The sequence below is a fragment of the Eptesicus fuscus genome, chromosome 8 (assembly GCF_027574615.1).
Source record: "Eptesicus fuscus isolate TK198812 chromosome 8, DD_ASM_mEF_20220401, whole genome shotgun sequence".
In the NCBI taxonomy this organism is placed as follows: Eukaryota; Metazoa; Chordata; class Mammalia; order Chiroptera; family Vespertilionidae; genus Eptesicus; species Eptesicus fuscus.
In genome coordinates, this window is record NC_072480.1 from 30,048,251 (window position 1) to 30,336,608 (window position 288,358).

Consider the following 288,358-nt stretch of genomic DNA (forward strand, 5'->3'; position numbering starts at 1 on the left):
ACCTTCAGAAAATTTTACATATGAAGTTTTGAAGCTTGCTGTCAATACAACAAAATAGCATACATATGAAATTGCATATATATCAACATATGTGTAACTCCATCTATTGAAAAAAATCTGCATTATTAACTGGTACACCTAGTAAGCCAGTCAGAGAAAGGTAAGTATCACATGATCTCACTCATATGTGGAATCTACTGAACAAAATAAAGTAATGAACAAAATAGATCCAGAGACATAGAAGCATGGAACAGTCTGTCAAACTTCAGAGGGAAGGTGGGTGGGAAGAGATCGATCAAAGAACTTGTATGCATATATGCATAACCCATGGACATAGACAATAAGGTGTGATGGCCTGGGGTGGGTTGGGGCAGGCTAGAGGAGGTTAATGGGGGGGGGGGGTGGAAAAGAGGGGCATATGTAATACTTTCAACAATAAAGATTTTTTAAAAAAGATTAAATGAGCTAATACATAGAAAGATACAAGGTCCATCTAAGAACTCCCATACCTAGGTTGCAGGAGAGTTATGAGCCAAGATTTTCAAAAAAACCCCACAAACTAGATAGAGCCCATCCGCCCACCACCTCCCTTAGTCCCCGCTCATAGGATCCGCTTCTGCTTGAGCTGGCCTATGTCTGAAGATCTTTCTCCAGAAGTACAGCACAGATGTTAATTGAATAGTTTTGAATAAGCAGAGGGGTAAAAAATCCAAAGCTTTGAAAAGCAACAACCAACCTTTTATTTATTATTGAGGCATTTAGGCATAAAAGTGAATGCAAACCAGTTTTATCTCCACTGGGCTTAGAAAATTCCACTTCTAAGTACTTCACAGCAGAAATTTTCAGAGGTAACTTCTGGCTAGTAATTTAGTGCTCTCACTATTTTTACTAGTAGCCCTGGGAAGCCAGTGAAGAGATCTGGGCTGTGAGAGCAAACCCTCAAAGTCCAGCTCAACTTCTTTGGCTGCTAACATTCTCAGGTGAGTATTAACAATAAATAAATAAGTAGGTAGAATAGACAATACTACCATTCAAGAACATACAAAATATATAGCACAAACTCAAGTTAGTTAAAAATTAGTAATTTTAGAGAAGTAAACAATTGTGTTAGAGCTGGGAGGGAAATTTCCATATTTTCTGGAGTGTTGACTCAGGTTTAAGTGATTTTGGCCTTGCCTTTTCTGGGTAAAGAAGTAGCATCATCATTTTCTTACATGTACCAACTATGCATGGGAACTGAACCAGCAACCTTTTGGTACATGGGACGGCATCCAATCAACTAAGCCACACTGGCCATGATGACCCTTTTCACTTTAAAAGCAACTTATCTCTATAGAATTCAGAACTCAGACAATTTGTGTATCTGTACATGTTTTCTAAAACCTGTCTTCTCCTCCTGAAGTTCTCTCATTCTTGGAGGTGCACCTAGTGGTGCTATTAAATATTTAATAACCGGCACTCCAGAAAAGCAATAACAACAAAATAAACAAACCTATTATCACTTGCTGTGGTATAAATACACCATGGATAATTTCAAGCTAACAATGATATGAATGCTGCGTTTTGGAGATGTGCCTGTTTGGCTTTCATGAGTGAGTAGGATCTGGTTCTATCGCACCACTGGGTTAAAAAAAATTAGCCGTTTTAATAATAAAAATATGGATTCACAGTATCATTCATAAGAACTCAGGGGTTTGGTTGGATAGCACTTACTATTACAACTAATTAACTATGTATAAAGTAATTTAATGTTTTTATCCTCAGACTATAAACTTCACAGGCAGGGCTCATGATTACTTATCTCACCTGCAGTGCCAGTCACAATGATTGGCTCATGGTGTACACCAATAAATCCCTGTTGGACAAATGACTGGTTTATTCATCTAGTCTCATAATTTTTAAAATATATTTTTTAAAATATATTTTTATTGATTTGAGAGAGAGAGGAAGGGAGAGGGAGAGAAAGAAACATCGATCGGCTGCCTCCTGCATGCATCCTATGGGGATCAAGCCGGGAATGTGCCCTGACTGGGAATCAGACTGGCAACCTCTCAGTGCAAGGGACGATGCTTAACCAACTGAGCCACACTGGCCAGGGCTAGCCTCATAATTTTTTAAAATACATTTTATTGATTTTTTTTACAGAGAGGAGGAGAGAAGGATAGAGAGTTAGAATCATCGATGATAGAGAAACATCGATCAGCTACCTCCTGCACAACCCCTACTGGGGATGTGCCCGCAACCAAGGTACATGCCCTTGACTGGAATCGAACCTGGGACCTTTCAGTCTGCAGGCTGATGCTCTATCCACTGAGCCAAACCGGTTTTGGCAAGCCTCATAATTTTTAAAATTTATTTTTATTTGTTGAGTCCTTTATTCAAATTAAATCTTTCACCAAAATGCAATGAATAAAGCAGATAAAAGGAGTGCTGTTTTGCTTTGAGTAGCCTTGGGGGCCTAGACTCCTGATGGCCGACCCTTCTCTTTGTCTACTACTATGATTTTTGAGGCACAAAGTGGAGCCACTAGGCTCCTTAGGAAATCCTTTGAAAATCACTGCTTGGTCTAACTGCTTGGTTTCCTTTCTATAATATTCATACCAATTGATCATCTAACAGAGGCTTAAATACCTCCACTGTCGGGGAACTCACTCTTCCTCAGGGTGCTATTACTTTGGACTGCCCCCAGATTAAAATTTTTATTATATTGAGCTAAAATCTTCTCTTTAGTCCCTAGGACTACCACCTGGGACTGACAAGAAAAGGTCTAAATTTCCTTCTACATGAGTCTTTCAATTTCTAAAGGTCACTATAATAGTCCTATTTTTTGCCCTCCTTTCCCTTTCTTCTTCCAGGTTTTTTCCCCCATATTGATTATATTTTGATTATAATAACAATAGAACAATATACTGTAGAAAGTAAAAGTATATTATTATCAAGTATCATGTAATACAATAGTGACACAACTTGCTTTTCTTAGGTATTTAAAATGTAATATTATAAAATAATATAAAAATATAAATATTAAAAAATCCATATTCTTACTTGTTGATCGAAAGTGGTTGTATCAACTTCACTCAATAAACAATAACTAATATATTGTCATAATGCACTCTGTTCTTTTTAAAGAAGCAAACTTTACTGATAAAGCAAATAATCCCATTTGGCAATGACCCTCAGATCCATTACCTTTCTTCACCACTCCAACCGGGATTCTGGGTTTGTTGTGCAACCCTCAACTCTATTTTCATACTTCTACATGCATATGTATGCTTCTATACATCCAGGCATAAATATACCTGTGCAGTCCAGTATGTGGCCACTAGCAATGTGGTTATTTAAATTTAAATTAATAAAATAAAAAAAATCAGTTCCTCCATTGCCCTAGCCATATTCCAAGTACTCAGTAGCCATCATTGCAGAGCTCTGTTGGGTGTTTCAATTATTTTAATGCTGTTTTTTAAATTTGGCATTATATTGTTGACATGCACCCAACTGATATATAGAGAAGTCTGGTGTATTCCTTTAAACTGACATAAAATATTTTATTTCATGACTATACCACATCATTATTACTTTTTAAAACCAATTTCTCCCCAGTTGGATATTGGAGTTGTTTTTATTTTTCTACTAATGGCTGGGTGCACGAAATTTGTGCATGGGGGGGCGGTGTCCCTCAGCCCGGCCTGCACCCTCTCCAATCTGGGACCCCTTGGGGGATGTCTGACTGCCGGTTTAGGCCCGATCCCACACCAGCAGTTGGACATCCCTCTCGCAATCTGGGACCGCTGGCTCCTAACCGCTCACCTGCCTGCCTGCCTGATCACCCCTAACCACTCTGCCTGCTGGCCTGCTTGCCCCCAACTGCCTCCCTGCCTGCCTGCTCGCCCCCAACTGCCTCCCTGCCTGCCTGCTCGCCCCCAACTGCCCCCCAACGCCCCCACCCCCCGCTGGCCCACTTGCCCCCAACTGCCCCTCCTGCTGGCCTGCTCACTTCCAATGGCCCTCCTCTGCCAGCCTGATTGCCTCCAACTGCCTTCCCCTGCTGGCCTGATCACCCCTAACCACCTCTGCCTTGGCCCTGCCACCATGGCTTCGTCCAGAAGGACGTCCAGAAGGTCTCCCGGAAGGTCTCCTGGTCTAATTAGCATATTACCCTTTTATTAGTATACTAGTGGCCCGGTGCACGAAATTTGTGCACATTAAAAGATTAGAGGAAATATTTTAATATTGCTATTTGCCCTTTCTCTATAATAGACATGTCAGAGATGAAAGAAAATTAGTAAAATGTATATAAAAATCTTCCTCCTGTCAGAGTCTGGGGCACACTGAGGGACCCAGGGTCAAATCCCTGCACACCAGCGGCGCCTCAAAATCGCGTGAGACCCAGACCCAGCCGGCCCCACCCCCATTAGGCGAGATCCAGACCCAGCTGGCCCCACCCGTGTCAAGACCCTCCGGGCAGGGGGCGCAGCCTCAGGTCCCCTGGCTCAGTGCTGGGCAGGGGGCGCAGCCTCAGGTCCCCCGTCAAGCCCCGCTAGGCAGAGGGCATGGCCTGAGGTCCCCTGTCAAGCCCCACCGGGTGGGGGGGGGTGCAGCCTGAGGCCCCCCAGCCTGGGCCGGGTGGGGGGCGTGCCTTGTGGTCTTCCATCAAGCCCCGCCGGGTGGGGGTTGCGGCCTGAGATCCCCCGTCAAGCCCCGCCAGGCAGGGGGCACAGCCTCAGGTCCCCCGGCACCAGGTTGGGGGATGCGGCCTGAGGTCCCCCGTCAAGCCTCGCTGGGCGGGGTTGTGGCCTGAGGTCCCCTGTCAAGCCCCATCGGGCTGGGGGCACAGGCTCAGGTCGCCTGCCCCGGCCCAGCGCCACGCAGCCTCAGGTCCCTGCTGATTGCTCCTTAAGGCTCGTTAAGGGAACTTGGCCTCTGCTGTGGGTGCAGCCATCTTTGTGATGGTGTGATGGTCAATTTGCATATTCCCTCTTTATTAGATAGGACAGATTTTAACCTTTTGCACTCGGATGTCGAGTGTGACTCGACACGGTTAGCATTAGAATAAAGGAATCGAGAAAAAAGCAAGTGAGTGCAAAGGGTTAAACAATGCTTCAATGAACATCTTTCTCTAGAATAAGTATCTAAAAGTGAAAATGCTCTATCATAAGCTATGTATGATTTCAGTATTTCTAGATATTGCCAAAATACTCTCCAAAGTGGTTGTATCAACTTCGCTAGTATGAATTGTATATTAAAAAATAAATTTTCCCATATCCTTGCCAACACCTGACATTATTAGTTTTTTGCCAATGGGTTAGGTAAAAATGGTATTTTATTGAAATCTCGTTGTTTTAATTTTTGATTACTGATGTAGTTTAAACATTGTCACATAGTCACTGACTACTACTTTTTGTTTATTGCCTATTCACATACTTTGTCTATTTTTCTATGGGATTTTTGCCTTTTTCTTAATGATTTGCGTTAATTAATCATATTGAAACTTACTTTTATTCTGTTATTCCACCCTCTTTCATACATATACGTACATGTGTATATATATGTATATGGATTTGTTATGTAAATATATCTATCTATATGGATAGACATCTATGTAGAGATATTCTGAATCACTTGAAAATAAGTTACAGACTTTACAACATAAATGCTTTAGTATAAAATTTTCAAGATTAAGAATGCTATCACATCTCTTTAAGATTGAGGACTGCATTTGTTATCATGTCTCCTAGGTCTCCTCAATCTGCAATCTGGAAGAATTCCATTCTTTTAAAAATTACAATGGCTCATTTAAACAATGTAGGCCAGGTTTCTTGTAGAATATACCACATTCTGGGGTTATCTGCCTTTTTCCTCATGTTTAACTTGTTCTAATATCTCCTACACATATTTTAAATTTGTGCTTACATCTAGACCAGGGCTTCTTAGAAACTCTGGTACTATTGACATTTGGGACCAGATAATTAATTGTTGTGGAGAGGCTGTCCTGTGGATTTTTAAATGTTTAGCAGCATCCCCAGCCTCTACTCATTAGATGCAGTAACAACCCTCTCCACGCCCCTTCCCTGCCTGCCCTCCTCTCCCATTATGACAAACAAAAATGTCTCCAGACATTGTCAAAGTGCTCAAGGGGTTAAGGGGATGGGGAGCAGGGTGGGGATCCACCCCCTGGTTGGGAACCACAGGCTAGAAGTTTGATGAAAATCAAGTTAAACAATTTTGGCAAGAATAGTTCTTAGATGATGTTTATTCCTAATTGCATAATACCAGTAAACACATATCAGATTGTCCCATTATTAGCAATTCTAGCTTTGGTCACTTGTTTAAGCAGTGATTTTTTTTTAAAGGTATGTTTTCTATTTTATAAGTAAGTTATTGCCTGACACTTTGAAACCATGTGAAGATTCTGTACCCATACAATCTTTCACCCAGTGGTTTTTGCATTCTCAGATGAACTTTGCCTGAATTATGTTGTGGTTGAATGGAAAAATAGTGATTTTCTAATTCTATTATTTGTTCTTCATTTAATCTCTAGTATTTCTCTGAAAGAAAAATTTTCATTTTCCCTCCTTTATTTTTAGTGGTACTCTGAACTCATGCATTTTCTTTATCCAATTTTTATTCAATTAATTATTGTAATTACTATATTCTTTTTGATGCTCATATTGCCCCAACTTTCTCCAGTGGAAATCCTCAACCCATTCTTTAAAACATATCGTAAAGCAAGAGAATTAATTGTTTTGTGGAGCTTTTAATTAAAGTAATTGTAAGCATCACACAGTGGTAACTTCTTACTGTATTACACTGCACATGTGAACAAAAGTGCAAAGGCTTCACATTTAACCAGTGAAGAATTCTGATGATTTGAACAACCTATCATTTTCATAATTAACAAGTTACATTAAGATTCAACAACCAATAAAAATTAGCAATTTAATTTTGAGTCAGTCATCTATTTACTTCAGAATTATAATCTTCTGACTCCTAGATATGATGACTGGTGCCTATACATGGAAATACACTTCGTAGTATGTACATGGCCTTGTGCATACATTGCATATATACTACTGCAAATTGTAGGGAATAGGATAGGGTGACTTCCGTTCCTAAAAGTGCTTGGGAACGTATTACAATAGCATTAAAGCTCAAGAAAGCATCGCGACTTTAGAACTATGACTTTTGGGAAGCCGGAACGGCATAATCCAGTTAAAATGAGAAAAATGTCTATTAAGGATTTAGCTCCACCCGGGTAATTATCCCTTTTTCCTCCCGTCCCAGGTGAGGCTCTGACCAGATCGGCAGCCTGCTCTAAATCTGTTGATGATGGCTTCAAAGGCAACCGCCCTGGTGATGGGATTTAAGTTCTTAACAGTCTCACCCAGCGACTTCGCAGCCGAGGCGAGCGCCACTTCAATTTTTTTCCCCCCCGGGTCCCTCAGAGGTGACTGCGGAGGGTGGAGCAAACTTTTAGGGTGCGGCTCCCGGGGCAGCGTGCCTCCTGATTGGCTGGCGTGGGCCTCGGCCGCCCAATCACACTAGCGTGTCTACCACGCCGCAACGTGCCGCCGCCGCCGCGCATGCCCACTCTGGGACCAGCGCTTGCGCCTCAGCGTCCCGAGAGCTGAGGGCACCGGCTAATGGGTGGCGGGAGCCACGTCTGGGTGTGCCCGTGTCAACGTCACCCGGCAGCGCTGGGACCCGGTCAGGCCCAGTGGGAGAGCGACAAGAAAATCGAGCACTGACCCAACTGACTGATGTTCCCACGTCCCTTACGTGCGAGTTTTCTTGGGTTGACCACTCACTGGCGTTGTGGAATCCGACCGGGACAATCCGATTTCCCCGAGGGGACTGGAAAAAAGATCCACTGCATTCTTTCTGCGCGCCCAGGCAGACAGAAAAGCGGGGTGAACGGAACGAGTCTGTAGAAGAAAGTAAACTTTTTCCCCCCATGCAGAGTGGGCTTGGGAACACCTTTCCCTTGAGTCTTCCTGCATGAAACACGGCCTTACAACAGCCGCCCTGGAAATGATCCCTCGCAACCGACCGGCCCGTCTCCGCGCTGGCGCTGTCCTGCTCTCCCGGAGCTGACCATCGGTCGGCGCTGGCAACGCGGAGGTGACTGTCTGCTCTCTAACTAGTTTCCAAGGTGTGCAACTCAGAAAAGTGGCCCACAACAAACCCAGCCAAAGTCGCGTGGTCCTCGCGAACCAACCGGCCTCCCCAGGCCCCAGCCCGTCCCTGGCCGATCGCCGCCTCGGCGCGCAGACACCGGCCCCACGCGGCCGCTCGGAAAACGCGGCGGGCGGAACCCGCACGCGGAAGCGCCGACCGCACTGAGCATGCCCAGTTGCAGGGCCGACCAGAGGAGTTTTCTTTCTTTCTTTTTTTTTCTTTCTTTTTTCTTTCTTTTTTATTTTTTATTCTTAAGTAGGAGGCCGTCCCCCCCACCCCCACCGCAGCCCCCCAGCACCCCAGGCCCAAGCAGCTACCATGGCCGAGGTCCCCGGCGCGGCGTTGTCCCAGGCGGGTTGGTAAGTGGTGAGTCCCGCCGGCCGCGGGCGCGGACCGGGGCCCCGGGCGGGTTGGGGCTGGGGGCGGTGGGGTGCGCGGTGGGGTAGGCGGAGGCCGCCGCCCGCCCCCGGCCTCTCCCTGGGCCCTCCGGGCCGGCCCCGCCCCCGACGCCACGCGGAACCGACCGAGCCCCCCAGCTCCGCTCGGGGCGGCGGCGCGGCCTGGGCCCCGAGCGGCGGGCGGCGGGCGGCGGGCCGGGGGGAAGCGGGGGCGCGGGCAGGGCGGCCAGGCCTGCGCCGGCCGCGGGGAGCACCTGCGGCGCCTCGCGCCTCTCCTGGGTCGCAGAGCGAGGGCTGGAGAGCCGGGGGCGGCGGCGGCGGCGGGCCCCCAGGAAGTTGAGGGCCGAGAGCGCACAGCCCCTTCTTTCTCCGTATTTCTCAGTGCGGTACCGACGGCTGAGCGGCTGAGCCCCCCGTCACACTCGCAACTTCTGAAGCTAAAAATGACCGCCTTGTCCATGCCTGTGGGTGCTCCGTAGAACTTTTTTTTGAAGGGATGGAGGTGTTCTGATATTTAAAGACGTTTCATGCTAAGCTTTTTAGGATCTGGAACCAATAAAATGTTACATGAAAGTAAGCAGTTTCTGGAACTGCGGCCACTACAGGTGTAAACACAGAGTTAAATTCAGTAATGCTTTTCCAGGCCTGCCTAGGCACAGAGTGAGTGAGACGGGGGGTGGGGGGCAGGATGAAAGAGACTTGGCCCTGCTCTCTAGAAGTTCACAATCTTCATGAAAAGAGGGGAGGGAGGCATTAAAAAGGACAAGCACAGAAACCGGAAAATAGTGGTTAATTGTATCCAGGAGCAGGCAGATGTACAATGGATTTGGAGGGGGAAGGAGAGTTAATTTCCTAGAGAAGTGGACTTTGGAAGAGGGTGGGGAGAAGGCTTTTTGGACACACGGACGCTGGAGAGGAGGCACAGAAGGAAGAAAGTGCTTATGGGTTTGCAGATCCGTCTGCTTCCAGGGAAGTGGGAGTGTGTCCAGGGAGGATTAAGACCAGAAAGTTGGGAGCCAGCTTGTGGAGGCTCCAAGTGAGTGGAAGTTGTGGGTTTGATATTGTGAATAACGTTTTTGATTTGGAGTAACATAACAGCCGTGTTTTGGAGAAGTTGCTCCTGGCTCTTCAGCCACCCCATTTTACAGGTGGAGACCGAGGCACAGAACGGTTAAGTAACTTTCCAAATGTGACAAAGCTAGAAAGTGGTAGAGGTGAGTGGTGATTGCAGAAGGGCCACTTCCAAATATGGCGCATTTAACTATTATGTGTTATTGTCCCTACAGTTTTTGTGTAGAGCACCATTAGCATAACAAACTCATCTCATTTAGTTTTATTTTTGTTCTTTTAAGTGAAATCTCTTCCTTCAGTTCCTTTAACTGACAATGTTGTCTTGGATAATCTTGGATCATTCTTCCATTTGAGTTGTTCCCCATTTTTCCTTAGATTGAGCCTTAATTCTTCAAATTAGTTTTATGATTTAATTACATACTTAGTCTTCTACTGCTTTCCAGCATGACCCCACCTCCTTTAGAGAGGTTAGTTTCATTATTTTGGTTCCACACACATACTAAATTGTTCTTCTTTGGTCTTCTTAAGAGTGGGGAACTACATCTTATTTTTCTGTGTATCTGTAGTGCCAGAGAGTTCGTTACATTTTGGGTCCTCAATAAAGTCTGATACAATTGACCTTGGAATGCCCCTGCCAATTTCCTAACCAAGCCTAGGCAAGAGTTCCTCCATTTGTTACTTTGTTATAAATCCCCAGCAATGTTGTAGTGTAGCATGTGCCACTTTGTATTACAAATTATCTGTTTACATGTTTTACTTCCTCCAAACTGTGTTGCTTTTATGACTTTGACTCATAAAAAGGAGTAATATGTGGTCTGATAAAATTACTTATCTTTCTAGGAGTTGGGAGTATCATGTAATTTCTGATAGATCTTTTTAAAAAAATTATTGATGAGAGAGACGGAGAAAGAAAAAGAAACAGAAACATTGATTTGTTGTTTCACTTATTTATGCATTCATTGGTTGATTCTTGTATGTACCTTGACCATGGATTGAACCTGCAACCTTGGCTTATGGGAATGACACTAATTGAGCTTCCAGGCCAGGGCCTTTGATGGGTCTTGAACAGACCAAACTTGTTCCAAAGATTAGGACCTCCTAGGCTTTCAGTGTCCTGTATTGTAGAACTGATATTTCAGTAGAGACTTACTATGGTAACGTTCAGCATCTCAAAGGTTTGGGCAGAGAAGAGCTCTGGAAGGAGGATTTCTGACCATAGGCAGCTTTGATCAACTAATTTCCAGTTCTGACATGCTGAGTTTCATCTAACTCTTGGAATGCTCTGTTATTGTCACTGACAAAACCATTTTTCTTTGTACTCAGCCTATTCATTTAATTACTTGTAGGACCTGAAAAGAGATAGATGCTAAAACACCTAAACTATTATTAAATCTGTTCTGTCAGTTTCACTTAAAATAGTAGTTTAGGGAACTATTTAGCTCTGAAAAGCTTGTTTCTGAAAATGTCCTCTACCGGGATTACAGATGATCTATATAGACAAATTTATTATTCTAATTTGTTAATACATTTTTTTTCTTTAAGTCTTTATTTTTCATTAAAACCCCAAGAGTTTCACTTTTTGTTTGTTTGTTTTGTTTTGTTTTTGTGGAGGGACCAGAGTTAGAGGTGAAAGAGAGGATGAACACCTCTTGTCCCATTTGAATTTCACCTTCTCTGTTGGTTGGTCTCTCTTTGATTACTGGTACTACCACCATATTGATAGCCTCTGGCCCAAGTGTATACCAAACTTCATTCTCTTTGTTTCATCTTTGAACAACTAAGAAAGGCTACAGCTTATAAAAGTCTTTATCAGAATTTAGTACTATAGGAGAACAACCATGGGATAGAGAAAATAAGAAGCACAATGGCAGTATGGATTATAGAGTGGTTAATGTTCTCTTATCTTGAGGGTCCTGCCCTGTTATTCTTCATGCTGCCTGGAGATAGCTACTCTAAAGAAGTGGAACTACTTCCAGACTTTTCACTGGAATTTCTTATTCCTGGCTTTTGACTCATACACAGATGGAGAGCTTCTTTTTATATCCCCTCACTTCCCAAACACATTAATGATCAAGACCAAAAAAGTCAGATTCCTGTTCTGCAATCCACCCCAGTGCTTTTCTTGTTTGTTTGGTTTCAGTTTTCCGAGAGACACACCTGTTCACAGGAGATGGCTAGTGAATGAAATCAGTGTTCAAGTAAGAAAGAGTCTTTGCAGCATCATTAATAAGTACCATACCTTCACATAATACACTATTGCTTACCAGCCATACAGTAGGAGTTTATGCAAAGGATATTTCAGTATAACTCTTAGGCATACTCATAGTTATAAAGAATATTGATAGTTCTTTGTAGGGCTGTATATTAAGTACAGGATTTTAAAAATTATCTGGAATTATAAAATACTTTATCATTACCACTTTGATATAAATGTACCCTTGGAACACTGTTTTGGAAGGCATCAGAACCATTAAAATACTTTTTGGGTGAAACATAATAATAGATCATGCTGAAGAACACTAGAAGAAACCAATCGCTTTATACTTAATTTTCAGGGGAGCTTATTGGCAACATCCTTCTATTTTGAAATATTTCTTGTTTCTTTATTTTTATTTTATTTTAAAAAATATATTTTATTGATTTTTTTACAGAGAGGAAGGGAGAGGGATAGAGAGTCAGAAACATCAATCAGCTGCCTCCTGCACACCTCTTACTGGGGATGTGCCTGCAACCAAGGTACATGCCCTTGACGGGAATCGAACCTGGGACCTTTTAGTCCGCAGACTGACACTCTATCCACTGAGCCAAACTGGTTAGGGCTATTTCTTGTTTCTTTAATGGGCATTTGTAACTATCTCCTTGGTTTTAATTATTTGTGAAATTATAATGTTCAAGAGCAATAAGCCTTCTTGACCTTCTGTCTCAAAATGTGTTTATATATAGTGCCTGGTTGCTTCTATAGATATTGTAAACTGCTAAAAATGACTGGATATTCTATTAGACTGTGCAAGTTTTCAGGTTTTAAGGTGCTGTTTGCAGTGATTTTTTTGTTGAATAACCTATAAATCTAGTTTCAACTGCCTGTACACTTCACTGCCTCCAGCATAAAAGGGGTATAAAAAGAAACTTGCTACCTCAGCAAGTTAAAATAATTTTCTCCTCTCACACAGTAGCATTTGCTAAATCAAGTAAAAATTACATAGTAACATTTCAAGAATCATAAAAATACAATTATATTACTTTTTTGGCTTATGTTTTCTCTTTTTGACAATAGAATATGGGCATTTCCCCCCCCACTTATGTTATAGTTAAGTTTCATCTCTCTAGAAATTCTGACTTTTTGAAAGGTGTAGGATGTGGAAGTTGCTGAAGAACACTTTACCTCCAAATAATTTTTAGAAGAAGCATATTGCATTCCCAGCAATACAGACATTTTTGTGTGAAATTGAGAAACATTTGTGAAATCATAGAATGACAAAACAAAAGAAAAAACAGAGAATGTGGTAATGTGGTGGGGGTAAAAATGTGTTGTGATAATGTAAAGTATTGAAAAGGGTGTCAAATCAAAGATAATGGTGGCAGAAAAGAAGCACATTGGTAATGTGGAGAATCAGGAAAGAACCACCTTGTTCTACAGGGCTGAACAGAGCCTCTATGAACCTTAGTAGTGTACGAGTAACCCTGTAACATCTGCTCAGTGGGTCTGAGTCTGTGCACATGTGAGTGCTTCTCACACATATTACAGTTGTACAGCCTTTAAAGTAGAGATAAATAGCTATCTTTCATCCCTCATCTTGTTGGGTACATCATATCTACCCAAGAAGACATCTTGTGGTGACAGGTGATTTCTTTAATATAGTGTTACTGAAAGTATAATAATCTGCAACAGTAGTCAGTTATAATGCAGTATTGTCTGTACTGAAATACACATAGTAAATACATATTCCTCTTATGCACAAAGCACTGTGGTTTTTGTTGGGATGGTGTACAAGACAGGCAGAATTTAAACATGTTATACACTGATATTTTACTTGTGGGGTGTTGGTGAAAGTAGTTAATTCACTCTTAGGAAGTCTGGAAGGTTTTCCAGAACTAATGATGTGTATGCAGAGTTTGTTGAATATACCATCTGATAATAGGGTATCTTGTCTTTGTCTAGGGAAAACACATGGCAGATTCATTGATGTACTTATTCAACAAATAATTATTGAACATTTTGTTGTGGCAGGCTGTTTCTATAGTACAATCGGATGTAGTCTTATGGGGAAAAAGGAGAAGGGACATTGTTTTCTAAGAATTGATAAAAAGGGAAATTTGATGTCTTCATGGTGGTCAGAGAATGTTCCCTGAGATATGGAAGATGAGTGGAAATTAACCTAAGTAAGGGGAAAGCCAAGGTCATGCAAAGGTGGGTCCAAGATCTGAAGGTCCAGGATGGGAGGAGGGCAGCACAGAAAGGGAGTATAATGAGATGGGGCTGGGAGATTCTCAGGAGCTAGATCATGTAGCTCAAGCATCAGAGACCATGGTAAGTTTTGTTTTTGTTCTGGAGGCAATATAGAAGTTAGTTGAAAAGTTTTATCAGGGGAGGGTTGAAGTAGAGATGACATCATAGTTAAGTTTTGAGATATCCTCGTATTGAAGAAAAAGGATTGGAGGTAGGCAGGAGTAGATGGATGGAGTGGATGATGGTTGCGATGGAGAGCAGTAGGTTGAGTTGAGATATTTAGGAGGTAAAATGGACAACTTTTTGGTGGATAGGATATGGAAATGAGAGAAAAGGAAGTGTCAAGGGGTTGATTTCTAGGTTTTTGGCTTGTATGTATGAATTGGTTAGATAGAGACTATTAGAAGAGGGCCACATTTTTGAGGGAGGGATCATGAATTGAAGTTGGGCGTTATTTGAAAATGAGATGCCTTTGAGTCATCTAAAATAAGATGCCAGCTAGGCATTGGGAAATACTAATCTTACACTCAGAAGAGAAGCCTGGAGATATGAATTCAGAGTCGTTTGAGTATAGCTGGTGATTGAAGCAGTGCATGGATGAGGTCAGTTAAGGCTGTACTGTCCAGTTTGGTAGACATTAGTCACATGTGGCTACTGAACACTTGAAGTGTGTCTAGTCCAAATTTAGATGTGCCATAAATGTAAAATACACACTGAGTTTGGAAGACTTAGTACAAAAAGGGAATGTAAATAGCTCTCATTAATTTTTAAATTGTTACATATTGAAATAATGTTTTCAATATATGTAGTAAAATATATTAATTATTAAGTTAGTTTTACCTATTTCTCTTTACTTTTTAAAATGTGACTACTAGAAAATTTTATATTACATATGTGGCTTGCATTGTATTTCTGTTAGACAACACTGATCTATGATCCAAAGACTAAGCTTTGAGTAAAAATAAGCTAGATTCAAGCACTAAGGAATTTCAGCATTTTTAAATGGAGAATTAGCCTTTAATGAGCTGTTGGCGGGGCGGGCGAGTGGGGGGGGGGGGAGAGGAGCATTAGAATGCATTATGACAAACATGATTTTTTTTGTAAAAAGGGAAAATGGACAGGATTATGTGATTGGGTCAGTATTAGTTTGTTGACTTGCTGATATTAGAGATTCAGGGCTGTTTTTAAAACATTATTTATAAATTTAGATATCTGAAGATCCATTGTTTTAATTCCTCCCAAATCCCCCAAACTCCTTTAAATATAAAACCCAATAGCAGCTTTTCAGAAGACACTCTCTCATGGATATAAAGTGAAGATGTTAAGAAAAATATTGTTATTTTACTAAATTCTAAGTAGGACCTTGCAAAGTTTGAAAATTAATAAAGGTAGATTTTTGTAAAATACCTAACATGAAACATTAAGGGTAAGTATGGATGGAAAACATGCTCTGGATTAAAGACTTAAATGTTAGACTCAAAACCATAAAAATCCTAGAAGGAAACACTGGCAGTAAAATCTCAGACATTTCTCTTAGCAATATTTTTTCTGATATAGCTCCTTGGGCAAGGGAAACAAACAAACAAATAGAAACAAATGGAACGACATCAAACTAAAAAGTTTCCGCACAGCAAAGGAAACCATTAACAAAATGAAAAGACAACCCACTGAATGGGAGAACACATTCGCCGATGATACATCTGATAAGGGATTAGTTAATATCTAAAACTTATAAAGAACTTATAAAACTCAACATCAAAAAACAACCAATCCAATCAAAAAATGGACGAAGGACCTGAATAGACACTTCTCCAAAGAGGACATACAAGTGGCCAATAGACATGAAAAAATGCTCAATGTTACTAATCATGAGAGAAATGCAAATTAATGAGATATTACCTCACACCTGTCAGAATGGCTGTCATCAATAAATCAACAGACAACAAGTGCTGGTGAGGATGTGGAGAAAAGGGAACCCTTGTGCACTGTTGGTGGAATGCAGACTGATGCAGCCACTGTGTAAAGTAGTATGGAGTTAGTTAAAAAATAAAAATAAAAAACAGAACTTCCTTATGACCCAGCAATTCCACTTCTGGGAGTTTATCCAAAGAAACCCAAAACACTAATTTGAAGGGATATATGCACCACTATGTTCATTGCAGTATTATTTACAATAGCTAAGCTATGGAAGCAGCCTAAGTGTCTATCAATAGATGAATGAATAAACAGCTGTGGTACATTTATATAATGGAATATTACTTGGCCATAAAAAATAAGGAAATCTGCCCAGCCGCATGGCTTAGTGGTTGAGTGTCAACCTATGAACCTGGAGGTCACGGTATGATTCCCATTCAGGGTATATGCCCAGGTTGTGGGCTTGATCCTGAGTGTGGGACATGCAGAAGGCAGCGAATCAGTGAATCTCATTGATGTTTCTATCTCTCTCTCCCTCTCCCTTCCTCTCTGAAATCAATAAAAATATATTTAAAAAATAAATAAAAAGGAAATCTTACCCTTTATGAGACATAGGTGGAATTGGAGAGTATTATGCTAAGTGAAATAAGCCAGAGAAAGACAAGTACCATATGATTTCACTTGTGGAATTGAACAAAATGAACTAGCAAGCAAATAGAGAACAGGCTGATAGCAATCGGTGGGGGGAGGGAGGGGTAGTGCTGGATGGGAGTGGTGGAGGGATTGAGCAGCAAAAAAAAAAAAAAAGAAAAAGAAAAAGTGTGATTGCCGGGGTTGGGGGAGGGAGGTGGAGGTATAGGGGGGGAAAATGATGATATGATGGACTGAGACTTGACTTGGGGTGGTGAACACACAATACAGTGTACAGATGATGTGTTGTAGAATTGTGCAACTGAAACCTGTATAATTTTTTAAAAAAATACATTTTATTGATTTTTTACAGAGAGGAAGGGAGAGGGATAGAAAGTTAGAAATACCGATGAGAGAGAGACATCGACCAGCTGCCTCCTGCATACCTCCTACTGGGGATGAGCCCACAACCAAGGTACATGCCCTTGACTGGAATCGAACCTGGGACCTTTCAGTCCGCAGGCCGACACTCTATCCACTGAGCCAAACCGGTTGGGGCGAAACCTGTATAATTTTGATAAAGAGTGTCACCCCAATAAATTTGATAAAAAGGAAAAAAAAAATTAATTCCCAACCTGAAGAACCAACATTACAGTGTTCAGATAACTTGAAAAATATGCTCAGGCAGCCTGACTTTGTTTAAAAAGGAAGGGAGGGAGGGAGGGAGGGAGGGAGGAAGGAAGGGGAAGGGGGAAGAGAGAATGGGGGGAAGAGGAAGGGGGAGGGGAAAGGAGGGAGGGGGGAGGGGGGAGAGGGGAGGAAGAAAGGACAGACTTGCTAAATAAAGCCAATCTTTTATAATGGATTTTGAACTTGATTCAGTTTAAGTTTTGTTTTGAGAGAGAAATAGGGGTGAATGTAAGTTTAAGAGTCCAAAAAGTTGATAGGTACTTAAGATAAAGTTAATGAAATAATTCTTTCTTTCACCACAAATATACAGGCAGTCCTCAGGTTACATCGGACTCGATGTATGTCGTTTTGTGGTTACATTGCCATCTCCCATTTATTTATATAAAAAAAAAAGGTCTGTCATTTTGACATATGTACATATGTGCTTTATGTTTTTTATTATTTATTTACCACAAGTAAAAGTCAGGAATTGTTATCTTTCTTTTACATTTTTTTTTACTGTTTCACTTCATTACTGCTGTGTATGTGCTCCATGTGAGTGACATAGTGGCTTATGTAGGTGGGTTCTGACTTACGGTGACAATCTGCGAAATGTCACTTACGGTGACATTGCGCCGTAGGAACGGATCTCTGACGTAACCTGAGGACTAACCTGAGGACCTACTGTTTTCTAACTTTGGATCCAGAGAAATAAATGAATATGTGGCTTTTCTAGTTAGTTAAAATAGTTTGATTGATGCCTTATTGTAGAAGCTCCTGTAAGGCAAAGATCAAATCTTTCCATATTTTTTATAGTATTCCTTGCATTTAGCAGGATGCAAGATACACAGTAGACACATCATTGAAGAATGAATATTAGTGACATCTTTTTTTTAAATAAATCTTTATTGTTCAGATTATTACAGATGTTCCTCTTTTTTTCCCCCATAGCTCCCCTCCACCTGATTCCCCACCCCACCCCATGTCCTTACCCCCGCCACTGTCTTCATCCATAGGTGTAAGATTTTTGTCCAATCTCTTCCCACACCCCTCACACCCTCTTCCCCCCAAGAATTGTCAGTCCACTCCCTTTCTATGTCCCTGATTCTATTATATTCATCAGTTTATTCTGTTCATCAGATTTTTTATTCACTTGATTTTTAGATTCACTTGTTGATAGGTATGTATTTGTTGTCATTTTGTTGTTCATAATTTTTATCTTTACCTTTTTCTTCTTCTTTCTCTTAAAGAATACCCTTCAGCATTTCATATAATCCTGGTTTGGTGGTGATGAACTCCTTTAGCTTTTTCTTGTCTGTGAACCTCTTTATCTGACCTTCAATTCTAAATGATAGCTTTGCTGGGTAGAGTAATCTTGGTTGTAGGTTCTTGCTTTTCATCACTTTGAATATTCCTTGCCACTCCCTTCTGTCCTGCATAGTTTCTATTGAGAAATCAACTGACAGTCATATGGGTACTCCCTTGTAGGTAACTAACTGTTTTTCTCTTGCTGCTTTCAAGATTCTCTCTGTCTTTTGCCCTTGGCATTTTAATTATAATGTGTCTTGGTGTGGTCCTCTTTGGATTCTTCTTGTTTGGGGTTCTGTGCGCTTCCTGGACTTGTAAGTCTATTTCTTTCACCAGGTAGGGGAAAGTTTTCTGTCATTATTTCTTCTAATAGGTTTTCAATATTTTGCTCTCTCTCCTTCTGGCACCCCAATAATTCGGATGTTGGTACACTTAAAGTTGTCCCAGAGGCTCCTTACACTATCTTCATATTTTTGGATTCTTTTTTCTTTTTATTTTTCTGGTTGGGTGTTTTTTGTTTCCTCATATTTCAGATTTTTGGTTTGATTCTTGGGGTCCTTTGGTCTAATGTTGAATTTCTGTATATTGTTTATTTCAGACAGTGTATGCTTTAATTTCTGACTGGTCCTTTTCCATTTTTTTTGGCATTCTCATTAAGATCCTTAAAGGTCTCACTAAGTTCCTCAGAGGTTTTTGGAAGATTCTTGAGTAACTTTATAAATGTGGTTTTGAACTCTATGTCTAGTAGTTTGCTTTCCTCCATTTCTTTCATTCGTGACATGTTTCTGTGTCTACGCATTTTGCTGCTTCCCTGTGTTGATGGAGTGGTTTTCTGTGGTAGGTGACCTATAGGGCCCAGTGGTTCAGCCTCCCCTATCACCTGAGGTGCACCCCTTTGTGGGCTGAGTGCAAAGTCTTGTTGTAGTTAAGCCTCGATTGCTGTTGGTACACTGGGAGGAATGACCTCCAGGCCAATTGGCTCTGAGGACCCGCTGTGTGTATAATGGAAGAACTGCTGTGCTGGAGACACCCTTATGGGGCAGGACTTGTTTCAGTGGGGCTTTGATGCTTACTGAGTCTGCCTCTTGAATGTGTCACTTATGGATGTAAGGAGTTGAAATCTGGTGTCGTCTCACACTGACCACTAGGTACACTGGCTTCTGGATCTCCAATGGGGTGCAGGTTAGCTACTGTCTGAGGCCACCCAGCAGGAGCTACGGCATGATCTGCAGATTTCTCCTCTTTGCTTGGAGGTTTTGGAGCTGTCTGACCAGAGCTGCAGTTTGTTAGGTTAAGCTGCAATAGGGCAGGCCATTTATATGCAAAAGCTGCTGCGCAGGGCTTGGGTGGGTTTGTAAATTGTGCGGGGCGGGGTCTCAGGGAATCACTAGGCTAGGGCGTGGCAAACAGCGATGGCTGCCAGTCAGCTGTCTCTGCGTCTCCGAGTTTCTGCGTCCCCGCGTCCCGCGCCCCAGCGCAGTAAACAATGATTCCTGCGCACACCTCTGCAAGAAAGCCACCCTCACTTTCCGACCCGATGGCAGATAGTCCAGCTTCTACCGTAGGAGTTTGGGTCCCCAGAGTCTTGCCAGAAACTGGAGTTCAGAGTAATTGGGAGCTTGTGTCTCCCTTCTGGTTGAAAAAAACAGCGCACCCAGCCGCCAGCCCGATTCGCGCAATTCACCTGCCTCCCGTACTTCAGCTTTTCCGCGCTTATGCACGTCTCAATGCTCTTTTCTCTTTCCTTCTAGTTGTAGAACTTCTATTCAGCCAGCTTTCCCATGGTTCTGGGTGATAGACGTTTTTGTCTTTTAGTTGTAGTTTTGGTGTGGTTGTGAGAGGCAGCACGTACAGGTGTATACCTTATGCCGCCATCTTGGTTTTCCCTATTAGTGACATCTTAATTAGTGTCAGTATCTTTTATTATATTATTTTAATATTCTCAAGGAACATGAAACTTGTTAAGCTTTTTATTTCTGAAATGAATGTTGTCAAGTTAAAAAACACTTTTTTTTTAATGAAAAAATGTAATCTTGGCCCTGTTTGGGTATCTCAGTTTGTTAGAGGAGTGTCTCCATATGCCAAGGTTGCAGGTTCCACCCCAAGCAGGGCACATATAAGAATCAGCCAATGAATGCATAAGTAAGTGGAACAACAAATTTATGTTTCTCTCTCTTCCTCCCTCCCTCTCTCTCTAAAAAAAAATAGCTAAATAAAAATGTAACCTCTACAGAAATAACCTATCACACAAAGCTTCTCTATTTATTGATATTAACTTCTAACAGAATACAAACACGTGCTCACGAGTATATGTATTTAGTTAGATGTAAAATTTGAAATATAGTGGTAACATTTTATTTGCTTGGATCATTGCTTCTATAGGGAGATCTAAAGAACATAGCCCATTTTTCCTGTCATAAAACATCCAGAATGGTGATGAATTTTGCTTTGTGCTGTCATTTAGGGACCCAGGTTCCTTCCATCTTTCTGTCTTGTTGTCCCATAATCCCTGCTATTCCAAGTGTGGTCCTTAGACCAGCAGCATTAGCAGCCTGGTAGCTTGTTAGTAAAATAGAATCTCAATCTCCACCATAGGTCTACTAAATCAGCATCTGCATTTTAACAAGATTCTCCCAGAGATTCCTTTCCAAATTAAAGTTCGGGAAGCACTACTCTGGGGCATTGTCATTGTCTTCACAGTTATAGTAGAGGAGCTGCCACATCTGGGTTCAGCTAGTAGACAAGGGAAGGACAGCAGAGCCACACAATCCATTTCCTTATAGAAGAGGTGCACACATCATGTCCTTGGTTTCTAAGAACTTAGTCTCACATCTACTTGAAAGGGATACTGAGAAGTGTGTTCTAGCTCAGTGATTCTCAGTGTCAGTTTTTAAAATTTCTAATTTTGTAAAAATTTTGTAAACTATAAAATCTTGCAGTAATGTCAGATTGCTCTAAATGTTTTTAAATGCTTACCTCAGTTTCTGTGCTTATCCCATCATGGAGCATTAACAAAGAGTTTGAGAATTGGCAGTGATTCATGGACCACACTTGAAGTAGTTCTCTTCTACCTGGACACATTTTAAAATTTTCACTCAGTGATATTGTTTAAATTATGTTAAATTTGCATGAATTGGTATGACTGAATAAGGTACTGTTCTTTGCCTTTAATACTTTTTTATATAATCTACTTTTAATATTCTACGGAAAAAATTATATTATTTTTTTGTGATAATCTATGTCTGTAAAAGACTTCCCAATAATAAATATTAAAACCAAGCTTGCAAAGTCCTCTTTCCCTAATTATACATTATTCCATAATAATAAGTAGCTTGTATGAATTTACTATATCTTATATAATAAAAGCCAAATATGCAAATCGACCGAACGGCAGAACGATTGGTGGAATGACAGGTTGCTATGATGCGCATTGACCACCAGGGGGCAGATGCTCAATGCAGGAGCTGCCCCCAGCTCGCAGGCCTCAGGCCAGCCAAGGCAGGTGCCAGCAGGCACCCCCCCGCAACACCCCGCAGGTTGCCCACAGAGGGAGGCGACCGGCGGCGGTGGTGGTGGTGGGGCCAGCCGCTGAGCAGGCGGGGCCAGCCAGTGAGTGGGCGGGGCCAGCTGGCGAGCAGGTGGCACCCCCCCCCAATCGCCCCGCCAGTCCCCTTCCGCAGAGGGAGGCGACTGGCGGCAGCGGTGGGGGGTGGGGCCGGTGAGTGGGCAGCGCCAGGCCAGCCAAATTTGTGGACAGGTGGGGTCCCTCAGGGTGGTCTGTGGAGATCGGGCCCCAGCTCGCACCCCCAGCCTCCCAGCCCTGCAGCCTTGCCTGGCATTCCACCTTGGCCTGGCGGGTGCGAGTGGGGCCCTCTGATTGCCCCACAGATCGGCCCTGATTGCTGTTCAGGCCTAGGGACCCTACCCGTGCACAAATTTTGTGCACCAGGCCTCTAGTTTGCTTATAAAAGGGGTTTGCAAACCTTAGTTTAATCATGTTGGTGGTACCTAGTATGGCACATCAAAGAATGGTCATGCTTTTTATGAGATAATACCTTTTTAATGTATTTTAACATAATTTTAGTTATAAACTAATATGAACTAATATTAGATTACAATTTGTGTTATGAGACTTATCTGTGCATTATTGTATTGGCCAACATTGTTTGACATGGTTTGCAATATTCCTGTCTCAACATATTTTCATGGAAAATAAAATTGAATTGGATGATTGGTAGTCTTTTAAAATATTTTACTTTATCACAATAATTTTCATGTGTAAATTGAATTGGTAATGCTTTAAACAAAAGTATTTTTTTAAAAAATGTATGATTATAGATTTCTATATATCTAAGACATGTAGTTTCAAAGTGGAAAAATAGGCTAATGTTTGACTGAATTTTGTTGTATTCAACATGCTTGTTGCTGTTTTGATCTGCCTGGTATTGCCCTATAGCACCAGTTTCTTTTTCTTTGCCTAAGTTCCCAGTATGTATGAACTCACCTATAATAATAAAAGCATAATATGCAAATCGACCAAAAGGCCAAACAGCGGAACGACCATCCGGATGACCTTTTGGGTGAAGCTGGGGCTGCAAGGGCCAAGGCAGCCGGGGCTATTAGGGCCAAGCCCCTTGCACGAATTTCGTGCATCTGGCCTCTAGGAGGTCAATAAGAAGTCAGCATTGCCAGAGAACAAACTTGCAAGCTTGAATCAATTTGTGTTTGAGATGAATAAGTGATGAGATTTTGAAGTTACAATTTTATATTAGAACTAGAGGCCTGGTGCACAAATTTGTGCACAGGTGAGGTCCCTCAGGGTGGTCTGCGGAGATCGGGCCCCAGCTCGCACCCCCAGCCTCCCAGCCCTGCAGCCTTGCTTGGCATTCCACCTTGGCCTGGCGCCACCCCCTCATCTGCTCCACCATCCTGCCTGCAGGGTGATTGGTCGGGGCCGGGCCCCCTGCCCGGCTCCCTCAGCGCCTGGCAGCTGAGGGGGCGGCCCTGCCCCCGTTGCTGCAGCTGGTTTCCATCTGCGGGGTGATTGATCAGGGCAGCCTCTGCTGGTTGCCATCTGTGGGGCCATCAACTGGCTCCCTCAGTGCCTGGGAGCTGGGCGGCAGCCCCGCCCCCCCACCGCCACCACTGGTCACTGTCTGTGGGGCAGTCGGGCCCCCGCTCACACCCGCCTTGGCCTGGCGCTGCCTGCTCTCCTGCTCCACCATCCCGCCAAGGTCCTGCTCTCATTGGGACCCATCAGGGCTGGCAGCGCCTCCACTGCTGCCCGCTGCCAGCGCCGCGTCGCTGACGTCCACCATGTTCTGCGCTGCCCTTTGGTGGTCAGCACACGTCATAGTGAGCGGTCGAACTCCTGGTCTCCTGGTTGAACTCCCTGGTCAAATGACCACCCGAGGGGACAATTTGCATATTAGGCTTTTATTATATAGGATTATTACTTAATTAGAATTACATCACAAAATTAGGTTATAATGAGGGATTACTGAGAAAATGAAAATAGTTATGAAACCCCATTATGTACCCTCGATCTTCAGTTATATTTATACCTGCTTCTTGAGAAGCAATATGGTTGGTAGTTAAGAGCATGGGCTCTGAAGTCCAACTCTCTTGAGCCAGGGTCACTTGAGCACATTAACTGCTTACTGCTTCAGTTTGCTCATTTGTTAAATGGTGCCAATTGTAACACCTAACCCATGTTATAATTATGAAGATTAATGAGCTAATACACACAAAGTGCTTAGAACACTGCTTGCCATCTGTTGAGCACCCAGTAAATATTTGTAGTTCTAACTATTGTATGTTAAGCCTGGATTCTCATAATTTATTGTTGCCAGTAAATATGTTCATGCGATTTGCAAATACGTGAATTTCTGGTATGTCACTTTTGAAAGAGTTGGTGTTATTTACTCTATTTTTGAACACCTTATATTGTCTCTAAAAGAGTTACTTTAATAAAGACAAAACCTTTATATCATATACATTTTGATATCTTGCCATTTGATAATCTTATTTCTCAAATGAAAGATAAAATGGTGCATATAAGACATTTATTTCATATAATATTAGTTATTTCAATTGTACAAGAGGAATAGAAAGACATTTGAGAGAGGAAATTGTCACTATTCAGTCTCTTATTATGAATGTGAATTTAGTAGGTCTCAGAAGCAGAAGGCAGGTAATTTCACATTCTTGTTGAAATGTTGCATCTTATCTAATAAAGAGGGAATGTGCAAATTGACCATCATGCCATAACAAGATGGCTGCACCCACAGCGGAGACAGGGATTCCATAACACAAGATGGCAGTGCCCTTTCTCTATAATAGAAGTGTCAAGAGATAAAAGAAAATTAATAAAATGTATATGAAAATCTCCCTCCTGTCAGAGTCTGGGGCGCACCGTGGGACCCAGAGTCAAGTCTCTGCCCCCAGCGGAGGCCGAGTTCCCGTAATGAGCCTTAATGAGCAATCATCAGGGACCTGAGGCTGCATGGCGCTGGGCCGGGGCAGGGGACCTGAGGCTGCATCCCCCCCCCCCCCGCCTGGTGGGGCTTGACGGGGGACCTCAGGCCACGCCCCCTGCCCCGGCACCGGACTGGGGGACCTCAGGCCGTGCCCCTTGCCCGGCGGGGCTTGATGGGGGACCTCAAGGCACACCCATCGCCGGGCCAGGTGACCTGAGGTTGCACCCCCCGCCCAGCAGGGCTTGATGGGGGTGGGGCCGGCCGGGTCTGGATCTCGCCCAATGGGGGTGGGGCCAGCCGGATCTGGGTCTCATGCGATTCTGAGGTGCGCGCGGTTGGGCAGGGACTTGACTCTGGGTCCCACCGTGTGCCCCAGACTCTGACAGGAGGGAGATTTTCATATACATTTTACTAATTTTCTTTTATCTCTTGACACTTCTATTATAGAGAAAGGGCAAATAGCAATATTAAAATATTTCCTCTAATTAGTTCCCTTTTAATGTGCATGAATTTCATGCATCAGGCCATTAGATGTTAATAAGTAATTGCCTTTTATTTTTGTAAGTAAGGATTTCACTTAAAGAGTAATAGATAATCCTCCTCAAATATTAAATATTTGGAGCCAATTATGTAATAGGTAAATTTATTGGACAATATAAAAATTTTAAAAGATTTTTTAATTGATTTTAGAGAAAGAAACATCGATGAGAGAGGGGTTCAAGCCTGCAACCTGCCCTGACCAGGAATCGAACCAGCAGCCTTTTAGGGCATGGGATGATGCCCAACCAACTGAGCCACATCAGCGAGGGTGGCACAATATAACTTCTTTTAAAATACATTTTTATTGATTTCAGAGAGGAAGGCAGAGGGATAGAGCGATAGAAACATCACTGATGAGAAAGAATCACTGATCTCTTGCATGCCCCCCACTGGGGATCTAGCCCACACCCCTGGCACGTGTTCCAACCTGGAATTGAACCACGACCTCCTGGCTCATAGGTCGACACTCAATCACTCAGCCACACCAGCTGGGCTGTTCCTTGTTTTTGTAAATAAAATTTTATGGGACTTTGGCCAGACCATGCTTTTGTACTCTGGGGCAGAGTTGAGTAGTTGTGACAGATCCTATGGAAGGAAAAACCCACAATTGTTACTAACTCGCCCTTTACAGAAAAAGTTTGCTGATTTCTGCTCTAAGTAATAGTGAAATATATTTATCACTTAGAAAAAAACAGACTGGAATAAGTACTACATACTACTTTTCCAATATTTGTCAAAAATAACTTCCCCAAACCACCTTAATCCTTGTTCTTATTCTTATTCATAATGACTGGTATGAATGGAGCTGCCTCACAGATCAGTAAATCCTAACTATTTGATAGGAATGTGCCAGTACTTGCAATGGGGCTTCCTATCAAATATAGAGTTGTCAGGTGTTTTTGAAATGGTCTACTGATTTTAATAGAACTTTTCCATTATGTCTGAGAGCAGATAGAAATCCTTCATTGATTTCAATTGGGAATTTCTATCACACTTGGGCAACTTTTGCATTTTACAGAAAAACTAGACTACAGATAGTTTTTATCAAATCAGTACTGCTTAAGGGAAGGAAACAAAGTGGATGTGAGGTTGAAAAACCTGTTAAGTCATATCAATCCTGAGTAAAAGATAGAAGTTTGTTTTTAGATAACAAAATACATTTGATAGCCAATCATATTTTAATTAACCAAGCTGATTATTTTAGATTAGAAATTGAACTTATAGAAAAATATAACCATGCCTCAGTTAGACCAAGATTGGTGAAATTTAGGAGTGTTCAGAGGACTAGACTTTAAGGGTCTAATAAAATTCACTTTTTCCATATGTATTGTCATGCTCATTCCTATTTTTCCTTTTTGGATGTGTGTTTTCAAATTTGTATAATGACCAGTCTTACCATGTGGAGATTCATAATCACTGGGACCCAATGCATACTTCTCACTTGTGACCTTCTAATTATAGAAATTGCATTACTGTTTCATCAGAACTTTTACACTTTCTCTACCCACTTTTGTGTACTGGGACTATAACTACCATAGAGATAACAAATAAACATGCTATTTAACAAATGTAACCCAAAATAGGCAAATGCCACCATTTAGAAAAATCAGGCCCTGAATTTTATCTAAATTAAACAGACCAATGCAATCTTTATAGCTCATCCACACACTTAGATAATATATTAATTTTGAAGAATACATTCATTTTTCTGTGAAAGTTATGAATTATCCTACATAGGAAATTGTGAGGTGTATGCAAATAAAACTGCTTTCTTTTTCCAAAAGGCCATACTTTTTATGGATGACTTGATGGACCTGCCCTTCCACACCCCACCTCACACCCCCCTACCCCAACCCAGGTTCAGAGATCCATTGAGAGATTTAAATTAGGGACATGAAATTATCACATTTGCTGAATTTACAAAAATGACTGGCTTTTATTTCAAAGATAGCTTAAGAGATCAATACTCATTCAGTCAAGGACAATTGAAAGAAAAACATCCTTTAGAGACAAACTTAATCAATGAGCTGGATTTTTTTTTTAAGGGAAATTAAAGAAATGGGTAACTTTGGTTTAATCTTTGTGTCCTTGACTTGGCTCACCCTTAACCTCACTTAAAACTAAAATTATTTAATACTTTTGAATACATTACTGTTAGTGCTGGTGGTTTCTAGGGCTTGTGCTGGGGGAGAGAGCGGGCTGGGAGAGGTCAATGTGGGGAAAAGGAGACATATGTAATACTTTCAATAATAAAGAATTAAAAATAAAATTTGTAAGTTTGTTGGATACCTCAAAGATTGTGCTTTGTAAGTTGATGAAGTAAATGGTTACTTAAAATTTAACAAGATGTGATAACAAAAGATAGCAAAAATGACCTACTTTATTTCACCGACTCCCTTCAATAAATAAGGTCTCTCTAAGTGTAAGGATTTTTAAAGTAAGATGAGAAGTTCTCATAATATAGTTTTAAACCCAGGTTTCTGAAGAGTAGCAGGGACATTATTATTTTTAACTAATGAACTTTCAAGAACATATTGACAAAAAAGCAGTGATTACACCAGATGGAATACTCTCACTGTTCCCCTGATTGAATTGATATGATCAAGTACAAATTTCAATCTTATTTTAGTGCTGTTTCCAAGCCAGGATGTGAATGAAGCTATATTTAAAGTCTTCATTTAATAAATAGATATTTATTAAGCAAGACACTTTTCTCCAAGATCTGAGTTCCCTTTTTAAGAAAATATTTTGTGTGCCTTTCTGGTATTTTTCTTTGGTTTGAAAATTGTAGTTTTAATGTTGAACACATGTATTACTGTGTTTATATGTAGAATTCTTTGCACTAGTCTTTATGTTACAGTGTATGGCAAAAGTGGATTTCTAGTTGTGAGTACATGAAGCAGAGTTTATTATTGTATTATTTATTAATTATTGTATTATTTTCCATACAGAACTATAATCCTCCTCCTCCTCCTCCTCCTCCTCCTCCTTCTCCTCCTCCTCCTCCTCCTCCTTCTCTTCCCTCCTTTCCCCTCCTCCTCCTTCTTCTTAACTCTTTAACATTTCATGTAATACTGGTTTGGTGATGATGAACTTCTTTAGCTTTTTCTTGTCTGGGAAGCCATTTATATGCCCTTTGATTCTAAATGATAGCTTTGCTGGGTGGAGTAATCTTGGTTTTAAGTTCTTGCTTTTCATCACTTTGAATATTTCTTGCCAAAACCTTTTAGCCTGCAAAGTTTTTGTTGAGAAGTCAGCTGACAATCTTATGGGAGCTCCCTTGTAAGTAACTAACTGCTCTTCTCTTGCTGCTTTTAAGATTCTTTCTCTTTAAACGTTGACATTTTAATTATGATATGTCTTGGTGTGGTCCTCTTTGCATTTATTTGTTTGGAACTCTCTGCACTTCCTGGACTTGTATGTCTATTTCCTTCACCAGGTTAGGGAAGTTTTCCATCATTTTTTTAAAAGTAGGCTTTCAAGTTCTTGCTCTCTCTCTTCTCCTTCCAGCACTCCCAGGATATTAATGTTGGGATGCTTGAAGTTGTCCCAGGGGCTTCTTATACTATCTTCATTTTTTTGGATTCTTTTTTTCTCTTCTTTACTCTTCTGATTGGGTGTTTTTTCCTTCCTTATATTCCAAATTGTTCCTTTGATTCTTGGCTTAATATACTCTACTCTTGATTCCGTATAAGTTAATCTTCATTTCAGTTAGTATATGTTTCATTTCTTTTTTAAAAATTTGATTTGAGAGAGGGGTGGGGGGAGAGAAACACCGATGTGAGAAAAAACACATTGATTTGTTGCCTCCCATATGCACCATGACTGGGGACCAAACCCACAACCTGGGTATGTGCCTTGACTAGGAATCAAACCTGCCACCTTTTGGTATATGGGGTGATGCTCCAACCAACTGAGCCACACTGGCCAGGGCTATTCTTCATTTCTGACTGGTTCTTTTTTATGATTTCCATGTTATTTTTTATGCTGTTGGAAGTTCTCTCTGAGTTCATCTACTCTTCCCATAAATTCATTGAGCACCTTTACAACCAGTGTTTTGAATTCTGCATCTGATAGATTGCTTGTCTCCATTTTGTTTAGATCTTTTTCTAGAGTTTTGTTCTGTTCTTTCATTTGAGACATGTTTCTTTGTCTCCTCATTTTGGCAGCCTCCCTTTATTATGTATTAGAGCAGTTATATGTCCAGGGCTTTGTAGAGTGACCATTTTTAGAGTAAGTGTCCTGTAGGGTCCAGTGGCATAGCCTCCCCGTTCACCAGACCTGGGCCTCCCAGGTGTGCCTATCCCCTCCACTGTGTGGTCTCTGTACACCTTCCTGTTGTAGTTGAGCCTTGATTGCTTGTTGGCACATTGATGGGAGGGATTTACCCTGAGACTGATTAGCTGCAAGGACTGGCTGTGGTCACTGTGGAGGATCAGCTGTGCAGGGCCCATAGCACAGAACAGGACTTACTTCAGTGAGGCTCTGGTGTTTGCTGAGCCCGCCCCTTGAGTGTGTTGCTTGTGGAGGTTGTTGGGTGGTGCTTATATGTGATCTGAAGCTGTCCATCGGTTGTACTGGCTCTGGGATCTTCCAGAAGGTTCAGGCCAAGTTCTGCTGCTGCCTGTGTTCTGCTTGGAGCCACCCTGCATGAGCTACAAAGCAATTTGCAGATGGCTGTTGCTCTATTGGGCTTTGAAGAGACCAGGAGAGGCCAAGCTGTGAACCAAGGCCAGCTGCTGCTAGTGCCAGGCCTGGGACTACCTTAGCAAGAGGTATGGGGCATGCCAAAGCCAGATGCTACTTGTTTGAGAGATTTTAGGAAAGTCTGAAGCATGAGCCAAGACAGACCATTTTTATGGAAAAGCCACTGGAAACAACTTGGCTGGTCCTGAAAGTTGGTGGGGCAGTGTTACAGAAGACCGGAAAAAAACCAAGCCACGCTTAGAGAAAGGGAGTTACATTTTATTAAGTGCAGGGCCAGAGAAAAATGTGCCTTTCAAATTCCCCGCATGGAGGAAACCTTTTCTATTTAACTCTTCCTAGCTCTTTTGTCTCCCAAATTTGGAATGAGACTTCCGGGCCTTCTGGGAAAGAAGGCCTACGTGCTGGGAAGGGGCCATGAGACCATATCTCAATGGCTGGCCTGGTGTTAGCACTGACAACTCTGTCTGGGGCATAGTCCACAGCCTCTCTGGAATGGGAGTAGTCTTATTTTCCTTATTATTTAAGCAAGCAAGCGTTCACAGAAGCCAAAATAGCAGGGTTAAAATTTCAAACAGCAGTTTTATATAAGATGGATGCTTCAGCAGGATCTCAGGGAAACACTAGGGTCTGGTGAACAGTGTTAGCCACATTGATGGAGACTCAGATATGGCTCCCTCCTGCCAACTCTGTGGGAAAAGGACTCAGAAAAGGAACAATGGTCTCTGCCAGCACTTCTCTCCAGCTCTTGCCTGATACTAAACAATTCAGTTCTCCACTGTATGTCTCTGGTGCCATTCGAACTGCTGTTCCAGTGCTGGAGCTCAGACGGAGTGTGTCCAAGTAAGTCTTTGCTTGGGCCCTTTAAGAGGAACTTCTGGGACTCCAGCAGCCCTCTGTCTCACTCAGCCATAATCCCCACTGGATTTCACTGCCAGTATTATAGAGATTTCTCTTCCTGGCACTAGAACCCTGGGCTGGAGGGCCTTGCTCCTCAGGGGAAACTCTGCAACAGAGATATCTCTCTTGATTTTTATCCACCACACATGAGTATGGGACCAATGTGTTCCTCATCTCTACTCCTCCTACCAGACTCGTGGATTCTTCTTTATATCCTTAGTTCGAGGACTTCTGTTCAGTTAGACTTCAGGCAATTCTGAATGATGGTTGTTCTCTATTTTAGATGTGGTTGTGGGAGGATAGTGAGTACCACGTTTACCTATGCTGCCATCTTGACCAAAAGTCTCTTGCTTATTATTTTAAAATATAGCCATCTCCTGTCATTGGAAGTCTTCTCTGATGGGAATTATCCTTTGTCTGAGCTCCTGTAACATTCTAACTCTAGCTCATTGTTCTATAATTATTTATATGTCTCCCTCCTTAACTCACCAAAGCTTCACTGGTACTGAACATGTTTGAGGATAATGACCATGTTTTTTTCATCTTGAATTCCCAAGATAGCACAATGTGTGTCACAGAGCTCAAGAATGTTTACTGAATAAAGTGGTTGGCCGTTTCTTTTTAAATTGTGGCAAAATTGACATACATTAAAATGTGCAGCTCTTAAGTTTTAGAACACTTGGTTTTGGTAGTTGTATACACTTATGTAACCACCATCTCAACGAGATGCAAGATGTTTTTATCACCTAAGAAAGTTTTCTCAGGCTCTGTCCCTTCCACTGGCCCATTCCCTCAGGTCATCTTTTTCTAACATCTGTAATTTTTCCTATAATTGGACATTGTAAAAATTGAATCACTTTTTGTCTGACTTCTTAGAAGTTTAACATGGTTTTGAAATTCATCTATATTCTTGCCTGTATCAATAGTTCATTTTTTAAAAATATATTTTTTATTGATTTTAGAAAAAGGGAGAAGGATAGAGAGATAGAAATATCACCGATTGGCTGCCTCCTGCATGCCCTTACTGGGGATTGTGCCTAAAACTGGGCATGTGCCCTGACTTAGAATCGAAATATGATCTCCTGGTTCATGGGCTGATGCTCAACCACTTACCAACACCGGCTGGGCAGTAATTCTTTTTTTTCCTTCTTTTTGTTAAAATATGTTTTTATTGATTTCAGAGAGGAAGGGAGAGGGAGAGAGAGAGATAGAAACATCATTGATGAGAGAGAATCATTGATCGGCTATCTCCTGCATGCCCCTACTGGAGATTGAGCCCACAACCCAGGCATGTGCCCTTTACCGGAATTGAACCCAGGACCTTTCAATCCACAGGCCAATGTTCTATCCACTTTTATTCCACTTACATGAACTTAATACAAGTGTTCTTAACAATTATGCTTAGATTGTTCATGAAAATTTCAAAAGACATTAAACAAAGTTAGCCATCGTCTCAAGTTATTTCCCTGTTAACTATTTTTACAGCACATGCATGTTAGGCAAGTATAAAAAAAAATCATAAAGCAAAAAAACACATCAAAAAGCCTAAAAATAGTTAAATACATCGTTTTTTTGTTTTACTGCTATGCTTGATATACATGAAATAATGGATACCAAGCAATTCATTTTACTGCATCTTTACTTGAACATTTGTTCTTAGGTTGCCTAAAACATTTAACCTTTTGCACTCGGATGTCGAGTGTGACTCGACACGGTTAGCATCGGTAGCAGCTCGTATGTCGAATTGTATTGAATGTATCAATAATTTGAAATATAAAAAAATATAATTTTTTATAAAATTTTTATTTTATAAAAAATAAACTTTTATTTTTATAAATAATTTATTTATAAAAAAAACTTATTTATAAAAAATAAACTTTTTTATAAATAAGTTTGTATGAAAAGAAACTCCAGTTTTTTATTCTACTGCTGCGCTTTGTAAAATCTGGGGTATTTAAAAAATTAAATCCTGAGTAGAATGAAGGAATCGAGAAAAAAGCAAGCGAGTGCAAAGGGTTAAATACAAATAAAATGAGTGTAACAAAAATAATGAAAGCAAACAGCAGGTAACTTTACAAATAATGGAATGTGAACCATTTCTGCCCGCATCCAGAGTTAATTGGGTCAAAACTAAAGGAACACTCTGCAGCTATAGTTGAAGGTATACACACTGAGACTGAGTATTCCACAGATACACACGTGGTTCAACATGGACTACCTATGGGATATTTACTTCTAACACAGCACTCTAAGTGCTCCAAAACTTTAAGTACCCACAACAACTACACCTGTGACTGGATCCAATTATCCCTTTTATTCCCCACCAGGACAAACCAATATGTAGGCAGTTTTCTTTGCTTAGACATGGAAGCAATTTTAACACTGGCCCCTGTGAAGCCACAATGTACCAAAAGTACTATGCCAAACACTTATAACTCATATATAAATTACACATCCCATATTAGCCACCTCAAGATGAAAATATAACTCCCTAAATGTTAACTGGCTCTACTTCCCTAATATTAAACATAAAAGCCACATGGCAAATATAGAAATTCAAATAGAAGTAACATAAACCTGTCATAAATCATAAACAAAAAACTATTTGTGGGACAGCATGGATGACAAATGGTCTGTGTAAATTTTAGAATGAGGCAGACAAAAGTTTGAAAGCCGGTTAATTTTCTCCTCTTTCTCCTGCTTCAGCTTCATCTCCTTGGGTATCCGATGTCCACAATGTCAAGTTGTCTCTCAGTAATTGCATTATTAGTGTGCTGTCTTTGTATGACTTCACTTAATGTATCAAGTCCAGCAATGACTTCATCAAAAGCTGTCTTTGCAAGAGAGTGGGCTTTCTCTGGGGAGTTCAGAATCTCATAATAGAACACAGAGAAGTTAAGGGCCAGACTTAATCTGATAGGATGTGTTGGTTGCATTTCCTTTTCGCTGATTTCAAAAGTTTTTTGGTATGCTTGTTGTGACTGGTCCACAATCCCTTTCTTGTCATCCCCAGCAGCAACCTCAGCCAAGTAACGGTAGTAGTCGCCTTTCATTTTCAAATAGAAGACTTTGCTCTCCGCTTGTGAAGCACTGAGGATCAAGAACTTTTCTAAGAGAGATAGTACATCATTGCAGACATCTCTTAGCTCGGTCTCAATTTTTTCTCTGTATTCTCAAGCCATCTGCTGTTTTTTCTCAGCACCTTCTGTCCTTTGCTCAATACTTGAGATGACCCTCCAAGATGACCTACGGGCTCCTACAGCATTTTTATAAGCAACTGAGAGAAGATTCCTCTCCTCATTGGATAATTCAGCTCCTTGCTCAGTTACAGACTTCATGCAGGCTGCCATGTCATCATATTGCTCAGCCTGCTTGTCCAGTTTGGCCTTCTGCACCAGCTCATTTTTATCCATGACTGGATGTTCTTTGGCTGGAGTGGGTGGTGGTGGACGGACGGATGGGGACTCAGCAGTCTCTGGGCGGCAGCGGCGAAGCTGAAACTCTGTCCCTAGATCTCGCTGTTCACAGGCTACAGCCGTTCCGCAGACACGGGGTTTCCTCCAATCACCAACCCCAGCAGCAGGGGCACTACTGCAACCTTTTGCAGCAAGGATTCAGAATCTGGAGAAGGGGCCACTTGCAAATGGATATACTAGTTAAGAAATGTAAATTTGAAAGGCATTGGGGGAACCAGGCAGAGGCCCTTCTCTAGTGGAATGGCTCTCCGAATCTTCGGACCCATAGCTTTTTATTAACTAGAATATACATTTGCCCTTTAGCAAAGCAAACAGACATCAATGGTAAGGTTTGGTAAACAATAAAGGATTATCAGGTTAGGGGATTGCCTTCAGCCATTTAGCCAGCAGCAGGTAATATTATGCTGATTCTCAGCCCTTGCTGAATATCAAAGTCCATCAGCCTTCTTGCATTTATATGTTAACTACTTGCAGGGCACCACACGCATGATGTCGTCAAATGCTGCTATGGCAACCGTTGATTGGTGCCCACAGTTCTGGGGGCCCAGTGCAACCACCGCTCCCCACGCTAGAGGGTGAGCAGAGGAGCATGCGTCCTCGCCCACTTCCAGCCCTCCTTCCACCCTGCTCAGCCTCCAACTTCCCCAGCCCCAAGTGCGCCAGGGCAGGAAGCTCCTTCCTCCTCCTGCCCCACCACTTCCCCCTAATTTGTCTTCTCCTCGAGCCCCAGCAGCCTCCGCTGGCTCACTTAGTCTCAACCAGTGAGAAGGAAATTTCTCCCCACCTCCGTCCACCCCAGCTTCCCAGGCCGACCTGTGCCTGTGCCAGTCACTCCATTTAGAAGGGGCTCTGGTTCAGCAACACCCAGGACCTTTCACCTCTCCCATCCTCTCCCTGCGGCCTGGCCCACCTTGCCCTCGGTGCTTCGCGGTGGTAACTGACCCCCAGGCCGTCCAGGGGTTGGGTAACGAGTGGCTCCGCACCTGGGCATTATGATCAGGACTTGGGGGGGTGGGTGCCAGGGCGCAGTCCTGCCCACTGAGGGGCAATGTGGCATGCTCCCCCTGGCCCACTGCTTCCCATGCCCCTCTCTGCTCTGGGTGGGCCGACCTGGGCACGTGGCCCCTCTCTTCACCATTTTTATTCTTTACGCCTGTGTTCCTTCTTCCCTTTTTTGTTTCTTCTTTTTCAGCAGTCCCTTTAGCATTTCTTGCATTGCTGGCTTGGTGGTAATAAACTCCCTTAGCCCTTTTTTGTCTGTGATGCTCCTGATTTCCCTTTCAATTTTGAATGATAGCCTTGCTGGGTATAGTATTCTTGGATTTAGTCCCTTGCTTTGTATCACTTTGTATATTTCATTCCATTCCCTTCTGTCCTGATGTATTTCTGTTGAGAAATCAGTTGATAGTCTAATGGGAGGTCCCTTGTAGGTAACTTTCTATCTCAGGCAGCCTTTAAGATTCTTTGTTGTTCATGTTTGCCAATTTAATTATGATGTATATTGGTGTCAGTTTTTTTTTTTGATTCATCTTGATTTTTGGACTCGGTGTGCTTCTTGGATTTGTGTGGTGTTTTTTTTCCCAACACCAGGGAAATTTTCTGTCATTATTTCTTCAAACAGTTCTTCTATTCCTTGCTCTGCTTCCTCTCCTTCTGTACCCCTATTATGCATATGTTGTTTTGTTTCCTGTTGTCCCAAAGCTCCCTTAGGCTCTCCTCCTGCTTTTTAAGTTTTCTTTCCAGTTTCTGCTGTGCGTGGGTGGCTTTTTCTACTTTGTATTCTAACTTGCTGATGCAGTCCTCAGCTTCTAGTCTACTGTTGAAACTTTCCATTGTGTTCTTTATTGTGGCTATATCATTCTTCATTTCCTCTTGGTTCCTCTTCATTTCCTCTTGATTCTTACACATGTTGAATTTGTCTTCCATCCTTCTCAGCATCCTTATAACCATTGCTCTGAATTCTTTCTCTGACAAACTGCTTGCCTTCGTTTTGTTTATTTTCTTTTCTGGTGATTCCGCCTTTTCCTTTGAATGGGGGTTGTTTCTTTGTCTCCCCATTTTTGCTGTTCATTTGTGATTGTTATTTTGTATGAGATCAAACTGCTATGCCACCCAGATCTTTTGTTTGTCTTATATAGATTTTTTGTGGGACCCAGTGGTGCAGTCTCTTTGGTCTTCTCAGCTAGGTAATCTAGGGATGCCCCCTTCTTGGGATATTTGCATTCTCTTGGTGTAATTGGGTCTTGAGTTTATTTTCCCATTCATGGATGGAGTCTCCTCTCAGGGTGTGGCTCGCTCTCATGTTGACTGAACAGCACAAAATACAACTCGACAAGACACGACACAAAGAGAACCAAACATGAATGTACTCATGACCCCGATAACCCCAATATATGTGACCAGCAGAGAAAAGAGAATTAGAGGAGAGAAAAGAGAGCAAAAATTATATCTAGAAAATTAAAAAAGGTAAGAGAGAAAAGAAAAAGGAAGAAAAAAATATATGGGGTGAAAACACCACAGAACAAACAGTTAAACCAAAAAATGCAAACAACAAGCACCCAGAAAAAAGGGCAGGGGCAGAATCTGTAGAGGCAGAGCTTACATACAGATAGTAAGTTTGTTTTTTTTTTTTTCAATTTTTTTTATTAAGGTATTATATGTGTACATATCTTACCATTGCCACCCCCCACCCCACTCCCATATATGCCCTCACCCCCCAGAGTTTTGCATCCGTTGGTTATGCTTATATGCATACATACAAGTCCTTTGATTGATCTCTTATCTCCCCCACCTCTCCCTAACCGTCCCCCTGTAATTTGACAGTCTGTTTGATGCTTTACTGTCTCTGTATCTATCTTTTTGTTCAAGTTTATAATGTTCTTTATTATCCATAAATGAGTGAGATCATGTGGTATTTTTCTTTCATTGACTGGCTTATTTCACTTAACATAATGTTCTCCAATTCCATCCAAGTTGCTGCAAATGATGAGAATTCCTTCTTTTTTATGGCAGCATAGTATTCCATTGTGTAGATGTACCACAGTTTTCTGATCCAGTCATCTGCTGACGGGCACCTAGGCTGTTTCCAAATCTTAGCTATGGTGAATTGTGCTGCTATGAACATAGGGGTGCATATATCCTTTCTGATTGGTGTTTTTAGTTTCTTCAGATATATTCCCAGGAGTGGGATTACTGGGTCAAATGGGAGTTCCATTTTCAGTTTTTTGAGGAAACTCCATACTGTTCTTCACAGTGGCTGCACCAGTCTGCATTCCCACCAGCAGTGCACGAGGGTTCCTTTTTCTCCGCATCCTCGCCAACACTTGTCGTTTGTTGATTTGTTGATGATAGCCATTCTGACAGGTGTGAGATGGTACCGCATTGTTGTTTTGATTTGCATCTCTCGGATAATTAGTGACGTTGAGTATGTTTTCATGTGTCTCTTGGCCTTCCTTCTGTCTTCTTTTGAAAAGATTCTATTTAGGTCTGTTGCCCATTTTTTTATTGGATCATTTATCTTCCTTTTATTAAGTTGTATAAGCTGCCTGTAGATGTTGGAGATTAAACCTTTATCAGTGATGCCATTTGCAAATATGTTCTCCCATGCAGTAGGCCTTCTTGTTGTTTTGTTGATGGTTTCTTTTGCTGTGAAAAAGCTTTTTATTTTGATGTAGTCCCATTTGTTAATTTTCTCTTGAGCTTCCATTGTCCTAGGGGCAGTGTCAGTGAAGAATTTCTTTTGGCATATGTCTGAGATTTTGCTGCCTGTGGATTGCTCTAGTATTTTTATGGTTTCCCGTCTTATGTTTAAGTCCTGTATCCATTCTGAGTTTATTTTTGTGTATGGCGTAAGTTGGTGATCAAGCTTCATGTTTTTGCATGTATCTGTCCAATTTTCCCAACACCATTTATTGAAGAGACTGTCTTGACTCCATTGTATGTTCATGCCTCCTTTGTCAAATATTAATTGAGCATAGTGGTTTGGGTCAATATCTGGATTCTCTATTCTGTTCCATTGATCTATATATCTGTTCTTGTGCCAGTACCAGGCTGTTTTGAGAACAGTGGCTTTGTAATACAGCTTGAAGTCTGGTATTGAGATCCCTCCTACTTTATTCTTCTTTCTCAGGATTGCTGTGGCTATTCGGGGTCTTTTTTTATTCCAGATGAATTTTTGGAAAGTTCTTTCTAGGTCTGTGAAATATGCCGTTGGTATTTTAATGGGGACTGCATTGAATCTATAGATTGCTTTGGGTAGTATGGACATTTTAATGATGTTGATTCTACCAATCCATGAACATGGTATGTTCTTCGATCTGTTTACGTCTTCCTCTATCTCTTTTCTCAGTGTCCTGTAGTTTTCCGCGTATAGGTCTTTTACCTCCTTAGTTAAGTTTATTCCTAGGTATCTTAATTTTTTTGGTGCGATGGTAAATGGGATTGCCTTTTTAGTCTCTCTGTCTGTAAGTTCACTATTGGTGTATAGAAAGGCCATAGATTTCTTGGTGTTAATTTTGTATCCTGCTACATTGCCGAATTCATTTATTAAGCCTATTAGTTTTTTGACGGAGTCTTTCGGATTTTTATGTACAATATCATGTCGTCTGCAAATAAAGACAGCTTTACTTGTTCTTTTCCAATTTGGATGCCTTTTATTTCTTCTTCTTGTCTAACTGCAATGGCTAATACTTCCAGTACTATGTCAAACAGGAGTGGTGAGAGTGGGCATCCCTGTCTTGTTCCTGTTCTTAGGGGAAATGTTTTTAGTTTTTGTCCATTGAGTATGATGTTTGCTGTGAGTTTATCATATATAGCTTTTATTATGTTGAGGAATGAGCCTTCTATTCCCACCTTGTTGAGAGTTTTTATCAAGAAAGGGTGTTGGATTTTGTCAAATGCTTTTTCTGCATCAATTGATATGACTATGTGATTTTTATCTCTCAATTTGCTTATGTGATGTATCACGTTTATTGATTTGCGGATATTGTACCATCCTTGCATTCCTGGGATAAATCCTACTTGGTCATGGTGTATGATTTTTCTGATGTACTGCTGGAGCCGATTTGCTAGAATTTTGTTGAGGATTTTGGCATCTATGTTCATGAGGGATATTGGTTTGTAATTCTCTTTCATTGAGTTGTCTTTATCTGGTTTTGGTATTAGGGTGATGCTGGCTTCATAGAAGGAGCTTGGAAGTGTTCCTTCCACTTGAATTTTTTGGAATAGTCTGAGGAGGATAGGTTTTAGTTCTTCCTTGAATGTTTGGTAAAACTCTCCTGTGAAGCCATCAGGCCCCGGGCTTTTGTTTGCCTGAAGCTTTTTGATGACTGCTTCAATTTCGTCCATAGTTATTGGCCTATTGAGCTCTTTAGATTCTTATTGATTGATTTTTGGAAGGTTATATTTTTCTAGGAATATGTCCATTTACTCCAGGTTGTCCAGTTTGTTGGAATAGAGTTGTTCGTAGTATTTTGTAACAATCCTTTGTATCTCAGCGGGGTCTGTTGTTATTTCTCCTCTTTCATTTCTGATTTTGTGTATTTGGGTCCTCTCTCTTTGGTTCTTGGTGAGCCTGGATAGAGGTCCATCAAGCTTGTTTATCCTTTCAAAGACCCAGCTCTTGGTTTTGTTGATCTTTTGTATTGTTTCTTTGGTCTCTATGTCATTTATCTCCGCTCTGATCTTTGTTATTTCCTTCCTTCTGGTTACACTGGGTTTTTCTTGCTGCTCTTTTTCTAGCTCTTTGAGTTGTAGGGTTAAGTAATTTATTACCATTGTTTCTTGTTTTTTGCAATAGGCTTGTAGAGCTATGAACTTCCCTCTCAAGACTGCTTTCGCTGTGTCCCATAGATTTTGGATTGTTGTGTTTTCATTGTCATTTGTTGCCATGATGTTTTTTTATTTCTTTCTTGATCTATCTGGTGACCCAGTCCTTGTTTAATAGCATGCTGTTTAGTCTCCATGTGTTTGATTTCTTTGGATTGTATTTATTATAGTTGATTTCCAGTTTTATGCCACTGTGATCTGAGAAGATGCTTGATATAATTTCTATCTTCTTGAATTTGAAGAGACTTTGCCTGTGACCCAGCATATGGTCTATCTTTGAAAATGACCCATGTGCACTTGAGAAGAATGTATATTCTGTGGCTTTGGGGTGAAATGTTCTGAAGATGTCAATTAATTCCATCTGGTCTAGTGAGTCATTTAGGATTGCTGTTTCTTTGCTGATTTTTTGTTTAGAGGATTTGTCCAATGGTGATAGTGGGGTATTAAAGTCTCCTACTATGATTGTATTGCTATTAATCTCTCCCTTGATATCCTCCAGGAGTTTTTTTATGTATTTGGGTGCTCCTATATTGGGAGCGTATATGTTTACCAGAATTATTTCTTCTTGTTGGATTTCTCCCTTTAGTATTATGAAGTGGCCTTCCTTATCTCTTGTTATGGCATTACTTTGAGGTCTATTTTGTCAGATATAAGTATTGCTACCCCAGCTTTTTTTCATTTCCATTTGCCTGAAAGATATTTTTCCATCCCTTCACTTTCAATCTATGTGAGTCTCTTGTTCTGAGGTTGGTCTCTTATAGACAGCATATATATGGGTCGTGTTTTTTTATCCATTCAGCTACTCGATGTCTTTTGATTGGAGCATTTAGTCCATTTACCTTTAAAGTTATTACTGAAAGGTATTTGTTTGTAGTCATATCTATTTTTGTGTCTGTATTCCTTCTTACCTGTTTATTTCTTCTTTTTACAGTATTCCCTTTAGCAATTCTTGCATTGCTGGTTTGGTGGTGATAAACTCCTTGAGCCTTTTTTTGTCTGCAAAGCTCCTGATTTTCCCTTCAATTTTGTTTGATAGTCTTGCTGGATATAGTATTCTTGGATTCAGTCCTTTGCTTTGCAACACTTTGTATACCTCCTTCCATTCAACTTCTAGCTTGTTGTGTTTCTGTTGAGTAATCATTTGACAATCTGATGGGTGTTCTTTTGTAGGTAACTCTCTGTCTCTCTCTTGCCGCCTTTAAGATTCTCTCTTTATCATTTATATTTGCCATTGAAATTATGACATGTCTTGGTGTGGGTCTTTTGGGGTTGATCCTGCTTGGGACTCTCTGTACTTGCGTAACTTTTATCTTTCCCATATCCGGGAAGTTTTCTGTCATTATTTCTTCAAATAGATTTTCTAATCCCTGCTGCTCTTCTTGTCCTTCTGGCAGCCCTATTATACGCATGTTACTTCATTTCATGTTGTCCCGAAGCTCCCTTAGGCTTTCCTCCTGCTTTTTAATTTTTTTCTCCAATTGCTGTTCAGATTGAGCTTGTTTCTGTACCTGATCTTCTAACTCACTAATTCGGTCCTCTGCTTCTTGTAGTCTACTGTTGAAACTTTCCATGGTGTTTTTGATTGTAGCTATATCACTTTTCATTTCTTCCTGATTCTTGCATAAGTTGTTTATTTTCTCATCCATCCGATGTATAAATTCCACGACCATTACTCTAAACTCCTTTTCGGTCATGTTGCAAGCTTCAGTTTCACTGATTTCCTTTCTTGGCGACTCCACATTTTCTTTCCTCTGTGAGTTATTTCGTTTCCCCATTCTGGCTATCACCAGAAAGCTCAAGCTTCCGTTTGCGTGGACCTGGGCCGTGTGCTGTGGGGACTTCGCTCCACCTGAGTTTCACTGAAGTGCTCTGACACTAGGACGTGTGGCTGCCTTTGGTTGGTGGGAACCAGACTTGCCCAGGGTCAGTGTCCCCAGTGTTCCGTGTGGTCTCGTGTGCACACTTAGAATCAGGGGCCCTGTCTGCACCACACTGTTGGTATGTGCCGAAAATGAGATCCTTAGCATGTGCCAGGAGTCAGAGTTTCCCTGTGTCTGCACCACGACTCGAGTGTCAGAGTCTCTGTTGCCTTGTGCGGTTTCTCGTTGAGACTCAGGGTCCCTGTGTGTGCATGCACCAACAATTGGGGTCGCTGGCTCTTAGTGTGAATGTGCTGTGAGTCAGGGATCCCAGGCAGCTGTGTCCGGCGTGCCAAATTCCCTGAAGTGGAGCTGCGTCCTGTGTGTGCTCTCTCTACTGAGCCAAACCGGCTAGGGTGCACACTCTTAAATTCCTGAAGGTGAGCTGGCTCCATGCACTCTCCCAGAGTCCCGGAAGGGGGGCGGAGTCCGTCCTGCGTGCCAAATTCCCCAAAGGGAAGCCCCTCTGTGCAAGCTCTAAGATTCCCCGAAGGGGGAGCTGTGACCCGCAAGCCAAATTCCCCCAAATTCTCCGAAGGGGAGCCCTCTGTGCACACTGACAGATTTCCCCGACAGGGAGCTGCTTCTGTCCCGCGCGCACCAAATTCCCTAAGGGGGAGCGAGTCCCTGCGCAAAGCTCTGCAGCTTTGGCGAGGGGCGGGTCTATCAGTTACTATGGCGCTACCTGCGCACCTGCGGGGAGGGGGTAGGCTCTTTGACTCACGGAATTCTGCTGGGAAGTCTGGATTCTTGTTGTTTGTTGGTCTGAAGCTGTGATAGCAGTTCTCGGTCCCCAGTGGCTGCAGGGTCCTGGTTTGTGTCAGAAGCCAGGATCTGAGTCTCAGGCAGCTCTGTTTCTCAAGATGGCGTGGTCTCCGCGTCCGCACCAGCCGCGGAGATGTGTCCGCTTTGTGCGCGGGGCTCCGCCGTCTAGGACTGCCCGGTTAGGCAGCCCCTTGGAGGACGTGCAGAATCTAACTGACCCTAGCTCATCCACACACACACCACACGTCTACACTCTCCTCTATGGGTTCCTCACTCACACTCTCTCTCTCCCTACCTTCCTGCCGGTCGCCATCTCCCCCCCCCCCTTTTTTTTTCTTTCTTTCTTTCCTTCCCCCTCTCCCCCTTTTTTTCTGGCCTTGTCAGGGGGGAGATAAGGGCTTTTTAGTTACAGACAGGCTATAAACTAGCTAGTGGTCTGGCCTTTGTTTTAACTTTCTTAGAACCAATTTCTTTCTTTCAACATTTCTCTTTTTCTTCTCATCACATACGCAACCTTCACAGATTTCACACTTTCAAATTAGCTTTCATACCTTCTTTCTATGCCCTTCAAAAATGCATAAACATGCCTCAGACCTTCCATTAAGTATTTCTACTCTAATATTCTTTCTTTTTTTTTTTTAAAAAAATGTATTAGAATTCTTCACTCTTAGAAAACTTAATTTTTCAGTGATAACCAAAAAGTAAACAGCCAATATTTCTTAGATTGACATTCATCAACACACTTTAAACCACTCTTACTTTCAAGAAAATATCTAGAGTTCCAGCGACACTCATAAAAAGACAAAATAAGAATTATTAGAAAGATAAAAACAGTGATTATCCAGATATACCAGAGCATATTACTTTTAGGAGGCTATAAGAAATAAATATTAGTGTAAGGAAGAATTTAGCAGGGTGTTATCAGAATTCCTTGGAATGGGTCCCTCAGCCAAGTCTGCTGTCTTGAGGGTGATCTGCAGGGAGTGTTTCTGTTTGGAGGTCACCTTCCACTCAGACTGGGCATCACTCTGCTGGTGGGCTGCTTTCACCCAGGAGTGGTGGATCCAGGTGTTCAGTCCTGCAACCTTGAGAGCTGTGGGGTAGTTAGTATGACTGGATAGAGGGTCCCTTCCAAGTTGGCTTAAGGGCCTTTTTCTAATCCTTTACCCAAACCTGGTCTCCAGGCTTATAAGGGTGCACAGCTGTTCCTAAAGTGATGGGCAGTCGGTTAGTAACCCATCTGTGGACTTCAAAGATAGTTTTCCCAAGTCCTTGTAATTGCTTCTGAATTTCTAAGTTTCCTATTTCTCCCAAATCTCCCTTTGGTCGAATTAAGGGAGGGGGTCTGCCATATAGAATTTCAAAGGGAGAGAAACCTACCCTGGCCCTCAGGGCACAGCATACCCACAGGAGTACGAGAGGCAAGATATCTGTCTCTTGACATAGCTTAGCCATAGCCTGCTACTTCGGCTACTTCGGCTGGGCCATTATCTGATCCTATGGTTAGAGGCATTCCATACCGCGGAATTATGTCCTTCAGCAATGCCTTAGTGACTTCTCTTGCTTTCTCTGTGCGAGTTAGGATATGCCTTGACCCGGCCTGAAAAAGTGAAGACAAAAGCTAAAAGATATTTATTCCCTCTGCTAGGTCCTACTTCTGTAAGATTTTACTTCTGTAAAATCTACCTCTAAGTCCTCAAAGGGAGTGTCCACTAACCTTCCTTGGTCCTCTTACCTCCTTCTTAGGCCCCTTCCTCTTCCTGAGGAGTGTATTTCGGAGGTTCAGGTAATTCAGGGGACAACATGATCTGCGACAGTGCTACTTGTTCTTTAGCAGCCAGCTTAGCTGCTGCGTCTGCACAACCGTTTCCTTCTAACACTGAGTCCTTCCCATTTTGGTGACAAAATCCTGCTGCTCCCAGGAATTCCCGAATCTGCTGCCAGGTGCTGGGGACTGGAACAGCACATATTGCTTGCTTACTTTCAGTTCCTAGTCTTTGTTTCCCTCGGGTGATTCGGAAACCTAGGTACTTGACTTCTCTCTGAGAGATTTGTGCCTTTCTCTTGGACACCCGGTAACCTGTTTCAGTTAGAAGGCTCAGAAGGGCTCGCGTTCCTTCTCATCACTGAGCTCGCTTGGAGCTAGCCATTAGGAGATCGTCTATATTTTGGAGTATAACGCACCCCAAGTCCTGTCTTGGGAATTTGGTCAGATTAGATGCTAGTGCTCTGCTAAAAAGAGTCGGAGAGTTCTTGAACCCTTGTGGCATTTTGGTTCAGTTGAATTGCTCTTTGGCCCCCCGTAGTTGGGTTTTCCCACTCAAAGGCAAACAGGGGCTGACTGGAGGGTGCCAACTGAAGGCAGAAAAAGGTATCTTTCAGATCTAGACATGTAAACCATTCTGCCTCTGATGGAATGAGTCCCAGAAGTGTATAGGGGTTTGGCAGTGCCGAATGCAGGGTTATAACAGCCCGCAGGTCCTGCACCAGGTGGTAATCATTAGTCCCAGGCTTTTTGATGGGCAAGAGAGGGGTCTTCCATGGAGACGGACACCGTTTAAGAAGCCCCCACTGAAGCAGCCGGTCTAAGTGGACCTGGATTCCTAGGATGCATCCCTTGGAATCGGATATTGGCGGATTTTGACAGGTTGTGAGACAGGCTTCAAGCCAGTTAGTACTGGGGCGTGGTCCTTGGCCAGGCCAGGGGGATTTCCTTCTGGCCAGACCAGCTGGTTTTCTTACTCTAATTCAGGCTCTAATGGTGAGTTCTTTGGGAGGTATAAAGTCTCCATTCTTCCTCCCTGGGCACTGCTAAGGACAGGATCATGGGACAAGTCTCCTTACCTATGCGCAACTGTGCTGAGCCATCTGGGGCAAAGGTGATCTCTGCCCCCATCTTGGCTAAAAGGTCTCTACCCATTAGAGGCACTGGACAATCTGGCAAGAACAGGATTTCATGGATCACTTGGTGGCCACCAAGTTGGCATCGACGAGGCTGGCAGAATGGTCTACGGGTCTGGTCCCCGGTAGCTCCTTTCCTGAGAGAGGAGCTACCTTCTGAGTGACTACTGACAGCCCCCGTATTGACCTTAAAGTTCACAGTCTGGCCCCCAGTTTTCATTCTGACTATGGGCTTGTGGGGGCCCAGTTGGAAAGAGCCTGATCTGTCCTAGTCAGAGTCAGCTGCCGCCAGCCTGATGAGATCTGCCTCAGGCGGTTCCAGCCAGTAGCGGCTGGGTGGGTTGGATGACCCCTGCCTTCCCTTTCTGGCGGTTTGGACATTCATTTTTCCAGTGTCCAGATTCCTTAAAATAGGCACCCTGATCCTGCTTAAGGTTTGTCCTCCTTCCCACTGGCCTGGGTCCTTGTTGTTTCCCTTTCTTATCTGTCTGGGAGTTTGATTCCCTAATAGCTGCCACTATCAAGGTTGCTTTCTTTTTCAGTCTCTCTGCTTCCTCCTTAGCCACCCTGTCTCCGTTGATGAAACCTTGTTTGCTATTTCTAGCATCTCAGTTGCATTTTTTCCTGCAAATCCTTCGAGCTTTTGTAGCTTTCTCCTTATATCGGGCTGAGCCTGACCTGCAAAGGCTGCATTGACCATAGTTTGATTTGCTGGGGCTTTAGAATCAAAAGGAGTGTAGATCCAATATGGCTCACAGAGTCTCTCATAGAAGGCTGCTGGACTTTCATCAGGTTTCTGGAAGACCTTGGAGGTCTTGGCCATATTGGTGGGCTTCTTGGCCCCAGCTCTCAGCTCCTGGAGGAGGGGCCAGTCAGTATCTCTCTAGCTTGGCCTTCCCGTCTTCTGAGTTTGGGTCCCATCTGGGTTCCTCATCTGGGAGGGCCTCCCTGGCCCATCTGTCTGTGTCTTAGTATCCCTGCCAGGGCCTGGGTCTGGAGCCATTTCCAAACTTCCGTTACTATTCTCATGTGCTCCTCAGTGTTAAAGAGCATGAGAAGGAATTGCTTGCAGTCAACCCAGGTGGGCTTATGGGTCTGGAAAATTGACTTTAAGAGGTCTACCATGGCCTGAGGTTTTTCAGAATAAGCAGGAGTGATGTTTCCAGTTCAGGAGATCGGTCATGGTAAAAGGCTGGTAGTAAAAGACCAATCCCCCCCTCTTGTAAGGTCCCATCTTCTCCAAGCACTTGGGGACCCTGAGTCTCCTGGAGAGACATCTGGAAAGCTGGGGGTGGCCTGGGTCCCTGATCAGCTGAGTGCAAGTACTGGCCAACTGGCTCTGGAGAGTCTGGTTGGGAAGAGACGGAAGGAGGTGGTGTATCTAAGCTTCCCTGATGGGGCAAAGGAGCACTGGGTGCCGCTCCTTTGGAGGTGGTAAAACTGGTGGGGCTTCCTTAGGGGGTTCCTGCAGAATAGGAGGCTTATTTGCCTGCTGAGGGGCCCGATTCTCTTCTCCTGCCTGTCTCTTTTCTCCTGCCACTAAAACCTTACTCTGTCTCTTCTTACACACACAAAACCGGATCCAAGGTGGCTTGAACTGAGGTATTTCCAGCCACTGATCAATGTAGGGGAACTGGTTGGGATGACCTGGGTCTCCGGTTATAACTCTGTAAACATTCCTCATTGTGGGGACATCCAATGTGCCCTCTGCTGGCCATCCTACCCCAAAAGATGGCCAGTCTATTTCACACATCTTTCTTAACTTCCAGGGAACTAACTTCACCCCATAGTCTCCAGTAAAACCTTTCTTAAAATTCTTTAACATACATTATAAAACAGTGGGTTTGGAGGAACTACTTCCCATATTTACAGTTAAACTGTGTAATCCCTTCCAGTTAACAGAGACATAGGACAAACACAAGGTAACTTTCGCTTCACACAGAGTCTTACATTCACATTCACACACCAGTTGGTCTGAGCTTTGACTTTCACCCATGGAAAGTCCCTGAACTGAGGCAAATAATTTGCCAGATCAGCCACTTCTTCTGTCCTGAAAGACAGGCCTGAACTCGGACTGGTCCCCCAGGGGTAAAACTCACCGGTCAGATGTCTTGTTCTAGAAAGAGCTTTTCTGTTCTCCTTGGAATGTACTGGGGTGCGATTAGGGGTCCCAGTCGTCCGGGCCTGATGAGGACTGGAATCCAGTAAATCACTGGAGGCGCGCCTTTCCCGTCTTCAGGGGGGCCTGGGCGAATGGACAGGCTGTCGATCTTTACCAGCAGTGCCCTAAGTAGGCAGCACGACTGGTATTTTATTGGCCAATGCACCAAATTAATGTTGCAGATAATCTGCCAGGCGGCGCGGGAGAATTAATCAGCCAGGCCCTCAAGAGGATATTCAGAAAAGTAGCCTTTATTACAGATTGCACTAGTGCCGTGACTCAGGGGTGTCAGTCTCTAAATCCTGAGCAATGAATATGGACGAAGCTTTCCCTTTACACCCTTAGTCTCTTTGTCCCCCAAATATGGATCAGGCTTCTGGACTTTTCACGGGCTTTGCAACCCCCTGTGAATTGGGATGGGGGAAGTGAGATCACATCCAGAGGCTTGCCAGCACTGGTGCCAGCCCCTCTGGGGTTGTATATGGTTCATGGTTTATGGCCTCTGTAAGATGGGAGTATTCTGGGAAACAGGTTCTGCAATGCAGGACAGGCATCACAGATAAGAATGGAATTTGATAAGACTGGAGTTTATTGGAAAGCAAGAGTGTGTCAGAAGGCAGGTTACTGGCACAGATTCAGATAGCTAGTCCCCACATGTCTTATTTTCTATTTCACTAGAACAGCAATTTTCAACTCTTCAACTCATGGCCCATATAAACTAATTACTAAAACTCTGTGGTACACACAAAGTATTTTTTTGCCAATCTGACAAAAAATAGGTATAATTTTGACTCATTCACACCGGATGGCTTTTGTTGTATTGGCTGTTGTCATTTTTTTGTTTGACAATCTAAGGGAAAAGAAGTCAGTGCCCCTGACTAAATAGTCAGGTATTGCATGCTTTAAAAATTCTTGCGGCACAGCGGTTGAAATCGCTACCCTAGAATATCACTGAGCTAAGAAAGGTTCTTTTGTTATATCAAAATATGTCTCTTAATAATCATGACATGGAGTGTCTAAAAGGAAAACTACATAGTCATGTAGTCCAACGCCTGTATTTTACCCATGGGAAGATATGGTTACGTTCTAGCTTGTCATAATGAGGTTGAGTGTGCTCCCTTGATAACTGTAGCCATTGCACTTGCAGTTGTCTTTTATTTAGCACAGTGTTTTTATGCTTTATATTTCCACTTTGTAAATTTTAGCCTGTGGTAGTTATCTTACTTTTTCAGACTTTAATTAGAATTTTAAAATGCTTAGAAAGACAGATTATTTCTCCCGGGTTCTAATTATTTTTATTTGTTTCTCCTGTAACATAAATGGGATTATACATCTAAATGGATTTAATGTAAATGTTTTGTTGTCATTAACTACAACTGTTGATAATATTGTGAATGTAGTGACTTACTTAATTAAAGTATAAATTAGTAGTTATGAATTATGTTTCCCTTAAATTGTTTTATGCAGCAGAATTTATTTTTTCTCTTTATAAAAATTGGACTTTGACATTAATTTTTGAGGTATGGGATTTCAATGCAAATAATTTTAATTTATTTTAATTATAAAAATAAGAAGTTAACCTTCATTTCAGATATGTAACAAGTAATAAGGGATGAGTGGCCACTTGTTTAATCTGAGAAAGATAAAAATATAAAGTGCAATCTTCCAGGGATAGGTTCTAGTAAAAGGTTTGTTTGCTATTGGTATAAATGATTGGAGAGTGGAAGAGAGCAGGAAGATTCATAAGTTGCCAGAAGTATCAAATTTTCCTAACTGGTAAGATTCTAAACTCATGAGATTAAAATGGAGAAGGATCTTTCAAAGAACATATATTTGTCATTAAAAGCTAAATTTTATTAAATATATAATAAATGTATTTATTTTAACAAAATATAAGCCTAGCAAATCTTTTTTCCTTTACTTTTTTCTTTATCTTATAAATTTATCTTTATTGTTGAAAGTATTAAGATGTCTCCTTTGTTTGTTTGTTTGTTTTCCCCATTGACCCCCTCCACCCCTCACCCACCCCTCCCAGGCTTTCATCAGCCTGTGTCCTTGGGTGACATATGTAAGTTCCCGAGTTCATCACCCTCCCCGTTCCCGCCCCCCTCCACCCTACCCCTACCTTCCCTCTGAAATTAGTCAGTCTGTTCCATGCTTCTATGCCTCTACTCATCAGTTTATTTTGTTCATTAGTTTCCACATATAAGTCAGATCATGTGGTACTTACTTATCTTTCTCTGACTGGTTAATTTCACTTAGCATAATACTCTCCAGGTCCATCCATGCTGTTGGATAGCTGTAGAATTATAAGTGAAACTATAATTTAATTTCTAGTGAATGGATGGATAAAAGTAATTTTCTGAGGCATTCCATGTCTGGAACTGTATTTATTTTGGCCTCACACCTGAATGATATTTTTTCCTTTATTTTTATTGTTGACACTATTACAGATGTCCCCATGTCCTCCCTTGTGATATTTTGGATAGCTGTAGAATTATAAATGAAAATAATTTTCCCCCATAATTTTGAGGGCATTAATCATAAAAGTAATGGCCTTATTGTTCTTTTCTCCTTATTTTGTCCTTTGAGAATTCACAATTATGTGTCTGGGTATTTGTGAATTCTCTCTCCCGCCACCCCCTACCCCCCTCATTTATCTTATTGGGAACTTTCCCTTTTTACTGGGTTCTTTCAATGTACATATGTCTTACTTCAGCTTTGGAAAATTCCCTTTTATTTTTTCTTTGTTAATTTCCTCTATACTATTTTCTCTTTTTGGAACCTTTATTAGATATATGTAGGAACCTTTGGATTATTTCTTTAGGTTCTCTCTTTTTTGGTAAGAAGTAAAGCAAAGAGATTAATACAATAAATGACATTATTAATTGGTACATTGACTTCCTATTTTTTTTAAATAAAAATGGTAAGTTTCAGGTAAAAGTTCCCTTTGATACACATCCCCTTCTTTCCTATTCCATAGCAACCTATTATGATTTTTGCATGTACTATGTTCTTAAGTTACTAAAAATACACTTACTTATATGTGTACATAAATAATATGTAGAATTTAAGAGTTTGCAGAGTTACTATTTCATAGCTTACTTTTTCTATCCATGTTGGTGGTATATGTAGGTCTATTTGTAAGCTCCTGATGGCAGGGACAAAGTCTTGCTCATTGTGGAATCCCCATCACCCAGAACAGTGTCTATATATTTAAGTGAATTCATATAATTATTATTAACTGCTATGTAGTGATCAACTGTATGGATATATTACATCATATTTTTAAAATTAATTCCCCTTCAAATTGACAATTTACATTGTTTCTAATTTCCATGATTTTTATTACAGTCTTGTGAAACATCCTTACATGCATCTCCCTGTACTTGTGTTTGAGATTTAGATCAAGAATGCTTACATAGAATTGGAATTGCTGGGTTGTAAGAAATAAACTTCAAAATTTACCTCAATTCAACCAAATAGCTCTTCAAAGTTTCCTGGTTTTAAAACAATTTCTTTCCATATTTTTTTCTTCCTTTGAGTGCACTGCATCCTGGAGCAATAGTTTTATCTTATTCTTTCTTTCAGATTATAAACTTTTCTTTTTTTTAAAAATATATTTTATTGATTTTTCACAGAGAGGAAGGGAGAGGAATAGAGAGCTAGAAACATCGATGAGAGAGAGACATCGACAAGCTGCCTCCTGCACACCCCCCACTGGGGGATGTGCCTGCAACCAATGTACATGCCCTTGACCGGAATCGAACCTGGGACCTTCCAGTCCGCAGACCGACGCTCTATCCACTGAGCCAAACTGGTTTCGGCCAGATTATAAACTTTTCAAAATGATAATCTATAGCCACAGAATCCATTCATACCTAATGCTCGAAAGTGTTAACCTTTGATCTTTAAGTTACATTAGCCAATTATTCCCCCCTTAAATAACTTATTGAGGTAAAATTTACAAAGTTAACCATTTTAAAATGAACAAGTTCGTGGTTCATGTTTTTCCTATCTTCTTCTTTTTTGCTTGTTTTACTTCTTAAAGATTTCCCTGACATTTTCCAAACTTACTATTAGGTTTTTAATTTTGGTAACTATTTTTAATTTCTAGGAGCCCTCTTTTTTCTTTAATATTTTCCATAATACCCTGATTTTCTTTTATGGATGCTTTAATATTGTCCATGGTACTCTGCTTTTCTTTGATCTCTTGATTCTTTCTGAGGGAAGTAATCATAGATCCTCTTCCCTTCTGAATTATTGGTTTTCTCTGGTGCCATTTTTATATTTTTATTTGTTATTCTTGGTCTCTGTTTCATGTTGTAAGTTTTTCCCAGTTATCCATAGTATTTGGTCATTAGTTCACATTTTAGAATGAGACAGGAGAAAAACTCCCAGGGACAGACTTCTGAATTTTCTCTGGAGTAATCGAGTGGATTACTTAATAACCAACCCCCTTTACCTTTATGGCCTGTAAATGCTAGGATTAGGTCCATTTATTTTCTCTCTCACATCAATGTTTCCCTCTTTGTCTCTCCCCTCCCTTCCACTCTCTCTAAGAAATGGTAAAAATATCATCAGGTGAGGATTAAAAAAAAAAAAAAAGAATTAGATTAGATCAGCGATTTTCAACTGGTATGCCTCAAGAATTTTAAAAACGTATAATACCTATTTAGTCAGGGGCACTGTACTCTTTTTTTCTTAGATTGCCAAATAAAAAAATTACTGCCAACACACCAGTAGCCGTTCAGTGTGAATAAATCAAATGAGCCTATTTTTTCATTGTACCTACTTATTTTGTCAGATCGGCAAAAAATACATTTTTTGGTGTGCCACAGAATTTTAGTAATTAGTTTATGTGTGCCACGAGATGAAAAAGGTTGAAAATCACTGGATTAGACATTTGCTATTGGTGAAGCAATATGATACTTGGTGAAGGCTATGGCTTGATTTCTTTGTGAAGGTTACAGTAGAGTATTGACAATCTGCACTGAGCTTTGAATATCTGATGGTTGCATAAGCTTTTCTGTGACTCACTCCCTCAAAATAGCCATTCAGCAGATGTGCTTCAAATTTGTGATTTAGTGAAATTACACATTACTCTGTTGAGACTTTTGGACTACAAAAAAATAGTGTTAAATCCTCAAATACTAATATACTAATCTAAAATATGTTCTGCAGATCTTAAATGGGAAAGTAGGTTCCCTTGTCTAATCAACTGTATTTTAGAGAAAACGGGTTGTTTATTGCAGGACTCCTCAGAGCATTTAATATGTTATATTAGCTTGTCTCATGACTTTCTTTAGGAGCAATATGATACTTGGTCTTGAGACTGGTTGTTTTGGCAAATGGTGATCTGCTAGGTTTTGTAAAATAATAATCATCTGCCTTAATTGTATTAATATGCCTCACTTATAAGTGAGATATTCTTTTATTAAGGCAGAGGATGTGAGAAATTCCATATTTGTCAAACAAGAAAACTGCCAGTTGAAAAAGGTATAAAATTGACAAATGATACCTTTCTTATTTTTCATAGATTTTATGATGCCATATACCAGTCCAACATTCCAGTTATAGAATATATTATTGATGCTACAGTTTGGATATAGAATATATCTTTGACTACTACAATTTACATACCTATTTCGCAGCTCTGAGGTTTTTTCAATCATGCAAAGTTTATCATTCACAGAGATGACTGATAGTTTTGTTGCCAATGAGAAGGAAAACAGGATTACTTTTTGGTGGCCTAGTTGCAGGGTGGTTTCTTGAGTCTACCCTAGTCTTTCTGTTCAGACTTCATGAAAAGAATTCATGAGATCTACTTATCCTTAAGGAGCCTTAAAAGTACTTTTTGTTTATGTTTTGCCTTGTAAAAGGTTAAATTCTTGTAACCTAATTGATATATGAGTGCCATTATGTGCACTAGAATCTATCTATATATTGTATTTACAGCCATTGGCAATGAAGTGTCAGTTTTTTTTGACAGATAAAATATCAAGGTTTTTAATATTTAAAATTACTTGCACAGATGAATGTACTGCCAAAATGTGAGTTGTACATTTTTCTAAATTATAGAAGTTAAAAAAAATGGATTCACTAAACGAAGTTTTGTCAACATACAGCTTTTGTATAGGTATGCTTTAAATTAATACTTCCCCAACTATCATAAATATGTAATTGAAATGTAGATATTCAGTTATTTGTATTATTTGATTAAATATCATCTTTGTTCATATGTATATCTTTAAAGTAGGAAAATATGTTTATAGGAAAATGGTGCTTATAAATGTTGAGAGTTTATTAATCTGTAACAGTTCCTAAATTTTATATGCCAGATATTTTATAGCACTTTTTAAAAATATATATTTTTATTGATTTCAGAGAGGAAAGGAGAGGGAGATAGAGATAGAAACATCAATAATGAGAGACAATCATTGATTGGCTGCCTCCTGCAGGCCCTCTACTGGGGATTGAGCCCACAACCCAGGCATTGAACCGGGAATTGAACCGTTATCTCCCAGTTCATAGGTCGATGCTCAACCACTGAGCTAAGCTTGTCGGGCTGTTTTATAGCACTTTTATTTTATTTTAAAATATATATTTTTTTGTTGATAGTATTATAGATATCTCCCATTTCTCCTCCTCTTTCCCCCACTTCTCCCAGCCCCTATTCACCCCCACTCCAGATCTTCACCACCCTATTGCTCGTGTCCATGGGCTATGCATATAAGTATAAAAGTTCTTTGGTTTATCTCTTCTTGTCTCCCCAACCCCACATCGAGGTATGTGAGTCTGTTCCTTGCCTCCCTGCTTCGGGTCTTATTTTGTTGGTCTATTCATTTTGTTCATTAGATTCCACAAATAAGTGAGATCATGTTATATTTTTCTTTCTCATTTTGGCTTATTTCACTTAGCATAGTATTTTCCAGGTCCATCCATGCTGTCCCAAAGGGTAAGAAATCCCTCTTTTTTTTTTTTTTTTTTTATAGCTGCATAGTATTTCATAGTGTCAATGTCCCACAGCTTTTTTACCCATTCATCTACTGATGGGCACTTGGGCTGTTTTGAAATCTTAGTGATTGTAAATAACGCTCCTGTGAACATAGGGTTGCCTATATTCTTTCTGATCTATGTTTTGGGATTTTTAGGATATATTTCCAGAAGTGGAATTGCTGGGTCAAACGCAAGTTCCATTTTTAATTTTTTTGAGGAAACTCCATACTGTTTTCCACAGTAGCTGCACCAGTCTGCATTCCCACCATCAGTGAACTAGTGTTTCCTTTTATCCACATCCTAGCTAGCACTTGTTGTTTTTTGATTTTTTGATAGCCATGCTGACAGGTGTGAAGTGATATCTCATTGTGGTTTTAATTTGCATTTCTCTGATGAATAGTGACTTTGAGCATTTTTTCATGTGTCTTTTGGTCATTTGTATGTCCTCTTTGGAGAAATGTCTATTCAGGTCCTCTGCCCATTTTTTAAAATTGGATTGTTTGTCTTCTTTTTGTTGAGTTGTATGAGTACTTTATATATTTTGGATATTAACCCATTATCAGATGTATCATTGGCAAATGTTTTCCCATTTAGTGGGTTCCCTTTTCAATTTGATGGTTTCTTTTGCTGTGAAGAAGCTTTTTATTTTGATGTAGTCCAATTTGTTTATTTTCTCCTTAGTTTCCTTTGCCGTGGGAGATGTATCCATAAACATATTGCTATGTGTGATGTCTGAGATTTTACTGCCTGTGTTTTCTTCTAAGATTTTTATGGTTTCATGCCTTATATTTAAGTCTTTTATTGATTTTGAGTTTATTCTTGTGTATGGTGTAAGTTGGTGGTCTAGTTTCATCTTTTTGCTTGTGTCTGTTCAGTTTTCCAAGCACCATGTGTTGAAGAGCCTGTCTTTACTCCATTGTATGCTCTTGCATTCTTTGTCATATATTAATTGACCGTAATGGTGTGAGTCAATTTCTGGGGTCTCTGTTCTGATCCATTGGTCCATATGCCTGTTCTTGTGCCAGTACCAGGCTGTTTGGTTATAATGGCTTTGTAGTATAGTTTGATATCCAGTATTGTGATACCTCCTACTTTGTTCTTTCTCAAGATTGCTGCAGCTTTTCAGGGTCTTTTATGGTTCCATATTAGAGGCCCGGTGCACGAAATTCGTGCACTGGGGAGGGGAGTGTCCCTTAGCCCAGCCTGCACCCTCTCCAATCTGGGACCCCTCGGACATCCCTCTCTCAATCCGGGACTGCTGGCTCCCAACCACTCGCCTGCCTGCCTGCCTGATCACCCTCTAAACACTCCCCTGCCAGCCTGATCGATGCCTAACTGCTCCCCTGCTGGCCTGATTGCCCCCAACTGCCCTCCCCTGCTGGCCCGATTGCCCCCAACTGCCCTCCCCTGCCAGCCCAGTCGCCCCAACTGCCCTCCCCTGCTGGCCTGGTCGCTCCCAACTGCCCTCCCCTGCCAGCCATCTTGTGGTGGCCATCTTGTGACCACATGGGGGAGGCCATCTTATGCGAAGGCATGATGGTCAATTTGCATATTACCTCTTTATTATATAGGATACATTTTTGGAGTATTTAAAAATATATATATTTTATTGATTTTTTACAAGGAGGAAGGGAGAGGGATAGAGAAACATCGATGAGAGAGAAATGTCGATCAGCTGTCTCCTGCACACCTCCCACTGGGGATGTGCCCACAACCAAGGTACATGCCCTTGACCGGAATCAAACCTGGGACCTTTCAGTCCATAGGCCAACATTATATCCACTGAGCCAAACCAGTTAGGGCCATTTTTGGAGTATTTGTTTTAGCTCTGTGAAGTATTCCATTGGTATTTTAATAGGGATTGCGTTGAATCTGTAGATTGCTTTGGGTAGTATAGACATTTTAAGGATGTTAATTTTTCTAACCCATGAACATGGTATATTGCTTCCATTTGTTTGTATCTTCCTCTATTTCTTTTTTCAATGTCCTGTAGTTTTTCAAGTAAAGGCCTTTTATCTCCTTGGTTAAGTTTATGCTTAGGTATCTTATTTTTTGCTGTTGCAATGGTAAATGGGAATGCTTTTTTAGTTTATCTTTCTGAGAGTTCATTATCTATAATAATAAAAGAATAATATGCTAGTTAGACCGGACGTCCTTCCAGATGTCCTTCCGTTTTTCTGGATGAAGCCGGGGATGCAAGGGAAGCCTGGGTCCCGGGTACCAGAGGGAAGCTGGTTCTGGCAGCCGGGGGAAGGAAGGCCTACTCTTGCATGAATTTCGTGCATTGGGCCTCTAGTCCTATATAATAAAAGCCCAGCGACTGAATGGCAGAATGACCAGAACGAATGGTTGACCAGTCGCTATGACGTACACTGACTACCAGGGGGCAGACACTCAATGCAGGAGCTGCCACTTGGTGGTCAGTGCGCTACCACAGTGGGCGCATCGCTTGGATGACTGGGATGAGTGGCTGCTCCCGCTGTGAATCCCGGGCTGATGGGCAGGAACCTGGGCTGTAATAGTCGCCTCCTCGCCTTAGGCTCCTCCTCCTCGCTCCCTGCCACCTCCTCTGGATGCCCGCAGGTGGCGCAGCACTGCTGCCGGGCTCACAGAGTTGACCCTGGAGGCTTGGAGGCAGGTTCCTGGATGCTGCGGGACTGAGGCCTACTCCACTGCCTCTCAGTGATATTGTCCCTGGGGCCAGCCCCGACCCGTTCCCCTGGAGAGGCGAGTGCTCCGGCTCCACGGAAGATGCCAGTCCAGGGAGCAGCCACTCAGAGGACAAGTCCACAGCCACTTGGCTGACCGGGATGAACAGCGCTCCCACAGCAGGCTGATCCCCACAGGCCACGCCCCCCAGCAGTGCACAAATCCCATGCACTGGGCCTCTAGTTGGTGTATAAAAATGCCATTGATTTGTGGATGTTAATTTTGTATCCTGTTACCTTGTCAAATTCATTTATTAAGTCTAGTGGTTTCCTGGTGGAGTCTTTAGGGCTTTATTACAATATTATAGCACTTTTTGAATGGAGTCATATCAGCGCTTTTTTCATGAAGATTAATGAATATATAACCAATATATAACCATTACATGGTTTCTGGACTCCACACGCAGGTATGAATAAATTGATATATAAATGTAAAATCATGAGTTTAATGTGAATATTCTATTTCTAGTTCAACACCAGAGGTTTACTTCTAGCATTCAGCCATCTGTATTTTTATATCCCTTCTCCAACAGTGAGAACCTTGGCTCCCAGTATCATCAGTATATTTACTCATTTGCTCAAAGTAGTTTCTGCAGAGTTGCTACACCCATGCCACTGTAGAAGAAGAAACATACATAATAGAGTTCAAGATTTGTTTAGTTTTTAATATTTAATTAACATTAAACATTTAATATTTTTAATGTTTTTTGGGTTAGCTTTTATTTCAGTGTGGTTATAGTATTCATTTAAAATATAGATCCTTTATTTTTTTGGTTGTATATAATTTTAGACTTCTTGCATCTTGTTTTTCCACCCCTTTTATGTTTATTAAGTAACTAATTACATACAATTAAGTTCACCAATTTTAAGAGTACAATTTGATGGATTTGGTAATTGTATCCAATTGTGTAAATTAATTTCTCACCTTCCAGTCCTTTGCATTTGATTCCCTCCCTTACCCTGACTCCAGGCATCCTCTGACCTCTGCCTTCTGTCACTATAGTTTTGCTTTTTCAAAAATTTTATCTAAATGGAATCACACTGGCTTGGCTGGTATGGCTCAGTGGTTTAGCATCGACCTCTGAACCAGAAGGTCAGGGTTTGGTTCTCTTCAGGGCACATGCCTGGGTTTTGGGCTAGATCCTCTGTACAGGGTGTGGGGAGAGATTAATCAGGGAACTTATGTGCATATATGTATAACCCATGGACATAGACAATAGAGTGATGAAGGCCTTGTGGGGGTGGATGTGGGGTGGAAGTGGTCAATGGGAAAAAAACAACAAAGGGGACATCGTAATACTTCAACAATAAAGTTATTTTTCCTCATTCTAAGAATACAAGGTGTAGCAAAAATAGGTTTATAGTTGTGAGTTCAGGAAACCACAGAGTTTATTACTATATTATTATTTACTAGTGGCCTGGTGCACGAAATTCGTGCACATTAAAAGGGGATTAATTATGCCGAAACTGGTTTGGCTCAGTGGATAGAGCGTCGGCCTGCGGACTCAAGGGTCCCGGGTTCGATTCCGGTCAAGGCATGTACCTTGGTTGCGGGCACATCCCCAGTGGGGGGTGTGCAGGAGGCAGCCGATCGATGTTTCTCTCTCATCGATGTTTCTGGCTCTCTATCCCTCTCTCTTCCTCTCTGTAAAAAATCAATAAAAATTATATTAAAAAAAAAGGGGGATTAATTAGAGGAAATAATTTAATATTGCCCTTTGCCCTTTCTCTATAATAGAAGTGTCAGAGATGAAAGAAAATTAGTAAAATGTATATGAAAACCTTCCTCCTGTTAGAGTCTGGGCGCACCACGGGACCCAGAGTCAAGTCCCTGCCCACCCACATGCACCTCAAAATTGCGTGAGACCCAGACCCGGCCGGCCCCCGCCCACATTGGGCTAGATCCAGACCTGGCCAGTCCCACCCTTGTCAAGCCCATCCGGGCAGGGGACATAGCCTCAAGTCCCCTGGCCCAGCGCCAGGACGGGGGTCATGGCCTGAGGTCCCCCAGCCCAGACCAAGGCGGGGGTCGTGCCTTGAGGTCCCCCGTCAAGCCCCACCAGGTGGGGGACATGGCATGAGATTCCCCTGTCAAGCCTTGCCGGGTGGGAGATGCGGCCTGAGGTCCCCTGTCAAGCCCTTCCAGGGGCGGGGGAGGACATAGCCTCAGGTCCCTGCTGATTGCTTGTTAAGGCTCCTTATGGGAACTTGGCTTCAGCTGTGGGTGCAGCCATCTTTGTGATGGCGTGATGGTCAATTAGCATATTCCCTCTTTATTAGATAGGATTAACTAGAGGGCCAATGCATGAAATCTGTGCAAGAGTAGGCCTTCCTTCCCCCAGCTGCCAGCACCGGCTTCCCTCTGGCACCCAGGACCCAGGCTTCCCTCTGGCTGCCAACAGGCACCCGGCACCTGGGCTTCCCTCTGGCTGCCAGCAGGCACCGGGACTCGGGCTTCCCTCTGGCTGCCAGCAGGCACCTGGGACCCAGGCTTCCCTTGCAGCCCCTGCTTTGTCCGGAAGGTCATCCAGTCTAATTAGCATATTATGCTTTTATTATTATAGATGCATTTTCTATATGAACAACTGTAAACCTACTTTTGCCCCACCCTGTATATATGTTTGACATAGAAGTTCGCCATCATATGTTCTTTTTTAAAAAATTTAAAGGGTGACATTAGTCAACATGAACATATAGGTTTCAGGTGTGGGTTTTCTATGTTTTAAGATCTGTATATTGGACCATGTGTCCACCACCCAAAGTCAAATCTTCTCCTGTCACCTTACATTGGAACTCACTTCTCCCTCCACCTTCTTCCCTTTGGCAACCACCACACTGCTGTTTGTGTTCATGAGTTTCAGTTTTATATCCCACATGTGAGTGAAATCATATGTTTCTTAGCTTTTTCTAACTGACTTATTCCACTTAGCATAATGTTCTCAAGGTCCATCCATACTATTACAAATGGCTCTATTTCATCCTTTCTTATGGTTGAGTAGTATTCCATTGTATATATGTACTACATCTTCTTATCCAGTCCTCTATCACAGGACACTTTGGTTGTTTCCATGCCTTGACCACCGTGAATATTGCTGCAATGAACCTAGTGGTGCGTGTATCTTTGTGAATACATGATTTTGAGGTTTTCGGGTGCAGAAGCTTTTTAGTTTGATATAGTCCCATTCATTTATTTTTGCCTTTACTTCCCTTGTCTTTGGGCTCAAGTTCATAAAATGTTCTCTATGAAAAAGGTCCATAAGTTTGGCACCTACCGTATTTTCTGGCGTATAAGACGACTGGGCGTATAGAAGATTTTCCTGGGTTAAAAAGTCGTCTTATACGCCGGAAAATAAGGTATATTTTCTTTTATATAACTTATTGTTTCAGGTCGTATATTTAGGTCTTTGACTCATTTTGAATTAATTTTTGTACATGGAGTCAAACTGTATCCAGTTTCATTCGTTTGCATATGGCTTACCAGTTTTCCCAGCAGCATTTATTGAAGAAACTATCTTTACTCCATTGTGTGTTTCTGGCTCCTTTGTAAAAAATTATCTGTCCATATACATGTGGTTTTATAGCTGGGCTCTATTCTGTTCCATGAACACAGGATATTTGTCCATTTTGTTGTGTATTTTTCAATCTCTTTTAATAATGCTTTGTAATTTTCAGTATGTAGGTCTTTCACATTCTTTGATAAGTTTATTCAAAGGTATTTTATTCTTTGAGCTGTGATTGCCATAGGAATTGTTTTTTTTCTTTTCTTTTTCTGAAGTTTTGTTGTTAGTATACAGGAAGGCAATAGATTTTTGCACATTGATTTTGTATCTTACAGCTTTACTATATTTGTTTCTTGTTCCTAATAGTTTTTTAGTGGAGTCTTTAGGGTTTTTTATGTAAAGAATCACGTCGTCGGCACAAAGTGATAGTTTGATTTCTTCCTTCCCTATTTGGATGCATTTTATTTACTTCTCATGCTTTATTGCTCTGGCTAGGACTTACAGCACTACTAGTATGTTGAATAAGAGTGTTGAGAGTGGACATCCTTATCTTGTTCCTGATTTTAGAGGAAAAGCTTTCAGGTTTTCACCATTGAGTATGATATTAACTGAGGGTTTATCATATACTAGAGGCCTGGTGCACAGATTCGTGCAGTGGTGGGGTCCCTCAGCCTGGCCTGCGCCCTCTTGCAATCCGGGACCCCTTGGGGGATGTCGGACTGCCCGTTTTGGACCGTGGGGATCAGGTCGAAACTGGTAGTCTGATATCCCCCGAGGGAAGTAGTAGTGCACGAAGTGGCAGGATGAGTCTAAGCCACGGGCGGGTGTGTGCTGCTCTCACTCATCCTGGCTTCGCTGTGCCTGCCGCCGCTGCTCAGTAGTGCTGCCGTGGAGGCAGGAAAGGCTTATGCTGCAGCTGCGCTTGCCAGCTGTGTCTGGTGCCTGGTGGTCAGCTGAGCGGCACCCCCACTGTGGGAGCGCACTGACCACCAGGGGGAAGCCCCTGCCTTGAGCATCTGCCCCCTGGTGATCAGTGCATGTCATAGGGACCGGTTGACTGGTCGAGCGGTTGTTTGGTCACTTAGGCTTTTATATATATCGATGGCCTTTGTTATGTTGAAGTACTTTCCTTCTATTCCCATATTGAGTGTTTTAATCATAAATGAATGTATCTTATCAAATGCTTTTTCTGCATCTCTTGATAAGATCATATGATTTTTGTCCTTTCTTGTGTTAATGTGGTGTATTACATTGATTAATTTGTATATGTTGAACCATCCTTGTGCCCCTGAAATGAATCCCACTTGATCGTGATGTACCATTTTTTGGATGTACTGTTGTATTTAATTTGCCAGTATTTTGTTTAGAATTTTTGCATCTGTATTCATCAGATATACTGGTCTTAGTTTTCTTTTTTTGTGTTATTTTTGCCAGGATTTGGTATCAGGGTTATATTGGCCTAATAGAATATGTTAGGAAGGTTTGCCTCTTCTTCGATTTTTTGGAAGAGTTTGAGAAGGATAGGTTTTAAATCTTCTTTGAACGTTTGGTAGAATTCACTGGTGAAGCCACCTGGTCCTGGACTTGTTTTTTGGGAGGTTTTTAATGGTGATTTAAATTTCCTTACTACTGATAGGTCTATTTAAATTTTCCAATTCTTCATGATTTAATCTAGGAAGTTTATACATTTCTAGGAACTTATCTATTTCTTTAAGGTTATTAAATTTGGTGGCATTAGTCTTTCATAATATTCTAGTATGATCCTTTCTATATCTAAGATGTCTGTGGTGACTTCTCTCTCATTTTTGATTTTGTTTATATGGGTCTTTTCTCTTTTTACCTGAATGAGTCTAGCCAGGGGTTTGTCAATTTTATTAATCTTTTCAAAGAACCAGCTCTTTGTTTTATTAAATTTTTGTATAGTCTTTTTGTTCTTTATTTCATTCATTTCTGCTCTAATTTTTATTATTTCCTCTTTTTCTGCTGACTTTGGGTTGCTTTTGTTATTTTTCTAGTACTTTAAGATGTGATGTTAGGTTGTTTACTCGGGATTTCTCTTTATTTCTTGAGATAGGCCTGTAATGATATAAATTTCCCTCTTATTACTGCTTATGCTGCATCCCAATTCTGATAGGTTATATTACCATTCTCATTTGTTTCTATATTTCTTTTGATCACATCTTTTTTGACCTAGTCATTTATTTTAAGTATGTTGTTTAGTCTCCATGTATTTTTGGGTTTCTTTACTTCACTTTTGCAGTTGATTTCTAATTTCAAGGCATTATGGTCAGAGAATATGCTTGGTATAGTTTCAATCTTCTTGAATTTGTTGATGCTAGTTTTGTGATAAAACATATGGTCTATCCTTGAGAATGTGCCATGTGCACTGGAAAATAACGTATAATCTGATGTTCTAGGATGAAAGGTTCTGTAAATGTCAGTTATGTCCCTTTGGTCTATTTCATTTAAGGCCAATATTTCTTTATTGATTTTCTGTTTGGTTGATCTGTCTAGAGCTGTCAATGGAGTATTAAGGTCCCCAACTATGATTGTGTTTTGATCTGTTTTTCCCAAAGTTCTGTGAGTAGTTGCTTTACATATTTCAGTGCTCCCTGGTTGGGTGCATATATATTAAGAAGTGTTATGTTTTCTTGATGTAGTGTTCCCTTTATCATTATAAAGTGTCCATCTTTGTCTGTTGTTATCTTTAAATCTATTTTTTCAGGTATAAGTATGGCTATACCTGCTTTTCTGTGAATGTTACTTGCTTGGAGAATCATTTTCTACCTTTTTACTTTGAATCTACCTTTGTCTTTGCAGCATAGATGTGTCTCTGGTAGGCAACATATGGTTGAGTTTTGTTTTTTTATCCACTCTGCTACTCTGTGCCTCTTTATTGGTGAATTCAGACAATTTCCATTTAGGGTAATTATTGATGTATGAGGATTTCCTATAGTCATTTTATCTTTTGTCTTCTGGTAGCTCTGTGCCTCCATTGGTTCTTTTCCTTTGTGTTTCTGTCTGTTGTTTTCGTTTGGTCGTATTCCATACCTCTTTTTTGAAGCTATGTGTCCTGGTTCGGGGATTTTTGTGTGTAGTTACCATTAGGTTTATAAAAAAATAAACTTGCATATGTACCGTAACTTTTTTTATTTTGAGTGCCTCTGATCTTCATCCTCCTTTGCCAGTTCAGACCTTTAACCCCTCCCCTTTTATGTTTTTGTTGTCACAAATTATCCCTGTTTATGCTGTAAGTTTTTTGGTGATCTTACTGGTAGCATTGTAGCCTTATGCTCTTCCTTTCAGGTAGAATAACTCCCTTGAGCATGTCCTGCAATGGAAGTTTTCTGGTGATAAAATCCCTCAGCTTCTGTATGTCTGGGAATGTCTTTATTTCTCCTTCATATTTAAAGGATAACTTTGCTGGATATATTATTTGTGGCTGGTAATTTCTCTCTTTCAGGCATTTGAATATTTGGTTCCACTCTCTTCTGGCTTGTGGAGTTTCTGCTGAGAATTCAGATGAAATTCTGATGAGTTTTTCTTTGTAGGTCACCTCCTCCTTTTCCCTGGCTGCTTTGAGAATTTTTCTTTGTCATTAATTTTTTACAGTTTAATACAAAGTATCTTGTAGAGTGCCTCTTTTGAATGAAGTAACTAAGTTTGTTTGTTTGTTGGATTCGAGGAACTAGTTCTTCCCATAGGTTTGGGAAGTTCTCATCCACTATTTGTTTGAATAGACTCTACATTCCATGTTCCTTTTCCTCCTCCTCTGAAATGCCTATAATTCTAATATGGCTTTTTCTGAGTTCTTGTAGAGCTCTTTCATTTTTCTTTATGCTCAGTCACTAATTCTTTACTCCATCTGGTTGGCTCTCTTTTCTATACTCAGTAGTTCACTCTTAAAATCTTTAATTGCATGCTTCATTTCCAAAATTTCTGATTGATTCTTTTTAAAGTTTCAGTCTTTTTAGTAAAGCACTTGTTTTTGTTAATTGATTTTCTGAATGCATGGAATTGCCTGTCTATAGTTTCACTTTTAAAAATATATATTTTTTTATTCATGTCAGAGAGGAAGGGAGAGGAAGAGAGCGAAACATCAATGATGAGAGAGAATAATCTATCGGCTGCCTCCTGCGCACCCCTCACTGGGGATGGAGCCCATAACCCGGGCATGTGCCCTGATCAGGAATCAAACTGTGACCTCCTGGTTCATAGGTTGACTCTCAACCACTGAGCCACACCAGCTGGGCAAGAACTGCAATCTTGAAATTTCTTTCATTTATATCACATATTTCCATGTATTTCAGCTTACTTTCTGGGGATTTTTCATTTTCTTTCTGATCATCCTCATTAGTGATTATCCATGGTATTTGATATTCTCCTTTGCCTACACATTTATCTCTGAAGAGGTCTTTCTACTATTTTCCAGTAGATGGCGCTGATTTTTTACCTCTCTAATCTCCCAGTCTTGAACCTCTACTGCTTCCTTAAAATAGTTCAGCCATGCTTCTTAGGGATGGGGTTTGTTTTGCCCTAGCTGTAATGGTGACCTCTGACCTCTGTGAGGTCCCACCCCAAGCGCCCCTCCTGGAGTCAGGCACAGGGGAAACAGCAGTTCTACTGCAATAGCTCTTGGTTTATGGATAATACTAGAGGGGGTGTCCCTCAGCCCAGCCTGCACCCTCTCCAATCTGGGATCCCTTGGGGGATGTCCACTGCCGGTTTAGGGATTGGGCCTAACCTGGCAGCCGGACATCACTCTCACAATCCGGGACTGCTGGCTCCTAACAGCTCGCCTGCCTGCCTGCCTGATTGCCCCCTAACTGCTCCCCTGCTGGCCTGATTGACGCCTAACTGCTCCCCTGTTGGCCCGATCGCCCCCAACTGCCTTCCCCTGCTGGCCATCTTGTGGCGGCCATCTTGTGATGACGTGGGGGTGGCCATCTTATGATGACATGGGGGCGGCCATCTTGTGATGATGTCGTGCGACACCACCTAGGCTTTTATTATATAGGACTAAGCTTTTTTTATATTGGATGCTTCTGGAACTGACTCCAAGGGCAACATGAAGTGAGCTTTGGGAGTCCAAGGAGCAGCAGGGCTCTGTGGTTCCATTTCTTTGTCTGAAACAACACTGCCAGCCCAACAGTGGAGAGCCACATGGCAGAATCTCATGCTCTGTCACTCAGACACTGTTCCCTCCCTCACCCCTTTGCTCTGCTTCCTCTTTTCTCCTGGCTGCAGAGCGAGCTCCCAGTGCAGGGCTGTCTGTGGGCTATTTGTGCTTTCCTCCCTTCTCGTTTCCCTGTTTATTGCCTGCCTTTAGATGTTTCAATGTGCAGGTCTCTCAAGCATGTGTCTATGTTGAGCAGGGATTTCTTTGTTGAATGATAGTTGGTTAACTTGTTGAAATTTCAGGGTGGGGGAGGACAAGGGCCTTTCTCACACTGCCATTCCTCTGACAACTGGCCATCATATATTGTTAAGTGAAAAGATCTATTGCAGAAACTTTCGTACAAAATTAGTCTATTTATTTACTTTTTTATAACTTTATTCTGGAATAATTTCAAACTTAAATATATCTGTATCTATATCTATCTATCTTCCTATCTATCTAAAGGATATACTGGTCCTATCAAGTTTTTGTTTTGTTTTTTAAATCCTCACTGGAGGATATCTTTCCATTGGTTTTTAGAGAGGGTGGAAGGGGTGTGGGGAGAGAGAGAAACATCCATGTGAGACACATCAATTGGTTGCCTCCTGCACACACCCCTTGACCAGGGCCACCCCCTGACCAGGTTCACTCCCTGACCAGGGCCGGGGATGGAACCTGCAACCCAGGTGCATGTCCTTGACTGGGAATCAAACCTAAGACCCTCCAGTGTGCAGGTCAGTAGTCTAACCACCAAGTCATGCGGGCTAGGGGCCACTATCAACTTTAAAAAAAAAAATTTATTTCAGAGAGAGATAGAAACATCAATGCTGAGAGAGAGTCATTGATTGGCTGCCTCTTGCACACCCCCTACTGGGCATTAAGCCTGCAACCCGGGCATGTGCCCCTGACCGAATCGAACCTGGGAACCTTCAGTCCACAGGCCAATGCTCCATCTACTGAGTCAAACCAGCTAGGGTGGCCTACTATCAATTTTTAATTATATCTCTGTACAGTTCATGTTTTATTATTTATAGATGTAAACAATTCAAACAAATTCACTGAAAGAATTCATTCAGGAACAATTAATTAATCAAGGCATTTAAATTGAAGAGAATATGTTCATTTTCATAGATTGTTCTAAAAATTACCTTTCACAAGTTTTTATTTATTTAATTGAATCTATTTCTCAAACAATTACTTAAATTCATAATAGATTTATTCATTTTCTATGGCTACTATCACAAATCACCATCACAAACTGGGTGGCTTAAAGTAGTAGAAATGTACTTTCACAGGTCTGCAGCCCAGAAGTCTGAAATGAAGGTGTGTGCAGAGTTGTACTCCTTCCAGAGGAACAGGGGAGAATCAGTTACTTGCCTCTTCCAGGTTCTGGTGGCTGCTGACATTCCTTGCTTTGAGATCTCACTGCAATATCTGCCTTCATCTTTACACTGCCTGTTCTCTGTGTGTCCGTCTCAAAACTCCTGCCTCTCTCTTATAAGGTCACTTATCAATGGATTTAGGGTTTACCTGGATAATCATCTCAAGTTCCTTAACTTACTTTCATCTGTTAAGACCATTTTTTGCAAGTAAAGTAACATCCACAGGTTCCAGAAATTAGAACATTTGGGTATCACCATTCAGCCCACTACAGAGAGGTATGGGTATATGTTTAAAATATGTCTTCTAAGCTAAAAATTTAAAAATTTAAAATTTCTTTGCAGCATTTTAATTTCCAAAAATTAAATTACTGTCAAGCATTTTGTATTTAAGATGCATTTTAAAGAAAATAAAATTATTAATTTTTTGACTAAATAATATACATATTATTTATATATATATACTATTTCACTCTTGGCAGAATTATTTTATTTAATAGCATATTTAAGTGACTACTCTTTTAGATTTTTAGGCCTCATTTTCATTTTATTTTAATTTATGGAGAATTGTTATGCTGTTAGGTTGTACAATATATGGTTACGTACACTAGAAACAAATAGGTATTTGATATAATTGGATATGGTAATTGAAGTAGATTTTCATTTTTAAATTTTTGGATGAATAGTGTTAGTTTAAATTATAAGTAAATTGTAAAATGTCTAATTTGAAAATTAGATATTATAATTCTCTGTGCTGTAGAATTTTAAACTTATGACTTACTAGCTGTTTCTTGACATCATTGTTTTAAATATTGACATAAATGGTAGATTAGGCAAAAATGATGGCAATGTGTTTTGCATTGGAAATTCTGTTTGGGGCAGAAATAGTTGCACATTCTCATGGAATAACTTATTTTCTTATTGTTATAAACTATGTTATTACACCCTAAAAAACTGCATATTTATCCATATATGTAAAATTGGAAGATTTTAAGAAATTAAATAATAAAATTCTTAAAATCTTGTTGACATTTTCCCCTTCAGTTCTCAGTGAACTCCAGGTGGTTAGTATTATAAAAATATGTAGTTTAGTCTTCCTATAATACGTACATACACTTTTGACTATTAGTTGTAGCCTTTGAGGAAATACCCTTCATTCATTCATTCATTCATTCTCACTCAAGGATATTTTTCCATTGATTTTTAGAGAGAATGGAAGGGACGGGGAGAGACGAGAGAAAGAAACATTGATGTGAGAGAAACACATCGATTGTTGCTTCCTGCATGTGCCCAGGGCTGGGGATCAAGTCTGCAACTGAGGTACATACCCTTAACCGGAGTTGAACCCAGGACCCTTCAGTCCGACAGCCAAGGCTCTATCCACTGAGCCAAACCGGCTAGGGCAGGAAATACCCTTTATTATCAGACAAATTTCATTCTTTTGCTTTCTTCTAAGAACCCAGAAGACATATTTGAGTATCATTATGTTTTAAAAATATTTTCTAGAATAAGCACCAAGGTTACAGTGTTTAAGGAGGAAGAAAACCAATATTTATTTGGCATCTACTTTTTAGCAAACATGTGCTAAGTATTTCATGCTGTCTCATTTATTCTTAAGAACAACTCTATCTGTCAGTATTTTCAATATTGGCTCCATTTTTTTTTAGAGGAGGAAACTGAGGCACAGGAAGATAAGTTGCCTAGGATCCCACATGTATTAAAGGGTGAGGCTGAGATTGGTATCTAGTTCTAAACAGATTAGATGACAGTCTCTCCAAGTTATTTATAAAAATGCCTTCTAAATTTTGTTATGATATCATGCATTTTTAAATAGCATTTCTTAAGTAAACTGAGTATGCAGTCTCCTGGGGTTAACCCTGACAGGTTCTTGACATGGACTCTGCAGGTACTGATGTATTGCAGGGGTCAGTGCACAGGGCAACAGGTCTGAAGTGACCTTTCCACCAGACATATGCTTTTTTAGTTATCACCTCTGTGCTGAGGAAAATATGACAGAAATACATAATCTTACATGTCAAAATGAGTTAAAAAATAACCTTAGCTCTGCTTCTGAATTAAAATATGAAAATGTTGAATTAAAGGAAGGACATAAATTATAACCTCTTATGAAAGTAAAAATATCCAGGCTTTCATTTTATACTTCTAAATTTATGTGAAAGTATGGTTTGCAAAAATGAGTAATAACATAGGTAGGTGCCCATTGCCACAATACTTTGTAATATCTCAATTATGGAGTTTCAAGGTTTAAAATGTTTATTTGCTCAGCTATTATAATTTTTTATGCCAAATAAACATTCTAGGGATACTGTCTTCTTGAGTTGGTATATGTATGGGGGAAATATTTTAATATGTGAATGTGAGTCATAAAAAATAGTTGTGATTTATTGTCACCTATCTTCTTATAGTTATTATCTGAAAATCATCATGCTTATTTATTTTGATGTCAGAGAAAAGCAGCTATTGAAATAATGTTGAAAACACTCTTTGTAGCTATTTCACTGCAAAAAAAAATACATTAATCTCTAATAAATTATGTGTACTTTTATAAGTCTCTGTTTCCAAAGGATGAATGTGGGAGAGGATAGGAGAGAAAATCACCTTATTGATATACTTCAGTTTTTTTTCTTGTGAGGACATAGATATCTCTTGAATGCTTAATTAAATGAGTTTTTTAAAATCCTGTGTGATCTTCATAGCAAACACAAATTCTAAAATTATAATAGCCTATTTTATTTCCTTTGCTATGGGTACGCCCCAAAAACAACAACACCACCACCACCACAAATGTCAGAAACTTAAAGCTAATTTAATACATATTTGGAGTCGTAGCTTCCAGTAATAGTATATTTTATTTGTGAAGCAAGGTTGTCATCTGGTGGTGGTTTCAAGTAGTACATCCTTTAGGTTGAGGAATAAATCAGCATTTTAAAGAAAGTGCTTAACAAAAGAAATATTGGTTTCAATTTTTCAGAATTCAGATACTTTTAAATGTTTTAAGTTTGCTATAACTTTACAAAGAATTTTCCTTAGTACTTTAATTTCCATCTTTCAATCTTTAATGTTGGGCCAAAAACATTTTTATCTGGTCACTGAACTGTTGAAGTTTGAGTAGTGTGGATGTTAATCATAATGTAAACAATGCATTTCCTATTTCTTCCCATCTCTAGAAGTTGTTTCTTTGGGAAAAAAAAATAAAGCTTCTGTAGTACTAAGTAAAAAAATGTTTCTACTTTTTGCACATTCATCCTTTCAGTGTTTGTGCAGGTTAATTTTATGAAACATTTGCATTTAAAATGTTAAGATTTTCATGATGATTTATTTGCTTTTGGTATTTTTATTTTTATACTATAACATTCAGAAAAGTTAGTCTAGAAGAAATTTAAATAGGTTTTATGTTTTATGTGTGTGTAACTATATGTGTTCAGGAAAATTTATATTATATGTTAGCTAAATGGTGGGCATAATATACATTTGTACATGAAAAGAAATCATAAAAGTAAAAACTGAAAAAGTGCAATTTAAAGTAATTTTTTAAAATAAAATAAGTCATTTATTTCAGTTTATTAAGATCACAGTGATTTTACGTAGAGGTACTTTAAATAATACATAACTTTATTCATGTTATTCATATATAAATCATGGAGGAAGTTAAATTTTAAGTTAATTTTTAGGTCTTATTGTGATTGTTGGAATAAAGATTGTGGTATTAATTTCTGCATAATAGGTAGCCACTTTGCCTGAAGACAGAAAGAAAATGGTACTAATGGAGGAAGTACTCAGTTGTTAAGGGAAATGAAATAAAAGATGCTTTTTAAAAGTATTTCACCAAGTGTATGTCATAGTACTCCCACTTCTGAATTACCTTTATTGGAATTCTGATCCTCCTATTTGTTGTGCTTAACAGAGATATAGGCATGGAATTCCATGGATTCATTTAACTTACTCATAGTGTACCAGTTTATATTCTTTTTGGTGATTTTTTAGCTTCTCATATACCTATAAACTGTAATAAATATATTGATTTCATCTGTACCAAGTTTTCAGAAGCAGATTTTGTGTCCAAGTCTTAGTAGCCCTGTTACCTTACTGATTTTGTTAATATAGTTAAATACTGTATTTTCTCAAATTGTATTCATCAATGGGAACTTATAAGCCACTTCCTTTTCCCCTAGAGGAGGAAGTTAGCAAGTTATTATTTCAATCTCTGACTGCATATGAGAATAATAGCAAAAACCAAATTTGGGGCAGGTTTATTATAATCCACTTATACTGTGAAGATAGAAACAGGATAGGGAGGGTAAATAGATCTTTATACAGGTAATTTTTTAAAATTATTTTTTAATGTCTTGGGAATTTTCAGTAAGTTGCCAACTTTCATATTTGCTAAGGTTAAAGATACCTTTTAATATAAGCAATTTTCTAATTATATCTCATGTTTTATTCTTTCCTGTCTCCATATTAGCTTGGGTAATTCGGAGTTAGTTTTCTGTATTTTCTTTGTAGTTAAGGAAGAATTCATTTATTAAATTCCCATTTTGGTCTTTGGATAATATATGTGGTTCAATAATCTCAATGTGGTAGCAAATAATCACGTGTAGATCAGAGACCCCCAAAACCATATGAAACCATTTGATTTGGGTTTTATTTAGAGACAGTTAAGACCACCACGTACCAGTCATCCTCCAGATATTGCCTTCATTTTTTATTGAGTCCCTATCTATTTGGGAAAAATGTTTTCACTCTTGGTTTTTTCATTGGCATATTAAAGAGTTTTCATGTGTCGCCCTAGATGGTTTGGCTCAGTGGATAGAGCTCCCTTAGTTCGATTCCAGTCAAGGGCACATGCCCAGGTTGCAGGCTTGATCCCCAGTAGAGGGTGTGCAGGAGGCAGCTGATCAATGATTCTCTCTCAACATTGATGTTTCTATCTCTCTCTCCCTCTCCCTTCCTCCCTGAAATCAATAAAAATATATAAAAAATTAATTAACTTAAAAAAAGAATTTTCATGTGTCATCAGCCTAATTTGTAGATGCAGGAATAGATCTGTCTCTGATTATTTTAGGGATTCAGTTCTCAGTTCAGACTTGAATGGTCATTCACTGCTTGGATGTGTGGAGGTGGGTGGAGGGTAAAACTTTAGTGTTTGCTTTTTAGTGTTTCTGGCCAATTAGAACTCCTCCTTAGAATTATATATATATAGAAATCTGAGCTATATGTAGAAATTATATGTATATAGAAATCTGAGATAAGGGTGAAGTCTATATATTTTTAGTTCATAAAATATTTAGGCCAAACTGAATGATTTGACACCATTTAGTCTGATGTAGATGACTCTGGTAAGAACATTTTTTACATGCATAATTATGTTCACTGCTCTGCAGGAGTCATACAAAGTGACCTGAAACACATAGTCTTTCCTCCTTTGCTTGCAAAGAATGTCAGCTACGAATAGTATATCATTTGAGAGACACTTAATGGCACAATCCTGCATGTCAGAGTCAACTTGGAAGTATACTAGAGAAAACAAGCAGGTACATTTAATAAACTGACCAAGTCTGTGTGCCACATGCAGGCTTGTCCATTGCTTTACAAAAAACTAAAAGTTATAAATGAGGTCTGACAATAGCTGCTTTACCTGTTTTGGGGGAAAGCCCCCAAAAGATAAATTTAGGATCAATTCCAAAGAACTCATATGGAACCTTATTCAAATTTGTAAGAGTTTTAATAGGAGAAACTAACATACATGGGCAAAGCAGCTGCTCCAAGTGGTGAGCGGCCTGGAAAAGATGAATACGTCCCAGGACAGGATCTCCTTTTTGTAGGGGGTTAATGGTAAAACCATAGGTAGTCACATAGACCCGTGGTCGGCAAACTGCGGCTCGCGAGCCACATGCGGCTCTTTGGCCCCTTGAGTGTGGCTCTTCCACAAAATACCCCGGCCTGGGTGAGTCTATTTTGAAGAAGTGGCGTTAGAAGAAGTTTAAGTTTAAAAAATTTGGCTCTCAAAAGAAATTTCAATCGTTATACTGTTGATATTTGACTCTGTTGACTAATGAGTTTGCTGAACACTGACATAGACCATCAGAAACAATAATGCATTTCTAAGTTAACACAATATCAGGCAGTTATCTGCATTACACATTCATTAACCTCCTACCTTTGGGCAGAATTCTGGTTTGCTGGGTAGTCAGCTAACCTGAGGCTACAGAGAGGTAAACAGTCACAGAAGGTTAAACACCGAGAGTCCAACATTTTTCCTGACACCTTTACTGCTGGAGCCACATTGCATCTGCAAGTAAGTTTCTGACAGTTCCCGTTGAGCAGTCAGCCGCCCATGTATGCTTCAGTTTGTCTTCATCTTCTTCATTATGTTAAACTCCAGATTTAATCTGCTCTCAGAGATGGATCAAAGGAAAATTGGCTCTCTTTTCCTTACTGGTAGTAAGAGGTGGTAATGGCAATCCACTATCTGATCAAATAAATGAGATTTCAATGATAGTATTTGTTTTATCACAGTTTCCTGTCAGTCGAGATTCTTAAACTATACAGGGTGTCCCCAAAAATGTATATACACTTTAACAGCTGATAGATCAATTTTTTTTTTGTTAATCCTCACCTGAGGATATTTTTTCAATTGATTTTTAGAAAGAGTGGAAGGAAGGGGGAGAGACAGAGAGAGAAAAGATATCAGTGTGAGAGAGACACATTGATTGGTTGCCTCATGCACCCCGCTTGCCCGGGCATTGAACCTGCCTGGTATGTGCCTTTGACTGGAATTGAACCCTTCAGTCGAAGGGCTGAAACTCTAACCACTGAGCATACCTGCTAGGGCTGATAGCTCAATATTGAAAATGAATGTATTTTAATAAATACTGCCTTTATAATTATTCAAAGTGTGTGTATACATTTAGGGGCAATAGTTTGGGTATGTCTGTTTTACATGCCCACATGCATTCTGAACAGTTTATTTTTGTGTATGGTGTAAGTTGGTGGTCTAGTTTCATTTTTTTTTTGCATGTATCTGTCCAATTTTCCCAACATAATTTATTGAAGAGACTCACTTGATTCCATTGTATGCTCTTGCCTCCTTTGTCAAATATTAATTGAGCATAATGGCAATTTCTGGGTCTATTTATGGGTTCTCTGTTCAGTTCCATTCTTGTGCCAGTACCAGGCAGTTTTGGTTATAATGGCTTTGTAGTATAGCTTGATATCTGGTATTGTGATCCCTCCAACTTTGTTCTTTCTCAAGATTGCTGCGGCTATCCGGGGTCTTTTTTTATTCCATATGAATTTTTGGAGAGTTTGTTCTAGGTCCATGAAATAATAATTCGTTGATATTTTAATGGGGATTGCATTGAATCTATATATTGCTTTGGGTGGTATGGACATTTTAATGATGTTGATTCTACCAATCAGTGCACACAATATATTCTTCCACTTGTTTATGTCTTCCTCTATTTCTTTTTTCAATGTCTCATAGTTTTCTGAGTACAGGTCTTTTACCTCCTTAGTTAAGTTTATTCCTAGATATCTTAATTTCTTTTTTTTTTTTTTTTTTTTTTTTTAAATATTTTTATTGAGGTATTATATGTGTACATATCTTACTATTACCCCCCACCCCACACCCACACATGCCCTCCCCCCCCAGAGTTTTGCGTCCATTGTTTATGCTTATATGCATGCATACAAGTCCTTCGTTTGATTTCATAACTCCCCCACCTTTCCAAACTTTCCCCCTGTACTTTGAAAGTCTGTTTGATGCTTTACTGACTCTGTATCTATCTTTTTGTTCACCACTTTATAATGTTCTTTACTATCCCTAAATGAGTGAGATCATGTGGTATTTTTCTTTCATTGACTGGCTTATTTCACTTAGCATAATGTTCTCCAATTCCATCCAGGTTGCTGCAAATGATGAGAATTCCTTCTTTTTTATGGCAGCATAGTATTCCATTGTGTAGATGTACCACAGTTTTCCAATCCAGTCATCTGCTGATGGGCACCTAGGCTGTTTCCAAATCTTAGCTATTGTAAATTGTGCTGCTATGAACATAGTGGTGCATATATCCTTTCTGATTGGTGTTTCTAGTTTCTTCGGATATATTCCCAGGAGTGGGATTACTGGGTCAAATGGGAGTTCCATTTTCAGTTTTTTGAGGAAACTCCATACTGTTCTCCACAGTGGCTGCACCAGTCTGCATTCCCACCAGCAGTGCACGAGGGTTCCTTTTTCTCCGCATCCTCGCCAACACTTGTTGTTTGTTGATTTGTTGATGATAGCCATTCTGACAGGTGTGAGATGGTACCTCATTGTTGTTTTGATTTGCATCTCTCGGATAATAAGTGACTTTGAACATGTTTTCATGTGTCTCTTGGCCTTCCTTCTGTCTTCTTTTGAAAATATTCTGTTTAGGTCTGTTGCCCATTTTTTTATTGGATCATTTATCTTCCTCTTATTAAGTTGCATAAGCTGCCTGTAGATGTTGGAGATTAAACCTTTATCAGTGATAGCATTTGCAAATATGTTTTCCCATGCGGTGGGCTTTCTTGTTGTTTTGTTGATGGTTTCTTTTGCTGTAAAAAAGCTTTTTATTTTGATGTAGTCCCATTTGTTAATTTTCTCTTTAGCTTCCATTGCCCTAGGGGCAGTGTCAGTGAAGAAGTTCTTTTGGCATATGTCTGAGATTTTGTTGCCTGTGGAGTCCTCTAGTATTTTTATGGTTTCCCGTCTTATGTTTAAGTCCTGTATCCATTTTGAGTTTATTTTTGTGTATGGTGTAAGTTGGTGATCTAGTTTCATTTTTTTGCATGTATCTGTCCAGTTTACCCAACACCATTTATTGAAGAGACTGTCTTGACTCCATTGTATGTTCATGCCTCCTTTGTCAAATATTAATTGAGCATAGTGGTTTGGGTCGATATCTGGGTTCTCTATTCTGTTCCATTGATCAATATGTCTGTTCTTGTGCCAGTACCAGGCTGTTTTGAGAACAGTGGCTTTGTAATACAGCTTGAAATCTGGTATTGAGATCCCACCTACTTTATTCTTCTTTCTGAGGATTGCTGAGGCTAGTCGGGGTCTTTTTTTATTCCAGATGAATTTTTGGAGAGTTCTTTCTAGGTCTGTGAAATATGCTGTTGGTATTTTGATGGGGAGTGCATTGAATCTGTAGATTGCTTTGGGTAGTATGGACATTTTAATGATGTTGACTCTACCAATCCAGGAACATGGTATGTTCTTCCATCTGTTTACGTCTTCCTCTATCTCTTTTTTCAGTGTCCTGTAGTTTTCTGCGTATAGGTCTTTTACCTCCTTAGTTAAGTTTATTCCTAGGTATTTTAATTTTTTTGGTGCAATGGTAAATGGGATTGCTTTTTTAGTCTCTCTTTCTGTAAGTTCATTATTGGTGTATAGAAAAGCCATAGATTTCTTGGCGTTAATTTTGTATCCCGCTACATTGCCGAATTCATTTATTAAGTCTATTAGTTTTTTGATGGAATCTTTTGGGTTTTTTATGTACAATATCATGTCATCTGCAAATAAGGACAGCTTCACTTCTTCTTTTCCAATTTGGATGCCTCTTATTTCTTCTTCTTGCCTAATTGCGATAGCTAATACTTCCAGTACTATGTCAAACAGGAGTGGTGAGAGTGGGCATCCCTGTCTTGTTCCTGTTCTTAGGGGAAATGGTTTTAGTTTTTGCCCATTGAGTATGATGTTTGCTGTGGGTTTATCATAAATAGCTTTTATTATGTTGAGGTACGAGCCCTCTATTCCCACCTTGTTGAGAGTTTTTATCAAGAAAGGGTGTTGGATTTTGTCAAATGCTTTTTCTGCATCTATTGATATGACTATGTGATTTTTATCTCTCAATTTGTTTATGTGATGTATCACGTTTATTGATTTGCGGATATTGTACCATCCTTGCATTCCTGGAATAAATCCTACTTGGTCATGGTGTATTATCTTTCTGATGTACTGCTGGAGCCGATTTGCTAGAATTTTGTTGAGGATTTTGGCATCAATGTTCATGAGGGATATTGGCCTGTAATTCTCTTTCATTGAGTTGTCTTTATCTGGTTTTGGTATTAGGGTGATGCTGGCTTCATAGAAGGAGCCTGGAAGTGTTCCTTCCTCTTGAATTTTTTGGAATAGTCTGAGGAGGATAGGTTTTAGTTCTTCCTTGAAAGTTTGATAAAACTCTCCTGTGAAGCCATCTGGCCCCGGGCTTTTGTTTGCCGGAAGCTTTTTGATGACTGCTTCAATTTCTTCCATAGTTACTGGCATGTTGAGCTGTTTAGAATCTTCCTGATTAAGTTTTGGAAGGTTGTATTTTTCTAGGAATATGTCGATTTCCTCTAGGTTGTCCAGTTTGTTGGAATAGAGTTGTTCGTAGTATTTTGTAACAATCCTTTGTATCTCAGCGGGATCTGTTGTTATTTCACCTCTTTCATTTCTGATTTTGTTTATTTGGGTCCTCTCTCTTTGCTTCTTGGTGAGCCTGGCTAGAGGTCCATCAATCTTGTTTATCCTTTCAAAGAACCAGCTCTTGGTTTTGTTGATCTTTTGTATTGTTTCTTTGGTCTCTATGTCGTTTATCTCCGCTCTGATCTTTATTATTTCTTTCCTTCTGCTTACACTGGGCTTATCTTGTTGCTCTCTCTCTAACTCTTTGAGTTGTTGGGTTAGGTAATTTATTACCATTGTTTCTTGTTTTTTGAAGTAGGCTTGTAGAGCTATGAACTTCCCTCTCAGGACTGCTTTCATTGTGTCCCATAGATTTTGGATTGTTGTGTTTTCATTGTCGTTTGTTGCCATGATGTTTTTTATTTCTTCCTTGATGTCTTTGGTAACCCAGTCATGGTTTAATAACATGCTGTTTAGTCTCCAAGTATTTGATTTCTTTGGGTTGTTTTTATTGTAGTTGATTTCCAGTTTTATGCCACTGTGATCTGAGAAGATACTTGATATGATTTCTATCTTCTTGAATTTGTAGAGACTTTGCCTATGTCCTAACATATGGTCTATCTTTGAAAATGACCCATGTGCACTTGAGAAGAATGTATATTCTGTGGCTTTGGGGTGAAATGTTCTGAAGATGTCGATTAATTCCATCTGTTCTAGTGAGTCATTTAGGTTTGATGTTTCTTTGCTGATGTTTAGTTTAGAGGATTTGTCCAATGGTGATAGTGGGGTATTGAAGTCTCCTACTATGATTGTATTACTGTCAATCTCTCCTTTGATATCTTCCAGGAGTTTTTTAATGTATCTTGGTGCTCCTGTATTGGGTGCATATATGTTTACCAGAGTTATTTCTTCTTGTTGGATTTCTCCCTTTAGTATTATGAAGTGGCCTTCATTATCTCTTGTTATGTCCTTCACTTTGAGATCTAATTTGTCAGATATAAGTATTGCAACCCCAGCTTTTTTTTCATTTCCATTTGCCTGGAAAACCTTTTTCCATCCCTTTACTCTCAGTCTGTATGCATCCTTTTTTTTGAGGTGGGTTTCCTGTAGACAGCAGATATCTGGGTTTTGTTTTCTTATCCAGTCTGTTACCCTGTGTCTTTTGATTGGGGCATTCAATCCATTTACATTTAAAGTTATTATTGATAGGTACTTATTTGACGCCATTTTTATTCTATACCCCTGTGTACCTTCTTTGCTTCCTATTTCTTTCTTTTTTTTTTTTTTTTTTACAGCAGACCCTTTAGCATTTCTTTCATTGCTGGTTTGGTGGTGATAAACTCCCTTAGTCCTTTTTTGTCTGTGAAGCTCCTGATTTCACCTTCAATTTTGATTGATAGCCTTGCTGGGTACAGTATTCTTGGATTTAGACCCTTCCTTTGCATGACTTGGTATATTTCATTCCATTCCCTTCTGGCCTGATGAGTTTCTGTTGAGAAATCAGTTGCTAGTCTGATGGGGGTTCCTTTGTATGTAACTGTCTGTCTCTCTCTGGCCGCTTGTAAGATTCTTACTTTGTCGTTGGTGTTTGCCAACTTAACTATAATGTGCCTTGGCGTCGGTCTTTTGGGGTTCATTTTGCTTGGAACTCTGTGAGCTTCTTGGATTTGTGTGGGTTTTTTCTTCCCTATATCAGGGAAGTTTTCTGTTATTATTTCTTCAAACAGGTTTTCTATTCCTTGCTCAGTTTCCTTTCCTTCTGGCACCCCTATTATCCTGATGTTGTTTTGTTTTGTATTGTCCCGAAGTTCCCTTACGCTCTCCTCAATCTTTCTAATTTTTGTTTCTAGAAGCTGTTGTAATTGGGTATTTTTTTCCATCTTGTCTTCTAGCTCACTTATGCGGTCCTCTGCTTCATCTAGTCTACTCTTGATGCTTTCTATTGAGTTCTTTACAGCAGCAATGTCATTTTTCATTTCTTCTTGGTTCTTCTTCATTTCTTCTTGGTTCTTACTCATATTGTCGAATTTGTCTTCCATCCTTTTCAGCCACCCTATGATCATTTCTCTGAATTCTTTCTCTGATAGGTTGTTTGCCTCTAAATCGTTTACTTCCTTTTCTGGTGATGCCTGTTTCTCTTTCCTGTGGGGGCTGTTTCTTTGTCTCCCCATGGTCTCTCTTCTCCGGATGTCTGGTTATATAGATTTCTCTCTCTGGCGTTGATTTAAAGGTATAAAATACAACACAACCAGGCACAACAGACAAGGCACTGAACAGAATTGTATTCACGATATTAATAACCTCCAATAAAGGTAACCACCAGAGAAAGACAAATTAGGGAATAGGAGTGGAAGAGGGAGAGTAAAAAGAAAGAACAACAACGAAAAAAAAAAAAAAAACAAAACAAAACAAAAAAAAACAACGAGTGTGAATCTGAACTTGGGAAAAGAGCAGAAAGAAAGAAAAGAAAAAGAAATAACAGAAAAGAAAAATAAAAGAAAAAAAAAGTAAGAGAGACAAGAATGATACTAAGAGAGAAAAGGGGAACAAACTATATATATGGGGAGTAAACTCCACTAGAACAACCACTATTCCCAGCAAATTCCAGCAACACGAGCCTGGAGATTAATACAAACTGCAACAGCAGCTAATATCAAGTGAGGCAAGGGAAAACAAAAGTAAAAAACAAACAAAAACAAAGCAAACAAAAGAACCAACCAAACCAACAAAAAGAATAATCAAAACAATCTCATAAAAAAGCATAAAAATTCAATCTAATCAACATTCAAGCAAACAACAACAAAAGGCCCGAGAGAAAAATAATTTTTTTAAGGTAGCGTAGAGAGAGGTTTGTATGGATTTGGAGCAGGGGGTTGGGAATTAGATAATATAAGTAGGGTGAAGTTTTAGCAGGGAGTAAACTGAAAAAGTAGGGAAAATCTAAAGCCAGAAAGGGTTAAGATAAACTGGGGACCAAAATGGGAAAGGTTGGGAGGAGAGTGATGGCATAATGTTAGCTTTGAGATAGGGTAAAACGATTGTAAGGGAAAGATGCAAATCGAATGTAGGACACTAATCCAAAAAAAAAAAGAAAGAGAAAATCAAATGACATTAAAAAAAAAAAAAAAAAAAAAAAAAAGTAAAATAATAGTAATAATAGTGTTGATTGAAAATAAAAATGTAATAATTAAAAAGGTGAAAATCGAGTGAGGAAAAAGAAAAAAAATTAGTTTCTTAAGTAAAAGATGCAAAAAATGAAAATAAAAAAATATGAGAATAAAAAATTTTAAAAATTGAAAAAAGAATTGAAAATTAAAAAATAGGAAGACTAAAATGTGCAGTAGCGGCTGTCATTCACTTCCTCTATTATTCTGTTTGGTACGCCTTTTTCCCAGTCTGGGCGGTATTTCAGTTCAGCTTCATTCCAGGGCTCCTCAGTGTTGGAAGCCAGTCCTGCTTTTTAAGCCAGCCGTGTCTTAATTTCTCGTATTTATTTTTAATTACACCAGAGACAATTAGCGTTTCAGCCCCTGGGTGGCAGTGTTTCTGAATTGACTTCCGGGCCTCTCTAGCTCTTTTTTCTTTTTTTTTTTTTTTTTTTTTTCCCCTCTATGGCACTCACTACTGGTTTGTGGAGGTATGCGCCTCAGAGCTGCCTCTCTGATGGTCACACGCAGCTCTGGTCCCCAGGTTCCGAAAAAACACCTTCCCCCTGCAGTCTTTCAGGGTTTCCGCCTGGGTTTACCTCTGTATTGGGCTTAGCAATCAGAGTCGGAAAGAGCCCAGGTGTGCGGACCGTGGGTCTGTGCCCCAGACTAAGGAGCCTGCACTCCTTTGAAAATTCTTAGTCTGACCCTCCTCGTCAGATTAAAATGAGTTGCTTTCAAGAGGTCACTTCTGTTAGCAGCTCAGAAGACCCCCCTCCTCATTCACGGATCAGGGCAGTTCCAACTGCCTCCGATTTTTCTAGGCACAGACCTCCCGGCTCCTGCCGGTCCTGCGGTCCTGCGGCTGCCGCGCTTCCCTCACCCAGCGCTTCCCTCACCCACCGCGGGGATTAGAAACCGCCCCTCATTTCAGGCGAAATCTGACCTTTCCGTGGTGCAGTGAAGAGTTTCTTTGAATCCGAATGTTTGCGCTGATAGGGGACCGGTGGTCTGGTGCTCCCAGCAGCTCAGTGTTTGCAGTTGTCGCGGAAAGTCAGGTTTCCACGAAAATCCTTCTTTCCTTGCAAGATGGCGAGGCGCCCGGCGAGCCCGCAGCTCCAGGAGGGGACCCAGCCCCTGTGGGTGCTGCGCGGTCAGAGGAACACTGCCCAGCACTCCCCCGCCTTCTCCTGGAGTTTAGCTGTCCCTTGGCTTGCCCACATACACTCCCTCTGCGAGCCTCTGCTGCTCCGACTCTCCACCCCAGGAACAGACTCCAAACCCGACTCTATTCCGTCGCCATTTTCTCTCCTCCTCCTCTTAATTTCTTTGTTGCAATGGTAAATGGGATTGTTTTATTTGTTTCTATTTCTGTGAATTCATTATTGGTGTATAAAAAAGCCATAGATTTCTGGGTGTTAATTTTGTATCCTGCTACATTACTGAATTCATTTATTAAATCTAGTAGTTTTTTGATGGAATCTTTAGGGTTTTCTATGTACAATATCATGTCATCTGTGAATAAGGATAGTTTTACTTCTTATTTTCCAGTTTGGATGCCTTTTATTTCTTCTTGTCTGATCGCTATGGCTAGCGCTTCCAGTACTATGTCGAACAAGAGTAGTGACAGTGGGGCATCCCTGTTTGGTTCCTGTTCTTAGGGGAAATGGTTTTAGTTTTTGCCCATTGAGTAGGAAGTTGGCTGTAGGTTTGTCATATAAGGCTTTTATTATGTTGAGGTATGATCCCTCTATTCCCACTTTGCTGAGTGTTTTTGTTGGATTTTGTCAAATGTTTTTTTATACATCAATTGATATGATTTTGTGATTTTTGTCTCTCAGTTTGTTTATGTGATGTATCACGTTTATTGATTTGTGAATATTGTACCATCCTTGCATCCTTGGAATAAATCCCACTTGGTCATGGTGTATGATCTTTCTAATGTGTAATGCTGGATCCGATTTGCTAGGATTTTGTTGAGATTTTAGCATATATGCTCACCAGAGATATTGGCCTGAGATTTTCGTTCTTTGTAGTGTTTATATCTGGTTTTGGGATTAGGGTAATGCTGGCTTCATAGAAAGAGCTTGGAAGTGTTCCTTCCTCTTGAATTTTTTGCAATAATCTGAGGAGGATAGGTTTTAGTTCTTCCTTGAATGTTTGGTAAAACGCCCTGAAACCATCTGGCCCCGGGCTTTTGTTTGCTGGAAGCTTTATGATGACTGCTTCAATTTCCTCCATAATTATTGGCCTATTGAGATGTTTAGATTCTTCCTGATTGAGTTTTGGAAGGTGGTTTTTTCCTAAGAATATGTCCATTTCTTCCAGGTTGACCAGTTTGTTGGAATAGAGTTGTTCATAGTATTTTTTTTTACAATCCTTTGTATTTCTGTGGGGTCTGTTGTTATTTCACCTCTTTCATTTCTGACTTTGTTTATTTGGGTCCTCTCTCTTTGCTTCTTGGTGAGCCTGGCTAGAGGTTCATCAATCTTGTTTAACTTTCAAAGAACCCGCTCTTGCTTTTATTAATCTTTTGTTTTTTTGGTGGTTTTTTTTTTTTTTTTTTTTTTTTTTGGTCTCTATGTCATTTATTTCCTCTCTGGTCTTTATTATTTCCTTCCTCCTGCTTATTCTGGGCTTTTCTTGTTGCTCTCTTTCTAATTCTTTAAGTTGTAGAGTTAGATAATTTATTTCCAGTTTTTCTTGTTTTTTGAGTTAGGCCTGAAATGCTATGAACTTCCCGCTCAGGACTGCTTTCACTGTGTCACATAGATTGTGGATTGTTGTGTTTTCATTCTCATTTGTTTCCAGGATGTTTTTAAATTCTTCTTTGATCTCTTTGGTAACCCAATCATTGTTTAATAACATGCTATTTAGCCTCCAAGTGTTTGAATTTTTTGATTGTTTTTATTGTAGTTTATTTCTAATATTATGCCATTGTTATCTGAGTAGATGCTTGATATGATTTCAGTCTTCTTGAATTTGAAGAGAATTTGCCTGTGTCCCAATATGTGGTCTGTTATTGAAAATGTCCCATGTGCATTTGAGAAGAATGTATATTCTGTAGCTTTGGGGTGAAATATTCTGAAGATATCGATTAAGTTCCTCTGTTCTAGTGAGTCCTTTAGTATTGCTGTTTCTTTGCTGATTTTTTGTCCAGATGATTTGTCCAGTGATGTCAGTAGGGTATTAACATCCCCTACTATGATTGTATTGTTGTCTATCTCTCCCTTGATATCTTCCAGAAGTTTTTTTTATGTATTTGGGAGTTCCTGCATTGGTTTCATATATGTTTATAAGAGTTATATTCCCTTGTTGTATCGATCCCTTTAGTATTATGAAGAGGCCTTCCTTATTTCTTGTTATGGCCTTCACTTTGAGGTCTATTTTGTCAGATATAAGTATTGCTACACCAGCTTTTTTTCATTTTCATTTGCCTGAATAATATTTTTCCATCCCTTTACTTTCAGACTGTGTGAGTCCCTTGTTCTGAGGTGGGTCTCTTGTAGACAACATATGTATGGGTGATGTTTTCTTATCCATTCAGCCACTCGATATCTTTTGATTGGAGCAGTTAGTCCATTTACTTTTAAGGTTTATTTTGATACCTACTTGTTTGATAGCCATTTTTATGCCTGTGTTCCTTCTTCCCTTTCTATTTCTTCTTTTTACAATAGTCCCTTTAGCATTTCTTGCATTGCTGGCTTGGTAGTGATAAACACCCTTAGCCTTTTTTGTCTGCAAAACTCCTGATTTCCCCTTCAGTTTTGAATGACAGCCTTGCTGGATAGAGTATTCTTGGATTCAGTCCCTTGCTTTGCATCACTTCGTATACTTCCTTCCATTCCCTTCTGGCCCGATGTGTTTCTGTTGAGAAATAATTTGATAATCTAATGGGAGATCCCTTATAGGTAACTTTCTGTCTCTCTTTTGCAGCCTTTAAGATTGTCTCTTTGTCATTAACGTTTGCCATTGTAATTACGGTGTGTCTTGGTGTGGGTCTTTTGGGGTTCATTTTGTTTGGGATTCTCTGTGCTTGTGTGACTTTTCTTTCCCAAATCAGGGAAATTTTCTGTCACTATTTCTTCAAGTAGGTCTTCTAATCCTTGCTCCTCTTCTTGGCCTTCTGGTACCCCTCTTATACGTATGTTACTTCTTGCATGTTGTCCCAAAGCTGCCTTAGGCTCTCCTGCTTTCTAATTTTTTTCTTCAATAGCTGTTCAGACTGGGTGTGTTTCTCTGCCCTATATTCTAACTCACTAATTTGGTCATCCACTTCTTCTAGTCTACTGTTGAAACCTTCCATATTTTTTTAATTGTAGCTATATAATTCTTGATTTCCTCTTGATACTTACATAAGTTGGTGATTTTCTCGTCCATCCAGTTTATGAACTGTATGTCCCTTACTGCCCTGGCAGAACTGTCCCTGGGGCCGTGGTGGAGTGGGCCTGGGTTGCTGGGGTTCAGGGTAGAGCGGGTACCAGGTGGCTCCAGGTTAGGCTAGCAGTATGAGTCTGGAGTCCAGGGCAGGGGTGGGGCAGAAGGTCCCGCCTGGCTTGCACTTACTGTGGGGTCTTGGAGCCGGATCCTAGGACGCTGGGTCCCAGCAGGCTAGTGAGGATGCCTGGTGCGCTAGCTCACTCTGGCAGTGCATGCTCCCTGCAGACGCCTGGGAGCCTGCTGGGGGGTCCTGCACCACTCACTGCTGAGGCACAGTGGTGGTTCCACACTGGTTATAGTTGGCAAGCGGCATTCTCTAGGCATCCTCTGCCCTTCTTATTGAAAATTGTTTCTTCAGCTGTGTCTAATTTGTTAATTCAGGGTGGATGTTCTCTGGTTTAATTGCTTTTCTGGCCTGGCCCTAGGAGGAGGTGCATGACAGTGCTGCCTATTCGGCTGCCATTTTTCTCTCAACATAATGAGTGGTTTTATAACATTAATTTTTCTAAATCTTCACTAGAAAGAGAAAAAGGTGTGCTTTTCCTGGCTGTTTTAATAAGCAAGAGCTCTCTGGGGTTTATTTCTTCTTTAGGATCCTTGCCCTTGAGTTTTACAAGCTCAAAGAAGACCCATGGGAACTGATTATAATTATCTTCCCTCGAGGCCCACTGTGCAGATAGATATGCACAGGGATCAGTTTGAGCATACCCACTCCAGTTTCAGGACTTTTCTTTTTTCAGTGACCACATTGAGGCTAATGAATTTTGTGTTGTTTTGTTCTTTTGTTACTATGTTACTGTGGTGCACTTTGAAGCCAATTTGGGCATTTGACTTACTTTTATCACCTGTTTTATTCATTGATAATATTGGAGTTTTAATGTTTACAAAAACAAAAAAGATTAATTTGTAAACCCCAAGTTATGGGTTAATTTAGGTTTTGTCCTTCTATGAAAATGGCCCAGTAGATACAGAAGTTTATGGGGCTCCTATTTCTGGGTCATTACAGAGTGAAGCTGAAAGGCTCATGTTCTTTTTCAAAATGTGAAGGATGAGTAAGGGAGACTTGTAAAACCTGAAATTGAGACTGAGCTACATTTTAGAATTTGTTCTATTTTGGAGGTGTTTACAGGCTCTATTTGAAAGAAATCACATGATGTTGGACTTATACATGGATAGTCAAATTTCCTTCTACTCCCTATGGCTGCTGCTTGTAAAATTTTTGTAGAAAGTTTCCCTTTTTATATTTTGTAGGGATTGGCATTTTCATTGTTATAATCATTTTTGAATTTCTAATTATTAGTATTAGTTCTTTGATCTTTTACTATGAAACTACGCTTATTCTTCTTTGATATAATTTGGAGCTCACTGATTGAATTTGCCTAATTGTGCTTTGTGTGTGTTGAAGTGCCTAGTTGATTAGGAAGCTGATTTGTATAGATGTTGGCTTCTGTTTATGAGAAGCTCATATTCCTTGTATTAGCACTAGTTATCTATATCTAGCTATATCTAGCCTAAAAGAGTAGCATGCTAATTGACCATAACATGCTAATTGACTGTATCTTCGTGATGCCCACCAGTCAATCAGGAGTGAGTATGCAAATTAACCCAACAGAGATGGTGGGTTAGTTTGCATACGCAGGTGCCCAGCGGCCGGGGCGGGCGGGACGCAGGCGTTCTGTACCACCCCAGCTGCTCCGGGTCTCTGGGCAGCATGGGAAGGTGGAAAGACGGCTCCAGGCCGGAGTGGAAAGGCGGCTTTGGCCAGAGCGAAGGTGGTGCCAACAGCCAGGGGAAGGAAGGCCCATTCTTGCACGAATCTTCGTGCATCGGGCCTCTAGTATATATATAAAAGCCTAAGTGACTGTCACAACTGAAACAACTGAACGGATAACTAAACAGGCTGCGTGGGGTGACCAGGCTGGCAGGGGGGTTAGTGAGGGCCGACATCCACCTAGGGTCCCAGATTGAAGAGGGTGCAGACCAGGCTGATGGACATGCCCCCCCACCCCCATACAAATTTTGTGCACCGGGCCACTAGTTAATTGATATTTGTAGAACTGAATTTATAAGATGATTAACGACAGATAAAGTCAATAGCTATGAACAGAGAAAAACTAACAGGATAACAAGGAAATTTACTTAGTCATTTTGAATTAAAGTAGTGTTTTAACCATCTATGCTGACTGCAAACATTTGTATTCCATGGTCACTTATGTTCTATTATAAGTGCCTCCCATTCATTTATTCTTACAGGCTCATCTACATACTTAACACTTCTATTTTTTTACTCTCTGTAATCTACTTAGCTACTTGCCTTCATTCATCATTGTAGTTTAGCACTGCTTTGGTCTTAAACTTAATATCTAATTTTGTTAACACAATCTTGCTTTGTTTTATATCTATACTTTTCAGGCTTTATCTCCTTGATCTTGTTCATAGGCTTATCATCTTTAATCTCCTGTTGTTCTTTTACACTCTTCAATTTACATTTCATTACACTTGGCTCTTTTCCTTTAGAGAATTCATTCATTCTGTGTTTCCTAAAGGCATATGTCCTTTGGTTGCTGTCTCCAAATACAGTTTATATTTAGAATGTCTTAGAATCAGTCTAATGTTGGGAGTTGAATTGCTGGCCATGAGGAATTAGCTTGAGTTAGCTGTCAGACTAGTACTCCTCTATCTTTATAATGGGAAAATACCCGCAGTGGCAGTGCTAGCTAGTACTAGCCCTTTTTTAAAGGAGTTGATATGGATTACAGAATATGTCAGATGCTAATGGGCATTTTTACAAGTGAACTTTTGGGGAGATGAAACCTGGGTTATAGAATTTGTCAGAGAATTTCAAAATGGGCATAAATGAATGAGTAGAAATGATCCCCCTCCCTCAGATTCAGTAATCTTGAATTAATTATTGCCTGCAACAGATGCATGGTTGGTTTGGACTAGATAAAAGAACAAAGGGCAATAAGACAATGAGTAAAACAACTGAAAAGAGACAAGGAAAGTAAAAGATAGAAGGTAAAAATTGCCTAATTTGCCTATCTTTGTGCCACTTGGAGTCAGCGATTGAAGGGTTGTTGGGAACATTATGGCAAAGAAAGTGGACTTGAGAAGATAATGTGAGAACGTAGCATAGGAAATTTCTGTTGGACTTAATTTAAAACTATGTTGTTTTTAGTTCTATTTTTACAGTGCATCCCGATCGCTAAGAGCTTACCATAATACCAAATTTTTAAGTCAGATATTATATTTGTATAATAGTAAGGAATAGCTTATACATTACTTAAGTATATTGGTGTTTAATTATATAAACACACTATCCTCTTAAGGACACAAAAAAGGAAAAATCTACACTATCCATTCTGTTTTATCAGACATACTGAATAAACAGGGAATATCCAGGACTCCTTCCCTAGTATTTGTAGAAGCATTTCATAATAGAGAACAAAATTGCATGCTAACTTAAAAAAATAATTTGGTTAATTTCAATTTTAGAAAATATTAAGCCATTTATTTTTATCTTAACAGGTATCTTTCAGATGAAGGCATTGAAGCTTGCACAAGTTCTCCTGATAAAGTCAATCTAAATGACATCATCTTGATTGCTCTCAATGTAGGTTTTCTCTATTAACCTTTTTAATATTCATGGAAAATATTGCATAGAATAAACAGGATTTTATAAGTGATATGGAGTAATAAATACATCTTTTACTTTTATTGTCCATTTTTAGTTACAGTGATGTTTCTTAAATTTGTTAAGCTCATATAGGCAAATTATTAGAATTATCTTTCTTTTAATATCTTATATGGAATCCAATAAATAGGAAAAAATGCAATTAAAACTTCTTTTTTAAACCCAGTGTTTGGTTATAGAATTTCATAACCTTTATATTATCTGTATAATAGCAATAAAAACTGATCTTATACATTGAAACAAATTACCATTTAATTAACATAGAAACACTGGTTAGGTTGTAGCTTTTTGACAATTCTGTTTATTATTTCAAAATAACTTTTCCTGTTGATAAAAGTAATATATATTGTAGAAGACTTCATAAAACACAGAAAGTAAAATAAAAATATTGAAATCACTTATAATTACTGTTAATGTTTTGATATGTGTTTCTTTCTAATCTTTCTCCCTCTACCCATCTGAATAGCTATATCTTTTCCATAATTGCAATTGGTTTTTGGATTTTTTTGGGAAGAGTTATAAAAATTATCTAAATATAGATATAAGTAAACAACTATTCTTTTTTCATTCTTGCAGTTACCCCAATGAAAGTTTTCATGTTGCCTTTACAATGACAGTATATTGATCAAATTTACCTATTATACATAATCAATTAAGTTCATAAGAGAATCACATCACTATCTGTCATAGTCATCAGATTATTGCAAAATAGGTATGGCAAATCAGAAATGGCAGTAACTGATTTAAAATATAAATAAATATGTATGACTGAATATAAATCTTTTCAAATCACCTAAATTTTTTATTTCTATAATGAAACTTGGGTTTAAGCAGATAAAAATTGTTTTGAAATCTCATTTTATCAGCTTCTTTGAATTTTATCAATAAGACTAATGAGATCTTTTTATTGTTTCTGAACTAAGAAAGTTTTTAATAAACAAGACTATAAGCCCTGGCCAGTTTCTCAGTGGTTAGAGCATTGGCCCACAGACCTGGTAAGAGTGGGAGACAACTAATAGATATGTCTCATGTTGCTGTTTCTCTCTCTCCCCTTTCGCTTCCTCACTTCCACTCTCTTTAAAAAAATCAATGGAAAATATCCTTGGGTGAGGATTTAAAAAAATTTTTTTAAGTAAGCATTATTTTAGAAGTGTACAGGCTGTCTATGACTACAAATAGAAATACTTCCTAGACATTTTAACTTTCTTTGAATTGCTCCCAAATTAGTGAATTCAACTTGCAAAAAATGTTGTAAAGAACTCTATTTTTTTTTTGTTTATTTAAGAAAAAATCCTAAAGATGACAGAAAAGAGATTTTGTGATAATCTTCTGCTCTTCTATATTATTCTTATTTATATACTTAGGTAAATAGCAATGAACTATTCATAATTGGGTGTGAAACTTTAAATGAAATAGGTCAAGATGGTATTAGTTCTGTGCACATGAGAAGTGCACAATGACCATTATTTTAATGAATTAATAGTCTTTATAATTTTCTCTGAAATACTAGTATGTAGTCAAACACTACAACCTAAGTTGTCATACCATATAACAGGAAAAAAACACCTTTTTAAGAAAATACATTTTTATTGATTTCAGAGAGAGAGAGAGAGAGAGAGAGAGAGAGAGAGAGAGAGAGAGAAACATTAATGATGAGAGAGAATCATTGATTGGCTGCCTCCTGCACTCCCCCTACTGGGGATCGAGCCCACATCCCGTGCATGTGCCCTTGACCAGAATCAAACCCTGGACCCTTCAGTCCACAGGCCAACACTCTATTCACTGAGCCAAACCAGCTAGGGCCAGGAAAAAAACCTTTTAATCAAGATCAAGTCTATACCAAATAATGTACTTCTCAAGTTTATTTTTAACAATAAAGGCATTTACAGTAGTTCTTTTGAATTATTTTTTTTCAACTTTTGATCACTCGTTGAGAAATAACTTATTACATAAGGTGATAATAATCCATGCACAATTTTATTTTGTTCTCTTCCTCTTGTGGGGCACACACTGAGCTGGTTTCTTTTTTCTTTTTTAATGTAAAAAAATTGATTTTAGAGAGAGAGGAAGGGGGTGGGGAGAGGAGAAACATCAATTTGTTAATATCAATTTGTTGTTCTACTTATTTATGCATTCATTGGTTACTTCTTGTATGTGCCCTGACAGGGGATCAAACCCACAAACTTGGAGTATCTGGACGATGCTTTAACCAGCTGCTGAGCTGGTTCCTTTAACCAGCAATGAACAATGCAATAAGATGTATACTACAGTGTTTTTACCAAGGGAAATCCATTAGAGACTAGTCCCCGAGGCTTTTAGTAGACTGCTCATGAAGGTACTCTCTGCCTAACATGAAACAAAATTCTAGACTCCACCCCCATATCACTTCCCCAAAAAAGCAGGTATTTGCCATAAATCACTTACAAATAGTGTAGGACAGTGGTTGGCAAACGCGGCTCGCAAGCCACATGCGGCTCGCAAGCCGCGGTTTGCCGCTCTGTTGACTAATGAGTTTGCCGACCACTGGTCTCGGAAACCTGGTGAAACGGGAGTCTCAGGACTGCTAAGTACTATTTTCTGTGCAGAGTTTTATGTTGAAAGAGAAGGTTCTTAATTTTTTACTTTGTGGAATGGGGAATAAGAATATTAAGAAATGATATTGAAATATAGCATGTAGTTTTGGTTTTAAATACCTGAATTATTCAGAAAAAAAATAAGTCTAGCCCAGTCTTAAATTACTGAATACTATGTATTAGTAAACATTTAAAAGCAGATTTTTTTTTTTCCTTTTAAGATGCGGTATAATATAAAATGGCTTGCCAAATAAGCATTCTGTTGAACTGAACTTTAATAGTTAGGAATCTTGTGTGTGTGCCACATGAACATGTATTTAAAAGTTAAATACTTCTGCATAATTTTTTTATGTAAGTGTATTTTTGGATCTATATGTCCTAGTGATCCTGATATAATGATATCTGAATCATAAAATTGTCTTTGTATTATAAATTGACTTTGAATTTAGGATGTTTAAAGATTTGGTAGGTTGTTTTTATTTTGCTAAAAGAACAATGAAATAATATTAATTTTTTGTATGTATAGCACTTTGAAAGTTATGTAAACTTAGAATACATTGTCTTTTAGCTTGGCATCCCATTTTATAAAGGAATAAATTAACTGGATTTAGAGAATTTTGTGACAGTATCCAAGATCATATTAGTTAATTACAGTTTTCAGTGAATCGAAGTTTAGAATTTTAGTTTAATGCTCATTTCTACTTTATATTGATGGCTCATTTAGTTTAGCTCATAATTATTGACAAAAACCAGAAATGAGGGACCATGGTATTTCATAAAATTTGTATATATTCTTTTTCTCATATATATATTTAAATATTTCAGCTTTTTGAGTGACTTCAAAATAACACCTATGCTTTTATAAACTGTTCGTTGTATTATTGACTTAATATAAATTTTCAGATGATAAAATGTACATTCACCCAGAATGTTTTATATTCACTAAAATAAACATGATAGCTAACATTAATTAAATGCTTATTCTTTGCAAGTTATTGTGTCAAGTGCTTCATGTGTATTAACATTTAATCCTCAAAACAATACTAATACAGGGAAGGGGGTGTAAGAAAGTACTTTATACCCTATATGTTACTCAGTATATTCAGAGTGAAAAGGCTTATAATTCTTTCACTGCTATTGGGTGGAGGCTGCAAAAAGGATTGGCTTAAAGCCTTGTTACACAAATATTTGGATTTGGGGCTTAGTTTGCCAGGCAGTTCCATTTGGTGAGATTTAGTTTAGGAGTGATCCCTGCATTATATTGAGAAGTAAATTATGAACCATGGTAGTAAAAGACTGGAAAGAGCTGTGGGGATTGTATAACATATACTTCTTTCTTAAGCTGACCACATATGCATATCCTCCTATATAATAAAGAGGTAATATGCAAATTGACTATCACTCCAACACACAAGATGGCTGCCCCCATGTGGTCAAAGATGGCCACCCCCATGTGGACACAAGATGGCCTGCAGGGGAGGGCAGTTGTGAGTGATCAGGCCATCAGGGGAGGGCAGTTGGGAGGGACCAGGCCTGCAAGGGAGGGCAGTTGGGGGCGACCAGGCTGGCAGGGGAGGGCAGTTGGACGGGACCAGGCCTGCAGGGGAGGGCAGTTAGGGGCAACCAGGCCTGCAGTGGAGGGGAGTTGGGGGTGACCAGGCCTGCAGGGGAGGGCAGTTAGGGGTGACCAGGCCAGCAGGGGAGGGCAGTTGGAAGGGACCAGGCCTGCAGGGGAGGGCAGTTAGGGGCAATCGGGCCGGCAGGGGAGCAGTTAGGCGTTGATCAGGCTGGCAGGGGAGTGGTTAGGGGGTGATCAGGCTGGCAGACAGAAGCGGTTAGGGGCAATCAGGCAGGCAGGCAGGTGAGTGGTTGGAAGCCAGCAGTCCTGGATTGTGAGAGGGATGTCCGACTGCCCATTTAAGCCTGGTGGGATTGGGCCTAAACGGGCAGTCGGACATCCTTTGAGGGGTCCCAGTTTGGAGAGGGTGCAGTCTGGGCTGAGGGACAGCCCCCCCCCGTGCATGAATTTCATGCACCGCGCCTCTAGTCTATATATATAAAGAGCCAGGGTCTGTAACGTCCAAAACAACCGAACGGATGACTGAACACTGCGCGGGCTCTATCCACTGAGCCAAACCAGCTAGGGTTCATTATAGTAAGTTTAATCACCTAGTATTTTCTCCTTATCTCTAACAAAATTTTCAGTTATAATTTATGTGGTTAAAGGCACTCTAAGTCTATTTTCTTTCATTTTGCTCTTAAGGCAATGAAGAGCTACCAATTTCTATACTTGAAGAAAGAGCAAACAATACAAATTTATTAATCTAACCTCAAACTCTCAGTCATCTGAACAAAAATTTTTTTAATATATATTTTGTTGATTTTAGAGAGAGAGGAAGGGAGAGAGAGAGAGAAACATCAAGGATGAGAGAGAATCATGGATCGGCTGCCTACTACACACTCCACACTGAGGATTGAGTCTGCAACCTGGGCATGTGACCTGACTGGGAATCGAACCTGACCTCCTGGTTCATGGCTCAACCACTGAGCCATGCCGGCTGGGCCTGAACAAATTTCTTACCATTTCTTTTGTTTTTACTTCCTAAAGTAGACAAAAATTCTTAAAAGTTCTGCTTTTTATGTAGACTGTGTAGTTGAAGTTCTGTTTTTATGTCAGAAATGTGATAACTTTTTATGTTTTGCTTTGAGGTTTGCTGAGTAATATGTATTTCTGCATTTTCATGCAGTTAGCTATTTGTTTGCCAATTTCAGTTTTTATAATTTTTTTGAAGCAAATTAAATACGTCTTTACTATGGACAGTCTTACTATAACTCCTTGCTGTTGCAGTGAAATTGTTCCCTGGCGTATTTGTAGGTTATATAGCTTTGTTATGTTATGGGTGCTATAGCCTATAGAATAATGTGTTTTCATGTATCTGCATATTAAGGTTGTGTCAAATTTAATTGTCAAGAATGTACACTTTTTGTGAATTTATTTAGTTTTGGATTGTGGCATTAATTTTTTAGTATGGGTATAATATAGTTTACATAAAATAAAGGTTTAGAATTCAATAGAGAAAATTTAGTAAGTTAAAAGATTACCTAAAGAGATATGACCTGAGTTAAGGCTATTTATATATTAATGTTCATCCTACTGGTGCATTTTAAATAGCATATATATGGAACTGTGTTATTTGAAAATATTGATTACATGTATAGAAATCATAATCAGCTAACAGACATTTATTTAAAAATTTCTCCACAAACCTTAATTTCATCTTTTATTTGTGATTGAGATTAGATCTATTTTTTATAATTATATTTTAATAATAATATTTTTATTTTAGACAGACTTGAGAACAATTGGCAAGAAATTCCTCCCTAGTGACATCAACGGTGGAAAGGTAGAAAAGGTAAAGTAAAATGTTAACTACCTACATTATGCTAACTGCAATAACTATGAAAATCCACTGATTACTAGAGTTATGTTTTATCAGTAGAAACTATAACTGCAAAATATTTCGGAGGCAAACAGGTCACAGAGTCATCATTACAGTGATTTCCTATGCATATGGAGAATTTTAGGACTTAAACTTTTAACATTTTGATGTCTTTTAAACATTAAAAAAATCTTTTGTTTTAAGAATTATAACTGGCACATTTGCGTATGAGACTTGCTAGATATTATCAGAGTTTAGGAAAAGGACCTTTTAATACCTTTTTATTTTAGTTACTTGTTATGTTTATATAATGAACTTATTAATATAAAAGTATATGAGTGTAAGAGAATATTAGGAGTAATTTGGCAAAGCCATGCTTTGGTTATTTCTATCATTTTGTATTGTACATATGTGTAAATATATATATTTGTTACAGTTTTTTTCAGTGATCTTTTTAAAATACAAGGATACAGTTTTTAGATACTAACTAATTAGTCTTTTACTTCTTACCCATTCATTTCTATTTAATTTCTTCTTTTTATTAGAAAATACATGTAAATTGTGTCACTCATGAATTTTCTGTGTGCTTTTTGGTCATATGCTATTGGTCTATGTGATATTGATCACTTTTTGAACTATTAAGGAACATCATTATCCTTAATTTAAATAAATATTTTCAATGTGTATGTTTTGTGTTTGAATATGTATTCTTATTTAAACACTCAAATGTTTAAAATAGTTATTGCACATAGATATTTAAAATTTTAGATAATTTGAAAGACTTGTTGTATAACAACATATTTGTCACATTTCTAAATACCAGTTCACTTATACAATAGATGGTATTTATTTATTTTTTCTGGGCCAAATTTCTTATTTTTAATTAAATATATTGAGGTAAACATTGGTTAATAAGATCATATAGGTTTTAAGTGATCTTATCCTATCTAATAATAGACAAATATGCAAATTGACCATACCTCCGACACACCCACCAGCCACGCCCACCAGCCACGCCCACCAGCCAATCAGAGCGAGTATGCAAATTAACTCAAACCAAGATGGCTACAGCCACAGAGAGCAAGGTTTCCTAGGTAACAGAGGAAGCCAAGCTTTCTGCCAGCCGTTGCAGGCCTAAGCCTCCACTCAAGCTACAAAGTTTTAATTATAGAAGGTAAACAAATTCAAACAAATGGCGGCAAAATGGAGCTTGAGAGAGCAGGCCAGGGTTGCCGCAGGCACCAGGGGAAGCAAAGCTTTCCGCACACCCTGGCCGGGCCCACCCGTTTAAGGCAACAAAGTTTCAATTATAACCCCAACACAAATGGCTGCGGGCCTTGGAGGGAGCCCCAGGCTTGGCTCTGCTCCAGGCTACAAAGTTTCAATTGTAGAAGGAAAATAAATTCCAGATACCAGGGCCTCCGCTTGCGTTGCCAGGGGGCGTGGCCCACCTGCAAACCACCACAGGCCCCTCGCTCAGGCCGCCCCACGCCCCAAGGAATCCCCACCTGATCCGGGACGCCCTTCAGGGCAAACCAGCTGGCCCCCACCCCTGTACCAGGCCTCTATCCTATCTAATAAAAGAGTACTATGCAGATTGATCATCACTGCAACACACAATATAGCTGCCCCCATGTGGTCAAAGATCCTGCCCCCATGTGGACACAAGATGGCCACCACAAGATAGCCAGCAGGAGAGGGCAGTTGGGAGGCACCCGGCCTGCAAGGGAGGGCAGTTGAGAAGGACCAGGCCTGCAAGGGAGGGCAGTTGGAGGTGATCAACCCTGCAGGAGAGGGCAGTTAGGGGGTAACCAGGCAGCAGAGGAGGGAAGTTGGGGGCGAACAGGCTGGCAGCAGAGTGGTTAGGGGGTGATCAGGCTGGCAGGCAGAAGCGGTTAGGGGCAATCAGGAAGGCAGGCAGGCAAGCAGTTGGGAGCCAGCAGTCCTGGATTGTGAGAGGGATTTCCGACTGCCCGTTTAGGCCCGATCCCAGGGATGTCCGACTGCCCGTTTAGGCCCGATCCCAGTCGGACATTCCTTGAGGGGTCCCAGATTGGAGAGGGTACAGGCTGGGCTGAGGGACAACCCCCCTCTGTGCACGAATTTCATGCACCGGGCCTCTAGTCTATATATATAAAAGGCTAATATGCAAAGTGTCACCTCGGGAGTTTGACTTCATTGTTCTCAGGATCTTCTCTAGTCTCTTACATTTACTTTTTGGTTGTGGTAGTAGTTCTCAGTCTTCATTGTATACTAGGATCACCCTGAAGCTCAGCTAAAATACAGACTGCCAGCCCACTCCTATCCCCACCCCTACCCCACCTCCAGGAGTTCGATTGCTTGCTATGACATGCGCTGACCACCAGGGGGCAGCGTGGAACGAAGGGAGGCCCCAGTCAAAGCCGGAAGGCCCCGATTGGCCCTGATCGCTGGCCAGGCCTAGGGACCCTACCCGTGCACAAATTTTGTGCACCGGGCTTGGTTAATAAGATCATATAGGTTTCATCTGAATATTGCATTGTGTGCCTGCTACCCAAAGTCAAATCATCTTCTGTCTCCATATATTTGGCCCTCTTTACCCTTTACTACCTCCCAGTCCTCTTCCCTCTGATTACCTGTGTCTATGAGTTTCAGTTTTATATCCCACATGTAAATTAAATCGTATGGTTCTTAGCTATTTCTGACAGACTTATTTGCTTAGCATAATATTCTCAAGGTCTGTCCATGTGGTTGTAAATGGCAGTATTTCATCTTTTCTCATGGCTGAGTAGCCATGGTATTTGTTTAGAACCATAAGAGTTTCTAATCTACTTTAATTTTTGAGGCAGATGCTCAGAGAAGAGGTTCTAGAAGTTCCTTAGCAATTAATTTTAATGTTTAACAACACTCTATGTCTGCAAACTTTGATTATATTTTAATCTAAATTTCTTATGCTGCAACTTAAAGTCCACGCATCCTATCCTCCCTCAGGGGAATGGAGAACATATGGGAATAATTCTTCATATACCTCAAGAATTGTAAAATCACTGCCTGCCACAGTTTTCTTTTTGCTAAAGCCATTTATCTTAGTTCCTTTGTTTATTCAGTCTCAAGCTTTCGTTCAGCTTCATTGTTCTCAGGGTCTTCTCTAGTCTCTTACATTTGCTATTTGGTTGTGGGAGTAATTCTCAGTCTTCATTGTACACCAGGATCACTCCGAAGCTCAGCTAAAATACAGACTGCCAGCCTACTCCTACCCCTCACCCCACCCCACCCCCATTTTCTGATCAATTGAACTTGGATAGCGTATGGGAATTTGTGTTTTTGAACAAGTTTCTATGGGCTGTTGATTCTGCTTTTTTTCTTGGCATGGGAAGCATACTTAGAAAACTGCTGTCCTGTGGAACCCCATTTAGTCAGCAATCTTGGACAAGTGTGATGAGTGCAAAACCCTTTCCAGTAAAAGTAACTAATATCAAAGCTGAGTCTGAGCATCCCTGCACTACTACATTCAGGAAAAATGGGGAGGTTTCTGTATTTTTTGTTTTCCATTTCCTCTTTCTGTGTCTTTAGGGATTCTGAGAACCTACTGCTGCTCTATGCTCCTGGGAATGATGAAGATAAGACTGTACTCTGCACCTTCCACTTTCTCAGAACAGTTTTTTCTTGAAAAAGTTTGACTCGTGGTCTTTTTAGAACTTTCTTTGAATTTAGCTAATAACAGTAAAAAACAACTTAACACCTTTGAATGTAGAACTGTCTGTGACAAATTTTTTCTTTTAAAATATTTTTGCCGAGACCGGTTTGGCTCAGTGGATAGAGCGTCGGTCTGCGGACTGGAGGGTCCCAGGTTCGATTCTGGTCAAGGGCATGTACATTGGTTGCGGGCACATCCCCCGGTGCGGGGTGTGCAGGAGGCAGCTGGTCGATGTCTCTCTCTCATCGATGTTTCTGGCTCTCTATCCCTCTTCCTTCCTCTCTGTGAAAAATCAATAAAATATATTTTAAATAAAATAAAATAAAATATTCTTAATGCCAAGTGACTTTAGTTTTTTACATAAAATAAGTTATAAACCCTTTTCACATGAAACAGATTGAGTTGGATAACCTCTTCCTGCTCTTCCTCTTGATTATATTTTTCTTTCCACTACCTACTTCTAACACCAAATATACTTCTCTTCACAATATTAGTGAAGATGATTTAAAAAATAATTTTAATAGAAATTTTAGAAGCTGAGTCACAGAGATTGCTCATTTTATTTGCCTTTAGTTAAAACTCATACATGATATAAAAATATAACTATTTTAAGCCAAAGTAAATGTTTAAGAAATATATGTTGATATGAATTGAACTATTTATGCTTCTTTGTAAAATAAGACATGTAGTAAAAGCTACTTTATTTGAGCCTTTATTGGAATGCTTATTAACCAGTATTTTGCCAAGTTAATGGTGATTGAGTCATTATAAAGACATGTCTTCAGTCACTAAATTATGTATGTTGTAGTTCTCGTTTAAAATAAATTTTAAATTAAAAAATTAAATAAATTTGTTTTAGTCTGTGCATAAGAGATATAGGGCAACATTTAATAAGCACAGTATTTGCATAAGTAATATGCCTATTCCTTAAACATGTCATATTTTTATATTGAAAATGAAAGAAGAAGAAGAAGAGAGAGAGAGAGAGAGAGAGGAAGGGCAGGGCAGGGCTGGGTTCATAGTGATGTTCCAAATAGATCATACTGGAAATTAACTTTCCAAAAACTAATTGGAAAACTTAAAATATGAGATAGACTAGTTGTCTCAGGAAGAAGAGGCATGGTTGTGATTTGTTTCAGATGATATGTGGAGGGGGAGGATAAAAGGATAGGGACTGGTTGTATAGCGGAAAGTTGAAGGTTTTAGCATCATTGGTCTGGACTTAAATCCAGATTCTCCTGCTTAGTAGTTTTTGTGCCTTCTGGCAAGTTAATCTTGTTAGATTTTTGTTTTCTTATCATTCAAACGTTATGTCCCTTATGACATACTAAATGTGCACTGCGTGTGGAAAGGATTGAGGATTATGAGCAGGTTAGGATGAGACTTTTGTGCAGCAGATCTAAGAATGCATAAATCCTTATTACCTTGGTGGGTGTCTTGTTATTGATAGATATCCAAGGAATTCAGTGATTGAAGTAGGCAAATGGATGCTTCATCACTGACTGGATGTTGACCCCCACCCTAACGCAGAACTCTATTGCTGGATTTAAGTTCATCTGAGTATGATAAAATAAAAGCAGGCCAAAAGCCCTGCTCTGCTTCTTCTACTAAGTTCCAAGCCTGCCAGTGATAGTACGTTTAAAATATATATACGTTTATTGATTTCAGAGAGGAAGGGAGAGAGAGAGAAAGAAACATAAGTGATGAGAGAGAATCATTGATTGGCTGCCTCCTGCATGCTCCACACTGGGGATCGAGCCTGTAATCCAAGCATGTGCCCTGATCAGGAATTTAATCCTGACCTCATGGTTCTTAGGTTGATGCTTAATCACTGAGCCATGCCGGCTGAGCTGATAATACCATTTTTAGGGGAGAGAAAACCAAAGGAAAAGGTGATGACTGGAGAACATTTGCCCCAATATTTAAGAACAAATATTTAAGAAGCAAGAGACAGGAAGAGGTTGTCTTAGGAGCTACCTCCATTAGACTATGTGGTCCCTTCGAGAAAGGGCCTCAGCATGTCTGCCAACCCCATTGGAAGCTTATTCATTAGGCCTCAGGGTCACTGCAGTGTGCTGGAGAATCTCCAGGGGCGAGAGTAATTCTCCTTGGAGGAAAATTAAAGGAGTATAGAGAGTAGTCTCCAAACTTCCTCTCCTGAGTGGCCAAAAATAAATGCTCAAATGGTATGTGTTGTTTTTAATATAATTAATACAACTTAGATAATACAATTTTCAGCAGTTGGGGGGGGACCAGGCCTGCAAGGGAGGGCAGTTGTGGGCAATCAGGCCAGCAGGGAAGGGAAGTTGGGAGGGACCAGGCCTGCAATTTAAGAGGAAATTTAAGAGGAAAGGAAGAATGGAAAGCTAATAGATCTGTAATGAGGTAAGAAAGATTGTAGGGCCCAAGGCTCAGTGGTTAAGAGTCGACCTATGACCAGGAGGTCATGGTTTGATTCCTGGTCAGGGCATGTGCCCAGGTTGCCGGCTCGATCCCCAGTAAAGGGCACGCAGAAGGCAGCTGATCAATGATTCTCTCTCATCATTGATGTTTCTAATTTTCTCTCCCTCTCCTTGTCTCTCTGAAATCAATCAACACATATTTTACAAAAGAAAAAAAGATTGTAGGTCTGTGGTTAGGGGAAAACAGTTAGTCCTAGACACATATAATTTACATCTCTCCTGTTCCAAGGCAAACCTAGGGCCTTCAGAAGGGCATGGTCACCTGGAGTTTGAAATTGGTCTTAATAACTGCTGTTACCACTGACTAATTTGGGAGAAAGTAGAATAGTAAAAAGATCAAGTAACTTTATTATTAATACTAGAGGCCCAGTGCACGAAATTCGTGCAGGCGGGGGGGGGGGGGGGGTATGTCCCTCAGCCCAGCCTGCACCCTCTCCAATCTGTGACCCCTCGAGTGATGTCTGACTGCCTGTTTAGGCCCAATAACGGGCAGTCGGACATTCCTCTCACAATCCAGGACTGCTGGCTCCCAACCACTCATCTGCCTACCTGCCTGATTGCCTCTAACCGCTTCTACCTGCCAGCCTGATCACCCCCTAACCACTCCCCTGCCAGCCTGATCAATGCCTAACTGCTCCCCTGCCAGCCCGATTGCCCCTAACTGCCCTCCCCTGCAGGCCTGGTCCCTCCCCCAACTGCCCTCCCTTGCAGGCCTGGTCCCTCCCAACTTCCCTTCCCTGCTGGCCTGATTGCCCACAACTGCCCTCCCTTGCAGGCCTGGTCCCCCCCCAACTGCCCTCCCCTGCTGGCTTGTTCCTCCCCAACTGCCCTTCCCTGCAGGGATGGTCCCCCCCAACTGCCCTTCCCTGCAGGGCTGGTCCCCCCCCAACTGCTCTCCTCTGCAGGTCTGGTCCCCCCAATCTGCCCTCCCCTGCTGGCCTGATCTCCCCCCAACTGCCCTCTCATGCAGGCCTGGTCCCCCCCCCCCCCCAACTGCCCTTCCCTGCAGGCTTGGTCACCCCCAACTGCCCTTCCCTGCAGGCCTGGTCCTTCCCAACTGCCCTCCCCTGCTGGCCTGACCACCTACAACTGCCCTCCCCTGCCGGCCATCTTGTGTCCACATGGGGTGGCCATCTTTGACCACATGGGGGCGGCCGTCTTGTGTGTTGGAGTGATGGTCAATTTGCATATCACCCCTTTATTATATAGGATAGTTTTGCTCAGGTTCTTTTCTCTTTCCTCTTTCCTCTCATTCACTTCTTAACATTATTTTGCAGTTTCTATATTTTCTCCACAACCTTGATGCAAAGTTTTCAGAAAAATTTAAAATGTAGCGAGAGTGGGAAGATGACATTTTCTCTAGACTTCCAAGCCGGAGAGATTTCCCCTCAGGCAGTGTGTGCTTGGTGTTTAGGCCATGAAGATGGTGAGAGTGGAGGGGTGTGTGATGGGGAAGCATCTTTTCTGAGTTTTTCAGGGCTGGCTTTGCATTTCTTAGATACTATAAGGTCCTGGAACAAAGTAACTTGTTAGTTAAAAATCATGGGAAAAATTATGACACAAAAGAAATAAAACTAGAATTCCTTTTAAACTGTTTAATATTTTTCATATTCTTCTCTAAAATTAGTATTTTGGTGTAGTTACTTTCAGAGTTTTAATCTTTGAAGCAAGGTGCAGAAATCAATTATAAAATATAAGTTAATGTAAAAATACTTTGTTACCCATTCTAGCTATGTGATGACCTTATGCATCACTGAGGAGCCCTAACAGGAAAAGCTTTCAATTTTGTGTTTATTTTTTTCATGTAAGTTCTAGGACTGACAGGTTGTATATCCCTTTTTAAATGTGAAACTGTGATTAAAGACTTCTGGACGTGAACCTCTCAAAGCTTTGGCAATACCGACATCAAACACAAGATGGCAGTACTGTCTTAAAATTCAGACCCTCAGTCTAAAACTTAGATTTTTTTTCCCTCACCCTGGTCCTGGCCCTCACCTCTGTGCTGGCCTCAGGCCACAATCCCAAAATTAGATGTTTTTAAAAAGAAAAATAATTGAAAAATTTGTTTTAATTTAAATCAAATAGCATTGTTTCACATATTTGTGTATTCTATGGTAAATAATACAACTTACCAGTGGTCCTTTTAGTGAGTTATTAAAATTAAACATGTGCTTTTTAGAAATAGTGGATTACTAAAAGCCTGATATTACTATGCTTTATTTACAAGTACCTATAGGTAATTACTAGTAGGAGTTCTGTGGACTTTAAGATAATTGCACAAAACAGTATATATTGAATAGATACCCTTCTGATAATTGAAAACAAACTTTTACCATACTTTTAAAAAAAAATTCTCCCAGAGAACAAAAAGATAAAAAGGTGAAGGATAGGGATGTGGAAATAAGCAAAGGACACAGTAGGAGAAGTGTTACTTTTCACTGGGAGCCCACAGTGTTTTCCTTGTGTTTTATTGGCTGTAAGTACTCTGAATGACTGAGGAAAGAAATTATGTGCTGTGGTATTATTTTGATGTATAAATTGATGCTTTTTACAGGGTATTTCAAGTTTGGAAAAACATAGCCATAATTATGTTGTTTATTTATAAATTACCACACATACCTGGTATCCTGTTTTAAAATTACCTAAGGTGTAGAGACTTTTAGATCTTTTGATAAATATATCACCATATTCATGATTCAGAAATTTCTTTTATCACTGTTTATTAATTTTTTCTTGCTGTATATGAATATCACTTAAAAAATCTGAGATCGAGATTTGGGACTACTTTCCTAAAGCCTTTCCTTTCAGTGTCCCTGTTTTCCTCTTGACCATTTCTGGTACAAGCCCCTAACTTATCTAGGAGAACCCTGGTTTTCAGTAAACTCTTCTCCTCTTCATAGAGAGCCCACTCCGTGCCAGCCCCCATGTTAAGTAATTTATATGCATTATCTCTTCAGAACAGCACTGAAGCTGAAATCATCACTGCCACCCTTTTACTTTAGAGACGAAGGAACTGCAGCTTCCTAAAGCCAGTCTTCTGTGGCTGCAGCACCTTAATAATTGCCCTGGGAATGGAAAGTCTGCCCTCAGTGCCAGGCAGCCTGCTGCCCATTCCTCAGCCAGCTCAAATGCCACTTCTAATTTTCTTGACCTTTTTTGAGGAGAATTAATTATTAACAATTAATGTTCCCATTGCTCTTTATAGTTATATCTGCTTTTAGCATGTACAAAAAATTAGCATAGTTTTAGGATGTGTAATAGAAAGACAATGGACTTCAGTGTGAGATAGAATTTGAATTCTAATTTTGCCTCTTACTAGCTGAGTGACCTCTGGCAAAGTATTTTACCCTCTGCTCTAGTTTCTCATTTAAGATACACAAATGACTCCTCACATTAACATTATAGTTCTAGAAGTAAATAACTTATGTAAAGATCCCACTACACTTTTTGGCATATCTGTTAAGTGCTGATAAATTATAGTTAAAAACACAAGGGAATACTTTATTGAGCAGTTTTTGAGAATATATTTAGGCTAAGTCCAAAAGATGCAGAGATAACAGGACAGCTCTGCCTTGTTGGAGCACATAGTCTAATATGAGATTGAGAATCCAGCAGTCAATATAGTGAGACAGCTGCAACATCATAACTACATGCAGTGAAGGGGCAGCTGTCATCTTGGTGAGGTGGGGAGGTTGCTTTTCTTGCTAGACTCGATTTGCTGATGTAATTCTCAATGAGATAATAGTGGGCAGATCCCCATTTGAGGGCTATTTAAAATCTTAGGTAGGAGGGTATGTATGTGTGTATAGGTATACAGTTGATCCTTGAACAGTGTGGGGGTTAGGGGTGTCAACATCCCCCTGCACAATTAATAATTCTGCATATAGCAATTTTGACTCCCCAAATTCTTATCTACTAGTAGCCGACTGTTGACCACAAGCCTTGCTGATAACATAAACAGTCAATTAACACATGTTGTATAAGCTAAATGTGTTTTATACTGTATTCTTATAACAAAGTAAGCTAGAGAAAAGAAAATGTTATTAAGAAAATCGTAAGGAAGATAAAATACATTTATAGTATTTACTGAAAAAAACCTGCATATAGGTGAACCTGTGTAGCCATGGTTCAAGGGTCAACTGTATGTATGTACACACACACACACTCACACACACACACACACACACACACACACATACACACACACATCTACAAACATACCATATGTGGTATTATTCTATTTGGAAAATATAAAACGAAACCAGCAATTTATTGTACAAACTATAGAAAATATAGCTTGACAAAATCTTGTTGATTGATAACAATGTACAGAAGATGAGCATAGTGGACACTTAGGAATAATTACTAGAACCTGAATTCTCTTCCTGTGTTTGAGGGTTATTTCCCATTTTCAGAGCCTTGGTGGTAAAGAAGAAAATGCCAGATACTTTCCGCAGCCTCCTTTGCCATGCATATCTGTAACTCAGTTCTGCTTGTCAGATGTGCCTGTGCTGGACCTGGGCTAGTCACATGAACAAGCCGGAACTGTGGGGAATCCTCTCTGCTAGTAGCATAAGCTGCAGCTGGATGGAGCTTCCAGGGTGAGCATCCAGAGCCAGTGAGATCCATGATACAGGGTGTAGAGCTGGAAGCTTGCACTGTGCTGGATCCAGCTTTTCAGCTTCTAGATGCTGATCCTCAGCAGCTCTTCCCAATTTAGAGTTCAGTAACATCTAGTTGGTAGTTGAAATCAGCCATGGAAATGGGCAAATACTACAAATTTAGGGTTTCTTCCCTCAGCTCCCCATCCCAGAACTGTTTTACCAACACACCATTTGATTTTGAGTGTTTTTCTTACCGTGTAGGCTGTAGACCTGTTCTCTAATTTTTCTCACATTCCTGTGAACTGCCCAGTGTCTTACTTTCAAAACATTATGTAATTATTTGAATGTAATATCTGATATAGGCAAATATATGTGTGTGTTTTTTAATCTTCACCTGAGGACATGTTTTTATTGGGGGGGGGGAGAGAAAGAGAGAGAGAGAGAGAGAGACATTGATGTGAGAGAGAAACACTGATCGCTTGCCTCCTGTATGCGCCCTGCCCAGGAATCAAACCCACCACCTTTTGGTGTAGGGGATGATGCTCCAACCAGCTGAGCTACACTGGCCAGGGCCAAACATATAGTATGTTTTGAAGCTTAATGAAGTGAGTACCTGTGAAACCTCAGCCGATGTGAGAGCTAGACCATATACCTTTTTTTGCCTACTTATGTGTCCTAACTCTTCGTCTTGCCATACTAAGAAATGATTGTTGTGAATTTGGAGTTTAGCTTTCCTTGACTTTCAAAAATATTTTAGTTACGTACATTATTATTCTTAAAAAATATGAGGTTTTGTTTTTAAGCTTAACAAAATGATAGAAGATTGTCTACTGTAACTTGCTTTTATCATTCAGTGTTATGTCTCTAGCATGTGTCCAAGTTGCATATACCTGCTATTCATTCATTTCCACTTTCGTTAATATTAAATTTTGAAAATATACCTCAGCTTATTTATTTATTCTCCTGTTGTTGAATATTTAGATGCTTTATCTTTTATTGTTATACTAGATGCATTTCTTCTAGGGAAAACTTGTATGTTTTCCTAATGCATGTGTGTAAGAATTTCTCTAGGGAATACAGCTAGGAATTGAATTATTATATGCTAGAGTTAAGCCAGTGTTCGACTTTATAAGATTATGCCAGGTTATTTTCCAGGTAGTTGTACCAGTTTATATTATCTTCAGTAGTGTACTCTGCTAGGTCTCAGTGATACATACCTTTTGTGGTACTTGAGATTATCAAAATGTTTTAATTTTGTAGTTGTAAAAAATGTTATTCCTCCTCAAGCTATTCCCTCCCCATTCTCTCCATATACATTTTAGAATTAAATGATGAAGTTTCTTAAAATATGTTGGAGTTTTCATTGAAATTGCATTGAATCTGCAGATCAGCTTAAAAACAATTGATATCTTTATGATGTCGATTACCAGTGAAATGCTGGTAAGCTGCCTCTCTTAAGTGAGATAAAAACAAACACCCTGACATGTAGCATTTGCCACTATTTGCAGTATAAATGTTCCTACTTTGGCTGATTATAGGCTATAGCATATGGCCATGTTTCTAGGGTTAATGGAGAATATTATGCTTACATTGTTAGGTATAGATTGAATTTTTTTTTCCTAAAGGAGATTGATAACATTATAAAAAGAAATGGCTGGCAGTTATTTTATAGTATGACTAGAGGCCCGGTGCATGAAATTCATGCACTGGGGAGGGTGTCCCTCAGCCCAGCTTGCACCCTCTCTAATATGGGACCCCTCGGGGGATGTCCAACTGCAGGTTTAGGCCCGATTCCTGGAATCGGGCCTAAACCTGCAGTTGGACATCCCTCTCACAATCCGGGACCGCTGGCTCCTAACCGCTCACCTACCTGCCTGATTGCCCCCTAACTGCTCCCTTGCTGGCCTGATTGACACCTAACTGCTCCTCTGCGGGCCTGATTGCCCCCAAATACCCTCCCCTGCTGGCCTGATCACCCCCAAGGCTTTTATTAGTATAGATATGACCCTGCACAGAAAATTTTACTAACCCTGCTTTACAATAAGGGCTTGACGATTGAATCATTAGGACCAGACACCAAGATTTCCTTTCTTTGAATAGTGGAGGGAATACTTATCTTGTCTTTAAGTTGCCCGAAAATTAAAATGAGATAATGACTTAGAAAAGTATAAAAGCACCATATAAAGACAACTGTCTTTTTAATGAAGTGGTAAAATGAAAAACACTTTTTATTCTCCCCTTCCTTCCTTTACAGCTTTTATTTAAACTTTGAAATTTATAAAAATTTCACTCCAATTTTCATTTCTTTACATTCAACATTATTTTGTATTGGTTTCAGGTTTTATATTAGTTACAGAATAGTGGTTAGACAATCATATACTTTACAAAGTGTTCCCCGATATTTATAGTACCCACCTGGCATCATACCATCATTACAACACTATTGACTATATTCCCTATTTAAGTGACAATGGGTTTACAGGTTCCTTTCAGTGTTTCTTTTGTGTTGCTTGTCCTTCCTTTTCTTTCTCACTTCTTCCCTCATTTTCTTTATATAGTATCTCAATTGGCCATCAAAGCTCAGTGAAGGCACTGGGACACGCTTCATCCATTTTACAGACCAGGAAACTGAGGCCAATTCCAGTTGGCTGTGGCACTTGACTCAGCACACAGGAAGCCCTCAGAGCCATGCTCTTTGCGCTTCCTAAGGGGCAGCCGCCCAGCAAACAGAACAAACCTTCCAGTCAGGCTTCCGAGCTTCTTTTTCGAGCACCTCTTCATTGCGGGTGCTCCACATTCTTTCCTCTCCCCCCATTCTTTACTGCCCCCCCTTCTCCGAAGCAGGTGGAAAGCTTCCCACTCACTGCCTAGGCATGCTCTGCCATGGGGCAGGGTGTCGCGAGCTTGCTTTTGGGTCAAGGCAGGAGCAGGAGTCACTGCCTCTGAAGTGTGAAGGCCGCCTGAGCGTGGCCAGTTAGCACTGGGAGCTTCTCTGAATCACATCAGTCAGTCCAGGACCCTGCAGTGCAGCACCCCTCCACTGAGGTGGCACCGCCCCTCAACCCCCGCCTCAGGGGTGAGGGACCTTGCCCCTCTGCCAGGAGTCCTTCCATGCCCCTTGATCCCTGGTTGGGCCCACCCACGTCTTGGGGGCACTGCAGAACCTCTGTCTCTCTGCAGATGAGGCAGATCCCTGCCCTAGGTCTCCGCAAAGCTATGAATCTGTGGCCAGAGGCCTGGTCTAGGTCTCAGCAACCACATGCCTGCAATGTTCCCAGGGACCCCGGGAGCGGCTGGGCAGGCCCGGCCATGCCCCCCCTGGTTGCCAATCTCCCCAGGGACCTCCGGGAGCGACTGGGAGGGCCCGGCCACGCCCCCCCTGGTTGCTGATCTCCCCAGGGACACCCGGGAGCGGCTAGGCTGGCGGCCATGCCCCCTCACCCCCCGTTGCCAATCTCCCCAGGGGCCCCCGGGAGAGGCTGGGCAGGGCGACCACGCCCCCCCCCCCCGGTTGCTGATCTCTCCAGGGACACCCGGGAGCAGCTGGGCGGGCAGCCATGCCCCCCCCTTGCCAATCTCCCCAGGAACCCCTGGGAGCAGCTGGGCGGGGCGGCCACGCCCCCCCCACCATTGCCGATCTCCCCAGGGACTCCGGGAGAGGCTGGATGGGCCCGGCCATGCCCCCCCAGGTTGCCGATCTCCCCAGGGATCCCTGGGAGCGGCTGGGCAGCCAGGTCTCGCCTCCCTGGGGCAGCGATCTCCCCAGGGACCCCTGGGAGTGGCTGGGCAGCCCAGCCTCGCCTCCCCGGGGCGGCGATCTTCCCAGCGACCCCCGGAACTAAGAGGACTGGGCGCAGCCATTTTGATCTTCTCACTGGCCGGATAGGCCACCCGGAGTCCCGCCCCCCAGCCTCCCACCGGCCCAATCGTGGGCATAGCGGAGGTGTGGTCAATTTGCATGTTTCTCTATTATAAGGTAGGATAGAATGTCTAAATTTAGATGACTTCTAGAGTCCTAAAAAACAATCTCAATTTTAACTATTAATCTATGTACGACCATACTATAGTATTATATAACTGATTTCTTGTCATCAAAATTTTTGGGAGCCTGATAAGAATGTTATTTAATATGATCAGTCAATAAACTAATTTAGCCACTTAAATCTGATATTTCATGCCAGTTGTATTGACTACATAGGAGTTCAAATGACAGAGGTGTCCATCTAAGGAGAGGAAGGAATGAAACCTGGATGAATTTTTTGGCCTCAGAGAATATTTCTGGCAGATACTTGATACCAATTATTAGAATTAGAGATCTTTACCTGGAGACACAATGACAAGTTACTTTTATAATAATTTCTTTTACTTATTCCTTGTTACTCATGCAAAAGAGAAAATCAGACATTAAAGAAATCTTGGGCAAAGATTAATCTTTGTTTTTTATATCTTTTTTTAGTTTGTGGTTGCCCTTGATACTAGCTGAACAAAGATTTTTGAAGTTAACTCTTACCCAGTTTTGTGAATGCTTTTAGATGATTTTAGAATTAGGGTTAAAGTTAGGATTTAGGTTCTTAGAATCATAGCATTTCTTTCTACTATTTGTGAACTATTTAGGCTCAGTACTTCTCTATTTTTAACTACAGAGTATAATAAAGTGAACATTATGAACATAATAATGAAAATTTATTATGTATGCTGGTTTACTTATAGAATATTTCTGAATTGTGGAGTTACTAATTTTAAAGCTTGATAATTCAAATTGACAAATGAATATCAAAAGATTACATCAACAAAACAACAAGACAGCCCACTGCATGGGAGAACATATTTGCCAATGTTATATCTGATAAGCGTTTAATCTCCAAAATTTATAGGCAACTCATACAATTTAGGAAAAAGAAGATAAATAATCCAATCAAAAAGTGGGCAAAGGACCTAAATAGACACTTTTCAAAAGTGGATATAAAGAAGGCCAAGAGACATATGAAAACATACTCAAAGTCACTAATCATCTGAGAGATGCAAATCAATGAGGTACCAACTCACACCTGTCAGAATGGTTATCATCGACAAATCAACAAATGACAAGTGCTGGCAAGGATATGGAGAAAAAGGAACACTGTGCACTGCTGGTGGGAATGCAGACTGGTGCAGCCACTGTGGAGAACAGTATGGCGTTTCCTTAAAAAATTAAAAATGGAACTCCCATTTGATCCAGTAATCCCACTTCTAGGAATATATCCCGAGAAACCAGAAACACCAATCAGAAAGGACATATGCACCCCTATGTTCATAGCAGCACAGTTTACGATAGCTAAGATTTGGAAACAGCCTAGGTGCCTATCAGCAGATGAGTGGATTAAAAAACATTGGTACAGCTACACAATGGAATACTATGCCACTGTAAAAAAGAAAGAACTCTTACCATTCACATCAGCATGGATGGACCTGGAGAGCATTATGCTAAGCAAAATAAGCCAGTCGGAGAAAGATAAATATCACATGATCTCACTCATTTTTGGGATAAAATAAAAAACATAAACTAATGAAAAAAATAGATCCAGAGACACAGAAGCATTGAACAGACCGTCAAACCTCAGAGGGAAGGCATGGGAGGGTGGGGGGGAGGGGCAGTGTAAGAGATCAACCAAAGGACTTGTATGCATGCATATAAGTATAACCCATAGACACAGACAGTAGGGGGATGAGGGCATGTGCTGGGGGTGGGAGTGGCTGGGGAGAGGTCAATGGTGGGGGGGGAAGGGGACATATGTAATACTTTTTTTTTTTAAATTTCTTTATTGATTAAGGTATCACATATTTGTCCTCGTCCCCCCATTTCCATCCCACCCCCCTCCCCACACATGCCCCCACCCCCCTGTTATCCTTAACCGCTGGTTGGACTCATATGTCTGCACACAAGTCCTTTGGTTGATCTCCCCCTTTACCCCCACCCTTCCCTACCCTCCCCCCGAGGCCCGACAGTCTGATCCATGCCTCCTTGTTTCTGGGTCTGTTCTTGTTCATCAGTCTGTGTTGTTCATTATTTCCCCTAGATGAGTGAGATCATGTGCTATTAGAAATACACTTATAAGAACCGAAAATGAGACAAGCAATAATGGTTATGGTGACAGGCAAATGAATCGGTCTGTAGTGAGTTTCTTTCTGGGCCAACAGTTCTTTTGAGACCCAATTTCAATGTCCAACAGTTCCTTATGTGTACATGTCAGCACTGACATTTCAGTTCTGGATGGTGGACAACTGGTGGTCATGCAGGTCCGACTCTGTCTGGTTTGGTCCTGGGCAATCTGCAGTGATGCACAGCTGCTAACTGCTAGTTTGGGAAGGCCACATCAGCGTCTTCTGTCTCTGGACTGCTTCTCTTCTGTCTTCATGGCTGGAGTAGTCCTGTCGATTCCTCTCTTGCTAGAATCCACATGGTCTCGGAGTTGTTTTCTGAAAATATACAAACATATTCTCGACCAAAAGTTAATAAAGGAATATTTTCTATAAATTTGACTGGGGATCCTTTTTCAATTTTTGCTCAAATGATTTTCCTCTGGCTTGTTTTGTCCATATGTAATACTTTAAACAATAAAGAATTGAAAAAAAGATTATGTATAATTTCAGAGTTTCTAATAAAGAGTACCTTCTTAGTCTGCTTTGGCTTTGAATCAGTTGAGAAGTAAAGGAATGGCAGATGTGGGCCAAAATATCAACTTTACTATTGATAAAAATTGATTTGAAAGATGTGGATTAGCAGGAGAGCTGAATGGATCCATCAACTGAACTACAAGGCAGGCAGACTTTTAGACTCGTGGCAGTGCCAATCAGGGAGAAGGGTGAATGGCTACTTCTTCCCTCAGAGTACCTATAATTGACATCTTTATGATGTCAGTTACCAATGAAATGCTGGTAAGCTGTCTCCCCCAAAAAGAAGGGTGAGGATGAGCCCAAAACATATATTCTTCCCAATTAGACAACTTAGTCCATAGATGGGTGTGTTAGTTTCCTGAGTCTGCTGTAACAAATTACCACAAACTTGGTGTACTAGTATAACACAACAGAAATTTATTCTTTCATAATTCTATAGACCAGTAGTCTAAAATCAAGGTGTTAGCAGGGTGGGTTCTTTCTGGAGGCTCTGAAGGAGAATTTGCTTCATGGTCTGACTCCTAGCTTCTGGTAACTACAGATAATCTTTGCTGTCCTTGGCCTGAAGGTGTGCAACTCCAATTTCTATGTCCATTTTCACATGGCTTTATTCCCTGTGTCTTCATTATTGTTTTCCCTCCTCTTATAATGGCATAGCAAGTCACCTTGCATTTCAGACCCATCCTTATCCAGGATCACCTGTTCTCTAGATGCTAACCGTACCTAATGTTTGCCAAGTCCCCTTTTCTAAGTAAGGTTATGTTTACAGGTCACAAGTGAATGTTATCTTTTGTATTTTTTTAAGAGTCCTCTGTTTAATCCACTAAAAGGGATGGGGAGGCCAGGAATTAGAGTAATCAAATAAGTAAACTTGCTGCTTGCTATCAAGAGTTGGGGCAGCTGTTCCACCCTAGCATTCCCCAGCATTTTGTTCTCATGGTCAACCAGAGGTAGGAGATAAGCAAAAACAGTCTGATTCCTACCCTGTATATATGAGTCATTGGCATTATCTTCAATTTGTGTTTCTTTGATAGGATATTTTAAAGCCACTTGTACATTTTGTAAGCATTAATGGCTAAAACTAGGTAAAATAATCTATACATCCACTTAGCTGTGTACAAATAAAAGGCAGTTTATCACAATCAAGCAAACAAACCAATGAAGGTGCTATGTCAACTCCCAAAATTCCATAAAGATGTCTTGTGAGTTGTATGTCACATGGACTGAGTGATACACCTTGTAGCTCTGGATATGAAATATTAGGAAAGTTTAATTTTTTTGCACTAAAAATTAAATAGAAACAAGTGTTTCCCTCCCACGCTTCCAAGGATGTGTACTCCTCAGGTTGCACGAGTTGCAGTTGGGAGCTCATAGGTGTAGAACATCACAGATTGCCTAATAGAACTTTTTTGCAGTGGTTTAGACAGTCTATGTTTGCATTGTCAGGTATAGAACACCTGAAATGTGGCTGGTGAGACTGAAGAATTGAATTTTTCATTTCATTTTAATTAAATAGACTTGTGCTTGGTTAACTGTATTAGACAGCAGATTAGATATTTGTCAATGTCTAGTCTAAAAGTATTGGGAATAGTAAAATAAAGAGAATGTCTTTATTTTAATGACATTAACAAAAACAAAAGCAAGTTCATCTTGAATTAGCAGCATATAGATATGTTGCTTGGGTTTTTGTTTCAACTTGGAATTTTTGTTAATGACTAAAATTTAGATGACATTTTAGCCTCTTTTTTCTAACTGTATTATCTGGGCCTTTGCAGGCCTAATACTGGTAAATATGGAATAGAAAATTGTCAACTGGGGATATGTTTACTTGAGAAATTAAGTATAAAATGTCAATCATTTCACATTTCGCTTTGCTGAAAGTATAAATTAAACTAACATACATAAAAAGGTTTTACTTAAAAGACTATAACAAGAAGTTTTTTTTCCTTGCTAATTAGACCGGACGTCCTTCCGGATGTCATTCCGGATGACCTTCCAGATAAAGCTGGGGCTGCAAGGGAAGCCCGGGTTGGGTGCCTGCCAATGGCCGGAGGGAAGCCCGGGTCCCGGGTGCCAGGGGGAAGCTGGTGCTGGCAGCTGGGGGAAGGCAGGCCTACTCTTACACGAATTTCATGCATCGGGCCTCTAGTATTTAATAATCTGAACAGTATCACTTTATGTTAAATTTACTTTTCAGACATGCACGCAGAATTTGCTGTGATTTCCAATTATGCCATTATTGTTTCATTATATGAAATGTTTAACATAATATCTAGTCCATGAGTTAGATTTTTGTCTTTGATTGAAATGTGGCAAGAGAGAATAATTTTCTCCCCACTGACAATGCCTGTAATATAGCATTAGATTTAATCTCATTTAAAAAGGAAATGTGAAAATAAGTTAAGTATAGCTCACACTTCTTAAACTTTAAATAGTTTAAATTTTAGAGTATTGTGTTCTTCGTTTATGCCAGAAGAGGGTGTACTTTGAATTTGATGTTTTTGAACAGAAAACATTCCTTTTAACTACTACTGTGAAGTTGATGTTTCTTTAAAAATTACAGTCTTTAATTCCAGAATGTCCCTTAATGTGCATGGGAGGAGAAGGTGGATCTATGTGAATGATTTAGAGCACATAAGACTAAAAACATCTATTAATACAACTTTGACTCAGAAATATAATTTTGTTTTCCTAAAGTTTTCTTATTACTTTCTGAAAATGAATCCAGAATAATTTTTAAAATGTTTTTCAGGAGACCCTTTATCTTAAAATATAAAAAAACACACCCTGATCTATGTAATATAATTTCAGTTTGATCTTATTTAATTGAAGTGATCATTATAAATCATAAAGCCTGATCATTAAGGAAAAGAGACACAAGATAAATGAAAACAAAGCTGTGGCTAGAAAGTGATATTTATTTCTTTGTGTTTTGACAGCTTGAAGGTCCATGTGTTTTGCAAATTCAGAAAATTCGCAATGTTGCTGCGCCGAAGGATAACGAAGAGTCTCAGGCTGCACCAAGAATGTTGCGGCTGCAGATGACTGATGGTCATATAAGTTGCACAGCAGTAGAATACAGTTATATGCCAAAAATAAGGTGATTGGCACTTTATTTGGTATATTTGTTACAGTGTTTGAAGGTGCTTTTCAAAATGGATTTTGTTTTAAGAGCTGGGAAGAAGGAATGAATTCTTAAGTGCATGTTAGAATTTTTAAGAGGAAATTGAAGTTTATATTTCTAATTTATCTGTATAGAAAAATAGGTAAGAATGGAGTTAGTTACTCTTTGCTTCAATATTAATTATGAAAACAGAAATTTAAGGTGTTTTTGCATGAAAAGTAATATTTTCAATCATGTCAGTAAATTTGAGATCATTCAAATTTCTTTAACTACATTATAATTCTTTCTGGACAGTTAGCTGTGTCCATTACAGTATTTTGTGTTCTAGGAAAGTTCATAGCAAATGAGTTTTCTAAGGAAATGATTGACATGAGGGAGGTTCATAGCCACCCTACTTTCTAAGAGAAATGGGAACTCCATAAGGCAGAAGTTTCCAAATCCTTCTTTTGATATTTTCATGAGAGGCTTCATAATCATGCCTATTGGCATGGAGAAAAGCAATAAGGGAGGGGATCTCCTTTATCCTCAGTGTCCCATTAGGTCAGTTTGAGCTCTATTTTCTGAAATGGAAATTTTCATTAGGCATTTGTTAAACTACCTTTTTTGTTATTTTATATGCTTATGTTTGCTGCTCTGAGCTTTTCATTTCATACTTCTCTCTTAAGTCAGCATTTAACAAGCATTTATCATCTGTTGTGTTCCATCTCCTTTATCTGGTGCTGGAGGTGTTATTGTCACCAGAAAAGGTATTATCCAGTAGAGGGAGAGGGCTGTCCTCTCCTTGGTGCTTGTTAGTCTTGTAGGAAAGACTTCAAACAAGTGACACTGGACAGTTGTGTTGTAATAAAGCGAATTTGTCAAAGAAGAAAATTTATCAAAATATGTCTGGCTTATGAAGCACAGACAGACTTCTCAGCCTGGTGGAGGTTCAAGGGGTTTATACTCTGTCTACAGGTTTCCAGGCTCCTATTCCAGATATCTTAGGCATGGAGCAGATTTCAAGGTCCCCCTTTTACTTTGTTGTGGCCTTTCCCAGAATTTATGAGAATATCTGGCAAGTTCCAAGACGGTTGACTTTTTTGTTCAGTGGGTGAGATAAAACTCCCCCTTTTTCCTCCCCCAAGATAGCTGACTTCTTTGTTTAGTGGATGAGATAAAACTCTTCCTTCTTATCTTCTTCTCCTATCCTGCCTTAGCAATACCAGGGTGATTTAAGCTATGTATTCTCTGGTTAGAGAGGAAAGGTATTAACCATTTGTTCTCACATGTCCTGGGTTGGGGAAGATTAAGGGCTTGCTGCAAGCTGGCTGTAAGCTGTCCAGACATTTGGACATCTCTATAGGGTCCCAGGAGTCGGAGCTGACTCAATGGCATGTAACACAAAATGTCTTGCTCTGCGTGCAGACTCTGAAGTTTTAAAACAGGAATATTCTGTTTCTTCTTCTTAGTAACTCTTTTATCAACCTTTCTTTCTTCTTTCTTTTTTTTTTTTTTTTTTTTTCAGAATAGACCAGTGCTTTCACTGATTTGCTTTTGTATATATCAGCCTATAGTGAATGTCATGAGCTTTTAAAATGTGAACAATGTGAAGCCATTTCGGCATGATTTTCTAATCCATTCTTAGTGTTTTAGGACTGTCTTTACTCCTCTTTGGAGTGCTTTACCCCTTGCTAAATGGGCAAAGAGATGAGGTGGGGCTCAGTGTATGTGCTTTAACGTTAGAATAAACCTGTGATGAAATGGATTTCTTCCATTGTTTCTCCTACCAAAAGGTTAGTAGGAGGATAAACACCTTGTCTCTGGTCTTTGTAAAAGAAGTTATAGTGTAATGTTTACCTGCAAACTGATAATATTAGTCCATTATAGAAAAGTTCTTTTAGGTTAGTACACTTTAGAATAAATAACTCTCATTGGATCTTTAATTACATGGTTAACAAAAAAGAACATTATTTTTGTGAATTATGGTAGCTCATCCTATCTAATAAAAGGGTAATATGCAAATTAACTGTCACTCCATCACAAAGCTGGTGGCACCCATAGCCACAAGATGGTGGCACCCAGTCCTCTCAGCCCCGCTGGAGTCCCCCAGTCCCAGGAGGGCGGCTGCTGAGAGTGGGCAGTGTGAGCAGCCTGGTGGAATGCTTGCTTCGTTGCCGCAGTGACGAGGCAAGCGTTCTGTGCCCAGCTGTGGTTGGGCCTCTGGCCAAGCCGGGGTGCAGAATGCTTGCATTGTGGAGAGCCTCTGGGTAGCAGGCGCGGATTCATGCACGGATTTGTGCACAGGGCTACTAGTGTATATATATATAAAATTTCTAGGACTATTACTGGTCAGATATATTTTCCTTTGATAAAATTTAAATTTGTAATATAGTATATCATGGCAGTGCACAGCCAAAGCTCAGGAAAAAAATGGCAAATCATATTTGTATACAATGGCATTATTGAAAAAGCGCATTCATATATTTTATTCTATTTATCTATTTGTGAGGTGTGATTTTTATTATATATATATATATATATATATTTTTTTTTTTTTCTCCTGAAAAACAGTTTTCATGTTTGTTCATTTTGAAGAACTTGACCAGCTCATAATAAAAGACTGAATCAGTTTTGAGGAGGAGCTTCAGCATGTTTTAACTTTGTTTTTTCTTTGCTTTAGCCTGAACACACCGCCTGGAACTAAAGTTAAGCTCTCAGGCATCGTGGATATAAAAAATGGATTCCTGCTCCTGAATGACTCCAACACCACAATCCTGGGGGGGGAAGTGGAACACCTTATTGAGAAGTGGGAGCTACAGAGAGTAAGTGTAACTGAGAATAAAGGCCTCAACTTCTGAAAAACTACACTCTTCTTACTGCAGTCTGTATTTTAAGGAGACCTTCCCATAGTGAATAATGTCAGAGTTGAATAGAATGGAATAGAGGAATCTTCATAGAAACTATCTACCTTTGTTTAAGCACATTGTTCCTCTAAAGCAGTGGTTCTCAACCTTTCTAATGCCACGACCCTTTAATACAGTTCCTCATGTTGTGGTGACCCCCAACCATAAAATTATTTTCGTTGCTACTTCATAACTGTAATTTTGCTATTGTTAATGAACCGTAATGTAAATATCTGTGTTTTCCGATCATCTTAGGCAAACCTGCTAGCGGTTCTCAACCTGTGGGTCACGACCCACAGGTTGAGAACTGCTGCTATAGAGCCTAAGACCATTGGTGCATATATACAAATATATATATGAAAGCATACTGCATATTTGTTTCATCTACATACACACATACATACTAGTGAATGCAAATTAGAATTTCACTATAATAAAGGGGTTCTTGTGAATAGGTTCTTTCTAGTTACTTTAGTTGATGTTTCCCCAATTTATGTTAACAATAGCTTCATCCTCTTGGTCATCTAGGTTGTCTAGTAATTGTTCCTCTACTTTCCAGTTCTGTTGATCCACTGCAGTCAGATCTTATATCAGTCTCTTGCTCCCCAGTTGCATTGCTGTTACTCTAGTTTAAGTTTTTAGTATCTCTTTGTGGACTGCTGCAGTAGCCTTTTAACTGATCTATATACATATTCTTTCTCTGTCTTTTAATCTATTTTATTTACTTCTGCCAGATTATCTCCCTTCAGCATAACTCAGAACATATCACACCCTGCTTTTATTTCAAATGCCTTAGTCTGGGATTCAATGCCGTTAATAATCTAACCCTAGTTCAAGTTTATCTTTTCAACTCTAAATCATTTCACATAGATTTTGATCTACCCAAATGGAACTGCTTACTTTTTTTTCTGTTTTTTTTAACTCATCCTACTTTTGCTTTATTGCTAAGCACTTCAGGTAGACATGGACTACTTTAGCCTTACTTACCACCAGGTCCCTGGACTGATTGATGTTGATTTACATTCAAGGTCTCCAGCCAGGTCACCAATTGCACTGTAGGGAGCTGTGGGTCTGGAGGTTCAGACTGAATTGGTGAGGGGAGCAAAAAAGGAACATGTTATAATGCTGAGGACAACAGTGAAGCTCAGGCTGAGGCTGGACCCCAGGCTATGCCGGCATATGGGTTTGGGCAACCCCCTCAGCTTCACTCGGTGCCCAGTTCCTCTCCAAGCATGGCACATGGAGTACAAAAAATAGTTTCTTTCCAGCCTTGTACTTGATTCTAAAAGAGTGAAACTACTTACTCTTCCATTGACTCTATGTTTTTCTCAATTATACTTTTGGGACGGGTAGAAAGATTTTCCCACTTTTACACCATTCATCTTGTGTTCTCTCTCATAATGCCTGCATGGCCAAATTGTCCTCATGCTTTTAGACTCAGATCAAATGCTTATTTCTTCAAAAGTGAAGTAGTTGCTCTTTTATTTAATTCTTGGGACACTTTATCCATTTTAAGAAGTGTATAACTTTTTAGCACTAAAATTATATTTATTTCTTATCTCTGTTAGGCCTCTTAAGGTCAGAATTCTCATTTGTGTCATCTGTGTTCAGTTCTATAAATATTTATTGAACAGTGTGTAGGTATTGTGCTGAGCTCTTGCATTCTCCTAACAGTCTTATGGGGGAGTTTTATGTTTGTATAGATCAGAAAATGGACTCTAAGAACTGTTAACTTATTTTCTAATTAGACAGTTGATAGGTGATGGGTCTGAGCTTTCCTATATCTCCAAAGTGCTTGCTCTGAGTCTTACATGTAATAAACATCATAGCAAATAATTGTGAAATTAATGAATTACAAAGCACAAAAGCTAATTATTCTTTGAGCTAAAATTAATGTTCTTGTGTTACTCTCAGTTCTTGCTTAAAGTGGGCCAAGGGGCCTAACAGTATTTCAAACTCCTGGTATTTATGATATATTACCTTTTTCTACTTACTTAGTTTGAAAGTGCTTCTGTTGGGAGGTAAGTAGATAAGGAGAATTAAGCACATATTTTATTTCTTAATACTCATTCCTTATGATAATACTGTGCTACATTTGGGGCTGCTGTGCTTTGAAGTATAAGATAATGTTTCATAACTTCATAGTTTAGTTGAAAATCTTGCCAAAGCAAGTAAGTGGAGGTTTGATAGTTTTAATAAAGAGCCAAATGTATGAACTTTGACTTTCCCAGCAAAACCCCACTCATTTTATGTGATCCTTTCCTTTCACCAGTTGATATATTTTTATTATAATTAGAGATTTTTATTTTATTTTATTTATTTATTTATTTATTTAAAATATATTTTATTGATTTTTTACAGAGAGGAAGGGAGAGGGATAGAGAGCTAGAAACATCGATGAGAGAGAATCATCGACCAGCTGCCTCCTGCACACCCCCTACCAGGGATGTGCCCGCAGCCAATGTACATGCCCTTGACCGGAATCGAACCTGGGACCTTTCAGTCCGCAGACCGACGCTCTATCCATTGAGCCAAACCGGTTTTGGCTAGAGATTTTTAAAAATGTGGTAAGATGTTCTCAAGTCAGACCAACATCCTATCTAATAAAAGAGTAATATGCAAATTAACCATCACACTGCCACGCCCACCAGCCACGCCCACCAGCCAATCAGAGCGAGTATGCAAATTAACCCCAACCAAGATGCCTGTGGCCACAGAGAGCAGGAGGGAGGCTTTGGTTTCCCTGGCAATAGAGGAAGCCAAGCTTTCCACACACCCTGGCGGGCCCAGGCTTCCACTCAAGGGTACAAAGTTTCAGTTATAGAAGGTAAATAAATTCCAGCAGAAATGGCGGCAGCCACGGAGCTGGAAGAGCAGGAGGCTAGGGTTTCCCCGGGCGATGGAGGAAGCCAAGCTTCTGCAGCCCTGGCCGGCCTAGGCCTCCACTGCAGGCTACAAAGTTTCAATTATAGAAGGTAAATAAATTCCAACAGAAATGGCTGCCGCCACAGAGCGAGCAGGAGGCTTGGCTCCGCTCCAGGCTACAAAGTTTCCATTGTAGAAGATAAATAAATTCCAGATACCATGGCCTCCACTTGGGTCGCCGGGGGGCGTGGCCTGCCTGCAAACCACCACAGGCCCCTCGCTCAGGCCGCCCCATGCCCCAGGGGAACCCCCACCCTTATCCGGGACACCCTTCAGGGCAAACCAGCCGGCCCCCACCCGTGCACCAGGCCTCTATCCTATCTAATAAAAGTAATATGCAGATTGACCATCACTCCAATACACAAGATGGCTGCCCCCATATGGTCAAATATCCTGCCCCCATGTGGACACAAGATGGCCACCACAAGATGGCCAGTAGGAGAGGGCAGTTGGGAGGGACCAGGCCTTCAAGGGAGGGCAGTTGTGGGCGATCAGGCAAGGAGGGGAGGGCAGTTGGGAGGCACCAGACCTGCAAGGGAGGGCAGTTGAGAGGGACCAGGCCTGCAAGGGAGGGCAGTTGGGGGCGATCAATCCTGCAGGGGAGGGCAGTTAGGGGTGACCAGACCGGCAGAGGAGGGAAGTTGGGGGCGACCAGGCTGGCAGGGGAGCAGTTAGACATCAATCAGGCTGGCATGGGAGTGGTTAGGGGGTGATCAGGCTGGCAGGTAGAAGCGGTTAGGGGCAATCAGGAAGGCAGGCAGGCGAGCAGTTGGGAGCCAGCAGTCCTGGATTGTGAGAGGGATGTCCGACTGCCCATTTAGTGTGGGATCGGGCCTAAATGGGCAGTCGGACATCCCTCGAGGGGTCCCAGATTTGAGAGGGTGCAGGCTGGGCTGAGGGACACCCTCCCCCCCCCCCACCCCCCCCCACCTGTGCACAAATTTCGTGCACCGGGCCTCTAGTCATATAATTTTCCTGACCCAGCCTAAACTACTTCATTGACTGAAAAGTCAGTTAAACATTCTAAGAACTTCCTCATTACACACACGTGGAGGAACACACACAGAGAGAGATTAGTAGTAGTTTCATAGTTATCCTTGTAATGTTTTATTATGTATCTTTGCACTTTGTTTCCTGAAAGACTGTTAGTATTTCTTGTTAGGAAGCAATAAAAGTTTACATTAAAAAGTTTAAAAACATCTTACTATAATTATAATTCTCTTATCATTTTATAGTTTTTTGATTTGGTAACCATAGCAATGTAGAAACCATGGAGAGTTCAATTACTTGAACATCTGGCAGGTAGTACACACAGAAACCAAATGCACTCATAGAAATCATAATCCATAGAGAAAATTTTGGAATTAAAAAGGCCCTAAATATTCTTGTAAAATAAATAGGGGAAGAGAACATTGAACAGTATTTAAATCATATGCAGCTGGTGTAGTTGTAGCAAGTTGATTACATACAGGTGAAGAAAAGAAGAAAGTGGTTTGTATCTTCCCAAACTGAAATTCTGTACCATTAAACATTAACTTATCATTCCCTACCTACTCCCAATCTCTAGCAACCAGGATTCTTGTTTTTCTCTCTATGAATTTGACTACTTTAGGTACTTTACGTAAGTGGAATCATACAATATTTATCCTTTTTTGTCTGGCTTATTTCACTTAGCATAATGTCTTTTAAGTTTTATTCTTATTGTAGCATGTCAGAATTTCCTAACTTTAAGGCTAAATAATATTCGTGTGTTTGTGTGTGTCACTTTGTGTTCATTCATCCACTGACATTAGGGTTGTTTTCACTTTTTGGCTATTGTGTATAATGCTATTATTATGAACAAGGGCGTATAAATACCTGTTCAAGTGTCCGCTTTCATTTCTTTTGGGCATATACCCAGAAGTAGAATTGAGGGATCATAAGTTATAGTATAATTTTGTTTTTAGTAACTACCATATTGTTTTCCACAGTGACATCAGCACCATTTTACATCCCTATCAGTAATATATAAGGGATCCAATTTTTCTACATCCTCGCCAACTCTTGTTATTTTTTTCATATGCTTGCTAGTGTTGTTCTATTTGTGTATCTTCTTTGGAGAAGTATCTATTTAAGTCCTTTGCTAATTTTTAAATCAGTTTTCTTTTTTGTTGTGTCATTTCTCGGTATATTCTAGATATCAGTTCCTTCTCAGATATATAATTTGCAATTATTTTTTCACATTTCAGGGATTGCTATTTTACTCTGTTGATAGTGTCCTTTGATGCACAAAAGTTTTTATGAAGTTCAATTTTATCTGTTTTTCTTTTCTTTTGTTACTTCTGTGTTTGGTGTCATATCTAAGAAGTCATTACCAAATCCAAATCCAAAGTCATAAAGCTTTCTCCCTCTGTTTTCTTCTAGAAGTTTTTATGAGTTTAGTTCTTAATTTAGGTCTTTGACCCATTTTGAGTTAATTTTTGTATAATGATATAAAAACACAGGTGACATTTTCTATAACGATAATTACTAAAAAGTGTACAGAAAAGCTTACAGTTAAGAAGCTGTATTAAATGACAGCTGGTGCTTAACTGATATATGTTAACATCTCAAAATGAAACAGATAGGAGGAATGGGTGGCCGGAAGGAGTCCATCCTTCTGAAGATTCCTCATGACATTCAAAGGAATTTATTATGTGAGGAATTGCCCCTGCAAGGAGCAATTTTAAATATGAGAGCTAGGGAAAAAAGAAAGCAAAATTATTAGAGTTTGGAAGCTTATTTTTATTAAATAACATTCAATTATTTAAAATATTCGTCAAAATATAAATTGATTTTTAAAACAAGTCTTTTTTGTCTTTTGTTTTTTTGAATCATCAAATCTTCAGTTTGTTCCATACATCTGGCACAAGAAGGTATTCCAATGAAACCAAGTCTTTATTAAGGATACTTTTTGTAATTGAAAGTAATCAGCATATTATGAAATATAACAATTTAATCTCTTTAAATAAATGGAAATCACTGTTATCAGTATTCCCATAAACTGTTTCTAGTTACAACACTGCAGAACTCTGTTGCAAGAATTGGGGACAAAGACCAAATATATATTTCTTATTATATTGCAATATGACAAGTATGTTGTTTGCTAATAGATTTTATGTCTAAAAAATTCATTTGAAGGGTAATTTACAGAGAATATTTGTCTATCAGATTATAGTTTTAACTAGAGGCCCAGTACACAAAATTTGTGCACGGGTGGGGTCCCTGGGCCTGGCTTGCGATCAGGGCCAATCAGGTTTCCTGCCTCCCTCCCACTCCTTCCCTTGCTGCCTGTGTCTGCTGCCACCCACCCCCAGTTCCCTGTCCCAGCCTGGGGCCCAGCCTTGACCGAGTGATTGGGATCTGCCAGCTGGGGGGAGGGGCCAACCACCACCACAGCGGGTCGGCGGCGGGTCAGTCAGGGCCTGCTGGCTGGGGGAGGGACTAGGAGGGTGGCCAGCAGTCCCCATCAGCAATCGGGGCCTATGGGCTGGGGGCAGCTCCTGCGTTGAGCTCCTGCGTTGGTCGTTCCATCTTAACGGTCACTTAGACTTTTATATATATAGATATGCTTTAAAGTAAAATTTTTACCAAAGTCTGTTATCTTTGAATTTGCTACTTATTGAGGAGGGTTTTTACTGTGTTTTGTTTCTGTAGGAGTAGCTTGGTAAATACTTCTGAAAACTGTCATGAATGTGTGTGTGTTTGTTTTTTTATAGAAGTATTTTTTTAATTTAATATTTATTTTTTATTGATTTCAGAGAGGAAGGGAGAGGGAGAGAGAGAGATAGAAACATCAATGATGAGAGAGAATCATCGATTGGCTGCCTCCTGCACCCCCCACTGGGGATTGAGCCTGCAACTGGACATGTGCTCTTGACCTGAATTGAACCCAGGACCCTTCAGTGGATGCTCTGGCCACTGAGCCAAACCAGCTAGAGCGTAAATGTGTGTTTGGTATGGGGAGATTAGGAGAGGGCCTTTACCTAATTATTGAAGTTAGGAATAAAATATTTTATATAGTCTGAAATATTTTTTAGAAAGCTTTTTTTTCCGTGTGTGTGTGTGTGTGTGTGTGTGTGTGTGTGTGTGTGTGTGTGTTTAAATAAGAATGTATTAAAATAAGTAGAGTCCTGGTGCACTGTAAATGTTGGAAATATATTTTTTTATGTGTAATTTCTATTTTGTGACTCACTTTTCTCACAGAGCTTGTCAAAACACAGTAGAAGCAATATTGGAACTGAAGGTGGACCACCTCCTTTTGTGCCTTTTGGACAGGTAATGACTTTTATGTTGGCAGATGAATTTTAATCAGCAAAAAGTGTTTTTCATCTGTATTCAAGCTGTGTTTAGTTTTGTGCTGAACTATTCATTCAGAGGTCATGGTGTTATATGGAAATATATTCAGTAAAGGAATTTAGTAATTGTGTTTTTTTATTCACTGTAATTAAATTGATTTTCTTAAGAACTGTTAATGCAAAGATTGAAAAAATTAAGAAGCACACCTGAAGAGCAACTAATAACTAATTAAGATAAGATGGTGGTGGGGCATTTTTTTTTGAGAGAGAAATGCAAAAGAAGAAAAATATGCTATAATTTCTCATTTTTTTTTCATTAAAAACAAAAGAGGGAGAGAGAAAATAAAAGTGTCAACAGAAGGATGAAACAAAGAAGTGAGGACCCGGGAGGCAGGAAGGGGCATCACTGCACTGTAGCAGAGCCTGCTGTTCCAGGCCTCCTTGTTAAGATTCTATTCATCTGCTTTGATTCAAATTCCTTTCTTTGTCAGGGATTTAATTTTATTTTCAGTTGGTATTTTCCTTTCAACCACAGCATCCCTGATCCTTCTCTGACATAAGCTAAAGGTTTTCTGTCTACTTCCTATTTTTCAACCCCCTTGCTGTTACATGTTACCCTGTATAGCCCCTCAGCTGGTATCTTGTGTCTTCCTGATTGTGTTCAGCATCAAACTGCATTCAGAACAGTCTCCTCTAGCCTATCCTTGCTTTATCTAAACCTGGAGAGTCTGAGAATAATCTCTGTGACAGCTTGCTTTTTGCCACATGATGCCACCAAAATTTAGCTATCAGTATTCTACCTTGTGTTTGCTCCTTATTTTTCTTTGAGAGTACTGAAGATGAGTTAGGGACATAACAGGTAGGAAACAGAAACCTATATTTCTCTAACAACTTTAAAAATTTTGTGTGTGTGAAAAAGATAACTAGCTGATCATAAGATAAATGGGTAGGATCAGATGCACTCCTCTTCAAAAACCTTTATGTGGAGTCTACTCAAAATTAAATGGAAGTCATTCTTGTATCATGTCTATTTTGAAAGTATTTTTTAAAATACGTTAATTTTTATTGTGCTTTGCAACAAGGAACAGTCAAGATAAAAAGAGGCATGATGCCCTTTGGTGTGATCTATGCTGATGATATTCTCACTTCTACCAATGTAATAAAAAAAACCCAAATCTAAATGGTATAAATATTCTAATAATTTGTATTTGAAAATGATAAATGCTATGTTTGTAAGAATTTGATTTTCTCTTAAATATTTTGGTGATAATATTTCTTTCAAAAATGTCTCATAGACTTGTGATTTAATTATTTTCAAAATCTTGAAGATTGTTCTATGATTTTTTTTGTCTTAGGAAGTATAATAAAAGTTATAGTTTTAATAATACTTGTTTATAGAGTCCATTCTGAAAAATTCTTTTCAGCATATCTTACTTAGACTTATATATGGGTTAAAGGTAGATAATGCTGGCTGTGTACTGGTATCAACAGGACATATTTATATTGCTAAAAATCTGTAATTGTATAACTTATCTGAGAGCATGTTTTCTTACTGTTATTAATGAGTTGAGAAAAAGTTTATTTTAAAGGATTTTTACTGCTATGATTGGACTTATTTTTAGGCAATGATGACTTTCTCAATTTATGAAACTAAAAATAAAAAACTTTGCAGCTTGATTGAGGGAGAGGGTATGTTTTTAGCTTTTGGTTTATAAGTTCAGAGACATATTTTTATATGTTAAAATAACTATACTACTTAACCTTTTGCACTGGATGTCAAGTGTGACTCGACACGGTTAGCATCGGTAGCAGCTCGTATGTCGAATTGTATTGAATGTATCAATAATTTGAAATATAAAAAAATCCAAATAAATAAGTTTGTATGAAAAGAAACTCCAGTTTTTTATTCTACTGCCGCGCTTTGTAAAATCTGGGGTATTTAAAAAATTAAATCCCGAGTAGAATAAAGGAATCGAGAAAAAAGCAAGCGAGTGCAAAGGGTTAATCCTCATAAGGATATTGTGGCATAATGTGTAAATATGAATAAAAATCTGAATTTTACCTTTTCTTGTGTAGTGGTCTAGACTGCTTGAAATTTAAATTATTTTAAGTCATTATCCTAAAATGAAACTTAGGTCTCCTAGTTTGATGTATGTTTTAAACATGGGCCCTATTGGGGGGGGGGAGGGGGCATTTTTGTGAAGCTTTTCACTTTATTTACCAGTTATACATATTTAAAAGTTACTTTAATGAGTTTTCTACCTTTATTTTTAAATAGAAAGAATTTTATTTTTATGGGTTCTCAGTTATTAAGATACAAACTTTTTTTTGAAGAAGTAATACTTTATTATGTAAACCTTGAATCTGTTTGGGAACTACTGACGTGACTAATTTTTATTTATTATTATCAGAAGTGTGTGTCTAATGTCCAAATGGATAGCAGAGAACTTGATCGAAGGAAGACACTGCAAGTTACAATGCCTGTCAAACCCACAAATGATAATGATGAATTTGAAAAGCAAAGGACTGCTGCTATTGCAGAGGTTGCAAAGAGCAAAGAAGTAAGAAAACTAAATTATAATAAAATTTTCTTAATTCTTGTCATTCTATTTAAAAAGCAGTTAGCTAAGACTCATTACTGGTTTGAATAAAGAAAACTATTTCAATCTCACTGGTTTAAAAAAGCCTATCTAAGCAACTAATTCATGAATTAAAATTTCTTATAGAAATCTAAAAATCAACAAGTAACTAGAGAAAACACCTGTTTCAAATAAGCAAGAAATTAAAAATAATTAAAAAACACATTTGACTATTAGTAGTAAATGATGGGGCCAGGGGTATGCACATGTATAAATACACATATCATCCAAAGGAAAAAAACAGTTTTAACTATATAGTAAATAGATTTAATGATGAAAACTGACAAAATTGTTAGTCCTGAGCTTCTGATTTTTACCTACATTTCTCAGTTGCTGAGGGGAAAATTATCCAAGTCCAACTAATAACAGGAAACCCTCTACAGAAATATAAAGCATTGGGTTTAGCTGTTACACTGTTAAAAAAAGAAGAAAAGGAAGAGGAAGAAAAGAAGGGTGGTTTGCTAGCAAGAATAACTTAATGGACTTGTCAAGAGGATTTAGAAAAAGAACATATGAGCAAAATGTGTAAGGTACAAAGGCCTTTTTCACTGATACATGGAGAAGGTCAAAAGTTCATTGGATTTGTTACCATATGTGAAAAGACAATAACAGTATAAGTAATCTATTGAAATTCAAAGTTAAGGAGGAGACTCCTTGCATTTTGGTTCTTCCTGCAGCATGTCTTTCTATCATCAGTCTAATGACACCAAAAGCAAAACCTTGGAGTCAGGCAGCCTCAAAGCATATTTGCTGACAACCTTGGCTAGCTTACTTAAATTTTGTAACCTATTTTTGTTTGTCTATAAAAAGAAGGTAATAATAATACCCAGTTTATGTGGTTATGGTGAGAATTAAAATTGATAATCTTTAAAACATTTAGAATACTACATGGCACAAATCACAATATTCCTTTGCTAAAAAGCTCTTACTAATCATGACTATTGCTATTATTTAGTGTTTTTTCTATTCTAAAGCACATTAAAAAATCATTTTTAATATTTTTGAAATTAATATATTTTGCACAGTTTACATGAAGTATATTTCTTTTTCCCAAAAAGCTATTAAAATTACAGAGTTTCAGAAGAGGATACGAGTGTATATCAAGTTCTTAATGACTATAGGAAAGTTGTTCTTTTGATTTACACTTTTCTCAAACTTTTCTCCCAAAATTTTGGTTGATGTGTTTACTGCTATCTATTTGCTAGAATATACTTAATACACTGTAATATATTTCATTTTTAAAGTCATAAATTATCACATTATATTTTCCCATAAGTATTTGGTAAGTAAAAAGCCATAATTTTCTGGAGCAAACTTAAAACTTCTCAATTTATATATGAAAGAATTGATGGAGGCTTAAAGCTTGCCCAAGGTTACCCTATTACAATTCTAGGACTAAACCTATGTACATTACAGTAGAAGATTATATCTACATCTATATATCTATGTATCTTTAACTATACACACATATTTATATTTAATCTGTCTGAACATAAAAATGACAATATTGTAATTGTTCTGAAAATATGTTTTACTTGAGGCCTGTTGCATGAAGATTTGTGCAATAGTCCTTCCTTCCCCTGGCTGCCGGCACCAGTTTTCCTCCGACACCCGGTACCCAGGCCTTCGCTCTGGCCACCACCTTCAGTGTTTGCTCCAGCCGGAGCCTTCAGTGTTCGTTCCAATCAACTGACCCACTGTGGATGAACACCAGGAAGTATTTTAAACTGATAAGAACAGATACTACACATGATCTTAGCCAAAAGGCCAAGAAGCGATGGAAGTATTTTAAATGCTTAGGTTAAATCAATGAGCAAATAGACAAAAGATCCCTGTCCTTATCAAGTTTATATAATAGTGAGGGTGACAGACTAATCTATACTATCTACACTAATAAAAGAGAATCATGCAAATTGACCATTACTCTGCTACACCCACAGCCAATCAGGAGCGAGTATGCAAATTAGCTCAACAAAGATGGCGGCGGCCATGGAGCTGGAGTGAGCAGGAGGCTTGGGTTGCCCCCAGCGATGGAGGAAGCCAAGCTTCCCGCCCGCCCTGGCCTCTACTCAAGGCTACAAAGTTTCAATTATAGAAGATAAGTAAATCCCAGATACCTGCTTCCAGCTGGCCCTGGCCTTAGCTCAAGGAGGTGCTGAAAGAAAAGAAAGAAAAGAGAAAAAGGAGGGGCTGGGAGCTTGGATCGCTGGGGGGTGTGGCCAGCCTGAAAACAGCCCTCAGCTCCTCACCCAGGCTGGTCACACTCCCATGGGGTGAGGGTCCCCGCTGGGGGGCTTGGCCAGCCTGCAAACAGCCATCAGCCCCTCACCCAAGCTGGCCAGGCACCCCAGTGGGGACCCCCACCCTGAAGGGGGTGTGGCCAGCCTGAAAACAGCCCTCAGCCCCTCACCTCATCAGTGGGGGTCAGTTGGAGATGATCAGGATGGGGGGGCAGTTTGGAGTGAGCAGGCCAGTAGAGGGGCAGTTGGGGGCGAGCAGACCAGTGAGAAAGGAAGGTGGGGGCGAGCAGGCCAGCAGGGAGGGCAGTTGGGGGTGAGCAGGCCAGCAGGGGAGGCAGTTGGGGGTGAGCACACTGGCACGGGGGGCAGTAGGAGTGATAAGGCTGGCAGGGGGAGCAGATGGGGGCAAGCAGTCCAGCAGGCAGAGTGGTTAGGGGCAATCAGGCAGGCAGGCAGGCAGGTGAGTGGTTAGGAGCCAGGAGTCCCAGATTGCGAGAGAGATGTTCGACTGCCGGTTTAGGCCTGATCCCTGTAAACCAGCAGTAGGACATCCTTCGAGGGGTCCCAGATTGGAGAGGGTGCAGGCTGGGCTAAGGGACACCACCACCACCACCCCCACCCCACCCCCTGCCACATGAATTTCGTGTGCCGGGCTTCTAGTATATAATAAGTATATAAATTACATGGTAGGTTAGAAGTTGGTAAGTGCTATGGGGAAAAAAAGGAAAAGTAGAGTAGGATGGAGAGTTGGGAGTGCCATTTGTAGTGGGCAGTATGATTTAAAATAGGATGGTCAGAAATTAAGAATTTTTTAAAACATATTTTTATTGATTTCAGAGAGGAAGGGAGAGGGGAGAGAGAGATAGAAACATCAATGATGAGAGAGAATCACTGATTGGCTGCCTCCTGCACTCCCCCTTACTGGGGATTGAGCCTGCAACCTGAGCATGTGCCCTTGACTGGAATCGAACCGAACCTGGGACCTTTCAGTCCATGGGCCGATGCTCTATCCACTGAGCCAAACCAGCTAGGGTGAGAATTTTTTGAAATTTTTGAGTCGTTTATGTACTAGTAAGGTCAGTAAATAATGTAAACATACTAAATAATCAAATTACAGATTTCCATTTTAAATATAGTAGTTTGATTGGACCTCACTTAGGTGAGATTTGAGCCAAGACTTGAAAGAGAGAAAAATAATTAGCTGTGTGGTTATATGAGAAGCTATTCTAGAGAGAAGGAAAAACTTTTGCAAAGGATCAAAAGCAGGAATATACACTGAGTGGCCATATTATTATGATCTTTGAACGCATAATAATCTGGCCACTCAGTGTATATCCTATATAATAAAAGGCTAATATGCAAATTGTCCCATCGACCAGGAGTTCGACCAGCAGGCAGGCCGGCCAACTGCCCATGTCCCCTCCCCCTGGCCAGGCTGGCTGGACCCCACACATGCACGAATTCATGCACTGGACCTCATGGTCATGTTGATCTCACAGATGCCTGATTCACATAATATGGACAAAATGATGTGGCTAATAAAGGACATCAGTTACCTTATGGGTAATGTTTAAAGTATTGTTTCTAGATAGTTACATGTTTAGTGAGTAACAACTGTTTTAAAAAACTAAAAAGCAATACTGAAAATGATATTTATCCTATTCCTTAATCTATAAAATGGAAAGAAAATAGTAAGAAAATGTATCCAGAAGATGGGGCTATTTCACTGCCACCAAAAAGAAAAAATACTTTTGGAGTAACAGAATTTAAATTTCAGAAATATATTTAATTTGGAACAGGTCAGGCTCCAGAGTTTTCAGGTAACCATGTTCTAATATATTAAACAAAACAGTAGTATTGCCATTTGTTGAGTGTTTAATATGTACCAGTTACTGAATCTATCACTCATGTCTTTGATATAATTTAATCCTCAAAATGTCCCAATCAGGCAGGTTTTCTCATTCCTCTTTTAAGCATGATAAATCTAAGGCTCATGGAAGGAGGAAGTTAAATGACTAGTCTGAGGATACGAGTTAGGAAGTGGCTGAGACAAGATTTAGTCCCACCATTGTCTAGCCCCAAAGCCTATGTTCTTAACTATACTACAAACGTTGTCTTCCGTTCTAATAAACTTTGTATCACATTAATATAAACTCATATTTTTCTTTATGATTATGTAAGTAATGACTATGAGGACATTCCAGATCTGTTTGTGTTTTTTTTTGCTGGGATTGCATAAACCAAAAATTGAATGAATCCAGTAATACATCTGTGGTTTTTAAAGATATGATTTTATTTTTATTGGAATTAAATTTAGATATTGTGGTATTTCAATACCTAATAGAGATATTTAACCTTTTGCACTCGGATGTCGAGTGTGACTCAACACGGTTAGCATTGGTAGCAGGAATCGAGAAAAAAGCAAGCAAGTGCAAAGGGTTAACATGTTGTCCATTAATGCTTATCTAACATAATTTTTCTATATTTCAGGTCCTGTTTCTTTATATTTTTATCCGATGCAAAATAATTTTTCAATGTTATATGAATTTATATCTAGCATGTTTTATTTTCTTACTGTAGTAAGTTTAAAACACATTTTTAAATATTGGTCACTATAATAAAAATCAAGTCTTGACAACTTCCTTTGAATCTATTAGCTTATAAAGATATTATATAACTAGATGTTTAATTTGATATTATACAAGTAACAATAGTGGGATACTTTTAAATTATGAATTAGTATCTTTCCAGATCAGTGTTCTTTATGTTCTAGTTTTTCAGAATAGTTTTGAAAAAACAAAGTGATATCAAATCAAATTTTCAAATTTGATTACACATATAATTATTTCAAATAAGTCAGGTAAAATAAGAACTGTGGACTTCAAAATTTTCATACAGAGGTGGTAAGACACAGCATATGTAATTAATGTAAATAATAAATTAGTAATGAAAGTTTTAAACCGGTGTTAAAATTTATATTATTTGTTTACTTTCTAAGATTATAAAATTATAGTATTGGATCATGGACATAATATAACTAATTTCTAGACAGGTTTAGTGCCTTATTGAAGATAGCCTTGCCCTCTAACCCAGGCCTCATGATATTAGTCAAGTATTTTACCCTAGAATTATTTTTGACATCTAATCTCCATAGTGCTTATTATTTTCTACTATATTATTATTTACTTAAGTTTATTCTTATGACTTGCCTTGGAGACTTAAAGATTATAGTTGTGTAATTATTTTATTGCCTTGCCTGAACTTATGGAAAAAAGAAGTTATGGCTAGTAGATATTTATTTAAAAAGGACTAGCTAACATTTTATTTTTTTTATGTAAAACAATGAAAACTACTTCAGTTTTACTAGATATTTTTAGTTGTAGCTTAGTCTTTAGGACTATTTTCAAATGCTATTAACCTACATCTCTGTTATCTTTCTCTTACCTAAAGACCAAGACATTTGGAGGAGGTGGTGGTAGTGCAAGAAGTAATCTCAATATGAGTGCTGCTGGTAACCGAAATAGGGAAATTTTACAGAAAGAAAAGCCAACCAAATCAGAGGGGAAACATGAAGCTGTCTATAGAGAACTGGTAAGGCTAACGAACCAACACAAAGTTCATCTGTTCTTCCTTTAATAGCCTTGATGATTTTTTTATTCTTTCTCATAACCACCACTGGCTATGTTCAATGTATTATGGATAGATGTTATAACTCTAGCAGGCTTTCATAAAGATTTACAATTAACTCATGGAAAATTTGGATTTTTTGAAAAATAACTTACTTAAAACTTTTGTTTTATTTTAATTTATAATGTCTGAATAACATATTTTGGAATGTATTGATAAAAACTATCAAATTAAATAGAAGACACTCAAAAATAAATAAATAAATAAATAAATAAATAAAAGACACTCAATGGAAATAATATCCTAAAAGTTGATGCATCAAAAACAGTTATCTGCCCTTTTCTACCCTTTCCCACATCTTCATATTTTCTCAAATTTTGTCTAAAGTGATTTTGTTTCGTTTTGATTTGCTGTTTGGAAAAAATATATTGCAATAAATCCATGTATATTATAGACGCCAGGAGGATAAATTCAAAGAGAGACACAGCAAGACACATTATAATCAAGTTGTTGAAAGCTCAAGACAGAGAGAAAAATCTTGAAAGCAGTGAAAGAGAAACAACTCATCAACAACAGGGAACCTCAATAAGATAAACAGCCAATTTCTCAGTAGACACTATGGAAGCATGAAAGCAGTGGGATGATATATTGAAAATAATGAAAGAAAAACTGTTAAACAAAAATTCTGTATCCAGGAAAACTATTAAATAAAAATGAAGGAGAACATTAAAAGAATAACTTAAAATACTATTATAAATTTGTACATGAATTATTCTTATAACCAGGTATCAAGTTATTTTGTAGGTTGGATAGTTTTCAAATCTGTATTTCAACAATTGAAGGGAAGACTTGATTGGGATGTCAGCTGGTAGCTCCTTAAAATAATTTTTGATAATAGATGATATTATAGGTTGAATTGTGTCCTTCCCTGCAAGATATAGTGAAGTCCTAACCACCAATATCTTTAAATGTGACTTTACTTGGAAATAAGGTCTTTACAATGGTATCAAGTTAAAAAGAGGGCATTAGGGTAGACCCTAATTCAATCTCTTTATGAAGAGAGAAAATTTAGACAGAGAGGCACATATATAGAGGGAAAATGACCTGAAGATACAAAGTGAGAGGAAGATCATGTGACTGGAGTGATGCATCTACAAATAAAAACTGCCAAGGATTGCTAGCTAACAACAGAAGTTAGAAAAGCAAGGAAGTTCTCTCCTAGAGCTCTCAGAGGGAGTGAGGCCATGCCAAAACATTGATTGAGAATTTGGTTAATGCAATTCAGGTCAACAAGAAAGCTAGAGTATGTTATACCAAGATTTGGTAGTAATTGATTATTAAAAGTGTTATTGGCTGCCCAGCCATTGTGGCTCAGTGGTTGAGCATCGACCTATGAACCAGGATGTCATGGTTCAATTTCCAGTTAGGACACATGCCCAGGTTGTGGGCTCGACTCAGTAGGGGGCATGCGGGAGGCAGCCGGTCAATAATTCTCTCTCATCATTGATATTCTCTCTGAAATCAATAAAAATATATTTAACAAAAAAAGTGTTACTGGTTGAATTCTATGTATGGGACAGTTTCTTTTTCTTCTCTCTCTCTCTCTCTCTCTTTTTTTTTTTTTTTTTGATCCTCACCTGATTCCATTGATTTTCAGAGTGGAAGGGAGGGGGGAGAGAGACAAGGGGGAGAAGAGAAACATTGATGTGAGAGAGACAACGATTTGTTGCCTCCCTCATGCACTTCAACTGGGTTTGGGGATTGAACCTGCAACTCAGGTACATGCCCTTGACTGGGAATTGAACCCGTGACTCTCCAGTGCAAAGACTGATGCTCTAACCACTGAGCATGCCATCCAGGGCCAGTTTCTTAATTAGATATTTACTTGGGAGATAATTAGGAGAGAAAACAGTTTGGAAGTTTATTTTTTACATCCACATAAGTTTTTTTTAATAACAAGGATGAATTATAGGTATTTTTGTTTATTGATTTCTAGAGAGAGAAGAAGGGAGAGAGAAGTATCAAATTGTTGCCTCATTTATGCATTCATTGGTTGATTCTTTTTCTTAATATGTTTTTACATACTGATTTTTTTTTTTAAAGAGAGAGAGAGGAAGGGAGAGGGATAGATAGAAATATCGATGAGAGAGACATCTCCCAATTACCTCTTGCACGCCCCCACCAGGGATCGAGCCTGCATCCTGGGCATGTGCCCTAACCAGGAATCAAAGTGGAAACCTCTTGGTTCATGGGTTGACACCACATGGGTTGAATCAGCCAGGCATTGGTTGATTCTTTTATGTGCCCTAACCAGGGTCAAACCTGCAATCTTTTTTTTTTTTTTTTTTAATATTTTTATTGATTTTTTTACAGAGAGGAAGGGAGAGGGATAGAGAGCTAGAAACATCGATGAGAGAGAAACATCGACCAGCTGCCTCCTGCACACCCCCTACCGGGGATGTGCCCGCAACCAATGTACATGCCCTTGACCGGAATCGAACCTGGGACCTTTCAGTCCATAGGCTGATGCTCTATCCATTCAGCCAAACCGGTTTCAGCCAAACCTGCAATCTTGGCATATCTGAATGATATCTAACCAACTGAGCTACCTGGTCAGAACCGGGATGAATTGTAGTATGGCTATGCAGTCATTTTTACATTTACTTTAGCATATCTACAGCAGGGATGTATTTTTTCTGTTATATGTCAACTCTGATCTGTTGTTTCTGTATTTAGAAGGATACAATCAGAGTTTGGGGAAAAATTTTGTGTTTTTATCAGTGTCCATAGTAGTATCATAGTAGTTGTCTGCTACATGTTTGACATATATATCTTAACTCTTAGATATAGAAAAGTTAGTTATGAATTTCTCAGCTAGCTATGGCTCAAGAAATTTCTCATGGGATATGTTTATGTTACTTAAACAGTTTTTGAATTGTACCCAGGTCTGAATTTGTCAAGTATATTTTGGGTTCTGGTATTTATCAAGCAGTTTTTCCTATTAGGAGTACAGATTGTCAAAGCATCATAGATAGTATTCCTAATAAATATACAGCAGAATGGTGCAACAATAGAGAGACGAAAAGCACAGATACTGAAATGGTATCATTTTGTTAGCTTCATTTTATATTTTGCATTTTTGGAAAGGTGCTATGTAAATTACATATCCTTTCTAGAATGGAGAAGTATTAACCATGAAAAATGTTAATTAGGTAGTTTTCACTGTCTATATTATTTTCAAAAACCTTATTCTAACATATCATTAAATTCCTATTTTGTTTTTTTGCATGTGTAATGGTACTTGTAGAATAAGATAATACTCAAGGTACAACCCTACATATTATCTGCATTCTTCCTTGGCTATTGCACATGGAAATGAAAAACAAAAGCTGGGTTAGCAATGCTTATATCTGACAAAGTATAAAAGGAGCAATCCGATAAGAGGACATAGCCCTTGTAAACATTCATGCACCCAACATGGCAGCCCCTAAATATGTAAATGAAATTTTGATGGACATATGGGAGAGATTTACAGTAATGTAGTCATAGTAGGAGATTTTAATGCCCCATTGACATCAATGGGTAGATTTCCTAGACAGAATCAACAAGGAAAAAGTGCCATAAAAGACATACTAGATCAGATGGATTTAATTGATTTCACCCCAAAGAAACAGAAAATGCATTCTTCTCAAGTGCACATTGAACATTTTTCTAGGATAGACCACATGTTAGTACACAAAACAAGTCTCAATAAATTTAAGAAAATTGAAATCATATCAAGCATCTTTTCTGACCATAATGGTATGAAATTAGAAATCAATCACAAAAAACAACAACAACACTGAAAAACACACAAAGACATGTAGGCTAAATACCATGTTACTAAAGAGTGAATGGGTTAACAATGAGATCAAGGAAGAAATAAAAAGATATCTTAAAACAAATGGAAATGAGAACACAGCAACCCAAAATCTATGGGACATAGCAAAAGCAGTCCTACAAGAGAAATTCATAGCGTTTATCTCAAGAACAATAAAAATCTAAAATAATATAACTTGTCTGGCTCAGTGGTTGAGTGTTCGACCTATGAACTAGGAGGTCACAATTCAATTCCGTCAGGGCACATGCTCAAGTTGTGGGCTCAATCCCCAGTGTGGGGCATGCAGGAGGCAGCCTAATCATTGATTCTCATCATTGATATTTCTATCTCCCTCTCCATTCTTTTCTCTGAAATCAATAAAAATATTTTTTTTAAATAATTAAAACATTCTAACTTTATACTTAAAGAAACTGGAAAAAGAACAACAAACACAGTGCAAAGTATATAGAAGGAAGGAAAGCAGAAAAAACAACAAAATTAAGCTAAAATAATTACCAAAAAAATCAATGAAATCAAGAGCTGGTTCTTTGAAAAAATAAACAAAATTGACCAATCAATCCATAATCCATGTGTCTCTCTCATGGATTGGTTGCCCCCCTCCCCTCTCTCCTCCCTCCCTCCCTTCCATCTGCTCTCTCTACAAATCAATGGGGGGAAAAAAGTCCTCGGGTGAGGATTAACAAGAGGACATATAGGTGGCCAATAGACATGAAAAAATGCTCATCATCACTAACTATCAGAGAAATGCAAATTAAAACCACCTGTCAGAATAGCTATCATCAGTAAATCAATAAACCACAAGTGTTTGCAAGGATGTGGAGAAAAGGGAATCCTTGTGCACTGTTGGTGGGAATGCAGATTGGTACAAGCCACTGTTAAAAGCACTATGGAGTTTCCTCAAAAATTAAAAATGGAACTGCCTTATGACCCCGTGATCCAATTCTGGGAATTTATCTGAGGAAACCCTAAATACTAATTCGAAAGAATTTATGCATCCCTATGTTCACTGCAGCATTATTTACAATAGCTAAAACTTGGAAGCAGCCCAAGGGTCCATAAGTAGATAAGTGGATAGAAAAAGTGTGGTACATTTAAACAATGGAATATTACTCAGCCATAAAAAAAGAAGGAATGCTTGCCCTTTGCAACAGCATGAATGAAACTGGAGAGCATTATGCTAAGTGAAATAAGCCAGTCACAGAGAGACAAGTATCATATGATTTCACTCACATGTGGAATCTAATGAACAAAATGAACAAGCCAAATAGAGACAGACTCAGAGAGAGTAGGCTGATAGCTGTCGGGAGTGGGGTGGCGAGCTGGGTTAAGGGCAGGACGGGGGAGGGATTGAGCAAAAAAGAATAAACTCATAGATACAGACAACAGTGTGGTGATTGTGGGGGGAGGTAGATGGTGATGGATGGACAGGGTGATAAACACACAGTACAATGTGTAGATGATGTGTTATAGAATTGAGCACCTGAAACCTATATAATTTTGTTAACTAGTGTCACCCCAATAAATTCAATAAAAAGAATATTAAACAACATACAGTTGAAAAGTTCTACCTTGCTTTATTTATTGCCTGTCAGCATAGCTTTTCTCTCCATTCCTTACAGGTTGATGAGAAAGCTCTGAAGCACATAACAGAAATGGGCTTCAGTAAGGAAGCATCAAGGCAAGCTCTTATGGATAATGGCAACAACTTAGAAGCAGCACTGAATGTACTTCTTAACAGCAATAAACAAAAACCTATTTTGGGTCCACCTCTGAGAGGTATAACTCATTAAGCAATGTGCCAGATAGCATTGTTTGCTTTTCAGAGGAATATATGTTGTTGACAGAGCCTGGGTTTTGTTGCTGTGATGGCTGTAACTTTATTAACCATTGTGATAAGTTCTTCTAATTTTGGAACTACAGAGACCGGTGCAGGTTATGCTGCGTTTCATTGTCTTCATCTTTATACAAAGTAGATCTAACAATACTTTGACAGGGTTGATGTAATACAGGAAATATAAAGTGACTAGTTCTATTAACCTAGTACTCTGCCACTTGTATAAATGACTAAAAGAGTCTGCAAACGTTTTAAATGAACAAGAACATGACTATTTAGTGTTATTCTTTAATTGCATAGTTGAATGCATCATGTGATTTTAAAAAATTGCATGTATATTTTATTGATTTTTTACAGAGAGGAAGGGAGAGGGATAGAAAGCTAGAAACATCGATGAGAGAGAAACATCCTCACTGGGGATGTGCCCGCAACCAAGGTACATGCCCTTGACTGGAATTGAACCTGGGACCCTTCAGTCCACAGGCCGATGCTCTATCCACTGAGCCAAACCAGTTAGGGACCATCATGTGATTTTTAATTGCACAGTCAAATGTATTATGTGATTTTTTTCCATTCTTAATCCTATATTCTTTTTAAAAATAAATGTATGAAAATGATTTTTAAAAGATAATTTATATGAAAAAATTCAAATTTCTAGATAGATCATTTAGAGGATTAAATTTACTAGTTAATACAGTCATTTAAAAATTTTCTTATGAATGATGTAGACTGTACAAAAAATATGAAAAGAAATATATACAAAATCCTACTTAAGATATCTGCTAGTTATATTTTAGTGTATTTTCTTCTTTTGTTTTTGCATGTACAATATATATGTCTTACTTTTTAAGGTAAAGGAAAAGGCAGGGGGCGAATAAGATCTGAAGATGAAGAAGAACTGGGAAATGCAAGGCCATCAGCACCAAGCACATTATTTGATTTCTTGGAGTCTAAAATGGGGACTTTGAGTGTGGAAGGTAGGCTAACTTAACATAGATTGTCATTTAAAAGATCAAACTTTATTGGTAATTGTACAAAAAAGGTTTACTAGAACAACTAACAATATGAAACTCGGTTCTGGGTGTTTATAAATTCATTTAACTACAAATTTTCTATTTGGTAAAAGTACAGAAGACAATTTTAGTTGTTACGATTTGGAAATACTAGATGGCAGCTTATTTTTCCCTCTCACTGTATGATCGGTAATAATGCCAAACTCTTTTCCCCCAACTTTACTAGATGACAGATTGTTATGTTGGGGAAGTTATAATTATACGATCTTATATAATTTTGATTGTGAAATTAGTCTCTTTTTTCCACATATTACATATTGTAACAAAATATTCACACAATGAGTGAATAAGCTCACAATGTGATGTATTTCATAATATGATATATTCTAGTGATTAACATAAATATCGAGAGGAGAAATAAGTATGTTAACGTGTATCTTTTTCTCTGATCATGGAATATGGTAAATATTTTCTAAGATAGTAAGTTTGCAAAACTTTAGGAAAATACACTTTTAAATTCAGTTTTCAGTTTTAGATATATTTTGTGTCAACTAAAGCTCAGAGATAAAATGTTTTATAACAAATTTGAAGTGTTCAGATTTTATGAAAATGGAAGCTTATTTGTTGCTGGATTACATAGGAAAGGCAATATATTTGAGCAAACAAATGTTTGATGTGGACAAAACTTATAAGCAAACACATCCACGAGCAATATTTTCTTGATTATAACACATGATGTATTGGTTTTCTATTGTTGTTTAACAAATTCTCACAAAACCAATGACTTAAACAATGCAAATTTATTATCGCCTCATTTCTGTGGGTCAGGAGTCCAGGCCTCATTTGGGGCCTTTGCCCAGTGTCACATACTGAAATTAAGTTTTCAGTTGGGCTATGATCCTGTCTGAGGCTTCACGTCCTCTTACAAGTTCACAGTTTGTTAGCAAAACTCAGGTCGCCTGGCTGGATGGGCTCAGTTGGGTGCACTAAAAGGGCACATACCTGGGTTGTGGGTTTGATTCCAGTCGGAGAGCATATGGAAGGCAACTGATCAATGTTTCTCTCTCTCCCCCTTTCTCATTCTAAGCATGCCATAGGGTGAGGATTAAAAACAACAAAACAGTTCCCTGTGGATGCTGTACTAAAGGCCCTTTTGATTTTTTTTTGCTTGATGTTGCCTGGGGAGTGCTTTCAGCTGCTAAAAGCCCCCAGTTCTTTGCTATATGACTCCTCCACAGGCAATTCATAATGTTTGTTTGCTTCTGCAAGGCCAGCAGGAGAATCTCAGCTACTTTTTCAAATTTCTCTGCCTCCCTGATATTTTTGTCCCAGAGCTCCTTTGATTTCCTTTTATCCTTCTTTCTCACTACTTTTGTTTTTACTACTATGGTATCTTCTAAATCATAAAGAGGTTGAATCTGAGAAAAGTGATTCTACTATGACCTGTGGGCCTGTAATGCTTCAGTTTTCACAACAAGCATCTTAAACCAATAAAATGAAGTAATAATAGCATTTCACTTGAAAAAAGGTATCAAAGTTAATTAAGATGCATGATAAGAATAATACACTCAAAATGGAATCTCAGTTTTAGGGAGATTTACTTCTGATGGGACAGAAATTTATTAACACATTCATTAGTACCGGATATTGTTTTAGTAGAATATGTTGTATTTATGTTACTCTTAATTATGACACAGAGTCAGCAAGAGTGTATTGTCCTTGATGGCCATTATTCTCAGAGAAGCAAATTTTTATTCTTTCCTAAAAGTACCATGTGGGAAGGCCAATGGACCAAGATGGGACATGGGCAGAAGGCTTCTAGAGGAGGAGCATTTAGACAAGTATGAGGAAGAGTGTTGGGGGAAGGACAGCCCAAATAGAGGGGGCTCTGGAGTCCAGGCATGGAGACATCAGAATGCCACTTCTCTGTGCCTGTGAGGGTATAGAGAGGTAGAGATAGAAAGCCAGAGACAGAAGTGGTAGGCTGGAGCCAGATCAAGAAAACTTTGTCCTAAAGAATTTTTATTTTATCCAGATGGCTGTGCAGAACCATAAAGGGTTAGGAGAATGAGAGCAATGAGGTTTGTTTGATGCTTTCAGAAAAAAATTCCTGTCTGCAAGGTAGAAAATGGGATTGAGACTGAAGTGAGACTACAATTGCATGTGTCATGAGGAATCATTCATTCTATAAATGTAGTAGAACAAAGGGAGCTGTCATTTTTGTCATATGTGTTAAAACTTTAATCATAGATAATTGATCATCACATGAACTTTTCTTAGAGATTTTCTCTTCTCGTTAACTTTTTAAAAATTGTATCTTTAAATTGGAATCAAACATACCTTAATTGACTGTGGAAACCCCTTTCATGTCCCGCGTGGTTCAGGGTTCCAGTTCAGGGTTCGGGTTCTGGAGAAGGCCGCACACAAATGAAAGAGACTAGAAAAGCATTAATTTGGGAAATGGGGGCCAGGCAGAAGCCCAAGAGAAGACTGCTACTCTCTCTGGCTTTGCCATCCCTTTTATTAAGATTATGGGATACACCCATATCCCTCAGGCAGGAAATTCCAATAATAGCCAATCATAAGACTAACAAGTGGAGGCTGCTTCAACTACCAATGTCTCAACCAAGCAATGAGTGATTAGCCCTGACCTTTCAGAGCAATTAAGGTTGACCAGTCTTCTGGATTCCCCATCTACACCTCTCTACTAGTGAAACAATGATCGGTTTCTGGCAATTGACATTTTAATAAATTTTCTTGGGGAAGGGGCTTGGATTACATTGTTTTATGGAAGTAACCACTAATTAAAGTTCCTTGTCATTTGTAATGACTTCATGTCAATTTGGGACTATTCATTTGATCGTGTTGTGATGGGAATGTGTTCCAAAAGGCTCTTTAAAAAAAAAAAAATATTTTATTGTTTCAAGTATTACAAATAGTAGTACATATATATCCTTTTTCCCCCCCATTGACCTTCCCCCAGCCTCCCCTACCCCCTGTCACATGCCCTTATCCCACCCCCCCAGTGTCTTGTGTCTATTGGTTGTGCTTATATGCATGCATGTAAGTCCTTTGGTTGACCTCTTTCCCCCCCTCCCCAACACTCCCCAGCCTTCCTGCTGTAATTTGACAGTCTGTTCGATATTTTACTGCCTCTGTATCTATCTTGTTGTTCATCAGATTATAATGTTCTTTATTTTCCATAAATGAGTGAGATCATGTGGTATTTTTCTTTCACTGCCTGGCTTATTTCACTTAGTATAATGCTCTCCAGTTCCATCCATGCTGCTGCAAATGGTAAGAATTCCTTCTTTTTTATAGCAGCATAGTATTCCATTGTGTAGATGTACCATAGTTTTCTAATCCACTCATCTGCTCATGGGCATTTAGGCTGTTTCCAAATCTTAGCTATGGCGAATTGTGCTGCTATGAACATAGGGGTGCATATATCCTTTCTGATTGGTGTTTCTTGGGATATATTGCTAGAAGTGGGATTACTGGGTCACAAGAGAGTTCCATTTTTAGTTTTTTGAGGAAACTCCATACTGTTCTCCACAGTGGCTGCACCAGTCTGCATTCCCACCAGCAGTGCACGATGGTTCCTTTTTCTCTGCATCCTCGCCAGCACTTGTTATTTGTTGATTTGTTGATGATAGCCATTCTGACAGGTGTGAGATGGTACCGCATTGTCGTTTTGATTTGCATCTCTCGGATAATTAGTGACTTTGAGCATGTTTTCATGTCTCTTGGCCTTCTTTCTTTCGAAAAGTATCTATTTAGGTCCGTTGCCCACTTTTTTATTGGATCATTTATCTTCCTTTTATTATGTTGTATGAGTTCCCTGTAAATGTTGGAGAATAAACTTTTATCGGTGATAACATTGGCAAATATGTTTTCCCATAAAGTGGGCTTTCTTGTTGTTTTGTTGATGGTTTCTTTTGCTGTGCAAAAGCTTTTTATTTTGATGTAGTCCCATTTGTTTATTTTCTCTATAGTTTCCATTGCCCTAGGAGCGGTATCGGTGAAGAAATTGCTTCGGTATATGTCTGAGATTTCGCTGCCTGTGGATTCCTCTAGTATTTCTATGGTTTCCCGTCTTATGTTTAAGTCCTTTATCCATTTTGAGTTTATTTTTGTGTATGGTGTAAGTTGTTGGTCTAGTTTCATTTTTTTGCATGTATCTGTACAATTTTCCCAACATCATTTATTGAAGGGACTTTCTTGATTCCATTGTATGTTCATGCCTCCTTTGTCAAATATTAATTGAGCATAGTGGTTTGGGTCAATATCTGAGTTCTCTATTCTATTCCATTGGTCTATATGTCTGTTCTTGTGCCAGTACCAGGCTGTTCTGAGAACAGTGGCTTTGTAATACAGCTTGAAATCTGGTATTGAGATCCCACCTACTTTGTTCTTCTTTCTCAGGATTGCTGTGGCTATTCGGGGTCTTTTCTTATTCCAGATGAATTTTTGGAGAGTTCTTTCTAGGTCTGTAAAATATGCCGTTGGTATTTTAATGGGGAGTGGCATTGAATCTATAGATTGCTTTGGGTAGTATGGACATTTTAATGATGTTGATTCTACCAATCCATGAACATGGTATGTTCTTCCATCTGTTTACGTCTTCCTCTATCTCTTTTTTCAGTGTCCTGTAGTTTTCCGTATATAGGTCTTTTACCTCCTTAGTTAATTTTATTCCTAGGTATCTTAATTTTTTTGTTGAGATGGTAAATGGGATTGCTTTTTTATTCTCTCTTTCTGTAAGTTCACTATTGGTGTATAGAAATGCCATAGATTTCTTGGCGTTAATTTTGTATCCTGGTACATTGCTGAATTCATTTATTAAGTCTATTAGTTTGTTGAAGGAGTCTTTAGGGTTTTTTATGTACAATATCATGTCATCTGCAAATAAGGACAATTTTACTTCTTCTTTTCCAATTTGGATGCCTTTTATTTCTTCTTCTTGTCTAATCGCAATGGTTAATACTTCCAGTACTATGTTGAACAGGAGTGGTGAGAGTGGGCATCCCTGTCTTGTTCCTATTCTTAGGGGAAATGGTTTTAGTTTTTGCCCTTTGAGTATGATGTTGGCTGTGGGTTTATCATATATGGCTTTTATTATGTTGTGGTATGATCCTTCTATTCCCACCTTGCTGAGAGTTTTTTATCAAGAAAGGGTGTTGGATTTTGTCAAATGCTTTTTCTGCATCAATTAATATGACTATGTGATTTTTTCTCTCTCAATTTGTTTATGTGATGTATCACGTTTATTGATTTGCGGATATTGTACCATCCTTGCATCCCTGGGATAAATCCTACTTGGTCATGGTGTATGATCTTTCTGATGTACTGCTGGATCTGATTTGCTAGAATTTTGTTGAGGATTTTGGCATCTGTGTTCATGAGGGATATTGGCTTGTAATTCTCTTTCATTGTGTTGTTTTTATCTGGTTTTAGTATTAGGGTGATGCTGGCTTCATAGAATGAGCTTGGAAGTGTTCCTTCCACTTGAATTTTTTGCAATAGTCTGAGGAGGATAGGTTTTAGTTCTTCCTTGAATGTTTGGTAAAACTCCCCTTTGAAGCCGTCTGGTCCCGGGCTTTTGTTTTCTGGAAGCTTTTTGATGACTGCTTCAATTTCTTCCATAGTTATTGGCCTATTGAGATGTTTAGATTCTTCCTGATTGAGTTTTGGAAGGTTGTATTTTTCTAGGAATATGTCCATTTCTTCCAGGTTGTCCAGTTTGTTGGAATAGAGTTGTTCATAGTATTTTTTAACAATCCTTTGTATTTTTGTGGGGCCTGTTGTTATTTCTCCTCTTTCATTTCTGATTTTGTTTATTTGGGTCCTCTCTCTTTGCTTCTTGGTGAGCCTGGCTAGAGGTTCATCAATCTTGTTTATCCTTTCAAAGAACCAGCTCTTGGTTTTGTTGATCTTTTGTATTGTTTTTTTTGGTCTCTATGTCATTTATCTCTGCTCTGATCTTTATTATTTTCTTCCTTCTTCTTATCCTGGACTTTTCTTGTTGCTCTCTTTCTAACTCTTTGAGTTGTAGGGTTAGGTAATTTATTACCATTGTTTCTTGTTTTTTTGCAGTATGCTTGTAGAGCTATGAACTTCCCTCTCAAAACTGCTTTTGCTGTGTCCCATAGATTTTGGATTGTTGTGTTTTCATTGTCGTTTGTTGCCACAATGTTTTTTATTTCTTCTTTGATCTGTCTGGTAACCCAGTCATTGTTTAATAGCATGCTATTTAGTCTACAGGTGTTTGATTTTTTTGGATTGTTTTTATTGTAGTTGATTTCCAGTTTTATGCCATTGTGATCTGAGAAGATGCTTGATATGATTTCTATCTTCTTGAATTTGAAGAGACTTTGCCTGTTACCCAATATATGGTCTATCTTTGAAAATTACCCATGTGCACTTGAGAAGAATGTATATTCTTTGGCTTTGGGGTGAAATGTTCTGAAGATGTCAATTAATTCCATCTGGTCTAGTAAGTCCTTTAGGATTGATGTTTCTTTGCTGATTTTTTTTGTTTAGAGGATTTGTCCAATGGTAATAGTGGGGTATTAAAGTCCCCTACTATGATTGTATTGCTGTCAATTTCTCCCTTGATATCCTCCAGAAGTTTAGTTATGTATTTGGGTGCTACTGTATTCAGTGCATATATGTTTACCAGAATTACTTCTTCTTGTTGGATTGCTCCCTTTAGTGTTATGAAGTGGCCTTCCTTATCTCTTTTTATGTACTTCACTTTGAGATCTAATTTGTCACATATAAGTATTGCTACCCCAGCTTTTCTTTTTTTTTTTTTCATTTCCATTCGCCTGAAAAGCCTTTTTCCATCCCTTCACCATCAGTCTTTGTGCATCTTTTTTTCTGAAGTGGGTTTCCTGTAGACAGCAGATATATGGGTCATGTTTTCTTATCCAATCCGTTACCCCATGTCTTTTGATTGGGGCATTTAATCCATTTACATTTAAAGTTATTATTGACAGGTACTTGTTTGTCGACCATTTTCATTTTTTACCCCTGTGTTCATTCTTCACTTCCTATTTTTCTTTTTACAGCAGACCCTTTAGCATTTCTTTCATTGCTGGTTTGGTGGTAATAAACTCTCTTAGTCCTTTTCTGTCTGTGAAGCTCCTGATTTCACCTTCAATTTTGATTGATAGCCTTGCTGGGTACAGTATTCTTGGATTCAGACCCTTCCTTTGCATGACTTTGTATATTTCATTCCATTCCCTTCTGGCCTGATGAGTTTCTGTTGAGAAATCAGTTGCTAGTCTGATGGGGGTTCCTTTGTATGTAACTTTCTGTCTCTCTCTGGCTGCTTTTAAGATTCTTACTTTGTCGTTGGTGTTTGCCAATTTAATTATAATGTGCCTTGGCGTAGGTCTTTTGGGGTTCATTTTGTTTGGGACTCTGTGAGCTTCTTGGATTTGTGGGGTGTTTTTCTTCCCTATATCAGGGAAGTTTTCTGTCATTATTTCTTCAAACAGGTTTTCTATTCCTTGCTCAGTTTCCTCTCCTTCTGGCACCCCTATTATGCGGATGTTGTTTTGTTTTGTGTTGTCCCAAAGTTCCCTCAGGCTCTTCTCCTGCTTTTTAATTTTTTTTTCTAGAAGCTGCTCTGCTTGGGTATTTTTTCCTACCTTGTCTTCTAGCTCACTGATACGGTCCTCTGCTTCTTCTAGTCTACTGTTGATGCTTTCTATTGAGTTCTTTATAGCAGCAATGTCATTTTTCATTTCTTCTTGGTTCTTCTTCATTTCCTCTTGGTTCTTACACATATTGTTGAATTTGTCTTCCTTTCTTTTCAGCCACTGTATTACCATTTCTCTGAATTATTTTTCTGACAGGTTGCTTGCCTCCATTTTGTTTACTTCCTTTTCTGGTGATGCCTCCTTTTCTTTCATATGTGGGCTGTTTCTTTGTCCCCGCATGATCCCTCTTCTCCAGGTGTCTGGTTATGTAGTTCTTTCTCTCCTGCGTTGATTTAAAGGCACAAAATACAACACAACAAGGCACAACGCACAAGGCACTGAACACAGATGTATTCATGATACTAATAACCCCAAATAAAGTTGACCACCAGGGAAAAGAAAATTAGGGGATAAGAAAGAAAGAGGAAGAAAAAGGAAAAAAAAAAAGGAGTGCAAAAATGAAATTGGGAAAAGGAAAAAAAAGTAAGATAGAAAAGAATGAGAAGAAAAATAAGAGGGGAAAAAACTATTTATATGGGGAGAAAACTCCAATAGAACAGCCACTAATTCCAACAAATGCAAGCAACAAATACATAGAGATGAATGCAAACTACAAACAGCAACTAATATCAAGCGAGGCTAGGGAAAACAGAAGCAAAAAACAAAATCAAAACAAAACAAAACAAAAAAAACAAAAAGCGAAACATTCTGACAAAAAAGCATAAAAGAATAACCAATATTATCAATAATCAAGCAAACAACAACAAAAGGACAAAGAGAGAAAAAATTTGGATAGTGAAGAAAGAAGAGAGAGGTATGTATGGATTTAAACCAGGGGATTGGATATTAGATATATAAGTAAGGTGAAATTTTAACAGGGGGTAAAAAGAAGGAATAGGGAAAATATAAAGCAGGAATAGGGTAAGAGAAACAGGACAAAAAGAGGGGAAAAGTGAGAAAGAGAGTGTTGGCATAAAGGTAAAGTTGAGATAGAGTAAAATGATGCTAAAGGAAAGATGAAAATAGAATGTAGAACACTAATCCCAAAATAAAATAGAGAAAGTAAAATGACACTTTTTAAAAAAAGGTAAAATAGTAGTAGTAATAAGACTGATTAAAAATAAAAACATTAAAGGTAAAATCAAGTGAGGAAAAAAGAAAAAAAATTAGTTTCTTAAGTAAAAGATGTAAAGTAAAAATAAAAATGTGCAGTAGTGAAGGTCATTCACTTCCTCTACTGTTTTGTTTGGCACGCCTGTTTCCTAGTCAGGACAGTATTGAAGTTCTCTGCATTCCACTGCTCCTCAGTGTTGTAAGCCACAGTCCTGATTTTCAAGCAGGCAGTACTTCTTTGTTTCTTATACTCCTTTATTTGTGTTTACACAAGCGTCAATTTGTGATTCAACCCCTGGGTGGCAGTGTTTCTGGATTGACCTCCGGGTCTATAGGTCCTCTCTAGCTAGTGCTTAGATTTTGTTTTCCCTGTGGCCCTTAATACCAGTTTGGGTGAATGGGCTGCCCCAGAGCTGGTTCTCTGATCATTATTCCTTGCTCTGATCCCCAGGTTCCACAAAAACAACTTTCCCCTGCCGTCTCTTAGAGTGTCCCCAATTGGGTGATCCTATGTATTGGACTTAGTAATCAAAAGCAAGCATTTAAAAATAGAAAAAAAAAAAAAAGGAAGAAAAGAAAAAAGAGCCAGAGTAAGTGCTCGAACTCCAGTGCTGAGCACAAGTCTGTGCAGTCTTTTTTCCCCTTGGCTCTAAGCAGCCAGCACACTTTTAAAATTTTTAGGCTGCCCTTTTGCTCCCAGTTCAGCTATGGGTTGCTTTTTAGAGTTCCCTCTGTTAGCAGCCCTGCGTATCCCCTTCCACATTCACGGATCATGCTAACCCCAACAGCCGCAGATTTTTTTGGGTGCAGACTTCCCCAGATCCTCTAGCTTCCATTGTGTGCATTTCTCTCTCCTGCCTGGATCAAGGACCTCAACTTATCCTAGGTGAAATCTGACCTTTCTGTGATAAGGTGCAGAGCTCTTCCGAATCCGCGTGTTTGCGCTGCTGCTTGGGGACTGGTGTTCCTGGGTTCGCAGCTGTTCCCTGGGTGTTATTGTTGTAGACCCCCGGGATTTTTAGGCTTCCGATAACATCCACTCTCCCTTTCAATATGGCATGGTCCCAAAAGGCTCATATATAGATTTTTTTAAATGTTTGGTTTTATATTTAGGTATTATAATTGGTGGCTAGATTATCAGGCCAACTCTAAAAGGTCAATTTTGTGTCATATGCCGTAAGTTTATCACTATATCACTTCAGTAATACATAGCTACCATGTAAAACAATGCCCACTGGGAATGTGTATTTTAAGTTTCAACTTGGGAACAAAGTAGGTTTGATTCTTTCCATTATTATGGAAGAAATCTGGGTTGGCCAGAGGTGTAGAAAGGGATGCCTTGAGGCAGTAACTTTACTGTTTTTATTTTTCACATCTAAATAAAACCAGGATAACCTTAATTTGTTCTGAATGAGGAACAAGGGCATTGTGATAAAGATTTACAGAGTAGCTTTCATAAATTCATACTCCTCTACTATCCCCTTGTTTGTGTAGCTTATTTTATAAATTAAGTTTATGTTGTCTTTTTATTTATGCTTCATATTTTATGTCAGAATTTTAGAAAGTAGAATTCAGAACATGTCCCAGTTATATAAAGGGTAAACACTTAAAAGAATATGAACAGAATTCAAATAGAGATATATTTATGAAACAGATAAAATTTAAATAAATATAAGAACTAAGAACTCATTCAACATTCAAAAATGTTGGAATGGTCATAGGTGGTCAAGCTTCCCCAGGACCCAGTCTTTTCTCTCACTTTCCCTCTTTTGTTCCTTAGTTTATAGAGCTCTGTAATCCCTCAAGAAGCTGGGTTACCTAATTCTCAGTCTTCTGTGATGGTTGTCAATAATTGAGGAGAACACCTTTCTAGTTGTATCTGTGTCCTTTCTACCTTAAAACTTGCCAGCTTGTCTCTTTCTTGTAGGACTCCTGAAGGCAGTAAGAATTAACCAACACAATCCATTATCCTGACATTTATATCAAGTTCTTAAAACATCAGTCCATTGGTTAGGTGGTCTCAGTTCCAAGACAGTAAGTTTAACTGCACAATGAGAAGAGCCATCTTCCTCTTAGGAGATGAGGAGACTTTCATTACCCTGCCCTCTTTCTTTACTAAATATGTTTAAATTTTAGGTTCTGTTTCCCTATTTCCTGAAACCAATTTCTAAATTAGTTTGCTTGAAGATGTAAGCCACAGAATTCAAATTTATTGGCTCAAATAGTTGGAAAGTTTTTTCTGTCTCTGAATTTTACTGTTTTGTGTGTTGACAGATTGTCTTCAGGTGGTAGCAAAGATTGCCTAGGTAGCTCTAGGTATAGCATCCAGCCAACATATAAGGTGGCATAACATAAAGCTATGCAGGTAAAAAGGCTTATCTCAGTTTTGCAATCACATTGTTTTTTTCTGAGAAAAGGTTAATATCTTTCATCATATAATTATTGATTCCCCAAGCTCAACTGAGTCTCACCAATGGTGACATTGGTTTGGGGGATGGGAATAGAAGTCCAAAGAGACTTGGAGAAGGAGTACATTATCGCTTGGTGTCAAATCTCTGTTCATTATATGAGAAAAAAGGTGATTAAAAAAAATATCTCTTTGGAACCAGCAAATGATCCTTATACCTAGGAGATCAGGTACCATCTCCTAAGTTTGTATCTGCCCCCCTCTTAGTCAGGAAGCACAGGGCATCTTAATTGATTCCATCAGGAAGGAGAAGTTCCCCCCACTATCTGCCTCCTCCAAACAGGGCTCTAGTACCAAAAGAAGGGGAGAATTGCACATGGTGCTGGGGCAGATATATACAATGGATTATACCACTAATTTAACTCACAATTCTTGTATTTACTAGTTCTATGTCTTTGAGCCAGTTATATGATCTCTTATATTTTAATTTCTTCATTGGAAAATGGAGAAATAGTAAGACCTACATTATAGAGTTGTTGAGAAGATCACATTAGATAATGCATATAAAGTGCTAAGCACAGTGTGGTAGTTTCTGCCACCACCACCATCACCATGATTATTATCATTGTCATCATGATTAGCAATAGCAGCAAAAGCATCCTCCACTTATCATCTCCATCCCCACTACCCCCACTTTAGGTCCAAAACCCTACACTGACACTTTGAAGAACTTTATCATTTCATCCTCCATATTGCAGTCAGTGATATTTCAAAATGCAAATTTAATCCCACTAGCCCCTTGCTCAAAATAATTCATTTACTTTTCTCATTGGCAGAATAAAAGTCAGACTATTCTATATACACTGTTTTTTTATGGAATGCCATTACTCTATTTACTGTGGATTTTGTGAAAAGTAGCATTTGGTTAACAATGCTGCATAATTACAAATTCTGTAAAATATCCATATATAAATAATATATTAGATGTTAGGTAAAATGCTAATGTTTGCTGGGTAATTCACATGAAGTTGTAGGCTTTTGATAGTTGTTAGGTGTCATTTTTGTTTTATTTTAATCAGTTTTCAAGTCAATTAAATAGTTTGGCTACGGATTTACAGTTTGCATTTTCAAGGCTAAATGATAGGGACTGTATGAAGGAAATGTAATATAATGTAACTAGTAGTCCATTGCAGGAAGATTCCTGCAATAGAGCTTCCTGCTGCACTCTCCCCCTGGCCCCGCCTGCTTTCCTCCCTTCTCCTTGGGTTAATTTGCATACTCACCCTGATTGGCTGGTAGGCGTGGCTTGGGTGTAGCGAAGGTGCGGTCAATTTGCATAGTACTCTTTTATTAGGTAGGCTAGCTTAATTGGATAGGCAGGAAACTGATTAAGAACAGAGAGAGAATATGTAGGTGGTTGGCTAGCTGTTCTTCTGAAGGGATTCCTCAAGAAAGGGACAGTCCATGTATTGACTATTGTGTATATTTACATGTGATTGGATCAAACAGTATTACTTCTCATTGCCTTGTGCAGCTGACTGATTGAAATCGATGGCGGAGTACCTTTTTGGAAGCCAGGGATTAGTGGTTGCTGTGTGAGTAGTCATAAACTGTCAGCACAACAAGAGAGAATCTACACACTGCCTGTCACTTTCTACCCATACCTATGGCCTTTCCTGTCTTTTTTTTTTCTTATAGGACTGATATCTTTTTATCATTCCATTTTTTAAGTCCAAATTTCTAGCTAATGCTTTAAGTTTAACTTGAATTAATTGTTTCCAATTCTGTTTTGTGGATTTGTTACCTTATCAGTGAATAGTCTGTACCTACTTGTCTGGTCACAAGTAGGTACAGATAAGTACTGAAATTGAGAGTAAGGATTAAAAAACTCCTTTAGTGCCCTGGCTGGTTTGGCTGGGTGGATAGAGCGTCGGCCTTCGGACTGAAGGGTCCCAGGTTCGATTCCGGTCAAGGGCACATGCCTGGGTTGTGGGCTCGATCCCCGGGGGGGGGGGGGGCATGCAGGAGGCAGCCAATCAATGATTCTCTCTCATCATTGATGTTTCTATCTCTCTCTCCATCTTCCTTCCTCTCAAATCAATAAAAATATATTTTAAGAAAAAGAAAAACTCCTTTAGCAATGTGACAGTGACTTGGCATTTGTTACTACATTTTATAAAGTAACAGTCAACAATTGAAAATAATCAACAGAAAACTCACATACCCAAGGCCTGAAAGTGGAGACCACATAGAGACTGGTTGGAGGGGCAGAGGCGCCAAAGGGCTGGCACCTACAGTCAGCAACTGAAGTCCCAGAAAGATATCTCAGTTGTGGGGCGGGGGGGTCGGGTGCCACTGTGAACTCTGAGATCTAATCCCGAAGCTGGGCTTCCTAGTAGAGAGCACCAAATCTGAGGAGGATACCCACATAACATCTAGTTGTGAAAAGCAGTGTGGTGCTGTCTGCCAGGGAGTGGCAGCTGAAAGTTCAGGCACCCTCTTGAAGGGCCAATGCACAAAAATTCCCTGTGGAGCCACCCACCTTGTGCTCTGGCAGAGGGAGGGTGAAGTGGAGTGGAGCTGTGAGAGCAAAACCCAGGACTGGGACTCAGGGGATAGACCTCAGAAGGCAAACACCCCAAGTTTCCTGGGCTGAGTCATTCCTTCACACAGAGGAGGACATCTTTCCCACATAGACATCTGCCTTGCCTGGGGGGAAGACAGTCGACACACCCTATTGAAAAACACCTTGCCCTGAGGCCAATTAAGAAATTAAAAGTAACAGTTAGCCTCCAGGCAGAAGCAACTGCCCCACCCTGTTGAAAAAACTCTCGACACACCTGAGGACAATTGCCTGGGGGCAATTCTGTTAGTCTGTAGACAGAGGTGGTCTCTGGAGGCTTTGAGTCTTTGCTTGATCCAATTAGCCAGAAACAGCCTTTAACACTGTCCTGCATTAGAGATTGAGAGGTATAGAGTGTCTACCTAAAACATAATCAACAAACCCAAACAGACAACCAAAATGAGGAAATAAAGAAACAAATGAAAGAACTAGCGAATTCTCCAGAAGAGATAAATGAAGCAGAGATAAGAAATTTATCTGAAACAGAGTTCAGAGTAATGATGTTAAAAATGCTCAACAGTATGAAAAAAGATATAGTAACTATGAAAAAAGAATATTCTGAGATAAAGAATGACATAACACAAATAAAGAACACATTGGAAGGAATACACAGCAGATTAGGGGAAGCTGAGGATCAAATCAGTGAATTAGAAGACAGAGTTGAAAGTATCACTCAATTAATTAGAGACCTAAAATTAAAAAAACTGTGCTTAAGGAAGCTGTGGGACCATGTGAAACATAGCAATATTAGAATAGTAGGTGTGCCAGAAGAGGAAGAAAGGAATAGAGAAGGTGTTTGAAGAAATAATGGTAGAAAACTTCCAAACCTGGTAAAGGAAAAAGTCACGCAAGTTCAGGAGGAACAGAGAAACCTAAATAAGAAGAACCCAAACAGACCCATGCTCAGGCACATCATAATTAAAATGCCAAAAATTAAAGACAGAATCTTAAAGGCAGCAAGAAAAAAGAAAACTGTTACCTAAAAAGGAGTTCCAATAAGGCTGGCACCTGATTTCTCATTAGAAACTCTACAGGCCAGAAGGGAATGGCATGAAGTACTCAAGGTAATGGAAAGCAAGGATCTGAGACCAAGATTACTTTATCCAGCAAGGCTATCATTCAAAATAGTCACATAAAGAGCTTCCCAGACAACAAAAGGCTAAAGGAGTTCCTCACCACCAAGTCAGCATTACAAGAAATGCTAAAGGGATTGCTGTAAGGCAGTGGTCGGCAAACTCATTAGTCAACAGAGCCAAATATCAACAGTACAACGATTGACATTTCTTTTGAGAGCCAAATTTTTTTAAACTTAAACTTCTTCTAACGCCACTTCTTCAAAATAAACTCGCCCAGGCTGTGGTATTTTGTGGAAAAGCCACACTCAAGGGGCCAAAGAGCCACATGTGGCTCGCGAACCGCAGTTTGCCGACTACGGCTGTAAGGGATTGCTGAGAAGAAGAAACAGAGAGAGAAACCTAGCCATACAGAATTAAAATGGCTATAAATAAGTACCTCTCAATAATAACCCTAAATGTAAATGGATTAAATACTGCAATCAAAAGGTGTAGGGTAGCTGAATGGATACAAAAACATGACCCAACTATATGCTGTCTATAAGAGACCCACCTCAAAACAAAAGACATACACAGGATGAAAGTGAAGGAATGGAAAAAAATTTTTCAAGCAAATGGGAAAGAAAAAAAAAGCTGAAGTAGCAACACTCATATCTGACAAAATAGACTAAAATGAAGGCCATCACAAGAGACAACAAAGGTCACTACATAATACTAAAGGGATCAATCCAACAAGAGGATATAACCCTGGTAAACATTTATGCACCCAATATAGGAGCACCTAAATATATTTAAAAAAAAACTTCTAGAGGACTTTTAACAGAGAGATTGACAACAATACAGTCATAGTAGGGGACTTAAACACCCCTCTGACTTCACTGGACAGATCTTCCAGACAAAAACTTAACAAGGAAACAGAGACTCTATAGTAGTGATTGCCAACCGGTGGTCTGTGGACCACTGGTGGTCCATGAGGTCCGAAAGGTTGGCGACCGCTGCTCTAAAGGACACACTGGATCAAATGGATTTATTAGACATTTATAGAACATTTCACCCCAACACAGCAGAATATCTATTCTTCTCAAGTGCATATGGATCATTCACAACAGTATGGAGTTTCCTCAAAAATTAAAAATGGAACTCCCATTTGACCCAATAATCCCACTTCTAGGAATATATCCCAAGAAATCAGAAACACCAATCAGAAAGGATATATGCACCACTATGTTCATAGAAGCACAATTTACAATTGCTAAGATTTGGAAACAACCTAAGTGCCCATCAGCAGATGAGTGGATCAGAAAACTGTTGTACATCTACACAATGCAATACTATGCTGCGGTAAAAAAGAAGGAACTCTTACCATTTGCAACAGCATGGATGAAACTGGAGAGCATCATGCTAAGTGAAATAAGCCCGTTGGAGAAAGATAAATATATGATATCACTCATTTGTGGAATATAATGAACAACATAAACTGATGAACAAAAATAGAGCCAGAGGGGGGGGGGGAAATATACTAGAATATAATAGAAGCAATCCTATTATTTGCAGATTTTTAATATTTCCTACAACTTTTGTGATAACATACTATGTTAGTACAGTTTTGGTAATATTATACTTAAAATCCTTTTATTCTTGAAATATTAATGTTTATTGCATGTAATATTATATGTAGGATCATTTTTCTTGAATAATTGGTGTTTATTGCATGTAACATTATCATAATTTTCTTGAGATATTAAAAAATTAAGAAAAAATAAAAGAACCAACAATTACAACAAAAACCCTGGTCCTTTACTAGAGTTAGCTTGAAATTCTCTGGTCTAGGTTGTTATGACACCAGAGTACCTGGATTTGCAAGCATTCTGACAGGTTAGTACCTGACATTGTACTTTTGTCAGGGCAATGAGGCCAGTAGTTTAAAGGTGTTAGAGAAAATACCAAGTGAGAAGTGAAAATATGCCACATGCTGCACATGCAATGTCCTAATTATGATTGTAAATTTAATAGTCATTTGGATTTACTAATTACATATAGAAAACTTTATATAGATTTAGGAATAATTTAATGAAATATTTTAAAGGTAATATATAGAAAGTTGGTTAAAATTAGCCTATAAATTTGAAATAAACTTTTTAAATTATGTTTACAGCAAAAAAGACACTTTAAAGATTAAAAATTGAGAATGGGGTTAATTAATTTTTTGATCAAGTACCATGGAAGTATATTTTTTCCTGTTGCATTATAGTTACTTGATAAATTTGTAAAAATTAAAAATATAAGTAACAAATAAAACAGCCTGTAATCTCATCACCATGTTTTTTTTCATTTCCATTTATGAGACTATATTTACCTAATCTGCTTTTTGTCCTAGCAATATAACCATATTTCCATGTAATTATGTATTTCTCTCAACATAATTTTTAATGACCAAAAAGTAATTATAATTACATTTATGTTAGTGATTTGAAAGTTGTTTCCAAATTCAGCTATACAACAACTTTTGAAGTAGTTTTTTAGCTAAATTATTTACATATTGATGGGGTTTTTTTTTTTTAGATAAATGTATGGAAGTTAAATAACTTGGCATTCTTTTTTTTCTTTTGTTAATCCTCACTTGAGGATATTTTTTCCATTAAATTTTAGAGAGAGTAGAAGGAAAGAGGGTGAGGGAGATAAAGAGAAAGAGAGAGAGACATCAATGTGAGTGAAACACATCATTTGGTTGCCTCTCATAGCACCCCAACTGAGGTGGGGATCGAACTTGCAACCCAGGTATGTATCCTGGACTGGGAATCGAACCCGAGACCCTTCTGTGCGGGGCCGATGCTCTAACCACTGAGACACCAGCCGGGGCTTGTCACTCATATTTTTAAGATTTGTTAATCATAGCTATCAGTTACAATGTATAATTATTTTTCTTTGGTTCTTAGGTATGTAGAAGGTGAATATAGCTTTTCTCAGAATGCTAGAACACACAAGCCTCTTTTTCATTTTTTTCATTGTTTTATTTTTCCCCTCCTCAATGGTCTGTTCATTTAAATATTTATTGATGATAAAATAAAATAATAGTTGGAATTTATTGAGAACCTATATGCCAGGAATGGTACTGGGTGCTTTGCATGTTATTAATTCATATAATCATCTACAAATGCAAAATATATGTTGTTATTTCCATTTGACAGATAAGTAAATAGATTTGAAGAGATAAAACATCTTACCCATAAGAAGTAAAGAAGTAGGATTTGGACCCTTATCTCTGTGATTCCCACCTCAGAACTCTTTCCACGTGATGCATTTCTAAGTACCTATTAGTTATTTTGGAGGAAAGAGCAATCAATAGACTAATTTTAAGATATATTAAGTTTTAAAAATCAAGGAGAGGAATCCAGCAGGTATTTGAAGATCAAATAGAGGTGGAGAAATCAGGCAAAGACATGGAGAACACAGCTACCAAAGTAGGAAGAGCATGAAGAATGCTGAGAGATAAGGATGGGAAGTGTTTGTTAAGTCCCTGTAACAGCAGTCTGTTGGTGAATTTTTAACAGCTGGTTCTGGGAGCAGAGGTGGGGGGCAAGGGAGAGATGCCCTGATTTTTAGCTTTTGCTGATTTCTGTGGTGTAAAAGTTTCTGCTGTGGCTGACTTCTAGCTATCAACAGTTTTCAACCAGCTTGCTGATTTTCTGAAAATTTAATAATCGACTCTTGTAAAATGTTCAAGCTGTCTCTAGCACACCACTGATTGGAGACCTTCACAGAAATAGTTTCAGTGAGTGGTGGGGTTAGAAGACAAGCTGCAGGATATCCAGTAGAGGAATGCTATGCAACATTAAAATGATTATTTTGAAGAGGGTGGTAAGAAACAACGTATTTAGTATAGCATGAAAAAAGTTGTGCTGTAGTCTTGGGGTTATGGGTGAGTTCTCTTCCTGCCTACTCGTCATCTTTTTAAAAGGCTGCATTTTATTTTATAATATATAAAAACATCATCATTTAATAACTATGTTTGTTTATATGCATCTAAAATGAATGAGACATAGTCCCTGGTTTTATTTACACTTTGTAATATATGTCAGAATTCCTACAGAATACATTTATAGAGGAAATCATTAGGCCCATTTTTATAGCCAAAGAGCTTTGTGATTATTATAGAATATACACAATATCTAAAGGTATTTTACACAAAAATCCCTTATGTGTTTGAAATAATGAGCCAAGAATTTTGAGGTGAAAAAACATTATGTCTAAACTGGTTAAATGTAGACATAGGAATATTACAGTGTTATGCTTCTGTTATAATGTGAATTCACGTACTAATCAGTTAATACCATCTTTTTGCAACAAATATATTTAATGATTTTTTTTTTTTGTTTACTTGTTGAATGATTACTTAACAGTAATCTCAGCTCTTCTACTTGGATCAGTTTTTACATCAGTAGGTAACCTGTTGTACCGTGATACTGTGACTTTTAAAAAATAGTACTTCAGTCCAGAAATGGGAATTCCTTTGGCTTTTCTTTTTTTAAATCCTGTTTATTTTCATTTATCTGCCCCTTAACTTGGCTTTAAATGCCACTAGCATGTTTTGGCTTCAAATTGTAAGAGTTCTCACTTTTGTTATGCTATAGTTTTGTGTGAAATGTGCAAAACATGTGTTGCAAAATAATGTATTTAAAATGATCATACTTAGGATCCTGGAAAATGTTAATCAGCTTGGAAGGAAAGATCACGCAAGTTAAATTTAGCTTTCTGTACTTGACTTTCTGCACATGCTTCCTATATGACAGTTTCACCAGTTCTGGTATATCTTCCTTTCAATTTTTACAGATTTGATAGTAAATTACAGTTCTGCATGTTTAGTCAGTTTTTAAATCCAGTATATTTTCTTCAATAAGCAATATTTGATTTAAAGCAAAAATAACAAAGTTTTTTCTAAATAGTGTTTGACCCACGAGTTTAGTGCTTTCTGTATAAATGCCCAGTTTATCAAGAGAGCTTTACTTGACTTAACCCAAAGGCCATCAATGTATAATTGACCAATCCTACCCTCAATTTGATTAATGAGAAACCTCTATGCATTGACTTGGAAAGATGGCCATGGTATACTACTAGTATAGTCAGTTTAAAAGGTATCCTGTGGGATGTGCATGAATTCATTTTTTATTAAAAAAATAAATAAGTAAAATGTGCAGAGATGCCTGTATGGGTTATATAAAAACAAAGAATAATCTCTAAAAATGTTAATAGTGGCTCTCCCTAGAGATGGAATTGGATGGGCGGAAGGTAGAACTTCATACATTTTTCTAATATAAGTAATTTTTACTTTTGAAAATATTTCTTAGCTTTTTTAATGTAGAGAAATGTAAAGGGTATATAAAAGAAATTTTGTCTGGAGAATGTTTTAATATATTTTAAATGAAAAACTATATTAGAATATGAATTTGATTTTCTAATGTATCTAAATTTTCTCTGTAATATGACTTTGGTAAATTGGTAACAAACAAGTTTTTACTAAAGCATTCTTTCTACCCTGATTTCAACAAGAAGAAAGAAAAACAAACAAAAAAACTAAAGCAAGGAAGCTAAGGGTACTAACTAAAGGTGAGGTTGTTGGTAGTGAAGATGTGTAAATAGACAAGCACCTTATCACCTAAGAATTGTGTTTTTTTTTTTCTTGATGTAATTTATTATGCTTATTTGCATAATTATAATACTACTGATCATAATAACAATGACAGCTAAATTTATTATGTGCTTATTAAAGCCAGATAGGGTTCTACGTACTTAGTTAATCCTCTGAGGTGGGTGCTACTGTTATCCCTATCTTAAAGGTGAGGCTCAGAAAAGTTAAATAACTTGCCTGGGGTTACAGAACTACTAAATGGCAGAGCTGTGATGTAGCTACATCAGTCCCTCTCTAGAGGCTGCACCCTGCACATTATGCTATCTGGAAGTGCCAGTTGGTGAGCTTCTAAGTAGCAGTACAATTGTTAATAGGGGTTTTCGGGGTTTTTTTTTGCTTTAATAGAAAGATTATTAACTTTAGGTCAGTATTCTGGCAATCCTAGTATACAACTTTATTTTTTCAGTCCATCGGGGATTGTTAAAGAGCTTTTGTGATTTCTGCATCTCCCAGAAATGAACAGATGTAGCTGATAAAGCTGTAGCTAGCATGCTGTTGGTTACATTCTGTTTTGTTTCTCTGGGCAGGCAGCTTGGCATGGTGGAAAAAGCATGGGCTTTAGCTTCAGTTAGATTTGGGTTTAAATTCTGGCTTCAACATTTTCTATCTGCTAGCTTTGCTTTGTTTCTTCACTAGTAAAATAAGGATAATACCATGGCCCTTCAGGGTGGATATGAGAATTACATGAAATAATGTAGGCAAAAGACCTTTAAAGTGGAGTCAGGCAATAATAAAACCTTAATAAATATTAAGTCACTTTTTTAGGTACATTTCTCAAAATGAAATGAAGAAACAAAATGTATCTTTTTCTATAAAATTTAGGTACAACTGACTGGAGAATGAATATTTTGCAAAGAAGAATTCATATACTATAATCCCAAAGAACTCATGGCAATTAATAAATTCACTCTTGATTCCTATATTTCAAATCATGGTGATGTAAAATATTGTAACCAATTATCTTATAAACATTTTGAAATTCATGATCTGTTGTAGCAGGAACATTTTATCACTGGTCAAACTAAACTCATATAGCATTCATTGACCAGTTTTTTCATCACTGTGATCTTTTAGATGTTTTCACAGGTTTAGTTATTTTGCGATGAAATATTTCTATCATTTTTGCTAATCTTCCTTTTTCTTCTGCTATTTACTATTAAATGTTACCAGTTTCTGGTTATACTTTTGTTTCATTTTTTCCCCTTCAGGTCATTAAAAAAAAGTTGATTCATTTTATTCTGTTGTTTATACAGAAAAATATCTGGGTATATTTTTATTAGAGTGATTGTGTACCTGGCCTGTGGTGCTGATTAGTATTTTTAGTTGTGGAATCATTATACCTCCTCAGGAAGGGTGGCAGAGAGTAGTTAGATTTTGGCTGGAGAATTGAGGAACTTTCTATTTGATTTGGGGTCTATTTCTTAATTCACCTAAAATTACCTTTTCCACAGTTTAATAATTGAGCATATTCTGTTATTTTTTAAATAGATTAGCTCATTTTCAAAATGTTTACTTTATATCTGACTTCATTACTCAACTACCTAAGACAAAAGGAAATCTGAGAGCCATGAAGCATATAAGGACTTTCTTTTCTTGGCTTATTGTTATTTTATTTTTAAATGAAATGGGTATATGTGAAAACTATGTTCTTTTAAAAGCTTATCCTCTTCGTCATTGTATTTAATTTATTTCTTTTTAATTTTTATTTTAAAAAGTAATTTTCTTGCCTTGGCCAGTGTGGCTCATTGGAATGTCAGCTTTCGCACTGAAGGGTCTCAGATTCCATTCCTGGGTTTCAGGTTCGCTCTCTCCATCCCCCAATCTGGGCACAAGCGGGAGGCAACCAGTTGATGTGTCTCTTTCACTTTAATGTTTCTCTTTCTCGCTCTCTCTCCCCCCTCCCCTCCCCTCTCTCTTTTACTATCTCTGAAAAGCAATTGGGGGAGGGGGCGGAAATATCCTCAAGTGAGGTTTATTTTAAAAAGTAATTTTCTTTGTAGATTCTTCTCTCACTGTATTATCTCAGCACATTATTGGAATTGAAGTATGCTTATTATTAGTAACATCACTTGTTTTATTCTGTAATCTAATATATATTGTCAGTTAAATAGATTAGGAAAGCTTGACTTTTTTTTCTTCTTCTAGAAAAACGGAAAACAAATTCTCCTACCCCTACCAAGCCTAGTTGAGGCCTTCATTCTGTATACATGGCTATTCAGAACCCCGCTACTCCTGTGATGAGCTAATATATTTGTACTTTCTGACCACCAGAGATATCAGTGGCCCTAATATCAAGACACATTGATCCCTAAACAAGACACATGGATCCCTAAATACAGCCACTCTAAAATACTTCCTTCTCAAATATCTGTTTAGTCTAATGATAGCAAATAAAATATTTTCATGTCGGACTTCTTTTGGAAGCTGAAAATTTTCTTCAATTCATCATACAAGGGACTTTACTTTTCTTTATTACGTAAAACCCCATAACATTTGTATCTCAAGAGCACTGCGGGGACTATTTGATAATAAAGTGCAAGTGCAGATACCTAATACACTGCAGATAGAAAGAGGCAACTGCTGTGTTTATTCTCTAATAATGACTGGAACAAATGCTAATATCTGCTTTCTGCTGAAAATACTTATTAGTGTACTGCTTAAATTCACTACTATTCTTTCTTCCCTGAATCTTTACTCCTGGAAAATAAATAATGCCAGCAGGAACTAAAGATAACCATTTTTCTTGTCTCTAAAGAAAAACTTAATGTTGACGACAGCTGTTAAAAATGAGATATTTGTGTTAAATTTATAAGGCAGATCTTTGGAAAAGTAATTTTAAAAAAGTGTCTCTGTAAATGGTCTTGGCTAGTATTTGCTACCTTGCTTACTCAAAAAGTCTTAATTCTTTGTCACAATTCATGGGTGGTTTGGCTGGATGTAGAATTGTACTTAGAAAATAGTTTTCCTTTCTTTTCAAAGACATTTAAAACTTGTTAGATTGGCTTCTAGCTTCCAGTGGTTTTGTTGAAAAAGGTATGTGTGTTTTTTTGCTAATTTGAGTCTTGATCTTTAGTCTGTGACTTTCTTTGTCACTCAGGAACTTTTAAAGATCTTCTCTTTCTTCCTCTTGATTTAAACATTTTATCTGTTTTTTGTTTGTTTGTTTGTTTGTTTGTTTGTTTGTTTTTACCTCTAGTGGATGTTTGGAATGTATGGAGACACTGGGAATGCTGGGAGAGAGTGCTTTGGCATTTAGTTCTTGGAGGTCAAAGAGGTTAATTTTCTTGAAATGCAGGAAACAGTCTCACCCAAAATGTCAATAGAAGGCCTGTTGAGAAGTACTGTGACCCTGGGGAAATCCTCCTATACAACAAAAGGCTAATACACAAATCGACCGAACGGCGGAACAACCAGTAGCTATGACACGCTCTGACCACCAGGGGGCAGACGCTCAACGCAGCTCCTGCATTGAGCGCCTGTCCCCTGGTGGTCAGTGTGCTTCCACAGGAGGAGCACTGCTCAGCCAGAAGCTGACTCATGACTGGCCAGCGCAGCTGCAGTGGCAGGAGCCTCTCCCACCTCCGCACCGCAGCAGAGCTAAGCCATTAGTTGGACATTCCCCAAGGGCTCCCAGCTGCCAGAGGGATGTCTGACTGCCAGCTTAGGCCCGATCCCTCGAGGAGTGGGCCTAAGCCTACAGGTGGACATCCCCCGAGGGGTCCCAGAATGCAAGAGGGTGCAGGCCAGGCTGAGGGACCTCCCCCCCACCAGAGTGCACAAATTTTCGTGCACCAGGCCTCTAGTATAAGAATAATCTTGACCTACATATTGATTATGGGGTATGACAAGAGAAGCAAGACATGTATACCAAAGACCAATCAGTGTGTTTGGTAATAATGTTATAGACATGTGTGAAACAATGGAGGAAGAATGTGTACTGGTAAATTACATGGTACAAATGGAAATAAAATAAAAATCACTGTGTGAAAAACAGTCATTACATTATCTATGAGTATATATTTACCATGGTACTGCTTTGGCTATCTAGCTGGATATTATTTGCACTATTGTGCTTAATCATATTGACAAATTCTGTATTTCCAAGTTGGACTTGCTTTTAATTACTTTGATAGGTCAAGAAAATGATTAACTCTTTTCTATAATGGGATATCTGTTTTGTACTCCAAACACTTAGCAATTCCAAATCCAGAAAGATTTGAGAAATGACATTTTTGCGAAGGCTAGAGTTTGACAATAATAGCCATACTTATCTAAATTGGAGTGGGATTCAGAAGTTGAACAAGGGTTGTACTTGGGCAGTTTTAAAGCAGTTTCTGAGTTAGCAGTTTACAGTTCTATTTCATTAATATCTTGGGAAATGAATTACCAGAATTGCATATATCACTAACTCTTTTATAAGAATACCAACATTCAATGACAAAGACGAATTGCTTTTAAATTATCCACCATTGTTTTCATGGTTCATACATATTATTGCTTTACTTCACTAATGTGACTGACTCAGGACACTGTACATTAGAAATACAGGACTCTAAGGAAGCAGAGAGGGATGAAGATAATGAGTGGGAAGATAGTGAAAGATGTTAAAATAGAGTTTGATCATTTTGTATTAACATAATTTTTAGGCATTTTAAAATAAGTGTTAATTCAGAATCATTATTTTAATGTGCATATGATTTACTTTTCAGAGCCTAAATCACAACCGCAGCAGCTTCATCAGGGGCAACACAGATTGTTGAATACTGAGCAGAATGGAATAAAAGACAGTAATCAAACAAGATATCTTCCTCGGAATGATACCAGACAGCCAAGAAATGAAAAACCTCCTCGTTTTCAAAGAGACACCCAAAATTCGAAGTCAGTTTTAGAAGGTAGTGGATTACCTAGAAATAGAGGTCCTGAAAGACCAAGTACTTCTTCAGGATCTGAAGGTTGGGCTGAAGAGAGAATCAGATGTGATAGACCCTATTCTAGATATGATAGGACTAAAGACACCTCATACTCTTTAGGTTCTCAGCACAATGATGGTGCTTTTAAAAAAAGAGAAAACTCTATGCAAAGCAGATCAGGAAGAGGTCCAGCCTATGCAGAGACAAAAGAAAATCCACTTCCTCAAGAATCCATAGATTATAATAATCAAAAACGTGGGAAAAGAGAAAACCAAACAGCAAATCCTGATCATTTTTATGACAGGAAACCACGAACAATAAATAATGAAGCTTTCAGTGGTGTAAAAATTGAAAAACATTTTCCTGTAAATACTGATTACCAGAATCCTGTCAGAACTGATAGTTTCATTGGTGTTCCAAATGGAGAGACAGAAATGCCACTGAAGGGAAGGCGAGTAGGACCTATTAAGCCAACGGGACCCAGCACAGCCACACCCTATGATGATAAAGTATTTTACAATAGTGGTCCCAAAAGAAGATGTGGGCCAATTAAACCAGAAAAAGTACTAGAACCATCTATTCCTGTGGAGTATGCAAAACTGTGGAAACCTGGAGATGAATGTTTTGCACTTTATTGGGAAGACAATAAGGTATGCATGCTATGGTATTATATACTAATATTACTAAATGTAACATTCTATTGAAACTGTACTTCTTTGAACAGATTTATAGATATCTTACCTAATAATAGACAAACATGTAAATTGACTGTACCTCCGCTACGCCCACCAGCCAATCAGGAGTGATATACATATCAAACCAACAAAAATGGTGGTTAATTTGCATACACAGGCGCTGAGGGGTGGGCAGGACACTTTCCTCGTCGCTGTGGTGACGATACAGTTGTTCTGCCCCACCCTTGGTTTCTCAGGGCCTCTGAGCAGCATGGGAAGGTGGGGCCAGAGCGGAAAGAGGCGGCTCCAGGGCTGGGCTGGAGTGGAAAGGTGGTGCCGGCTAGCCAGGGAAAGGAAGGCCCATTCTAGCACGAATCTTCATGCATCGGACTTCTAGTATAATTTATAACAGGATAAATAAAATATTTATTATATTTATTGTTTTTTTATGAATGATTAGGGAGAATGAGTCCCATAGATTTTATTATATTATATTTTATTGTAGCTTGTGTATTAGAATAGTATTGTAAAAATGATTAAGTACAGTTGAGAAATGACTTCACTTGCCATCAACTGAACTGTTAATGTTTGCTGTTCTTTCTAATGAGATTATACTAATTCACAAGGAAGAAAATCATTTGAGTGGCCCAGGGTTAAATTCTGCAGATTTCATCTAACTTAAAGAAAATTTGCACAGACTGCTTTTTTAAAAAATTAAGAGAATAGTTAATTATTTATCTGATAATAAATAATATAATACTTATTAAACCAAATAAATTAAACATTCTTTTGTTCTATATTACATGCTGACTAAAAAGAAAAGAGGGAAATTGTGGAGAAAGGAGAAGGGAAATACAGAAGATGAGGTCAAGAAGGAATACAGTGGATTAGCTAAAAGAGCCTGGCTGAGAGGGAGAAGACCACACAGTCAGAACAGGAAGATGAAGAGGCCAGAAGGACCCTTTTGAGAAAAGGACCTTTGCACATATTTGCCTTCTGCCCAACATTTTCTACCAACTACTCTTCTTATCCTTGAGGGCTGGGCTCAAACATCACTTCCTAAAGGAAGCCTTCTTTAACCTGATCTCTTCTCCCACATTCTTGTCTTTCTCAGTCAGTGTCTTATGCACTTTCTTTAAGTTACTAGAATTTGTAAATTTATTTATTTATTTATTTTGGTTACTGGATTGATAGCTCTCCCCTATCATAATTTTAAATTCCTTAAAGGCAGGGTTTTGTCTAGTTTTCTTTTTCTGTATCCCTGCTTTTCCCACAATGTAGGAATTTAATAATTATTTGTTGACTCTGTTAATTAGTTAATTTTGAATGGGGCACTTATATAGGAAAAAAGTAGAGTGGTTAGAGGACTGGTGCTATCAGCAAGGTAATTAAAACTGAGGTAAGGGAGTTATAGTGACAGGGACATGCATAGATGTGAGGATCAGGTCAAAGAAAAAAAATATTTGAAGTAAATATTTCATAAGTTGAGTACTTTCAGTTGATAAAGTAAGGATGTGCCCATGGGAGTGTGTGTGTGACTAAAATAAGTGGTGGAAGTAAAGTTAACTGAAGATTTCAAGGAATTCAAATTCAGGCTAGGAAGTATGGATGGATCCTTTAAAAAGATGCTATAGCCCTGGCCAGTGTGGCTCAGTTAGTTGAGCGTAATCTGGTGCACCTAAAGGTCACCAATTCAATTCCCAGTCAGGGCACATATCCACGTTGTGAGTTTGATCCCCAGACAGGTTGCATACAGGAGGCAAGCAATCAGTGTTTGTCTCTTTCATCAATGTTTCTCTCTCTCTCCCTCTCCTTTTCTCTCTCTCTAAAAGAAAACACACACACATACAGAAAAAAAAGATGCTGTAGGGAACCAGGTCCTGTGGTGTTCAATGAGTGATGAGGCATAAACAGGTGTTAGGTGTTACCTGATGATTCCAGCAAGGAGAGTACAGGGTGGTATAACCAGGTGGCATAGTTGTTGTTTGCATGTGGGATGATGCTAATATAGAAGCAGCATCTCTACTGCCAAGTTTTTTTTTTGTTTTTTTAAAAATATATTTTATTGATTTTTTACAGAGAGGAAGGGAGAGGGATAGAGAGCTAGAAACATCGATGAGAGAGAAACATTGACCAGCTGCCTCCTGCACACCCCCCACCGGGGATGTGCCCGCAACCAATGTACATGCCCTTGACCGGAATCGAACCTGGGACCCTTCAGTCCGCAGACTGACACTCTATCCACTGAGCCAAACAGGTTTTGGCTACTGCCAAGTTTTTATTCAAGGTCAAAAGGAGGAGACAGCACTAGCTATGTTGTGTGTGTGTGTGTGTTTCTGCTAAAGCAAAAGCCTTCCCAGAAATATCAACAGACAAGCTCATTTTACATGGCTACTTCCTGGCTATTAGGAAGGCTTGGAAAGCAAGTACTATTCAGACTATTCTTTCAACTCAGACCACTCACTTTCCAAAATACAGGAACTGTTTGATTTGGGTAATGAGGGATTACTTAATATTTACCTGTTTCTCCCTTATGCAGGGGCAAGAAAAGGTGAAGTAGTTAGAAATCAGTGTTGGTTTGTAGAGCTTAGTGTCTACCTTAGAGTAGACCTTGTGTCAGGTGCTTCTGTTAAGATGAAGATGGAAAAATGTTTTTTCTATATTGGATAGTGTGGAGTTGTTGTTGACTTCTACAAGCAGAGGAGGTAAGTTATTGGAGTTCAAGTCAGATAAGGTTTGAAAGGCTAAAATCTCACAGGGATCATGCCCTAGTAGTAAGTAAAAAACTACTACAAACAAGCCATTACAAAGCCTAAAACCAGCCCTTTACAGCAAGCATGTCAAACTCAAAGGCTAACATGGGCCAAATAAACAAGGTTTAAGTTTATGTGGGCCGCAAAAAAACAACAGTTTTAATTTTCATAGAAACATAGGTTTATTTTGATAGAGACATGCTGAATTACAAAGGGCTGAAATGAGTAATTGCATAATAGAACATTTTAATAAAAATTAATATTTTTTCTTGAACATTAACTTACCAGACACTGAATAACTGCACAAATTAATAAGCATAACGCAAATAAACCTATTTTTCTTTTCTCCAAAAGCAGAATATTTCCTGTTGCGCACACCAAACAAGTCAGTCCAAGACTAATGATGTGGCTGCTAAAATATTTGCTGCTAGTATTAGTGGAGAGAAATGGTGCGCCTGCATATAAGGCATGTAAGGGAAATGAATGCAACACGATTATAGTAATCAGTTATTAGTGAGCATTATAGCTTGTTATTAATAATTATGTATAACAGTATATTGTAAAAATTAAGGTACAAAATTTTTATTAAAATGTTTCTTACATACCGTTATATTGGCTGGGCCGCAAAAATATTCGTTGTGGGCCACATGCAGCCCGTGGGCCTCGAGTTTCACATGCTTGCTTTACAGAATCAAGGATGTCTGCTTGCACTCTGTCTGCCTGCCAAAAGAAAATCTAATCCTCTTTTGTGTGTGTGTGTGTGTGGGGGGGGATATACATTTCCTAGAATCTTTTGAATATTTTACCTGCAATGCCTGGCATCCTATAAAAAATTATGAGCCAAAGAGAGAGAGAGAGAGAGAGAGAGAGAGAGAGAGGAAGGAGAAAGAGAAAGGGAGAGAGAATATGATAAACCAGAAACAAAGCAACAGAGAAAAATAAAAAGACCTACAGATATTGAGATATTAGACTTAGTAGGCAAGTTCTTTAGCAAATATTGAGTATTCAACAAACCATAATTGAATGGCTGCTAAGTGTCAGGTACTTGGGATAGATCAAATAGTTCTGGCTGTGTTATTACTTATATGACTTCAAATACTACCTTCTGAAAGACACCACCTAATAATTCCCAATTGTTTTCAACTTTTAGAGTATTCTTAGAATTATTGGATGCTCTTTTAAAGTGACTACTTTGATTTTAATTGGATATATCCTTTCAGTTTAGAGTGAGGGACTGTGGGCTCTATATAGATTATACAATTAAACAAATGAGATAAACAATATTTACCCTCTGAAAGAGATGGGATTAGTTATATTCTGAAACCACCTAATTTAAGAGATAGCTTTTATTTTTTTAAAAATGTTTTTATTGATTTCAGAAAGGAAGGTGAGAGAGGTAGAAACATCGATGATGAGAGAGAATCATTGATGGGCTTCCGCCTGCACACTCCCTGCTGGGGATCAAGCCTACAACCAGGCATATGTCCTGACTGGGAATTGAACCATGACCTCCTGGATCATAGGTCAACACTCAACCACTGAGCCACATAGGCTGGGCGAGATAGCTTTTAAATGTCTTGTCAAGAATATGCAACTTTCTAATTTTCTAACCAGAGACCAAGGTGAAGATTTAAGAAAACCATTAGCTTTTAAGAAATCATAATCTTAATTGCATTACAATGATGTTTTGGAGCTGATTGATCAATTAGTATAATTAATATTTTAAAAAGTATTCCCAATATCTTGCCTTCTCTCAAGTTTTATTTGCTTTGAAGGATTTTAGAATCTGGGACAATTCTTCCTCTAAACTGTCATAGCTAGTTCAGTGCTTTTTGCCCTCTCAACTGGAATACTCGAACCACCTCCAAACTGGTCTCCTTGCCTTAAACATTTTTTGGTTAATATATTTTTATTGATCTCAGAGAGGAAGGGAGAGGGAGAGATAGAAACATCAATGATGAGAGAGAATCATTGATTGGCTGCCTCCTGCATGCCCCCTACTGGGGATCGAGCCTGCAACCTGGGCATGTGCCCTTAACCGGAATCAAACTCGGGACCCTTCACTCCACATGCTGATGCTCTGTCCACTGAGCCAAACCAGCTAGGGTGCCTTAAACTTTATTCCTCTTACACTTGTCATCGAAACTGCCACCACTGTGCTTTTGGGCTTAGAACATATCATTTTTCCTAGTTTAAATCTTTTACCTGTAAAATAAATACATATTCTAATATGCATGTAGAGCCTTAGTCAGTTGGCTCTTGCATTCTTGTCCTGTCTAATTTCCTATTGGTTTACCCTTTTTCTCACATCATGCCATAATTAATTTTAAACTCTTTATAGTTTTTTGCCCTCATCTTCATGTTTTATGTCTGTGACCTTCCCTGAAACAAATACCCTTCTCAGTTCTTTACTTGGCTAAACCCTCTTCTGCCTTAAAGACTATATTAATTGTCGTCTTCCCAAGAAGCTCTTCCCAAACTCCTTAGCTTTATCAAATGCCATATCACTACACCTTTATTACAGTGCTTTCTACATTATATAGAAGTCACTTTTTACACGAGTTGCCTTTATGAAAGTGTTAAGTTCTAAAAAGATGTCAACTTATTTGTTTTCCTAGGCTATATTGTGACTCATTGTTTGTTGAACTTACCTAATTATCTGAGAAGCTTACAATTGAAGCATAGGTCCAAAAATACTCACAACAATTCACAAAACACTGAAGTATGAGGCTAAAGATATAAAAGAGGGATGGAGAGATGTGAATGTATATCAGAACTCCAAGATTTGGGAAATCCCCACATGATGTCTCTAAATTTCTTAGCATCCAGACTTGGGAAGGAAGCACCATGGATTAACTTAATAACCTTTGTAGTATGAAGTATACTAGTTACTCAGAAAAATAGATTCTTTCCTGATAAGTCATATTTTAGAAGGATATGAAAAATAAGAATTTCTGTTGCCTTTAGCATTTTCTGATTCTGGTGAGCCTACTAAGAGATACTGTTAAGAATAGACAGTGTTATAGTAGAGTGTCCAACTAACCTAGTTTAAAGAAATTATTCCTTAAGAGAAAATAATTTTTCATGTTTACTAAGCAACATTCCGACCTATAATTTATGTCCTGAATGGGTTGACCAATTAGTGACCTACTCCTTTGTTACCATAACAGGTAAATTTTAAAATTGTACTTGTTATGTAAATTAGTTGCTTGAGAGGTTGTTAATGAGCATTAGTTCCCAGAGCCAAGTAAAACTGAGTAAACTGATAAAATAAAGGTATCTGGTCTTGCAGTGTCTCAATCCTATAACGCCTGGATATGAATGATGTGCTTACTCCCTGCCTGACATTCCTACTTCCCCTCAGCTGCCTGTGATGTCAGCAGCAATGAACCTTTTTCTTTGTATTTATTTTGTCATATGTTTATGTTTTTTTAAGTTGCCCCATCCTATATAATAAAAGGCTAATATGCAAATCGACCGAACGGCAGAACAACCAGTAGCTATGATGCACACTGACCACCAGGGGCAGACGCTCAACACAGGAGCTGCCCCCTGGTAGTCAGTGTGCTCCTACAGGGGGAGCGCTGCTCAGCAAGAAGCCAGGCTCACAGCTGGTGAGTGCAGCTGCGGTGGTGGGAGCCTCTCCTGCCTCTGTGGCAGCGCTAAGGATGTCCGACTACCAGCTTAGGCCCACTCCCTAACATCCCCCGAGGGCTCCTGGACTGCAGAGGGCACAAGCCGGGCCGAGGTACACCCTCCCCCCGAGTGCACAAATTTCGTGCACCAGGCCTCTAGTAGTTATGTATTCTGATTAATACATAAAAAAAAAATCTTACTAATATTAGTTAAAGGACTTCAGTGGCTGACAACAAAACATAACACTAGTTCTTTATATACCCACTGACATGAGAATATTCTCTCCTGACCATCGAGCTCTGTCCTGAAATATTACTACTATTCAGTGTTATGTCAGAATTCATATGGGTGAGATAATTTATCTTTTTTAGCCAATTTATGATTATTCAAAGGTAAGTTTTATTATTCTTTTAACAATTATTTTCTTTAAAATATGGCATATTTGCCGAAACCGGTTTGGCTCAGTGGATAGAGCGTCGGTCTGCGGACTGAAAGGTCCCAGGTTCGATTCCGGTCAAGGGCATGTGCATTGGTTGCGGGCACATCCCCGGTAGGGGGTGTGCAAGAGGCAGCTGGTCGATGTTTCTCTCTCATCGATGTTTCTAGCTCTCTGATCCTCTCCTTTCCTCTCTGTAAAAAGTCAATAAAATATATTTAAAAAAATATATATATGGCATATTTGGAAGTTGCTAAGAGAATAAATCTTAAAAGTTTTCATCACAAAGAAAAAAATTCTATAACTGGCGATGAACATTAAAATTATTGTGGTGATCATTTTCTACATATACATATGTCAAATCACTATGTTAAACATCTAAAACTATGTCAGTTTATCTCAAAATATTAATTAATCAAAAGAAGATTGAGCTTTCAAAGAAATTGTGCATTCTAGCACTTCGATTATTCACATTTCCATCTAATATTGCCCTTTGTAGACAATGTTGATTGTTATATTTAAAACTCCTTTTTTCTCCTCAGTTTTACCGAGCAGAAGTTGAAGCTCTCCATTCTTCAGGTATGACAGCAGTTGTTAAATTCACTGATTATGGAAACTATGAAGAGGTGCTACTAAGCAACATCAGGCCCATTCAAACAGAGGCATGGGTATGTGATCCAAATTCTGTACACAGACAGAAGCTAATTTGAAGAAAATACATAGCTTTGAAAGATTAGTTCTAGTCATACAAAGTTTTCCAGTGGAAAAATATTTTGAGTTTGCTTAAAACTGGCCATCCCTAAAGAACGATTTTAATTTAATAATTACACTGAACTACAATAAAAATGAAAGCATTGCAATTACTTTTTTTGTATAATGCTTTGTTATATTATTCTTTAAAAATAGGTGCCCTTATTTTTGTTTACTAAAAATGTGTATATGTAAAATTAGTTTTTTATGCATATTTTGTTACTTTAAATTTGACTAAATTATGTCCAGCAGTTGTCACATTTAAATTTCTGTTGGATACATGTATATTCTTTATTATTTTAGTTACATGTAAAATTAAGAAATATACTTAAAAGTATATATGAGTTTCACTGCATTTACTACACATATGTTTATGTATGTATATGTACAGATTAACTATGAATATCTGTTTAATAATTATTTGATTACTTTTGTTTCTAAATGTTATGTCAAAGCTCTGTGATAAGTTTGATGATGTAATTTAGAATGCACTGTCCTCATGGAGTCCATTTTATTCAGGATTTATGTGACTTTATGTACATAGATTCTCAACTACATTTAGGCAAAAACAGGAGGACAAGACATATTAAAATTAGTTTGATAACTTCATAAATTTTATTTCTTTTCTCCAATTTGTGGGTAGCTGTTAATAAACTTATCTTTAGAAGCCTAATTTGTTGCTATTTCCCTACATTATCAAAATATACTAGAAAATTATATCATCTAGACAGTAGCCATCATCATTGAAGCACATGTTGTTTTCTCATGAACTGCTTTTAGTTTTAGTCCTTTTTTTTACATTTTTTCTGACACAACCTCAGTCATACTCCCTGTCCCCCCAAAAAGATAAATAAAACAACAAAAAAACCTTGTAGCCGTAATCATGTTTTGGGCCATGGATCTTGATTCTTTACATTTTTATTACAGAAAAACTATTTTCTAGATAATTTATTATTATATATTTTACAGTGTAATATTACTAATGATTCATATGCTTGATTAAGAGATTATTTTCTTCTCTTTTTCTGAAGTTTAGCCACTTTTTCCCTAAAAAACTGAAATACTATCAATATCTAATTTATGTCTTTCTTGGAGAAATTTGTTGTACTTAAATTTTTGCCCTTGTTGATTCTCATATGATGGCTATTTTTTTATTTCTATTAATTTTTATTTCTTTTTTCTATTAATACATCTTAATCTAGTTTTTATAGTAAAAGTAATTATTTATTGAGTCTGTATTTCTAGGACTTGAGTCTCGGTTTGCTGTTCATCGTATGCTCCCAAATGTGTTTAGCCATTACAGTCAGAGGTTAAAATAGAATCTTCACATTAGTTTTCTTTTTATTTTTTAGAGATTTAATAAGAGATTAATTTTATCCTTTCCTCCCTAAAGAGAAATGTAGTTTTCTTACTTCATTTCTTCTCTACTTCCTTTTTCTGTTTCAGGGTAGCCATAAGTGATGAGTACATTTGTCTTTCCTCACTGTAGCTCTTCCATTCAGAGGTGTTTGGTACTGAAGTGGTCATTTTCTTTCCACAGTCGGTGGCTTTTCCTCCCCTTACCCTCAATAGTCCTCATTGCTTTTAGAGCTATGTAAACTTAGCTGGACAATAACTTTACCAGATGTCACAGCCCATGTCGTGATTCTGTTCTGATCAGCAATGCGTTCATATTCTTCCTACCCTTTTATGAGTACTCATATATACGTTGTGCTATTTTTTTCACCTGTTCTTTTTCTGCTGTCAACTTAAAATCTTTCTTATAAGATGCTTGGAATGTTTTTTTAGAAAGAAACAGGATAGACTCACTAAATCTTTTGGAGATTCTGGTGTTTCTTTTCTCCTACTTACAAATAATCAAGTGATTGTTGATGTTTTATGATTTTGCAAAACTTAATATAACAAATATTTTTGGATCATGAACATCATTATTGAAAATAATATCATCCTTTCTTCTTTATCTGCATGGATAATTGACTTATTCTTGATATATAGAAGCCACCAGCTTAACATATCTTCATCCATCTCCATTTTAAAAAATACATTAAAAGCCCCTAAGAAAAAGTTATGTGACTGTCAATATGTTTAATGTAGAGTTAGTGTAGAATTCTCTTAAACTCTGAGAGTATTAATGTTGGGGTGTATGAACACTTTTTTTGTAACTGGGAAATTGTAACAAGTTTTAAGTTAATCAAAACAAAACATACACTATGCCAATAACAAGGTAACTCTAATTGGTAAGTCATATTAGAAAAATTAAAGGGCTGTAAAAGTACAGCGAAGATGTTAGAAGCCTTAGCACAAATATTCATTCACACAATGGATTGTGTAATTTTTTATCTTTTAACTCTTGCACTATATATGTGCGTTACAATTTTTAATTGTGAAATGATACCTTTTATTAAGGATTATGTTTGCTATTTGCAGAAGATTTTGGAAAACCTGTTTTCCTGAGTGTAGCAATGATTATGGTTTGAAGATTATTTTTTATAGTTTGCAGAAAAACAACTCAAAAAGCCTGTACATAAGCCAAAAGCCTTTATAGAAATCAGTTGCCTGTATTTTCTCTTAACGGTATACAGATAAATCATTAAATAAAAAGCATGAAATATTAAGAGACTCATTGACTAAGTTAATAGTCCCTTGTATGGAAAATAAAAATAAAAATCTAGTTAGTAGTTTAAATCTAAATGTTAATATTTTTCTCATGAAGTTTAGGAATTATTTGCCTTAATTCTGTCTGTAGACCAAATGTCTGTTTTCCCTTTCCATCTGGATACACCCTTTTATTTCCAGAACATACTCAGTGATTATATTTTAGTTGGCAAAAATTTATCTTCTGATTATGATTGAATACTTTATTTCCTCTAAAATTATTTACTAAACCTTTTGGTAAGTCATTTTAATTTTTTTTATTCTATTATTCTACCTAGATTTCACCTGGTTCTTTTAAGTATCAAAAAAATTCTGTCTTAAATTTAGTATCTTTGTTATAGTGAACTCTCTAATTATCATAAATAATGTGAGATTCACAGCTCATTCTTAACTGAATAAATACTCTAAATTTTTTTCAATGGTCTTTAAACATTGTAGGATTTTCCTTATTTTATTAAAGTAGTTGAAACACTAGGAGTCTCATTTTATCTGGAAAATTATATAGGGAGAAAACCATACTGTGTCTTATTTTATACTTCTGACCATTGTATGAGAAAACAGTAGGGGCAAAGAAAACCTCCTATTTATCTTCCCTGCAGTCCCCTCCAAATTGGTTCCTTTTAACTCTAAAACTAATACCAGAAAACCAGTAAAAAGATGCCACAGGCAATTTGGAATTACTGAAAATACCCTGGTGCTGCTGCTCAGACAAATCTTTTGTGTTTTACAGTGTTGTTGCTTCTGAATTGCTTTTCTAAACCTGAAAAAACACTGTCAAGTCCTGATTCTCCAAGTATATTTATGACTTGAGTTCCATTGCAACTTATATCCAAAAAATGTTTTTAGAACATACTAGTTTCTAAACTTTCTTTTTAAAAGTTCATAATATTTGCTTCTTGGTATCAGGAAATTATCATTGTTTGGCTGTTGTTTTAACTAGAAAAAATATTGTATAGGTAATGGCTGTTCTAATACTTTAGCATGCACAATATGGACAGGAGTGCTGGAAAGTGATAGATGATTGTTACTGTCTTTTAGATGATTATTCTATCTTAACTATTTTCTGTAAGTTATTCATTTATTCAACAAATATTCATTGCACACCTATTAGGTGCCAAGCACTAGTCTAGGTCAGGGATGAATATTTATAGGCAAAACACACAATTCCTGCCCACTGCACAAAGTAAGAAGAAAGTCCCAGATATGGTTATGTAAAGCACACTTATTAGTAAGTATCTCATGAGAGTCTTGATTTATACTTTTAGAGAATTTAAAACAAAATACAAATGGTGAAAATCTTGTTTACTGAAGTTTTCATTTAAATAGTGTTTAGGTCTTTATTTATTCCACCTTAGTTTAAAGATAAAATTAATGAGAAAGTAGAAACTGTTATTTAATGAATTTTATCTACTTAAAAAGTTCTTTTTATCTATTTAAAAAATAAAATTTGTCTTTAGGAGGTTTTTGATTTTTAAAAATAATTATAATATATATTTCAGTATTAGCATACTTTAAGAAAATAACTAACAATCTTAAGTTTTACTTTTGAAGTAACTTTGTATAAAATTTATTTTATAATGACATCCTAGGAAGCACATTTGGAAGTTACCTTTTCAAATTCAGATATTCATAAAAATCCATAAATTGTTCTACCACTAGTAAAAATATTTAAAAAAATGTAGAAACAAACAAACAAAAAAATCCTAACCTATTTACTGAGGAAGGAGATTGAGAGTTATAATACAGAAAAAATGAGTTAAAATGAATACTAAATGTATTAGGAGGACAAGGTCATATAAGTAATTTTAATGACATAATGATAAAATTATACTTTATCTAGTTTGTATTTGATATCAAAAGATCATAATAGATATTAAAAAGAAAACAATTGTTATAGAAACCATTAACTTCATAGGAAAATTATAATTATGTGATAGTGAAGTTCTGCCAATTAATATCCAGTAAAAAGTACAATTACCTATTTCAGAAAGTTTTTCATTCTAGATGACAAATTCTTAAATTAATTAGTGGATATAATTTACCATATTTAAATTTCTACATTAAAAAACAATTTGAGCCCAGCTGGCTCAGTGGTTGAGTGGTGACCAGGAGGTCGCAGTTGGATTCCCAGTCTGGGCACATGCCTGGGTTGCAGGCATCATCCCCAGTGTGAGGTGTGCAGGAGGCAGCTGATCAGTGATTCTTTCTCATCATTGATGTTTCTATCTCTCCCTTTCTCTCTCTGAAATTACACACACACACACACACACACACACACACACATATATATATATATATATATATATAATTTTTTAAAAAGAAACACAATTTGATTAAGGTCACTGAAATACATTTTCTTCTACCATACATATTTTTGGAGACTTTTCTTTCAAGAATGGCCATATGTGCATTGCTGATTTTCTTTTGCATTATAAATACAAAATAAATTAGAATGAAACTATACAGCTGGTTAGCCCCATTTAAAACATACTTTTCAAATTATGGACAGTCGAATTTGGGGGCTTTCATGCAATATCTTAACTTTGTTTTAATAAATTTGGTTGTATTTGATGTGGTTTGTTTATTTCTTCATTTATTACTCAGACTTTCACAATTCCCACAGGAGGTTATAAATTACACAAAGCATTTTAACAATTCCCACAGGAGGTTATGAATCACACAAAGGATTTTCAAATTCCCACAGGAGATTGTGAATTACACAAAAGAATTTTATACAAAAGGAGATATGAAAGCTGCTGACATAAGAGGGAAAAATTATTTGTTCCTAAATGCATGCCATATATATAGATGTGTCTGCTTAAATACTGTTCATATCTACCTCCTAAGCCCAAATTCAGTTTGTGATAACTAAAACTAACATTATTATCAAAATCTAGAGCTCTAGTTTTGAGCTGACTACATTATTCAATAGAGACATTTTATTTTACCACTTCAGTTAATAGTATGAGAATAATATGCTATTTTAGGACCTGTACAAAAGTATTGCCTGAATTTTGGTACCTGATAACTTAATATATTATAACCTATTCAAAGGAACTGTATATTAGAATAAGTCTTAAATTAATTTAATATTAAGATCAAGTTAGCATAACTGTATGAAAAATTCACAGCATTTTTTAATACATGAATAATACCAGAGCTATTATGCTAACTTTTATCTTCTAAGCCTTCCCTTTACTAATGTCAGCCTAACGTATGGACTCCTATATTACGGTGTTGATTAATTAAGAAGTAAATTCATGATGCTTTAGATTATGCTGAATATTATATGATTTTGATTTTTCTTTCGAAGTAGTGTTAAGGAGGAATCATGGCTGAGATCTACAGCCAAAGGGGGCTGGATTGTTAGGTGAGCTTATTTTTCCCATTGACATCTTGATTCAACAGACCCAGGGTTTGTTCTCTTCTAAGTGTAAACTTTGTTTTTTCATTTACTTTACTTACCAGGACTTATAAAGCTATAATTTCAAACTGCACTGAATTTTACCATTCCTTTGCATATATATATGCATAGACTTGCTAATATACTCATTGCATAGGAAATAAAGTAGTAAGACAAATGAATCTGAGGAATATTTTTGTTTTGATTATTTCTCTGTTCCCAAAGAAGTTAATTTTATATTGGGTATGTGCCTTGACTAGACACTCATGTCAATATATTTTAAATGTTTGTATAAATCTGAAGAGGCAGCCTTCTTAAATTAAAAAAACAAACAAACAAAAAAAAACAACTCTCTATTAGTTTCTAGTGAATTTCTGAGCCTCTTCCATCTGCACCCGAAAAAGCAGAAAAATAACGTTGCTTATTGCATGATAGATTTTATTTCCTTTCAGGTCCCACTTTCCCTTTCCTAAAGTCGGGGATTGTGAACCTTGTTGGTGAAGGACTAAAATTTGATTGCATACCATAGTTGTCCATTCTCCTTTTTAATCTTACATGGTCATCTGTGTGTCTATATTTAGTACTATTTTTCTATATTCATACTTTCTGTCATCTTATTTATTAGTTATCTCTCTCTGTTTTTATTCTATTTCCTGAACATCATTGTGGGGCTTTTTTTTGTGTGTGTGGTTTTTGTTTTGTTTTTTTTTTTTGCTTCATTTTCTTTTTACCTCTAGTGGGTGACATCTCTTGATGTATATGGACTACCCTTCCTACTGATCCTAATTTCCTGAACTTTATTGGACCTATGCTATTTATTCTAGAATAATGTGCAGTAGGCTTCACTATCACTCCTCTAGGAAAAGAGTGGAGTTGGCCTGTCTCCTTGTGAGAAACATTCTGATGTTACAGAACTTACAATTCCATTAAACTTGGAAATTACTGGGAAGAGTTTTACACCTTGGCTTGAAAAACTCCCTTAGTGGCCTGTCATTGGCTGAGAGCTCCATTCAGAAGGGAAGGAAGTGCTGCAACAGTGAGTACATTTTATTTGCCTTAAAAAGCAACAACACACATATAGTTTATCAAGAGTTAACATAACAAAGAGGTTACAGTTAAGCAGCTTTGATCATCATAAGAATATAAAAATCATTACTTTTTTGGACATATTTTTCCATGCCTTGTCTATCTAGCTCAGGGCTTTGTAAAGTCTTCTGAGAACATTTTGAAAAATGCTTGGTTAAAAAAGTTAAGTATGCTTTTGATTCCAGAAATAGATTAATATGTATTTTAAATCTCTGAGAGAGATATATAGTGTATATTGCTTCACAGACTTATTTGTTCATGGAACTCTTTTTTTTTTTTTTTTTCCTATATAGAACCTGTTATAGAAAATCTACCAGGGGTACTTCAGAAAGTCTTATCTATCTTCTTTCTAGTTTTCAAATGTTCCATCTTTAAAATAGGGTGAAGATTTATCTGTAAAATATATAGTTTTAGATGTTCCAAACTTCTTATTAATGACATAATAATGTCTTTTATGTTATAAATAGAGACTAAATACTAGTATATGAAGTTAATTTCTCATCAAACATGTCCCAAGAGTCTTTACCTTTCTGTGAATAGAGGACAAAATATATTCCTGAAATTTAATGTCCCTTCTGAGAACTTTTGCTACTAGTAATAGTGTTTTATTACAGAAACATAAAATTAAGATTTTATCTTACATGTCATTATACACAACTCACTAGTCTTTTCATTTTAACTTAACTCTAATTCTGGAAACTTTGTATGTATTAACTTTTAGAAATAGGCCTTTATGAAGACTCCCATCATAGCTTTTATAATATTGCTGCCCTCTTCTGAAATTCTCACCTCATAACCCACAGGGTATTTATATGGTCCAGCAATAAGACATTTTCATCATTTGTGGTTTTGTAGTTGTTATGCTCCAATAATCTAGTCTAAGACAAAATCTGAAATCCCTTTTTCTATTAAGCTGGCATTGACTACTAAATCAAAAGAAAGTATCAAAGCAAGTTAATTCTTCTGGGTATGTGGGCATTCTTAAATGAGGAAAAAAACTCCGAGAAGACCAAAAATACTATTTTATTTCATCATTAGCTCTTTTATTAATAGACTAGTGTATTCTGAGCCTTATTTTAATTTGTTAAAGATCTCCTAGAAAACAAATTCCTATACTTACCTTCTCTGGATCTCCTGTTCTTGTTTTCCTGGCAAAATAAAAGTTGTTATGTGACTTAACAGTTGTTAAGTCAAATGAATTGATAATCTTGGATCTAATTCTGGAGTTTACTTGAGAATTCTGGAGGGGGAAAACATTCTTATTTTAAGAAGCATGTCCTCTCCAAACACTTATAATTATAAACACGGGCAGAATTTATGGCTGGATAATAGCCAGTGAAAGTACAAAGAAGCTCTCTAAATAAGCAGTAGATAAATACTATAAGTACCATCTCTTTTAGTGCTTGAGAGAATCAGAATTTTAAGTGAGCACATGAACTGGTTTGGTAGCAGAAACAGTGGAAGAGGGTCAGTAATTAATGAATGATAGATGTAGTCCTGGTGGTCACCATTAGTACTGAAGAGTTCTTCAGATAGCAAACTCTAGTATGGCAGTTTAATATGATAGTTTTTCAACAGATATTTTTTAAAGCTTTTTGTAACAAAGCTACTTTGGAAAATAGATTGGCCTATATACCCAAGGAATTAAAAGGATATAAGAGAAGTAGAAGATATATTTTCTTCCTTCTAGAAACCACCTAATCCTTATCAATAAGGCCTCCATGAGACTGTGGTGGTTCCAGTCTGGGAACTATTGTTGGTGAGCTTTTTGATACAGTTTTATTATGCATGTTGAGTGAATGTGATAGTGTGAGGGAAGTAAGTGGGAAAGGCTAACATTGACTTTTCAAAACTAGTATTAACTTTAACAACCTTTTATTGGCATTTTTGTCTTGCCTAAAGTATGCTCATTTTCCCCAGATCATGTGATTAGGAAATTAGGGTAAAGCATTTTGGTTACACTTAACAACAAGCTTATTATACAAAGTACAATATTAGAAGTCAATTTAATTCCTTTTCTGTATGGCACATATTCTAACATTTATGGACTTGTATTTTTTTAAATGTTGGTAACCATTTTTTGTACCATTTGATGAGTTATTTACAAGAATATAAAGAGCATTTTATCTTGAAAAGATTTAAGTAAATAATCCTTAAATAATGTGGGGGAAAGTACACTAATATATTGTTTCTTCCTAAGGTGATCAGATAATGTAAATTTTATTATTAGGTATTCCTGAATTTGAACATCAGTACCTAAAGAATGTAGACTTAATTAGATTTTTTAAATATAGAATTAAAATCTTAAAGGGAAAAGGGAGACATATCAAAAGTTTGTATTAGTCCTTATTCAAAAATCTTTATCTGTTCTAGGTAAACTCTTTCTTCTATTTTTCCCCCCTTCTCTGCCTTTCTTCTTATTATCTAGGTTGCTTTTCTTTTTCCTTTTTCTCTTTTATTTGATTTTATTTTTTGTCAGTTTACCTTCTATTCGTTGTAAAGTTTTCAATAGGCTTTTAGCTATAGTTAGACATGTCCCACCCCAGATAGAATGAATGCTTAAATGAAGTCTGGTTAAACAGAGCATCTTTTAAAGTTCAGAACTCTAAAAGCCTCTAAAAGCTTTTGGTAGAAATAAGTTGATATTCTGCTTGATCTTTTATATGCCCTGATTAGTGTTAATGCTTACTTAGCACTTGGCCCTATTGATAGTAGTTCTCATAAGTGGAAAGACTATTAGAGACTGAGAAATATTGGAACTGATTACAAAAAGATCTAGAAATGATAAAATTGCTGGTCATATGCTCAGTCCACTTAAATTGTATCCTCATATTCTTAGGAAATAAGCAAAAACAAGAAAAAAATTCTCATTAAACTTAGTTAAGATGAGAAATTAAAATATATAATTCCCTAAGGAAAATTAAGGAACTGTTCAAGAAACTAGAGACTGGAAACTCTAAATTTTATTATAGAAAATGAATCATAGATGGTTACATTAAAAGCATTCTAGCCCTGGCTAGTATGATTCTGTGCACAGAGCATTGGGCTGCTCACCAAAAGGTCTCAGATTTGATTCCCAGTGAAGGGCACGTACTTGGGTTACAGGTCCAATCCCTGGCCTTGGTAGGGGTGCATGCAGGAGGCAGCCCATCGATGTGTCTCTCTCACATCGATGTTTTTCTCTCTCTCTCCTTCCTTCTCCCTTCTTCCCTTCCATTCTTTCTAAAATAATCAATGGAAAAAGTATCCTCAGGTGAGGATTAACAAAAAACAAAAAAAAAGCATTTTAGATATAATTTAGAAATAAATATAAGATTTACATCTCAAAAAAGACATCTCAAGAAGATGCATAAATTTTCCTTTAACTTGTTGAAAATACTTAAAATTGGCTATGAAAAGACTGATTTTTCTGTCCATTTTAATGATTATAATAGCTTTAATGAAAATAATCACTGAGGGAAGATGATTTAGATAGAAAAAAAGGCCACAGAATAGGTTAAAGGTTAGATTTAGTATTTGGTTCTTAGACATTTTTCAAGATAATTTTTTTAATAGTATAATTTCAAAGTTTTACCTGAAACTCTGAAAAAATATTTTTAAACTGCTTAAAGTAATACCAATTATAAAAACAAGTTTAACTTTCTGAAATTAGAAATATTATGCTTTGAGGTTCCAATAAATTTCACATAAATGGCAAAGTACAGCCAGAATACTCTGGCATTGTTTACTACTTACTGCCATTCTTGGGCCCAAGGCTGAGAAACATTTTCAGATTCTGTGTGCTGTATCCTGAAAGAATTTGATGAAAGGGGTCACTGAGAGAGTTAAATGTCGGATCTGCTTGGCCTTTGAAAGAAGGGGAGAGGGCAGGGCTGGTCTTGGGCAATTACTTCCCCCTCCTTTTTGCCCTGCTTCAGCTCCAGCGGAGCTGGACATGCACAGGAGGAATCAGAAGAACCGGGTCGAGTCCTGGCTCTGCCACTTACTACCTGTTTGACTTTGGGTAAGTTACTTAATATCTCTGGTCTCAGTTTCAGTACAGGGTTGTTGTGAGGATTAAGGAATATGATTGGTAGATATGTGCTTTGTAAACTCCTAAGGTCTATAAAAACATAAATTTTTATGACCTCTTTCTTCCCTATTTTCAGTAGTCTAGTGTCCTTAGCTACGCATATTTAAAGCAACCCAAAATGACTTAACTCATTTTGCTTACCTCTGTGCCCTCTCCATATAGGAATTCTTATTTCTATTCTTTGCATGCTTTAGAGTTAAGTATTTCAAGACTGTAAAACCAGGCTGGTAATTTAATCATCACTGTAGACTGTGTGTGTGTGTGTGTGTGTGTGTGTGTGTGTGTGTGTGTGTGTGTGTGTGTTTACTGTTACCCCTTCACACCCTCACCTTTCTTCTTTAATCTCAGAATTACATAACTAGAAATATCAAAGAATATCTGATTCATGGAAATTTAGACAATGTTGGGGAGAAGGATTTGGGGCAGAGGGAAGTGTCTTAAATCCAGATCACTTCTCCATTAGTTAGTAAGGTTGACTGGAGAAATGATGGTGCCTCAAGTCCTTTCTTCTCTCAGAAAGGAGATGGCAATAGATCAGAGTTAAAAGTTTTTCAGCAGTCTCACTGAAAACCTAGATTCTTAGCTGGAGGAATAGTCATGGAGAGAAAAGACTAAATATTTGGTGGCCATTTCTGTGAATACTATCTGACCTGACCTCGTTTTTGATTCTCAGTAAAGTAAGTTCTAGCCCACCCTCAGCCAAACTAAATTTACAGTGTTTTATTATCTTTACTGGGTGCTAAGTTTATAGCGGCTGAGTGGAGCTAAGAAAGAAAGAACACTTGCCTTCTGGATCACATCTGGTGTCAGACCCAGGGACCTTTATGAGGGCATAAGAAGAGTTTATAGCTTTACTTGGTCCAACTCCTCCCTCCCCGCCCTCCTCCCATACTATAAGAATGCTTCATCTGACTAAGTCTAAGTAATAGTAATAATAGCCACTTACATGAACTGCTTGCCATTAATGCCTAATTACCATGGAGCACAATAACCGTTACTCATGTCATGATTGAATTAACTTTCTTAAAGCTTTTCTTTTTTATTTTATTTTTACAGCCTTGAACCATTGACTTATGCTCAGTATGGTTTCTTGCTGAAGTAGCAGTGTCATCTTTCTTAACTAAAAATTAGAGAGAAGTATTGAACTCTGGTAGTAATCAAATGCAAATTTGAAACAATTAAGTACAGTGTTAAGTTTGTGCATTAATGGAGGGAAATTATATGGTAATGCTTATGCTGGCCAAGATGCAGTGGTATGAGTACTCTTACACATTGCTAATGGCAGTGTAAATTGGTGTGATGCTTCCAGTTTTTTTCCAAGCCTTAAGTGTTCATACCCTTTAAACCAATAATCCCATAGTTGTTCATCTCTCCTAAGGAAAGAGCAAAGAAAATAAGTGAATTGCTGAGAAATTATTACTGCAGCATTATTATAATAATAAAAAGCTAGGAGCTACCTAAATGCCCACCAATAAGAGAATGGTAAAATAAATTATCATCCATCTGTGGGTGAAATGTTATACAGCTGTGATAAAAATCATTATGAAGGATGTAATATGGGAAATATTTATAAGTGAATAAAAGCTGTTTATAGATTTGAACAAAATTATACTCAGGGTAGTGGTTGTCTTGGAATAGTAGAGTTATGTATAATCTCTGTATGGTATATATACACATATGTTTTTTCAATTTTCTAAACTTTCTGTAATTGTATTATATATTTTATTTGAAAAAGAAAAAAAACACATATGTTTTTTCAATTTTCTAAACTTTCTGTAATTGTATTATATATTTTATTTGAAAAAAAAAACCAAGCAAAATAAATTAGCAAGAAGAAATTTGATCATTAGTAGGGAAATCCCTAAAATTTGCGAAAAGAATTTGTAAACATGGGAGTTTAAAAAATAAGATAAATAAAAACATCACTTACCCCTAAAATTTGCGAAAAGAATTTGTAAACATGGGAGTTTAAAAAATAAGATAAATAAAAACATCACTTATCAATTTCTAATTTTGCCTTCAGTGAAGTTAACAGCAACATGATTATGGTTTTTCGTAATAAAATGTCACCATCCTTAAACTTGTTTCTGTCTTTAATTAGTAAATGAAATACCTGTACAACTAAACCAATAGATCTACCTTTACAAAGTCTTACCATGTATTTTCACTCTATCCATGCTATCTACTTCCCAGTTTCCTTGCAAAATTCTTACTGATACTGTCCCCAAAACACTTATACACCTTCACAATTCAGTCTCTCAAAAGTGCTTTCAAATGCAAAGCAAATTACATTGCTTATATGGAATGTTTATTTAATCTGTACTTAACCTATCATTAATAATTTAAGAGTGTTAGTATGCAATTATGATATCTTATTAGATTTTTTATCCTTGTTTTAGTTTTTGATGTAGTATTAGACTAAGTGTAAAGTTAAATTTTTATATTTGACGTTTTCTGTTAACTTATAATTTCAAATGTGTATTAATCTATTTCTAAAAATTTTGAACATTTATTATGTGGCTTTATCTCTCCATCCAGCAATGTTGGCACAACACACTTCCTTAGAATGTTTATGTGCTAGACCAGGCGTCCTCAAACTACGGCCCACGGGCCACATGCGGGTGTTTTTGCTGTTTTGTTTTTTTACTTCAAAATAAAATATGTGCAGTGTGCATAGGAATTTGTTCATAGTTTTTTTTAAACTATAGTCCGGCCCTTCAACGGTCTGAGGGACAGTGAACTGGCCCCCTGTTTAAAAAGTTTGAGGACCCCTGTGCTAGACGATAGGAATGCCCAGATGAGAGTCTCTATCCTCAAGGAGTCAAATTCTAACAGAGGAGCCCCAAAAGTCATCCAGCATCAGTTCATTGTAAACAGAACACAGACAGAGGGTACCTATAATCAGGAGCAGACAGGGCAGGAGCAGGGGCGACCTTTACTATCCCATTATCATATATCAATGCACCATCACAAAAATTCTCTCTCCACTTTGCCCTGCTTTATTTTCTACATATCCTGTTCCTGCCTCCAGCCCCTCAGGGAAATCAATATGAGAACAGAGATTTTGTCTCAGCTAATACTTCAGCCTTCAGATCAGTATCTGAAACAAGGTGCTTTCAATAAATATTTGTTAAATACGAAAGAGGTTTAATGTGAGTCTTGAAAGTCTTGAAGAGCAGTTAAGACATAGCTTGGGGGTGGAAAAGGGAAGAAAGTGAGAGAACAGAGAAGGCAGGAAAAGTCTAGGAGGGCATGGTAAGGTAAGGTATTTGGGCAGCAGAATAATTTAGGTGTAGCAAATGTCAGTGGATGAGGACGAAAAGGCAGGTGGGGTCAAAGGATGAAGGAAGAGTCAGGCAGGTTATGGTAAATAGTTTAAATTTTATCCCTCAGAATAGGGACAAGGAAGGATAATAGGCAGGGGAGTGTTGTGATGTGATCTTTGCTTTAAGAGATTATTGCCTGTAGTATAGAAAACAGGCTTCAGTGGAAACAGAGAGCAGGGAGACCAATATTACAATAATTAAAGCAAGAGATGAGGACTTAAGAGTCATCAGAGCTAGGCTCAAGCATAAGGGTGCCATTGCCTTGAAAAAGTGTGTAAAAAGAGATAAGAAAAGGACTGGGATTAGATTAATGGGGACTTTCATGATTGAAGGGTGGGAGGGGCCATTGTGGTGTTGTCTAGGAGGACAAGAGCTTGGGCAGTGGGGAGGGGTGCTGAATCTATAATATAAAATGTTGGAAAGGTTAAAGAAGATAAGGATTGAACAGTGCCTGTTGGATTTGACAATCAGCAGGTGGCAGATAACTGTAGAATGGTGGGTGTGTGAGACACTTGTAGTTTCTTGAGAGTAAGTGGGAAGTAAGAAAATGAAATGTAGGCTATTTTTAAGATCTTGGTTGTAAAGATAAAGATGATAGAAGATATAAATAAAGGCTAAAGGAGTTCAGGGTACAAACCCAGTCACATTTACATCAAATGCACAGTGAAGCAAAGAGAGGAGAGGGTGTAAAAATAGGAGTAAGAATTAAAAAAAAAAAATCGGGCCATAGATAGTGGTTCATAATCACCTGTGACTTTGGGTGTGTTGAGGGACACTAGAGAGGGGAGAGGCAGTAAGTAAATACAGGTGTGGGTGAGGGTAAGTTGTTGGGTTTCAGGTTAGGAAGTTGAATAATTCTGTACTAATGAAATCTCTGTGAAGATAAAGCAGGTTATTTGTTGAAAGTAATAAGGTCAAGAATAGGAGAGGAATTTTCAAGAGATATGTAAAGATTTAGAAACTGTGCAGGAGAGTGGTAGAAGAAGCTGACCAAGGATGTATTTATTTTCACAGCAAAGTTTTCAACCCTTAGAAAAATCATGCACAAAGCATTCTGTGACAGTTCATTCTCAGTTTCTAGTCTTTTAGTAGCTGCAAGAAAAGTTGAAGTGGATGTACAGGTGAAAAGAATTTCTGTTTTTATTCAGAAGCTAGCAGTTAACCACTCAGCCAGTTTTTTTTTTTAATATATTTTATTGATTTTTTACAGAGAGGAAGGGAGAGGGATAGAGAGCTAGAAACATCGATGAGAGAGAAACATTGATCAGCTGCTTCCTGCACACCCTCTACTGGGGATGTGCCCGCAACCAAGGCACATGCCCTTGACCGGAATCGAACCTGGGACCCTTGAGTCCGCAGGCCGACGCTCTATCCACTGTGCCAAACCGGTTAGGGCAACCACTCAGCCAGTTTTAAGTGGAGGTTCTCTTAAGGGACCTGATGCTTGAAAGCCCACATAGTCACAGTGACTATATTATTGCTCTGAAACCTCACAGATTCAGTATTGGAAAGGGCCCTGTTTGAGGCTTTTGCTAGTAACATTAATATAATCCTAGGAATGTTACATCCACAAAGTTTCAGGCCTTCTTGAGCTCATCTTCATGCCTGGTAGTGATATAATAAATGAATGAATATGTTAAACTGCTGTTCGGTCTCATAAGACTTAACCTATCTATTTACTTGTCCATCTATTAACTAACCCATTCAGAGAGAGATGTTTTCCTAACATGGACACAGCTTTAAGTGAGGAAAACAATTTTGAATGCTCATCATAATTGTTGAATGACAATTACAGAAAGTTGTCCACCACTCATTAGCAATGGAATTAAAAAACAAAATCTAAATAAGAAACCAAGTAATCCTGTTAAGAACATATACTCTTTCACAATCATAGAGTTAATTTATCAGCGACCATGGAATATTCTTGTTCTATCATTGAAGAGGATGACCCATCATAGGCATGTGATCCCTTTCTAATTGCTACCAACCCAAAATAGTGATAAAGGTCCTAAAAGGAGCCTAAACAACTTACACTCTCATTAAGACAGCTTAGAAGAAGTCTCTCTCAAAGTTTATGCCACTGAATGTGATAACATTCATTAAACAGAGAAACAAATAATATGAGGTTTATCAAATTATGAATAAACATCCCTTATTTAAAATACATTATACGTTCTTAGGTAAATGTAGGACCTTGCCAATTAATTATACAAAATGGAATTATTTGTATTCATCTAAGTCTTGGAACATGTAATAATGTTAAAAATATGGTGGGAAAATACTTGTATTGGTGAATTTTACCAGTTTATTATACTTTCCTTCTCAGTAATCATGTTCTCAGAGGAATTAACTCTCCGTGTTGTAGATGCTAAAGGGAGGGACTTTAACTCAGATGAGTTTTATAAAGGAGATTACTGCATTTGGTAAGCTGGCAGGAGTTGTCTCAGTAAAGAAGATTGCCTCTGGGTTCCTTTCTTCAATGGAAGGAAAATGAACATGTTGCTAATTGACCAGATTCTCAGCTTCGCTTTTGTGTTACATTGTAAAATCACTTTGCAAAGTGCCACATAAAAGCTCGTTTAGCATTGTGTGCTAGGTTCTCAACCCCTATAACTCACTGGGATGATACACTAGTCAAATTGCTAGACTCACACCAATAAAAGAAAAACTGGTATGTGTTGTATGTGGCATTACAAAAAAATAGAACTTTACATTTGTGAAGTAGTAATAATACCTTATTTTATTACTTAACTTTGTACCCAACATTATTCTATGTTCTCAACATTAATTCATTTAAAGTTTATAGCTGCTTATTGATAGTGTAGCCATTTCAGGGTGGATAGCATTGTGGGTAATTTGTGTTTTACAGTAAGAACTATAGCATCTAAATGATATATCCACTTTGTGTTATTAATTTTATGATCCATTTAACATGTAAATGAGATGGAAAGCACTTGATTTTTATGTTTATATAATCCTTTTAAGAGTTTAACATTATTAGTCTGATTCTCTCCTTTAACCTTTGCATTTATTGGGATGCGTGGAAAGAACATGGACTTTAGAGTCCAATATAACCTGGGCAAGATATATAATATTTTTTAACCTCAGTTTTGTTTTCTTTAAAAAACAGCAATAAAAATATGCAATCTCATAGGGTTATTGTAAGGAACATAGTAGCTACTCAATAAACACTTTGTTCGGTCATTAAATGATTGAAATGCCTGGCACACAGGTTCTTAATTCCATTTCTTTTGTTTTCCTTTAAGACTGTGGAAGTAGCCTCCCTATGTTCACTTTCTCAAAGTCATGCTTGTTGACTCTGGATTATAGCAGTCACTACTAGTTGAAACTTCCGAATCAGAAGGTTTGGGTATCTGTACCAAATTATCCCTCATGGAGGAAACCCAAACTGCTTCTTTGTACTGTCTTTATCATTATTCCTTTTCCCTTTACATTTCCCATGAAAATGTTCTATTTGAATGTTACTAGTATAATGAACTTCTTTATCAGGATTCTTAAAATGTAGCTCTAATGTAAAAATCCACAAATCTTTTTATAAGTAAGCTAGTTTTTCTCACAAAATGAAAGAACCATGTTCCTTTAAGCTAATAGTATTGCCTGCAAAGTTATAAAAATTTCCATCGCTTTCTTTATGAAAAATCAATTTTCTTTACATTTTGAATTCCTGTGGTTTGACAGCCTTCATAAATCGGCGACTTCCGTCCCAACTCTGACACAGAGCTCTTCAGCCATCCTGCTGTCTGTGTACTTGCTACCTGACACTGACAGGAGTCTCGTCTAAATCGTGCCACGCATAAATCAGTGTTTAACGCTGGGCAGGCTTTGCCTCCTCATTGCAGTTCAGCTTTTAAAAGACTGTCATGCTCTTATTCATAGATGACAAAATTGGAATTTGGTGTGTGTCATACATTTAATACTCTGGAGGAATTTATAAACTGTTGAGAGTACCATAAACTTTTCTGGTCTTATTGGTTACTCATTAAGCCTTAATTACTAATCCTCAGTTTTACAGATTCCTGTACAATATAGACATTGTTACTGTTTACTATCCCTTCCCTCTAGCCCAAGTATCTATTTGTCATACTTTTTTATTTTAATAAGCAGCTTATTTTGGGGAGAAGGAGGTTGGAGGGAGAAGAGTTTTAAATTGCATATAGGAATACACTTTAAATAATCTTATGGATAAATTTAGAATTTAAAAAAAATTGATTATTTTACCATAATACTTTTTAGAAAGGTACATATTTATTAAATATTTGAAAAAACTGGAGGAAATCTTTTGGCTATATAGTACAGAAACTTCAAACCTTCCTTATTTGTTCTTGCTGTTACTGTTCGAACAATGGCTGAATGGAGGAGAAATAGCTTCATTCTTGAACCATAAGAAGAACATAATACATGTTTAATAGGAACAAACATTTATCATATTCTTCCTTTGTCTAAAATGATGAGCAGATTACTCTCCAAAGACTGTATTATCAGTTCCCCCAACCTCTAATGATATCTCCCATATTTCAGATGTGGAATTACAGGTGACTAAAACATAGTTCCTGAATTTCAGTGAACCTAGAAATAGCATTATTACAGCTAAGTATACTATGTTTAATAGTCTTAATTAAATCAAGTGGTATGTATTATCTAATTTTCTTTTACCTAAGTTGATGGAAATAAGTTTGTCTCCCTTATTAAGCTTCAAGAAAATCTTTGTGATACTTCTTCTTTCTTCAACCATCCAACCATCAAAAAGTATTGAGAAGTTCTCCTAACCTTGGAAAGAGAATGATTTTTTTAAAGAGCTAACTCCTTATGTCTTGGACATTTTGAAATTTCAACATGAGGGAAAAAATTCATAAATTTAAGCATACAACAGTAATTTATATTTAGATTACAACAAGATTACAAATTATATGTGTACTGAGTGACTTATTTTTTTGTTGTTGTTTTGTTTATCTTCACCCAAGGATATTTTTCCATCGATTTTCAGAGAGACTGACAGGGAGGGAAAGAGAGAGAGAAACATTGATGTGAGAGAGAGACACATCGATTGGTTGCCTCCTGGATGTGGCCTGACCGGGGGCAGGGATCAAACCTGCAACCCAGGTATATGCCCTTGACCAGGAATAAAATGCGACCCTTTAGTCCGTGGGCTGATACTCTAACCATAGAGCAACACTGGCCAGGGCTGTACTGACTTATTAAGTTAAAGTGGAATAAATGGTTGAGAATGTGAAGATGGGAGTATTTTCTGTTCAAAACTGGTTATAATTGGAACACATATCGTACCAGGCACCATGTATAACCCTTGACCTGCATTAACTGAAAAAATTTTTAGTATTCCCATTTTACACACAAGGAAAACTACAAATACAGATTCAGAATCATTAAATAACTTGCCTAAAATCATCAAGCCAGTGGGCTGCAGAATCGGAGTCACTAATACCATAGTGTGTGATCTGACACTTTACCTATAAATGGAGATACATGGTACCAACCTACTTGAGGATTTTGTGGCGGGTTAATAAAAAAATGTATAAAAAATGTTCAGTCTAGGAGTAAGCTTGTGTTCAATATGTGATATACTGTTTTGATAACATGTCTTCCAACCATTAGTTCATTCAATCTTAGTTCTCAGGAATTTAGAGAATTTTATATTGTGAAGTGAAGATGTATATGAATAGAGGTATCAGCTAATATTTTTCAAGGGGCTAGAAAGAAAGTATTTTACATAGGGAAGAAAAACCAACCTCTTCTTTAACCTTCTATTGCTAAAAGAGTTTAATTTTATACTGAGACTCTTTTCATCTTCTAAATTTCACTGGGATCTGCTTTCAAGATTAAACTACATTTTAGCCATCCATCTAGATGTTATCCTTTTAAATGGTAGTCCTCTAATTTCTACTATGCAAATATAAAAATATAAATATATATATATAAAGGCCTAAGTGACCGGCCGACTGTTCGGCCAGTCACTATGACGCACTCTGACCACCAGGGGCAGACGCTCAACGTAGGAGCTGCTCCCTGGTGGTCATTGTGCTCCCATAGTGGGAGCACCGGTTAACTGACAGCTGTGGCAGCGTGAGCCTCTCCTGTGGACACTCCCCCTGCACGCCCTTTCCCCATCCAGACCCAGACAGGGATCGGGACGGGCATCGGGACTGACTGGGCGCAAGCCCGTGGCTGCTTCTCAGTCATGGGTGTGCCGGTGTCGCTCTAGGACGGGTGCGGAGACTGCAGTGAAGTGGCAGTGAGCCTACCGAGCAGCAGCAGTGGCAGCAGGCACAGCAGGGCCAGGATGAGCGGGATTGGCGTGGCGCCCAGCCCAGGCTCGGGCTCCTCCCCAGCCGTCTGCTGCTTCATGCACTACTACATCCCTCGGGGGATGTTGGACTGTCAGTTTTGGCCTGATCCCCACAGGCCATGTGGGAGGACCCCACTAGTGCACGAATCCGTGCACCGAACCTCTAGTAAGTAAGTAAATAAGTAAATAAATGCTAACAGATCATCAAAATAACTCGTCAGAAACTGACTTCATGTCAGATAGTTATTCAGAATACTATGGCTAATGATTATACAGTGCCAAAATGATAAATTTTAATAACGTATGGGCTTTAATTGTGGTTAAATTTAAAACTTTATATTGGGAAAATAATTCTCTTTAAATAAAGGATGAAAGCCCAGCCAGTGTGGTTCAGTGGTTGAACATCAACCTATGAACCAATAGGTCATGGTTAGATTTCCTGTCAGGGCACATGCTTGAGTTGCGAGCTCGATCCCCAGTAGGGGGTGTGCAGGCACAGCAGATCAATGATTCTCTCTCATCATTGATTTTTTTTATCTCTTTCTCCCTCTCCCTTCCTCTCTGAAATCAATAAAAGTATATTAGACCTGGGAGTAGGATGAAATACTAGACCTGGGAGTAGGATGTAGGGGTTTTGCTTAATGACAAGCACAATATGAGCATGCAGTGACTGAGCAGCAGCTAGAAACATTAAAGCAAGGCGAGATTGCACTGACAGATTGATGCAGAGTTTGTTTCTCATGGGAAATAATAGTACTATGTTCTAAGCAGACCATACTTGAAATATTCTGAATACTAGGTTATATAGAATAGTGATCATCCTACCTAATAATAGACAAATATGCAAATTGACCGTACCTTCGCTATGCCCGCGATTGGCCAGGAGGTGCGGGGGGGGTGGGACTCGGGGTGGCCGGGGTAGCCAATTGGGCCGGTGGGACACTGAGCTCGCGTCGCCAGCAGCGGCTCGAGCTCAGCGTCTGCGCCATGGCTGTGCTGCGGCACAGAAGGGGCCTCTGGGGCAGTGAGCTCACGTCCCACCGCGGACCATCAAAAGCAGGGGAGCTGGGTGCCTGTCCGCTCAGGCACTAGGCCTTTCAGAAGCCTCCGCGGCGCCGGAGGCTTCTGAAAGGCGTAGTGTCTGAGCGGACAGGCACCCAGCTCCCCCCCTAAATGTGCATGATTCAATCATGCACTGGGCCTCTAGTTAAAATATATAAAGGAAAAGATGATCAAGATGATGAGGGATTCTGGAAATAATGGTGTTTGACAAATGATTCCAGGAACTGAGTCTAAGTCTAAAAAATGGAAGACTAAAAAAAGGTGTATAATACTTGTTTTAAAATAATTTAACCCTTTGCACTTGCTTGCTTTTTTCTCGATTCCTTTATTATAATGCTAACCGTCTCGAGTCACACTCGACATCCGAGTGCAAAAGTTAAAATATTTTATATGGCAAAGGAAACAGGCTCAACTAGGAAATGTGGGTAGAAGTTCCAGGATGCAGGTTTGCACTTTGTAGTAAAGGTTACAGAGCAGTGGAGTTGGCCACTTGAGGAAGCCCGTGCTCCCTTCGTCAGTTAGTTGAAGGCAAGGAGCCAGAACCATCCACCAGCTGTGTGCGATGTGGTGGATGAATTTCGCACCGCAGAGAAGATCAGATCATTGACTCCTGGAGTACCTCACATTTCTAAAACTATGGCTGTATTAACTAGCCTGATAATTGACAAGGGTTCTTAAACATCTGTTATCTTTATGTTTAACTACAGAGAAATAATTTTAGTTCATTATGCAGACGTCGTCAGTATGGGTTGTTGGGTATGAATGAGATTTAAATGTGAAAATGTTCGTTACTTTGGGCCACTATCTGCTTTTTTATTCTGTCTAAATTTTTTATTCTTTTCCTGTCAGTGCTATGTTTAACTTTCACCAAGGGGGTGAAAACATCAGCAAATGATTTTATTACTGTATTATTAGGTGTTGTGATTTTTTTCTTATAGTTATATAAAGCATGTCAAGTCATGTCTCCCCTCCCCACTCCAACTCTCAATACTTTTTAGTGGCAAAGATCTGTCCTGTGTTTTATCAATTTGACATGGAGATTTGTCCTAATTTTTTTCTTACATCTGTATTTCAGGTCACTATAGCATGCCATAACTATTTGCCTCAGGTGGTCAGTTATATAAAATACATTGGGCTGAATGCTTTAGAATGAAAATTGCTATATCATTACTGGCATTATGATATAGTAATTATTACTTTCAGAGAAAGAATTAGTTAAACCATCTTATATTAGCCTACCAATTTAAGATGTAAGAATGATATAACTTATGAAAGTGAAATGATTAACCACTTGTGATTACTGCTCATATGTCTTAACCATAAAATATACTAAAATATATTTTCCCAATTAGCATACTGGAGAAAGCAGTTTCTTTTGCAAAGATAAGGGATAGACATTGATCTTAAAACATCAACAGGCATAGATAGACATTTTTCATTATTGATCATCATTGCTACACCTTCACTTTTCATGTAGTGTTTCTAACTGGTTTCACTGCATTTACTAAAATTTTAAGGGTGGTCTAAAGGCACGATTTTTCAAACAAGTTAATCATGTTAATATATTTTTACCTTTCTCTTAAAATATTGAGATTTTATGCAAATAGGATCTATACATTTTGATCGATTGTTTTCAGTAATACTTCTTTGCTAATTTTCTCCCTCTTTCTGTTCTGTTTGCCCTTTTACTTTTTAATCAAAAAGAAGAAGACTACCTCCCAAAAGAAACAAAATCAGTGGTAACAATAGAATTATTTATAATATGAAATGATTAGTGTTTGTGTAGAGAGAGGGTTTTTTTAATTTCTGAAAAAATAAAAAGAAAGCAGGTAGCAAGAATCGTTCTTCTTGCATTGGCTCTTTCAATTTCCTCAGTGGCTTTTCCACTTTCCTTATCTGCCCAAAGTGGTTTGAGGAATATTCTCATAACACACTTCCTGATTTTTAGCAAAATCTCTAAGTCTAGATAGTTTAATTGAGGTGGGCATGTATATTTTATTTTTAAAGAGTTACTTAATTCAGAATAATGGGCAACATAGATGACTTATTTGCTAACTCTTTATAAATATTATCTATATATATAAAAAAGCCTAAGCGACTGTCTGACTGTCCAACCGGTAACTATGATGCGCAATGACCACCAGGGGGCAGATGGTCCGACCGGTAGCTATGACACATACTGACCACCAGGGGGCATATGCTCAACACAGGAGCTTCTGAGCTTCGGTGACTTAGCAACTGCGGTCCTCGGGTAACACACCCGGAACCAGAGAGGAAGGAGCCCGATTCCCGGGTGCATCACCCGAGAACTGCCCTCTCACAATCCAGGACCCCTCGGGGGATGTCGGAGAGCCAGTTTTGGCCCTATCCCCGCAGGCCAGGCCGAGGGACCCACTGGTGCACGAATCCATGCACTGAGCCTCTAGTTTTATATAATTTTCCTTGTAAACCTATGAAAAAGCAGACAGAAGTTAAGGAAGTGGTGGATCTAAGATCCAACTTAGAGACTGAGGATTTATTATTTTTTTAAATATATTTTTATTGATTTCAGAGAGAAAGGGAGAGGGAGAGATAGAAACATCAATGATGAGAGAGAATCATTGATTGGCTGCCTCCTGCATGCCCCCTACCGGGGATTGAGCCTGAAACCCAGGCATGTGCTCTTGAACAGAATTGAACCCAGAACCCTTCAGTCCACAGGCCGACGCTCTATCCACTGAGCCAAATCAGTTAGGGCATGACTGAGGAATTAAATGCCAATGCCATGATTAAGTATCTCTCAAGGAAATCTTTGAGTAGAGTGGGATCTTTACAAGCAGGAATATTCTCCCTAATTTGACTTCTAAACAAGCTTTTGAAATCTATTTAACCTTTAGTTAAAATTGGCAGTGAGAGTTACACATTTTATAAGTCATATATTCATCCTTTGGACTTCACTGTGGTATTTCAATGAAGAGGATACCATTAAATGAAGTTTATACTAGCCTCAGGGCAGGAACCATCCACTTATTTAAAATTGATCTTAAGCTAGCTATTAGAAAAAATTAAAACTATCTGAAGCAAGAAATGTTAATACACTACATACAATGCAATGGAAAGAACTTCAGAGCCAACAGCCCAGGGGTCTCACTGGGGCTTGGCCACTCACAGAGCTTTGGGGGTGTTACTCTGAGCCTTAGTTGCTTCATCTATAGAATGGTGAGATTAAGTAAATCAGTTTTGTTGCAAGGATTAAATGAGATCAAATGCAAAATACCAGGGACACAATGAAATAATCATTTCCTTTTTTCCTGTTCCAAGTTGTAAATAAACTTGGATGTGTTTTTGAATGGATGAATATATTTTTATCATTTGAAATTTGATAAAGGTGACATATTTGCTAGTCTCTTTCTTATACTGTATTCTCTTAGTTAAAATATGGAGGCAGCCTTTTGATATTTAGTTGAATTTTCTTGAGCACCTAAGCTGCCAAAAATAGCTTGTTTGTTTGTATTAAAGGGTAAACCTCAATGATGTTAGAGGAAGGACACTGGTGAATAATTCTGTATTTGCTTTTACTGTCGTTTAAACATCCAGTTTTCTTTCATGTTGAAGTTTAGCTGTCTTATTCAGGTTGTGCTTTAGTTGGCAGATCATAGAATAAAACCCTTGAGCTAGGAATTCAGATGATTTCCTAGTATCTTATAGAATCATCAACAATTTCCATTCTTATATAATTTTAGAAAACCTATTCTTTTCTAAAAAGAGACGATTGCAACCACAGTGAAATGTCCCACAGTTCTCTTGGAATTCTGCATGATACGGGAATGCAAACATTGTTACCTCAGCCAGGCATTTTGGAGCAGTTGTTTAGTAATTAGATTTTGAATCAGATTTTTTTTTCTTGAATTGGTGGTGTTTTTTATTTCTTTTCTGCCATAAATATTTGATTTAAATAAAATATTACTGGGCATGATACATATTATAGAGATATTCTTAGAGCTGCTTTGAAGGAAAGGGAGGCTATAATTCTTCATTATATTTTATTCTAAAATGATATTTTACTCAGACTTTTAACCTTTAGCTAAAACAGGCAGTGATACTGCTCACATATATATGTAAAACACACACACTTTAACCTGACCCCATCTATTTTATATTAGAATTCTGTATACAAAATTTCATTTGAAAGAAGAGTACCTACCACATTTAACTCCCAAAATGGGTAATGCTTTTTTAAGTTTACATTTGCTCAATTAGGTCCTCCCCAATTCCCCTTCCAATTCAGAAATTCATGGTTTCTCACCCTTATTACTCGAAGCATAGTGAAGGGCAGACAGGACTGTGAATCAGAAGACCTTTGTTCTAGCTAGGTGATGGTGCTAATTATTTGAGCAAATAATCGCATCTTAGTTATTTGGACTAACTGTGATTTACAAAAAGTTCCTCTTTTATACTCTGTGGTTCCAGGCATCCACAGTCCAAATTCACAGCCCAAATTATTTTGTGATAGAGTTACAAATATTGAGTTACAAATATTGAATTAGAATATATTGCTTAAACGAGGATAATTGTTAAGGATAAAAGTTAAGGTTCAGTGTTGATGCATGATTCCTATGGGCACAAATGTTATCCATTATCTTCATAGAAAATAAAGGCAGATTCACCCTTACTTTCAATTTTCAGTTACTTTAATAGAATATTAATATAATTGAATTAAAATAGATCATTTAAAAATATTTTAAGTTCCATTTTTGAGTCCATTACATTTTGTTGTTGTTGTTGTTGTTGTTGTTTAATGGGACAGAGATACTTTATTTCATTATTTGGACTGACAAAATCAAAGGTCAAAGTTTTCCAGTGGGGACCAAGAGGAAATCTTACTAGTATCCAAGGTATGATCAAAATTAAACACAACCTAGAGCCAGTTCAGAAAGCTCAGTAATCTTCAAAGCTGTTTTCACACATTAATTAATGACATTCCAAGGATGAAAGAAATTTAATTCTCATACTCTGATTATGATATTACTGATAACCACAGGAAGAATCTGAATGGATTAAGATGTGTCATTTTAATAAGGGGCAGGTCAACAAATATATCATCTCATATTAAGGATCTACCATATCATCAGCACTATACAAGGCACAAAATATCCCACTTTATTTATTTATTTATTTATTTATTTATTTTTATGATTTCAGAGAGGAAGGGAGAGAGAGAGAGAAACTGTGAGACATCTCTATCAATGATGAGAGACAATCATTAATCAGCTGCCTGCTACATACTCCCAAATGGGGACCAAGCCCGCATCCCGGGCTTGTGCCCTGACCAATCAGGAATCGAACAGTGACTTCCTAGTTCATAAGTCGACACTCAACCATTGAGCAACGCTTGCCCAGACAAAACTTTATTTTTTAAAACACTTTTAGGTTCACAGCAAAACTGAGAGGAAGGTACAGAGATCTTCAATATACCCCCTGCCCTCACACATGCATGGTCTTCCTCATTATCAACATCCCTCACTAACGTGGTACATTTGTTACCATTGATGAACCTACATTGACACAGTAAGTGATTGCCCAGACTCCACAGATTACTTTAGGGTTCATTCTTGGTACTGTACATTCTGTGGGTTTGGGAAAAGTATAATGACAGAATAGTATCCTACAAAATAGCTTCACTGCCTTAAGAATCCTCTGGGCTCTGCCTTTCATCCCTTCGTTGCCCCTAGCCCTCGGCAACCACTGATCTTTTTACTGTCCCCATAGTTGTGCCTTTATTACTTGACATTTTGTAAAAGCAGGTTTGTCTTTCAAATGATTGTTTGCTTAGGTTTTATATTAAAATTAATTCGTATTTTTTATAAATTGACTACACAGGCTGACCAGGCAGGCAAAGGGTGGCCTGGAAATTCATAGAGCAGGTGGTTTATATATGAATCACTAAAGGAGATATGTACTCATTAGTATTTCATTGTTCAAAATATCCTAAAGTTCAAGGACTCTTGTTGAGGGTATCTGGTATACATTTTATATGCTGGCTTATTTTTGTGACTACTATATAAAATATGTGAGAAGGAACTGACTTAGAGAAACTTGTTTAAATTACACACAAAATAGCTATTCAAGGACAGGTGACAGCATAAAGCAATTTTTCTAAAGTTTTTTTTTTATGAAGAGAATTACCATCTCCACTGTTCACTTTCACCAACCAAATAATCTCTCCTTGTCTCCCCATGAGGTTATGGCTGTGGGAAAATGCTGAAGAAATGGTAATTTAATATGAGGCTATTCAGTAAGTTAAGTAACTATGAACATGTAGCTGGGGCAGAGGTGAGCCGTATTTTCAGCAAAGAGAGCCCCGCACAAAAGTTCCATAGAGAGGGGTCAGCATTTAGGCCTTAGTGGCAGAAGCAAAAGAAGAAATGTCCAAGGGGAAAAGGTGGCCAGCCCAAACTTCCTGAATTTCAGAATTATTTTCCAGGCTGCCCTGGAACGTAGGAGTAGGAAGTTCTGCCGTCCTTCAATTGCCTAGCGCAGGGTTTCTCAGCCTGGGCACTACTGGCATTAGGACTGGATAGTTCTTTGTTGTGAGGCTGTCCTGTGCATTGCAGGGTGTTTAGCAGCATCCTTGGCCTCTAACCATTGGATGTAGTAACAACTTCCCCAACCCTACCCCTTCAGTTCGTAAAAACCAAAAATGTCTCCAGTCTCCCTAGTAGTTGCCAATAGCACCCCACAGATGTGACAGTCCCAAACGTTTCAACATTGCCTAATGCCCCTTGTAGTACAAAATCACTCCCAATCGAAAACCACTGATCTAACACCTTCCTTAGGGTACTGGTTTGTACACACACCTGCACTTGACCTTACTATTTGTAGAACAGAGAACTTGACCTCTAAATGTGTTTTGTACCTCCCACTGAAGTATGTTCCAGGGGCCAAGTGACTGATTTACAGTAAGCTTTTCTAACACGGCTCATTTATTAGTGAGGAATGTGTATCTGCCTGTGTTCTTACTCCAGAGACAGTGTGCACTAATGAAAGACTGAAGATGATAAGCAGGAAAGATGTGGTTGTGTCCTGCCAAACATGTTTTATACATGAAGTTGTCCGTCTCCATTTGTATTGGTGAATTTTTTTTCAAAATACCACTTCATTCATGCTTGCATTTTGTATGATTATTGCATTCTGTATCTTTTCACTAAAAGGAATAATAAACCAGTAAATATTGGCACAAAGAGAGGGAACATTTTGAACTTCAATTATTTAGTATTTTAAAACCAGTTTTTACCTGATAGTGTGGCTCAGGAGAGCAAAACTTTGAGTTCAATAAAATGGTTCTAAATCTCAAAAGCTTAGGGTGAAGATGACATTAGTCACTTCCATTTTATGAAATTTATCACAAGTTTTTAAAGATCCCTGCCTGAGTCAGAAACAAAGTGGCTGTGGTCTGGACTTTTCCTCTGATGAGCTCTGTGACTTGGGAAAATCACTCACCTCTGATGACTGGGTTTAGAGATTCCTCATCTCTCAAATCCAGGGGGCAGACTAGATGGCATCCCGGGACTGTGTCAGCTCAAACATAGTGTGAAAATTTAAAATATGCTCATGAACTAGGAAATTTGAATTCCTTTGAGTTTTAAATCTGTTACAGAGTAGTGATACCTAATGGAAGAAGATAAACTAGAAGAACAAGGTTTAAATTTCATTCAAAGATGACTCCAGATAAACTGATATATTAAATTGAGCTGTGTCATATAAATGGAAAGAGGCACTCATTCAATACTAAAACTTATTAGCTGGAGACTACAGGAGGTGGTTTTTGTGGGTAACCAGCCTTGCTGTCAACTACTCTGCTAGAGGAATATTAAAAAGTTTAAAAAGCAAGATTGTGCCTTTGACAATAATTGAAAACCAAGCTTGCAGTATCATTTTTGCTTCCATTTTGTGTAGCAAGATAGTGAAAACATCAAATAGTGTGAAGGAAATCTTATGGTCCGTCATCTCTATAAAATCATTTAATTGGCTCTGGCTAGTTTAGTCTGTAAATCTTTTAAACACAGTAGAGACAGCTTTTTAAATAGCAGTGTCATCTTTCTTATATAATCCCGCTCAGCAAATGTAGTGTCCTATCTTTAAGAGTGTATTTTATTGATAAAATGTAGATTTGTATGTTCTTTGGCCAGTTCTGCAGCTGGGTGTAGAGAAAACATTCCATCCTAATTCCTGAAATAATTACTTCATCTCTTACATTAGCAAATATATTTTTGTTCTCAGTTAGTATGCAAAGCTTCACATGTTATCATATTTCATAAAATTAAATAGCTCCTTTTCAAATTTAGCCATATTTGATAATCATCATTCAGAACAGAGACCAGAATAATAAAAACTAATTCTCTCCTTTCCTGAACACTTTTAATTTTTCTTCCTGCATTTTAATTGCTTTACTAAATTATAGACATAATATGGATGCTTCTAACCATTTTGAGATTGATTGTTAATGGAAGGGGCATAGAGAAAGGAGAGCTAATCTGGAGTTTGTCTCTAAAATATAGTTATTGAGTTATGCCAAATATAGGGTGTCCCCAAAAATATATACACATACTTTGAGTAATTATAAAGGCAGTGTTTATTAAAATACATTTCATTTTCAAAATTGAGCTTTCAGCTATTAAAGTGTGTGTGCATTTATGGGGGGACACCCTGTATTTTGTCAGATTTCTCTATTTCCTTATTTCAGGATGATCACTAATTTTTGGCCATTGGTTTATCTCTTTTACATGCATACTGAGACTTAGATTTACTAGCAATCTTTGAATAAAAGCTGAGGTTTGCCTTAGAAGTGTTAGGACAAAGTCCTACTGGTAAAGTTTACCTAGGCTTCATTGTCCTTAACATAAAAGGGAAATAGTGGCTCTTTCTTAAGAATACAGTGGAGGAAGCCTAATGAGTTCATGCCAAATACTAAATATAATTTCTAAATACTAGGATTTAATCAAATTTTCTTGGCATCTTTCTGCTCCCGTCAAGTGAGACTGTAGTAGTTGGATGGGTAAAATGTAAAGCGTAGAACTCAGTCTTTCCTATAACTTCCTCTGTTATTAATAGGGTCAAAGGAAACAATCGTTTGGGAAAGAGATTTAGAGATACAGTGAGGAGGAGAAAGAAATCGTGCATGATTTTCCAAAATCATGCAAATTATTGTGCTCCGATAATGCAGTTGGAATGGAAATTCTACTTTTGAAATAGATGTCGCTTTTTTCCATAAACAAAAGGAAGCGCCAGTGTTTTCTTGTCTCTAAAAGGGAACATACTTCACAGCTCCATTAATTTAAAAACACTGAAACAACAGGGTGGCAGCACTCAGTAAGAAACCAGTGTGGCTTTCAGCTACATTTCTGTTGCTTCTAAGTGCTTTTCAAATATTATGATTAACTATATTCTTTCTGCTTATCCTAATTTCCTGTGCTATTCCTTAAGCTGGCTGATCTACCCCCTCAGCAAGAAAGAAAATGAGAAGAAAATAGTTTATGTCTTACTGTGGTGATTGCTATGTCTTGCATGGAGCTTTCTTTATATGTAAATTGTATTGCTCTCATTCCAATCCATTATTTTTTCCTGTCTCTGGATGTAAAGTTTTTTAGCGATGGAGATTTTGTCAGATGAGGACAGACAGCTGGTGAACGTTCTGTGGCTCTTCAACCCCTTTTCCATATCTTACTAAAGTCCCTCTCCATGCTAAACACCTAGAACTATTTAGACGCCCAAATATTAAGAAAATTTCTATTATAATGCTTGGTTTTCTTTGTTTTGCCATATTGTGTCATTTGATGAGATAATCATAACATTTGGTAGAAATGGTTTCCTTTCTACAATTAAATTTGATTCTAATGTTACCACTCTACATTGTATTCTGTTACCTAGGACCAAAAGAGGCTTTTTCCTTCTCCTTGCCTCCCTCTGTTATAAAAGTTGACAGATGTGAATCATAGGCAGCTAAAGAGGGTATGTCAAAATGGGGCCATAAAATGTATTTAACGTAGGAGACTTGGAGCTATTTTGAACATGTTACATCACTATTCTTTGCAAATAGGAGGAAGAAGGAACCTATGACCAAACTATTGAGTTCCGTAGAGGAGGTGATGGCCAGCCCAGGCGGTCCACTCGGCCAACCCAGCAGTTTTACCAACCTCCCCGGGCTCGGAACTAATATGAGAAGGTAAGGTTGACATTGTAAGGTGGTTTCCATATTTAAAAAGGTGTTATTCATGCGGAATAAGTAAGTTCAATTATTAATATTTCATAACAATGTATTGGGAAAAAAACTGATGTTTTAAAACTTTCAATTATAAAGTATGTACGATTAAACCATAGTTATAAATTACTTTTCCACCAACCCTTTCTTCACCAATGCTATCCTTAATCCTCTTTTTTCTCTGTACCTACTCTCTTCTAATGGAGGTGGACAATCAGCGAAGTGCCTATAAGTTTGAAAGCAGGAAGGTGAAAGAAAACAAAGTACTGGCCGGAATAATTGAGTATATTTTTTCATTAATTTCAGTTCTTTTTAAGAAAAAATATATAATTCACTCATGATCCATTTAGACCAGGCGTCCTCAAACTATGGCCCATGGGCCACATGCGGTTGTTTTTGCCATTTTGTATTTTTTACTTCAAAATAAGATATGTGCAGTGTGCATAGGAATTTGTTCATAGTTTTTTTTTAACTATAGTCCGGCCCTCCAATGGTCTGAGGGACAGTGAACTGGCCCCCTGTTTAAAAAGTTTGAGGACCCCTGATTTAGACCACCTGCTATTCTTGCTACAGTTTGCTGTGTGGAAGGCCATCCTATATAATAAAAGCATAGTATGCAAATTGTCCCCTCGACCGAGAGTTCATCTGGGAGTTCGACCAGGGGGCAGAGCCAGCCAGGGAAAGGGAGGGAGGCCCTGGCCAGCAGCTGCTAGGGACCCTACCAGTGCATGAATTTCGTGCACTGGGTCTCTATAGTATTTCAATAAAGGTTGAGTTCAAGAAACTTATCGTTTTATGCCAAAACCGGTTTGGCTCAGTGGATAGAGCATCAGCCTGCGGACTGAAAGGTCCCAGGTTCGATTCCGGTCAAGGGCATGTACCTTGGTTGCGGGCACATCCCCAGTAGGGGTTGTGCAAGAGGCAGCTGATCGATGTTTCTATCATCGATGTTTCTAACTCTCTATCCCTCTCTCTTCCTCTCTGTGAAAAATCAATAACATATATATATATAAAAAAAAACACACACACAAAAAAAGAAACATCGTTTTAAAGGACATAGAGAAACGAGACATACAGATGAAAGGGAGCCAGTAGTCTCTGCCCAGATCATCTGATTAGTGGTTTTCAACCTGGTTATGCTTTAGAACCTGGGATCTTCTAAAAACAATACCCTGCGCCCCAACCCCAGACCATTTATTTTAGAAGTTGGGGTGATGGGGCCCAGGCATGCAAACCCCTGATCTAAATACTTCATAGCAGGAGTCCCCAATAGCGGTGGTCTTGCTCCCCCAGGGGACATGCCACTGTCAGAAGATCTGTCTGGTTATCACAACTAGGGGAGAGAAGGGGTTGCCACTGGCATCTAGTGGGTAGAGGCCAGGGATGCTGCTTTAGTAAATGCACAGGACAGCACCCCCAGAGCAGTGACCTGTCCCAAAATGTCAACAGTGCAGAGATTGAGAAATCCTCCTTTAAAAGAAAAACACTGCTGCTGAAGTCAGAGAGAGAGACAAAGGAGAGAGAAAGAAGGAGAGGAAATGTTTCATAGTATATCTTAAGGAATTGGGTGAAGACAACATGAATGCTTATTGAGATGTAATTTGGGGGTCCTAGGCCATCAAGCCAGAAACTTTCATCATAGAGTTTTAGAAAGAAATTTGCTATCTGAATATCTTCAATAGGAAGGAAGAGAAATGTGACAAAAAAGTCAAGAAATTATAGGACTAATCTAAGGCATCTCATTGTGATGAACCTTATTAATGTGTTTTTGCCATGTTTGGTAATATTTCTATTTTTTGCTTATGCCAGCGCTTTTGAATATTTTTTTTTAATAATCAGAGTTTTCTCATTACAGTTTTTGTTATATTTCACCCTAAAGAGAATTTTGGACTTAACTGTATCTTTTTTTCTCATGTATTTTCTCCTCAATAACAAGACCATTGAGAATTTTAAAGAAATTGTTCTCAATTCATCATTTTAGCTATTTATTCTGCTCCAGCTGTTATCCACATTGTATCTTTCCCCTGCTAAGTGACTCCATTTTTCAAACCAGCTGTGGCTGTTTAGGACTGGAAGTGCAGCTAGCCAGAACTGAGATGTGCTATCCATGAAAAATGCATACCAAATTGTAAAGACTCAGTTTAAAAAAGTAAAATATCTCAATAATTTTTATTGATCATATTGAAATGACATTTTAGAGAGATTGGGTTAAGTAAAATATGTTACTAAAATTAATTTTACTTATTTACTTTTACTTTTTTAATGTGTCTACTAGAAAATTAAAAATGGCTCATGTCTCACTTTCTATTTCTGTTGGACAGCACTGGCCCAGAGTCTTGTGTCTTCTTCAGCTTCCCCAAAGCTCCTCCATTGGTTAAAAATTAGTTCTGCCATCTCGAAGTGAAGAAACCTTTATTTCCTAGCTCTTAGCTCCTTATGTAGTCATCTGCCTGGAGAGGAAGCATGGCTTCTGATTTACCAGAGCAAGCCAGCGTGGCAACTTTTTCCTTTATCATTGACTTTTCTTTGTGCTTAATACAAGGCCATTAAGTAAATAGATATAAACCACTTAAATAAAAAGGTAGTAAAACACTTAAAATAAGTAAAATAAGTTTAGTGTACTTACAGTTAAATCTCTTTTCAGGTAAAGGAAAACTGAGACTTCCCTCTTAGCTTTCTGAGGTCTTTTAAATTGTTTAAGACAAGATTTTAGTATAAGGCCAAAGTTCCCTATACTACCACTAGCATCCCCACATACACATATTCTTCCCCAAGGGTAGGGAGGGATTATATTCTACTTGAGCTTTGTCACTAACAAAAGCAGGAGGGCATGGGAGCCAGGGGTAGGTGAGAGAAGGGGGTCCCGTGGAGCCATTGGGGAAATAGACCTACCTCTGAGAAAAAGTGGTGGCAAGTCAGGTCAAATCCTTCAGGGGAGATAAGGCCCCAAATGTTAAACTTATAGTTCCTGGACTTCTCATAGTTGTTGCAGACAAGTTAGAAATATGAGCAAATATGGATAGAGAAATTATGCATAGGTCTGTAACCAATGAAACTGAACCAAAACTAGGTGCATTTGATGAGTTTTCTGACGTGATTGGGGTTATAGGAACTAGACTTAAGTAGTAGGGATAGAGTTTAGAAATCAGTTTTAAGCTTCATTTTCTTGGCAGAGTATAGAGTCCTCTGAAGAGATTCTAAAGGTGGAGGAAAGCTTAAAGAGGAGAAGAAGCATAGTGCACGGAAGCATTTTTCAGTGGCTACATAGAGTATATAAATCAAAACAGTTGGTGCTAAATATACAGTATATATGGGTAGTGGCTGAAGACTATGGCTTTAGACATCTTAAGAGTTTGAAGTGTTCAGTGCTATCACGAACTTCCAAATAAGGGTGATTATGATTGAAATTACACTTAATAAATATTGCTATTGGATGTAGGATGGATTACAGCACCTGGAGGGCAAGCATCTAAGCAGCTAACTGCAGTGGTCTAGTGGCGGAGAGGTTAGGGTTTCTGTCCTGCTGTGAAGGGGAGATGGCTGGCCTGTGTGGGAAGGTTTGAAAGACACCTCAGCATGAGCCCCCAGTGCAATGAAGGTTCAAGCTCAGCATATGAAGCAGTTTAATAATTGTTGACTCACATTGAACTTCATTTCTGGTTTCTTATTTGTTTGATGAAAGAATCATCTTTGCATTTTCACATATCAACCACAAACTTTGAAACCTATAGCTAAGACTGTTACATAAATACCACGACTTCGTTTATTTTCTAAGGTTTTAACACCATTTTTAGCTGGTAAAAGATCTATTTTTAAAAGTGAAAAATTGTTTTGACAATCTGGTCCTGCAAATTTTTTCAAATCAAGGCCAGGGAAGTGATCACTCTAAGAATAGCTATTACAGAACCCTGTGATGCCAGCAGCGTGGGCATCATGTGAGGATGATAGTACAGAACTCTATTTTCTAAGCAGGAGACTGTTTACTCGGGAGACTTATGAGCTGTTAGTATGCAGCCATGGGAATTCTGCCCAAGCATGCTTTTATGCATGAAGCTCAAATAGGACCAGAACAATCACAGCTCATCTCTACACTTCTCTCAGCTTTCTGTTGTCACCACCCAAAGTGTTTGAACTAGAGTGGTACCTGATAAAGGTGGGGAGCAGGCAGGGGAGGTGACAAACTAAAATAAATGTCCTGTGTGGACTAAGCTAGTTCGGAAGTATTCAGAGGGATAGGATGGAGGTAGAACTGGTTCATTGGCAGGCTGCTTCTTTTTAAAATCATTCTCTGTTAAAAACTATTAGGTTAATGGACATTCCTTAAATCAATTTGCTAGCAATAAAGGGGCTAATGGTACAGAGATGTACTTTAAGAGTTTAAGAGAAAAAAGTATTTAGAAAGATTTTGCTTTTGGGTTTATATATTTATATAAATTATGTTTATAAATGAAACTGTTTATTCTATTTGCAATCTATTGATATTTCTACAAGCACTTCACATTTACAGGTAAGTTTCAGCAGAATTGTATCCTGAGTATGAAAAAGTCAATTTGTAGGTCCAATTTCACTTTCTTCCTCTCTTTTTTTTAAATAGAGTCTTTGTGAAGAGAGGAGCCATTGACGGAAACATCCTGGTCAAAACCTCTTGATAGACCTTCTAATTTCCCTTCAGAATAAGATGCAGCCATGGTGTATATTATCATTTCAAGAATGAAAAAGCAGATTTTAGGGGGGAAAAATACAAGTGAAAGAATTTTTCTTCTGCCATCAATAAAATCAGTGCGCTATTATATACCTTGTTTTACAGTATGTTTTATTTGCTGAATATTGTCTTTCTCTTTCACCTAGTATTAACACCACACTAATTGCCTTCTATCGATAGAATAGCGATGATAGCATACCGGAGCCTCCCCTAAAAATTACAGAATAAACTGACTTACACAGCTGGCCACATTTCTTGCAAAAACAACCTGAAGCCAAATTGCAGTTCTTAGTATGGTAAGTACTTAGCTACTAAGTGCAGCAGCAAAAAGTATTTAAAATTCAAATATGTTGTTTTTAGCACTCTATTAGCTTTTTCAAATGCAATTCAATTTTAAAAAGGCATTTCCTCGTAATGTGTGCAGTGGGTCTTTCAGGATTCATGTAAGTTGCAAATAACAGAAAACCCAACTCAAACTGCTTTCGTATTTCATTTAAACACTAAAGACAATTTACTGGCTTGTACATATCACTACCAGAAGCTCAGTAGGTTTTAGTTGGTTTCATTCAATGACTCAGACTTGTTGTGAAAGACCCTGATTCTTTGCATCTCTCGTGTTTACTTGCTCTGTCATTAGCTTCATTCTGCAGGAGGCTTCCCCATGTGGTCACAGATGGTTATGCTTCCAGAGCTATTAAGTGTGAGGACCATTTCTAGAAGTACACTCAGAAGAGAAAAGAAGCTCCTCTCCTTAGGCCACATTCACCTGTACTGTGCTACTTTTGTGCTTAAGAACCAGTAACTTCACAAGGGTCTGCGGATTCGTTTAGGCCTGATCCGGCCTTACAAGTGGGGCTGGTCTGCTTCCTGGAAGCGTTGGGAGCATGTTAGATTCAGGTAAAGGATGTGCTTCTGAAAGTCAGGAAATTTGCCAAAAGGAGAGGCAGGAGGTGTTGGAAAAGCAACCCAGACTGTCATTGCAGAGAGCCGATATGTCTGAACTACAAACTTCTTCATTAAATAGGACAGAAATAATGTTCCCATAGTGTTAGTCCTATGAAGTCAGAAGTGAAGTCTAAAACAAAGCATGAGAAGGTAGGAGGGATGGAGGAAGGGGAAAACAGAATCCTCCAGCCAAAATAAGTGACAAAATTTAGTACTTTGCTTTAAAGGAGAAGGCCTAAGGCTCTCAGGGACTATTAACTCTTAAGTTTTCTTATTAGCCCACAGTTGATTATTTCTACAATATTTTTTTGTTGTTGTTAATCCTCACCCTAGGATATTTTTTCCATTGATTTTTTTTAGAATGGAAGGGGGGGTGTGGAGAGAGAGAAACATTGATGAGAGAGACACATCAACCCCGACCAGACCAAGTATCAAACCTGTAACCCAAGTATGTGTCCTTGACAGGGGATCGAACCCATGACCCTTCGGTGCATGGGCCAATACTCTAACCACTGAGCAACAGTGGCCAACGTGATTTCTGCCATATCTTAATAAATAAAAGGGTGTAGGTGAAAAAGACGTTCTTGCAATATTTGGTTTTTGTTTGTCCTTTATTATTGCTATATATTATAGGCAGTTTCTTCAAGATCTCCACATAATTCAATATGTATCTCGGGTTGAGAACCAGGAGAAGACCCATGGAAATTTTTATGAATTTGATAGCTGATAAACAAGGGAAGAGGCAGGAGAACTTAGGTTAGTGTGTGTTTGTGTCTTAGTTTTTAACACAAAAATGTAAAAAGTAAAAAGAATTAAAAATTATTTATATAGATAAAAGCTTGTAGCATCCTATCTAATAAAGAGGGAATATGCTAATTGACCCTCACACCGTCGCAAAGATGGCGGTGCCCACAGCCAATAAGGAGGGAATATGCTAATTGACTGCCATGCCCTCAAAGATGGCGGCGCCCACAGCCAAAAGATGGCAGCACCCAGTCCCCTCAGCTCCACCGGGGCAGTGGGCCCGGCCACTCCGCGTGCCTGCCTCTGGAGTCCCCTAGTCCCCTCAGCCCCCCAGCTGCCCAGGGCCAGCCCGAGACGCAGGTAAGCCTCGGATGGTGGCTGCTCAGCCACCCAGGGCTGCCCGAGGCTCAGGTAACCAGGGCTGGCCGAGGCTTGCGCTGCCAGCAGTGGCAGCAGCAGAGGTGTGAGGGGGTGTTGCCTTCCCCTGATTGCCAGGTTGCCTCCCACCCCTGAGGGCTCCCAGACTGTGAGAGGGGGCAGGCCGGGCTGAGGGACTCCCCGCTCCAGTGCATGAATTTTCATGCACTGGGCCTCTAATAAGAATATAAGGGAAGAAAATATTTTTGCATAGCTATACAATGTGTTTGTGTTTTAAGCTAAATGTTATTACAAAAGAGTCAAAAAGTTAAAAAAAATTTTATAAGTTCATAAAGTTAAAAAGTGGCAGTAAACTGAGATTAATTTATTATTGAAGAAAGGAAACTATTTTAGCCTGGGTGCACAGTGTTCATAAAGTCTGTAGTAGTGTACAATAATGTCCTAGGCCTTCACATTATCTCATCACTCACTCACTGACTCACGGAGCAACTTTCAGTCCTGTAAACTCCATTCATGGTAAGTGCCCCATAAAGGCATATTATGTTTTATCTTTTATACCATATTTATACTGTACCTTTTCCATGTTTAAATACGTTTAGATATATAAATACTTATCATTGTGTCACAATTTCCTATAGTATTCAGTGCAGTGACATGCTGGAATGGGTTTGTAGTGGAGGAGTAATAAATAGGCTTACCAAATAGCGTAGGTGTGTAGTAGGCCATACTCTTTAGTTTGTGTAGTGCACTCTCTGATGTTCACACAATGACAAATTGCCTAATGACACATATCTCAGAATGTATCCCTGTTGTTAAGCAATGCATGACTGTATTTTCTTCAAAACTTGGTGCTTCACATTTAACTCATTGGTCTTTGGACCATATTGTCCATTTTCCATAGGTTAAGCAAAGCCAGCCAGTCAGCCAAATAAAAGCACAGGATTTTTTTTTTATTTTTTAGGTCAGAAAACCTCTAACTTTATTTTCCTCCAAATCAAACAACCATGGTAGTGGGAGTTTGTGCTGTGGGAGTCTGTGCTTGTTTCTCAATAAATTTCCACATTTGCTATACCATTTTTTGTCCGTGGTTTTATTCTTTGACTCCACCGGACAAAGAATCCGGGAAATCATCCTGTCCAGGGAACACAGTACATTCCAGTCCAATTTTCCCGTATCACTGGTCTCTTCCTCCCTCCACACAAAATAAGATGACCTAGCCTGACAAAAATAAGTTCTTTCTTTTTTTGCTAATACCTTCTTGCCCCACCCTTCTGCCTATGAAAACCTTCCACATTCTACAACCCTCGGGAGCACCTTGGGTTGCTTAATTCATGAGTTGCTTAATAAGCCCATTAGATCTTTGAATTTATTTGATGGAATTTTGTTTTTAACAGCACATATCTGTTTGAAAGCTTATTGGGTTAGGGAGGTACTGGACCTTTTAAGCATAGTACCCTCCATCTTGTATAAAAAACTGCTGTTTGAAATTCTCTGCTATTGTTAGATAGTCCCTTGTCCTGTAAACTCTGTCACTTTAAGACAGTCTCTTATTCTATAAAATGACTTTGTTTTTAGTTTGAATAATAGAAAAAGATAAACTTAACTGTCTGGCCTTGCAAGCTAGCCATCCAATGTAATAGACTAATATAGACTAACTAGAGGCCCGATGCATGAAAATTCATGCACTAGAGGGGGGTCCCTCAGCCCGGCCTGCCCCCTCTCCCAGTCCAGGAGCCCTCAGGGGCTGGAGGCGACCCAGCAATCGGGAAGGCGACGCCCCCATCTCACCTCTGCTGCTGCCTCTGCTGACAGGGCAAGCCTCGGCCGGCCCTGATTACCTGAGCCTTGGGTGGCCCTGGGAGGCTGGGAAGCCGCCATCTGAGGCTTGCCTGTGCCTTGGGCCAGCCCTGGGCGGCTGGGGGACTGAGGGTGGGTATGGCTGCACCGTGCGCCTGCCATCACCCTGGCTAGGCTGAAAGGACTGTGGGACTCCAATGGGGCTAAGGGGACTGGGCGCCGCCATCTTGTGGCTATGGGTGCTGCCATCTTTGTGACAGCATGATGGTCAATTTGCATAGTCCCTCTTTATTAGATAGGATACTGATGATAATTCCCATATTCTTATGCCAAGTACTAGCTCATTATGTATTCAAGGTTACAATTGTCTGTAACAATAATCTACACAGAGCTCTTCATAAAATCTGCAAAGAAGCTCAAAAGGTATAAATATGAGAAACTTCCTGTGTGACTTCACTCAGAGATTTGGAAGAAACACCTCCCTCTGGGCCGCGCGCAGTAAACAACTCCTAATTAATTGGCTCATTAAGGCATCTTGTATCTCACTCGCTGATTATGACACAACACCATCATAAATATACAGCCCTCCTTTTTATGTCTTTCCTTTGTTTAAAGAAGGAGAAAGATGGCAGTGAACAGAAGGGAGGAAGAGGGAGCAGAGACGACCACAGGCAATACCCTCAAAGAGATCCATTTTGGGAAGAGTAAAAATGAAAATGTGAGGATCAAAAAGATAATTTCTTCAAACTAATTAATTCTGTGGCCTATGGAAAATTGTTATTCTGCCCAGGTGCCCAGGTATCCCCTTGTGAAAGTCGATGGCTGCCATTCGCAGTCTGTGGAGAGCACCAGAATCCTCCAGAGGCCTTCTTTAAATGACATGGCCAGCTCCACCTGTGACCTGGTTCTGTGGTTCTCTGTTCAGGTTCTGGGAATATGCATTTTAATCAGTCTCCTCAGGTGTTTGTGTTGCTCATGACTGGCTGTCACTCATCCTCTGCTCTGGACAGACGAGCAGAGTCTCCTGCAGAGCCTTAAAACTGCAGATCAAGGCATCAGAATCAGAAGACCCATGGAGCATGGGATTAGGGTGTGTAAGGACAAAGATATGAAAAACAAGAGGCCTAATTCTCCCTGATGAGATTCCTCTCCCTCCTTTTTTTTCAGATCTTTCACTTTAGAAAACTTGTAATTGTACATCTTCTCTCTTTGAGATGTATGAAAATCCTTTTGAAAACTAGATGACCCATGAATGCCTTTCTCAAGGACCTTGATATTTACTCTTTGAAATGTAAACATCAAGGAAAATAGCACCCCAATCACCCAGTTTCTGTGGAATGGTAGGCACCTTGTTGCAAGTTGCAAAATTACCTCCTGTCATAAAGATATGAGTTGGTTTCTCAACTAGGTAAAGCTAATAAGCTAACACAGATAGTCACTCCATTTACCATGTGAGTCAAGGATGAACCATGTACCAGTATGACAAATGGTGCTGTCAAGTTCTCTTACTAGAGGGCTAGTAATTGTTTATCTTGAGAACATGTGTGTAATGGGTTCTATCTGCTTGGCTCTATAAGGGAGGAGATGTTTTTTTCTCTTTTGCAATCTCCTAGCAGACTGGCTGTGATATGTATCACATTCTGGTTTAATGTATATTCACTAGCAAACAAACAATTTTTTTGTTTCTACTACCTTAGTGGAGAAGTTTCCTGTTTGGAGGAAGATTTTGTTTTTAATGCTCTTTCCCCATGTGGAGGAGGAAAAATTAATTTTTCTTCTTCCCTTCTAAAAATTCTGACTAGTAATCAGATTAACAAATGGCAGATTAAGAGGAGAAAATGACCAAATTATTATATATGTACATACAGGGGCTCCACAAGGATATAGGGCCCAAAACAAATTAAGGGGTTGAAGCTTATATGCCATCTTGACCTTAGGAGGAGGGGGTTGTAGAACTTCAAAAGGCAGGAAGGCAATTCATATGGAGATGAAAAAGTGAATGTATAGTAAATTAATGTTTGCCGGGCTATTTTAATAATGGGACACACAAACTGTTAGCAGTGAACCAGCAGTAGAAGTTAACCAGCAGAATTGGACCTCGGTTCAGCAACCTAGGTTCTTGAGTTTGGCCGGGAAAGAATTCAGAGCCAAGCACTCAAATTATAAGAGAAATTTTATTTAGGAAGTCACAGAGGTAGAAAAAGTGAGCTAGCTTGGTTGTGCAGGCTCAGGAAACAGGTAACAGGAGGGGAAAAAAGGTCCCTTGGAACTTAAAGAAAGCAAGGATATATGCATGTGGGGAAAGAGGTGGGAAAAGGCCTGGCCAGGGAAAAAAGAGGGTGGGGTAAGGCATGAGCTTGAGAGAGAGAGAGAGAGAGAGTTGAGAGAGAGAGAGAGAGAGGTTGCCCTGAGAGAGAGAGAGAGAGAGAGAGAGAGAGAGGTTGCCCTGAGAGAGAGAGAGAGAGAGAAAGAGAGAGAGGTTGCCCTGAGTCCTTTGTCTTGAGGGGTTTTATCTAGAAGTCTCAGGCGAGGATCTTAATAGAATATTCATCTACTTTCCAGGTGTGTCTCCTCAAGGTCGCGGTCTCCACTGATTGGTCGGAGGCACCAGGACAGGGGGCCATTAGTCATCACATCTGGTCCTGATGTCAACTATGGCATAGTCCCAACCTGGCCCTGCTGCTTTGTTGGGCCTGGAGCTGCAACACAACTGAGACTTCAATGTTATCTCTAGAGTTTAATGCTTAAGGGAGTGGTTGTGCAAGGGCTTGTATGGGAGTTGTATGAGGCTATTCTCTGGCCCCCTTGCTCCTCCTCCAAGGGGATACACCACATGATGACTAGCAACATGCCATGGGAGGAAAGGTCAGGGGAGGGTCTGAACCGTATTGCCATTTGCAATAACATGGATGGACCTTGAGAATATTATGCCAGGTGAAATGTAGATAAAGCTAAGAACCATATGATTTCACTCATATGTGGGATGTAAAACTGAAACTCATGGACACAAACAGCAATACGGTGTTTGTCAGAAGGAAGGGGTGGAGGGAGAAGGGGGTCCTAATGTACGGTGACAGGAGAAGATTTGACTTTGGGTGGTGGGCACACAGTGCGATATTCAGATCTTGTAACAAACCCACACCTGAAACCTGGATCCTCTCACATGTCCAGTGTCAATGGTTCCTCCCTGTGTGACAACTATTCCATACTCTGAACCACAGGGTTCACTGTTTCCCCTGGAAACCATTGTTGGTCATACTTGGTTCTCTAAGGAACCACTTGTTGCCACTTACTCCCAGTGCTTTTCTGTTTGTTTTGTATGTTTGTCCGTTTGCCTTAAACCTTGACTGTTAAGGGTTTCACTCTACCTTGTTCATGGCAACAATGGCCCATTTAAACTGGACCTGTCCTCAGTGATGTGTCTTCTTCACATCTAATATATTTTTAAAATATTTTTTATTATTTCAGAGAGGAAGGGAGAGGGAGGGAGAGATAGGAACTTCAACAAAGAGAGAGAATCATCAATGAGCTGCCTCCTACATGGCCCCTACTGGAGGCCGAGCCCGCAACCCAGGCATGTGCCCTGAGCAGAAATCAAACCATGACCTCCAGGTTCACAGGTTGACACTCAACCACTGGGCCGTGCTGGCTGGGCAGGATCAGCTTGTTTTCTATTGTCAATGTCAATTCCCGCCCCGTGTCTGATCACTGAGTGGTTTTTATCTTCTCCCCAGTAGGGGTTGGAGGAAGATCTAGTAAAATCTACTGAACAAATTTCAGGAGAAAAATCTTAACACTGCTTTACAAACCAAAGTTTATTGTGTATTCTAAAGTACAAGTTAATGAATAGCAGGGCAGATGTTGCCAGGTTTTTGTGAGTACTAAATTGCAGTTTATTTTCTTCTGAGAATTCCTTTAACATGGCATTTTCTAATACAATATATGAAAATTTGGTTTTTATTATGAAACTCAGTTGCAATTTCAGTTCTAATTATGACATATTAAGTGTGCTGTTTTAAGGTGGTTAAATGTGCAATTTAAATTTCTTATAAACACTTTACATTTTAAAGAGTAGAGGCATAAATTTTAACTTCCATCCTCCCCACTGTAAAATCAATTAAAGAATATAAAAAATGCTAATGAAAATCTTGCAGATATTACACTTGTGCAAACAGAGACCAAAATTCTGCTCTACAGCTGACTGTTTAAATCCTTAGTTTTCACACTAATGTTGTATTAGTAAGGATTAGAGGTGTTAATAAACTGATACATACATCCTTTGTCCTTTTATTCATTCAGTCAGTCATAAATTCAACTCAACATCACCTATTTTTGAGCCTCTGATAGATTCTAAAAGGATTAATATATGTGACTATCCTTACAAAGTTTAAGAGAGAAAATGAGGTATGATGCAATTGAAGAAGAATAGATTTTTTTTTTTTTTAACTTGGAGGTAGCATTTGGAAAGATAGAGATCATCTTTGAAAATAGAAGGACAGATGTTTTTGTAAGCATGGGCTTGAAAACCAACCTAGGTTAATTCTGGTGTTACTCCTTACTAGCTGTTTGACCCATGCATGACACCCTGCTTAAGCCTTCTAAGCTTTAATTACCTTCTCTATAAAATGGGAAGTGTTATAGTAATACAACTTTGTTCTGAGGGTTAATTGAATTAAAATAAGTAAATCATAGTACTTTGCATATAGTAGGTGTCAATAAATTCTAGTTTCACCCCACTCATCTAATTATATATATTTAACTATCCAAGTCTCTGGATTAATTTCTTTATTCAGTCATTTAAACATTCATTGAATACCACTGTGATAGGTGCTGAAGATCCAAGAATGAGTAATTCAAAATCCCTGCTGTGTGTAATCATTTACTATAGGAGAAAGACCAATAAACAAATCAATGCAGTAGAGGATAATAGTAGAGTAGAATGGTTATCTTCTATTATACACTATACACTGTTCCTGTCCTAGAAGGTGGGTGCAGAAGTGCAGGGTGAGGTACAGGTTTGTGGTTTCCTTGGCAATTGGTACTCCACAAATGTGTCCAAATGGAGACTTTTTCTCAACCAAGTAATCCTAGCAATTTTTAAGAAATTCAATGAAAAGTGGTGAGGATGTTGGGAAAATTAAACAAGTAAATGCAACAAAATGAAACTAGACCACCAACTTACCTATACTCAAGAGTAAAGTAAAAAATGGGTAAATGACTTAAATGTAAGTCACAAAAACCATAAAAATCCTAAAAGAAAATGTAGGCAGTAAAATCTCCGACACCTCACATAGCACTATTTTTGCTGATACATCTAGAGCAAGAGAAACAAAGGAAAAAATAAACAAATGGGACTCCATCAAACTAAAAAGCTTCTGCACAGCAAAAGAAACCATCAATAAAACAAAAAGGGAACCCATTGTTTAGGAGAACATATTTGCCAATGATACATCTGATAAGGGGTTAATTTCCAGAATATATAAAATACTCAACAACAGGAAGACAAACAATCTTACATAATAAAGGGGTAATATGCAAATTAACTCTCATGCCCTCACAAGGTGGCTGCCTATGACGAGGCCAGCAGGGGAGTTAGTGAGGGATGACCAAATGACTGAACAAGCAGGCTGCATGGGGCGACTAGGCCAGCAGGGGGGTTAGTGAGGGATGAACAAACAACTGAACAGCAGGCTGTGTGGGGTGACCAGGCTGGTGGGGGGGCCATGAGGGACAACCAGGCCAGCAGGGGGGGGGCAGTTAGGGGCAACCAGGCTGGCACGGGGGGGGGGGAAGTTGGGGGCGATTAGACTGGCAGGTGGGGCAGTGAGGGGCGACTAGGCCAGTAGGGGGGGCAGTTGGGGACAACCAGTCCAGCAGGGAGGGGGCAGTGAGGGGCAACCAGGAAGGCAGGCAGGGGAGCAATTAGGAGCCAGCGGTCCAGGATTGTGAGAGGGATGTCCAACTGCCGGATTGGAGAGGGTGCAGGCTGGGCTCAGGGGACCCCCTCCCTTCCCCGTGCATGAATTTTGTGCACCAGGCCTCTAGTCCAATATAAAAAAAGACAAAGGACCTGAAAAGACATTTCCACAAAGAAGACATGCCGATGGCCAATAGACATATAAAAAAATGTTCAAAGTCACTGATCATCAGAGTTCAAATCAAAACTTCAATGAGTTATCAACTCACAACTGCCAGAATGGCTACTATCAACAAATCAACAAACAGTAAGTGTTGGCAAAGATGTGGAGAAAAGGGAACCCTAGTGCACTGCTGGTGGAAATGCAGACTGGTGCAGCCACTGTGGAAAACAGTATGGAAGTTCCTCAAAAAATTAAATATGGAACTGCCTTTGACTCAGCGATCCCACTTCTGGGAATATATCCTAAGAATCCTGAAACACAGTCAGAAAGAATATATGCACCCCTAAGTTCATAGCAACATCATTTATAATAGCTAAGATCTGGAAGCAGCCCCAGTGCCCATCAGTAGATGAGGGGACAAGAAAGCTGTGGTTCATTTACACAGTGGACTACTATGCGGCTGTAAAAAAGAAAGATCTTACCTTTGGAATAGCATGGATGGACCTAGAGATTATTATGCTTATAGAAATAAGTCAGTCAGAGAAGTATCACATCATCTCACACATATGTGGAATCTAATGAACAAAATAAACTGAAGAACAAAATAGGTCCAGAGGCATGGATGCATGGAACAGACTGACTGATCTTGGAGAGGAATGGGGTTGGGAGACAGGAAGAGATAAACCAAAGAACATATACACATACTAGGGGCCCAGTGCACAAATTTGTGCACCTTGAAAGGGACTGTGGCCTGCAGGGCTGCAATGGGCACAGGGGTAGCTCTTGGCCCATCCTCCACAACCCTGCCTGGCCCCTCCCGCCACGGCCCCTGGTCCCCTGTCTGCTGGCAGCCCTGCTCTCACCACCGCAGCTCCCATGTGCTGCTGGCGCCAGCCCCACTCGTACCCACTGACAGTGCGAAGCGACTGGGGCCAGCACCAGCAGCAGGTGTGAGCGGTGGCTGCTGCCCCAATCGCCCCTCAGGAGCAGGAGGAGGTGGAGAAGCCCTCAGGGGCGATCAGGGCCAGCAGCCTCTGGGAGTACCTGCTGATGGTGCCGAGCTATTGGGAACGGCACCGGGCACCAGCAGCGGGTGCAAGCAACAGCTCTGACACCAGCAGCAGGTGCGAGTGCCAGGCGGGACCAAAGCACGTGAGAGCAAAGAATTTTCAGTAACCACCAGAGGCTTGCCCTGATGACAGCGTCTGGCGCCCCACCTTGGTCTGGCACCCCCGCTCACCTGCTCCACCATCCCACTGCTGCTGACGCTCGCCATGTTCCATGCACGCCCCCTGGTGGTCAGCGCATGTCATAGTGACCGGTTGTTCTACTGTTCAGTCTATTTGCATATTAGGGTTTTATATATATATATATATAGACTAGAGGCCTGTTGCATGAAAATTCATGCACTGGAGTGGGGGGCGTCCCTCAGCCCAGCCTGCCCCCTCTCACAGTCAGGGAGCCTTCAGGGGTGGGAGGCAACCTGACGATCAGGGGAAGGCGATGCCCCCTCACACCTCTGCTGCTGCCACTGCCGGCAGTGCAAGCCTTGGCCGGCCCTGGTTACCTGAGCCTCAGGTGGCCCTGGGCAGCTGGGCAGCTGCCATCCAAGGCTTGCCTGCACCTTGGGCCAGCCCTGGCAGCTGGGCAGCTGCCATCCGAGTCTTGCCTGTGCCTCGGGCCGGCCCTGGGTGGCTGGGGGGCTGAGGGGACTGGGGGACTCCAGAGGCAGTCATGAGGAGCGGCTGGACCTGTCTGGGGGTGGGCCCAGCCATGCCGCCCGCCTACTGCCTCAGCGGGGCTGAGGGGACTGGGCGTCACCATTTTGTGGCTGTGGGTGCCGCCATATTTGAGGGCGTGGCAGTCAATTAGCATTTTCCCTCCTTATTGGCTATGGGCGCCACCACCTTTGTGAGGGTGTGATGGTCAATTAGCATATTCCTTCTTTATTATATAGGACTAGAGGCCCGACACACGAAATTCGTGCACAGGTACAGTTCCTAGGCCTGGCCTGTGATCAGGGCCATCTTCCCTGGCTGCCTGCAGCCGGCCCCACCCCCCGCAGCCACCCACCCTCAGTTCCCTGTTCGCCATTGGGCGATCGGAGCCTGTCAGCTGGGAGAGGAACCGAGAGGTGGTCACTGTGCCTCATAGTGACTGGTCGAGTGGTCATTCTGGTTGTTCCACTGTTAGGGTTAATTTGCATATTACCCTTTTATTATATAGGATAGAGGCCTGGTGCACGGATGGGGGCTGGCCAGTCTGCCCTGTTGGGGGCCCCGGATCGGGGTGGGGGTCCCCACTGGGGGGTGGGGCCACCTGGGGCGAGGGGCCGCTGGGCAGTTTGCAGGCTGGCCATGCCCCTAATCGGGGTGGGGGTCCCTGCTGGGGGGTGGGGCCAGCCGGGTGAGGGGGCGGCAGTTGTTCCGGTCTCTGGTCGTTCTGCTGTTTCGGTCGCTGGGCTTTTATTATATAGGATATGCATAGCCCATGGACACAGACAATAGTGTGGTGAAAGCCTGGGGTGGGGCAGGGACAGGGTGGAGGGGCCAAGGGGAAGGAAATGGGGACATCTGTAATACTGACAACAATACTGTAAATATATTTAAAAAATAGTGGTAAAGAAGTCCAAATAGATGATAACGGGAGGTAGAACTGCACAGTCCAAATGCCTGGGTTCGTATGTGTGTTCCGCCCTTTATTAACTGTGTGCCCTTAGGTAGGTTATTTCACCTCTCTGAACATCTGTCTTGAGGATAATAGTTGCACCTATCACATTGACTCTTAAATAAAAAACATTTACGTAAAACATTGAATATGTTAAATATTCAATATTAGCTGTTATTATTTGTGTAAGAATTCTTGCAAACATTAGAGTAGGTGTATTACTTTCCATTTAAAATGGCAAAACTAAAAGGCCCATTTAATCCTGTATCCACGAGATCTCCCAGTCACCTGGTCTCCCTCTCGTGTAACACGGGGCTCCTTTGGAAGGTGTGCCAGTGGCGGCAGCCAGGGGAACCAGCAGCAGAGCTCTACTGCTCTCTCATCACAACTTCACACCGGCAGAACCGGGGACCCCTCTGTAAAGCGCGAGACTGGTCAGACTCAGGGACAGCCTGAGAATAGAGGCGATTTCTGTGAAAGTGCCTCTTTGAAGGAAATAATTGTTTTCACTCAAAGTTTAATTATGTCCATTCTGAACACAACGATTTCCCAGGGTTCCCTACAATGTAAGCTCTTTTCAGCTTAAACTTACTTACTTTTTATCCTCCCGCAGCACATAAAAGATGTCCCCAAATAATGGTTAGATTTAAAAATATAATTATGGCCATGCCAGTGTGGCTCAGTGGTTGAGCATCGACTTATGAACCAGGAGGTCACAGTTCAATTCCCGGTCAGGGAACATGCCTGGGTAGCAGGCTCCAATCCCCAGTGTGGGGCGTGCAGGAGGCAGCCGATCAATGATTCTCTCTAATCATTGATATTTCTCTCTCTCTCTCTCCCTACCTGTTTATCCCTGAAATCAATAAAATAATATATATTTTAAAAATAAAATAAAAACAAAATTATGTATAACTAATGCAACCTGCACTGAAGCCACATTCAGGAATAATTAAACTTTTTTTTTTTAATCACTTTTTAAGTTGAACTACTTGTATGCAAGCATTTCAGTCTTTGGTGCCAAGTGGGTATTTGATTCCCTTGCTTTGTTTTCATATTCCCAGTCATCCAGACACGGACACAAACACACACACACTTGTCCTCTGTTATCCAAACAGCACCTGGTCTCCTGGTTGAGGTTTGGCTTTGGGCCTAGCTGTCACAGAGCGGTGTGTGGATTGCAGTATGACTAGGAGCTCAGAGGCAATGGGGAAGCTGCCAAAGTCTTAACTTCTGCATAATCCTCTGCTTCCTCCTCTCAAGAGCACCTCATTCATGGCGTTAGCACCACCTGCCACACCTTTCGGCTGTACTTCATCTCGGAGCAAAGGGATCGCAGGCGGGAAGGTCACACCACGCAGAAGCCTGGGATCTAGCAGGATGTTTGTGTCCCAGGGCATCTGCCCGCCCTCCACGTGGGGCGGAACAACCCGAATGCAATTTCACCTCCACTCTCCCAAACGGTAGTGAACCCTGTACCTTCTTACAGCCACCAGTCTTTGGTGCCAAGTGGGTATTTGATTCCCTTGCTTTGTTTTCATATTCCCAGTCATCCAGACACGGACACACACACACACACACACTTGTCCTCTGTTATCCAAACAGCACCTGGTCTCCTGGTTGAGGTTTGGCTTTGGGCTTAGCTGTCACAGAGCGGTGTGTGGATTGCAGTATGACTCTAGGAGCTCAGAGGCAATGGGGAAGCTGCCCATTGCCAGGAATAATTAAACTTTTTTTTTTTTTAATCACTTTTTAAGTTGAACTACTTGTATGCAAGCATTTCAGTCTTTGGTGCCAAGTGGGTATTTGACTCCAGGTTGGAAGAAGAGGGAGGACGGGACTCAGTAAGGATGGGATCTGACGAACACCCTCCTCCTGCCCCCAAACCCTCCCTCCGTGGGACCCAGGTCGGTCCCTGGCTGCACAAGCTTTTCTTGGCAGGGACGGCCAAGGCTTCGGGGCGTTTCCATTTGTCACTTGGCAAAGCGCGGCGGCCAGTGTGCAGTCCCAGCGCGCGGCTTGAACGCGTTCCAGCGCCGTGTTCCGTGGGTTTGACGCTCGCCCGCGCCTGCCCTCGCCGTGGGTGGGAGCCCCCGGGGGAGGCGGGCCCCCGGGGAGGCGGGCCCCCGGGGAGGCGGGCCCCCGGGGAGGCGGGCCCCCGGGGAGGCGGGCCCCCGAGGAGGCTGGGCACGGCTCTCAGAGACCTTCCCGCCCCAGGCCAGCCCGCAGCCTGCAGCCCGTGCACAGCGCGGCCTCTCTTGCCAGTTACTTGACTTGCCAGTTACTTTCAGGTGCGCCTCGGTGTGTTGCTTTCTTCCTGTTTTCAAGTCGGAGTGTGGCAGGTTGTTTCTCATTTACTTCATTTCTCTTTGTCAGGCCACAGCATTGTAAGCCCCACTGTTGTCTTTCCTGATCACATTCCCTTTGTGAACCGGGCCGCAGCCTTTCAGATCTGGCAGCATAACCTGTTAGGAATCTTTCTGACGAGGAAATCCTGGTTAGCAAACTCCCCTCCCTGCTCCCCGTTCAGGGTTTTATTCCTATTTAGCATCCAGCCTGTAGTGTCATTTATTAAGATCAGAAATTTAATCAGGCACATGTTTGAAACCCAAACCCATTAAGTCTATCGGTCCCTTGAAAATGCTGTTTGCCAGGTGTGCAATCACAGAGCATAAGCCAAAATGTCGCGCAATTAATTTTTAAAGCTTAACTTTAAAAAGGCTGGAGGACTAGCTTTTTACTTAGAGAAAAATGGCTCCTTGGACATTAGAAATAATAGAAAAAGGCCAGAAATGAGGAAGAAATGAAATGAAGAAGATTCTATTCCCAGGAAAGATGCCGGGGAAAGAGGCGCCGAGAGGCAGGACGGAGCCGGCTCAGCGGGAGCGGGAGCAGCGGCCTCTCAGGGGGCGGCGGCTCCTCCGCAAACGCTCTGCTCCGTGTCCCTGGGCCTCTCTCTCCTGCGGCAGCCACCCCGCCCCTGTGTGTCTGTTCATCTGGAGCGGGTGAGTTTATGCTTCACAGTATCGTGACTTATTAACCGCCTTTCCCACCAGACCACACGCTCCTCGGGGGCAGGAATCGTGACCAGGGTCTGGGACCGAAAGGGGTGCTGCTGGGAGGGTCGGAGTGCCTGCGGACACGGCTCCCTTCCGGGCAGGGCACGCCCTTCAGCTGCCCGAAGCGCCCTAAGTCAGCAGCCTTCAGCTCGCAGCCACCGGGGCCTGGCCTTGGCCTTGACCAGGGTCACAAGGCCCTTCTGGCCGTGGCCGTCTCTGCTGACGGCGGCTGGCGGCCTGGGCCTGGCTTAGGGCATCTCTGAAGGGCCGCTCTAGCTCCAGAGCTGCTCCATGGCTTGGCCTGGCTCTCAGGGGCCTGCAGGGCCACTCGGCTTTCCTCTCTGTCCATTCCTGTTTTCACCTTTTGCTTTCACGGGTGTGTGTCCCCAGGGTGCTCGCTGCGGAATGCTCTGTACACGGAATTCCATCGGAGCCTGCTTCTTGGAGAACCCTATCTGCAGCACCGTTCAGCGGAGGACAAAGAAATAATTAGGTAGGAAAGGTAGAGAATTTAGGAGGAAGTATTTTGATATCTTAAATACTGTGGAGTTCCAGAGGAGAAAAAGCCAATATAAAGACTGAGGAAACAATATAGGAGACAGGGGGAAAGAAAACGGCTGGGAGTCCCCGGCCCTGGTGCTGACGCAGGCTCTGCTCAGAGTTTGAATGTGACCATGGGACAGTTACAGCAACTTCTGGGCCGCCCTCCTCTTCCTCCTCTGTCCTTCTGTCAGACCGGATTAGCAACAACTTGTCTGTGAGCAAAAAGTTTCCAAAGATGATCTCAAAACTATAAATCCGGGAGACAGACCTGAAGGCAAAGAAAATGTACCATTTCGAATTGGAAGTGGTGATCTCGCATCCCGGAGAGACTGTCATTCTGACAGCTCACAGAGGTGTGAGGAAGAGATTCCTGTGATGGCTGCTTGTCTAGAGATAACTGACACCTTTCGAGGGAATGAGGTGAGAGGATGAAGAGGGCAGAAAGTGGAAATTAAGATAGAAACACCATGGGAGAGTACATCAGAGAGAAAAAAACCGTAATCATTGACATTTACAAGGAAGAGATTGACAAAGAGGAACAGTGTAGTCACAAAAGTAAAACTTACTGGAAATTAAGAAGTTTGGCCCAGAATGAAAAGTTAATTTACTTTATTTTGGTTTCAGCTAAACTACTCTGGAAATTTACCTTTGGTTAAAATAATAGTCACTCAACAAATAATTAAATGCCTACTTTTATTAGTGATGCTTCTTTGATGCAGTAAAAAAAAATAAAGGAAATGATACAAAGAATTTATGTTCCGGGTAAAAGGAGGCTAACAGAATAGATGGCAAAGCTGAACCAGGGACACTCCAGGGGTCTATGGGCCTGTTGCAAAAGAGAGACTTTCCCAGCATCCCCACTTCCAACCTTTTTATCCTGTGAAGGTTTTACTTTTCCAGAGGGAAGAGAAAGTGACTGACTTGATTCACTTCTCACACCTTAGCTGGAAGGATAGGACCCCTTGACTGACAGGACAATTGGGGACAGGGCATTCACCAAAGAAATTGAGGTTCTGTAGCCAAAAGAAGAGTCAAAGGATGGGCCGACCGAGATTTCAGAAGCCCTGCCCCCTCAGGTATTGCTCTAAGAATGACATAAGTTGGTGGGAGGCATGAGCCCTGTTTGCAGGGAGCATGTAGTCTAGTAAGGAAGCATAATGGTATAGGACTGCAGCTGTTAGTTGGCTACGTACAGCCATGCCCAGCCTAGTTTTTTCTTGCCCACTTCTACTACGCAGTGTGGCAAAGCAACTTTGTATACTTAGGACCTAACATAATACCTGGCACATAGTAGGTGCTCAAAAAATGTTGACCAACCAAGTGATCAAATGAATAAATCTTTAAATTGGAATAATTATGTTAGCTTAGTATATCTCAGGAAACTATTCTCCAATCATGTATGTAGAAATTCAGTAATATATATGCAATTATTGATGAAGTTTTCAAGATGAATTGAAATTGCAAATTATTAGTTGATCTTGAGTTTAAATGCCCACTAATAGTGAGTCATTTCACACCCTTAAAATTGGGTTGGTTCTTCTTAAAACATGGAATCATGAAAATGCATTTAAAAAAAAAGTATTAGAGATGATTTGATCCAACCATTTTATTTTATTGGCAAGGAAATTGAGAAAGAGCAACTGTGCTCCCCAACTCCCTCCCCCTGACACATAACCCACTCTTACCACAGCCAAGATTCTTGATTACCTGTCTGATGCACTTACACTGCCCTTGATGAAAACAGAAACACTGCAGTTAGATTGGTTGGAGACAGAGGGAATTTAAATGTAATTCCACAAAGAAAAACCCCCACCAAATTTACATTTATAAAAGTAATAGAAAGACTCTGACTCTTAAATTGTTTCTAAATAAAATACTGTGAATGAACTTCATCCAATATTGATATATCCTTTGGCACTGGGGCATTTTGGAGTATTTATTTGTTATTGTGAAAAATTGCACTTGAATAATGTATAACAGGATGTATGTTCAAATTGCCTTTGAATAATGTATAACAAGAAAGGTTTTCTTTATTCATTTAGTGTCTTTCTTTCAAGGAACTATAGTACTGCAGGTTGGGTGGCTTGTTGAATACGTGCTTTTCCACTTAAACGTAACATTTTGGAGACCAGAGTAATGTTTTGAGCCTATAGGAGTAGCACTCAATAACCTGAGAGACAACATCATGACAAAGTAATAAGTTCACATTGTCCTACCCATCCATCAGCACAACTCGGAAGCACCACCTTGGAAGTGAAGAATGGTGAACTTGAAATTGCCTCTGTTCGTGAAATTCAGACATTCCTAGGCTCTTGGAGGAAACTGTAGGGCTAGCACCGGACAAGCCTTTTTATTCAGACCTGCTGTAGCACCCCAGGTATCACGTGACCTCAAGAGCAAAAAGTGAACACTCTCTCCACTGTTTCAAGAGCACAATGTTCAACTCAGCAAGGGCTGTAGGGAATGTCAGACAGATGTGCTGCAGTGGCACTTCAGGAGGCCTTGTCCTGGGCACAGGCAGAAGGAGGTTATAGTGTTTGTGAGGCTGGTAGCAGGGGTGGATGGGAGATATCCTCAAGAATCATCATAAATAGTAGCCATCAACAGGACAAAGATCTGAGAGGGCTATCTTGAACTCCAAGGAGACTCTCCTAAAGACTACCCCAAATTACTAGGCAAACCTTTGAGGGGGTGCAGAAGGTCCTACATTGGTGTAGTGGGATAGAACTCAGTAATTAACAAACCTGTGCCAGGCATTCCTCTTAGGACTGGAAATACAACAGTGAACAAACAAACAAAAAAAGATTCTTCTTTTTGTGGACTTACACAAAGTGGGGTGAAGGGGTGATAAATGCTGTGGACTGGATCATGTCCCCTTAAAATGTATATGTTAAAACCCTACCCGCCCCCCATAGTGATGGTATTTGGAGATGGCCTTTGGCAGGTGATTAGGTTTAGAGGAGGCCATGATGGTGAGGCCCTCAGTATGGTATTCGTGCCCTTTAGGAAGGGACACCAGAGAGATTGCTTCCTTTCTCTTTCTACCATGTGGGGACACAGTGAGAAGGCAGCTGTCTGTAAACCAGGAAGAGGATCCTCACCAGGAAATCAAATTGATCAGTGCCGTGATCTTAGAGTTCTCAGCTTCCAAAAGTCTGAGAAGTAAATTTCCGTTGTTTAAATCTCCCTGTCTATGTGACATTTTGTTATGCAGTCCAACTGACAAACACAATAAGTAAGACACATAATGCATGAGTAATTTGCCTAGTATATTAGAAAGTGATACATGCTATAATTTTTTTTTTAAAAAGCAGAATAAGTGACATTAGGAATGTAGACATGGGGAAAGAAGATGGCCAGATTAGGTCTCATTAAGAAGGTAATATATAAACAAAGAATTGAAGGAGCTGAGGGAATTAGCCAATCAGGTAACTGAAGGAAATGTGTTCCAGGTGGACACCATAGCTAGAGCAACGCTCCTAAGATGGAAATGTGGTCGGCAGATTCTAGCAGCCCCAAGGAGGCCAGTATGGCTGGAGGGGAATACACTAGGGAGAGAAATAAGAATTAGGTAAAAAAAAAAAAAAAAAATGATCTGGGGCCAGATCACAAGGGCCATGGAGACCTGTGAGTGAATGAGGAGATACAGTGAGGTCTCGATTAGGAAATGACATAATTACATTTAAGTTTAAGGGTCTTCGGGGCTGCTGTGTTGAAGATAGTGTGCAATCTGGAAGGCCAACTAAGATAATTTTGCAGTAATGTAGACCAAGGCTTGGATCAGATGGTAGTAGTGGAAGTGGGAAGAAGTGGTTAGTTTTTGGATACATTTTGCAAATAAAGCTAGCAAGATTTGCTGTGTTAGAGAGAGGGAGGTATAAAGGACGGTGGACTTGTATAATAGGAAGAATAGAGTTGCCATCAAATGAGGCCCTGACCAGTATTGCTCAGTGGTTGAGTGTCAACCTATGAACTAGGAGGAGGTCATGATTCTCTTCCTGGTCAGGGCACATGCCAGGGTTATGGGCTTGATTCCCGTTAGGGGGCATGCAGGAGGCAGCCCATCAATGATTCTCTCTCATCATTGATGTTTCTATCTCTGATGAAACATCAGATGTTTCTATCTTTCCCGTCCTCTCTGAAATCAATTAAAAACATATATATTTTTTTTTCTTTTTTTTTTTTTCAATAAGGGAAGAGGGTTGGGGTGGTGCATATTTGGGGGTTCAGGAGTTTTCCCATATTGATTTTGGGATGTGTGTTGGTCATTCAGGTGGAGATGTCAAGACTTAAATAATTTCAGTTATGTGAAACCATGAGTACCTCAAGTGATGAATCCTGGGGAAATCTGGGTTACATTCACTACATGCCCTTAAGGTAGCAAGTTTTGAAGGCATATTTGCAGAAGTAACCATTGTGACTTGATAGAAGTTGAAGGTAACCATGACAGAGTTTGATAAGTGGCTGGATTTTCAGCCTTGGACAATAGCATCGCTCTCTAAAATCTGAAAACTTTATTAAAAAAATCTGAATGCTTCCAGGAAAAACATTTTTGGACCCATGTATTTCCTTTAATAAAATTAATTATTTCTGTGTGCTTGCATCTTCGACATTATTATAAATTTCTTAAAGGCAGGGACTGTGTTTTCTTTCTCCCAGTATTCTAAGCAATTGGCAACTTAGTGTCTAGAGGCAATAAAGGCTTATTGAGTGAATAAATAAGTGAATTTTTGTCTACATAAAAGTCTAATAATCATTTTGCATAAAACAACTATCTTAAATATTTAAAGCCATATAGTTCCCACTTAAAATCCTTAATTATGCCCTAACCGGTTTGGCTCAGTGGATGGAGCGTCAGCCTGCGGACTGAAAGATCCCAGGTTTGATTCTGGCCAAGGGCATGTACCTTGGTTGCGGGCACATCCCCAGTAGGAGGTGTGCAGGAGGCAGCTGATCGATGTTTCTCTCTCATCGATGTTTCTAACTCTTTATCCCTCTCACTTCCTCTCTGTAAAAAATCAATAAAATATATTAAAAAAATAAAATCCTTAATTAGTTCCAATAAAACAGGGTATATGGTAAAAAAAAAAAAAGCAAAATGTTATTACTATAATTTAAAGTATTGTGGGTGAACATAATGTATTTTTGTCTCCTACTGAGGTTTCTCCCATGAGTCTTTAATCTATATATTATGTGGCTAATAAAATAAGTGTTCTGCCTTGCTATCCAAAATGTTATCTTCAGACCAGTAGCCATGGCATCACGCAAGAGCTTGTAAGAAGTGCAGATACTCAGACTGCAGTGTATACCTACTGAATCCCAATCTGTTTTACAGCCAAATCCCCAGGTGATTTACATGCACGTTAAAATTTGAGCTGCACTGCTCTAGAGCAGGGGTTGGTAAGCTACCACCTGGTTTTGTGAATAATGTTTTATTAGAACACAGCCCTGCCCATTTGTTTACATACTGCCTATGGCTGTTGTGGTGCTGAGCTGAGTAGTGGTGACAGAGACCAAACGGCCTGCGAAGTCCAAAATATTTACTGTCTGGCCCTTTAAAAGTTAGTTTGTAGACTCTCATGGGTTCCAGTATTAGGCCACAGGCCAAGTGTGATCTAGATATTAATGTAAGGATTTTTTTCTTTTGTCTTTTATTTTCTTTTAAATTGATTTCAGAGAGGAAGGGAGAGGGAGAGAGAGAGAGAAACATCAATGATGAGAGAGAGAAACATCAATGATGAGAGAGAATCATTGATCGGCTGCCTCCTGCATGCCCCCACTGGGGACTGAGCCTGCAACACGGGCATGTGCCCCAACCGGGAATCAGACCTCGACCTCCTGGTTCACAGGTCGATGCTCAACTACTGGGAAAAAATGTTCAACGATTTTTAAAAATATATATATTTTTATTGATTTTTTACAGAGAGGAAGGGAGAGGGACAGAGAATTAGAAACATCGATGAGAGAGAAACATCAATCAGCTGCCTCCCGCACACCCCCTATTGGGGATGTGCCCACAACCAAGGTACATGCCCTCGACCGGAATAGAACCTGGGACCTTTCAGTCCGCAGACCGACGCTCTATCCACTGAGCCAAACCGGTTTTGGCAAAAATGTTCAATGATTTTGAATGCAAATGTGAATTCTTCTAAGGTAGTATTGTAAAATTGGATAATGTTAATACTGTTAATATCCCAAATTTTTTCAGTTTATCATTTTCTGATAATATGTGCTTATTGAAAATTTGAAAAGCAAAGAGAGGTTTTAACCTAGGTTTTAACATACTTTTAAATATAATTAGAACAATACTATTATTGTATAATATATTCTGACTTGTTTTGTTAAAACTTCCTGAAACTTCTGTGGGTACAGAAACCACAAACTGATTGACAAAGAAAAGGGAAGTCAACTTTCTAATGGGATTGTGAGTTGTATTTTCCTTTATATTGCAAATATTTCCTCAAGATAGGAAAACATATTTTTAAGCAACATAATTAGTGGCACCTCATCTTTGGTTATGTAGCAATTATTTATTTTTCTTAACGATTCTTTTATGGTTGGCTATTTAGATCAATAACTATTTATGAGTGAAAATTGGTGCTTACTATAAAATTGACTCACAAATGATGTGCTCTGGCCATTTGGGTAAAAGGACAGGGAAGCAACACAGGACAAACGTCCAAATTAATTAGCCCTTTAGTATTGATATGCTTTGAATACATGGAAGAAAGAAGTGATGTAGGAAACCTGTACTGTTAAAACATGATAGAAAGTAAAGATACAGTGAAAAAGTACGTGATCTGTGAAAAGTAAAGCATAACAAACACAATGCAATGACAGTTTTGACACAACACAAATGAGGAGACATTAAGCCGTGAATTGTAAGATAAAAAGCAAGGCTGGACAACCAGCCGGCAACGGAAACATCATCTTCCCAAACAGCATGGCATTTACAGGCAAAATATGCTACTTCTTGCTGCTGACAATACAGCATCTTTGAAGTCAGTGAGTCTCTAGCCGTGGTTTAGGTGCTGGACTCAGATAGTTGCGTGCATCTCACTTTGATTGGTGTGAACTTCTTTTGAGGAAGCACTGAGGGATGGCACCAAGTGCCAGAGACTCTCCGTGGGCGTGCTCCCTAGGCCTCCCCAGAGCTTCCTGGTCTCCTCAAGCCATCCCTCCTCTCAGCTGAGACCCACCAGATCCACCCCTGCAGAGGGCAGCTGATCTCTGTCCTAGAATAAACTGTCATCCCTGTGGCGCTCCTTCAGTGGATTTACTGGGTTCTGAGCCTGAGACACTCCCCATCCTCTCTTCCAGAATGATGTTTTGCCTCACTTTGGAATTTAACCCCAGCTGGCTTGCCTGGAATTTGCTCCAATCTAGCTGCTTAGAACTCTCAACTCTGACCTTAGCTTGCCCGGGTGATGAGCAGTGCTCACATACCTCTCCTTGGAGAAGCCAATTTTCTAATGGGATTGTGGCTTGCATAGCACTTAATCTAGAAAGTCTGCCATCTCTCACCCACATAAACTAGCTGGGGATGAATTGCTCATGCCTTGCTCACTGACACTATCAGGATCAGAATGATTTCTGCAGTCTGCTCTGTCGCCATTAAAAATGCAATGAAAGAAGGAAATCTTCACTCAAAGAGATAAATGCAGAACTTGAGCGAGAAGTTTTTCGGTGTCCTCTCTCAGCCCTGTTGTTCAGAAATGCTCTAAACTGGAACTAGGGGGGCCTGGCCCTACAAGGGTTCGGAAGTGTATTACTTTCCTAGGGTTGCTGTAACGAAGTACCACAATTGGCGTGGCGTTGAACAACAGGAATTTATTCCCTCACAGTTCTAGGGGCTTAAAGTCCAAAATCAAGGTATTAGCAGGGGAGAATTTTTCTTTACTTGTTCTAGATTCTGGTAGCCCCAGGCATTCACTCAACATAAATGCAAGCCATGTTAAAATGGCATTATCTCCCAGTGTCTCTTTTTTATGTTCTTTTAAGGACCAGTCACATTGGAGTAAGGGCCCACCCTACTTCAGGATAATCTCATCTTAACCCCACACGAACCCTATTTCCAAATAAGGTCACATTCTGAGGTTTGTGGGTTAAGATTTCAGCGTATTTGGGGACACATAACTCAAACGAAATCAGAAAGATAAAGTAAGTGAATGTACAAGAAAGCATGCGTTGTTTGCAGACTAAATTCAGAGGTGTGCTCTTCACTTCTCTGATAAAATATGATTCATTCCATTTATCTTGAAACAATGAATGCTTTTGATCTACTTTTTTTCCTTCCATGGATACAGAACAATAGTTTATTAATTTCTCCTGCTTCTATTAAAAATACATATTATAAAAAATCAGAAGTGCAATAATGAGTGGCAAATGATACTGGTCTCCATGTCAGAGAGACATTAGGGTGTGTGAAGATTTTAGCTAATTTAAGTGTGCTAAAGGAATTTAAAGGAATAATTGCTACTCAGCTCCTGCAGATTTCCTCTAAAAATAAACATGGGCCCAGTGACATTCCCCTTGTAAATGGTTTACATAATCCTATTCGAGTCAACTCAGGCATCTGACATGTGTCACTTCCAGGCAGAAGCTTTAAGAAGTGATGCATGGTTCTGTATATTCTCTCCTGCCTTCCTTTCAAATCATGGAGCATGTTTGGATATAGAGCTCTGTCAGTCTCCTTGAAGGACACGGTAAAAAGAGCTGTTTCCACTCCATTAAAGACATAAAGCATGAGTAAGAAATAAATGTTGTTGTTTTTTTAATATTGAGTTCTGGATCATTTGTGTCTCAAATTAGCCCATTTTGGCTGATACAAACCTTACGTCTTGATTAGAAAAAAAAAAATCTTTACCCAAGGATATGATTATTGATTTTAGGGAGAGAAAGAGAGGAAGAGAGAGAGAGAGATACATTGATATGAAAGAGAAACAACCAGGACCGCACCCACAACCTAGGTATGTACCCTGACCAGGAATCCAACCCGAAACCTCGTGGTGTACGGGATGACATTCCGACCAACTGAGCCACACCAGCCAGGGCCCACAAATCTTGATTTTTATGTGAAATCTCCCAATTTTTACACGTTACAACCAATTAAACGTTATTTTAAATGATATATTTTTTTCAAATCAAAGTAACACATACTAGTTAAGATCACATGGTATAGAAAATTTATAATAAAATAGAGAAATGTCTTGCCCCACCCCTCCCACTCCTGAATCCGAGTTCCTGGAGTGGATCATTTACAACACATGGGGTGTATGCTGTGCTTCTAGGATGCACTTGACACCGTCCTGTGTGGTTGAGCCCCTCTGTCCTGGATGCTGTTTCGTCCTGTGTCTAGTTGCCTCATTTGTTGTGAAGGGCAGCTGCCACTAGTTTCTAAAAAAAAGAGTGTATGAAAGGTATATATTTTGTCTTTGCATGTTGAGAGATTTCTACTGTTACATTTATTTAATAGTAGTGTTGTAGGTGGCAGGAAGGGCACCAGATGTTAGACTGGTGGGGTTGGATAGAACTGGGTTCAGCAATCTCAGTACTTGAGTTCTGGCTTGGAAAGAATTCAAAGCCAAGACTCAAACTATGAGAGAACATTTATTCATAAAATCACAGAAGTAGAAAAGGTAATTCCTTTAAAAAATGGGCTTAGGAAATAAGTTATAGAGAGAAAGGAAGGGCCCTTGGAGGTTGGGAGTGAGGAAGCTAATGGTAACATGCCTAGGGGGATAGGGAAGGAGAGGGGTGAGGGAAAGCTGAGGGCGTCTTCGGGGAGGGAGGTAGGATTTAAAGGTGGAGATTTTAGGGGAGATCGAAGAGGAAGATCTCATTATAACATTTAGCAGCTTTCCAGGTGTGTCCTTTCAAGGTCTAGGTCTACACTGATTGATTGGTTGGTGCCAGGTCAAGAGTTCATTATCCAATGCTGGTCCTGAGGTCAGCCTTGGAGTTGATTATTTTTTGGGGGGAAGGGGCTGGAGCTGAAACACAGTTGAGGCCTAGATGTTACCTCTAGGGAGGAAAGGTAAGGGGAGCAATATGCTAGGGGAGGAAAGGTCACCGTGGGGGCAAGTCCCACCCTACAATTATTCATTACTAGGCACCTAGTGCTTTCTACTCTGGTGACCTCCTGAACCTGATCCATCATCCTTGCTCTGTTTCTGTCTGTCTAACTGCCTATCACAGTTTGGCTGGATAAAAAACTTGAATGTGAAAAATATTTTTTACTCAGAATTTTGAAGGCATTTCTCCACTTGATTCTAGCATCTAATAACGTTATTGAGAATTTCAAAGCAATTCTGATGTCTGATTCCCAGTTCTTTGAATAGTTTTAGTTTCTCCTCTCTATAGCTCTTTATTCTAGATGTTCTGAAGTTTATGATGATATGTCTGGAGTTTTTCATTCATCGTTCTGGGTACATGGTGGGTTCTTCATCTGAAGACTCTTGAGTTGGAAATTTTCCTATATTAATTCCTTGATAGTAATCTATCTCCTCACACCCTACACACACTCCTCCTCCCGCACCCCTGCCGAATATTAATTGGTTGACTGTGGAAACCCTTAGCCTGATTTTCTGGTAATTTATTTATTTATTTTTATTGGTTTGAGAGAGAGAGGAAAGGAGAGAAAGAAACATTGACTTGTTGTTCCACTTATTTATATATTCATTGGTTGATTCTTGTATGTGCCCTGACCAGGGTCAAACCCCCAACTTTGGCATATCAGGATGACACTTTAACCAACTGAGCTACCTGACCTAAGGGCTCCTTAAATTTCTGATTTCTTTCTTGATCTCTTTATTTAATTTCTTACAGCCACATATCTTATCTTTCTCTGTTTCTTAAAGTTTCCTTCTGCTCCTTCCATTGAATTTGTTTTTTAGAGTTTTTTAAAAAATTTCTTTCTTGATTAAGGTATCTAATCTAATAATAGACAAATATGCAAATTGACCGCACCTTCGCTACACCTAAGCCACGCCCACCAGCCAAGCCACGCCCACCAACCAATCAGGATGAGTATGCAAATTGCCCCAACAAAGATGGCGGCTAATTTGCATATCAAGACAGCATCCAAAGAAGCCAACAGCTGCAGAAGGGAGTAAAGCTTCGAAGAAGCAAGCAAGCCGGGGGGGAGGCGGGGGGGGGGAGAAGGGCGGGGCGGAGGTGGGGCCGGGGGTGAAGGGAAATGCGGGCGGGCTGGAGGAGAAGGTGAGGCGGGCGAACAAGGGAGGAATGGAGGCGGGGTAGAGTGCAGCAGGAAATCTTATTGCAGGATTTTTCCTGCAACGGGAAAGCTAGTATATATATTTTTAAATATAAATTTCTAATATATATAAAATTTCTTTCTTGATTAAGGTATCACATATTTGTCCTCATCCCCCCATTTCCATCCCACACCCCTCCCCACACATGCCCCCACCCCCCTGTTGTCCTTAACCGCTGGTTAGGCTCATATGCTTGCACACAAGTCCTTTGGTTGATCTCCCCCTTTACCCCCACCCTCCCTTCTCCTCCCTCTGAGGCCCGACAGTCTGATCCATGCCTCCTTGTTTCTGGGTCTGTTCTTGTTTATCAGTCTATGTTGTTCATTATTTCCCCTAGATGAGTGAGATCATGTGCTATTAGAAATACACTTATAAGAACAGAAAATGAGACAAGCAATAATGGTTATGGTGACAGGCAAATGAATCAGTCTGTAGTGAGTTCTTTCTGGGCCAACAGTTCTTTTGAGACTCAATTTCAATGTCACACAGTTCCTTATGTGTACATGTCAGCCATGACATTTCAGTTCTGGATGGTGGACAAATGGTGGTAATGCTGGTCTGACCCTCTCTGGTTTGGTCCTGGGCAACCTGTAGTGACGCACAGCTGTTAACTGCTAGTATGGCAAGGCGACATCAGCGTCTTCCATCTCTGGACTGCTTCTCTTCTGTCTTGATGGTTGGAGTAGTCCTGTCGATTCCTCTCTGTTGCTGGAATCCACATGGTCTCAGAGTTGTTTTCTGAACATATACAAACATATTCTCGACCAAAAGTTAATAAAGGAATATTTTCTATAAATTTGACTTGGAATCCTATTTCATTTTTTGCCCAAATGATTTTCCTCTGGCTTGTGTGTTTTTCATGGGTGTCTTGCTTTTAGCCTTACAATTAATTTTCTAGATGTAATTACTTACAGGATATTTTTCCTTACATGATATTTTTCTACTACCCCCCCCCCCTTTTTGATTTAAATATTAGGATGTTTTTGAAAATTTTATAATGTAGTCTTGATGGCTTTTAAATTTTAATTTTTAGCACTATAATATTACTGTTTTAGGTTCATTACATGGTATGCATTTCTTTTATATTTTTGTTTGTTTTGGTCTCGTGAACGCTGGAGGATTTTTTCAAGTGCTTGGTGCTCTTTGGCTGACTAACGATACTGAAAGTGAAGCATTTAGCAGCTGTTTGTAAGTGTTTATGCAGGAGTGGAACTGATGACTGGTGGATTTGCCATGGAGTTACTGGGCAACACCTGATTTTTTAATTTTGAGCTCCCAACCGTTATCATCATCAGGTCTTACCTATGGGGTGGTTCGGGTTTTCAGAGAAGACTTTCTAGCTTTATGAGTCTGGTTGCTGGTGTTCTAGGGCTGGATGGAAGAAGAGAAGAAGGCTTTGGGCTTCTCAGTAATTCTGTGTGTAGATTTTAGGTTAATCCCCTGCCTCAATTCTATATGAGATGTCCTTGAGTCTACAGTGGCTCAGATTCAAATTCTCTAAAGAGTAAACAAAATTCTAGCAAATCAAAGCCAGCATTACATTAGAGATCATACACCATGACCAAGTGTGATTTATTCCGGGGGTGCAAAGATAGTACAATATCTGCAAATCAATAAACGTGATACATCACATAAACAATTGAGAGACAAAAATCACATAATCATATCAATTGATGCAGAAAAAGCATTTGACAAATTCCAACACCCTCTCTTGATAAAAACTCTCAGCAAAGTGGGAATAGAGAGATCATACCTCAACATAATAAGAGCCTTATATGACAAACCTACAGCCAACATCATATTCAGTGGGCAAAAACTAAAACCATTTCCCCTAATAACAGAAACAAGATAAGGATGCCCACTTTCACCACTCCTGTTCGACATCGTACTGGAAGTGCTAGCCATAGCGATCAAACAAGAAGAAATAAAAGGCATCCAGATTGGAAAAGAAGAAGTAAAACTGTCATTATTCACAAATGACAAGATATTGTACATAGAAAACCCTAAAGACTCCATCAAAAAACTACTAGACTTAATAAATGAATTCAGCAATGTAGCAGGATACTAAGTTAACAACCAGAAATCTAAGGCTTTTTTATACACCAATAATGAACTCACAGAAAGAGAAACTAATAAAGCAATCCCATTTACCATTGCAACAAAAAAGTTAAGATACCTAGGAATAAACTTAACTTAGGAGGTAAAAGACCTGTACTTGGATAACTACAGGACATTGAAAAAATAAATAGAGGCAGACATAAACAAATGGAAGAATATACCGTGTTCATGGATTGGTAGAATCAACAACATTAAAATGTCCATAATATCCAAAGCAATCTATAGATTCAATGCAATCCCCATTAAAATACTAATGGCATATTTCACAGACCTAGAACAAACTCTCCAAAAATTCATTTGAAATAAAAAAAGACCCTGAATAGCCACAGCAATCCTGAGAAAGAAGAACGAAGTTGGAGGGATCATAATACCAGATATGAAGCTATATTACAAAGCCATTGTTCTCAAAACTGCCTGGTACTGGCACAAGAACAGACATATAGACCAATGGAACAGAACAGAGAATCCAGAAATAGACTCAAGCCATTATGCTCAATTAATATTTGACAAAGGAGGCAAGTGCATACAATGGAATCAAGACAGTCTCTTCAATAAATGGTGTTGGGAAAATTGGACAGATACATGCAAAAAAATGAAACTAGACCACAAACTTACACCATACACAAAAATGAACACAAAATGGATAAAGGACTTAAACGTAATATGGGAAACCATAAAAATCTTAGAAGAAGCCATAGGCAGCAAAATATCAGACATATGTCATAGCAGTATCTTCACCGATACAGCTCCTAGGGCAATGGGGACTAAGAAGAAAATTAAAAAAAATGAGACTACATAAAAATAAAATCTTCTGCACAGCAAAAGAAACCATCAACAAAACAATAAGAAAGCCCATGGCATGGGAGAACATATTTGCCAATGTTATCAACGATAAAGTTTTAATCTCCAACATTTACAGGGAACTCATACAACTTAACAAAAGGAAGATAAACAACCCAATCAAAAAATGGGCAAAGGATTTAAATAGACACTTTTCAAAAGTGGACATACAGAAGGTCAAGAGACATATGAAAACATGCTCAAAGTCACTAATCATCAGAGAGATGCAAATCAAAACAACAAGGTACCATCTCACACATGTCAGAATGGCTATCATCAACAAATCGACAAACGACAAGTGCTGGCGAGGATGTGGAGAAAAAGGAACCCTCGTGGACTGCTGGTGGGAACACAGACTGGTGCAGCCACTGTGGAAAACAATATGGAGTTTCCTCAAAAAATTAAAAATGGAACTCCCATTTGACTCAGTAATCCCACTTCTAGGAATTTATCCCAAGAAATCAGACACCAATCAGAAAGGATATATGCACTCCCATGTTCATAGCAGCACAATTTACCATAGCTAAGATTTGGAGACAGCCTAAGTGCCCATCAGCAGATGAGTGGATTAAACAATGGTGGTACATCTACACAATGGAATGCTATGCTGCAGTAAAAAAGAAAGAACTCTTACATTCACAACAGCATGGATGGACCTGAAGAGCATTATGCTAAGCCAGTGGTCGGCAAACTCATTAGTCAACAGAGCCAAATATCAACAGTACAACGATTGAAATTTCTTTTGAGAACCAAATTTTTTAAACTTAAACTTCTTCTAATGCCACTTCTTCAAAATAGACTCGCCCAGGCCGTGGTATTTTGTGGAAGAGCCACACTCAAGGGGCCAAAGAGCCGCATGTGGCTCACGAGCCGCAGTTTGCTGACCACTGTGCTAAGCAAAATAAGCCAGTCGGAGAAATATAAATATCACGTGATCTCACTCGTTTGTGGAATATAATGAACATAAACGGATGAACGAGAATAGATCCAGAGACATAGAAGCATCGAACAGACCGTCAAACCTCAGAGGAAAGGCAGGGGGTGCTAGGAGCGAGATAAGAGATCAACCAAAGGACTTGTATGCATGCATATAAGCATAACCAATGGACCCAGACAGTAGGGGGGTGAGGGCATGTGCTGGGGGATGGGAGTGGCTGGGGACAGGTCAATGAGGGGAAAAGGAGACATATGTAACACAGTACTTTAAACAATAAAGATTAAAAAAAAAGAATAAACATTTGGTCTCTTTGTGAGTGAGGGTAGAAGAATTGCCTAACCACAAAGACTGGTAACGGGGACTTGAGAATCCAACTGCAGTTAAAGAGTCTTTCAACTCATCCCAGTAGTTAGCCTTGAAGTTGCACTCTGAATTACTTCTGAGTTCGGAGTTTCTAGTGTTCCAAAGGGCAGATTGCATAGCTTTTTGTTAGTATGAGGGGAGGAACAGAATTACCTTAGCAAGAGAAAATAACCAAACTTAATACATAAATGAGAGAGTCAGAGACCCCTCTTGCAGGAGAGGTTCAGAGATGGAAATGGGGGTTGACGTACATAAGACAACCTGAGCTAGGGCTGAGGTAGTGCGCTGTGGGAGCTTCCACGGGTCATTGCATGATGACTGGAAGAACAGATGTTTAGTAAACAAAAGTTTTCCCTGTCCTTTAGGTGGGTCAAAAGGAGAGTATAGCTGATAATCTCATTATGGACACGGCCCCTAATTCAAGTTCTTCTAGGTAGTTAAAGCGGGGAGTAGAAGTTTCGCTTGAACTGAAGCTAAAAATGCCCTTAGCTCAGAACATACCATAGAGCACATCTTGGGGTGAATAGCTTTGAACCCCCACATTACTATTTCCCTGGAAGGCTCTTGAGTTTTTTTTTTTCTGATCAAGCCTCGAAATTTTATTCTTTTTTTTTTTTTTAATTTCTTTATTGATTAAGGCGTCACATATTTGTCCTCATCCCATTCCCATCCCACACCCCTCCCCACGGATGCCCCAACGCCCTGTTGAACTTAACCGTTGGATAGGCTCATATGCATGCACACAAGTCCTTTGGTTGATCTCTCCCCCCTCCTCCCAACCTCCCCTATCCTCCCTCTGAGGCCCGACAGTCCGATCGATGCCTCCTTGTTTCTGGTTCTGTTCTTGTTCCTCAGTCTATGTTGTTCATCATTTCCCCTAGATGAGCGAGATCATATGTCACTAGATATATACTTATAAGAACTGAATGTGAGACGAGCAATAATAGTTATGCTGACAGGCAAATGAATCAGTCTGTAGTGAGTTTCTTTCTGGACCAACAGTTCTTTTGAGACCCAATTTCAATGTCCACCAGTTCCTTATGTGTACCTGTCAGCACTGACCCCTCAGCTCTGGATGGTGGACAAATGGTGGTAACGGACGTCCGACTCCCTCTGGTTTGGTCTCGGCCGGACCCAGGGGCACGGCTTCACCCGGACTAAGGGGAACGTGGCCTCACCCAGACCCAAGGGGCGCGTGGCCTCACCCGGGCCCGGGACCCAGCCTCACCCGGATGGATCCAGGGGCACACGGCCTCACCCGGACCCAGGATCCGGCTTCACCCGTACCCAGGGGCGCAAGGCCTCACCCGGACCCAGGGGCACATGGCCTCACCCAGGCCCAGGGACCCAGCCTCATCCGGGTCCAGTGGCACGTGGTCTCACCCGGACCCAGGGGCGCGTGGCCTCACCCGGACCTAGGTGCGCGAGGCCTCACCCGGATCCAGGGACACATGGCCTCACCCGGACCCAGGGGCGCGTGGCCTCTCCCAGACCCAGGGGCGCGTGAAGGCTCTTGAGTTTTAACTTTTCTTTGCTTAATTAGTTACCATTCCTTAATTCCCTTTCTGTCTTCCAAAATTCAATTTGCATTGCTTGTACTCTACCATCTCTCTTCTTTTTATTGATTTCAGAGAGGAAGGGAGAGGGAGAAATAGAAACATCAATGATGAGAGAGAATCATTGATTGGCTGCCTCCTGCATGCCCCCCAACTGTCGATTGAGCCCGAAACCTGGGCATCTGCCCTTGACCGGAATTGAACCTGGGACCTTTCAGTCCACAGACTGACGTTCTATCCACTGAGCCAAACTGGCTAGGGCCCATCTCTCTTCTTATCATCTTCATCATGGATGGGGGAGGGCGGTTTACTATTTTCATTACTTTACTATCACTTTAGTGACATTTTATGAGGAAGTGGAGACAAACACGTGTTCATTCTGCAAAATTTAACCCTAATTGAAATGAAAAACAAACCAGAACCATATACTGTCTGGTACTCCTTATCTTGCATACGGTATACCAGTTTGTAATATCAGATCTAACTTAATCTTTTATTTTGACTGATAAACGCAACTCTAGGCAAGTAACACAAATTTGAATCTAGAGATTTTAATATTCTTAAAATATTTGTTTATATGGGTTGCTTATCTATTTTCTCCACTGGCTTTATTTTAATGTCTTACACAAATATACCTACCAGGTAACAAATCTTCAGTCCTGACATCAACACCTTTGGCATTCAGAAAGAAATCAACCATGTATCAGTATCTATAATAATAAAAGTGTAATATGCTAATTAGACCAGACGGCCTTCTGGGAGTCATTCTGGACATCCTTTTGGATGAAGCTGGGGCCGGAGGGAAGCCGGTGCCAGCAGCCAGGGGAAGGAAGGCCTACTCTTGCACCAATTGTCGTGCATCAAGCCTCTAGTCTCATATAATTAGGACCAATTGGATCCTATAGCAATGGATGCCTTCATGTTGAAATTCTCCATATGCCTAAATGATTAACAAGGCTTAGCTAATGTCCACCTTGCTTCCGTGTTAGTAGAAGTTCACGGTAATGGAATCTGACCGCTTTAATGTTAATAAGTTATGTGGCCACCTTTGTCCTTAAACAGTAAAATCAGACTTACAGCTACTTATCATTAAGCAGATGCTTTGCCTCACCACTTGTCTTCAAGTTACAGAAAATATCTGTTTCATTGCAAAATTGGTATGGTTGTCTAATTAACTGAGGATCTGAACAAATTCTTTCCCTTTCTTCTTTTATTCCATAATCCTATTCAAAACCAGATCCCAGAAGGTGAAACAGCATGTCCTCACCAGCTCAGCAAGCCTTTTATGAGGCAATGCTTCTTCCACTCCAGGCTTTGCTACATTAACAAAGAGGCAAGAATGTGAATGGTGACTTCAGCGCCTCAGGGAGTCTGATCTGCTCTCACTTTCCCACATGTGTGGCCGCAGGGATCCCACTTCATCAGGAGTCTGTCTTATGAAAGGTACTTGAGCACACTATGTTGTGTAGTATGATTGACCAACCATCCCAGTTTTCCTGGGATTGAGGGGTTTCTCAGGACACAGGATGTTTAGTCTGGAAAAGGCCCCAGGCAAACGGGAGTTAAGTCAGCTTAGCTGCCTCAGGCCAGTGATGACCTGAAACCTCATGGCTGTGCTACCTGTGAGAGGAGGAGACCTCGGTGCTTGTCTTCCTGAAGGCAAGATTTCAGTCAAGAGACAAAGTGTGTCCCTGCATTGGATCTGGGCAGCTGGGCAGCCCTGGATGGTGGATAACTCCAGCAGTCCCCACACTGAGAGAGCTCCTCATCCCAACAGTTCTTGCTCACTTCAGTTTCCCACCATCAGCTCCCTGTGTGTTCATAGGATGTGCTGAACGGGCTGCGGTTACATTTCCTACAAAGAGCCGTAGCATTCTGAGTAAGGGCAAAGAATTTAAGGTAGACTATTATGAATTCTCATTGATATGTTTTGGTAGATTTGAACTCTTGGAGAACCATGCACTTACTGAATATAGTTAACAAAAAAGAAAGAAAGGAAAAAAGGCAGTGAAAATAATGGCATGGATCTCCTGCCCTTGACTTCTTCCTCAGTAATCCCAATTCCCTCCACTACACCTGGTCCCAAATCAGGAAGTTCTGTCAGTCTGTCAGGAAATGCTTTCCTCAGGATGGATGCTGCTCACTCCCAAAGTCATGTCATTGACCACCTGGGGTTCCGTTTTCAGGAGCTTGTTCAGGTGCAGGGGAAGTCCTAGTGACCAAGTAGGGGCTGAAAGTACACTCTAGGCAAGCAGTCCTGCCTGGGGCCAGGGCTGCATGTCACGTACCTTCTGCTTATTCTTCTCATGATCTTATCACTTCTGAGGTGGAAGTTTTGCTCTCATTAAATTAGTTTCTCCTAGGACCCAGATACACGAACTTTATTATTGACTCAATTACACTCTCTTACCTAGGAATTAAAACATTCTTGTGACCAATCATGTTAACCAGTCCAGAATGCTCTCTAATTTATTATAATAATGCAAAACATAATAATCAAAATATAATAAATGAGTCTCATCCTTTTTTGCCTGAGTTTGATACTCACAAAGAGAACTTTAAGACATCACCTTTATAGAAAATAAATCCTAGACTCTTCCCTATATTATTGTCATGAATGCGTTTTTTATTATTTGATTTATTTCTTGGATTAAAGGGGCGAAGAGAACAAACATTTATTGAGCACCTGTTACATGCCAAGGACTATTATTTTAACAATATAACTGTTCAGTAAAATTGAAATTCACATATTCATCTATGAGTGGTTGAGTGATTCACCTAAGACCACACACCTAGTACTAGGAGATGTGCTTCCATAGGCCTGACTGCAAGGTCATTGACTGCAAGGCCCTGGTCTTTCACCCAGAGCATTCTGAATGGTGCTGGACCTCCTCCTTTTTATCTTTTTGCATGGCTGTGCCGCAAGGTATGTGAGGAGGACAGGGTCCTTCTCAAACAGAAGCATGTGAGAAAGGGGGAAGGAGAGGAAGGAAGATAGCAATTGGGATGGTTAATTTTATGTTTCAGCTTGATTGAACCAAGAATTTCCAGATAGCTGGTAAAAATTATTTCTGAATGTGTCTCGAAGGGTGTCTCCAGAAGAGATTAGCAATTGAACCAGCGGATTCAGTTGAGTGTCACCTAATCCAGCGGTCGCCAACCGGCGGTCCCCTGACCACTGGTGGTCCATGAGGTCTGAAAGGTTGGCAACTGCTGATGGGGCTGAATAGAACTAAGATATCCATTTTCTCCTGCACTTGGACATCAGCACTCCTGGTTCTTGGACTTTCAGACTCAGATCAGGGCTTACACTATTTGACAGTCTCCCCTCCCACCGAGCCTCCAATTCTCAGGCCTTTAGACTGAATTACCACCTGCTTCACTAGCTTGCAGATGGCAGATACTGGGGCTTCTTAGCTTCATAGCTGTGGCAGCCAATTCCTGTAATAAATTTATCTCTCTCCCTTTTTCTTTTTCTGAGGTTTGAATCTTTTTTCTGTATTATCCAAAGTCAAGCTTTCCAGATTTAGTGTGAATCCTAATTAGACCATAATATTTATCTCCTTTAATCCCTTCATATTTATTTAATTTTTTCTCTTGCTCATCTTGTGTTATGCAGGTTTTTCCACTTTTCTCTATGTGGAGCTACCAGTTGGGAGTTTTGGCTTTCCTTAGAACCCCTAACAAATGCTCTGGTCCCTTCCTTATTGGTTTATTTTTTTATTGGTATACATAGCAACAGTATTATAATTTTGTTAGCACACTACACTGTATCTTCTACTCAAACTCACATTCAAGAGCACTCTCTTTTCACCTGGGACCCTACTAATATATTGTTTGGATCACAGGGCCCTTTCCAGCATTTCTTTCTGAGTCCCTGGAATTTAAAGTAGCCTGATGGTTACTCTTTCCTATTTAAAGTTGTTTTTTTTTATTTTTTTTAAATCTAATTTGGTCTTTGTTACTGTGCAGTTCTCATTTCACTATTTTCTTCCCCCCCCCAGTAGGTTATGTTCATTCATGTATATGTGATTTGGATGTAATTTTATTATTTGGATCCATATGACTGCCATTTTCCTTCTGTCTGTCTGAGGTCTTTGCATATTTTCCCAGTTTATTACCATCTAAAGTTTTATCAGATGTGTTATATGCTCCTTTTCCATTATTAGTGTTCAGTGTTTATGGATCTTTCAGAGGCTCAAGGCCAGGAAAATCCCAGGGGAAGACATAAGGCATGCATTCAGTAGGACTTGTTGAAAATGATTCCACATAATTAAAACAGTTTAAAAAAAGTTACCACTTCCATTTTTTCTACTGCTTCCTTAGCCCTGTTGTCAAGAAAACAGATCAAATCTTATTTCTTCTTATGATCTTTGGCCAATTCTTAGTACATAGGTAACAAGTGTCAAAGTCTCCAATTTCAAGTGGCAGCTTCCTCAATATATTTGGAAAAGCAGGTATTTGTCCTGTAATTATGAATTGTTCACTTGGCAGCTAATTCTCTAATGCCACTTTCTTCAAAATAGACTTGCCCAGGCCGTGGTATTTTGTAGAAGAGCCACACTCAAGGGGCCAAAGAGCCGCATGTGGCTCGCAAGCCGCAGTTTGCCGACCACGGGGTTAGAGCATCGTCCTGATAAGCCAAATTGCAGGTTTGATCCCAGGTCACGGTACATACAAGAATCAACCAATGAATGCCTACATAAGTGGAACAACAAATCAGTGTTGTTTTCTCTCTCTCCCCCTTCTTCTCTCTCTAAAATCAATAAATAAAAGTGTGCAGAGTTGGATCTCTTTTGCTTTTCAGGGTGGGAGCCATAAAATGCTGACTTTGACTTTCTGGAATCTCAGTGTAGTTGAACTTGTAGAATTTGGAGGTTGCTGGCTGTGGGTCATATTCCAAGAGCCCATTTGAGCCATTGAGGCAAGAGCACCATGGCTACCACAGGCAGCTTCCTTTTTGGGAATTCCTTTGAGATACACTGATGGAGACTTAGTGACTTCTGTTAAAGTTAGTCCTGCAAGGCTTCCAGTAAAGAGCCTTACTGTTGAAAACAGCTCTGTCTTGGAGGAAAAAGAAGGATAAGACATGGAGAGTTGGGGAGGCTGGTGTGTATAGAAATGAAATTGAGAAGCACCAATAGCTGTGGGCAAAGAGAAAGGTCCACAACAGCTTTCAAGATGACAGGAAAGAGAGAAGGCTTTGCTGGTCAGTGTTACATCTTGGAAGCCAGAGGCTAAAATCTGCTCATGGCACTTAGCCACACATAGTAATCTAATAACCAGAATCTTTTACAAAATGTGACAAGCCTCAGTAGCAGAAAAAGTAACAGAATCCATTTTAGAAGAACTTAAGCAAATCTTAGGAAGAGAAAAAAATTGACAGATAAGTTATTATATGGAACAAATATGAGCACATTATCTTAATCTCCTGGCTGATATTCTCCCAGGCTTTGGGCCATTTTAATTCTCTTCTAACTTACAAGTTACTTGAACATTTCTAAGGGACAAAGATATGTCTTCAGTTGATAAGTGGAATGTCAAGCATCACTTGCAGTAACAGAAAAAGGATCCACAGTCTTTAATTTTTACATCTAATTTGCTTCAGTTGAGATGTAGTCAAATGTATATTATTTCTTAATTTGACACCTTGCATTTAAGAGGTCTTATTTTATATGTATCAGAGTTACAGGTGTGAAATTAGTCACTGGGAAGGCTAACTGTTCCAGATTCTTTTGACCTTACAGCTGAAAGGAATTTAATTGTAGCCTCATAAAAAGAAAGAAATTCTGGCCACTAGGGAAGATGATTACATGGTCATTGACAATGTGAACTTGAATGGCTACATTAGCTCTTTAATTATAATGAATCAGAGAGAAACTGTCAAGGTTGGAAAGGAGGCATGTGATAAGGGATAATGACAAGTACTTATTCAAATGGTATCAGTACAGACAGAGCCAAGGGGCTGGAGCTTCCTCGGACCTACTTGAAGTTTCAGCCAGGAGGGAGAAGCACATGACCTACCCAAGTTTCAGCATTTGTCATGAAAACTGCCATGTAAAGTGATATATTCCTATTCACTAAATTTCAAGGTAGAGATTTTCTTTGTTAGGATGGTGGTTTTATTGCCTTTCCCCCCCTTGAATTTTTCATTCCTATAGTCTGTGAATTCCCCTAAATGTGAATAAAGGGAGTAGAGAGAGAAGGGGAAAAAAAAAAAATTCCTGGACCAACATGGCAAAAGTTCCTGGTAACCAAATTTTCTTTACATAGTTTCTCATTAGTAACAATTTTTTTTTTTAAGTTTGTGGATTGGTTTGTTTGTGTATTTGTTTATTTATTTTTCCTAGCCCTGGCTTCAACATTTATCATCTCAGAGCACCCAGGGCATTTCTTAAAGCACAGAACATACTCATTAAGACTAGATAGATATGCCCTGCTGCTGTGGCCCATTTGGTTGGGCATAGGTCACAGGTGTGATTCCCTATCGAGGCACATACCCAGGTTTCAGGTTCAATCTGAGGTCGGGGTGCATGTGGGAGACCACCGATATTTCTCTCCCACATTGATGTTTGTCTCTCTCTCCTTCCCCCTTCCTCTCTCTTTTTCTCTCAAAAATAAGTAAAAACATATTAAAAAGAAGACTAGATAAATAAATTAATGATTAAATGAATGGATGATTATAGGGACTTGAATGTTGTAAAAGAGAAATGAAGAAACTAAACTAAAAACTGAATTAAAGGAAACAGCTTCAACAGTAGTTCTCAATTTACATACCTTTTATAACACTGAAAATAGATGTATTTCTTGGCATTCCTTTAAGAAAGTCTGTTGAGAACACTTAGGAGATAATAATTTTTTAGTCAGAGATTACTTAATTAAGGAAAGGATATATAAACAGCGTTTACTACCCACTGGCGAAGTACTGTTACTTGTCCGGGTAATGAAGCTGAGACTGTTTATAGAAAACCAGGCACTCCTCACTGGAGCTTCTCAGCAATGAAAAAAAGTCCCTACAAACAATATGTTTTCTTAGGACGTCGAATCATTATCTTGGAGGGTTTGTTTATGGGGAGAGACAGTTATTCCTCAGTCCTAATTCGTTCTTCCGTGTGAGTAGAACTTCTGTTTCAACAATCTCCCTCTCCTTCCCTTTTTACTTCTCTCCAGGATAAGAGACCTTATTTGATTTGTCGGGTTGGGAGAAAAAAAACTGAACCTTACCATCTTTTCCAGAACTACCCTGCCCACAGGAAACCTACGTGATCTGTTCCTCTAGGTCCGTGGTGGGCAAACTGCGGCTCTCGAGCCACATGCGGCTCTTTGGCCCCTTGAGTGTGGCTCTTCCACAAAATACCACGGCCTGGGCGAGTCTATTTTGAAGAAGTGGCGTTAGAAGAAGTTTAAGTTTAAAAAATTTGGCTCTCAAAAGAAATTTCAATCGTTGTACTGTTGATATTTGGCTCTGTTGACTAATGAGTTTGCCGACCACTGCTCTAGGTCAGTGGCTCTTGGAGAGTATTCTTTGACCAGCAGCATCAGGATACCTCGGAGACTTGTGAGAATTTATTATATGAATGAGCTACAGGTGGCTTTTTTATATTGGCCCTAAGTTGTTTACATCTCCACAGTCTGGGATTAGTTACCTCAAAAGCCCAATGGCACCAAACAATTTTTATACTAGTACATACTTTTTTTTTTAAAAAAAAAAACACAGCGCTAAGTAAGCAGATTTTTTGGCCATATAGATCCTGCCTGCTTTGCATACGCAATTAAATTAACCTAACACCTGTTAACCATAAACAAGATAAAACCGATAAGCCCTGGAGCTATAAATAAGGCTCCATGCTGCTAGAGACTCCTCTATGGGCCACAGGGGGACTTCACTTAGACAGCTCCCCTCCCCCGTGGGAGTTCCCTTGCCTTCCTCTCTTCTGGGTGGTGGTTTCTGGATGGTTTCATTCTGTGAGAGACTTCCCCCCACATGAAAGCATGTCAAAATGTCACCCAAACAAAGCTTGCTCTGTGTTACTACTGCCATCTCCTAGCCATATCTTTTTCTTTGATCAGCTCCCAAATTCCTGAACACACGCAGAATTGCAACATTTCAGGCCCTGTTTCAGACCGACTGAATCAGAAAGTCCTGGGTGGGGCCCAGGAATCCATATTTTAATAAGCCCTCAGAGTGATTGTGTTTCATGCTAAAGTATAAGAACCATTGCCTTAAGTTTTACAGGGAATGACCCTCTTGCTGAGGCCTGCAGTTCTCCGGCATATGTGCGAAGACCTGGTAAGTTTCCGTATTATTTACCTGCTGCTGTGTAACAAACTACCCCACATCTTAGTGGCTTAGAACAATGAACATTTATTATCCCACAATTCTGTGGGTCAAGAATTTAGAAGCAGCCTAGCTGGGCGGTTCTGGCTGAGGATGCCTCAGGTAATCACAGTCAAGATGCTGGTTGGGGCTTCAGCCACCTGGGAGCTCGACGAGGAGAGTCTGCTTCTGAGATGGCTCACTGCAGGGGCTGCTGGCAAGAGGCCTCACTCAGTTCCTAACTCCGTGAGTCTCTCTGTAATGACACGGCAGCTGGCTTCTCCAGAGTGAGAGACCCAAAAGAAAGCAAGATAGAAGCTGTAATGTCTTTTATAACCTAGCCTCAAAAGCACATTTGTCATTTTCACAGTATCATATTGGTCATGTGAGTCAGCCCTGTTCCGTGTGGGAGAGGGCCACCCAAGGACATGAGTACCAGGTGGCAGGGATCACCAGGGGCCATCTTGGAGACTGACTACCAAGTTTTCTTTAAATGAGCAATGAAACATTGGCAGTGTAAGTTTCCTAAAGGTCAGTGTAAATAAAGACGTAGACTGAGGCAAGCTCGCCTGGCCAGTGTGGCTCAGTGGTTGAGCATAGACCTATGGAGGTCACAGTTCGAATCCCGGTCAGGGCACATGCCTGGGTTGCAGCTCGATCGATCTCATGCAGGAGGCAGCCGATCAATGATTCTCTCTCGTCATTGATGTTTCTATCTTTCCCTCTCCCTTCCTCTCTGAAATCAATAAAAATATATTTAAAAAAAAATAAACTGAGGCAAGCTCAAATGACCAGAAATTCAGTTTATTTTGGGAATAAGAGGAATTGCAATTCAGAAAACACATGCTGTGGCAAGCTATAGGTGAGTTCATTGAGGATTTGGGGCTGGCTGTATTTATGAGCAAGGTGTACAAAGAGGGGTAAGCCCAGCCGGAGTCTGAGCAGTAAGTTTGCTGGCTTGAGAATGGAAGATTCTTGGCAGATGTTCATTGGTCAGGAGATAAGTCTCAGTCTTCCGTAAATCAGACTTTTAATGGAAATCAGCCTCTCAGTTCTTAAGTACTGTTCCTCTGAGGGCATATGCGTGAGATTCTCTGTTTCATATCCTCCAATTTCATTTTATTTGTTTAAAATATATTTCTTATTGATTTCAGAGATGAAGGGAAGGAGAGAGAGAGATAGAAATATCAATGATGAGAGAGAATCATTGATAAAATATCAATGATGAGAGAGAATCATTGATAAAATATCAATGATGAGAGAGAATCATCAGCTGCCTCCTGCATGCCCCACACTGGGCATTGAGCCCACAACCCAGGCATGTACCCTGACCAGGAATCGAATCTTGACCTCCTGGTTCATAGGTTGATGCTCAACCACTGAGCCACACCAGCCAGGCTATAAATTCTTGATTATAGATTTAAGAGGAAAAGGTTTTTATATCAGTGAAGACCTCTTTCACAATATCAATTTCCAATTGGCTAGAGGTTTTCAAAGTATCTTTCCTGTAGCCCTAGGTCCATCCTTCCAAGCTGTCCTAGGGACTGGAAGGATGAGAACAGTGGGCAGAGTTTCAGGCTCCAATGGTAACATTCACCAGAGCAGCTCTGGGTTTATCTACTTCAAATGCTTTTGCTCTGCATGGAACAGAGTGCAGAATCTCGGAGGGAAGGCAGGGGAGGGTGGGCCGGTGGGAGGTGATCAACCAAAGAACTTATGTGCATATATGCATAACCCAAGGACACAGACAATAGGGTGATGAAGGCCTGGGGCGGGACGGGGCGGGGGGGGGGGGGGGTCAGAGGCGAGCTGAAGGTGGTCAATGGGGAAAAAAGGGGACATATGTAATACTTTCAACAATAAAAAAATAATAAATGCTTTTGCTCTATTTATGATTTAATTTACACAACCATTGGCCTTGATGAAGCCTTAGGTACAATTGTAGAGTTGACTTCAGAGTCCTTAGTACTTCCTTTCTGCTGGGCTCTCCTCCCAGACATCTGTGGCCTTGCACACTCTCCATTCAATCATCCCATCACTGCAGCTCATGGTAAAGGGACAGAGAACTTAGAACACATTTTTGATTGCCTCTCTGAGACTCTAGTCCTTAATGATGTTTAGCTAATGCTTCTCTTTCTTGGCTCAAGATTGAGAATATTTTCCAATAGACCTCCTAATCTCTAGATGGTGGTGGCTCATCAAAGTTACTGCATTAGTAAGATAACAGGAAGATGGGCATGTGAATTTGAAAAAACAACAACAACAGAACACTAGAGGACACTCCTGAGCATAATCATTTCTATATGTTTGTAAGGCACCATGCTCATGTAGAGAAAGACAGAGTAGTAGAGTATACCTTGACTGAGAAGTTCTGACATGCCGTGGGCTTCAAGTGGATTAAAATACAGCTCTTAGAGCCCAGTTGGTGTGGCTCAGTGGTTGAGCTTCGATCTTTGAACAAGGAGGTCATGGTTTGATTCCTGGTGAGGGCACATGCCCAGGTTGTGGGCTCGATCCCCAGTGTGGGGTGTGCAGGGGGCAGCCAATCAGTGATTTTCCCTCATCATTGGTGTTTCTTTCTGTCTCTCCCTCTCATTTCTTCTCTGAAATAAAAAAAAATAAAATATTTATAAAATAAAAATAAAATACAGCCCTAACTGGTTTGGCTCAGTGGATAGAGCGTCGGCCTGCGGACTGAAAGGTCCCAGGTTCCATTCCGGTCAAGGGCATGTGTGCACATTCCCAGTGGGAGGTGTGCAGGAGGCAGCTGATCGATGTTTCTCTCTCATAGATGTTTCTAACTCTCTATTCCTCTCCCTTCCTCTCTGTAAAAAAATCAATAAAATATATTTAAAAAATAAAGTAATTTAGTTAAAAAATAAAATAAAATACAGTCCTTAGAAATATTCAGGAGAGGAGCTAGTGTGACATTTTCCACAGGTGTATAAAATCCAGAAATTACCTTGACTCTTAGGCTTTTTTTTGAGGTGGGGGGCTTAGAAATGTAATTACATGTAATTACATGTACCGAGCACATCCACTTTTAATGTATTCACACATTGCCCCTAGATTTTATTGTGTGTAACCTAATTAACAGAATATTGAGTAGGTTTTCAACTAGTACTTGAAGGGCAATTGCTAGTTGAATACTCAAGTTTTAGAGAAAAACAGAAAAGGTGATTTGATTGTTAAATAAATATGTAATATAAAATATCTTGCACTCTTTCTTTTTTATTTGTCTTGTTTTATTTGTTTTTGGTTTTCCTTGGAATCATTTAGCTCTGACATCATGCTATAGGCTTTGTTTGCAGATAATCACTCTTACTCAATTGGACAATTTATATATGACTAATTTTAATAAAAATTTATCTCTGACAAATGTACCTTATTTGCCTATCTTAAATTTATAGGCTAAATTTTGTTCAATTAATAATCATTGTTTATTTTTCTCACTTTTTCCTTAGGTAAGGCTTTCTTTCAGATTTTTTTTTTACAGTTTTATTTAATGTCACTGTTATCTGGTGCTTCAATTTGATCTTTTTTTTTTAAAAATATATTTTTTATTGATTTTTTACAGAGAAGAAGAGAGAGGGATAGAGAGTTAGAAACATCGATGAGAGAGAAACATCGATCAGCTGCCTCTTGCACACCCCCTCACTGGGGATGTGCCCGCAACCAAGGCACATGCCCTTGACCGGAATCGAACCCGGGACCCTTGAGTCCGCAGGCTGATGCTCTATCCACTGAGCCAAACCAGTTTAGGCTCAATTTGATCTTTTATGAAGCTTTTTGCAGTGATAGGACTTTCTACCATTGCTTTGCTTTTATCATTCTCTCTTTCCCTGCCACTAAGTGCAATTTGATTGTACAAAGGCAACTAAACTTTTAAGAACTTGACATCTCCTTTAATAAGATTTTGGAAAGCTTCTAGAGCTAAGATTATCTAACATGTCAAATGTTTGCCATGATCAGAGCTATATTTTTTAGAAGTTCAACAAACAAAGACATTGGTTAACTATTGGTTACCCTTCTTGTCCACACCTCTGGGGTGAAAATAGCTACCCAGATAACCTGTAATGGAACATTTGCTGAATATCCATTGAATGATAACTGCCAAGATAAAAAAAACACATTGGCATATTTATTGATCTTTATAACAAATCCATATTTGGAGTTGTAATATCCTTAATTTACCCACAAGACAGCTTAAGTGTGTATCAAGCAGATCACACAGATTTTATGGTGCTGGGCATTTTTTTTCTTGCATGTTTTTCTATCTATTTTAAAGATTGTCTTAGGGAGATGCAGGCTTTAGGAAGTATCAAACAGTATTTCTGACATCCTGATGGCCTTGCTGCTGCACTATTTCTAAAATTCCATCTGAACATTGTGGTACCTTTGAGTTGGTCTTTTATCTTTGTGAAAGGGACTGGAGTAATTTCAATTCAGAGTAATGTTTTATAGATAGCTGCTATTTCTTAACATTTCCAAACCTAATTTTTTTAATAGTAGAGATTCTGGATCCACTGGTGTTGCATTACAGGAAAATTAACTATTTCTTCATTTAGTAAATATTTAGAGAGAACTAACTGTGTGCATGTGAAGTTGTTTGTTATTTCTAACTTTTTTAAAAATACATATTTTTATTGATTTTAGAGAGGAAGGGAGAGATAGATAGAAACATCAATGATGAGAGAGAATCATTGATTGGCTGTCTCCTGCACGCCCCCGACTGGGGATTGAGCCCACAAACTGGGCATGTGCACTTGACCTGGAATCAAACCTGGGACCCTTCAGTCCGCAGGCCAATGCTCTCTCCACTGAGCCAAACCAGCTAGGGCTGTTATTTCTAACTTTGCTGTCATCTAAAGTGATTGGAAAAGTCAAGAGAAAGGCAAATTTTTCTGAAAAGAAAATGGACATAGAAAGATGGGGGTATACCCAGCCAGTGTGGCTCAATGTTTGAGCATCAACCTATGAATCAGGTGATCACAATTCAATTCCTGGTCAGGGCACATACCAGGGTTGCAGGCTCAATCCCCAGTAGGGGGTGTGCAGGAGGCAGCCAATGATGATTTTTTTGTCCTCATTGATGTTCTCTCTCTCTCTCCCTTCCTTTCCTCTCTGAAATCAATAAAAGTATATATTTAAAAAGATGGGGATATGGGTGAGGCTGGTAAGATAGAGGTTGGAGGGCCCTGCCAGTGTGGCTCAGTTGGTTGGAGTGTTGTCTGGTACACCAGAAGGTTGTGAGTTCAATCCCTGTTGAGGTTCATGTGGAAGCAACTGATCAATATATCTCTCTCACATTGATGTTCCTCTCTCTCTCTCTCTCTCTCTCTCTCTCTCTCTCTCTCTCTCTCTCTCTCTCTCTCTTCTTTCCCCCCCTCTCTCTAAGATCAATAAAAAAAAAAAAAAAAGCCTGACATAAAGATAGAGGTTTGAGGGATGCATGGAGGGACCTGGTCTAGAGAGGAGACATGCAGCAGGGGTTGTTAGGGACTTTTGAAGGGAGATGTGCTTAATATTCTTGGAAACTCCTAAGGGAGGTATCAGGCTGCCTGAGGGATACACTTATATCTGGGTAAAGCACTATGCTAACATTGTAGGATATGTGTGTCTGGGAAGGGGGAACAAAGTTGAACATTAGAAAGAGATGTCCTTTTCCGAACCACAACAATATATGTTTAAGAAGGATTTATAACATTTTATTGTATCAAGTACAATATAAACTCTCTTTTGTGTTTGACCACAAAATCAATAGTGAAATATCTCATTGTTTGAATGAGAACAGCTCTTCTATGGTATTTACGGATATATTTCTTGTTAATGATTTGGAGTTTGGACAATTTGGGGTTGGTCAAAGTTATGGGTCTGGCTTTAGGGTGGTATTGCACAAGAAATGAGAGCTTAGAAGTAAAATGTTAGCAAAGGCTTGAACTCAGGTCTGGTAACACTGAGGTTGATGTTCTTTTTTTAAATGTCTTTTTATTGATTTTAGAGAGAGGAAGGGAGAGGGATAGAGAGACAGAAACACCAAAGAGAGACAGACATTGATCGGCTGCCTCCAGCAGCACCCCACCCCCACTACTGTGGATTGAGCCTAGAACCCAAGCATGTACCCTGACTGGGAATCAAACTTGTGACCTCCTGGTTCCTGGGTCAATGCTCAACCACTGAGCCACACTGGCCAGGCAAAGCTGATGTTCTTAATGATTGTGCTTTCCCCAGAGAATGCTAATAAAGTTAGCCACAGGCTTCCCATCAGAAGTATCCCAATTACTCTGGCATCCCCAAGGATGTCCTGGCCCCACACTACATGTTCCAGCTCTAACAAGAACATGGTAAGAAGGTTATACCGTCTTATTTTTTTAAACCGCTGATTAACCAGCTAATATTTCATAAGAAATTCAAGTACCTAGGTGCTTTCTTTTTGTGTTGAGATGTCCTACCTATCAACAAATCAATCTACAAAGATTCATGAAAATGGAATGACTTTAGACAGTCTTGTTAGGATAATGAGACACCTTTTTTCTTTTTTTTTTAGAAATGAAATATGTGATGAAATATAATTTACCAAACCACACCCACAGATGCTTGATTCTGAAGTACAGTTTAAGAAACCCGTTTATTTGGAATAATGAGTTCTTGCTGCTCAGTCTGTGATTCTCTCACCAGCAGCATTGGCATCCATGGCAGCTTGTTAGGAACACAGGGTCTCAAGTCCACTCAGAACTTCTGGGTTAAAATCTGTTTTGTTTTTTTTTAAACAAGGTTCATAAGTGATTCATAAGCGCATTACAGTTGGAGAAGCACTGCTGTAAGGCAATTTTAAGCTCTCAGGTGGATTAAAAATATCAAAAATCATCTTTGCCCTGCCCGAGCTTGCTTGTAATGGCAATGAGCTGAAAGTGCAGAAGCTGGCAATTAACCAAAAGCGGTAAGAGTTAAGTGCCAAGCCAGTGGTAACCAACAAAAAAGGCTCTAGCTGTTCTGAGGAAAAGAGCAATTAGGGCCAATTAGGTCCACCAGGGAAGATTTCAAACTCACTGCCTTCTGGTATTTCAAGTTTTAACTTCCAGTACTTGTCATGCACTCCTGCATCCCTAGGGGGCAGTGTGGTACAGTAAAAATCAGATTGGATTGCCTCCTCAGGGTTCCTCTCAGAAGCCCCATGACCTTGAGAAATTGCTAAATAATCCCCCAGAGCCTCAGTTTCCTCATGGAAGGACTAAAATAAATAATACCTTTTTTTAGGGTTGTTGTAAGAATTAAAAGGAGCTTTAACCGGTTTGGCTCAGTGGATAGAGCGTTGGCCTGCAGACTGAAGGGTCCCAGGTTCAATTCTGGTCAAGGGCATGTACCTCGGTTGCAGGCACATCCCCAGTAGGGGGTGTGCAGGAGGCAGCTGGTCAATGTTTCTCTTTCATCGATGTTTCTAACTCTCTATCCCTCTTCCTTCCTCTCTGTAAAAAAATCAGTAAAATATATTTTTAAAAAAAGAATTAAAAGGAAAAGAAAATAAATAAAATGTCTCACTCTATATCTCTACTTGGTGCATTCTCCTTGTCTAATTCATACTCACCTAATTCATAGTTACAATGAGGAAAGCTCCACTGTTTATTGAATCTCAACGAGTGTTACCATGTTGTCCTGAAGTAAATCTAAAAGAAGTTGGCAGCAATGGCCAGGTTGACAGACAACGAAGTCTCCCAGAGGGTGTTTACATGTAAGCAGTTTCTCTAACTGGGAGCTCAGGGAGGGCAGGGCGAGGTCTAACCACTGTACCATAGTGCCTGTAGGAATTCAAAAGGCAGCTTCAATTTCTTGCTGATTTTCTTACCTTTAGAGGAACTGATAAGCCCAAGAGCATGGCTCTGTTGCAGCTGTGAGAATCCCCACAGACTTAGGTCAAGCTTTGGCTACATTTTAGAATCTCCCAGGGATTTGTAAAAACTACTGGTTCCCAGGGCCCACTTGAGGACAGATAAAAAGAATCTCTGGGGTGAAAAGGTATTTTAAGAAAGCAACCCAGGTGATTTTAAAGTGTAGCCCAGGCTGAGAACCACTACAATCTGCGTATTACAGACGTAGTACCACTAGGAACCATTCACGGCAGGCTTAGTACTTCAGTGCAAGTAAGTCAGTGACTTCCACCCCAAAGCCTGGGCTCCGCTGGCTGTGATGACACTCACATGGATTTATGGCTCCTGAGAAAGTTTTAAGTTTAATCTGTTTTAGAGTGTGACAAACACAACACAACAAAACAAATAAAAGCTAAGTTTTACATATCCAAATATTCTATTTTTTTTCTTTCCAGTTTTATGTGGGAGTTTTAGATCTTGGCTGGTTTCATTCTATATATTCTGTAACATTTGGAATATTTAGTAATAAAGAATCCATTTCCTGGAGAGAACCAAGATGGTAGCAGATTAGGTGCAAGCTAACTAACCTCCTCCCAGGACCAAAGTGGAATTACAACTAAATTATAGAAAAACCATCTTGAATAACACACTGAAGACTAGTTGGAGAGAAGCCTTATAACTACGGACTTACAGAAGAAGCCACATCGAGACTGGTAGGAAGGGAAGAAGAGCAAGCTCACTTTGGCCCAGGTCACTTGGGCAGCAGCTAATTTTCCAGAGGGATATCTCAGCTATGGCGGGTTCACCCTGAGACCCCAAGCTGAGCTCCCCTGCCTAAAGCATCAGAGCCTGGAAGAACATAACATCTGGCTATGAAAAGCAGCAGGGTTTCTGTCTGCTAGGGAGAGACAGATAGAAATACAGGCACTGACTTAAATGGCCAATGCACAAAATTGCACATGCAGCCCCCTTACCCTGGGCTCCAGTGGAGGGAGGGAAGAGCAGACTACAGTCATGAGAGGAGAGTCTGAGGTTGGTGGCTCTGGAGAGATTGCTGAAGGGTCAGCCACCAGGATTCCTGTGCTGAGTTATTCCCCTACATTGCAGAAGCCATCTTTCTGGGGCAAAGCACTCCCCTCCACATGGCATCAGCCTGGGGGAAAACAATAGCCCACCCTCTGGAATCCCTCATTCCCCAAACTATGAAGCTTACGTATGCTGAGGAATACAACCAGTGGTGGTAAAAGCTGGCCTTGGTGCCAGCTTCCTGCATGCACCCAGGCCCAACAGAGGCAGTCAGAAACTCTGGATCACTGACAGCTCCAAACAGGTTTCCCAGGACAAGTCACAGGCAGAGTCTGACATTGGCCTGCATCAGGGTCCCTTCCAAGAGGCCCAGAACCAATACACCCAGTGGCCAGTTTCAGACAACAACACAGCAGGATCCAATAAGCTTCATGAACAGCATATCCACAGGGAGATCTCAGCAGGCACCAAACACTGCTGAGGCGAACTCCACTTTGTGTGATCAGTACCTGCACAGCAACTTGAATGCTGTGTTGGGTGTTGAACCTCAGAGTCAGCCAGCCTGAGGGTTGATCCCTCACAGGAATGAGCCAATAGCAATCAAGATTATATTACAAAAAGAAGGCCCGCATAATGCACACAAGCGACATTCCTGGAGCACCCAGCTCAGGAGATCGGGGAGACTGTAGCACTGGGTACCAAGGACACCCTACCAAGACTGAGAAACAGCATATCTACCTAATACATAGGAACGTATACAAAGAGGCAACCAAAATGGGGAGACAAAGAAATAGGCCCCAAATGAAAAAAACAAGAGAATTCTCCAGAAGAGCTAAATAAAATGGAGGCAAGCAGTTTATCAGTTCTAGAGTTCAAAGTAATGATTATGAGGATGCTCAAAGGCATGAAAAAAGACATATAAACCTTTAAAAAGAGAAATAAAGATTGCAGTATTTGAATAAAGAATACACTGGAAGGAACAAACATAGGTTGGATGAAGCAGAGGATTGAATCAGCAATTTGGAAGAAAGGTAGAAAAAAAAATCCAATCAGAACAGCAAAAAGAAAAAATAATTTAAAAGCATGAGGATAGCTTAAGGGACCTTTGGGAAAACATGAAGCATAAATACATCTACATCATAGGCAAGAAGAAAAGAGAGCAAGGGATTGAGAATCTATCTGATGAAATATTAACCAACAACTTCCCTAACCTGGTGAAAGAAAAAGACACACAAGTCCTGAAAGCAGAGTCCCAAACAAAATCGACCCAAAGATGCCCCCACCAAGACGTATCATAATTGAAATGGCAAAAGTGAAGGACAAAGAGAATCTTGCCAGCCACAAGAGAAAGGCAGTCAGTTAACTACAAGGGAGCTGCCATAAGGCTGTCGGCTGGTTTCTAATGGAAACATTTCAGGCCAGAAGAGATTCGCATGGAATATTCAAAGTGATGAATAGCAAGGGCCTATAAGCAAGGCTACTGTACCCAGCAAGACTGTCATTTAAAATGGAAGGAGAAACAAAAAGCTTCCCATACAAGAATAAGCTAAAGGAGTTTGCTACTACCAGACAAGCATTACAAGAAATGTTAAAGGGCTTGCTTTAAGAAGACAAGAAGAAGAAGAAGAAGAAGAAGAAGAAGAAGAAGAAGAAGAAGAGAAGAAGAAGAAGAAGAAGAAGAAGAAAGAAGAAGGAAGAGGAGGAGGAGGAGGAGGAGGAGGAGGGGGGGGAGGAAGGAGATGAGGAAGAAGAAACAACAGAGGAATATAGAAAAATAATAAAATGGCAATAAATACATACTTATCAATAATCATTTGAAATGTAAATAGCTTAAGTGCTCTAATCCAAGCGTCCTCAAACTAGGGCCCGTGGGCCACATGCGGGTGTTTTTTGCCGTTTTGTTTTTTTACTTCAAAATAAGATATGTGCAATGTGCATAGGAATTTGTTCATAGTTTTTTTTAACTATAGTCTGGCCCTCCAACGGTCTGAGGGACAGTGAACTGGCCCCCTGTTTAAAAAGTTTGAGGACCCCTGCTCTAATCAAAAGACACAGAGTAGCTGATTGGATAAGAAAACAATACCCATATATATGCTGTCTTCTAGAGACCCACCTTAGAACAAAACATACATACAAAACAAAAGAAAAGGGATGGAAAAGATATTTCATGCAATTGGAAAGGAAAAAAGAAACTGGGTTGCCATACTTATATTTGACAAAATAGACTTTAAAACCAAGGCCATAATAAGAGACAAAGAAGGACACTACATAATGATAAAGGGATCAATTTAACAAGAGGATATAACCCTTGTAAATATTTATGAACCTAATATAGGAGCACCTAAACATGTAAAGCAAATTTTGATGGACATAAAAATAAAGATTGACAGTAATACAATCATAGTAGGGGATTTTAACATCCCATTGACATCAATGGATAGATCTTCTAGACAGAAAATCAACAAGGAGATGGTGGCCTAAAATTCAGAAATTGGTGGCATTTATAAACACTAATAATGAATTATCAGAAAGAGAAACTAGGAAAACAATCCCATTTACTATGGCAACAACAACAAAAAAATAGTACCTAGGAATAAATTTAACCAAGGAGGTAAAATACCTGCACTCAAAAAATTATAGGACATTGAAGAAACAAACTGAGGAAGACACAAATAAGTAGAAGTATATATCATGTTCATAGATTGGAAGAATTAACATAATTAAAATGTTCATACTACCCAAAGCAATCTATTGATTCCACGCAATTCCTATTAAAACATCAATGGCATATATCACTGATCTAGAATAAATATTCCAACAACTTATATTGAACAAAAAAAGACCCCCCGGTAGCCTCAGTACTCTTGAGAAAGAAGAACAAAGTTGTAGGGATCACAATACCAGATATCAAGCTATACTACAAGGCCATTGTAATAAAAACAGCCTGGTACTGGCATAAGAACAGGCATATAGATCAATGGAACAGAACATAGAGCTTAGAAATCAACCCATATTAATGGTCAATTAATATTTGAAGGAAAGATAGTCTCTTTGATAAATGGTGTTGGAAATTGTACAGGTACATGCAAAAAATGAATCTAGATCACCAACTTACACCATACACAGTAACTCAAAATGGATAAAAGACTTAAATGTACTTCATAAAACCATAAAAATCCTAGAACAAAACATAGGCAGTAAAATCAGACACCTCTTGTAGCAATATTTTTGCTGATATATCTTCTAGGAAAAGAGAAACAATGGAAAAATAAAAAAAAATGGAACTACATCAAACCAAAAAGTTCTTGCACTGTAAAGATAAACTATCAACAAAATGAAAAGGGAACCCCACTGTATGGGAGAACATATTTGCCAATGATACATCTGATAACAGGTTAATTTCCAAAAATCTGTAAAGAACTTATACAACTTAACATCAGGAAGATAAACAATCCAATTAAAAAATGGGAAAAACACCTGAGTAGACACTTCTCTGAAGAGTACATACAGATGATCAATAGACATATGAAAAATGCTCAACATTACTAATCATTAGAGAGATGCAAATTAAAACCACAATGAGATATCACCTCACACCTGTCAGAATGGTCACTATCAATACATAAACAAACAAGTGCTGGTGAGGATATGGAGAAAAGGGAACCCTAATGCACTGTTGATGGAAATACAACTTGGTGCAACCACTGTGGAAACAATATGGAGTTTCCTAAAACAATTAAAAAGGGAACTGCCATTTGACCCAGGGATCCTACTTCTGGGAATATATCCTAAGAATCCTGAAATACCAATCAGAAACAATATATGCATCCCTGTGTTCATAGCAGTGTTATTTACAATAGCCAAGATCTGGAAACAGCACATCAGTATAATAGTGGATAAAAAAAGCAGTGGTACATTTACACAATGTAATACTATGTGGATGTAAAATAGAAGGAACTCAGAGAAATGCAATGTTGCTGTCTTTAAAGATAGAGAAGGTGGGCATGAGCCAAGGAACATGGGTAATCTCTAGAAGCTGGAAAAAAACAAGGCAACATTCTCCCTTAGAGCATCCAGAAAGGAACAGCATCCTGCTGACACTTTGATTTGGGCTCAGTGACATGCATATTGGACTTCTGACTTATAGCAGTATCTATACTAATAAAAGGGTAATATGCAAATTGGTTGGGACGCCCTCACGCAACCACTGAACAGCAAGCAGGCTGCGTGGGGCAACCAGGCCAGCAGGGGGGGCAGTAAGGGGTGACCAAATGACCGAACAGCAGGCTGTGTGGGGGGGGGGCAATGAGGAGCAAACAGGCCGGCAGAGGGGGGGCAGTGAGGGGTAACCAGGCTGGCAAGGGTGGGGCAGTTAGGGGCAATCAGGCAGGCAGGCAGAGGCCTTTAGAGGTGATCAGGCAGGCAGGCAGGTGAGCAGTTAGGAGCCAGCAGTCCCGGATTGTGAGAGGGCAGTCGGACATCCCCCGAGGGGTCCCAGATTGGAGAGGGTGCTGGCTGGGCTGAGGCCCCCCCCCCCACCACGTGCATGAATTTTGTGCACTGGGCCTCTAGTAAGTTAATAAATTTGTGTCACTTTAAGCCACAAAATTTGCAACAAATTATTACAACAGCAATGAAAATGACTACAGATCTTGGGACTCCAATATTAATCACAATGATGCCTATTGATACACTTTTTTACTATAACCTACTTTATTTTAAACACAATTATAACAAGTGCAAGTGGTTCCATACATGATCAGTGAAATTTTGCATCATCAAAAAAGAATTGCCAGATGATGCATATAAGAAAGATGATAAATACTTCCAACCACAGAACCTATACAGAGAGAACAAGCTTTTGTTTTATATGAAAATAGCCAACAAAATATGTTTATATGTTTTATTCAAATAAAACATTTATTGTATATTTATTTTTAAAAAGCTGTGGGACTTGCTGAAACCGGTTTGGCTCAGTGGATAGAGCATCGGCCTGCGGACTGAAGAGTCCCGGGTTCGATGCCAGTCAAGGGCATGTACATTGGTTGTGGGCACATCCCTGGTAGGGGGTGTGCAGGAGGCAATCGATGTTTCTCTCTCAATGTTTCTACTCTCTGTCCCTCTCCCTTCCTCTCTGTATCAATAAAATATATTTAAAAAAAAAAAAGCTGTGGGACATTTACACAATGGAATACCATGCAGCTGTAAAAAGGAAGGAACTCTTACCTTTTGAGACAACATGAATGGACCTGGAGATTATTATGCTAAGTGAAATAAGCCAGTCAGAAGAAGACAAATACCATCTGATCTCACTTATATGTGGAATTTAATGAACAAAATAAACTAATGAACATAATAGAACCAGAGGCATGGATCCATGGAACAGACTGATAGAGGTCAGAGGGGAGAGGGATGGGGGACTGGATTAAAGAAGGTGAAGAGATTAGTCAAAGAACATATATGCATAGCCCATGGACACAGACAATAGTGTGGTAAAGACAACAGTGTCGACAGGGGTCGGGACTGGGTGGAGGTGGGTATAGGGGAGAAATGGGGGACATCTCTAATAGTATTAACAATAAATAAAAATAAACAAATAATTTTAAACTTTATTAAAAAATTATTTTTAAATTATGGTTGACACAAAATAATATATTAGTTTCAGGTGCTATGCCATTCCTTTTGATTTGGGATTTGTTGAGCTCTCCCTATATACCAGGAACTATTTTACAGTTTAATGTAGCCAAGAGATTAACAGTAGAAACAGCATGTTTGCAGAACTGCTGACTTCACTAACACCCAACATCCATTAAAGAATATGACTGGTATTATCTGCTTTTAAAAACTCAAGCTAGCCCTAGTGGGTTTGGCTCAGTTAATAGAGCATCGGCCTGTGGACTGAAGGGTCCTGTGTTTGATTCTGGTCAAAGGCACATTCCCAGGTTTCAGGCTCAATCCCCAGTAGGGGGCATGCAGGAGGCAGCCGATCAATTATTCTCTCTCATCATTGATATTTCTATCTCTCTCTCCTTTCCCTTCCTCTCTGAAATCAATAAAAATGTATTTTAAAAAAACCAACTCAAAGCTATTGTAAATAACTAGTAGCCCTGTGCATGAATCCGTGCACCAGTAGCTCTCTGCGGGGCCTGGCCACTCCGCACCCGCTGCCCAGAGGGTCTCAGTGGCCCAGAGGCTCATCCGCGGCCAGGCCTGGAATGCTTGCCTGTCTCTGGGGTGACAAGGCAAGCGTTCTGCGCCCTGGCCTAGCCAGAGGCCTATCTGCGGCTGGACGCAGAACACTTGCCTTGTCGCCGCGGCGACGAGGCAAGCATTCCACCAGGCCGCTCATGCTGCCCGCTCTCAGCGGCCTCCCCTCTTGGGACTGGGGGACTCTGGCGGGGCTGAAATGACTGGGCGCCACCATCTTGTGGCTAAGGGTACTGCCGTCTTTGTGACAGAGTGACAGTTAATTTGCATATTACCCTTTTATTAGATAGGATTATAGACATATAAATAAAATACTAAAAATATTTATTAGATGAAAATATATTTAGATATTTATGGGTTTTACATATATATGAAATAAGTATTACTTATAAAACATTTAATTTGTGCATCTCTACAGTTACTTGTGTCTAACTCTGTCTGCACCCATGGGTGGGAAAGCAAGGGGTAAGGCAGCTGGTGGACAGGGGGGTGGTGGTGGTGGAGGGGGGTGGTGGGCTGAGTTTCCTTGTGGCTGCAGATGAGAGACGAAGGCTAAGGAGGAGCATGTGGTAGCCTTGGTATGGTCGCTGGAGTCAGGCTCTGCACACTGTTTATTTCAACACACCTGCTCTCAGGGCCCTGCTGATTAATATTGAGGTGTGTGGGAAATTGACTGGAGATGGTGTCTGCAGTAGCATTTGGGTTGATTGCCTTTAATAAATTGCTTTTGTTCTATTTCTGAAATCTATTCCTACATTTATATTATCTTTCCTTTCTAAGAAGCTCCTGCCAATGCACTGACTACTACCAGATTTGTCCACTCTGGCCTCTGAATTGATGTTCAGGTTTTGAAAGAAAAGCAAGCATTGCCACTTTCAGAATCAATTTCTTCTATGACAAATCAGTGCTTCCTGGTGGTGATCTGGTATGTTGGTTCCACACTTTCAGATAAAGGAGAGTATTTGTTATGTTCTTAAGTCTTTATACTCATACTTGGACAGGAATTCATTATTTCCGTGGTCTTCAGTAATATTTGTCTGCCTTTTACCTCTCTTATCATCATCATAATCCACACATCTATTACACAGAAGAAAAGGAAGACATATTTAGTGTCAGGTATGAAGTGTAGAAATGCAACATAACTGCTGAAATCAACCGCAAATTGGCGATTTTATTTCATGCAGTGTTCAACTTTTTGGCAATAACTGTCTCTATGTAATCTTCAGACTCTCCTCATTATAAGGTGTTTTGCTGAATAATATAAATGTAATCTTTTTAAAAAAACTTGGTAATGTCTATAATCTTTTTTATTATAGACCTCAAACTTGTCAGAGGGATATCAAATATGATTGAACCAAGATATGCATTCTTTTTTAAAAATATATTTTTATTGATTTCATAGAGGAATGGAGAGGGAGAGAGAGATAGAAAAATCAATGATGAGAGAGACTCATTGATCAGCTGCCTCCTGCACGTCCCTACTGAGGATCGAGCCACAACCCAGGCATGTGCCCTTGACCGGAATCGAACCCAGGACCTTTCAGTCCACAGGCCAACACTCTATCTATTGAGCCAAACCAGCTAGGGCAAGAAGTGCATATTTTAAAAATTGTCTAAAGTTTTACACATCTCTCCTTTTCCCCCAAGGAAATGCATTCTTATTTCATTTTTAAGCAAAATGGATGGATTCAACAGTATTGGCTCAAGTTTAGACCTGAAATGTATTAACACAGAAAACACACAAGGCATTCCAGGTATTCTGCAAACAAGTGAGCAGGAAAACATCATCATAAAAGAGTGAGGAAACAAGAAGGATTGAGAAAACATTTATTTAGATTATATTCATGTAGAAACCAGTGGACTCCATGAAAGGTAAGATTAATATATGCTCTTTGGTGGGGAGGGTCAGGTGAGCCTCTGGTGAAAAGTGGCTTCTTAGGAAAACAGTTACCATTTAATAGAACCAGACCAGGGAAACACCAGTCTGTCAGCTACCATTCATCCTGTGAAGGGAAGTTAAAAGAGATGGTGGACTCACAGCAAGGCCTTGATTCTCATTGAATGCAGAGCCGAGAAGAGAGGATGGTAGAGCGTAGGGAGAGAAAATATAAACAAGCCACTGCTATTCAGTTTTTGAATGTTTGAAGTACAAGCTGGGAGCTCAGAGAGGATAAGAATATGGAATTTAATAGAGAACTTCACAGGACTCAGTCCTTTCGCAAGAACTGGCAGATTATTTCAGTCCATAGAGTTGAAGGCAGAAAGCTCAGTATTGAATATTTGCTCTGCTACTTAATGGCTCTGATACTGAATGATTGATAAGAAAATATGAACCTTAGCTTTCTTGTCTAAAATATGGGGTTATTGATATCTATCATAGAGCTGTTTTAACAGTTAGTACAATGAGCAAATTTGACCACGCCATCTGACATAGGCCAGGTATATAACACTGGTATCTATGTGTTAAATTTGCAACCCCTTAGTGTGTTTGGTCTGTAATATTCTGTGTCCTCCTGTCAAAATCACACCTGACTGGTACACATTTAGGAGAATAGGAAGGTGTCTTCTGGAAGCTCATGAATAGTCTCTGTGTCTTTCCCCTCCAGTTCTATGGGTGCCATCCTCTGGACACAGCTGCCGTGGAGTCCCAGGGTGACCCAGCAGGGGTGGCAGTGTCCAGAGTCCTGCCTCTGTGTCCAGCACAGCCCTGCATGTCCTGGCTTCCTCACTGAGTTACAGACATGCTGCTTCCACACAGAAGGGCTCAAAGACACCCCCCCCCCCTTCCCACTCCGAATCTCCCTCTAGCGTGGCACCTAAGCAATGCCACTCATACCGTTTTTCAGCTTCCATCTATAGCTCCCTCTCCTGGGGTGCTTCAGCAGGTCTCTGAGCACAGGGGACATCTCTGTCTCCCACAACCATCGTCCCCCCAGATCACGGGGAAAGCTCATCCACATAGACCTCTTCCCAAAGGAAATCAGCTCTTGAGGAAAGATAGTCTCCTTAGGGTGGAAACAACCTAGGAGCCCAGCTCCCTCTGAGCTGAGGGCCTGTTATTCTTAATTGTAACTCTTTTTCTTCTTCTCTGTTCTCTCCTGGTTTCAAAATGACCCTATTTGTTAATTTATTGCTTATTTTCTATCTCCATACCTAGACTGTAAGCACATTGAGGGCAAGGACCATGTCTTTAAAAAAAAAAAAATCTCTTCACTCTTCCTAATGCCAAGCACAGTCTCTGACATAAACCTTTGGATAAAGAAAGGAGTGAATCTTCTCTATTTTCTGTGCTTCATCTGGGTCACTTACTTCGGTACTGTCACTTCTTTCAATCAAGAGGAGCAGAGCTCCTATTCTGCCCCGCGCTATCCCCAGCCACCGTGGAGACGCTGTGTGGGCACCGAGGCGGAGCAGGCTCCAGCGAGCCAGCACAGTGCCTGCACGGTGACACCCAGCGTGGTCTGGATGAACTCCTCTCTCCTGTTAACAGAGCAGGTAGCCTTGCTTCAGTGGCTTCCCTCATCTTGGCAAGGGAATGGAATGAACTATTTCCTGGCCACTTTCAGCTCCAATCTCTGTGTTTGTATTAACAGGTTAATTGTTTTACACCTGCATATCCCCTGCCTGGCTTCTCCAAGAAAAAAAAAATAGCGGTAATGACAGCTACCTTTCACTCTAACGTTATTCCCTGCATCACGTACACAGAATATCTTTATCTGAGGCCAAGTACACATTCCCCTGTGTGAGAGAGAGCTGCTGTTGGCAGCAAGTAGTGGCTGGCTGGAGAGCAGCTTGTACAGAAACCCTTGGAGATATTGCTTGGTCTTTCTGTTTACTGTGGGCTGGTGGAGAACGATTCCTTATTTTCTGAGGCAGCCTTTAATGAGCACCCGACGGCTTTTTGATGTCTCCCTCCCACAGAGTGTGGGTAAAGGCAGTCCTAGGAATCATACATTTTCATTTGTAGAAGTATCTTATATTGAACCCTGTCAAAAATAACACTGCCTTTGAGACGCAGAAAATCCAATTTGAAAGTAATGTTTCTGCTTTTTTTTTTTTTCCCCCCTCTTGGACACATTGAATCAGATAGGATATAGTCTTTGGACCGCAGCTATTTTTCACTTGGAAAGTAATTTGGGACAGAACTCTGTGCTGTTATAAGCAGTCTTGTCCTAAAATCACCCAAATTAATCCCTAGCAGTGTAAAGGGGAGGGAGAAGAAAGGAGGGAAGTAATTAGTCCACATACTTTCCTTGGGAGCTCTCCATGCACATGAAGTCCTTGGGAATGTCATGAGGACACTGCTTCCCAAACTACTCACTGTTCAAAACCTCCTGCAAGAGAGAGAGAGGACAATTTGGGGACTGACAGAGGCAGTTCAGGGACCTGAAATTTCTGTTCTTTGAACTGGAGATGAGCACTGAGTGGTGGATTACTTCCCCAAACACACAGAAGACTATTACTAGTAAATACACTGCAGACAACTGAACTACATGTTGAATATATTAATGAACAAAGTCATATGATTAGGGCTAAAAGGAATAAAACCTGGATCTTATCTTCCAGGTCTTCTAGTCTAGTAAGGGATAGAGACAGGCAAGTGAACAAATGCAATAACCCATTAGAAGTGTTGTAAGTGGGGAGCTCTCCTCGTCCCCACAGGTTGCTCTTGGGAGTGGGGGATTTTGGGGTGCTTCTGGAATAAGGATTTCTGGAGGCCCTCAGAGGAGGATGAAATATTGTGGAAGCTTTATTTCTGTGGAATTACACCCCCGAGTTTCCAAGGTTCCATTTCCCTTTGTTGGGCTAAGGAAGAAGCCCCATTTCCCCTAGCTTTCAGCAGAGGTAGGATCAAAGCCAGGGTCCAGAGTTTTCACTCTTTGTGGGAGCACAGCTCCAGTCCAGCATTGGGCTGGCTTAGTTTGTGTTCCCGCGGCAGTTCAAACAGTCCATTGTGTGTGGGGTCCACGGGGCCACGTGACTATGGAGGCAACAGGGGCAGGAGCAAAGCCAAAGGAACCAGAGAGCCCCACAAGCCAAGAGTCAAGAGAGCCAAAAGTGGGGACTCCTTTGTGAAGGGCCGTGGTCGGCAAACTGCGGCTCGTGAGCCACATGCGGCTCTTTGGCCCCTTGGGTGTGGCTCTTCCACAAAATACCACGGCCTGGGCGAGTCTATTTTGAAGAAGTGGCGTTAGAAGAAGTTTAAGTTTAAATAATTTGACTCTCAAAAGAAATTTCAGTCGTTGTACTGTTGATATTTGGCTCTGTTGACTAATGAGTTTGCCGACCACTGGTGTAGGGGATTATGTATTCCCAAATTTTAGTGGGTTTGTAGTGGCCCCGCCCTCTCTGGCCAATGATCTCTGCTCCTAGGTTTGACTGGCAGGCAAGCACCTTCCCTGTGTCACCCTGACTCACTGTGCATGTGCCCATCTTCCCCTTTGTCCAGTCCCTTCCCTCAGCGACCTGCAGGGAGTGGAGCAGTGGTTCCCTGGGGAGTGTAAAGTTGCAGCTTCCTGGTGAAGCTGTCCAAATGACATGTCTATAATGTCTGGCCTTCCCTTTGCCCCTTTTCTATTATTAATAACTAGCTAATTACAACGGTAAAAGGAGGGCTAGAATTCAGATATATAAAATGCAATGTCATCTTGGGGATGTGTTTCTCAACCGCTTTTTTTTTTTTTTTTATACTATTACACCCCTAAAAGGGCCTCCTTAGATAGGCCCCTCCAATTGCTCATTCCTATATTAAATTTTAATACCACACATGTATTGTATATCTGTTTATATACTATATGCATATATGTGCTTTATACACACAGAAAAAAAACCAGCAAGACTTTTTTGCCTTCTAAAACAAGTGTTTGCCTACTTAGGTGGGATGTCAGGTCCCCTGAGAATGCATGGCCTGAAAAAAGAAGTCATTTCTCACTCAGGAGAGTCCAGTAGGACCTTATAGGAGAGAGTAGTGTTAACTAAAGTAGTAAAAGATGATGAGGCATTTTCATAGTAGGAAAAAGAAATAAGAAATGTGAAAATAGGAGCAACATATGCAAAAGTAAAGAAGCATGAAGGGGAGAGTTTAGCATGTAGCATGTAGAAATACACCTCTTTTAGGATCAAGTCTGTTCAAGTGCTGTTTACCTGATTTGCCTATCATGTGCTGCAGATATTGATTATAATAGGCAAGTTCTGCCTAGTTCAGGTAAGTATCTACACTAATAAAAGAGAAACATGCAAATTGATCATCACTCTGCTATGCCCACCAGCCAATCAGGAGTGAGCATGCAAATTAACCCAACAAAGATGGCAGTGGCCATGGAGCTGGAGCAAGCAGGAGGCTTGGGTTGCTCCCAGTGACAGAGGAAGCCAAGCTTCCAGCCCACCTTGGCCCCCACTGAAGGAAGGGCTGTGAGCCTGGGTCGCGGGGGGGCATGGCCAGCCTGAAAACAGCCCTCAACCCCTTACCCAGGCTGGCCATGGAGTGAGGGTCCTTGCTGGGGGGCTTGGCCAGCCTGCAAACAGCCATAAGCCCCTCACCCAGGCTGGCCAGGCACCCCAGTGGGGACCCCACCCTGAAGGGGGTGTGGCCAGCCTGAAAACGGCCCTCAGCTCCTCACCCAGGCTGGCCACGCCCCCATGGAGTAAGAGTCCTGGCTGGGGAGCGTGGCCAGCCTGCAAATAGCCATCAGCCCCTCACCCAGGCTGGCCACGCCCCCATGGGGTGAGGGTCCCTGCTGGGGGTCATGGCCAGCCTGCAAACAGCCATCAGCCCCTCACCCAGGCTGGCCAGGCACTCCAGCAGGAACCCCCACCCTGAAAGGGGTGTGGCTAGCTTGAAAACAGCCCTCAACCCCTCACCCAGGCTGGCCATGCCCTCCCCCAGTGGGGACCCTCACCCCATGGGGGCATGGCTGGCCTGCAAACCACCACAAGCCCCTTGCCCAAGCCACCCCATGCCCCAAGGGAACCCCCACCCTGATCCGGGACACTCTTCAGGGCAAACCAGCTGGCTCCCACTGTGCACCAGGCCTCTATCTATACTAATATAAGGGTAATATACTAATTAGACTGGGAGATCTTCCAGGAGCCCTTCTGGACATTCTTCTGGACAAAGCCATGGTGGCGGGGCCAAGGTAGAGGCGGTTAGAGGCCAAGAGGGGAGGGCAGTTGTGGGTGATCAGGCCAGTGGGGAGGGAAGGTGAGGGCGAGCAGGTCAGCAGGGGGGGCAGTTGGGGGCAAGCAGGCCGGCAGGCAAAGTGGTTAGGGCCAATCAGGCAGGCAGGCAGGTGAACGGTTAGGAGCCAGCAGTCCCGGATTGCAAGAGGGATGTCTGACTGCCCATTTAGGCCCAATCCCTATAAGCAGTAGTAGGACATCCTTCGAGGGGTCCCAGATTGGAGAGGGTGTAGGCTGGGCTGAAGGACACCTCCCCCCACCCCTATGCACTAATTTTGTGCACTGGGCCACTAGCCTATAATAAACTTATTACCTCTGAAAATATTCTTCTTCATGTAACTTTTTTGGGACAATAAAGAACTTGTCAGGAATATTTGAGCTCATATTACTATCCTATATAATAAAATCCTAATGTGCAAATTGACCGAATGGCAGAATGACCAGTTGCTATGATGCACACTGACCACCAGGGGTCAGACGCTCAACACAGGAGCTGCCCCCTGGTGGTCAGTGCACTCCCACAGGGGGAGCGCCACTCAGCCGGAAGCTGGGCTCATAGCTGGCGAGCACAGTGGTGGTGGCTGGAGCCTCTCCCGCCTCCATGGCAGCGCTAAGGATCCATGGGGAGCGGGCCTAAGTCAGCAGTCAGACATCTCCCCGAGTGGTCCCAGACTGTGAGGGTGCAGCCCGGTGTGAGAGAACACCCCCCAACCCCAAGTGCATGAATGTCACGCACCAGGCCTCTAGTGTTATATAAAAATCTATAAATGGCTGGGGGTGTGGAGAGAGATGAATAGGAAGAGCACAGGATTTGGGGGTAGTGACAATAGTCTTTATGATAGATACTAAAATTGTGGATACATGCATTGATGTAATAAATGTCCAAACCTGTTAGAATTTTTATGAGTTTAGTTGAGCCAAACTGAAGACAATTGTTAGGAAGCAAAATCTCAATAAATTGAGAAAATGCTTCAGAAAAGGGCAGTTTTACCATTTATTTTATACACCAGAATATAAAAGTCAGAATAAAGGGAAAGACATTAGGGGGTTACAAGAAATTCATTAGCGATAGGTTAGGGAGGAGGGAGAAAGCAGAGTGGGGGGAATCTCTGTGATTGGATAAAAAGCAGAATGAATAGGTACATACTTCTTTTACGTTGGTGGGTATAGGATAGTGAACAGTTAACAACACCTTAACAATAACAATGAAGGTTTTGTGGTCTCTGCTCTGGTGCAGTGACTGTGTCATGAGGGGTCTGGAAAAATAAATTATCCTACCGTCTCAAAGGATGTTATTGTAGATGCAAAAAGACAATAGACAGGCTCAGTTAAGGTAAAGATTGGCCTTTGTAAAAGAAGCTATGGGCCTAGGACATGAATGCCTGCCACGACTTGCTTTTAGATAGGAAGTTTTAATTTCAGACCATCCTATGTGGTTTCTTTCAATCTCTGAGTTTGTAAGACCTCCATGCAGATCTCCCCTGAGCTTGTATGTGATCCCCTTTTCATCCACACATGTCATTACACATTTGTTCAAACTCATTGAATGTTTAACACTAAGAGTGAACCCTATTGTAAACTATGGACTAGAGATAATGATGTGTCAATGTAGGTTCATCAATCGAAACAAATGTACCACTCTGGTAGGGAATGTTGATAATGGGGAAGGATTATGCACATGTGGGGGCAGGGGGTATGTGGGAAATCTTTGTACTTGATGCTCAATTTTACTGTAAACATACAACTGCTCTAAAAAATAATTTTTTAAAAATTCTTAAAAGGTGTAACTTGAGTAAACATTTTGTATGGCTTGGGATCTAATTATGAGAATCATGAATTTGGAGTCAAATAGAGTTAGGGTTCAAATTCTGAGTCCATCAATTAATTGAATAACCTCAAGTAAACAGTATCCCTCAATTTCCTCATTTGTAAAATGGGGAAAATTATCTATATCATAGTTATACCATAAAGACATGCTCACTTATCCTTTAAAAATGCCACCGGGGAGATTGGTCCAGAAGGCACTCCATCTACCAGGGCATTAAGAATACATTAGTAAGTGGCGAGCCAGCATCTTTGAAGAGCTCTGTGGTGGTTATTCTCTGTAGGTCAGGAAGGAAAGTGGTAAAGGAGATGATAGAGATAATAGGAGTTCAATGGAGATAATGGGACTTTAATGGCAATAATGGGACTTTAATGGTGATAGTAGGGCAGGGGTCAGATGGTAAGATGAGACAAAGTGGGCATGGTTACTGTAATGAAGAGAAGAGCTAAAATAGAAAAAGAATGGTTTGATCCATAGACAGTTTTGGCATTGGCTAATTAATCACGGTGCCCCTAAGACTTAAGTAGATGGGCAGGCTACTAAAATTTTACTTGATTTAAATAAGTGGAAGAGCTCTAGGTCTTGCAAAACTAGTCTGAGTTTAGTCACCACCAAAGACTGTTGCAGACCTTCAATTTTCCCCCCAGATTGAGCCAGTTTACAGATCTAGAGCTCTTTAAATAAAGGGGAACTGGGTCCCTTTGAGGAACCATCTTGCTACAATGCCAAATTTATACTGTAATGGTTCCCCTGGCCTTCACTAAAAGGACTGTGGATACTTACCTGGTGTCTGTGCACTGGGGGAGGAGAACTAATGAGACTCTATGTCTCTGAACTGACTAATTCTTGGAGACTCAAAACACCTCCAAGGTCCAGCCATAAGATGAAGGGCTTAAGGAGTTGAGATAATTAATGTAAGTTTGGCTTTTGTGCATCTCAAGGTGACTCACTTGGTCCCCAAACCTATCCCTTGGTTACTTCCTCAAGTCTTGGAATTTAGAATTGAAGGAGACATACTTAGGCACTTGGAGAATCACCGCACTGGTCCCCTGACTCATGGATAGAGGGCTGTTATGGTATGAAGGATTGTACGGCAACTACTAGAATGTCTCTCCCCTGCCCACCCTCCCGCCCCCAAATAGTAAACTGAAAGCTACACTGCATTCCTGGAGGGATTGCAGAAATTTGTGCCATGATCAAGATCAAGGCCTTGAAGGATATAGGAGTGATGATTCCTATCACATCCTGATTCAACTCATCTATATGGCCTTTGCAGAGGATAGATGGGTCTTGGATCTTAGGGAATAACAGTGGGATTTTTGTAAACTTAATCAAGGGGTGAGTCAAATTCCAACTGCTATTCCAGATATGGCTTCGTCACTGGATAAGAGCAATACCCCCTGGTATGTAACTTTGGTAGGCTATTATCCCTAGTTATTCACTAAACATGAATATAGGCATTGCTATGAAGGCATTTTTTTTTTTTGATGCAGTTAAAGTCCATAACCATTTGAGTTTTAGTAAGGGAGCTTGTTGTAGATAATCTGGGTTATCCAGATTCAATCAGTTAGGAGACTTTAAGAACAGAGCTGATTCTTCACTGATTAAGAAAAAATTCTTCCCAAGGACAGCAGCATTAACCCATACCTGAGAGTTCCAATCTGCCCTTGTTACAGTGTGCCCTATGGATTTTAGACTTGCCTAGCCTCCATAATTGTATAAGCCAATTACTTTTAGTGTATATCTCTTAATAGTTCTGTTTCTCTAGTTCAGCACTGACTTATACAGCAATTAATGTGGCGAGTGCTTTTTCTTTGTATGTGTTAATAAGTATTATCAGAATCTGTTTGCTTTCCATAGGCAAAGCCAGCAATCCACCTTCAGTGTGCTATCTCAGGGTTAAAATTCCTCTCCAATTCTCTGTTATAATCTTGTCCATGGGGACCTTGATTATCTCTTCCTTTTATAAGACATCATACTGCTCTAGTAATTTGATGATATCATGTAATTGGACTAGTGAGCAGAAAGCAGCAACTACTCTAGACATCTTGGTAAAACACATGTAAAACAAATGGTAGGAAATAACTCTTGCCTTCCCCCCAAATTTAGATGCCTTCCACCTTGTGAGAATTCTAGACATCTAGTGGTACACTGATATATTCCTTCCAGATTAAATAAGTTGCTGCATTTTGACCCTCCTACAACAAAGATAGTAGCATAGCATCTGATGCGTCTCTTTGGATTTTGAAGGCAAAATTTACTTCATTTTGGCATGCTACTCAGCCCCTCTGATCAAATAACATGAAAAGCTGTCAGTTTTGAGGAGCTCCAGACCAAGAAAAGCTCTACAGCTGGTTGAATGGCCCAACAAATCAATCTGATGGTGTTTGAAGTGAATGTGGTAGGTAGGAATACTCCGTGGAGCTTTTGGCAGAACACTGTAGGTGAATCACATCCCAGACTTTAGAATTTTGGATCAAAGCTATGCCACCTTTTGCAGATAAGTATTCTTCTTTTGAGAAACAACTTCTGGCTTGCTACCAGGCCCTACACTTAACTATGGACCAAGAAGATAACCATTATACACTGCACATTGTCTGATTCAATAAAATGTAATGTTGGGCCCTAGCTGGTTTTGCTCAGTGGATAGAGCATTAGCCTGCAGACTAAAGGGTCCCAGGTTCGATTCTGGTCAAGGGCACATGCCTGGGTTGCAGGCTTGATCCCCATTTGGGGACGTGCAGGAGGCAGCTGAACAATAATTCTCTCTCATCATTGATGTTGCTATCTTTCTTTCCCTCTCCCTTCCTCTCTGAAATCAATAAAGATATATTTAAAAAAAAAGTAATGTTGGGTGTGTTTAGCAGCATTCAATCATTAAGTATAGGTGATATATATGAGTTCAGGCTTGAGCAGATCTTGAAGGCTCAAGTACGTTACATGGATAAATAGCCCAATTGTGCATGTTCACTATTCCTGTCACATTGCCTCTTCCCTCTCAGTATGCACTTGTGGGTTTCATAGGAAGTTCCCTATGATGATTGAGGAAGAAAAGATTAAGGCCTAGTTTGCAGATGGTTCTGCACAGTTGCTCAAAGTAGACAATGACAACACTAGAACTCCACTCTGGGGTGTCCTTGAAGAATAGTGATGAAGAGAAATCCCCCCATTATGTAAAACTTTGAGTACTAAACACACACACACACACACACACACACACACACACACACACACACACACTTTTTTGAAGGAGAGATCATCAGAGGTAGGTCAGGACTGCATTATTTCATGGTAAGTGCCTAACAGTTTAGCTTCATATCAGGAACTTGGAAGGAACATGACTAAATAATTGGTAACAAGGAGGTCTGGGAAAAGGATCTCTCCAATAGGGAACGATTTGTGTTCCATGTGAACACCAGCCAAAGAAAAACCTGAGCAGAGAAGGAGTTTAATTAGTAGGTGAAGAAAATGGCCTATTTTGTGGATGTTGGTCAGACCCTTTCCCCAGACACCACTGTTCTTTCCAGTGAGCTCAGGAACAAATGGGGATGGTGGCAGGGATGGAGCTATGGCCTCTACTCACCGAGGATGACTTGTCTATGGCCATCCCTAAGTGTCCAACAGGCCAGCAGAAGAGCACAACACTGAGCCCCAGATTTGTCACCTCTTTCTGACAAGAGGAACCAAGCAGTCACTTGGTGACACATTGATTACACTGGACCACATCTGTGGGGCGTGGCTACAGTGTTTGGACAGGTTCAAGCCTTGGACTGACGAGAGGGCACAGTCCTCTCGTGGCCACGTGCAAGTCCCAGCTTGGAGGGCAGAGCCCTCCCCTCACAATTATAGTCAACAGCTGTAGTTGTAAGCTTAAACCTATGGTTGCTTGAACCTATGGTCCGAACACTGGCCCCATGTGCCTAAGTGATACAGGCTGCAAGTAAAACAAAGCTTGATCAGGTGCATGTAATTGAGTGGGACTGAAACCCACGACAATGTTGTAACATCATGACCACGCCCTTACTTGGCCTCCTAGCATCTGGTTATAAAATAAAGACACGGTTTGTAGTCTGTGGCACTGCTGGCTCCCCATTAGGGAAGCAGCATCCCACCGACTCCCAGCTTTCCTTCTCTTGTCTGTCTTTTCTCAATCCTTCACCGCCCCCACTCGGGTTCACTGAACCTGGCTGAGCTGGCGCGGCACATAAGGCGCCCTGGGGCTGAGTATGCCAAGGCCGTGCCGGGTCCCCACACACATCCATTTTGGAAGAGGCAGCACTTTATTCTCCTTGAAGTGACACTCTGCACGTGAATTTGCCTTCTCAGTTTACAATGCTTCTGAGAAACCCACCACGCATGGATTTATAGAATGTCTTATTCACTTCCATGCTATTCCACACAGCACAGCTTCTGTCAAAGAAACTCATTTTACAGAAAATAGGCTGTGCTCATGGCATTCTCAGGTCTTGTTGTCATCGCTCTCACCCTAGAGAAGAGGTCTGATTGGAAGGTGGTGAAATGTCATTTTGAAACTCAGTTAGAGCACCATCTGGTGCTAATACCTGGTAATACTTTGTGGGGCTGGGATAACGTTCTCCGGGATGTGGAATATGCTCTAAATTGTTGACTAATACATGGTGCTGCTTCTGTTCAACATGAAGAGAGAATGTGTTTATTGCCAGCCACCTTCTTGCCTCTCATTTGTGCCATTTTTGAACATACTTAGCATACTTTTGCCTCAGGGATTTCATACATATGTCCCTTCTTTTCAGAATGCTCCATCCCAGATATCAACACTGCTCACTGCCCTCTGTTGGGTCTCTGCTCAAATATCACTGAATCGATGAGGCTTTTTTGACCCTTTATTTAATGACCCCCTTGTTTAATGAGCAACCTCACCCCTCCTAGAGACTTCCTAACTCCCTTCCCTACTGCATGTTCCTCCTTAGTGTGTATAATATTCCTTTCATATATTAAAAATTATATATCCATTATTTTTATCACAGAATATGGTAGTACCAAAAGGTTCAGCCTCCCCCCAGAATACTGGCATTCCAAACATACTCTTCTCTAACTTAATTGCTTAACAGCCACACCATTAATAGTCAGGATCAATCCTCCTAGAACAATTCTCCTCTTCCTCCCCAACTGCCCCCTCCTCCCTTTTCTCCTCCTTCTTCACCTTTTAGTTTATTGGAAATCAGATGATGGTTTGTCCTTTTTTGTAATTGGTCTTTCTTTTCTAGAATGTAGGCTTCCCCTTCTATAATGTATTTAGTTAACCCCTTCCCTTAGAATTTATTAAATTTTTAAAAATATTTTATTGATTTTTTACAGAGAGGAAGAGAGAGGGATAGACAGTTAGAAACATCAATGAGAGAGAAACATCGAACAGCTGCCTCTTGCACACCCCCTACTGGGGATGTGCCCGCAACCAAGGTACATGCCCTTGACCGGAATCGAACCTGGGACGCTTGAGTCCGCAGGCCGACACTCTATCCACTGAGCCAAACCGGTTTCGGCTAAAATTTTATTTTTTAGAGCAGTTTTAGATTCACAGCAAAATTTAGAGGCATCTACTAAGTACAGAGAGTTCCCACACACATGCATAGCCTTCCTCATTATCAACATCTCCCACCAGAGTGGTACATTGGTTAAAAGAAACTACACTGAGACATGATTATAATCTGAAGCCCATAGTTTATATTAGGGTACATTCTTGGTGTTATACATTGTATTGGTTTTGATAAGTGTATGATGACATGTATCTACTATCACAGTATCATAGAGAGTAGAGTCTCTGTCTAAAAATCCTCTGTGCTCCACCAGTTCATCCCTCCTATCCCCCAACTCCTGGAAACCTCTGCTCTTTTTACTTTCTCCAAGTTTCGCCTTTCGTAAAAGAATGTCATATAGTTGGAATTATACAGTAGGTAGCCTTTTCAAATTGGCTTTTTCACCTAGTAATATACATGAAAAGTTCCTCCATGTCTTTTTATGAGCTGATAGCTCATTTTGTTTTAGGGTTGAATAATATCCCATTGTCTGGATGTACCCTGTTTAATTTGTCATTCACCTACTGAGGGTGCAGTTTTGTTCAATGTTGTAAGGTTAGTTTCTAAAGCACAACCTGGCCTGTTGTAGGTATTCAATATATGTTCCTTATCCTCATCGTGCATTTATTTTCTCTGTTAAGTGCATCGCTCTTCAGTATGTTGCCTGATTCTATAGAAAACTGAAACCAAATTTTCAGAAATTTGAGATTCTTCCATCTGCCCTTTCACTCTCACCCTCTCAAATCAAGTTCTTGACTATCTCTTGAATTCATCCTTTCCTCTTCATTCCCACCATCAGTGGGATAACTTCTCCCAAAATAACACTTTACCCTTCTGACTATTTTTTTCTGACTCCTGTGTATTTTCTATGCTCCTAAAACACATACATTATTGTATTGATCTCTTGCTAAAACTATCTAGCAGATTAAAGTTTAAACTCATTTACATGAATTCAATGATCTGATCTTTACTATGTGTAATTTGTTCAGCCTCTCTTTTCCTTTTTAAATTTTTATTAATTTTGGAGAGGAGAGAGAGAGAGAGAGAGAGAGAGAGAGAGAGAGAGAGAGAGAGAGAGAGATGATGATGATGATGATGAGAGAGAATCATTGATCTGCTGCTTTCTGCACTCCCCACACTGAGGATCGAGCCTGCAACCAGGGCATGTGCCCTGACCAGGAATCAAACTGACCTCCTGGTTCATAGGTCGATGCTCAACCAGTGAGCCATGCCATCTAGGCCAGCCTCTCTTTTCTTAAACTTTCACCTCCTACTCTGTGGGTTCTGAATTATATGGAGTACCCAAAACAAGGCGTGGCTGCTCCTCAAATTCAAGAGCATTTGTGTGAGTCCTAAACAGTTTTCTGCCGTCTTGGGAATCTCCCCTTGCCTTATTCTGGCTATTTTTTTTTTTTTAATAATCAATTAATTCCATTATCAACTGTATATTTAGGAGATGAATTTAACATAAATCCTAGAGAAATATGTGGAGCTCTTGAAACCTGAGGTTGGTGATGTTAACTTCTGTATTTCTACAGGCAGTAGCTTATTGACCATTTCACTAGGTCACAGCTAGAGAATAAAATTCCTGGAAACTCATGGAAGCTTTGTGGTTGGTATCTGCAAAAGAAATGCACAAGGAACTACTTCAAATTCTGCAGTGGAATAGCAGTAAACACTTAAAAACAGGGCTGATCAGTCCTTCAAATCAATCTCTACTCTAAAATACTTATATTGCTTACTTTCCATTATTATAACACCCACTATCCTGGTGTCAGATTTTTATTTTTGAAGCAGAAAGAAACTTTTTGAAAAAATATATTGAAAAAGTACTGAAATTCCTGCTCATTGTATCCAGGAAGGTTTGGAATAAAAAGGAATCGAATCTATGATGTAATGCAAAATGAAGGGAAGAATGTCTGGCTGCCTTCTAAACAGACAGGATAATATTTTTCGTTTTTTGTTTTTTTTTACTAAAGGATATGATTTAATAAGACACAGCACAGCTTTGGGAAATTTCGTCAACCATTTGATTCCAGGTTATTTTATTCAATCCTTAACTCACAGAATTGGGCTTTGACATTGAAATAGAAATAGAACATTGAATCAGATATTTTTCCTTCCAGTACTTGTCATTTCAAAGAATTTTACATTATTAGCTCATCCCCAAGAAGCAAGTAGAATTAATATCCTTATAAAGCACTTTGGCTTTTTATTGTTAGAATATGAGGAATCCTAAAATGATAAATGACTTGGATGTTAGCATAGAGCAAATCAGAGCCAGAATGGTTTGAAAATTCAGATTTATTAGTTTCCAGGATTATAGTCACTCAACTGATCTATTTTCCTTTATGGTTTCCTGAGGTATTACACTTTGTGTTCTGTATGGTTGAATTTAAAATCCAGGTAAATTCCTATTTTACCAAGAGTCAGGAATTTTAAGTTCTAATTCCCATTACATCTCCTAAATTCCATTAAGACTAATATTTCTGAATTTAGTTGAATGATCTGTAAACCTATTAAAATTAATTTGATTATAAAGTTAGGAGACTATTGCAGATGACTCCTTAACCTTAAGGTATATATATATATATATATATATATATATATATATATATATATATATATTAAATATGTGGAGCTCTTGAAATCTGAGGTTGGTGATGTTAACTTCTGAATTCAATATATATATATTGATTTCAAAGAAGAAGGGAGAGGAAGAGAGAGATAGGAACATCAATGATGAGAGAGAATCATTAATCAGCTGCCTCTTCCACACCCCCTTGGGGATTGAACCTGCAACCCGTGCATGTGCCCTGACCTGGAATTGAACAATGACCTTTTGGTTCATAGGTCAATTCTCAACCACCGAGTCTCGCTGGCTGGGCAACTTTAAGGTTTTTTAACCAATATTTCTTATTCAGGTGTAAAACAACCAATATTTCTTATTCAGGTGCTCCATAGATGGTACCTCTCAGAGATAAAGAATTGACAGAATGTTGATGTCCACATTCTTCTCAATAGCACCTTTGTACTTAAATAGGCAAAGTACTGAATCCCTTTTTACAAATGAGATACAGAGCCACTGATTGAATTTCTCTTATGTTTAGTACCATAGATGCTCAATTTCATTCTTAGTTACCTTTTTTGTAAAACTGCTAGGAAAGTATTTTTTTAGTTTATTAGTATCATTAAATAACTACTGTCTTTAATGTCTTATACTGCTCAAGCTTTTAACTTTGTTATTATTATTATTTTTTGCCTTATTCCCATACAAGATTAAGTGTCTAATTTTAGGATGGAGCTATATAAATTCCAACTAAAAACTCCTCTACAGAGTTAACATCAACAACAATAATATTCATTATATTAACTATTCATTAAACACTTAATGTTATAGGTGGATTATATATACATATCACCTCGTTCAATTCTCATAACAGCTCTGTGAGGTAGTTTTCATTATAATTTTCTCTCCTCAGATGAGGAAACAGAAACACATTGATTTTAGCAACTTGCTTATGGTCACACAACTAGTTCAAGCCAGGGCTAGGATTTGGAACGCTGGCTCCAAAACTCAACTGTTGAACTAAACTGTTGAACCATACATCCAACATGGCAATATAACCTATACAAAGGAAAACAAATATGGAATACAGGCATACGTGTTAGAAGCATATAAATGTGCAGAAGACTATCTTTAGGGTAAATGCATATTGTTGAACAAACTCAAAAAGAGTGTGGCGGCTTTCCTAGAAATAAATGAGAGATTTATTCAAGGGTCTTGGGGTTTATAAACTAGAAATACAGCTAGGCAAAAGCCCTAAAGCATTTCAAAGAAGAGAGAAAAATGAAAAGTTCTTAGAGTATAAAGTACATTCTTGAGAATGACCAGTCTTGCATTCTCAACCCTAGGATATATCCAGGACAGTTATCAGTCAGATGTCAGACAGTCAGGATGATGGATGCCAGGTGGTCTATAAGATGGGTTCCAGGAGGCATGGTCGTGTCTGGAGGTCTGGATGTCAGACAGATGTATAGTGAGTCCTTCAGGGGGTAATTAAAGGTGTAGATGCATATCCAGACATTGCCTCAACTGGAAACTTAAAAGAAAATGTAAGTTCCCAGGCTAGATAGAACAAGAATGGGGTCTTTCCTCATGTCTCAACCTTCATAATGTTAACAATTTTAGCAGCGTGGTTAAGTGACCCCATTTTATGGATTCCTTATCTTCACTTTTTTTCTCAATATCAAAGATGGGATTCAGAATGATTTGGGTTTTACAATGAGAGTTTAAATGAGTTTTATGTTCATTCCTGATTGCTTAAATAAAATTGAAACTTCAAGAACCATGATGTCATTATTTTGTCCCCATTTTCTTCAAGAGCTGGCTATTCACACATAAATTCAACCAAATAGGAAAGCAAAATCTAGATTTAATTCTGGTCTCCTCTGTAAAAAGCAAAGAACAAAAATCAGGTTAACTATTGCTCTTCAGAAACCCCTTCCTTGGGAAGCCTTCCAAGATTCTCCTAGTCTGAGCGCGATGTCCCTCCCACAGCACCTTTTACTTTTGCTTGACTCTACACACAGCTCTGTAATCACCTGTGAGCTTGTCTGTACCCTTATTGGTCTGACAGATCTTCAAGAGTAGAGGTTTTGTCTTATTCATGTTTGCAGCCACCTGCCTATCAGATGCTTTGTCCATAAGAGAAACTCAATAAATGTTTAATGAAATAAAATAAATGTATGTTGAAACTAGTTTGGAACTTGTGGAAAGATGATTTATTTTCTTATTCTACCCATGTTGGACATTTACTA

The 288,358-nt window shown here is 39.5% G+C and overlaps 1 protein-coding gene and 2 pseudogenes across 1 annotated transcript; 1 reads left to right on the forward strand and 2 right to left on the reverse strand.

Moving 5' to 3' along the window:
* Positions 1-8,430: 8,430 nt before the first annotated feature.
* Positions 8,431-212,347, forward strand: TDRD3 (tudor domain containing 3). The gene is made up of 14 exons (XM_008145523.3): positions 8,431-8,534; positions 89,574-89,658; positions 95,660-95,725; positions 116,088-116,248; positions 118,932-119,073; positions 126,304-126,375; positions 128,807-128,956; positions 134,725-134,865; positions 140,401-140,557; positions 141,467-141,592; positions 166,949-167,799; positions 175,191-175,316; positions 207,400-207,525; positions 212,156-212,347. Exons 1-13 carry the CDS (start codon positions 8,494-8,496, stop codon positions 207,514-207,516), a joined length of 2,235 nt encoding a protein of 744 aa, XP_008143745.3. The 5' UTR covers positions 8,431-8,493; the 3' UTR covers positions 207,517-207,525; positions 212,156-212,347.
* Positions 33,879-34,663, reverse strand: LOC103289631 (14-3-3 protein zeta/delta-like; annotated as a pseudogene).
* LOC129150148 (U2 spliceosomal RNA) lies at positions 130,705-130,813 on the reverse strand (annotated as a pseudogene).
* Positions 212,348-288,358: the final 76,011 nt, after the last annotated feature.

Bases quoted from the DNA above. Each gene is read 5' to 3' on its own strand.
- TDRD3 (XM_008145523.3), top strand. From the start codon at position 8,494: ATGGCCGAGGTCCCCGGCGCGGCGTTGTCCCAGGCGGGTTG. The intron at 116,249-118,931 runs GTGATTGGCACT...TCTTTGCTTTAG, and splicing joins AGTTATATGCCAAAAATAAG to CCTGAACACACCGCCTGGAA. The intron at 128,957-134,724 runs GTAAGAAAACTA...TCTTACCTAAAG, and splicing joins AGGTTGCAAAGAGCAAAGAA to ACCAAGACATTTGGAGGAGG.